Here is a 288,358-nt window from a genome sequence, read left to right as displayed (position 1 = left end):
GGAGAGTGTGAGAGAGACAGTGAGAGAGAGAAAGAGTGAGAAAGAGTGAGAGAGAGAATGACAGAGAGAGTGAAAGGGAGAGAGTGAGAGAGAGTGAGAGAGAGAGTGAGAGAGAGAAAGAGTGAGAGAGAGAGTGAGAGAGAGAAAGAGTGAGAGAGAGAGGGAATGAGAGAGAGAATGAGAGAGTGAGAGAGGGAGAGGAGAGTGTGAGTGAGAGAGTGTGAGAAAGAATGAGAGAGAGTGAGAGAGAGAGAGAGAGGTGAGAGAGAGTGTGCGAGACAGAGAGTGAGAGAGAGAGTGAGAGAGAGATTGAGATTGAGAGTGAGAGAGTGAGAGAGGGAGAGAATGAGAAAGAGAGAGAATGAGAGAGAGAGAATGAGATTTGGTGAGAGAGAGAGAAAGGAGAGAGTGTGAGAGAGACAGTGAGAGAGTGAAAGAGAGAGGAGAGAGAGAGAGAAAAAGTGAGAGTGAGTGAGAGAGTGAGAATGAGAGAAAGAGTGAGAGAGAGTTAGAGAGAAAGAACGAGAGAGAAGGAGAGAGAGAATGAGAGGGAATGAGAGAAAGAATAAGAAAGAGAGTGAAAGAGAGAGTGTGTGAGAGAGAGGACAGAGGAGAGAGAGTATGTTTGAGAGAGAGAGAGAGAAAGAATGAGAGAGAGAGAATGAGGGAGAGAGTGAGAGAGTGAGAGAGAGAGGAGAGGATGAAAAAGAGAGAGTGAGAGAGAATGATTGAGTGAGAGAGTTAAAGAGAGAGGAGAGAGAGTGAGAGAGAGAGTGAGAGTGTGAGAGAGAGGAGAGAGAGTATGTTTGAGAGAAAAAGAGAGAAAGAATGAGAGAGAGAGAATGAGAGAGAGAGTGAGAGAGAGAGGAGAGGATGAGAAAGAGAGAGTGAGAGAGAATGAGAGAGTGAGAGAGTGAGAGAGAGGAGAGAGAGAGTGAGAGAGAGAGTGAGAAAGTGAGAGATAGAAAGGAGAGAGAGAGAGGAGAGAGAGTGAGAGGGAGAGAGAGTGAGAGAGAGACAGTGTGAGATGAGAGAGTGAGAGAGAGATAGAGAGTGAGAGTGATAGAGAGAGAGGGGGGGAGAGAGGGAGGGGGGAGAGAGAGTGAGTGAGTGTGAGAGAGAAAGAGTGAGAGAGAGAAAGGGAGAGAGAGAAAATGAGAGAGAGAATGAGAGTAAGAGAGAGAGTGACAGATGGAGTGAGAGAGAAAGGAGAGAGTGTGAGTGAGAGCATGAGAGCGAGTGAGAAAGAGTGAGAGAGAGATAAAAAGTGAGAGAGAGAGAATGCGAGAGAGAGTGAAAGAGAGATAGTGAGAGTGAGTGTGAGAGAGAATGAGAGAGAGTGTGATAGAGAGTGTGAGAGAGAATGAGTGAGGGAGAGTGAGAAAGAAAGAGTAAGAGAGAGAATGAGAGAGAGAATGAGAGAGAGAATGAGAGAGTGAGAGAATGAGTGAGAAAGAGGTGAGAGTGTGAGAGAGGAGAGAGTGAGAGAGAGTGAGAGTGAGAAAGGGTGAGAGAGAGAATGAGAGAGTGAGAGAGGGAGTGAGAGAGAGGATAGAGAGTGTGAGAGAGGAGAGAGTGTGAGAGAGAGCATGTGAGAGAGTGAGAAAGAGTGAGAGAGAGAGAATGAGAGAGAGTGAGAGAGAGTGAGAGAGAAAGAGTGAGGGAGAATGAGAGAGAGTGAGAGAGAGATAGAGGAGAGTGTGAGAGAGAGGGTGAGATAGAATGAGAGAGTGTGAGAGTGAGAGAGAGAGGAGAGAGTGGGCGAGACAGAGAGTGAGAGAGAGAGAGTGAGAGAGAGAATGTGAATGAGAGAGTGAGAGAGGGAGAGAATGAGAAAGAGAGAGAATGAGAGAGAGAATGAGATTTGGAGAGAGAGTGAGAGAGAGGAGAGAGTGTGAGAAAGACAGTGAGAGAGAGAAAGAGTGAGAAAGAGTGAGGGAGAGAGAATGACAGAGAGAGTGAAAGAGAGAGGAGAGAGAGAGTGAGAGAGAGAAAAAGTGAGAGAGTGAGTGAGAGAGTGAGAGAGAGAGAATGAGAGAAAGAGTGAGAGAGAGTTAGAGAGATAGAATGAGAGAGAAGGAGAGAGAGAGTGAGAGGGAATGAGAGAGAGAGAGAATAAGAAAGAGAGTGAAAGAGAGAGTGTGTGAGAGAGAGGACAGAGGAGAGAGAGGACAGAGGAGAGAGAGTATTTTTGAGAGAGAGAGAGAGAGAAAGAATGAGTGAGAGAGTGAGAAAGTGAGAGAGAGAGGAGAGGATGAGAAAGAGAGAGTGAGAGAGAATGAGAGGGTGTGAGAGTGAGAGAGAGAGATGAGAGAGAGGAGAGAGAGTGAGAGAGAGAGAGTGAGAGACAGTGTGAGATGAGAGAGTGAGAGAGAGATAGAGAGTGAGAGTGATAGAGAGAGAGAGAGGGAGAGAGAGGGAGAAAGAGAGTGAGAGAGAGAGTGAGTGAGTTTGAGAGAGAGTGAGAGAGAGTGAGATAGAATGAGAGAGAGAATGAGAGGGAGAGAGAGAGAAAGAGTGAGAGAGAGAGTGAATGAGAGAGAGAATGAGAGAGTGAGAGAGAGAGGAGAGTGTGAGATAGAGTGAGAGAGAGAATGAGAGAGAGTGAGAGAGAGAGGAGAGAGAGAGTGTGGGAGAGAGTGAGAGAGAGAGTGAGAGAGTGAGAGAAAGAGTGAGAGAGAGAGTGTGAGAGAGAGTGGGAGAGCATGAGAGAGAGTGAGTGAGAGAGGGAGAGAGACAAAGAGTGAGAGAGAGAGAATGCGAGAGAGAGTGAAAGTGAGAGAGTAAGAGAGAGGAGAGAGGAGAGAGTATGTGAGAGTGAGAGTGAGAGAGAGACAGTGAGAGAGTGTGAGAGAGAATGAGAGAGAGAGTGAGAAAGGAGAGGGTGTGAGAGAGAGCATGAGAGAGAGTGAGAAAGAGTATGAGAGAGAGTGAGAGAGTGTGAGAGAGAATGAGTGAGAGTGAGAATGAGAGAGAGAGAATGAGACAGAGAATGAGAGTGAGAGTGAGAGAGGGAGTGAGAGAGAGAGGAGAGAGTGTGAGAGAGGAGAGAGTGGGGTAGAGAGTGAGAGAGTGAGAAAGAGTGAGAGAGAGAGAAAAAGAGAGTGAGAGAGGGAATGAAAGAGAGAGGATAGAGATAGTGTGAGAGAGGAGAGAGTGTGAGAGAGAGCATGAGAGAGATTGAGAAAGAGTGAGAGTTAGAGAGAGTGAGAGAGAAAGTGAGAGAGAGAATGCGATAGAGAATGAAAGAGAGACAGTGAGAGTGAGTGTGAGAGAGAATGAGAGAGAGAGTGAGAGAGTGTGTGAGAGAGAGTGTGAGAGAGAGTGCGAAAGAGAGAGAGAATGAGTGAGGGAGAGTGAGAGAGAAAGAGTAAGAGAGAGAGATTGAGAGAGTGAGAGAGTGAGAGAACGAGTGAGAGAGAGGTGAGAGTGTGAGAGAGGAGAGAGTGAGAGAGAGTGTGGGAGTGAGAATGAGTGAGAGAGAGAGAATTAGAGAGTGAGAGAGAGTGAGAGAGGGAGTGAGAGAGGGAGTGAGAGATAGAGGATAGAGAGTGTGAGAGAGGAGAGCGCATGTGAGAGAGTGAGAAAGAGTGAGAGAGAGAGAATGAGAGAGAGTGAGAGAGAGTGAGAGAGAAAAAGTGAGAGAGAGGATGAGAGAGAGAGAATGAGAGAGTGAGAGAGAGAGGAGAGAGAGTGCGCGAGACAGAGAGTGAGAGAGAGAGTGAGAGAGAGATTGAGAGTGAGAGAGTCAGAGAGGGAGAGAATGAGAGAGAGAGAATGAGATTTAGAGAGAGAGTAAGAGTGAGGAGAGAGTGTGAGAGAGACAGTGAGAGGGAGAAAGAGTGAGAAAGAGGGAGGGAGAGAGAATGAAAGAGAGAGTGAAAGAGAGAGAAGAGAGAGTGAGAGAGAGAAAGAGTGAGAGAGAGAGTGAGAGAGAGAGAATGCGAGAGAGAATGAAAGAGAGACAGTGAGAGTGAGTGTGAGAGAGAGTGTGAGAGAGAGAAAGAGTGAGAAAGAGTGAGGGAGAGAGAGAGAATGAGAGAAAAAGTGAGAGAGATTTAGAGAGAAAGAATGAGAGAGAAGGAGAGAGAGAGTGAGAGGGAATGAGAGAGAGAGAATAAGAAAGAGAGTGAAAGAAAGAGTGTGTGAGAGAGAGTGAGAGAGCGAGAGATAGAAAGGAGAGAGAGAGAAAGAATGAGAGAGAGAATGAGAGAGTGAGAGAGTGAGAGAGAGAGGAGAGAGAGTGAGAGAGAGAGTGAGAGAGCGAGAGATAGAAAGGAGAGAGAGAGAGGAGAGAGAGTGAGAGGGAGAGAGAGTGAAAGAGAGACAGTATGAGATGAGAGAGTGAGAGAGATAGAGAGAGAGAGAGGGAGAGAGAGAGAATGAGATTTAGAGTGAGAGAGAGGAGAGAGTGTGAGAGAGACAGTGAGAGAGAGAAAGAGTGAGAAAGAGAGAGTGACAGAGAGAGTGAAAGAGAGAGGGTGAGAGAGAGTGAGGGAGGAGAGATTTTGAGGTAGAGAGAGAAAGAATGAGAGAGAATGAGAGAGTGAGTGAAAGAGTGAGAGAGAGAGTGAGAGAGATGAGAGAGTGTGAGAGAGACAGTGAGAGAGCGAAAGAGTGAGAAAGAGAGTGACAGAGAGAGTGAAAGAGAGAGAGTGAGAGAGGGAGTGAGAGAGGAGAGATTGTGAAGTAGAGAGAGAGAAAGAATGAGAGAGAGAATGAGAGAGTGAGAGTGAGAGAGAGTGTGAGAGAGAGAGAGTGCGAAAGAGAGAGAGAATGAGTGAGGTAGAGTGAGAGACAAAGAGTAATAGAGAGAGAATGAGAGAGAGAATGAGAAAGTGAGAGAGTGAGAGAACAGGTGAGAGAGTGAGAGAGGAGAGAGTGAGAGAGAGTGAGAGAGTGAGAATGAGTGAGAGAGAGAGAATTAGAGAGTGAGAGAGAGTGAGAGAGGGAGTGAGAGAGGGAGGGAGAGATAGAGGATAGAGAGAGTGTGAGAGCGGAGAGAGCATGTGAGAGAGTGAGAAAGAGTGAGAGAGAGAGAATGAGAGAGAGTGAGAGAGAGTGAGAGAGAACGAGTGAGAGAGAGAGAGAATGAGAGAGAGAATGAGAGAGGGAGAGGGAGTGAGAGAGAGTGTGAGAGAGAGAATGAGAGAGAGAGAGTGAGAGAGAAAGAGTGAGAGAGTGAGAGAGAGGAGAGAGTGTGAGAGAGGGAGATAATGAGAAAGAGAGAGAATGAGAGAAAGAATGAGATTTAGAGAGGGAGTGAGAGAGAGGAGAGTGTGAGAGAGACAGTGAGAGAGAGAAAGAGTGAGAAAGAGTGAGGGAGAGAGAATGACAGAGAGTGAAAGAGAGAGGAGAGAGAGAGTGAGAGAGAGAAAAAGTGAGAGAAAGATTGAGAGTGAGAGAGGGAGAGAGGGAGAGAAAGAATGAAGGAGAGAAAGAGTGAGAGAGAGAGAGAATGAGAGGGAGATAATGAGAAAGAGAGAGAGTGAGAGAGAGAATGAGATTTAGAGAGGGAGTGAGAGAGAGGAGAGTGTGAGAGAGACAGTGAGAGAGAGAAAGAGTGAGAAAGAGTGAGGGAGAGAGAATGACAGAGAGTGAAAGAGAGAGAAGAGAGAGAGTGAGAGAGAGAAAAAGTGAGAGAGTTAGACAGAGAGAGTGAGAGAAAGATTGAGAGTGAGAGAGGGAGAGAGGGAGAGAAAGAATGAAGGAGAGAAAGAGTGAGAGAGAGAGAATGAGAGTCAGAGAGTGAGAGAGGGAGATAATGAGAAAGAGAGAGAATGAGAGAGAGAATGAGATTTAGAGAGGGAGTGAGAGAGAGGAGAGTGTGAGAGAGACAGTGAGAGAGAGAAAGAGTGAGAAAGAGTGAGTGAGAGAATGACAGAGAGAGTGAAAGAGAGAGAGTGAGAGAGAGGAGAGAGAGAGTGAGAGAGAGAAAGAGTGAGAGAGAGAGTGAGAGAAAAAAAGAGTGAGAGAGAGTGAGAAAGAATGAAGGAGAGAAAGAGTGAGAGAGAGAGAGAATGAGAGAGAGAATGAGAGAGTGAGAGAGGGAGAGGAGAGTGTGAGTGAGAGAGTGAGAGAAAGAATGAGAGAGAGTGAGAGAGAGAGATAAGAGAGAGAGTGTGGGAGAGAGTGAGAGAGAGAGGAGAGAGAGTGTGCAAGACAGAGAGTGAGAGAGAGAGAGAGTGAGAGAGAGATTGAGAGTTAGAGAGTGAGAGAGGGAGAGAATGAGAAAGAGAGAGAATGAGAGAGAGAGAATGAGATTTGGAGAGAGAGAGAAAGGAGAGAGTGTGAGAGAGACAGTGAGAGAGAGAAAGAGTGAGAAAGAGTGAGGGAGAGAAAATGACAGAGAGTGAAAGAGAGAGGAGAGAGAGAGTGAGATAGAGAAAAAGTGAGAGAGTGAGTGAGAGAGTGAGAATGAGAGAAAGAGTGAGAGAGAGTTAGAGAGAAAGAATGAGAGAGAAGGAGCGAGAGAGAGTGAGAGGGAATGAGAGAGAATAAGAAAGAGAGTGAAAGAGAGAGTGTGTGAGAGAGAGGACAGAGGAGAGAATGTTTGAGAGAGAGAGAGAAAGAATGAGAGAGAGAGAATGAGGGAGAGAGTGAGAGAGTGAGAGAGAGAGGAGAGGATGAGAAAGAGAGAGTGAGAGAGAATGATAGAGTGAGAGAGTTAGAGAGAGAGGAGAGAGAGTGAGAGAGAGCGTGAGAGAGCGAGAGATAGAAAGGAGAGAGAGTGAGAGAGAGAGAGGAGAGAGAGTATGTTTGAGAGAGAGAGAGAGAGAGAGAGAAAGAATGAGAGAGAGAGAATGAGAGAGAGAGTGAGAGAGTGAGAGAGAGAGGAGAGGATGAGAAAGAGAGAGTGAGAGAGAATGAGAGAGTGAGAGAGTGAGAGAGAGAATGAGAGAGAGAGTGAGAGAGAGAGTGAGAGAGCGAGAGATAGAAAGGAGAGAGAGAGGAGAGAGAGTGAGAGGGAGAGAGAGTGAGAGAGAGACAGTTTGAGATGAGAGAGTGAGAGAGAGATAGAGAGTGATAGTGAGAGAGAGAGAGAGGGGAGAGAGAGAGAGAGGGTAGAGAGAGTGAGTGAGTGTGAGAGAGAAAGAGTGAGAGAGAGAAAGAGAGAGAGAGAAAATGAAAGAGAGAGTGAGAGAGTAAGAGAGAGAGTGAGAGAGGGAGTGAGAGAGAGAGGAGAGAGTGTGAGTGAGAGCATGAGAGAGAGTGAGAAAGAGTGAGAGAGAGAGATAAAGAGTGAGAGAGAGAGAATGCGAGAGAGAGTGAAAGAGAGATAGTGAGAGTGCGTGTGAGAGAGAATGAGAGAGAGTGTGATAGAGAGTGTGAGAGAGAGTGCGAAAGAGAGATAGAATGAGTGAGGGAAAGTGAGAGAGAAAGAGTAAGTGGGAGAGAATGAGAGAGAGAATGAGAGAGTGAGAGAGTGAGAGAATGAGTGAGAAGGAGGTGAGAGTGTGAGAGAGGAGAGAGTGAGAGAGAGTGAGAGTGAGAAAGAGTGAGAGAGAGAGGATAGAGAGAGTGTGAGAGAGGAGAGAGTGTGAGAGAGAGCATGTGAGAGAGTGAGAAAGAGTGAGAGAGAGAGAATGAGAGAGAGTGAGAGAGAGAGTAAGAGAGATAGAGTGAGAGAGAATGAGAGAGAGAGAATGAGAGAGTGAGAGAGAGATAGAGGAGAGTGTGAGAGAGAGGGTGAGAGAGAATGAGAGAGAGTGAGAGAGTGACAGAGAGAGAGGAGAGAGAGTATGCGAGACAGAGAGTGAGAGAGAGAGTGAGAGAGAGAATGTGAGTGAGAGAGGGAGAGAATGAGAAAGAGAGAGAATGAGAGAGAGAGAATGAGATTTGGAGAGAGAGTTAGAGAGAGGAGAGAGTGTGAGAAAGACAGTGAGAGAGAGAAAGAATGAGAAAGAGTGAGGGAGAGAGAATGCGATAGAGAATGAAAGAGAGACAGTGAGAGTGAGTGTGAGAGAGAATGAGAGAGAGTGAGAGAGTGTGTGAGAGAGAGTGTGAGAGAGAGTGCGAAAGAGAGAGAGAATGAGTGAGGGAGAGTGAGAGAGAAAGAGTAAGAGAGAGAGAATGAGAGAGAGAATGAGAGAGTGAGAGAGTGAGAGAACGAGTGAGATAGAGGTGAGAGTGTGAGAGAGGAGAGAGTGAGAGAGAGTGTGAGAGTGAGAATGAGTGAGAGAGAGAGAATTAGAGAGTGAGAGAGAGAAAGAGAGAGAGAGAAAATGAAAGAGAGAGTGAGAGAGTAAGAGAGAGAGTGAGAGAGAAAGAGTGAGAGAGAGAGAATGAGAGTCAGAGAGTGAGAGAGGGAGATAATGAGAAAGAGAGAGAATGAGAGAGAATGAGATTTAGAGAGAGAGTGAGAGAGAGGAGAGTGTGAGAGAGAGTGAGAGAGAGAAAGAGTGAGAAAGAGTGAGGGAGAGAGAATGACAGAGAGTGAAAGAGAGAGGAGAGAGAGTGAGAGAGAGAAAAAGTGAGAGAGTGAGAGAGAGAGAGTGAGAGAGAGATTGAGAGTGAGAGAGTGAGAGAGGGAGAGAATGAGAAAGAGAGAGAATGAGAGAGAGAGAATGAGATTTGGAGAGAGAGAGAGAAAGGAGAGAGTGTGAGAGAGACAGTGAGAGAGAGAGAGTGAGAAAGAGTGAGGGAGAGACAATGACAGAGAGTGAAGGAGAGAGGAGAGAGAGAGTGAGAGAGAGAAAAAGTGAGAGAGTGAGTGAGAGAGTGAGAATGAGAGAAAGAGTGAGAAAGAGTTAGAGAGAAAGAATGAGAGAGAAGGAGAGAGAGAGAGTGAGAGGGAATGAGAGAGAGAATAAGAAAGAGAGTGAAAGAGAGAGTGTGTGAGAAAGAGGACAGAGGAGAGAGAGTATGTTTGAGAGAGAGAGAGAGAGAAAGAATGAAAGAGAGAGAATGAGGGAGAGAGTGAGAGAGTGAGAGAGAGAGGAGAGGATGAGAAAGAGAGAGTGAGAGAGAATGATAGATTGAGAGAGTTAGAGAGAGAGGAGAGAGTGAGTGAGAGAGAGAGTGAGAGAGCGACAGATAGAAAGGAGAGAGAGTGAGAGAGAGAGAGGAGAGAGAGTATGTTTGAGAGAGAGAGAGAAAGAATCTGAGAGAGAGAATGAGAGAGAGAGTGAGAGAGTGAGAGAGAGAGGAGCGGATGAGAAAGAGAGAGTGAGAGAGAATGAGAGAGTGAGAGAGTGAGAGAGAGAGGAGAGAGAGAGTGAGAGAGAGAGTGAGAGAGCAAGAGATAGAAAGGAGAGAGAGAGGAGAGAGAGTGAGAGGGAGAGAGAGTGAGAGAGAGACAGTGTGAGATGAGAGAGTGAGAGAGAGATAGAGAGTGAGAGTGATAGAGAGAGAGAGAGGTAGAGAGAGAGAGGGGAGAGAGAGTGAGTGAGTGTGAGAGAGAAAGAGTGAGAGAGAGAAAGAGAGAGGGAGAAAATGAGGGAGAAAATGAGAGAGAGAATGAGAGAGTAAGAGAGAGAGTGAGAGAGGGAGTGAGAGAGAGAGGAGAGAGTGTGAGTGAGAGCATGAGAAAGAGTGAGAAAGAGTGAGAGAGAGAGATAAAGAGTGAGAGAGACAATGCAAGAGAGAGTGAAAGAGAGATAGTGAGAGTGAGTGTGAGAGAGAATGAGAGAGAGTGTGATAGAGAGTGTGAGAGAGAGTGCGAAAGAGAGAGAGAAAGAGTGAGGGAGAGTTAGAGAGAAAGAGTAAGAGAGAGAGAATGAGAGAGAGAATGAGAGAGTGAGAGAATGAGTGAGAAAGAGGTGAGAGTGTGAGAGAGGAGAGAGTGAGCGAGAGTGAGTGAGAGAGAGATTGAGAGTGAGAGAGGGAGAGATTGAGAAAGAGAGAGAATGAGAGAGAAAGAATGAGATTTGGAGAGAGAGAGAAAGGAGAGAGTGTGAGAGAGACAGTGAGAGAGAGAAAGAGTGAGAAAGAGTGAGGGAGAGAGAATGAAAGAGAGTGAAAGAGAGAGGAGAGAGAGTGAGAGAGAGAAAAAGTGAGAGAGTGAGTGAGAGAGTGAGAATGAGAGAAAGAGTGAGAGAGAATTAGAGAGAAAGAATGACAGAGAAAGAGAGAGAGAGAGTGAGAGGGAATGAGAGAGAGAATAAGAAAGAGAGTGAAAGAGAGAGTGTGTGAGAGAGAGGACAGAGGAGAGAGAGTATGTTTGAGAGAGAGAGAGAGAGAGAGAAGGAATGAGAGAGAGAGAATGAGGGAGAGAGTGAGAGAGTGAGAGAGAGAGGAGAGGATGAGAAAGAGAGAGTGAGAGAGAATGATAGAGTGAGAGAGTTAGAGAGAGAGGAGAGAGAGAGTTAGAGAGAGAGTGAGAGAGCGAGAGATAGAAATGAGAGAGAGTGAGAGAGAGAGAGGAGAGAGAGTAGGTTTGAGAGAGAGAGAGAAAGAATGAGAGTGAGAGAATGAGAGAGAGAGTGAGAGAGTAAGAGAGAGAGGAGTGGATGGGAAAGAGAGAGTGAGAGAGTGAGAGAGAGAGGAGAGAGAGTGAGAGAGAGTGAGAGAGCGAGAGATAGAAATGAGAGAGGGAGGAGAGAGAGTGAGAGGGAGAGAGAGTGAGAGAGAGACAGTGTGAGATGAGAGAGTGAGAGAGATAGAGAGAGTGAGGGTGATAGTGAGAGAGAGAGAGAGGGAGAGAGAGAGGGGAGAGAGAGTGAGTGAGTCTGAGAGAGAAAGATTGAGAGGGAGAAAGAGAGAGAGAGAAAATGAGAGAGAGAATGAGAGAGTAAGAGAGAGACTGAGAGAGGGAGTGAGAGAGAGAGGAGAGAGTGTGAGTGAGAGCATGAGAGAGAGTGAGAAAGAGTGAGAGAGAGAGATAAAGAGTGAGAGAGAGAATGTGAGAGAGAGTGAAAGAGAGATAGTGAGAGTGAGTGTGAGAGAGAATGAGAGAGAGTGTGATAGAGAGTGTGAGAGAGTGCGAAAGAGAGAGAGAATGAGTGAGGGAGAGTGAGAGAGAAAGAGTAAGAGAGAGAGAATGAGAGAGAGAATGAGAGAGTGAGAGAGTGAGAGAATGAGTGAGAAAGAGGTGGGAGTGTGAGAGAGGAGAGAGTGAGAGAGAGTGAGAGAGGGAGTGAGAGAGAGAGGATAGAGAGAGTGTGAGAGAGGAGAGAGTGTGAGAGAGAGCATGCGAGAGAGAGTGAAAGAGAGATAGTGAGAGTGAGTGTGAGAGAGAATGAGAGAGAGTGTGATAGAGAGTGTGAGAGAGTGTGAAAGAGAGAGAGAATGAGCGAGGGAGAGTGAGAGAGCAAGAGTAAGAGAGAGAGAATGAGAGAGAGAATGAGAGAGTGAGAGAGTGAGAGAATGAGTGAGAAAGAGGTGGGAGTGTGAGAGGGGAGAGAGTGAGAGAGAGTGAGAGAGGGAGTGAGATAGAGAGGATAGAGAGAGTGTGAGAGAGGAGAGAGTGTGAGAGAGAGCATGTGAGAGAGTGAGAAAGAGTGAGAGAGAGAGAATGAGAGAGAGTGAGAGAGAGAGTGAGAGAGAGAGAGTGAGAGAGAATGAGAGAGGGAGAGAATGAAAAAGTGAGTGAGGGATAGAGGAGAGTGTGAGAGAGAGGGTGAGAAAGAATGAGAGAGAGTGAGAGAGTGAGAGAGAGAGGAGAGAGAGTGTGCGAGACAGAGAGTGAGAGAGAGAGAGTGAGAGAGAGAATGAGAGTGAGAGAGTGAGAGAGGGAGAGAGTGTGAGAGAAACAGTGAGAGAGAGAAAGAGTGAGAAAGAGTGAGGGAGAGAGAGAATGAGAGAAAGAGTGAGAGAGAGTTAGAGAGAAAGAATGAGAGAGAAGGAGAGAGAGAGTGAGAGGGAATGAGAGAGAGAGAATAAGAAAGAGAGTGAAAGAGAGAGTGTGTGAGAGAGAGTGAGAGAGCGAGAGATAGAAAGGAGAGAGAGAGGAGAGAGAGTGAGAGGGAGAGAGAGTGAGAGAGAGACAGTGTGAGATGAGAGAGTGAGAGAGAGATAGAGTGAGAGTGATAGAGAGAGAGAGAGGGAGAGAGAGAATGAGATTTAGAGAGAGTGGGAGAGAGGAGAGAGTGTGAGAGAGACAGTGAGAGAGAGAAAGAGTGAGAAAGAGTGAGAGAGAGAGAGTGACAGAGAGAGTGAAAGAGAGAGAGTGCGAGAGAGAGTGAGAGAGGAGAGATTGTGAGGTAGAAAGAATGAGAGAGAAAATGAGAGTGTGAGAGAAAGAGTGAGAGAGAGAGAGAGTGTGAGAGAGAGTGCGAGAGTATGAGAGAGAGTGAGTGAGAGACAGAGGGAGAGAGAGATAGAGTGAGAGAGAGAGAATGCGAGTGAGAGTGAAAGTGAGAGAGTAAGAGAGAGGAGAGAGGAGAGAGTATGTGAGAGTGAGAGTGAGACAGTGAGAGAGAGTGAGAGAGAGCGTGAGAGAGAGAGTGAGAAAGAGTGAGAGAGAGAGAATGAGAGAGAGTGAGAGAGAACGAGTGAGAGAGAGAGAATGAGAGAGAGAATGAGAGAGGGAGAGGGAGTGAGAGAGAGTGTGAGAGAGAGAATGAGAGAGAGAGAGTGATAGAGAAAGAGTGAGAGAGAGAGAATGAGAGTCAAAGAGTGAGAGAGGGAGATAATGAGAAAGAGAGAGAATGAGAGAGAGAATGAGATTTAGAGAGAGAGTGAGAGAGAGGAGAGTGTGAGAGAGACAGTGAGAGAGAGAAAGAGTGAGAAAGAGTGAGAGAGAGAATGACAGAGAGAGTGAAAGGGAGAGAGTGAGAGAGAGGAGAGAGAGAGTGAAGAGAGAGAGTGAGAGAGAGAGTGAGAGAGAAAAAGAGTGAGAGAGAGTGAGAAAGAATGAGAGAGAGAATGAGAGAGAGAAAGTGTGAGAGAGAGGGAATGAGAGAGAGAATGAGAGAGTGAGAGAGGGAGAGGAGAGTGTGAGTGAGAGAGTGAGAGAAAGAATGAGAGAGAATGAGAGAGATGAGAGAGGAGAGAGAGTGTGCGAGACAGAGAGTGAGAGAGAGAGAGTGAGAGAGAGAGAGTGAGAGATAGATTGAGAGTGAGAGAGTGAGAGAGGGAGAGAATGAGAAAGAGAGAGAATGAGAGAGAGATAATGACAGAGAGTGAAAGAGAGAGGAGAGAGAGAGTGAGAGAGAGAGTGAGAAAGCGAGAGATAGAAAGGAGAGAGAGAGAGGAGAGAGAGTGAGAGGGAGATAGAGTGAGAGAGAGACAGTGTGAGATGAGAGAGTGAGAGAGAGATAGAGAGTGAGAGTGATAGAGAGAGAGAGAGGGATACAGAGAGAATGAGATTTAGAGAGAGTGAGAGAGAGGAGAGAGTGTGAGAGAGACAGTGAGAGAGAGAAAGAGTGAGAAAGAGTGAGAGAGAGAGAGTGACAGAGAGAGTGAAAGAGAGAGAGTGAGAGAGAGAGTGAGAGAGGAGAGATTGTGAGGTAGAGAGAAAGAATGAGAGAGAAAATGAGAGTGTGAGAGAAAGAGTGAGAGAGAGAGAGAGTGTGAGAGAGAGTGCGAGAGTATGAGAGAGAGTGAGTGAGAGACAGAGGGAGAGAGAGAAAGAGTGAGAGAGAGAATGTGAGTGAGAGTGAAAGTGAGAGAGTAAGAGAGAGGAGAGAGGAGAGAGTATGTGAGAGTGAGAGTGAGACAGTGAGAGAGAGTGAGAGAGAGCGTGAGAGAGAGAGTGAGTGAGTGAGAGAGAGAGAGAGTGAGAGAGAGTGAGAGAGAACGAGTGAGAGAGAGAGAATGAGAGAGAGAATGAGAGAAAGGGAGTGAGAGAGAGTGTGAGAGAGACAGAGTGAGAGAGAAAGAGTGAGAGAGAGAGAATGAGAGTCAGAGAGTGAGAGAGGGAGATAATGAGAAAGAGAGAGAATGAGAGAGAATGAGATTTAGAGAGAGAGTGAGAGAGAGGAGAGTGTGAGAGAGACAGTGAGAGAGAGAAAGAGTGAGAAAGAGTGAGAAAGAGTGAGGGAGAGAGAATGACAGAGAGTGAAAGAGAGAGGAGAGAGATAGTGAGAGAGAGAAAAAGTGAGAGAGTGAGAGAGAGAGAGTGAGAGAGAAAGATTGAGAGTGAGAGAGTGAGAGAGGGAGAGAATGAGAAAGAGAGAGAATGAGATTTGGAGAGAGAGAGAGAGAAAGGAGAGAGTGTGAGAAAGACAGTGAGAGAGAGAAAGAGTGAGAAAGGGTGAGGGAGAGAGAATGACAGAGAGTGAAAGAGAGAGGAGAGAGAGTGTGAGAGGGAATGAGAGAGAGAATAAGAAAGAGAGTGAAAGAGAGAGTGTGTGAGAGAGAGGACAGAGGAGAGAGAGTCTGTTTGAGAGAGAGAGAGAGAAAGAATGAGAGAGAGAGAATGAGAGAGAGAGTGAGAGAGTGAGAGAGAGAGGAGAGGATGAGAAAGAGAGAGTGAGAGAGAATGAGAGAGAGAGAGTGAGAGAGAGAGGAGAGAGAGAGTGAGAGAGAGAGAGAGAGCAAGAGATAGAAAGGAGAGAGAGAGGAGAGAGAGTGAGAGGGAGAGAGAGTGAGAGAGAGACAGTGTGAGATGAGAGAGTGAGAGAGAGATAGAGAGTGAGAGTGATAGAGAGAGAGAGAGGTAGAGAGAGAGAGGGGAGAGAGAGTGAGTGAGTGTGAGAGAGAAAGAGTGAGAGAGAGAAAGAGAGAGGGAGAAAATGAGAGAGAGAGTGAGAGAGTAAGAGAGAGAGTGAGAGAGGGAGTGAGAGAGAGAGGAGAGAGTGTGAGTGAGAGCATGAGAGAGTGAGAAAGAGTGAGAGAGATATAAAGAGTGAGAGAGACAATGCGAGAGAGAGTGAAAGAGAGATAGTGAGAGTGAGTGTGAGAGAGAATGAGAGAGAGTGTGATAGAGAGTGTGAGAGAGAGTGCGAAAGAGAGAGAGAATGAGTGAGGGAGAGTGAGAGAGAAAGAGTAAGAGAGAGAGAATGAGAGAGAGAATGAGAGAGTGAGAGAATGAGTGAGAAAGAGGTGAGAGTGTGAGAGAGGAGAGAGTGAGAGAGAGTGAGTGAGAGAGAGATTGAGAGTGAGAGAGGGAGAGAATGAGAAAGAGAGAGAATGAGAGAGAGAATGAGATTTGGAGAGAGAGAGAGAAAGGAGAGAGTGTGAGAGAGACAGTGAGAGAGAGATAGAGTGAGAGTGAGGGAGAGAGAATGACAGAGAGTGAAAGAGAGAGCAGAGAGAGTGAGAGAGAGAAAAAGTGAGAGAGTGAGTGAGAGAGTGAGAATGAGAGAAAGATTGAGAGAGAATTAGAGAGAAAGAATGAGAGAGATGGAGAGAGAGAGAGTGAGAGGGAATGAGAGAGAGAATAAGAAAGAGAGTGAAAGAGCGAGTGTGTGAGAGAGAGGACAGAGGAGAGAGAGTATGTGTGAGAGAGAGTGAGAGAGAAGGAATGAGAGAGAGAGAATGAGGGAGAGAGTGAGAGAGTGAGAGAGAGAGGAGAGGATGAGAAAGAGAGAGTGAGAGAGAATGATAGAGTGAGAGAGTTAGAGAGCGAGGAGAGAGAGAGTTAGAGAGAGAGTGAGAGAGCGAGAGATAGAAATGAGAGAGAGTGAGAGAGAGAAAGGAGAGAGAGTATGTTTGAGAGAGAGAGAGAGAAAGAATGAGAGAGAGAGAATGAGAGAGAGAGTGAGAGAGTAAGAGAGAGAGGAGAGGATGAGAAAGAGAGAGTGAGAGAGAATGAGAGAGTGAGAGAGTGAGAGAGAGAGGAGAGAGAATGAGAGAGAGAGTTAGAGAGCGAGAGATAGAAAGGAGAGAGGGAGGAGAGAGAGTGAGAGGGAGAGAGAGTGAGAGAGAGACAGTGTGAGATGAGAGAGTGAGAGAGATAGAGAGAGTGAGAGTGATAGTGAGAGAGAGAGAGGGAGAGAGAGAGGGGAGAGAGAGTGAGAGTCTGAGAGAGAAAGATTGAGAGAGAGAAAGAGAGAGAGAGAAAATGAGAGAGAGAATGAGAGAGTAAGAGAGAGAGTGAGAGAGGGAGTGAGAGAGAGAGGAGAGAGTGTGAGTGAGAGCATGAGAGAGAGTGAGAAAGAGTGAGAGAGAGATAAAGAGTGAGAGAGAGAATGTGAGAGAGAGTGAAAGAGAGATAGTGAGAGTGAGTGTGAGAGAGAATGAGAGAGAGTGTGATAGAGAGTGTGAGAGAGTGCGAAAGAGAGAGAGAGAATGAGTGAGGGAGAGTGAGAGAGAAAGAGTAAGAGAGAGAGAATGAGAGAGAGAATGAGAGAGTGAGAGAGTGAGAGAATGAGTGAGAAAGAGGTGGGAGTGTGAGAGAGGAGAGAGTGAGAGAGAGTGAGAGAGGGAGTGAGAGAAAGAGGATAGAGAGAGTGTGAGAGAGGAGAGAGTGAGAGAGAGTGAGAGTGAGAAAGAGTGAGAGAGAGAGAATGAGAGAGTGACAGAGAGTGAGAGAGGGAGTGAGAGAGAGAGGATAGAGAGAGTGTGAGAGAGGAGAGAGTGTGAGAGAGAGCATGTGAGAGAGTGAGAAAGAGTGAGAGAGAGAATGAGAGAGAGTGAGAGAGAGAGTGAGAGAGAGAGAGGGTGAGAGAGAATGAGAGAGAGAATGAGAAAGTGAGAGGAGAGTGTGAGAGAGAGGGTGAGAGAGAATGAGAGAGAGTGAGAGAGTGAGAGAGAGAGGAGAGAGTGTGTGCGAGACAGAGAGTGAGGAGAGAGAGTGAGAGAGAGAATGAGAGTGAGAGAGTGAGAGAGGGAGAGAGTGTGAGAGAGACAGTGAGAGAGAGAAAGAGTGAGAAAGAGTGAGGGAGAGAGAGAGAATGAGAGAAAGAGTGAGAGAGAGTTAGAGAGAATGAGAGAGAAGGAGAGAGAGAGAGTGAGAGGGAATGAGAGAGAGAGAATAAGAAAGAGAGAGTGTGTGAGAGAGAGTGAGAGAGCGAGAGATAGAAAGGAGAGAGAGAGAGGAGAGAGAGTGAGAGGGAGAGAGAGTGAGAGAGACAGTGTGAGATGAGAGAGTGAGAGAGAGATAGAGAGTGAGAGTGATAGAGAGAGAGAGAGGGAGAGAGAGAGAATGAGATTTAGAGAGAGTGAGAGAGAGGAGAGAGTGTGAGAGAGACAGTGAGAGAGAGAAAGAGTGAAAAAGAGTGAGAGAGAGAGAGAGTGACAGAGAGAGTGAAAAGAGAGAGTGAGAGAGAGAGTGAGAGAGGAGAGATTGTGAGGTAGAGAGAAAGAATGAGAGAGAGAATGAGAGAGTGAGAGAGGAGAGATTGTGAGGTAGAGAGAAAGAATGAGAGAGAGAATGAGATAGTGAGAGAAAGAGTGAGAGAGAGAGTGTGAGAGAGAGTGCGAGAGTATGAGAGAGAGTGAGTGAGAGACAGAGGGAGAGAGAGAAAGAGTGAGAGAGAGAGAATGCGAGTGAGAGTGAAAGTGAGAGAGTAAGAGAGAGGAGAGAGGAGAGAGTATGTGAGAGTGAGAGTGAGACAGTGAGAGAGAGTGAGAGAGAGTGTGAGAGAAAGAGTGAGAAAGAGTGAGAGAGAGCATGAGAGAGAGAGTGAGAAAGAGTGAGAGAGAGAGTGAGAGAGAGAGAATGCGAGAGTGAATGAAAGAAAGACAGTGAGAGTGAGTGTGAGAGAGAGTGAGAGAGAGTGTGAGAGAGAGTGTGAGAGAGAAAGAGTGAGAAAGAGTGAGGGAGGGAGAGAATGAGAGAAAGAGTGAGAGAGAGTTAGAGAGAAAGAATGAGAGAGAAGGAGAGAGAGAGAGTGAGAGGGAATGAGAGAGAGAGAATAAGAAAGAGAGTGAAAGAGAGAGTGTGTGAGAGAGAGGACAGAGGAGAGAGTATGTTTGAGAGAGAGAGAGAGAGAGAAAGAATGAGAGAGAGAGAATGAGAGAGTGAGAGTGTGAGAGAGAGAGGAGAGAGAGAGTGAGAGAGCGAGAGATAGAAAGGAGAGAGAGAGGAGAGAGAGGGAGAGGGAGAGAGAGTGAGAGAGAGACCGTGTGAGATGAGAGAGTGAGAGAGAGATAGAGAGTGAGAGTGATAGAGAGAGAGAGAGAGGGAGAGACCGAGAATGAAATTTAGAGAGAGTGAGAGAGAGGAGAGAGTGTGAGAGAGACAGTGACAGAGAGAAAAAGTGAGAAAGAGTGAGAGAGAGAGTGACAGAGAGAGTGAAAGAGGGAGAGTGAGAGAGAGTGAGAGTGAGAAAGAGTGAGAGAGAGAGAATGAGAGAGTGAGAGAGAGTGAGAGGGAGTGAGAGAGAGGATAGAGAGAGTGAGAGAGGAGAGAGTGTGAGAGAGAGCATGTGAGAGAGTGAGAAAGAGTGATAGAGAGAATGAGAGAGAGTGAGAGAGAGAGTGAGAGAGAGAGTGAGAGAGAATGAGAGAGAGAGAGAATGAGAAAGTGAGAGAGGGATAGAGGAGAGTGTGAGAGAGAGGGTGAGAGAGAATGAGAGAGAGTGAGAGAGTGAGAGAGAGAGAGGAGAGAGTGTGTGCGAGACAGAGAGTGAGGAGAGAGAGAGTGAGAGAGAGAATGAGAGTGAGAGAGTGAGAGAGGGAGAGAGTGTGAGAGACACAGTGAGAGAGAGAAAGAGTGAGAAAGAGTGAGGGAGAGAGAGAATGAGAGAAAGAGTGAGATAGTTAGAGTGAAAGAATGAGAGAGAAGGAGAGAGAGAGAGTGAGAGGGAATGAGAGAGAGAGATTAAGAAAGAGAGTGAAAGAGAGAGTGTGTGAGAGAGTGTGAGAGAGCGAGAGATAGAAAGGAGAGAGAGAGAGGAGAGAGAGTGAGAGGGAGATAGAGTGAGAGAGAGACAGTGTGAGATGAGAGAGTGAGAGAGAGATAGAGAGTGAGAGTGATAGAGAGAGAGAGAGGGATACAGAGAGAATGAGATTTAGAGAGAGTGAGAGAGAGGAGAGAGTGTGAGAGAGACAGTGAGAGAGAGAAAGAGTGAGAAAGAGTGAGAGAGAGAGTGACAGAGAGAGTGAAAGAGAGAGAGTGAGAGAGAGAGTGAGAGAGGAGAGATTGTGAGGTAGAGAGAAAGAATGAGAGAGAGAATGAGAGTGAGAGAAAGAGTGAGAGAGAGAGTGTGAGAGAGAGTGCGAGAGTATGAGAGAGAGTGAGTGAGAGACAGAGGGAGAGAGAGAAAGAGTGAGAGAGAGAGAATGCGAGTGTGAGTGAAAGTGAGAGAGTAAGAGAGAGGAGAGAGGAGAGAGTATGTGAGAGTGAGAGTGAGACAGTGAGAGAGAGTGAGAGAGAGCGTGAGAGAGAGAGTGAGAAAGAGTGAGAGAGAGCGTGAGAGAGAGTGTGAGAGAGAGTGAGAAAGAGTGAGAGAGGGAGAATGAGAGAGATTGAGAGAGAATGAGTGAGAGAGAGAGAATGAGAGAGAGAATGAGAAAGGGAGAGGGAGTGAGAGAATGTGTGAGAGAGAGAGAATGAGAGAGAGAGAGTGAGAGAGAAAGAGTGAGAGAGAGAATGAGAGTCAGAGAGTGAAAGAGGGATATAATGAGAAAGAGAGAGAATGAAAGAGAATGAGATTTAGAGAGAGAGTGAGAGAGAGGAGAGTGTGAGAGAGACAGTGAGAGAGAGAAAGAGTGAGAAAGAGTGAGAGAGAGAATGACAGAGAGAGTGAAAGAGAGAGAGTGAGAGAGAGGAGAGAGGATAGAGTATGTGAGAGTGAGAGTGAGACAGTGAGAGAGAGCGTGCGAGAGAGAGTGAGAAAGAGTGAGAGAGAGAGAATGGGAGAGAGTGAGAGAGAACGAGTGAGAGAGAGAGAATGAGAGAGAGAGTGAGAGAAGGAGAGGGAGTGAGAGAGAGTGTGAGAGAGAGAGAATGAGAGGGAGAGAGTGAGAGAGAAAGAGTGAGAGAGAGAGAATGAGAGTCAGAGAGTGAGAGAGGGAGATAATGAGAAAGAGAGAGAATGAAAGAGAATGAGATTTAGAGAGAGAGTGAGAGAGAGGAGAGTGTGAGAGAGACAGTGAGAGAGAGAAAGAGTGAGAAAGAGTGAGAGAGAGAATGACAGAGAGAGTGAAAGGGAGAGAGTGAGAGAGAGTGAGAGAGAGAGTGAGAGAGAGAAAGAGTGAGAGAGAGAGTGAGAGAGAGAAAGAGTGAGAGAGAGAGGGAATGAGAGAGAGAATGAGAGAGTGAGAGAGGGAGAGGAGAGTGTGAGTGAGAGAGTGTGAGAAAGAATGAGAGAGAGTGAGAGAGAGAGAGAGAGGTGAGAGAGAGTGTGCGAGACAGAGAGTGAGAGAGAGAGTGAGAGAGAGATTGAGATTGAGAGTGAGAGAGTGAGAGAGGGAGAGAATGAGAAAGAGAGAGAATGAGAGAGAGAGAATGAGATTTGGTGAGAGAGAGAGAAAGGAGAGAGTGTGAGAGAGACAGTGAGAGAGTGAAAGAGAGAGGAGAGAGAGAGAGAAAAAGTGAGAGTGAGTGAGAGAGTGAGAATGAGAGAAAGAGTGAGAGAGAGTTAGAGAGAAAGAACGAGAGAGAAGGAGAGAGAGAATGAGAGGGAATGAGAGAAAGAATAAGAAAGAGAGTGAAAGAGAGAGTGTGTGAGAGAGAGGACAGAGGAGAGAGAGTATGTTTGAGAGAGAGAGAGAGAAAGAATGAGAGAGAGAGAATGAGGGAGAGAGTGAGAGAGTGAGAGAGAGAGGAGAGGATGAAAAAGAGAGAGTGAGAGAGAATGATTGAGTGAGAGAGTTAAAGAGAGAGGAGAGAGAGTGAGAGAGAGAGTGAGAGTGTGAGAGAGAGGAGAGAGAGTATGTTTGAGAGAAAAAGAGAGAAAGAATGAGAGAGAGAGAATGAGAGAGAGAGTGAGAGAGAGAGGAGAGGATGAGAAAGAGAGAGTGAGAGAGAATGAGAGAGTGAGAGAGTGAGAGAGAGGAGAGAGAGAGTGAGAGAGAGAGTGAGAAAGTGAGAGATAGAAAGGAGAGAGAGAGAGGAGAGAGAGTGAGAGGGAGAGAGAGTGAGAGAGAGACAGTGTGAGATGAGAGAGTGAGAGAGAGATAGAGAGTGAGAGTGATAGAGAGAGAGGGGGGGAGAGAGGGAGGGGGGAGAGAGAGTGAGTGAGTGTGAGAGAGAAAGAGTGAGAGAGAGAAAGGGAGAGAGAGAAAATGAGAGAGAGAATGAGAGTAAGAGAGAGAGTGACAGATGGAGTGAGAGAGAAAGGAGAGAGTGTGAGTGAGAGCATGAGAGCGAGTGAGAAAGAGTGAGAGAGAGATAAAAAGTGAGAGAGAGAGAATGCGAGAGAGAGTGAAAGAGAGATAGTGAGAGTGAGTGTGAGAGAGAATGAGAGAGAGTGTGATAGAGAGTGTGAGAGAGAATGAGTGAGGGAGAGTGAGAAAGAAAGAGTAAGAGAGAGAATGAGAGAGAGAATGAGAGAGAGAATGAGAGAGTGAGAGAATGAGTGAGAAAGAGGTGAGAGTGTGAGAGAGGAGAGAGTGAGAGAGAGTGAGAGTGAGAAAGGGTGAGAGAGAGAATGAGAGAGTGAGAGAGGGAGTGAGAGAGAGGATAGAGAGTGTGAGAGAGGAGAGAGTGTGAGAGAGAGCATGTGAGAGAGTGAGAAAGAGTGAGAGAGAGAGAATGAGAGAGAGTGAGAGAGAGTGAGAGAGAAAGAGTGAGGGAGAATGAGAGAGAGTGAGAGAGAGATAGAGGAGAGTGTGAGAGAGAGGGTGAGATAGAATGAGAGAGTGTGAGAGTGAGAGAGAGAGGAGAGAGTGGGCGAGACAGAGAGTGAGAGAGAGAGAGTGAGAGAGAGAATGTGAATGAGAGAGTGAGAGAGGGAGAGAATGAGAAAGAGAGAGAATGAGAGAGAGAATGAGATTTGGAGAGAGAGTGAGAGAGAGGAGAGAGTGTGAGAAAGACAGTGAGAGAGAGAAAGAGTGAGAAAGAGTGAGGGAGAGAGAATGACAGAGAGAGTGAAAGAGAGAGGAGAGAGAGAGTGAGAGAGAGAAAAAGTGAGAGAGTGAGTGAGAGAGTGAGAGAGAGAGAATGAGAGAAAGAGTGAGAGAGAGTTAGAGAGATAGAATGAGAGAGAAGGAGAGAGAGAGTGAGAGGGAATGAGAGAGAGAGAGAATAAGAAAGAGAGTGAAAGAGAGAGTGTGTGAGAGAGAGGACAGAGGAGAGAGAGGACAGAGGAGAGAGAGTATTTTTGAGAGAGAGAGAGAGAGAAAGAATGAGTGAGAGAGTGAGAAAGTGAGAGAGAGAGGAGAGGATGAGAAAGAGAGAGTGAGAGAGAATGAGAGGGTGTGAGAGTGAGAGAGAGAGATGAGAGAGAGGAGAGAGAGTGAGAGAGAGAGAGTGAGAGACAGTGTGAGATGAGAGAGTGAGAGAGAGATAGAGAGTGAGAGTGATAGAGAGAGAGAGAGGGAGAGAGAGGGAGAAAGAGAGTGAGAGAGAGAGTGAGTGAGTTTGAGAGAGAGTGAGAGAGAGTGAGATAGAATGAGAGAGAGAATGAGAGGGAGAGAGAGAGAAAGAGTGAGAGAGAGAGTGAATGAGAGAGAGAATGAGAGAGTGAGAGAGAGAGGAGAGTGTGAGATAGAGTGAGAGAGAGAATGAGAGAGAGTGAGAGAGAGAGGAGAGAGAGAGTGTGGGAGAGAGTGAGAGAGAGAGTGAGAGAGTGAGAGAAAGAGTGAGAGAGAGAGTGTGAGAGAGAGTGGGAGAGCATGAGAGAGAGTGAGTGAGAGAGGGAGAGAGACAAAGAGTGAGAGAGAGAGAATGCGAGAGAGAGTGAAAGTGAGAGAGTAAGAGAGAGGAGAGAGGAGAGAGTATGTGAGAGTGAGAGTGAGAGAGAGACAGTGAGAGAGTGTGAGAGAGAATGAGAGAGAGAGTGAGAAAGGAGAGGGTGTGAGAGAGAGCATGAGAGAGAGTGAGAAAGAGTATGAGAGAGAGTGAGAGAGTGTGAGAGAGAATGAGTGAGAGTGAGAATGAGAGAGAGAGAATGAGACAGAGAATGAGAGTGAGAGTGAGAGAGGGAGTGAGAGAGAGAGGAGAGAGTGTGAGAGAGGAGAGAGTGGGGTAGAGAGTGAGAGAGTGAGAAAGAGTGAGAGAGAGAGAAAAAGAGAGTGAGAGAGGGAATGAAAGAGAGAGGATAGAGATAGTGTGAGAGAGGAGAGAGTGTGAGAGAGAGCATGAGAGAGATTGAGAAAGAGTGAGAGTTAGAGAGAGTGAGAGAGAAAGTGAGAGAGAGAATGCGATAGAGAATGAAAGAGAGACAGTGAGAGTGAGTGTGAGAGAGAATGAGAGAGAGAGTGAGAGAGTGTGTGAGAGAGAGTGTGAGAGAGAGTGCGAAAGAGAGAGAGAATGAGTGAGGGAGAGTGAGAGAGAAAGAGTAAGAGAGAGAGATTGAGAGAGTGAGAGAGTGAGAGAACGAGTGAGAGAGAGGTGAGAGTGTGAGAGAGGAGAGAGTGAGAGAGAGTGTGGGAGTGAGAATGAGTGAGAGAGAGAGAATTAGAGAGTGAGAGAGAGTGAGAGAGGGAGTGAGAGAGGGAGTGAGAGATAGAGGATAGAGAGTGTGAGAGAGGAGAGCGCATGTGAGAGAGTGAGAAAGAGTGAGAGAGAGAGAATGAGAGAGAGTGAGAGAGAGTGAGAGAGAAAAAGTGAGAGAGAGGATGAGAGAGAGAGAATGAGAGAGTGAGAGAGAGAGGAGAGAGAGTGCGCGAGACAGAGAGTGAGAGAGAGAGTGAGAGAGAGATTGAGAGTGAGAGAGTCAGAGAGGGAGAGAATGAGAGAGAGAGAATGAGATTTAGAGAGAGAGTAAGAGTGAGGAGAGAGTGTGAGAGAGACAGTGAGAGGGAGAAAGAGTGAGAAAGAGGGAGGGAGAGAGAATGAAAGAGAGAGTGAAAGAGAGAGAAGAGAGAGTGAGAGAGAGAAAGAGTGAGAGAGAGAGTGAGAGAGAGAGAATGCGAGAGAGAATGAAAGAGAGACAGTGAGAGTGAGTGTGAGAGAGAGTGTGAGAGAGAGAAAGAGTGAGAAAGAGTGAGGGAGAGAGAGAGAATGAGAGAAAAAGTGAGAGAGATTTAGAGAGAAAGAATGAGAGAGAAGGAGAGAGAGAGTGAGAGGGAATGAGAGAGAGAGAATAAGAAAGAGAGTGAAAGAAAGAGTGTGTGAGAGAGAGTGAGAGAGCGAGAGATAGAAAGGAGAGAGAGAGAAAGAATGAGAGAGAGAATGAGAGAGTGAGAGAGTGAGAGAGAGAGGAGAGAGAGTGAGAGAGAGAGTGAGAGAGCGAGAGATAGAAAGGAGAGAGAGAGAGGAGAGAGAGTGAGAGGGAGAGAGAGTGAAAGAGAGACAGTATGAGATGAGAGAGTGAGAGAGATAGAGAGAGAGAGAGGGAGAGAGAGAGAATGAGATTTAGAGTGAGAGAGAGGAGAGAGTGTGAGAGAGACAGTGAGAGAGAGAAAGAGTGAGAAAGAGAGAGTGACAGAGAGAGTGAAAGAGAGAGGGTGAGAGAGAGTGAGGGAGGAGAGATTTTGAGGTAGAGAGAGAAAGAATGAGAGAGAATGAGAGAGTGAGTGAAAGAGTGAGAGAGAGAGTGAGAGAGATGAGAGAGTGTGAGAGAGACAGTGAGAGAGCGAAAGAGTGAGAAAGAGAGTGACAGAGAGAGTGAAAGAGAGAGAGTGAGAGAGGGAGTGAGAGAGGAGAGATTGTGAAGTAGAGAGAGAGAAAGAATGAGAGAGAGAATGAGAGAGTGAGAGTGAGAGAGAGTGTGAGAGAGAGAGAGTGCGAAAGAGAGAGAGAATGAGTGAGGTAGAGTGAGAGACAAAGAGTAATAGAGAGAGAATGAGAGAGAGAATGAGAAAGTGAGAGAGTGAGAGAACAGGTGAGAGAGTGAGAGAGGAGAGAGTGAGAGAGAGTGAGAGAGTGAGAATGAGTGAGAGAGAGAGAATTAGAGAGTGAGAGAGAGTGAGAGAGGGAGTGAGAGAGGGAGGGAGAGATAGAGGATAGAGAGAGTGTGAGAGCGGAGAGAGCATGTGAGAGAGTGAGAAAGAGTGAGAGAGAGAGAATGAGAGAGAGTGAGAGAGAGTGAGAGAGAACGAGTGAGAGAGAGAGAGAATGAGAGAGAGAATGAGAGAGGGAGAGGGAGTGAGAGAGAGTGTGAGAGAGAGAATGAGAGAGAGAGAGTGAGAGAGAAAGAGTGAGAGAGTGAGAGAGAGGAGAGAGTGTGAGAGAGGGAGATAATGAGAAAGAGAGAGAATGAGAGAAAGAATGAGATTTAGAGAGGGAGTGAGAGAGAGGAGAGTGTGAGAGAGACAGTGAGAGAGAGAAAGAGTGAGAAAGAGTGAGGGAGAGAGAATGACAGAGAGTGAAAGAGAGAGGAGAGAGAGAGTGAGAGAGAGAAAAAGTGAGAGAAAGATTGAGAGTGAGAGAGGGAGAGAGGGAGAGAAAGAATGAAGGAGAGAAAGAGTGAGAGAGAGAGAGAATGAGAGGGAGATAATGAGAAAGAGAGAGAGTGAGAGAGAGAATGAGATTTAGAGAGGGAGTGAGAGAGAGGAGAGTGTGAGAGAGACAGTGAGAGAGAGAAAGAGTGAGAAAGAGTGAGGGAGAGAGAATGACAGAGAGTGAAAGAGAGAGAAGAGAGAGAGTGAGAGAGAGAAAAAGTGAGAGAGTTAGACAGAGAGAGTGAGAGAAAGATTGAGAGTGAGAGAGGGAGAGAGGGAGAGAAAGAATGAAGGAGAGAAAGAGTGAGAGAGAGAGAATGAGAGTCAGAGAGTGAGAGAGGGAGATAATGAGAAAGAGAGAGAATGAGAGAGAGAATGAGATTTAGAGAGGGAGTGAGAGAGAGGAGAGTGTGAGAGAGACAGTGAGAGAGAGAAAGAGTGAGAAAGAGTGAGTGAGAGAATGACAGAGAGAGTGAAAGAGAGAGAGTGAGAGAGAGGAGAGAGAGAGTGAGAGAGAGAAAGAGTGAGAGAGAGAGTGAGAGAAAAAAAGAGTGAGAGAGAGTGAGAAAGAATGAAGGAGAGAAAGAGTGAGAGAGAGAGAGAATGAGAGAGAGAATGAGAGAGTGAGAGAGGGAGAGGAGAGTGTGAGTGAGAGAGTGAGAGAAAGAATGAGAGAGAGTGAGAGAGAGAGATAAGAGAGAGAGTGTGGGAGAGAGTGAGAGAGAGAGGAGAGAGAGTGTGCAAGACAGAGAGTGAGAGAGAGAGAGAGTGAGAGAGAGATTGAGAGTTAGAGAGTGAGAGAGGGAGAGAATGAGAAAGAGAGAGAATGAGAGAGAGAGAATGAGATTTGGAGAGAGAGAGAAAGGAGAGAGTGTGAGAGAGACAGTGAGAGAGAGAAAGAGTGAGAAAGAGTGAGGGAGAGAAAATGACAGAGAGTGAAAGAGAGAGGAGAGAGAGAGTGAGATAGAGAAAAAGTGAGAGAGTGAGTGAGAGAGTGAGAATGAGAGAAAGAGTGAGAGAGAGTTAGAGAGAAAGAATGAGAGAGAAGGAGCGAGAGAGAGTGAGAGGGAATGAGAGAGAATAAGAAAGAGAGTGAAAGAGAGAGTGTGTGAGAGAGAGGACAGAGGAGAGAATGTTTGAGAGAGAGAGAGAAAGAATGAGAGAGAGAGAATGAGGGAGAGAGTGAGAGAGTGAGAGAGAGAGGAGAGGATGAGAAAGAGAGAGTGAGAGAGAATGATAGAGTGAGAGAGTTAGAGAGAGAGGAGAGAGAGTGAGAGAGAGCGTGAGAGAGCGAGAGATAGAAAGGAGAGAGAGTGAGAGAGAGAGAGGAGAGAGAGTATGTTTGAGAGAGAGAGAGAGAGAGAGAGAAAGAATGAGAGAGAGAGAATGAGAGAGAGAGTGAGAGAGTGAGAGAGAGAGGAGAGGATGAGAAAGAGAGAGTGAGAGAGAATGAGAGAGTGAGAGAGTGAGAGAGAGAATGAGAGGGAGAGTGAGAGAGAGAGTGAGAGAGCGAGAGATAGAAAGGAGAGAGAGAGGAGAGAGAGTGAGAGGGAGAGAGAGTGAGAGAGAGACAGTTTGAGATGAGAGAGTGAGAGAGAGATAGAGAGTGATAGTGAGAGAGAGAGAGAGGGGAGAGAGAGAGAGAGGGTAGAGAGAGTGAGTGAGTGTGAGAGAGAAAGAGTGAGAGAGAGAAAGAGAGAGAGAGAAAATGAAAGAGAGAGTGAGAGAGTAAGAGAGAGAGTGAGAGAGGGAGTGAGAGAGAGAGGAGAGAGTGTGAGTGAGAGCATGAGAGAGAGTGAGAAAGAGTGAGAGAGAGAGATAAAGAGTGAGAGAGAGAGAATGCGAGAGAGAGTGAAAGAGAGATAGTGAGAGTGCGTGTGAGAGAGAATGAGAGAGAGTGTGATAGAGAGTGTGAGAGAGAGTGCGAAAGAGAGATAGAATGAGTGAGGGAAAGTGAGAGAGAAAGAGTAAGTGGGAGAGAATGAGAGAGAGAATGAGAGAGTGAGAGAGTGAGAGAATGAGTGAGAAGGAGGTGAGAGTGTGAGAGAGGAGAGAGTGAGAGAGAGTGAGAGTGAGAAAGAGTGAGAGAGAGAGGATAGAGAGAGTGTGAGAGAGGAGAGAGTGTGAGAGAGAGCATGTGAGAGAGTGAGAAAGAGTGAGAGAGAGAGAATGAGAGAGAGTGAGAGAGAGAGTAAGAGAGATAGAGTGAGAGAGAATGAGAGAGAGAGAATGAGAGAGTGAGAGAGAGATAGAGGAGAGTGTGAGAGAGAGGGTGAGAGAGAATGAGAGAGAGTGAGAGAGTGACAGAGAGAGAGGAGAGAGAGTATGCGAGACAGAGAGTGAGAGAGAGAGTGAGAGAGAGAATGTGAGTGAGAGAGGGAGAGAATGAGAAAGAGAGAGAATGAGAGAGAGAGAATGAGATTTGGAGAGAGAGTTAGAGAGAGGAGAGAGTGTGAGAAAGACAGTGAGAGAGAGAAAGAATGAGAAAGAGTGAGGGAGAGAGAATGCGATAGAGAATGAAAGAGAGACAGTGAGAGTGAGTGTGAGAGAGAATGAGAGAGAGTGAGAGAGTGTGTGAGAGAGAGTGTGAGAGAGAGTGCGAAAGAGAGAGAGAATGAGTGAGGGAGAGTGAGAGAGAAAGAGTAAGAGAGAGAGAATGAGAGAGAGAATGAGAGAGTGAGAGAGTGAGAGAACGAGTGAGATAGAGGTGAGAGTGTGAGAGAGGAGAGAGTGAGAGAGAGTGTGAGAGTGAGAATGAGTGAGAGAGAGAGAATTAGAGAGTGAGAGAGAGTGAGAGAGGGAGTGAGAGAGGGAGTGAGAGATAGAGGATAGAGAGTGTGAGAGAGGAGAGCGCATGTGAGAGAGTGAGAAAGAGTGAGAGAGAGAATGAGAGAGAGTGAGGGAGAGTGAGAGAGAAAAAGTGAGAGAGAGGATGAGAGAGAGAGAATGAGAGAGTGAGAGAGAGAGGAGAGAGAGTGCGCGAGACAGAGAGTGAGAGAGAGAGTGAGAGAGAGATTGAGAGTGAGAGAGTCAGAGAGGGAGAGAATGAGAGAGAGAGAATGAGATTTAGAGAGAGAGTAAGAGTGAGGAGAGAGTGTGAGAGAGACAGTGAGAGGGAGAAAGAGTGAGAAAGAGGGAGGGAGAGAGAATGAAAGAGAGAGTGAAAGAGAGAGGAGAGAGAGTGAGAGAGAGAAAGAGTGAGAGAGAGAGTGAGAGAGAGAGAATTCGAGAGAGAATGAAAGAGAGAGAGTGAGAGAGAGAGTGAGAAAGAGTGTGAGAGAGAGTGTGAGAGAGAGAAAGAGTGAGAAAGAGTGAGGGAGAGAGAGAGAATGAGAGAAAAAGTGAGAGAGAGTTAGAGAGAAAGAATCAGAGAGAAGGAGAGAGAGAGTGTGAGGGAATGAGAGAGAGAGAATAAGAAAGAGAGTGAAAGAAAGAGTGTGTGAGAGAGAGGACAGAGGAGAGAGAGTATGTTTGAGAGAGAGAGAGAGAAAGAATGAGAGAGAGAGAATGAGAGAGTGAGAGAGTGAGAGAGAGAGGAGACAGAGTGAGAGAGAGAGTGAGAGAGCGAGAGATAGAAAGGAGAGAGAGAGAGAGGAGAGAGAGTGAGAGGGAGAGAGAGTGAAAGAGAGACAGTGTGAGATGAGAGAGTGAGAGAGAGATAGAGAGTGAGAGTGATAGAGAGAGAGAGAGGGAGAGAGAGAATGAGATTTAGAGAGAGTGAGAGAGAGGAGAGAATGTGAGAGAGACAGTGAGAGAGAGAAAGAGTGAGAAAGAGTGAGAGAGAGAGAGTGACAGAGAGTGAAAGAGAGAGAGTGACAGAGAGTGAGGGAGGAGAGATTTTGAGGTAGAGAGAGAAAGAATGAGAGAGAATGAGAGAGTGAGTGAAAGAGTGAGAGAGAGAGTGAGAGAGAGGAGAGAGTGTGAGAGAAACAGTGAGAGAGAGAAAGAGTGAGAAAGAGAGTGACAGAGAGAGTGAAAGAGAGAGAGTGAGAGAGGGAGTGAGAGAGGAGAGATTGTGAAGTAGAGAGAGAGAAAGAATGAGAGAGAGAATGAGAGAGTGAGAGAAAGAGTGAGAGAGAGAGTGTGAGAGAGAGTGGGAGAGCATGAGAGAGAGTGAGTGAGAGAGAGAGGGAGAGAGACAAAGAGTGAGAGAGAGAATGCGAGAGAGAGTGAAAGTGAGAGAGTAAGAGAGAGGAGAGAGTATGTGAGAGTGAGAGTGAGAGAGAGACAGTGTGAGAGTGTGAGAGAGAATGAGAGAGAGAGTGAGAAAGGAGTTGGTGTAAGAGAGAGCATGAGAGAGAGTGAGAAAGTGTATGAGAGAGAGTGAGAGAGTGTGAGAGAGAATGAGTGAGAGTGAGAATGAGAGAGAGAGAATGAGAGAGAGAATGAGAGTGAAAGTGAGAGAGGGAGTGGGAGAGAGAGGAGAGAGTGTGATAGAGGAGAGAATGGGGTAGAGAGTGAGAGAATGAGAAAGAGTGAGAGAGAGAGAAAAAGAGAGTGAGAGAGAGTGAGAGAGGGAGTGAAAGAGAGAGGATAGAGAGAGTGTGAGAGAGGAGAGAGTGTGAGAGAGAGCATGAGAGAGAGTGAGAAAGAGTGAGAGAGAGAGTTAGAGAGAGTGAGAGAGAAAGTGAGAGAGAGAGAATGCGATAGAGAATGAAAGAGAGACAGTGAGAGTGAGTGTGAGAGAGAATGAGAGAGAGAGAGTGAGAGAGAGTGTGAGAGAGAGAGAGTGCGACAGAGAGAGAGAATGAGTGAGGGAGAGTGAGAGACAAAGAGTAAGAGAGAGAGAATGAGAGAGAGAATGAGAAAGTGAGAGAGTGAGAGAACAAGTGAGAGAGAGGTGAGAGAGTGAGAGAGGAGAGAGTGAGAGAGAGTGAGAGAGTGAGAATGAGTGAGAGAGAGAGAATTAGAGAGTGAGAGAGAGTGAGAGAGGGAGTGAGAGAGGGAGTGAGAGATAGAGGATAGAGAGAGTGTGAGAGCGGAGAGAGCATGTGAGAGAGTGAGAAAGAGTGAGAGAGAGAGAATGAGAGAGAGTGAGAGAGAGTGAGAGAGAAAGAGTGAGAGAGAGGATGAGAGAGAGAGAATGAGAGAGAGGAGAGAGAGTGTGCAAGACAGAGAGTGAGAGAGAGAGTGAGAGAGGGAGAGAATGAGAGAGCGAGAATGAGATTTAGAGAGAGAGTAAGAGAGAGGAGAGAGTGTGAGAGAGACAGTGAGAGAGAGAAAGAGTGAGAAAGAGTGAGGGAGAGAGAATGACAGAGAGAGTGAAAGAGAGAGGAGAGAGAGTGAGAGAGAGAAAGAGTGAGAGAGAGAGTGAGACAGAGAGAATGCGAGAGAGAATGAAAGAGAGACAGTGAGAGTGAGTGTGAGAGAGAATGAGAGAGAGTGAGAGAGAGTGTGAGAGAGAGTGCGAAAGAGAGAGAGAATGACTGAGGGAGAGTGAGAGAGAATGAGTAAGAGAGAGAGAATGAGAGAGTGAGAGCGTTAGAGAATGAGTGAGAAAGAGGTGAGAGTGTGAGAGAGGAGAGAGTGAGAGAGAGTGTGAGAGTGAGAAAGAGTGAGAGAGATAGAATGAGAGAGTGAAAGAGAGTGAGAGAGGGAGTGAGAGAGGGTAGAGAGAGTGTGAGAGAGGAGAGAGTGTGAGAGAGAGCATGTGAGGGAGTGAGAAAGAGTGAGAGTGAGAATGAGAGAGAGTGAGAGAGAGAGTGAGAGTGAAAGAGTGAGAGAGAGAATGAGAGAGAGAATGAGAGAGTGAGAGAGAGAGAGGAGAGAGAGTGTGCGAGACAGAGAGTGAGAGAGAGAGTGAGAGAGTGAGAGAGGGATGGAATGAGAAAGAGAGAGAATGAGATTTAGAGAGAGAGTGAGAGAGAGGAGAGAGTGTGTGAGAGACAGTGAGAGAGAGAAAGAGTGAGAAAGAGTGAGGGAGAGAGAATGACAGAGATAGTTAAATTGAGAGGAGAGAGAGAGTGAGAGAGAGAAAGAGTGAGAGAGAGAGTGAGAGAGATTGAGAGAATGAGAGAAAGAGTGAGAGAGAGTTAGAGAGAAAGAATGAAAGAGAAGGAGTGAGAGATTGAGAGGGAATGAGAGAGAGAGAATAAGAAAGAGAGTGAAAGAGAGAGTGTGTGAGAGAGAGGACAGAGGAGAGAATGTTTGAGAGCGAGAGAGAAAGAATGAGAGAGAGAGAATGAGAGAGAGAGAGTGAGAGAGAGAGGAGAGGATGAGAAAGAGAGAATGAGAGAGTGAGAGAGTGAGAGTGAGAGGAGGGAGAGTGTGAGAGAGAGAGTGAGAGGGAGACAGTGTGAGATGAGAGATTGAGAGAGAGATAGAGAGTGAGAGTGATAGAGAGAGAGAGAGGGAGAGAGAGAGTGAGAGGGGAGAGAGTGTGAGTAAGTGTGAGAGAGAGTGAGAGAGAGTGAGAAAGAATGAGAGAGAGAATGAGAGAGAGAGAGAGAGAAAGAGTGAGAGAGAAAGTGAATGAGAGAGAGAGGAGAGTGTGAGAGAGAGAGTGAGATAGAGAATGAGAGAGAGTGAGAGGGAGAGAAAAAGGGTGAGTGAGAGAGAAAGAATGAGAGAGAGTGTGAGAGAGAGTGGGAGACCATGAGAGAGAGTGAGTGAGAGAGAGAGGGAGAGAGACAAAGTGTGAGAGAGAGAATGCGAGAGAGAGTGAAAGTGAGAGAGTAAGAGAGAGGAGAGTGGAGAGAGTATGTGAGAGTGAGAGTGAGAGAGAGACAGTGAGAGAGTGTGAGAGAGAATGAGAGAGAGTGAGAAAGGAGAGAGTGTGAGAGAGAGCATGAGAGAGAGTGAGAAAGAGTATGAGAGAGAGTGAGAGAGTGTGAGAGAGAAAGAGTGAGAGTGAGAATGAGAGAGAGAGTGACTGAGAGAGAGAGGGAGAGAGACAAAGAGTGAGAGAGAGAGAATGCGAGAGAGAGTGAAAGTGAGAGAGTAAGAGAGAGGAGAGTGGAGAGAGTAAGTGAGAGTGAGAGAGAGACAGTGAGAGATTGTGAGAGAGAATGAGAGAGAGAGTGAGAAAGGAGAGAGTGTGAGAGAGAGCATAAGAGAGAGTGAGAAAGAGTATGAGAGAGAGTGAGAGAGTGTGAGAGAGAAAGAGTGAGAGTGAGAATGAGAGAGAGAATGAGAGAGAGAATGAGAGTGAGAGTGAGAGAGGGAGTGAGAGAGAGAGGAGAGAGTGTGAGAGAGGAGAGAGTGGGGTAGAGAGTGAGAGAGTGAGAAAGAGTGAGAGAGAGAGAAGAAGAGAGTGAGAGAGAGAGTGAGAGAAGGAGTGAAAGAGAGAGGATAGAGAGAGTGTTAGAGAGGAGAGAGTGTGAGAGAGAGCATGAGAGAGAGTGAGAAAGAGTGAGAGAGAGAGAGTTAGAGAGAGTGAGAGAGAAAGTGAGAGAGAGAGAATGCGAGAGAGAATGAAAGAGAGATAGTGAGAAAGAGAGAGGAGAGTATGTGAGAGTGAGAGTGAGAGAGAGACATTGAGAGAGAGCATGAGAGAGAATGGGAGAGAGAGTGAGAGAGGAGAGAGTGAGAGATAGAGTGTGAGAGAGAGTGAGAAAGAGTGAGAGAGAGAATGAGAGAGAGTGAGAGAGAGAATGAGAGAGAGAGACAATGAGAGAGAGAGTGAGAGAGGGAATGAGAGAGAGAGGAGAGAGTGTGAGAGAGGAGAGTGAGAGATAGTGAGTGAGGGAGTGAGATAGAGAGGATAGAGAGAGTGTGAGAGAGAAGAGAGAGTGAGAGAGTACATGAGAGAGAGTGAGAAAGAGTGAGAGAGAGAGAATGAGAGAGAATGAGAGAGAGAATGATAGAGTGAGAGAGAGAGGAGAGTGTGAGAGAGAGAGTGAGAGAGAGAATGAGAGAGAGTGAGAGAGGGAGAGAGGAGAGAGAGAGTGTGCGAGCGAGTGAGAGAGAGAGGGGGAGAGACAGAGAGAAGAGAGAGAGGGAGAGGGAGAGAGCGTGAGAGAGAGTGAGAGAGAATGAGAGAGAGTGAGTGAGAGAGAGAGGGAGAGAGAGAGGGAGAGGGGGAGAAAGAGAGTGAGAGAGGAGAGAGTGTGAGAGTGAAAGAGAGAGAGAGTGAGAGAGAGTGAGAAAGAGAGAGTGAGAGAGGAGACAGTGTGAGAGAGTGAGTGAGAGAGTGAGAAAGAATGAGAGAGAGAGAATGAGAGAGAGTGTGAGAGAGAGTGAGAGAGAAAGAGTGTGAGAGAGAGAATGGGAGAGAGAATGGGAGATTGAGAGAGAGGAGAGGATGAGAAAGAGAGAGTGAGAGGGAATGAGAGAGTGAGAGAGGAGAGGGAGAGTGAGAGAGAGTGTGAGAGAGAAAGAGAGAGAATGAGAGAGAGTGAGAAAGTGTGAGAGAGGAAAGAGTGTGAGAGAGCAAATGAGAGAGAATGAGAAAGAATGAGAGAGAATGAGAGAGAGAGTGAGAGAGAAAGAGTGAGAGGGAGAATGAGAGAATGAGAGAGAGAAGAGAGGATGAGAAAGAGAGAGTAAGAGAGAATGAGAGTGTGAGAGAGAGAGGAGAGAGAGAGAGAGCAAGAGAAAGGAGAGAGTGAGAGAGAGAGAAAGTGAGAGAGAGACAGTGTGAGATGAGAGAGTGAGAGAGTGATAGAGAGAGTGAGAGAGAGAGAGTGAGAGAGAGAGAATGAGAGAGGGGAGAGAGAGTGAGTAAGTGTGAGAGAGTGCGAGAGAGTGAGAAAGAATGAGAGAGAGAGAATGAGAGAGGGAGAGAGAAAGAGTGAGAGACAGAGAGAATGTGAGAGAGAATGAGAGAGTGAGAGAGAGAAGAGAGTGTGGGAGAGAGTGAGAGAGAGAGTGAGGGAGTGAGAGAAAGAGTGAGAGAGAGAGGGAGAGAGAGAGGAGAAAGAGGGAGAGAGGTGGTGAGAGAGAGAGGAGAGAGTGAGAGAGAGAGGAAGAAAGAGTGAGTGTGTGAGAGAGAGTGAGAGAGCATGGGAGAGAGTGAGTGAGAGAGAGAGGGAGAGAGAGAGGGAGAGAGGGAGGGAGAGAGAGAGGGAGAGGGGGGAGAGAGAGAGTGAGAGACGAGAGAGTGTGAGAGAGAGTGAGTGGGAGAGAGCGAGAGATAGAGAGTGATAGAGAGAGTGAAAGAGAGAATGAGAGTGAGAGAGAGACAGTGAGGGAGTGAGTGAGAGAGAGGAGAGAGAGAGTGTGAGAGAGACAGGGAGAGCGAGGGAGAGAGAGAGTGAGAGAAGAAAGAGGGTGAGAGTGAGAGAGAGTGAGAGAGGAGACAGAGTGTGAGAGACAGAGTGAGAGAGAGAGAGAGAGAGAGAGGGGGGAGGGAGAGAGAGTGAGAGTGAGTGAGAGAGAGTGAGAGAGAGAGGAGAGAGGGAGAGGGGGAGAGAGTGAGAGAGAGGAGAGAGTGAGAGAGAGAGTGAGAGTGAGTGAGAGAGAGATAGAGGAGAGAGAGAGTGAGAGGGAGAGTGAGAGAGAGAGAGGAGAGTGAGAGAGAGAGATTGAGAGAGAGAGTGAGAGAAAGAGTGAGAGAGAGGAGAGAGAGTGAGAGAGAGAGACAGTGAGAGAGAGAGCGACAGAGGGAGAGAAAAAATGAGAGAATGGAGAGAGAGAGAGAGGGAGGAGAGAGAGAGAGAGTGAGAGAGAGTGTGAGAGAGAGAGAATGAGAGAGAGTGAGAGAATGAGAATGAGAGAGAATGAGAGAGAGTGAGAGTGTAAGAGAGAGAGAGTATGAGAGAGAATGAGAGAGTGAGCGAGTTAGAGAATGAGAATGAGAGAGAGAATGAGAGAGAGTGAGAGTGAGAGATAGAGAATGAGAGAGAGAATGAGAGAGAGAGAATGAGAAAGAGAGAGAGGGTGAGTGAGAGAAAGAGAGTGTGAGAGGGAAAGAGAGTGTGAGAGACAATGAGAGAGCGAGGAGAGAGTGAGACAGAAAGAATGAGAGAATGAGAGAGAGAGAGATAGATAATGAGAGAGAGAGTGAGAGAGAGAATGAGAGAGAGAGAGTGAGAGATAGTGTTAGAAATTGAAGTACCTTTAAAGAAATTGCTCGAGACAAAAATTGAGAACAAAGAACATTTATTTTACAACAATGCAAAGTTGGGTGCTTCCCCTTACCCTGGGAATACACACACATACTGGGGCTCACCCAATTTTTATACAGTTAATTTCAGTATCAGAGTGCCCTCCCCCTTACATTCTTCTGCCCCCTGGATGGGTTTGGCATAGGCAATCCTTCCTGCCAGATGCAGTTTCAGTACACTTGGAGGACCAGGGGGTATCCTGTGGGTGTCCCATCATGTCATTGTCCTTATTCACACCTTCCTGATTCTCGGGGCTACAGTCTCTTGGTATGCAGAGTTGACTCATCCTATCTAGGGTTGGCTAATTTAATATGTATAAATCTGTGTAAGGTTAGCTAATTAGATATGTAGGACTTGGTACTTCTATCTAGGGCTAGGAGACCTTTATCTGATCCAGACTACCTCAACTTCCTACATTCTATTGTACCTTACCACTCCTTTTCTTAGTCTTGTGGTGGCTCTTGTCACAAAGAAGATTCTTATGTTAATCGTGCTGACTCTGCTTTCCTGCATCCTAATCCCCAAGCTCATCCTGTTTGTACTGGTTACAGCCATTAACTGATGAATTTTAGTTTCTTCCATGTTCATAATTTTAGATCAATTTTCCCATCTCTCACAATAGAAAGTGAGAGAGAGAGGATAGGGAGAGTGAAAGAGTGAGTGAGAGTGAGAGAGAGAGGGGGGAGAGAGTGAGAGAGTGAGAAAAAGAGTGAGAGAGAGAGGGAGAGAGGGAGAGAGAGAAGAGAGAGAGGGATGAGAGAAAGAGAGAGAAGAGAGAGAGTGAGAGTGTGAGAGAGAGAGTGAGAGAGTATGAGAGAGAGAGAATGAGAGAGAGTGAGAGTGAGAGAATGAGAATGAGAGAGAGAATGAGAGAGTGAGAGAGTGTGAGAGAGAGAGAGAATGAGAGAGAGAATGAGAGAGTGAGAGAGTGAGATAATGAAAATGAGAGAGAGAATGAGAGAGAGTGAGAGATAGAGAATGAGAGAGAGTGAGAGAGAGAGAGTGAGAGAGAGAGAATGAGAGAGAGAGAATGAGAGAGAATGAGAGAGAGAGGGTGAGTGAGAGAAAGAGAGTGTGAGAGGGAAAGAGAGAGAGAATGAGAGAGAGAGAGAAAGAGAGAGAGAGTGAGAGAGAGAATGAGAGAGAGAGAGTGAGAGAGAGAAAGTGAGAGAGAGAGGAGAGGGAGAGTGAGAGAGAGAGTTAGAGAGAGAAAGAGAAAGAGAGTGTGCGAGAGAGTGAGAGAGTGAGAGAAAGAGTGAGAGAGAGAGAGGGAGAGAGGGAGAGAGAGAAGAGAGAGAGGGATGAGAGAGAGAGAAGAGAGAGAGTGAGAGTGTGAGAGAGAGAGTGAGAGAGTATGAGAGAGAGAGAATGAGAGAGAGTGAGAGTGAGAGAATGAGAATGAGAGAGAGAATGAGAGAGTGAGAGAGTGAGATAATGAGAATGAGAGAGAGAATGAGAGAGAGTGAGAGATAGAGAATGAGAGAGAGAGAGTGAGAGAGAGAGTGAGAGAGAGAGAATGAGAGAGAATGAGAGAGAGAGGGTGAGTGAGAGAAAGAGAGAGAGAGGGAAAGAGAGAGAGAATGAGAGAGAGAGAAAGAGAGTGAGAGAGAGAGAATGAGAGAGAGAGAGTGAGAGAGAGAAAGTGAGAGAGAGAGGAGAGGGAGAGTGAGAGAGAGTTAGAGAGAGAGAAAGAGAGAGAGAGTGTGCGAGAGAGTGAGAGAGAGAGTGAGAGTGAGAGAAAGAGTGAGAGAGAGAGGGAGAGTGACAGAGAAGAGAGAGGGAGAGAGAGTGAGAGAATGAGAGAAAGAGAGAGAGATGGAGAGAGACAGAGAGAGAAGAGAGAGAGGGAGAGAGAGAGAGAGAGAGGAGAGAGTGAGAGAGAGAGTGAGAGAGAGAGAGGGAGAAAGAGAGAGTGTGAGAGAGAGTGAGAGAATGAGAGAGAGTGAGTTAGAGAGAGAGGGAGAGGGGGGAGAGAGAGAGTGTGAGAGTGAAAAAGAGAGTGAGAGAGAGTGAGAGAGAGAGAGTGAGAGAGGAGAGAGTGAGAGTGTGAGAGAGCGAGAGATAGACATTGATAGAGAGAGTGAGAGAGAGAATGAGAGTGAGATCGAGACAGTGAGAGGGAGTGAGAGAGAGAGGAGAGAGAGTGTAAGATGTGGAGGGAGCGAGGGAGAGAGAGACAGAGTGTGAGAGAGACAGGGAGAGAGTGGGAGAGGGGAGAGAGAGTGAGAGAGGAAAGAGGGTGAGAGTGAGAGAGAGTAAGAGAGAGAGAGTGAGAGAGAGTGAGAGAGGAGAGAGAGAGTGAGAGAGAGAGTGAGAGAGAGAGAGGGGAGGGAGAGAGAGTGAGAGTGAGAGAGAGAGGAGAGAGGGAGAGGGAGAGAGAGTGAGAGAGAGGAGAGAGTGAGAGAGAGAGTGAGAGAGAGGAGAGAGTGAGAGAGAGAGTGAGAGACTGAGTGAGAGAGATTGAGTGAGAGAGAGGAGAGAGAGAGTGAGAGGGAGAGTGAGAGAGAGGAGAGAAAGAGAGAGAGTGTCGGACTCTGGCTTTACCCTACCCTTAATTTAGTCTATGTGTCGTCTGAGTCCAGCGTGTTCGTTAAATGAAGTTATAGGAGAAGGTATTTGGTTCAACAATCAGTTTATTACAGAGCACAAGAATAAAGCTTAACAGAGCTCTGGTTCAGTCATTAGTTCATAGGACACCTGCACAGTGAGCAATTCCACAAGACTGACCTCTACTGTCCAGTCTCTACAGTTGATATAGCTCAACCTTATCATACAGAACAAAAGTTGGCTTTCTTTGCTAGATTTCTTGCATAAGATTTATCACAAGTAATTTCCTGCTCTGCAGATATCTGGGGTGTAGAGCTCCCATCTTAATCCTCAAGGCCAGAATATCCTGTTGTTTTGATCAGAAATCAATTCATACCCCAGATATTTCTAATTATTTCTTTGTTCTCATCTGGCCTTATTCTTCTGTTCTACTCAACACCTCTGTCTTAGCCTTCCTACTGAGTTAGTTTCCATTCTCTTTGTTTCTGACAGTCTCTGTCAGGATTCTCTTTGTTCTTGTCTGGCCATCGTCTCCTGTGCTAATGAACACCTCATTTTGCCTTAACATTCCTACTAAATTGTTTCATACATATTCTCTCTTTTGTATTTTGAGAGCAGACAATTCTAAACCTACTGTAATCAGCCAACTTTGCTACATACTGTGGCTGCCCCTTTCCCTTCACCATGAGGTAAATATTAAATTGTTAAATAGTACAGGATTCATGTATTCAAAATGAATAGTACATAAGCATATATTCTACATATTTTCCATGATTAATTAAACCCTATTTTCCAACAAGAGTGAGAGAGGGAGAGGAGAGAGAGAGAGAGAGAGAGAGAGAGAGAGAGAGAGAGAGAGAGAGAGAGAGAGGGATGAGAGAGAGAGAGAGAGAAGAGAGAGAGTGAGAGAGCGTGTGAGAGAGTGAGAGAGAGAGAGAGAGTGAGAGAGAGTATGAGAGAGAGAGAATGAGAGCGTGAGAGAATGAGAATGAGAGTGTGAGAGATGGGAAAACTGATCTAAAATTATGAACATGAAGGAAACTAAAATTCATACATCAGTTAATGGCTGTAACCAGTACAAACAGGATGAACTTGGGGATTAGGATGCAGGAAAGCAGAGTCAGCACGATTAACATAAGAATCTTCTAGTCTTTGTGACAAGACCATAAGACTAAGATAAGGAGTGGTAAGGAACAATAGAATGTAGGAAGTTGAGGTAGTCTGGATCAGATAAGGGTCTCCTAGCCCTGGACAGAAGTACCAAGTCCTACATATCTAATTAGCTAACCTTACACAGATTTATACATATTAAATTAGCCAACCCTAGATAGGATGAGTCAACTCTGCATACCAAGAGACTGTAGCCCCGAGAATCAGGAAGGTGTGAATAAGGACAATAACATGAAGGGACACCGACAGGATACCCCCTGGTCCTCCAAGTATACTGAAATTGCACGTAGGCAGGCAGGATTGCCTAATGCCAAACCTCTCCAGCAGGAGGCAGAAGAATGTAAGGGGGAGGGTATTCCTATACTGAAATCAACTGTATAAAAGTTGGGTGAGCCCCAGTATGTGTGTGTATTCCCAGGGTAAGGGGAAGCACCCAACTTTGCATTGTTGCTGTAATAAATGTTCTTTGTTCTCAATTTTTGTCTCGAGCAATTTCTTTAAAGGTACTTCTATTTCTAACAAATGGGGGCTCGTCCGGGATCACACTCCCTCCACTAAGAGAGTACCCCGACGACGAGAGTAGGTGCACCCCGGCTGATTCAGCTGGACTCACGGACGACGGGTGGCTGGTCAGTGGAAGAAGCGAGTGATATCCGAGAAGAGGCATTGAGAACAAACGACGGAAGGAAGCGCGCTAGAGCATTGCTACTGGAACCCGGTAAGAGGAATTTTACTTGCCTCTCAGTATGGGAAATATAGGTAGCAAGGAAGAGAGTCCTGGTTCAGGATGTGAGGATCAGATAACTACATACAGCCCGCCCGGGTTGATGTTATCTGAGTGGGGCACGGGAAGGACCCGTGGAAAGGACAAACTGACCATGGTCAGGTATTGTTGTAGGGACTGGGTTAAATACCCGATAAAAGGGAGCTCCGTGTACTGGCCAAAACTCGGATCCGAGATGACTGGATGTGTCAAGCATTGAACATCTGGCTCTATCAAAACCAGAGAGATAACCTAGAGAGCAGAGAATATGCAGCCTGCTGGCTTAGGGGATCGTTTGATCAATTGGTTTTGAAAGAAAAAGAGTACAAGGACAAGAGAGAGGAGGAACCTTTTGTCCCTGAACCACAAGGGTGGGATGTGTTACATTCCCTCCCTCCACCTTATGTTCCTCCTATGCCGGCTCCTATCTTTCCTCCCCCTCCTATAACCTACCCTTCTGCACCTTCCCCACCTCCCCCACTACTAGAGAAGAGAGAAGAGAGCAGGAGTGGTATGATGACTCGCTCACAAAGCACTCGATTACCACCCCTGTTGACAGGAGAGAGGTAACTTTAATTCAGAACAGCGTGAGACTCTTCAGGAAGAAAGGGCAGAACCCTTTGATTCATTTCCCAGGGAGCAGGAACCCAGACCTAATAAGCTAGAAACCAACTGGATGAGACCACTGCGGGAAGTTCCCATGGGAGAGGGTCTCGGTTTCATAAATGTGCCCCTGACCAGTACTGAAGTGCGTAACTTTAAGAAAGAACTGACCTCCCTGATAGAAGATCCCCAGGGATGTGCCGAACAGTTAGACCAATTTTTGGGACCAAATATACAATATGGGGGTCTTGACATAGAATCCCCAGCAGGGGAACAATTGGTACTAACTGGTTTTGTTACCAACTCAGCCCCAGACATTAGAAGAAAATTATAAAAGACAGAAAATTGGCATGAGCAGGGAATAACCCAGCTTCTACAGATAGCACAAAAAAGCGTTTGTCCAGACATCTGAGGATAAGCAGAAAGCAAAGGCTAAAATTTTAATGCAAGCAGTTAAAGGAATAGTAGATGAGTAACATGAAAAAAGGCAGGGACTGTGTGCCAGCTCCTGAATGTTGGGAGAAGTGCAGGGAGTGGGAGAGTAGAGACCAGAGATAATTTCATAAATCACGACTTCCCACTTCAGTCACTGACCATTATTGATTAAAATTCATGCTAAAATTTAAATGTCATAAAGGATCGTTTATCAATACTGTAGATTTTACCCCCTCCATAAATCTTCGTCCGCGAAGCCAAGCCAAAGAAGAGAATGAGCGAATTTAACTACCAGTTAATTCCAATTTATGAAATAAATTGTATTCAAATGTGATTTTGCACAGGGAGTACCTGAGAGTTGAGTGATGTTATAACATTTGCAGGGAGAAATATTTGCGCAAATAGGGTGAGTTCTATACATCTTAACTTTAAGTGTATGGATCAGCCAGTTGAAGGGGGAGTGTGCATGTCCCTTTAAGTGCACTGTGGCACTTGAAATTGAGGCTTCAGGCTCTTGTCTTGCAGTTAGAGGTATGGAGTCCTATCAATACATTTAGTACATTTCTTCTACACATTCAGCAGTCAAGGTCCGTGAGTTGAAAGATCACCCACCTCTGGAGAATAAAGATACCTCTGGGGATTCCTATGGGGATTCCTATAAGTTTAATCATTCATTTCTCTGGTGCATTTTCCTCTGGAGTGAAATTAATGCCTCAGCACAATTTCTCTGTATTGCCGCTGTTATTTAATTCATGATAACTTTCCCCCATTCATCAGGTTTATATTTAAATCCGGTAGTGCGGAAGTTACATTGTAAATAATCACGGAGGTAAACCCTGCGCAACTGGATTCAGCTTAATGGAGAAATAAACCTGCGAACTGGTCTATGGTGCTGTGTGAGTACTGCAATAGGTGGAATATGATTTAAATTGGTGGCATAGTTCAGAACAATTGGGTGCATAAGAATAATAATATCATTAAGAACTCACAGATCTTGTACCAGATGCTATTCAGTACATCTTGACTTAAGGACTGGAGAAATTGGCATGTTAGAATGAGATTGGCATGGCACCAATATTTCTTGATTCAATAATGACTCCACAAGCTCCAGGATTCATGCAGCAGAAGTTTTAAGTGGAATATAATAGAAACTAGCCTGTACTTAAATGATTGTGTGTGCAATCTTCATAAGAACATCTTTTCACTTTTTTTGGTGCCTGTTTTACAGACTGTTTTAAATAAGGCCAGCTCCTGTGAGCTGTGGCACAAGGCATTTTACTTAAGGCAGAATTAAAGGTTGAATATGTTTCAAGTTCTCTTGCAGGGGCTCTTGTGCTGCAATGTCTGTTATGTACTCACTCTAACAAATTGGAGGGTTGTGCCCCATACAGACAAGCAGCTCCAACTGCATTTTAATAAGGTCTAACATATTCAAAACCCATGGAAATATGGTTTGTGTTTCATTTTACAATTTTTACACTAACACAAAGGAAAGTCAGATTGTTATTCATTTTATTAAAATCTAGTGATTGGTTATATGTAAAAGCATGGCAAGAGGATCAACTAAAACCTGCCTGGGATGGTCCCTACTGTGTATTTTTAATTACAGACACCGCAGTACAAACAAGAGAAAAAGGCTGGACCCACATTCAAAGAATTAAACCAGCTACCGAACCACAGAATCACGACAGTCAAACTCAACCCTCCACCTGGCGTGCAGTGCCTCATCCTTCTGACCTGAAAGTGACACTACACCGTGAAAAAAGTGCCGTAATGTTGTTTTTACCATTTATTGTATTGTTTAATTGTTGCTTCTCCATTTCTGGGACATCACTTAAATACTCACAATGTATTAAGTCCTCCTGGGATAGGGGCAGCAGAGGTGACAATTATTTTCCTTTAGAATGTAGACAGGGCATAGATTTAATGTATAGTCATAGTGGGATATGGGTTAACAAGGGATTCCAATATGGACCAGGGGAACTGAACAGCTTTAGTGGAGTACATCTAATTTGTATCTTAGCCTACACAGGTATTAAAGACAGGAGTTTTAAAGCGATAGAACAAAGGACATGGTGGGACAAAGACAGACAGAATGGTAGTCAGGATTGTACATGTCGCAGAGAGAGAGATTAATACATATGCTAATGTACACAGACAGGCTGCAACTCACAAGTTCAATGATACCCATGCTAATGTTAGCAGACAAGCTGCAACACACAGTTAAATCACAAGAAACAATCCTCCCCAGCTTGGTCTCTTCTCAAACATCCTTTGGGTCTCTCATACATTCAAAATGACAAACACCACCCCGTGAAGGGGAGCACCAGTTACAAACGTGAGCTGCTACAGTACTCTAAAGCTGCTTGGCATTTCAATATCAGACTCCAGACAGCCTTCGGAGATCCGTGGCCCTGGGGTTCAGGGCTGAAGAGGAACGGCAGATACGAGCCACAATTCAACGGAACCGCCTGACTCTCGACTATTCGTTCGCTGCTGAAGGCAGCATTTCTCAGAGACTTCTACAGGTGGTTAAAGACACTGCTTCAGGACTTCGACAATAATCTGCCCATGCCCATGTTCAGACTTGGCAACCTTGGACTGATGTGGGATGGACTAGACTTTTTACTGAAAACTGGAGCCTGATACTCACAACCTTTATAGCAGCTGGACTCGCTACTCTGACCTTTATGGTGCTCCCCTGCCTAAAGACTTGGCTGCAGTTTTTAATTCATCGAACCCCTCGTCAGAACACTATACCCCAAAGAAAGTATGTTTCCCTAACTCTATCCAACGACACAGAGACGGCAATTCGGTTATTGACCAGCTGGGTAAAACAACACCTTACACTTTACAGCATCAGTAATACTGATCTAAAAGAAAAGTGAGGAAGGGGGGGGATCAGTCACACTGAGACCAGTAACCAAAGATCAGTAACACTGATCATGGTGAAAGATCAGTATTACTGATCTAAAAGAAAAGTGAGGATTGTGAGAGATGGGAAAACTGATCTAAAATTATGAACATGAAGGAAACTAAAATTCATACATCAGTTAATGGCTGTAACCAGTACAAACAGGATGAACTTGGGGATTAGGATGCAGGAAAGCAGAGTCAGCACGATTAACATAAGAATCTTCTAGTCTTTGTGACAAGACCATAAGACTAAGATAAGGAGTGGTAAGGAACAATAGAATGTAGGAAGTTGAGGTAGTCTGGATCAGATAAGGGTCTCCTAGCCCTGGACAGAAGTACCAAGTCCTACATATCTAATTAGCTAACCTTACACAGATTTATACATATTAAATTAGCCAACCCTAGACAGGATGAGCCAACTCTGCATATCAAGAGACTGTAGCCCCAAGAATCAGGAAGGTGTGAATAAGGACAATAACATGAAGGGACACCGACAGGATACCCCCTGGTCCTCCAAGTATACTGAAATTGCACGTAGGCAGGCAGGATTGCCTAATGCCAAACCTCTCCAGCAGGAGGCAGAAGAATGTAAGGGGGAGGGTATTCCTATACTGAAATCAACTGTATAAAAGTTGGGTGAGCCCCAGTATGTGTGTGTATTCCCAGGGTAAGGGGAAGCACCCAACTTTGCATTGTTGCTGTAATAAATGTTCTTTGTTCTCAATTTTTGTCTCGAGCAATTTCTTTAAAGGTACTTCTATTTCTAACAAGAGAGAGAATGAGAGAGAGTGAGAGAGAGTGAGATAGAGAATGAGAGAGAGTGAGAGAGAGAGAGAGAGAGAGAGAGAATGAGAGAGAGAGAATGATAGAATGAGAGAAATAGGGTGAGTGAGAGAAAGAGAGTGTGAGAGGGAAAGGGAGAGAGTGAATGAGAGAGAGAGAGAGGAGAGAGAGACAGAGAGAGTGAGTGAATGAGAGAGAGAGATAGAGAGTGAGAGAGAGAGAATGAGAGAGAGAGCGTGAGAGAGAGAAAGTGAGAGAGAGAGGAGAGGGAGAGTGAGAGAGAGAGAGAGTGAGAGTGAGAGAGAGAGAGGGGGAGAGATTGAGAGAGAGAGAGTTAGAGAGAGAGAAAGAGAGAGAGAGTGAGAGAGAGAATGAGAGAGAGAGAATGAGAGAGAGAATAAGAGCGAAAGAGAGAGTGAGAGAGACAGAGAGAGAGAATGAGAGAGAGAGAGAATGAGAGAGAGTGAGAGAGAGAATGAGAGAGAGAGAGTGAATGAGAGAGAGTGAGAGTGAGAGAGAGTGAGTGAGAGAGACAGAGGAGATAGAGTGAGAGAGAGAGTGTGTGAGAGAGTAAGAGTGTGAGAGAGAGCGAGTGAGAGAGAGATTGAGAGAGAGTGAGAGAGAGAGTGAGAGAGAGAGAGAGACAGAGAGAGACAGAGAGTGAGAGAGAGAGAGACTGAGAGTGAGGGAGAGAGAGAGAGAGAGAGAGATAGAGAGTGAGAGAGAGAGAATGAGAGAGAGAGCGTGAGAGAGAGAAAGTGAGAGAGAGAGGAGAGGGAGAGTGAGAGAGAGAGAGTGAGAGTGAGAGAGAGAGAGGGGGAGAGATTGAGAGAGAGAGAGTTAGAGAGAGAGAAAGAGAGAGAGAGTGAGAGAGAGAATGAGAGAGAGAGAATGAGAGAGAGAGAATAAGAGTGAAAGAGAGAGTGAGAGAGACAGAGAGAGAGAATGAGAGAGAGAGAGAATGAGAGAGAGTGAGAGAGAGAATGAGAGAGAGAGAGTGAATGAGAGAGAGTGAGAGTGAGAGAGAGTGAGTGAGAGAGACAGAGGAGATAGAGTGAGAGAGAGAGTGTGTGAGAGAGTAAGAGTGTGAGAGAGAGTGAGTGAGAGAGAGATTGAGAGAGAGTGAGAGAGAGAGTGAGAGAGAGTGAGAGAGAGAGAGAGACAGAGAGAGACAGAGAGTGAGAGAGAGAGAGACTGAGAGTGAGGGAGAGAGAGAGAGAGAGAGAGAGAGAGAGAGAGAGAGTTCAGTTCTACAGTTCAGCAGCAGCAGCTGGGACTGGAATATGACAAGCTGGCAAGCTTGTGAAAAAACCCATTTTGAAGATGGGTTGTGAGTTCGTAGTTCAGCCTGGTCAACGCTCTTGTGGTCCATACAAGAGGAGATGGCTGGTTGAATAATGTTTCACTTGACATAAGGGTAAAAGAAAAGGAATTCTATGGTTTCCTAAAAAAGGTTATCATCTGGAAAACCCTGATGGGGGCAGGTTTCTTGGGCAAGACGGTAACGTGGCTGATCAGAAGGAATCTCTTGTGTCCAACAAGCAACAAATCTCTCTGAAAACCGACAAGAACCATCCTGAGCAGTAATCATTTGCATTTCTTTCGAGCACCAAAGCCTGGTGAAATTCATAAATGTTGAAATCTATGCATGTTATAAGAACTGCCTGATACCAGTGAACTTGGAGGAATGAGAAGTGAGATTGGACTATGAATCAAAGAACTTTTCTGAACTTACACACACATTACATATATGTGCGCTTAGAATTAGAAGGGGTTTAAGTAAAGTTAATAGCAATAAGTTAAATTTTTATCTTTTTTTCATGTTTATAAATAATTAAAAGCAACATTTCTTTTAGTGACCATTAACTTGGTGAATTTCTATTGATGTTTGGTTTTGGGTTCCTCTGAGCCCATAACAGTGTGCCTGATGTACACTCCCAACGTGGGAGTGTAAACGAGTGGTTTTCAAAATCAAGGCTCATGGAATTGGGGGCAAAGTATTGATGTGGATTGACAACTGGCTGGCAGGTAGAAGACAGAGAGTTGGGATAAATGGCTCGTTTTCTGAGTGGCAGGCGGTGACCAGTGGGGTGCCACAGGGATCTGTACTGGGACCCCAGCTGTTCACAATTTACATTAATGATCTGGATGAGGGGATTGGATGTAATATGTCCAAATTTGCAGATGACACTAAGCTAGGAGGGGTTGTGTGCACGGAAGAGGGGGTCAAGAAGCTCCAGAGTGATTTGGATAAACTGAGGGACTGGGCAGATCCATGGCAAATGCACTACAATGTGGATAAATGTGAGGTTATCCACTTTGGTAATACAAACCGGAGGGCAGATTACTATTTGAATGGCAATAGATTAAGAGATGGGGAAGTGCAGAGAGACCTTGGGGTACTTGTACACCAGTCACTGAAGGCGAGCATGCAGGTACAACAGGCGGTTAAAAAGGCAAATGGTATGTTGGCCTTCATATCAAGAGGGTTTGAGTATAGGAACAAGGATACCTTACTGCAGCTGTACAGGGCCTTGGTGAGACCGCACCTGGAGTATTGTGTGCAGTTTTGGTCACCTTATCTAAGGAAGGATGTTCTTGCAATGGAGGGAGTGCAGAGGCGATTCACCAGGCTGATACCTGGAATGGCAGGAATGACTTATGAGGAAAGATTGGGTAAATTGGGATTGTACTCGCTGGAGTTCAGAAGATTGAGACATATAAAATTCTGGCAGGACTGGACAGAATGGATGCAGATGGGATGTTTCCGATGATGGGAAAATCCAGAACCCGGGGCCACGGTTTGAGGATAATAGGCAAACCATTTAGGACCGAGATGAGGAGGAATTTCTATACCCAGAGGGTGGTGAATCTGTGGAATTCATTGCCACAGAGGGCAGTAGAGGCAGGTTCATTAAATATATTTAAGAGGGAATTAGATATATTTCTTCAGTATAAGGGTATTAAAGGTTACGAAGAGAAGGTGGGGATGGGGTACTGAACTTTAAGATCAGGCATGATCTCGTTGAATGGCGGAGCAGGCTCGAAGGGTCGAATGACCTACTCCTGCTCCTATCTTGTATGTTTATATGTTTCTATCATGCCTTTCTTGTTCATCAGCTCGACCCTTTCTTTCCTTCATGTGAATTTCTTCCCCCCGTCCCAGTGACAATTGCTTTAGTTAAGCACTTTGATTGTCTACTGAGACCTGAGCATCTGTTGAAATTTTCTGACTGGTAAAAGATCTTGTTTTAACTTGACAAATGTGCAGTGGGTGGTATCTGTTCCTTCCATAACAGCACCTCACCTCAACTTTACATTCTGGTGTTGAACTTCAGCTTTTATACCTGTTCTGTGACTGGAAACAACATCTTATTTCTACCTTGCTCCATTTTCCCCAATGGACAGGACCCTTCCGAGCAGTCCATAGCCCCCTGGAAGGGACAATAAAGGTATCGGGTGGTCAGGAAGATACACGACAGCTTGTCTTGATCAGTCAAGGCAGGTTATGTTGTAGCTGTTTCACACTTCAGTTAGACTGCACACAGAGGTTCTGGTCACCGCAGTACAGCCAGGAGAAAGCGCAGGAGGTTCACCAGCAGGCAGCCCAGATTTGAGAATGTTAGCTACAAAGAAAGGATGGAAACATATGGATTTGTTTCTCTGGAGCTTCAGAGGCTAACAGGTTATTGGATATGAATTTGTAAAAATATGAGGGATACAGAGAATGCTTATTGCCTTTTATCAAGGTAGAAATATGAAATGCCAGAGTGCATATATTTAAAGGTGAGAGGGGGAAAGGTGAAAGTAGATTTATGGGACAAGTTCATGTGGCTGGAACGTGAAGTGATGGGAGTTGGTGGAAGCAGACATGACAGGAATATTTGCGTCACTGATACAGGCCGTGGAAAGGCGGGGAGAGGAGGACTACATGCTGGCACCTATGGATTTGTTTGATTTGGCATCATCATTGGCACATTGTGGCATGAAGGGGCCTGTTCCTGGGCTACACTGGTTCACATGAAATTCCCATTGCCATAGATACCACCACTTTGCAAACTCTTAGTCAACACTTCCATCGACTTTTTAATCCTGAGCCCAGTTTATCATTCTCCACAATATGTAATAATTCACAATTTAAATTATCTTTCTCCACAATGTGTAATAATTCACAATTTAAATTATCTAACTTCTGGATTACATTGTGAACAAAAATATTTTTCACGATGTGGGTGAAAAAAAACTGGTGTAATCAAGTATGACTCAGAACTCACTTCACTGGGTGAAAGCTTTCTTGTGTTATTGTATCAATTGGTGCCTCCACTATTTTACATCATTTCCAGAAATATGTATTAATGAACAGAACATCTTGTGAACCCAATCCCATGTTCAAATACTTCGAATACAATTAGACTGAATCCAACTAACTATTCTGTGCTGAACTTCTGCTCTTATCCACACTGAACAAACTTCACATCAGAACATGTGAACTTTTCCTTTATGTTAGTGCTTGCATTAATGCAAAACAAACTCAAGTGATAGGCTAACCAACAGAAATTAAATGTAATTAGAGCTGGCAAAAAGTGCCACAGGCTCAGTACTGCAATCACAACTTTCTACAATGTAAATAACTTCCCTATATCATTCATCTTTCTCTGTAGGACACAGAAATGCTGGAGAAACTCCATGGGAAGTTGAAGGCAGTCAGCATTTAGATCCTTTGTCAGGAACCCCAGTGTCTGGTGGAGGTGTAGTCAGGTGACCCATTTTAAATGGCTCGAAAGTGTTTAAAAGGGATGAACCATGTAGTGGAGCCATCATCGAGGGAGCGGTTGTCATCAGAGCAGTCAGTCTCAGAGTGGTCTAAAGCAGAGTGGTAAGGTATTGACTCAACAGGCTTTGGCAAGAAAAGGTAAGAGACGAGCATTATAACCACATATCAACCACATATCTGTTATTAAAAAAATCACAATTAACAATACATAAATACAGAATTTCCATTAATACCAAGTTTCCTTTATAATTCATCGAGAGAACAAAAACATCCCTTAGAAAAACAATCAGATAAACTTTTTATTCCCTTCCCCTCCCCTTATATAAAAAAAGGAAAAAAAGTTCAAACTCTTATAAAATTCTCCATATTCTTCATTTATATCATCTTCAAAATTCTCTATCGAAATTAACTTAATTTTATTAAACTCTTCTCCCTCAATGTATTTGTACTTGATTTTCTTCTTTTTCTTCTTATCACCTTTCCCCTCATCTTCCTCTTCATCTAATTCAACATCCTCAATTTTTGACTTATTATCTTCTGTGACATCATCCTCTTAAAAAAGAGAGAAAAAAGAGAAAAAAAAACCCAAAAACAAAGAAAAAAAAGAAGAGAAAAAAACCTCCTAATTCCCTCTCAATTACAATCAGAAAACAAAAAGAGTTTTAAAAAAATTATTTATTTAAAAAATAATTAAAAAAACCTTCACTTCTTAACCCAAAAATTAAAAAGAAAAAGAAAACGTCGGAGGTCACGACTGCCTCCTCCTGTTTAAATGGCCCAAAGCGGTAACTGCCCCAAAATATTGGGTGTGAGATAACTCACAGGTAGCTGATGACTTCTGGAAACTAGTGCCCACCCAGTTCCCTCTCCCAACTCTCATTTCATTAAACTATCATCATTATTTAAACTATTTAAACTGTTCTCAAAAAAAAAGATAAAAATTTATTTTTTTAAATCAACGTTACCACTTCGGTCACCATTGCTTCCATTTCTTTTAAAAATCTGGATCCCACCTTACATCTCTACTCTCTTTGGAGACCTTAAAGGACTACATCGTTCCTGAAACTGCATGATTGGTAGAGACTGAGCAAAGTCCATAACCTCTTTAGGATTGTCAAAGAACTTTGGCTGATTTCCATCCTGAAAAATCTTCAGTACCGCAGAATACCTGAATGTTGCCTTATGTCTTTTTTTCCACAACCGTTCTTTCACAGAATTAAATTCGCATCGTTGAAACATAATTTCTTGACTCAAATCTTGATAGAAGAAAATAAGATTATTCTGAACCATCAAAGGAGATCTATTTTGCTGGGCATTTATAATAGCCGTACGTAAAATTGTCTCTCTGTCACAATAGTTTAAACAACGGATCAGAACAGGTCTTGGATTCTGTCCTGAAAAAGATTTTCTTCTTAAAACTCTATGAGCACGTTCCAGTATTAAACCTTCAGGGAATTTATCCTGTCCTAATACTTGTGGAATCCATTCAGTAAAAAATTTTGTTGGATCTGGTCCTTCTATGCCTTCTGGCAAACCAACAATTTTCACGTTGTTCCGTCTAGATTGATTCTCCAAATAATCAACCTTTTTTGCTAAATTTTTATTTTAGATCTGCAATGTTTCAATTATTCTATTTTCATCTTGCAGTTGATCCTGTGCATCGACTAAACCTTGATTACACATTTCAAATCTTTCAATGGTTTCAAGCTTAAAAGCTCCATTAATGGCTTCCACCATCGCATTAATCTTGGAAATAAACAGGTTCACAAAATTAGCTAAGTGACTCAATACAGAATACATCTTATCTTCAAGATCTTTAACAAACATTTCAACAGAAGTAGATTCAGGCATAATGGGGTCTTGCTGTTCCTTAGAGACCACGGGATCTTCTGTCCCTTCCCTTAATTTAGTATATTTTCTAGCAGTTTGACTTTGTATAAAAATCCCTCTCAAAGTCCCTCCAGCAATGCCAGGAGACTGAAGATCAGGATTATCTTTAAGCCAAATCTCTTTAATCATCTTCACTGAATCGATGTCTGGAAAAACCGAAGATGCATTTTGCAGCGCCACCACTGTAGCAGTCAAATGACAGCTCTTTAACTCTCCAGCTGGTGGCGCCTCAGCTGATTCAACTGTCAAAGTCTCAGTAACAGCACTCACAGTGGCCGTTGTGTGAAATACTGGCATCCGGCCAGCCCTTTGTTCTGAAAGCTGCTGAATGCGACCTTCAGAGAGCCTTACCGGTATAAAACAGAGTTTCAATGCCGAATTCTGTACGTCTTCTTCTGGATCCGTTCTACGCTGAGTCCTGGCTTCTTGTAAACAAACAGGCCCAGACAATTTCGGAAAATGTAGTTTCTTAACAGTCTGTTGATGTTTTCTTTTACCTTTTTTTTGCATATAAACCACTAGGCACTGATCCAGCACCTCTTATTATTTATAAACTTTTAAAAGAACTTTAACGGGCACTTAAATACAAAACAATAAATCAGAGTCAGGAGAGGTCTGGAAGGCACGTCTGTTCCCTATGCCATCTTACCACGCCCCCCCCCCCCAACCCTAATGTTAAAACTATATTTTATCTAGATATGGTTTCATAAGTTAGCTTTGGGTGGACAGGACTCATTTACATTCTACAGACGACACATGGTTCTTTGCAGTTGTTAGTTGGCTTCACCATAACACATTAGCATTTTAAACACACAAAGTTCTTTAAGATGGAAAATGGAGAACCATTTGCAGAGATGGAATGGCTGCTAATTAAAGTTGAAGAGATGAAAGAATTTATGATGATTCTTGAAAAACTGGAGTCCCCCAGAGAAAACCCATGAAGACATGGGGAGAACATACAAAATCCTTACAGACAGCACAATACTTGAACCTCAGTCCCAATTTCTGGTGCTGTAACAGTGTTGCACTGTCCACTACACTAATCTTGCCACTCTTGGTACATATACGACAATTCAGGAGATCATGAAGAGGAAATACAGGGAATTAGGGAGGAAGCTGAAAAGCAGGAACTGCATGGTGGTAATCTCAGGCAAGTGTTTTATTTGGAAAGAATCAGGTTTGTTGGGTTCACAGAGGGATGAGTCTGGACTGAGTAATTTAAATGAGCCACAGCAAGGTATGAACTAATGGATGACAGGAGTCCAACCTTGATTGAAGGTGATGCGACATTAGAATAAGTTTCAGACAGGGAAGGCATGTGATCTTTCGCAATCCACAATATTCTAGACAGGGAGCCCATGTGTACCTCCACAATCCACATGTAACATTCCACCTCTAGGAAATCACATCTCTCACCAATCAATAGAAACAATGACTAACTGTTTTTTAGACAGTAAACTCTATGTACATGTTGTAACTGCAATAAATATATATATAATTTCAGCCCATGAGTCCGTGCTGCCCAATTTACACCCAATTAACCTATGCCCTTGGTACATTTCACATGGTGGGAAGAAAATGGAGCCCCCTGGGAAAATCCATGTAGAAACAGGAAAAACAAAGAAAATTCCTCACAGAGGCCAACATGGCCTGTTTCCGCTCCGTAAATAGTTATATGGTTATAAATGGTTATATGGACAGCATGGGATTCAAACCCCAGTCCCAATTGCTGGCGCTGTAATGGCATTGTGCTTACCGCTACACCAACCGTGCAACCCAAGTTTAAAACAATGCAAATCAAGTGGATCGATATATACACAAGTGCCTTCCATATGATGGACAAGGCACATTATCAACACAATAACAATGCCTCAGCATCTCCCCCAGACCAAGCAGGGTCATTGTGTTCTTGATGGAACAGGGTGCTGTGGGAACTGCTCCCCAGTGTAAGAGGGGAGGGAAGAGAAAGAAATTGACTGTTTACTGACTCACATGCCTGGTTTCTCTTGGTCAGATGGCATATGTGTGCACCTTTACCACAAACGTCTGCAAGAAGGCAGTGCAAGGTCATCCATAGGATGCCAAAGCCCTCTCTTGGCTCACCCATCCCACACCTTGGTTTCAAATTTCAGTGCTCCCTCAGCACAGAGCCCAGATGTTCGTCGCCATGCTATCCCAGAGTAAGGCAGGGGACTAGCCAGCAGGCATACATATTGGGTGTAACCATATTCTCGTGGGAGCACCCCGTGTAGAGGTTAAAACCTTGTGTTTATGATTTATGGCTCCTTTATGACTTTCCCCTTAAGGATTAATTGTTTTTGTAGTTACCATAGTTACTATGACATCATATGTTGTAATATCAGAGTGGACGAGATGCTCATTTTCAGAATTGGAATAATCATGGAAGGAGAGTAAGCTCACTCGAGAAAATTTTCTTTGAGTTTATCATTATTAATCATTTATTTTAATTTTAATTTATTTACATTTGTTTGAAGTTGTGTATCATTATCATTTACAATGTGCTTTGTTTTACTCATCGTTATGAAGTGCAAGGCTATAAAAATATCTATTTGCTTTTATCAATTGAAAATTAAATCTATTTACAGCTGCAATTACAAAGTTTGATTTATTTGGCTGAATAAGATACAATTTGGAATATCGAGGCTTACTTCTCTTGGAAGGTGACATGTTTTGAGATTGGGAAGTATTAGAAGCTGGGAAGTATTATCTACACCCCACTTTTTTGGGCTGTCATCTAACACCAAGATGCCTTTCCTGCTTGTGTTCCCTTTAAATGGGTGCCACAAATGCTTGTGTTTGTTCTCTGTAATGATAGCCCGGATTCAGGACTGAAAGTTGGCCAAATTAGTACAGTGGAACTCCGATTTAATGCAATCTGATTTAACACGAATCCGGATATAACGTGATCAGCCAGTGGACCCCTTTTTTTCTACATCTTTCTGGAATTGAAATAGTTTTCAGATCAAAATGAAATGCATCATTAAAAGACAAAAATCTTTTTCAGTGAAAGATAACCTTCACGCACTTGATGCAATCAAAATAAACATTAAACCCAAGTTGCACGCAACCTTGGCATACCTGAATCAACACTTCATGGCTGGAAATCTCAGGAAGATAAGTTACATGCATTGCTTTGGAAAGTTGAGGAAGAGGTGAGATGAAAGGCCAAACGTATGAAGACATCAAAAGATGTCAGGTTCAATCAAGCGCGCTCAGAGGGCCTTCCAATTTCTGGGCCTATTCTCAAAGCTCAAGCCGAGAAGTTTGACCAGCTGATCAATGGAGAAACCTCACAGTTCAAAGCTAGCAATGGATGGCTAGATGAGTTTAAACACCATCAAGGGATTTGTTAAGTGTTAGTGTTTGGAGAAATTAGCTCAGCCGACAATGCCGCCACCAGTGAATACCTGTAATGAGCGTCAAAAGAACCAAGACTTGTTGATCCAAACCAAGACTTTTATTAACTAAAAGACTGGAGCATATCACAAGTAGGTCGACCAGTCCAGAATGACCTGGTCTGGCTAGGAGCAATCCTTTAAGACCTGCCAGTAGGTGTGGCTACACTCTCAGCCAATCACAGTCATCCTACACTACCATCTGTACATATGTGCATATCTTCTTCTTTGGCTTGGCTTCGCGGATGAAGATTTATGGAGGGGGTAAAAAGCCCACGTCAGCTGCAGGCTCGTTTGTGGCTGACAAGTCCGATGCGGGACAGGCAGACATGGTTGTAGCGGTTGCAGGGGAAAATTGGTTGGTTGGGGTTGGGTGTTGGGTTTTTCCTCCTTTGCCTTTTGTCAGTGAGGTGGGCTCTGCGGTCTTCTTCAAAGGAGGTTGCTGCCCGCCAAACTGTGAGGCGCCAAGATGCACGGTTTGAGGCGTTATCAGCCCACTGGCGGTGGTCAAGAAATTCTTGGTGCCTGCCACATTGCCACATATATGTGCATATACACATTGGTGATAGAATCTGTACTATCACAATACCTGCAGAGCTAAAAACTCCCTTAGAAGAAGTTTGCTACATTGAAGAATAAGTATACAACCATGACGGGGAGATATGTAATGATTAATTGTCAAATGTATTCAGATTATTGGACATTAATTAATATTATATGCACCAAATGTAGATGATGGGAAATTTATACAAGATATTCTTATGTAATTATCAAGTGCACAAAAAAAATAATAATGGGTGGAGATTTTAATTTTACTTTTGATTAAAAACTAGATAGATCAGGTGGAAATATTGTTAAAAAATAAAGTTGTTAAAATCGAGACAGACTTGTTGAGGGAGGAAAATTCATCCCTATTCTTTTCATTCTTTTAGACACAAGACGTATTCACGTATTGATAAGTTTTTAGTCTCTACACAATTACAAGGTAAAGTTCAGAAGATGGAGTATCAAGCAAGAATATTATTGGATCATTCACCTTCAGTGATATCAATTGCATTGGAAGAAGAACAAAATGTAGGTTACAGATGGAGATTTAATACACTACTTTTAAAGAGGAATGATTTTTGTGAATTTATGGGACAACAGATAAAGGTTTTTTTTCTAGAAATTAATGAACACTCAGTTGCAAATAATATTATATGGGACTCTATGAAAGCCTATTTAAGAGGGCAAATAATAAGTTACACATCTAAAATAAAGGAATATATGAAAGAAGCAGATAAATTAGATAAAGATATATTGTAGTTAAAAAAGGAATTGCATGTTCATAAAAATGAAGAGAATTAAAGATTATTGGATATAAAAAAATTGAAACAATACAATACAATCTTATAAAGTAGAAAGAAATGCACTGTGCAAACAACAGAAATATTATGAATTAGGGGATAGAGCCCATAAAATTTTAGTATGGCAACTCAAAGTGGAGCAATTATCAAGAACAATAATAGCAACAAAAAGAGAAACTGGTCAAATTACATATAAAATGCAAGAAATTAGAGATGATTTTAGGATTTTTTATAAACAAATCTATCAGTCTGGATCTTTAAAGGATGATGGAAAAAGTAGGTGAATATCTATCACAAGTTACATTGCCTGAATTAAATGTCGATGAAAAATTGGAATTATCCAATTCCTTTAAGAATGTTAAGTTATATGATATTTTGATGTCTTTTCCAAATAGTAAGGCTCCGGGAGAGGACAGTTTCTCTCTGGAGTTTTATAAATAATTTAAGGAGTTATTAATTCCTGCTTTTATTGGACTTTTGGATCAAATGAGAGACTCTAATGACTTAACAGAATCTTTTAAAACAGCATTAATAAGTTATTCCAAATAAAGGAAAAGATTTTCTTTAAGATTGATATCATTATTAAATACAGATTATAAAATTGTATCCAAATTATTAGTTAACAGATTAATATTTACCCAAATTAAAATAAATATGGATCAGAATGGCTTTATTTAAAAAGTCCATATTTCTTTCATACATCGAAAACACTTATTTGAATAATTGGCATCAAGTCCATTTAACTTATTGAATAGACTATAAAATTATATCAAAATTGTTAATCAATAGATTGGCTGAACTTTAGCCAAAAATAATAAATTTTTATCAAACTAGTTTTATTAAAAATAGAAAAGCAGCAGATAATATAGTTACATTTTTAAGTTTGATAAAAAGAAAGATTGTTGCGGTAGCAGTAGATGCAGAGAAAGCATTTGATTGATTGGAATGGGATTTTTTATTTGAAATATTTAATGCTTTTGGGATTCCAAATACTTTTATAAATTGGATAAAGGCATTGAATGATCAATCAAAAGCAAAAGTAATCAAGAATAAACAAATGTCACAACCTTTTTTGCTAGAAATATCTTCTAGACAAGGTTGTACATTATCACCCTTTTTATTTGTATTAGTGATTGAGCCATTGGCAGAAGTAATTAGATCTGACAATGAAATGAAAGGATTTCAAGTAGGTAAATAGGAACATAAAATTAGTTTATTTGCTGATGATATTATAGTACATTTAATGAGACAAGAAATATGTTTAAATAAGTTGAATGATAGATTAAAAGAATATGGGTTAGTTTTGGGTTATAAAGTTAATGTTGATAAAAGTGAATTGATGCCCTTGGTGGATATGGATTACTCTCAGTGTAAAAGATTGACAAAATCTAAATGGCAAAATGAAGTAATCAAATATGTAGGAATTAAAATTAGTAGGAATATAAATCATTTGTTTAAGTTAAATTATTTGCCATTGTTAAAAAAATTGGAAGATGGAAATATTTACCAATAACTTTAAAAGGACAAGTGAATTGTATTAAAATGAATATTTTTCCAAGAATGCAATACTTATTTCAATTGTTACCCATTAATTTTTTTTAAACTTTATTTATTCGTTCAAAAAAACAAATAGTACATAACATATACAACAATTAACCCTAAATATGAATGTTATTTTTTATAGAAAAAAAAGAAAAGAACCCCCCCTTCAGTGAACTCTCCTAAGGAGAGCCATAAAGAAAGAAAAAAAGTAAATATATTTAAAAAAAATTAAGCATACATATTAAGATCTAATCAATTTAAATTGAAATGTAAATATTCTAAATATAACAACCACTTATTAATAAAAAAACTATAATTATCACACAAAACATATGTAATTTTTTCCATTATTAAACAATATTTCATCTCATTATGCCATCTATCAATCCTATTTGTATATTTCCATGTACTAGCAATACATTTTTTTGCTACAGATAAAGCTAAATATACAAAAGCAAGTTGAAACTTATCTAATCCCAAACCTTTCAAAGGTTGAAAACTACCCAATAAAAACACTGTCAGATCTAAAAGTATTTTAATCTTATACAGGTATTCTAAAAACAATTGAATTTTCTTCCAAAAAAATTGTTTATGTATACATAACCAAGCAGCATGAAAAAAGTTCCAACAGAATTACCACATCTAAAACACAAATCCTATTCATGAAAATCATACTTTTTAAATTTTTCAGGTGTTAAGTATAATTGATGTAAAAAAATATAGTTAATCATTACATAATGTGCATTTATCAATCTAGTTACACTATCATAACAAATATCTAACCAATCATCCTCACAAAAAATAAAACCAGTATCCGCTTCCCATTTACTTTTAGACATATCCCAATCCTTTTTATCCACACCATCATCCTGTAATATTTGATACAAGATGAAATATAACCCTTCTCTGGTACCTTTATAAGAAAAATCTCAAATTTAGTCATTTCAGGTAAAATCATACGTTTTACCAAAGATCGAATTTGGTAATAGAGAAACAAAGAATTCTTATCAATACCAAAACTGTCCCTCATCTGATTAAAAGATAAAAACGTATCCTCTTTTAAAACAATCTCCCAAATTTTCCACACCTTTAACTCTCCAATGCAATAAACTTCGATTATGTATTGAAAAAGAAATAAGTTGATTATTATACAATGGAGTCAAAGCTGATAATTCACCCCTAGAGCCTATCATTTTATTTTTCTTAATCCATAGCTTCATTAAATGTTTTAGTTTAGGCACATTATATTGCTGTAACAATTTTATATTCCATCTAAACAAAAATTGATGTATTTCAAATTCAGAAATATTTGCCATCTCAATTTTGGCCCAACTAGGAGGCCGTTCCAAATCCATCAATAAACTAATAAATTTAAGTTGGGCTGCTTCATAATAATTTTGAAAATGTGGTAAACATAATCCCCCTAACTCATATTTCCAAGTTAATTTATTCAAAGCTACTCTCGAAAATTTACCTCTCCATAAAAATTCCCTAACCATTTTATTCAAATCTCGAAAAAAAATATTATCAAGTAAATACGGAATAGATTGAAACAAATATTGCATACGCGGAAAAATATTCATCTTAATTGTATTTATCCTACCCAATAAATTAATAGGTAAATCTTTCCATTTAATCAAATCAGTTTTAATTTTTCTTATTAACGGAACATAATTTAATTTATATAAAGATTGATAATCAACATTCAGAATTATACCCAAATATTTAATTCGATCAGTCCATTTCAAATTAATAATATTCTTATAAACTGAATAATCTCCTTCACTTACTGGTAATATTTCACTTTTTTCCCAATTAACTTTATATCTAGAAAGACATCCATATTGTATTAAACACTCCTTCAAGTGCAAAAGTGACTGAGCTGGGTTTATTAAATACACCAATACATCATCAGCAAATAAATTAATTTTATACTCCTCATCTAAAACTTTCATATCTTGCATCTGTGTATTTTGTCTAATCAGCTGTGCTAAAGGTACAATCTCTAACGCAAACAAAGCTGGTGATAAAGGACAAGCCACCTGTTTACTATATAAAGCCTTAATCCAACCAATAAAGAAAGGTCCAAACTTAAATTTCTCCAGAACTTTAAACAAAAAATTCCACTCAACTCTATCAAATGCTTTTTCTGCATCTAAAGATATCACCATCGGGTGATCTGAAAATTGTCAAAATCTATTAATCAAACTAATCACACGCAGAATGTTATCTGAAGCATATCTATTCTTTATAAAACCTGTTTGATCCATATGAATCAACTTAGGTAAAAATTTATCCAATCTATTTGCTAATATTTTAGCTATTATTTTATAATCTACATTTAACAATGAAATTGGTCTATATCAAGATACTTTCAAAGGATCTTTATCTTTCTTTGGGATTACTGTAATTAAAGCACTAGAACAAGACTCAGGTAATTCATAATGTTCTCCAACTTGATTTAATACATCCCAAACACTAGAGAAATCATCATAAAAAATGTTATAAAATTCAACCGAAAATCCATCATCACCAGACGATTTACCGTTCAGCATTTCCATCATAGTCATTTTAATTTCCGAATCAGAAAATGGTTCCTCTAATTCCTGTATATCTGCATCCTCTAATATCGGTAAATTCAACTGTGATAGAAAAAGATCAATCGATCCAATTTCTTGTTTTTCTTCAGATGTATATAACTTTTTATAAATTGAACAAAATTCATCATTAATCTCATGAGGTTTATAATAAGAGAATTGCATCTAACAGCATTAATAGTCCTTGAAACCTGTTCTTTCTTTAATTGCTATGCCAATACCTTATGTGCTTTCTCTCCCCATTCATAATACTGTTGTTTAGTCCTATTAATCACACATTCAAATTGATAAGATTGCAAAGTATTATATTCCAATTTCAACCAAGATCATTCTATTTTCTGATCTTCCGTAGCATCTTTCTGAAATTCCTTTTCTAACTCAGCAATCTGTTTCTCTAATTCAAAACTCTGATTTAATCGATTTTTTTTATTTTAGAAGTATAACTAATTATTTGTCCTCTCAAATAAGCTTTCATAGCATCCCATAATATAAATTAACTTTGAACAGAATTAGAATTTTCTTTAAAAAAAATTAATTTGTTTTTTCAAATAATCAATAAATTCCGTATTTTTTAACAACATAGTATTAAATCTCCAACGATAGGCCTCTTGAATTTTCTCAGAAGTTGCATATGTAAAATATAACAAAGAATGATCTGAAATCACCCTACTTTTATATTCCGCTCGTTTTATCTTCCATTGTAAATGTGCCGGTACTAAAAAAAAAGTCAATCCTTGAAAACAATTCACGTCTAAATGAATAAAAGGAGAATTCTTTCTTTGTCGGATTAAGATGTCTCCAAATATCTACTAAATTAAGATCTTTCATCAATGCTTGAACCTGAACTGCCATCTTAGATTTCTTAACTTTCTTCGGAGATTTATCCAATAAAGGTACCAAAACACAATTAAAATCACCACCAACTAAAATATTATCATTAGCCTGACCCAAATATAAAAATGCATCTGAAATAAATATTTCATCATCTACATTTGGGGCATAAATATTAAGTAAAGTCCAAAATTCACTAAAAAATCTTACAATTCAATTTAAGAATACATCCTGCCTTTTCCTCCATTGATTGTAATTCAAAAAATAAATTTTTATGTATCAAAATTGCTACACCTTTAGCCCTAGAATTAAATGAAGAAGAATATACATGCCCAACCTAGTCCCTCTTTAATTTCATATTTTCCTTCAGCTTCAAATGTGTTTCTTGTAAAAAAGCAACATCAATTTTCATTTTCTTAATATACGCCAAGACTCGCTTACACTTGATCGGACTGTTTAAACCTCGAACATTAAAAGTAGCAAACCTCAACTTTGATATATCTACTATTGTTACTAAATACCAATAATATCTTTATATGAAAACTCAAATCGATGTATATAGGCCCTCCAATAGGAGAATAAAAATCACAAATTAAAAACTAACTAAATGAAAATTTAAAATTATTTTTTTTTAAATCCCCCCCCCCAAAAAAAATACCAAAAGGTAGTAATCCCTTAACAAAAATTGGGTGTGGGTCAACCACCAGTGGCTGATGACTAGTAAAGAACTTAGAGCAAATCTCTCCCTCCCTAGCCAAACAATGAATAACATCAAAATATCATAATAACAAAAAAAGGTAGAAGAATAAGAAAATTCTTCTATTCATCCAAAAGATTCCAATCTCGGAGATCCCATTTCAGAAAAATTTGGACTCTTTCCATTCCCGTTTTTTTCCATTTCTGCCATTTTTTCCATTTCCAGAACAACCAGATTTTTCTTTAGGAGACAATGGTGGACTACGTCTTTGTCCTCTTATATCTGGCAATGATTCAGCAAAAATCATTGCTTCATGATCATTCTCAAAAATACCAAAATTGATGGTCTCCATAAAACACCTTCAACACTGCCGGGTAGCGAAAAATAGACTTATAACCTTTACACCACAAAGCTTCTTTAACTGGGTTAAATCGACGTCGACATTGAATGACCTCTTGACTCAAGTCAGGATATAAAAAAACTCTGCTATTCTGAATCAATAACGGAGATTGTCATTGTCTCGCATTTTGCACTGCTAGTCGAAGTATTGCTTCTCTGTCCAGATAATTCAAACATCGAATTATTATCGGTCTCGGTGGTTGACCAGATAAAGGTATTTTTCTTAAAGCTCTATGAGCTCTTTCCAGTACCAAGCCTCCAGAAAAAAATTCTTGCCCTAATACTTGTGGGATACAGTCTTTAAAAAAATGAAGAGGATCTTGTCCTTCTATACCTTCTGGCAAACCAACGATTTTCACATTGTTCCTTCAACTTTGATTCTCCAAGTAGTCTATTTTCCTCTTTAACTCCTTCTCACGTTCTCCCAATTCTATGATTGATTTTTCAACCTTCAACACTTTTTCTGTGTTAGAAATCACTTGCTGTTTACAGCCCAAAAAAGCAGACTGAAATTTAAAAAATTCTTAATAAGATGCATCCACACGTGCTTTAACCGTATTCAACTCTGAACTTATCATTTGAGCCATCTCATTCATTAAAGGCTGAATGACTGCATTTAGTTGCTTACATTGTAACTCAGAAAAGCTCAACCCTGCTTTCTCTGTCGTAGTGGCAGAACCAGGTAACTGCAGCTCCTGCTGCAACTCAACAAAAGGCATTTTAAAAGTTTTACTGTGGGTCTGGACTCCCAGCAACGGCACCCCGACATCCTCAGGGGGTCATCACTGTTCTCCCCCCGCATCTCATTTTTTTGCAAAATCACGGAGGAAAGTTATATCTTCAGGTTGAAATGCTTCCTGATGCATTTCAAACAATGGAGTCGTCTTCCTGCGTGCTCCCACCATTAAAATTGAAAGACTTCCAGAATCGGGATCCACTTCTTGGGAACACGCACCTTCTTCCAGAGAACGGGTAATTCTAGCGCCATCCTTCACTTGGTGAGTAGTATACATTTTTTTTTCAGCTCCCACTGGTAGTCTTTGTGGTTTAGACACTGAAGAAATTAAACCTGAAGCTGTAACAAGTCGTTTAGGCCCCAAATCTTCAGCACTTCGAAAATGTAACTTCTTCTGTAATTGAGGTTTAATTTTTTTACCATTAATGGCCATAATAGTTCCTCAATACTTTAAGCTAAAATTTAAAAAGTTTACACTTGAAAACAAAGGGTTAAAAAATGGGTACTTAAAAGTCTGGCCAGAGAGGTCGAGATTACATGTCTAGACTCTACGCCATCTTGCCACGCCACCTTGTTACCCATTCATGTACCAGAATCCTTTTTGCAAAGTTTGAATAAAATAGTAAGCGAATTTCTTTGGAAAGGTAAGATATCGAGAATTGGTTTAGAAAAATTAATGTTGAAATTTGATCAGGGTGGAGTAAGAATGCCAAATGTTAAGAATTATTTTAAACCAGCACAATTGAGATTTTTGTCCTCCTGTTATCAAAGGGGTGAAAAACCAACTTGGGTTCACATAGAAATGAAAAAAATTTTGGTGAAACTATTCCAGAGCAAATTTTGTATAAATGGAATAGTGAGTTATTTAAAGGAACTAAAGATCTGTCAGTATTAAAGCAACATATTAAAAATAAAGAACAGAATTCATATTGAGAGAGGAAATAAAAATTTAGGAAGTAATATTGATAGAAATTTAAATAATTTATTTAAATTGAATTACCTACCATTACAAAATAAATAATGAAAATTCAAAGAGATAGAAAGATTTACCAATAATTTTAATAGGAAGGGTAAATTGTATGAAGATTAATATTTTTCCGAGGTTGCAATATTTATTTCAGTCGTTACCCATTCCTATACCAATGAAGGTTTTTCAAGAATTAAATAAAAGTGTAAGAAAATTTATTTGGTGTGATAAAAATGCCAAGGATAGCTTTGGAAAAACTAATTCGGATATTTGATCAGGGAGGATTATGTTTGCTGAATTTTTAAAACTATTATAAAGCAACTCAATCAAGATTTCTATCCTCCTGCTATCAAATGGGGGAGAAGACAGCGTGAGTATAGATTGAAATAAATAACACAGAAGAAACTAATCCAGAACAATTCTTTTTTAAATGGAATGAGGAACTTTTGAAAGGAATGGGATGGAATTCATATTGAAAGAGGAATTAATAACTTCCAAATAGCTAAGATAATATTAAAGCAGAACCCACTTTTTCCATTTACTTTAAATAATCCTTTCTTTGATATCTGGCACAATAATGGGATAAATAGGATAAAAGACTGTTTCTTAGGTTCTTATTTCTTGACTTTTGACAAATGAAAGAGAAATACAATATACCAAATAATATTATTTTTTCATACTATCAGCTTATCATATTTAAAAAGAAATTAGATGCAAATTTTAGACTGACACAACATAGCCCATTTGAATATTTAATAATTTGTACATTTATTGAGGTTTATTACTAATATGTATATACAATTACAAGACACAATGCAGAAAAAGGAACTATATATTAAAAATAATGGGAAAAATATTTAATATACAAATTTGTGATGAGGCCTGGTCAAGATTGTGCCAGGAGAGTGTAACCAATATAATTAATGTTAGATATCAAATGGTACAATATAATTTTCTTACCAATTATACTATACTCCATATAAATTACATAAACTTAATTCAAATTGTTCTGACATATGTTTCAGATGAAACAATGAAACAGGAATCTTATTACATGCAGTTTGGTCTTGTGAAAAAATGGGAAATTTTTGGGAAGACAAATATCATTATTGGGATAAATTATGAAGAAATAGATACCAAAAGATCCCAGAATATTTTTGCTTGATGATTTATATGACACCGATGCTAAATTGAAGTTAGACGAATATCAACAAAAAATTTTGAGTGTAGCAATAGCAGTGGCACGGAAATGTACGGCAGTAACATGGAAGTCAGATAATTTTATAAGGTTCAGTAGATGGATAGATGGCATACAGAAATTCAAAATTGTATACCATTGGAAAAGATTACATAATTTAAGGAATGAACCTGAGAATTTTTATATGATTTGGAATCTATATATGAATTTCATCAGTAAGAGACCATCCACCTCATCCATAAAACACGTACATATCCCAATTAATATGTACAGGATAGAATTATATGTTAGGAATATATGAATACTGAATGAAAATAAATTGAAATTATTTTTCTTTTTTCTCTCTTCTTTTTCTTTTGGGGAGGAGGGAGAGGAGGATAAAAATTTTTAAAATTATATATTATTTTATATCATTGTTAAATGATGAAGAATTATATATATGTATTGTTGCAAATAAAAAATAAAATTTTCAATGTGTACAACTGTAATAACAAGTATAAAACAGGCCTCTGCTACAAGATGAACCCAGACCCCACATTGTCTAGCAAAGATGATGCCCATCGATATGAGGGTTCAAACAATGCAAAGAATGCATGACATTATTGCTTTGTGTTAACAATAGAACGCAGAAGTTAAAACCACTCATGAATGGCAAATTTCGCCTGCTGTTTCCACCATGTCAACATAAAGTTGTTACCATTTAATTACATACAGAGCAGCAATGCTTGATGATCCGTGTCATCTTTGAGGATTGGATTTATATAACTTTTGTCCCTGCAGTTTGCACTCATTTGCGTAAGCAAAAGCTAGAACCCAAAGCTCTTCCTTTGCTTGACAACTGTCCTACCCACCAACTGCAAACCTATTAAGCCATGACAGAAAAATCTGAGTTTCTGACCTCCCAAGGAATACTATATCTAAGATCCAGCCCATAGATCAGGGGATCATCCCCATGTTCAAGCAGTATTGCAGGTCTGAATTAATTTGTAGTGTAACAGAGTAGTTAGAGATGGTTTGGGATGATTGTTAGAGCAGGTTGCTCACAAACATTTTAAAACACAGAATTCTAGAAGAGCATGTGATCTTTGGAGGCAGAAGAGGAGAACAGCTTTGCTCTCAGAGAGTGAGGGAGTGAGAGAGAGGAGACAAAAACTTCAGTTCCAGAGGGACAAGCTGGCAAACTTTGGAAAACTGTCTGGTCAAAGGAGAAGACTGGCTCTCTGAAAGGAATTCTGTGGTGACCTGAAAGAAAGAGGATCATCTGGAGAATCCTGAAGGGGACAAAGCCTGGTGAACTTTATTAATGCTAACTTCTGGACACAGTACAAGAATTGCCTGAAAACAGTAACACTGGACTGTGAACAAAGAACTTTTCTACACACACATGTGCTTAGAATTAGAGTGGGGTTAAGTAGGTTAAGTAAGTTGATGGAGACAAGTTAAAGTTTGATGCTGTTTTCATGTGCAAAGATAATTAAAAGCAACTTTTGTTTAAATAACTTTTTGTCGTGGTGCATACCTATTGCTGCTGAATTTTGGGGTCCTCTGGACTCCGTAACAGTAGAAATGTAAACAAATCCACAACACTGGAAGACTATCTGAAAAGCATGAACATTAAAGAAGTTTGGCACTTAGTTGCGGAAAAATGTTGGGAGAAGAGTCTGGGTTTAACTTTCTCATCAAGAAAATCCACGAAGATAAAGATGATGATGATGAGCAAGAATTCTACACCATTAGAGAAGAAGAGGTGGGTGAAGTGCAAAGGCTATTTCAAATTAGTAAAGAGGATTTTTACCAGTCGAACTCTGCCGATGATGAATACCCAACATATGAGCATCTGATGGACTCTGAGATTTTCCGTAACGTTACTAGAGCACCAGTTCCTGAACCACAGGAGGATGACAACGAGGAATCTTCATCCCCACCCTCAAAAGTGTCTGAAGCCACTGAGTATTAGTTTTCTGTCAATGGGAGGGCTAGGGAGGGGGGGGGGGTAAACACTGTCATGGTCGAGTTGTTACTAAATATATATATTTCCTGCTAGTATGTGATATGTAACATTGTAATTATGATCTGTAACATTGCATTTATGCTGAAACTACAATTTTGTAAAAAAAACTACCAAAAGAGTTCGCTGAGAGACATTAGTGAACAGTGAATACCACAGCTCATGGTTCAATTAAAAAGGTCCATTGCAAATACTGGAATTGAAGTTGGATTACAAAGGTTGTGAACATGGGTGCCATCTGCTAAACGTTTTCTGCATATTTCATGACCACAGCTCCTGCTGCTAATACAAGCTGGTGCTGATGACTGGTTCATAGCAGTCCTTTTGATGAGAATTTTGTAGACCCTCACATCGAGAAGAAGAGCTTGAAGGGTAGTCTTTTCCTGTGTGGGGTGGGGGGTTTTGGAGAGCTACCTCCGGTGGGAGAGGAACAGAGGCTGGTCCAGGTTAGCGTCAGAGTGAACCCCCTCGGGCTTTCACCCCATCCCCCCTGCAATGCTCTCTCCAGAGCGCACACAGGTCTCTGTGAGTCACCAGCAGGGTGACATCACTGAATTTTGACTCAGCCCTACAAAGTTCAGTGTGTGCTCCCTGGTCCATGAACTCTGATCCCTGCAGGAGAATAATGGCTTCCTGGTCCCCAGTCCCATGAGGGGAAAGACCTCCCTTCTAAGGTCAGGACATGCGGTGGTGACTAAATAGCCTGCCAAGGCAACAGTCACCTTCATGTTCCCTGGGAAGTAGTACTCATGGGGACCCCCCCCCATGATCAGTGCCCACTCCCTAACAAACCATGCCCCTACAACAGAGGTGTGCCACTGCAGCTGGCCATGTAGGCCCCACTCTAGGTAAGGTGGGAACCTGGCCCAGACCACAGTCACCATGCTTTCCAACATCACCTGCAAGCCATTGGCAATCATCTGTTGAACAGATGGCCCAGGGCACTCGCTTCCTGAAGAGAGAGGCAGATATTGGGGGCCCCCTCATCCCACAGGCAGCGGCATGGCTAGGTGGTATTGGTGTCCTCTAGCCAGGTTAGCTTCTTGGTGGAGTAGTCCCGGGTTTTCACCATCTCATAGTGATTACATACATGCCCACTTGAAGTCCCCCCATTTTCGGCTATTTCCCTGTTTTGGAGGGATTACTGTGTCTCTTGTGGCAGACTTGGGTCTGTATAGTCACTGGTTGGGGTTGCCAGGGCTCAGGCACAAAGTGGGGAGGATGTGTGTTATAGGACTCAGTTTCTTCATGGTGGTCAACATCCATTCAAACATACCCATCCCCCAACCATGTGTCGATATTCCGGGCCCCCCCCCCCCCATCCCACTGGACAATGGCTCGGACATTTCCTGGGTCAAGCTGCCAGCCAGACTAGCTTGGAACTGCCTCCATAACTTTCATTTCTAGCTTGGTCACTCGCAATTGCAACCAACTGTGCACAACAGTGAGGCTGCAGGGATTATATCTCCTATCTTTCTGGGTGCCTTGAATACTTAAGTCAGACATGATACCCGACTGGCACCTCAGCTGAGATATTAGTAATCATCATAGGGCCTTCTCACAACTCCCTCTGACTTTCGAAAACCCAGATTCCTCTAGGAGGGAGATCACATGGTGCCCTATCTTCTGTGCATGATGGTCAGCCTGTCGATCCAGTTGATTAGCATGGCGTGGCTTGCCAGCCATGATGGCGAATGGCTGAACCCCTAACGGTCATCAGTCTACCCAAGGATTTTATATTCAAACCCTAGGATTCCTTTACTATATGTAGGTCACCTCCAGCTGCCTCGTTAGTGAGCAGGTACACAATAACTCATGCACCTGACAGGGGACATACACTCACTGGCACGATGTCCCACATGGTTAGTGCTCCATGTGTGACCAGCTGAAACACTCTGAACCCTGCTCGCATCACTAATTGTTGTGTTTGGAAAGTATCAGGTTTGGTGGGTTCACAAAGAGAGGAGTCTGGACACAAGTGTGCAATTACAGGTAATGTTATTTAACACACAGGGGAGAACATCAAACGATACTTAATTACTCTACTACTAAACAGCTATATAGATATTCACATTAGACCCAGGTTGGACTCCGACCAGTGGCAACCTATCTTCTACCCGCTCATGCATGTGTACACACTTGACAGACAGGGATGTTCAAACACACACCCTATCTAACAGGGGTGCATCTCTCTGCAAGCACTGATCTATCACAGTACTGCAGCTCAGCTTATGCGTAGAGCACACCTTACCCACGACTCTTCCAATGATGTCCACAGTAGTGACCAGGCATGGAGGGATGCCCGGAACTTGGACCATGAGGCAGAGAGGAAGAAATGTACTATGCATTGATGTTTTATATTGTTCTGAGCTGTATGTCCAACCAATGATGTCACCAAGTAATTTAAATAAGCCAGCTGCAAAGTGTACGAGTGGACGGAGTCCAACTGATTGGCAGGTGGTGCGACTTCCAAAGAAGTTTCAGACAGGGAGGACACAGCACAATCCACAATATTCTAGACAGACAGGAAGCCCACGTGTTCTCCCACAGATTCTGCTCGACTCACAGTGTCCCCACAGCAGATTGTGTTCATTTTCAGATTCCAGGATCTCCTTTTACTTCCTCAAATTTGACATGGTTATGACACATCAGGGCCTGTTGTCACAGATACGTGGGAGATCTGTAGTAGGGCTCAAAGTGTCAGTCAAGAGGAACTCACCAGGAATAAGTGGTGCAGAGTCACTGTGGGTAGTGCAACTGAGCCACAGTTCCTGCAATTGAATTTAATCCTGGCATCTGAAGAAATATTGTGATGTTTCCTTGTCCTCCTGGTGACTGTATGGATTTTTCCCACTGTTCCAGTTTGGTCCTGCATCCCAAATACACGCTGATTATAAAATTACTTGTCTAGGAGGTTCCTGGTTGAATCATGGCCATTAAATGGATGTCTGCAAGAATTAATGACAGGGAAACAAGGGAATAGGATGGATCTGAGAAATGGCACAAACTGAATAACCTTGTGTGGGAACTATACAAAATGTGAGGATGGGAAAACACTGATGAATAATTTCTAAATAACTGTAAAATATGCCATAATATCTGCGAGCTCAAGAAAATCTTGTGAACATCATGAACAAGTTACTCATGGGGTGATGGGATGTTCAAGATAGCTATCTGTCTAATAATGTAACCAACAATGGTCTGGTGACATCTAATGGTTATATCCAAACTGCAACAATAAATAATGCATTTTAATTTTGGAGAGATTCTCAGCTGATCTCTCTCTGCCAACCTACCCCAGCCCAATCCCAACTACCATGCACTTACAGATACTGAATAAAGGCTCATTATTTCTGCACCTCCTTCTGCATATACATCCTGATGAAACAGTATTTCTCTGGATTGTGGTACATAAGCAATACATGGCACATAATAATTACATATATACACAAAGATAAAATTAAAATTAATATATAATATTTTGGGGTGATTTATTAGGTTCCAGGAAATTGTTCGTCACTCTCAACACCTGTGGGAAGAAGTTATTTTCCAGCCTGGCAGTCCTCATTTTGATGCTCCTGTACCCACTTCTTGATAGTAGTGGGTCAAAGATACTACGTGCTGGATGGAAAGAGTCCTCAATAATTCTTTGAGCCTGATTTAACCACAGCCACAGATCTTCTCAGCCACTTTGATGATCCTCTGTACCGACTTCTGGTCCGATTCTTTGCAGCTTCCATCCCACACATATGGTCAAGATCGGGGCCAGTAACCTTGCCATCCTCAACCTCCTGAAGAAGTATAGAAGCTGCTGCGCCTTCATGACAAATGAGTAGATGTTGGAAATCCAGGATAGGTCAAACATTATAGCAAGTATCTTTGTGCTTCTACCCTCTCTCCAAGATGAAGCCATTGATGTGCCTTGGGGAGTCACCAACCTCCGTTTTCCTGAAGTCCATAATCATCTCCTTTGAGTTGTCCATGCTGAAACTCAGGCTCTTGTTCTCAAACTCAAATTTTTAAAATGAAAAGTCAACAAAAAGTGCACTGGCTGAAACTTCAATTTAAAAAAAAATGAAAATTCTGGGGAAACAGCAGGTCAGACAGTAGCTGTGAAAAGACAAAAACACAGCAAGGATGTTAACTGTTATCCTTTGCACAGATGCTGTCCAATGAGTTATGTTTTTCCAACATTTTCTGCTTTTAAGTTACACAGATGCCATCACAGGATTTGAGTGTGGCTCTCTCAAATGCTCGTGCTTGAGTCTGGATTTGTGCTCTAATAACATAACCATGGTGCCACTTCTACACCTGGGTAAGGCTTAGTGCATTTTCTGCCAATGCTTCAAAACTAAAATAGGACCAGGGCTGTTCTCTCTTCTCCATTTTGAGACTTCAAGCCATAACTATAAAATTTTAAAACATAGAACAGCACAGGAACAGGCCCTTTGGACCATGTGTATGTGCTGAACATGATGTCCAAACTAAACACAATGACCAAACAAAACCGCTGCTCCTTACTCCCCCATATACATGTATCCAATCAGAAGCCTCAAAGACTACAACAGTATCTGCTTCCACCACTACTCTGGGCAGCCTGTACCAGACACTCACTCTCTATGCCAAATATTTGCCTCGCACATATCCCTTAAACTTCTCTCCCCTCACTTTAAATACATGTCCTCTAGTGGGTCATGTGTTTACCCTGGGGTAAAGATTAAGACTGTACACCCTATCAAGGCTTTTCATGACTTTACAAATCTTCATTAGGTCTTTCCTCAGTCTCTAATGCTCTAGCGAAAACATTCTCTCCCTGCAACTCAAACCCATTAAAGCATGCAACATCCTGGTAAATGGGGTGAGCAGGAGACACTGTGATTGCAGTGCATACATAAAAATGCTAGAGAAACTCAGCAGGTTACATAGCATCTGTATGATGCTATTAGTCATAAGACTAAGCCTCCTCATCAAGGTATGAGCAAAAAGCAGGCAGATACCTGAATAAAAAGGTGGGTGGAGGAGAGGTTAGGACAGCAGAGGGGGAGCACAGACCAACAGGCAAGAGTTTAAAAGAGGATCTGAGAGGGCAGAAGAGAAAGAAAGCTGAATAGGAGAAGGTCTAGCTGAAAGGCAAGGGGTGGGGATCCAGAGGAAAGGAGACAGATGGATAGGGATAGAGAGAGATAGAGATGGGGAGGGTGCTAATGGAAACGAGAAGTCAGATTCACATTTATTGTCAGAGTACATGCATGACATCATATATAACTATGGGATTTCATTTTACTGCAGGCATGGCAGAATTACCATTAATTTTGTCTATTTGTCAATGCCAGCTGGTTGGAGAATGCCCAGAGAGAACACCAGATGATGTTCCTCCAATTGGCAGCAGGCCTCGGTTTGGCAATGCAAACATATGGGTGTGGTAATGAGGTGTAAACTAAAATGTTTGCCATTTAGATTCCCAGACAGAGTGAAGGTGCCCATTGAAGTGATCTTCCATCTGTGTCCAGTCTCTCCGATTTATTGGAGACCACAATGGGAGCACTGGATGCAGCAGGTGACTCCTGCAGATTCACGTCAAGTGTGGCTTCACTTGGAGAACTGTTTGGGACCCAGAATGGTGGTGTAAAAGGAGATGCAGGTGGATGTGCAGCATTTCCTGTGGTACTGAGGGGGTGATTAATGGGAAGGGATGAGAAAGTCCCTGTGGTAAGGAGAAAGAGAGGTGAGGGGTAGATGTTTCTGGTAGTGGGATAAGGTTGTGGATGGCGGAAATTATGAAGCATAATATGTTGAATGTGGAAGCAAGTAGGGTGGTAGGTGATGTAAAGGGGAATCCTGTCCTTGTTTCATTGAAGGTAGGATGGGGCCAGGGTAGATGTGCAGGAAATAAAGCAGGTTAGGGTAGGTTACTTGTGTTGATGGCAATAAAGGAATGCCAGGTTTTTGTGAAGGAGGGCATCTTGGATGTTCTGGCATGTAAAATCTCATCCTGGGAGCAGATGCAACAGAGACTGTAGAATTGAGAGAATTCAGTCAGGAATAGAGCTCTTACAGGGGACAGTGTGTGAAGAAGTGTAGTTGCAGAAACTGGGAGCTGGTGGATTTGTCGAAGTGGGTTTCTGCAGACAATTTCTTCAAACCAAAGAACTCCCACAGGTACCTTGACTGCACCTCTATTCTATTTCTCCTGTTAGCATTCTACTCTTAGAAAGAGGAAGCACTTTATTTTCTCAAAAACATTCAGATTGAAAGGTCCCCTGACCAGAAGAGATATACCCCAGGTCACGAAGAGAAGTAAGGGAGGAGATTGCTGGGGATTGGCAATGATCTTTGCATCCTCCCTGGTCACAGAAGAGATACCAAAGGATTGCAGAGTGGCCCGTGTAGTCCCATTGTTAAAAAAAATGTAAATAGACCGATGGAAGAGAGAAGAATGAGAGAGACAGAATTATTGGAATGGAAATGGGGTAAAAAAAATGAGTGAGGTAGAGGGAGAGAGGTTCTTAACAGAAATTGGAGAAGTTGATCTTAAGACCATCTGGTTGGAGGGTGCCTAGGCAGAAGATGAGGTGTTGATCCTCCAATTTACAGGTGGCTTCAATCTGGCAGCGCATGAGACCATGGACAGAAATGTCAGCAAGGGAATGGGATGGGGAATTAAAATGGGTGGCTACTGGGAGATTCACACAATTGTGGTAGACAGAACCGAGGTATTCAATGAAGTGATCTCCCAGTCTTCTTTCTGCCTCCTTTCAGAGCCAAATTCTTACCATTCCACTTATTATAATCAATTAACACCTTTTGTCTGTTGATCTGTATTCCTCCACCTCGCATTCTTCCTCCTTTCTCTCCCCAGTCTTTCATTCAGATGACTGCTTGCTTTTCACTTATCCCTTGAAGTTGGGCTCAAATCTGAAGCATTGGTGTTGAAAGACTGGCTGAGTTCCTCCAGCATTTGCGTGTTTTGACCCATGTGGGTATGCATGGATAATGTGTGTGTGTGTGTCTCCAAATCATTACAGCATAGGCGCAATTCTGCAAAGTCACTCCAAAGTTTAGTCTTAGAAATCTTGCATTGCAACGTAGATTCTTTTTAAAACTATTTTATTTACAAATTGTAATCCACAACAGTAAATACATTTCATTCAATAAAAAAAAATCAAAGATTATGCATGTGGTATACAAAGTACAAACCCCCCCCCCTCCCCATACCCCCGGGGAAAAAAGATAAGAAAGAAAATAGAAAATGGACTGGAATAAACTATATATCATAAAAATTAATATTGGAGGTTACCAAGGAATGAGGTCTTCAGAGAGTCTGTTAAACATTCATACTCACATTTTGCAAATATGGGCACCATATTTTTCAAAATGTGATATTTATTTTGTAAACTGTAAGTGATCTTCTCGAGTGGAATGCAGCTATGAAGTTCCGCATGCCATATTTCCGTCCCTAAGTCTGTATCCAATTTCCAAATTGTTACTATACATTCCCTCGAAAGTGCCAAACAATTTATACAAATTCAGTTCAATACATAGTTAATTTTAATTTAGGTCTTATAACCCTAATATTACTCAACAGTAATAGTTCCTGTGGGAACTTGACCCCCATTATTTGTTCCAAAAAAATTTCTAACTTCCACCCAGAAGCGTTTAACTTTAGGACACTGCCAAGTAAAATGTAAAAATGATCCAGACTCTCTTCTGCATCTAAAACACAAATCTGATAATGTAGGATTCAATCTTTTTTAATTTTTGAGGAGTCAGATATAACTGAGGCAAAAAATTATATTGAACCAGCCAACATATTACATTTATAATTTTTGTCATATTATTTTTATGTAATTCCATCCAGTTTTTCTCACCTATTTGTCTATTTAAATCTACTTCCCATCTTAATCTCAATTTATGCACTCCTATATTGCAGATTTAAATTTACTTACATTATTATTACGAATCAGTAATTCCAATTCACTCCAGCTAGGTAACACAAAATTGGACCTATTTTATCAGTCAAAACAGCCTTAACGATAATAGCAAAAGAAAGTATTATTAGGCATATTAAATTTATTCTTCATTCATTCAAATGTAAAAAATCTTCCAGCTTCAAAACAATCCTCTATACTGTCAACACCCATCCGTATCCAAGTCCCCAAAAATTGATTATCTGTAGCGGGCCGGGTCAACTCCAGACACTACGGGCCAATTGCCCCCACCCCCACTGTGCATAAGTTCCAGGCTGCAGCAGCACATTGCCTGGGGAATGGTCAGGCCTCACAACAGCATTATGACATCATTCCCTGAGCCTGTCGCCTCCCCTTAAAAGGAACGTGCGTTGTTTGAATAAATGGCAGTTACTGGTTTACTGGCATGGTGTGGACAGCATTGATTTCAGAAGCTCTGTCTTTAGCAGAGCTACAAATCCATAGAAAATGGAATGTCTAATTTAACATAAAGGCATTTTTCATGAAACTAAACCATGTTTATTTCACAATCAATTTTATTCCATAAATGTTTCAAAACAGGTGTATCCCTATTTCCTATCAACGATTTAGAATTGAATTTATAAATAAAATCCTATAAATTTATTTCTCCTATTTTATGAAGTTCTACATTGACCCAAATAGTATTTTTTTTCTACACCAGAAAGTACATTAATAAATCTCAATTGGGCAGCCTTATAATAATTCTTAAAATGAGGAATGTGTAAACCTCCCCAATTCAAACTTCCAAGTCATTTTTTCCAAAGAAACCCTTGCTATTTTGCCTTTCAAAAAAAACTTTCTAACACTTTTATTCAAATCCTTTAAAAAAATTAAAAATTGAGATGGGAATTAAATGAAAAAGATATTGAACACTTGTAAAAATATTCATCTTAATACAATTTACCCTATCTACTAAAATTATGGCTAGGGTATTCCACTTATTCAAATCCTCAACCCAAATATCTAAATATTTAATTCCAGCATCTGGCCACCTACATTGAGTGACCTTTGTAAGTGAGAATAGTCACCTTTAACTAAAGGCATAATTTCACTTTTATCCCAATGAATATTAAACCCAGATACTTCACTATATTCTTCTCGTCTTATAAGTTATGGACACAAAGAATTCATAAGATCTGTCAAGTAAACCAAAATGTTATCAACAAACAGATTTATTTTATATTCTTCTTAATTAATCTTTATACCCTTAATCTTAAAATCTTGTCTTCTTATCTCCACCAAAGGCTCTATTGCCAAAATAAAGGATAACCCTGCCTACTCAATTTAGTTAGTTGAAAAGAAGTAGAATTTTGTCCATTAGTCACTACGTTTGCACAAGGACTTTTATATAAGGCTTTAACTCAATTTATAAATTACAGCCCAAAACCAAACTTTTTCAATACCTTAAAAAAAGCTCCCATTCTAGCCTGTCAATGGCCTTTTCTGCATCTAAAGCTACTGCCATACTTAAGTCAACTTTTTCTGGGCTAGATAAATTAGGTTAATCAGTCTAGCAACATTATCAGCAGATTGTCGCTTTTTCACAAACCCTGTTTGATTCAAATGAATTAAAATTTGGTAAATATTTAGCTAATCTGTTCACGAAAACTTTATCAATAATTTTATAATCATCTTTCAATAATGATGCTGGCTTTCTTTGATATGAACGTAATAATTACAGTTGAAAAAGATTCCGGTAGAGAATGAGATTCTGCCACTTGGTTTAACACCTCCATAAAAGGGGGTATTAAAAGGTCCTTACATTTCTTAAAAAAAACTGAGGCAAAAAACCATCCTCCCTTGTGACTTACCACTTTGCAATGAACTCAATGCCTCACTAACTTCTCTTGCCATAAAGGGAGCATATTTGATCCCAATGATTCAAGCTAGGTAAATTTATTTTGGTTAATAAAATTCTCAGTCTTAGTTTCATCACAACTAGACTCAGATTTATATAAATTAAAATAAAAATCTTAAAATAAATCATTAATTTCTTGAGGTTTATAAGTAATCATCTTTGTTTTTTAAAATAGATTAATTGTTTGAGAAGTTTGTTCCATTTTCAATTGCCAAGAACTTTATGAGCCCTTTCCCCCTAATTCATAATAGTTTTTCTTGCTTCTCTCAATTAATTTTTCCATTCTATGTCTGAATCATGTTATAATGACGGTTTTATTTTGTTATTAATTTTTTCCTTTTCTCATCAGAAGCCTTTCTTTGTAAATCCTTCTCCAAACTTTCTATTTCCTTTTCCAATTGATCAGCCTCTTTCATGTAATTTTTTTTAAACTTTCATTGTGTAACTTATTATCTGACCTCTCAAGTACGCCTTCAATGCATCCCAAACAATAAATTTATCTACTGAATTGGAGTTTATTTCTAAAAACCTTGAATTTGTTTTCTTAAAAAGTCACAAAAATCCACAATCTTCAACAATATAGAATTAAATCTCCACCTATAAACCAGTTCATCCTTCTCTGGAACCAAGCATGTCATCAAAAGTGGCGAATCATCAGACAAAATTCTAGCCTGATACTCTGCATGCATATTTCTTCCCTGCAATTGTGCTGATATTAAAAATAAATCTATTCTCAAATAAGAGTCATACCTATATGAATAAAAGGAATAATCCCTTTCTTTCGGATTTAACCTTCGCCAAATATCTATCAAATCAACTCTTTCATCTAACTCAGAGTTACCTTTGCCACTTTACTAATCTTGCAGATTTATCAAGACAGTAATTAAGATACCCTCCGAACAAAGCTTTCTCATGCGCTTAAGCTAAAAACATAAAAGTATCCACAATAAATCCTTCAACTACATTTTATGCATAAATACTCATGTGTTCATATTTCAGAATATATTTGAAAATGAATCAAAACAAATCTCCCCAAAGGATCTTTAACCATCTTTTGAATTTTAACAATTAAGGTCTTCTTAATCAATATTGCCACTCCTCTTGCTTTAGAGCTAAACATTGAAGCTACCTCTTGATCTAACCAACCTCTTCTGACATTCCTTCTCTGATAAATGAGTCACTTGCAAAAAAAAGCATTATCAACTTTAATTTTCTTCACATGAGTTAAAACCCTTTTCCTCTTAATCTAATTATTAAGACTTTAATAATATTAAAGCTTATAAAATTTAATACCCTACTGACAGCCATTTCTCTACTTCCAAATAATTCAGAACTCTCTTTTGCCTCTCCTCTTGGATCTCCAACATCTTAAAACTATCAATCACACTTGACATCTCTGTCAAAAGCAAGAAAATAAAGAAAGAAGGAAAAAAACATTGAAAAACCCACTAAAAGTTACCACCAGAAAAATGCTAGTAATATCCCCCTCTACTTCTCGCCACAAGGTGGTGCATTATGATTAATGAAGGAGAAGCAAAGCTTCCACCCTTCCCAGTGAGAATAATGATTAAATAATTTTTTTTTAAACCAATTCATTTATAGGTGTAGCCTCAAGATCTCTATTCATTTGTTCATTCTCAAGGTTTTCAGTTTCTAGTTGCGTCAATTATTTTTCTGCAACTTCTATCACCTCTGAATGGTTCGACAAAGCGTGTTAAATGTCAAAATTTTGTACACCAACTTGTTGATTCTATTTAATACTTGGAAGAGAATTAACAACCTCCAAAGCTTCCATTTCATTTACAAAGAAAATCGCTCTTGATTCTTGCCTAAAAATACCTTAAGTGTAGCTGGATGATGAAAAGAAAACTTATATCCTTTCCTCCACAAAACTGATTTAGCCGGGTTAAACTTTCTTCTTTTAACAATCATTGTACTTAAATCCACATTTAAAAATACTTTCCTTCCAGCCACCACCAATGGGGTCTGATGTTTTCGAGCATTCTGGACATCCACTCTCAATATTCTCACTTTATCTTATAACACATTAATCTAATCAAAACAGAATGTGGAGCCTATCCTAGCAATGGTCTCTTTCTATTGGTCCTATGTGCTCCATTCAATTCAATTCCATTCCATTCGGAAAATTATCAGAACTCAAACTTCAGGAATATATTTTTCGAAAAAATTGTACAGGATTAGAACTTTCAAAATCTTCACAATATTTCTTCGGCTATGATTTTCCAATATGTCAATTTTTTGCTAAAGTTCTTTCCTCTGCAAATCTTATGCCATAGCTGAATCTTCCATTTTATTAACTGCGTCCTTACATTGATCCACTTCATTACGGTACTCTTGCATATTTTCTTTAACTTTATAAACTTGTGCTTTAACTTTGTCAATCATTTTAGCTTATCTTTTCATTTCCTCCTTAATATTTTTCATCTCGCCTTTGACATTTTCAAATTATGTATTTAAATTATGTCTCACAAATACAAAATTCTTAACTCATTACCTGCAATCGATACACTAATATAAAAATTTGTTCTTGTCTGCCCATTCCTTGACCTCGAGCTTCAGGAATCTTTTACTGCATGGCTTCTATTCCATGTATTAATTGGGCTTCTCTTCATCTCCATCTTCTTCCACCTGTCCTTACAAATCACTACCTATAGAAATGGGGACTTCTGAGTCCACCTTCAACTCAACAGGAGGCAGAGCCTATGAGGCAGTACTGCTGATAGCAGCTTTACTTTTTCCTCCAGAGATCAGCAGATTGACCAGTTCAGCTCATGTGCAAAATCTTGTGCATGTGTTTTGTTCCTGAAGCAGTTGTAGTCAACAGTTATCTTCTAGATTACATTGCCATCTTCTCTAGCTCCCCGGATGGGTGGCACTGTTGTCAACTGCACATGAGCTGTTGCGGCTCTGGTCATTTGAAGAGGAAGAGAAACTTCAGTCCGAGGGGCCAACGTCGAGGTGGGGCCAACGTCGAGGTGGGGCCAACGTCGAGGTGGGGCCAACGTCGAGGTGGGGCCAACGTCGAGGTGGGGCCAGGCTCGAGGTGGGGCCAGGCTCGAGGTGGGGCCAGGCTCGAGGTGGGGCCAGGCTCGAGGAGGGGCCAGGCTCGAGGAGGGGCCAGGCTCGAGGTGGGGCCAGGCTCGAGGTGGGGCCAGGCTCGAGGTGGGGCCAGGCTCGAGGTGGGGCCAGGCTCGAGGTGGGGCCACGCTCGAGGTGGGGCCAGGCTCGAGGTGGGGCCAGGCTCGAGGTGGGGCCAGGCTCGAGGTGGGGCCAGGCTCGAGGTGGGGCCAGGGTCGAGCTGGGGCCAGGGTCGAGGTGGGGCCAGGGTCGAGGTGGGGCCAGGGTCGAGGTGGGACCAGGGTCGAGGTGGGGCCAGGGTCGAGGTGGGGCCAGGGTCGAGGTGGGGCCAGGGTCGAGGTGGGGCCAGGGTCGAGGTGGGGCCAGGGTCGAGGTGGGGCCAGGTTCGAGGTGGGGCCAGGGTCGAGGTGGGGCCAGGGTCGAGGTGGGCCCAACGTCACGGTGGGCCCAACGTCAAGGTGGGCCCAACGTCAAGGTAGGCCTAACGTCAAGGTAGGCCCAACTTTCTCTGATTTTTTACTGCTATCAGAACTATTTGTAAGTTCCAAAAGCTTTATTAGTCCTTTAAAATTTTGAAAAAAACTTTTTAAAGTCGTATTAATTAGTTCTCCCAGGAGAGGCAAGCTTCAGGTCCCTTATTCATGCTATCACATCACACCACAGAATGCAGAGTCTTTAAATGATGCACACAAAGGAGGTGGGAGAAACTGAGTGACCAGACTGGTGATAACTCACAAATTCCTGTTGATTTTTTTGCTGAGAAAAATCCTTTCAGATGAACGGTTGTCACAACTCCCTTTTTTACATAGAAACATAGAAGATAGGAGCAGGAGTAGGTCATTCGACCCTTCGAGCCTGCTCTGCCATTCAACGAGATCATGGCTGATCTTAAAGTTCAGTACCCCGTCCCCGCCTTCTCTCCGTAACCTTTAATACCCTTATACTGAAGAAATTAATCTAATTCCCTCTTAAATATATTTAATGAACGTGCCTCTACTGCCCTCTGTGGCAATGAATTCCACAGATTCACCACCCTCTGGGTAAAGAAATTCCTCCTCATCTCGGTCCTAAATGGTTTGCCTATTATCCTCAAACCATGGCTCCGGGTTCTGGATTTTCCCATCCTTGGAAACATCCCATCTGCATCCATTCTGTCCAGTCCTGCCAGAATTTTATATGTCTCTATGAGATCCCCTCTCAATCTTCTAAACTCCAGCGAGTACAATCCCAATTTGCGCAATCTTTCCTCATAAGTCATTCTTGCCATTCCAGGTATCAGCCCGGTGAATTGGCTCTGCACTCCCTCCATTGCAAGAACATCCTTCCTTAGATAAAGTGACCAAAACTGCACACAATACTCCAGGTGGGGTCTCACCAATGCCCTGTACAGCTGCAGTAAGGTATCCTTGTTCCTATACTCAAACCCTCTTGATATGAAGGCCAACATACCATTTGCATTTTTAACCGCCTGCTGTACCTGCATGCTCGCCTTCAGAGACTGGTGTACAAGTACCCCTAAGTATCTGCATTTCCCCATCTCTTAATCTATTGCCATTCAAATAGTAATCTGCCCTCCGGTTTGTATTACCAAAGTGGATAACCTCATATTTATCCACATTGTAGTGCATTTGCCATGTATCTGCCCAGTCCCTCAATTTATCCGAATCACACTGGAGCTTCCTGACCCCCTCTTCCGTGCACACAACCCTTCCTAGCTTAGTGTCATCTGCAAATTTGGACATATTACATCCAATCCCCTCATCCAGATCATTAATGTAAATTGTGAACAGCTAGGATCCCAGTACAGATCCCTGTGGTACCCCACTGGTCACCGCCTGCCACTCAGAAAACGAGCCATTTATCCCAACTCTCTGTCTTCTACCTGCCAGCCAGTTCTCAATCCACATCAATACTTTGCCCCCAATCCCATGAGCCTTGATTTTGGAAGCCAGTCGTTTATGCGGGACCTTATCGAAGGCCTTTTGGAAGTCCAGGTACAGCACATCCACTGGCTCTCCCCCATCTATTTTACCTGTCACCATCTCAAAGAATTCCAATAGATTTGTCAAGCACGATTTACCTTTTGTAAATCCATGTTGACTCCGTCCGATCCCTTCTCTGCTAGTCATATGCTCCACTATTACATCCTTAATACTACTGATGTAAGGCTCACCGGCCTATAATTCCCCGCTTTTTCAATAGTGGGTAACATTAGCTACCCTCCAATCCATAGGTACTGATCCTGAGTCTATCGAGTTCTGTAAAATAATTCTTAAAGCATCTGCTATCTGAATGGCCACTTCCTTTAGTACCCTAGGATGTAGATTATCAGGCCCTTGGGATTTATCTGCCTTCAATCCCATCAATTTCCCCAAGACCATGTCCTTAGAGATACTGATTTCTTTCAGTTCCTCCCTTGCATTAGTTTCTATGTTTCCCAACATCCTTGAGAGGTTATTTGTATCCTCTCTTGTAAAAACAGAACTAAAGTAAGGGAAGCAAAATGTGTGATCCACTGTGCTTCCAAAAACCCTGGCACAGGTCAGTCAAAATGAACTTTCTTTTGTTCATGCTATGGTTCAATAAGTCCCCTTCAAAATGACTATTGCTTTCATGATGAAGTTCAATCTTTCCCCTGACAGGGAAAAATCAGCCAAATTGTCCATTTCACACAGAGACACTCCAACTCAGGATTCATGAGATGACAGCTGTGCAAATGTGCTGTTCCTTTAAATGTTTCAGTCACATGTCTCTCTCTCTCTCTCTCTCTCTCTCTCTCTCTCTCTCTCTCTCTCTCTCTCGTCCACACCCCCCCCCCCCCCCCAATCTGTCCCTGTATAAAGCAACAAATGTTCTCTCAAGTGTTCTCTGGAGGAAGAGGATAAACTGTGGGCACAGTCTGTTACCTAATTGTTGCCACTCATTTCTCTCCACAGTCATGAATGGTCACAGTCTGTACTAACCCTTAAAGTGACAGTCATTAAATGAAACAGGAGCTGGTAATAATAGGAACAATTCAAATGCCATCTACAAATTTGCTGATGACACCATGGTTACTGGTTGCATCACAGACGGCAACGAGGAAGCATACAAGAGTGAAATAGATCAGGTAGTTGAGTGGTATCACAACATCAACCTTGCACTCAAGTTGACAAAACTAATGAAATGATTGTGGACTTCAGTAAGGGGAAACCAGGAGAACACTGTAATAAATAAATATTTGGGAGAATTTGGTAATTTTGGAAGAAATTTTGTAAGATTAGAGAAGGTTACATACATACTCACATTTTAAAACAGATCTTATTTGAAAGACTGAAGAATTCATATTTAATAACATTGCAGGATATCTGGAGAATGTGATGCACATTTCACATGTAGGTGCTAATTAAACTGACATCATAAAATGAATGGACTGGAGGCAAACTGCAAAGTGCTCACAGGAAGGTCACACCTTGGTTTTGTTTATCTAAGACAACAACTTGAGCAGAAGGATAACTTCTGTTATTTGCTGAAAAAGGTGGGGCTTTGCAAGTGAGAGAGTCACATAGGCTTGCTGGAAGTCTGAGTTGGAGAGAGAGAGAAGTTAACAAGCTCTCTCAGTCAGCTAGTGTGTGACACCGAAAAGCAGCTGAACAGTGCAAACCAGGAAGAGCTGATTGGAAGCAGAAATTTCCAGAGGAGTGGATGGCTGGAAGTACTATCTATCTGACGTTTCTCTTGGAATAAGAGGAAGAGAGAGGAGCTCTGTGATAACCTAAAGGAAGAGGTTACCATCTGGAAAACCATAATAGGGCAAGTTTAATCAGCGAGATCTTGAGGTGACCTTGAGTTGTGGAAATCCTGGAAAACAAATTTCTCTCTGCGAACCCTACAAGAACCTTCCTGAGTCGTAAACATTTAACTTTCAAGCACCAAAGCCTGGTGAACTTTATGCATGTAAATTCTGTGCACAGTATAAGAATTGCCTGCATCCAGAGAACTTGGAAGAAGAAGTCAGATTGAAATATGAACCAAAGAACTTTTCTTAAATTGACGCACATACATGTGTGCTTAGAATTAGAAGGGGGTTAATTTGGGTTAGTTAAGCATAGAGATAAGTTAAAGTTTGATTCAAAAAAACTTTTGCTATAAAAACCACTTGTCTTGGTGAATGTCTATTGCTGCTGAGTTTTGGGGTCCTTTGAGCTCGTAACAACACAAACCAGTCCTTATTGAGGGATGGCAAGGGAAAGGGCAAAGAATTTCAAATTCCTAGGTGTCAAAATCTCTGAAGATCTATCTAGAGCCTTCATGATGATTCAATCATTGAGGAGATTTGGTATGTCACCAAAGACTTGCAAATTTCTACAAGTGTACTGTGGAGAGCATTCTGACTGGTTATGTCATTGTCTAGTATGGAGGTGCCAATGCACAGGACAGGAAGAGGCTACAGAGAGTTGTGAACTCAGCCAACGCCATCAGAGACATTAGTCTCCTCTCCATCGAGGACATCTACAAAAGACAATGTCTCAAGAAAGCAGCCTCTATCCTCAATGACCTTAACCATCCAAGTCATGTCTCATCTCATTGCTACTATCAGGGAGAAGGCACAGGAGCCTGAAGACGAAGACCAAGCAACATAAAAACAGCTTCCACCCCTCTGCCTTTTTATTTATGAATGGATAATGAAACACAGATTCTACCTCCCTTTTTAATCTTCTTTTGTAGTCATTTATTATTTAATGAAAATGTAATTTCTAGCAATTTTTGCACCCTTAATCTTGCCACAAAACTACACATTTCATGACACACACTTATGACAATAAATTCTGATTTGGTATTGCCTGCAAACTTGGCCATAAAACTATCTAATCCATCTTCCAAATTACTGGCATAACATGAAAACAAGCAGTCCCAGCACTGAACTCTGCGTAACCCCACTGGTAACCAGCAGTCGTCCAGAAAAGGCAAGGGAATGGGGTGGGGAAATGAAATGGGTGTTGAGATGTCAGCAAGGCAATGGGGTGGGGATGACATGTCGGCACCTGGCTGACATGTTTGGTTGTGGTCTCATGCACTGCAAGCCTGAAGCTAAATGCAAACTGGATGAACAACACCTTGTATTCTGTCTGGCCACCTTCCAACCACGTGGCATTAATACCTACTTCTCTTGTTTCAGATAGCCACCATCCCACTGCATGTCTCCATTCCTGTAGCACTGTCTCTCCCCTTTTCTCTCCATCTCCTTTACCCCAGCTATGTATTTATAGAGCCCCCCCCCTCCCATCAATTTTTACCTTTTCTCCTCTTCTCTATATCCTATTATCACGTTTTGTCTGTTGATCTGAACTCCTCGCAGAACCATTTCTTTTGTTCAGGAGTTGCCTGCTGTTCGTCACATCTTGAGGAAGGGTTCAGGCCCGAAATGTTGGTCATATATCTTTACCCGCTGTGGACGCTGCGCTACCCGCTGAGTTCCTCCAGCATTTCCTGTGTTTTTACCTTTCTGCTCATGACTGGTCCAAACATTGTGAACCAAATGAAGTAGACTGGCTCCTCACTGGTTTTCTACAGAGTGTGCGCTCCGTGTTCCCTTACCAGTGTTACCATCCTATGGGACAGGACAGGTCACGTCTTCTGCTGACGACCTGCAGGATGGGGGTGGGGGGTGTTGGAATCTAGGGGTTAAAACATTATGAAAGAAATGATTAATTAATAAGTTTATATGTACTGCATGGTTCAGGGAAAAAGAGGAATGTGATTATGTGGCAATCACAGAATGGAGCAAAGTTGGCTGAGCAAAATTGTCTGCTTCCAAATACAGGGAGAGGAAATGCATAAAACGATTTAGGAGGAATGCTCAACTGAAGGAGGTGGTGAGTAGCACAGGAGACACAGGCTAGACCAGAACAAAGAATGGCCTGCAGGAAACAAAGGGAATGGAAAACCAGTCTAGGAGGAAGATTAAGCCAGGAGGAGGTGTTAAAGAGAACAGCAGAAATTGGCCAGACAGGAACAGAGCACTCAACATGGATTTGTGGGAGGAAGGTCATGTTTGACCAATCTGATTGAATTTTTTGAAGAGGTGACTAGGAATGTGGATGAGGGTAGCGCAGTGGATGTTGTCTATATGGACTTCAGTAAGGCCTTCGATAAGGTACCACATGGAAGGTTAGTTAGGAAGGTGCAGTCTTTAGGTATAAATTTTAAGATAGTCAAATGGATTGAACATTGGCTGAAAGGGAGAGGCCAGAGAGTGGTAGTGGATAATTGTCTGTCAGGTTGGAGGCCGGTGACCAGTGGTGTGCCTCAAGGATCTGTATTGGGCCCATTGTTGTTCGTTATATACATTAATGATCTAGATGATGGGGTGGTGAATTGGATTAGTAAATATGCAGACGATACTAAGATAGGTGGAATAGTGGATAATGAAGAAGGTTTTCAAGGATTGCAGAGGGATCTGGGCTACTTAGAAAAGTGGGCTGAAAAATGGCAGATGGAATTTAATGATGATAAGTGTGAGGTGCTTCATTTTGGTAAGAAGAATCAGAATAGGACATACGTGGTAAATGGGAGAGCATTGAGGAATACAGAAGAGCAGAAAGATTTAGGAGTAACGGTACATCGTTCCCTGAAGGTAGAAACTCACGTGAATAGGGTGGTGAAGAAGGCTTTTAGTATGCTGGCCTTTATCAATCATTGCATGGAATATAGGAGTTGGGAGGTGATGTTGAGATTGTATAAGACGTTGGTGCGGCCTAATTTGGAGTTCTGTGTGCAGTTCTGGTCGCCTAATTATAGGAAGGATATAAACAGAGTGGAGAGAGTGCAGAGAAGGTTTACCAGAATGTTACCTGGGTTTAAGCATCTAGAGTATAGGGAGAAATTGGACAGATTAGATCTTTATTCTTTGGAGCGTAGAAGGTTGAGAGGGGATTTGATAGAAGTATTTAAGATTATGAAAGGGATAGACAGAGTGGATGTGGATAGCCTATTTCCATTAAGAGGAGGAAAGATTAAAACAAGAGGACATGAGTTAAGAATTAAGGGGCAGAGGTTTAGAGGTAACATGAGGGGGAACTTCTTTACTCAGAGAGTGGTAGCCGTGTGGAATGATCTTCCGGGAGAAATAGTGGCGGCAGAGTCAATTGTATTATTTAAGAAAAGGTTGGACAGGTATATGGATGAGAAGAAGATGGAGGGTTATGGGCATTGTGCAGGGAGGTTGGACTAGAAAGGGGTGTTTGGTTCGGTGCGGACTAGAAGGGCCTAATGGCCTGTTTCCGTGCTGTAATTGTTATGTTATGTTATGTTATAGAATGGTGATTAGAAATATCTGGGGATGAATTAATTTCTGATCAAAACAACAGGATAGTCTGGTCTGGAGGATTAAGATGGGAGCGCTACACCCCAGATATCTGCAAAACAGGAGATGACTTGTGATAACCCTTATGCAAAAAGATCTAGCAAAGGAAGACAACTTTTGTTCTGTATGATAATGAAATCTAGCAAAGGAAGCCAACTTTTGTTCTGTATGATAAGGTTGATCTATATAAACTGAGCCAACTGTACAATAGGGGTCAGTCTTGGGGAATAGCTCACTGTGCAGGTGACCTATGAACTAACGACTGACCCAGAGCTCTGTTAAGTTTTATTCTTGTGCTGTGTAATAAACTGACTGTTGAACCGAATACCTTCTCCTATCACTTCATTCAAAGAACACGCTGGACTCAGACCACACATAGACTAGATTAAGGTAAAGCCAGAGTCCGACAATTTGGTGACCCCGACGTGATGAAGATGGAGAAGTGACGGAAGAAAAAGATACGAAACACCGGTCGATTGTGGTGTGGTGATAACAACAAGTGACCATTCTACAAAGGGAGGTAAGCAGACGCCTGTTTAAACGAAGTTCTGCTATTGGCAACGATAAAATTGTGTGTTGTCACTACTCTGCAAAAGCCCTAATTAAAGCCAAAGAATAAAACAAAAGGGGGTTGGAGTCCCCCTAGTAGAACGGGGTTGGAGTCCCCTGTAGAAAAAAGGGGGTTGGAGTCCCCCTAGTAGAATTGGGTTGGAGTCCCCTGTAGAAAAAAGGGGGTTGGAGTCCCCCTAGTAGAACGGGGTTGGAGTCCCCTGTAGAAAAAAAGGGGGTTAGAGTCCCCCTAGTAGAACGGGGTTGGAGTCCCCTCGTAGCGATCTCGAGAGATAGGTTTAGACACTTGACCAATTAGAATAAGGTGTATTGTGATAGTTATTTGTTTCTATAGTGTGTAATAAGAATTTGATTAAGGATCGTGTACCATGGTAGTGTATAATAAGTATCCATATAAGGTGTATTGTGTTATAGTTATTTGTTTCTATAGTGTATAAGTATCTGTTTAAGAATCGTATAGTGTATCATAATAGTTTATAATAAGTATTGGTTTAAGGATTGTATACAGTGTGCCGCTGGTGTTTATAATAACGTGGGAAGGGTCGAAGTAGATTGCAGGGTGTCAAAATCCTATCGGGGAGAGACCCAGTGAAGTATGAAGTCTAAAGGGTTAAAAATCGGAACAGAGATGGAAGGAGTCAGAGGATGAGGAGATCTTGACCTTTTTGAGTCAGTGTAAGGAGAGTTGGGCGGATAAAGCAGGAGTACACCCAGCCACAGATCCCTTGCAGTCTACTCTCTTTAGGGCTGCAGTAACGAGAGGACTGCCAGCTGTAGTTAGGGAAGCGTTAGAGAATAACCCTGATATTCCTGGCTGCTCGAATGAGCAATGGGAAAAACATTTGACCCATCACATGAAACGTTACAGGGCTAAGCAAAAGGAGGACAAACAAACTACGGAGTCGGCACATGTGCAACTCCTTAAACTTCAATTGGAAGAGGCTAGGAAAAAGGCAAACGAGGCAAAAAAGATTTCCTCAAAGGGTGCGAACCAGATGATTCAGCAGCCACCGAAGCCACCACAAGGGAATAATATGAGTTGGCACCCGGCCCCATATTGGGCACCGGGTCCCACCTATGTGGGCAGTACGGGAGGTCCAATGGGGGGATTCCGAGTAAGAGGGAGAGGTCAGGGTGCTCCACAAATGCAGCCAGCCGTATGTTTTGTATGTGGTCAGCCAGGACACTGGAAGAGAGACTGCCCCCTAGTTTGGGGTCCTCAGGGCACTGGGGGAAGGGGATATGGACCACCACAAAATGAGCATTGGGTCCAGCCCCAGAGATCGTCAGTGCCACCCCCGGTACATCAGGCACCCTATGCGGCTCTAGCTCCGAAGAGACAATTCCCTTTGCTGACAGAGGAGGAGCAATATTGCCCACAGTGACGGAGCCCAAGCACCCACGAGCAGGCTAGGTTGGCAGACCTTTTCCTGCAAATTAAAGTAATGGACATGGAAGTATCCTTTTTAGTGGGAGCCAGATTTTCAACACTCACTGGTGCTGAGTTTCAAGCCAAAACATCATCCTCTAGCGTCCAGGTGATAGGGTTCTCGGGTACACCAGAAAATCTGCCGTTTTCTACACAACTAGTCACTTCTGTGGCGGGACAGACTTTAACACATCAATACTTTTTGTCAGCCTTTATGATAAGGTTGATCTATATAAACTGAGCCAACTGGACAATAGGGGTCAGTCTTGGGGAACAGCTCACTGTGTAGGTGACCTATGAACTAACGACTGACCCAGAGCTCTGTTAAGTTTTATTCTTGTGCTGTGTAATAAACTGACTGTTGAACCGAATACCTTCTCCTATCACTTCATTCAAAGAACACGCTGGACTCAGACCACACAGATGAAGGTAAAGCCAGAGTCCGACAGGGGTCCCTTCATTCATCTCCTACAACGATGAATTCCCCGTACTGCCATTGGCTTCGCTCCATCATAGACCTGAGGGTAGCTGCCAAGCACCACGACCAAAAACAAAACACCCCATCCATTCCTTCACCAACATGGCAGCCCAGCGAGCTGCGAAGGGAACCGGGCGCGCCTGCGCCAGCCCAGCGAGCTGCGAGGGGAACCGGGCGCGCCTGCGCCAGCCCAGCGAGCTGCGAGGGGAACCGGGCGCGCCTGCGCCAGCCCAGCGAGCTGCGAGGGGAACCGGGCGCGCCTGCGCCAGCCCAGCGAGCTGCGAGGGGAACCGGGCGCGCCTGCGCCAGCCCAGCGAGCTGCGAGGGGAACCGGGCGCGCCTGCGCCAGCCCAGCGAGCTGCGAGGGGAACCGGGCGCGCCTGCGCCAGCCCAGCGAGCTGCGAGGGGAACCGGGCGCGCCTGCGCCAGCCCAGCGACCTGCGAGGAGCACCCGGCGCGACTGCGCCAGCCCAGCGACCTGCGAGGAGCACCCGGCGCGCCTGCGTCACACAGACCCATGACGGGAACCTAGTGCGTCTGCACCATCCACTGCCCCATCGGAGGAAGCTTTCACTGAGAGGGTGAGTTGGTTTGAACGCCTTGATATAAATAAAAGCAGCAGCGGCCCTGAGTCATCGTGAGCAGAATTGTCTGCTGCAGTCCTCCCGGATGAGTAAAGGCTGCTGCAGTCCTCCCGGATGAGTAAAGGCTGCTGCAGTCCTCCCGGATGAGTAAAGGCTGCTGCAGTCCTCCCGGATGAGTAAAGGCTGCTGCAGTCCTCCCGGATGAGTAAAGGCTGCTGCAGTCCTCCCGGATGAGTAAAGGCTGCTGCAGTACCGGGGCAGAGCGTTTATGATGAGCCCGCCAGGAGAGGGCTGCAACGCTCGGGCGTCCCACTTTCCGGCCTCAGGTGTGCCGGTGGAGTAAAACAGAGCGGCCCCCGTTGTCTTTTGGGCTCTTTGCATTAGTGATGGCTCGTGTTTAATTTCGCCCAAGGAGAGTTTCCTTGGTGATTGAAGTGCCTCAGTGCAGGATCTGGAGGTGGCCGGAAAGTGTGCCGTGAAGTGCCAATGGGGTTAAATTCTGATAGGTGATTCACTTTGGTGTAGGGTAGGGCTTGCATCGTGAACCGTGGAGCCCTGAGATGAGCTGTAGAGCAAGAAGACTTGGGGGTTGTTTATATCGATATTGTTTCATGAAAGTCCCAACACAGGCAGGCTGGGTGCTGAAGGCTTTTAGCATCAGTACAGGAGTGGGGTTGCCTTGTTAAAATTGTGCAAGATGTTGCTGAGACTGTATTTGAAGTATTGTGTACAGTTTTGGTCACCCAGTTGCTGGAAAGCATGCAGAAAGAAAAATGCAAGAAAGTTATTGGGAATTATAAGGATAGGCTATGACTTTCCTCTTTGGAATGTAGGGGATCCTAGTGGAGCTTTATTAAATCTTGAGCATAGTTGTGGACTTTTTCCCTGGGTAGGTGATTCTATAATTAGAGGTGTTAGAATTCTGTGTTGTGTATTGGCCTATGTGTTGTGTGGTTTTGTGTTGGAAAGTGACAGTTTGCCTTAGAGAGCCAAGGTGAAGGTGGACTGAGAGAGTGGGAGACAGACTGGGCATGTGCAGAAGATGTCCTAGATATTTCTGGACTTGGAAGACAAACAACTGTGGCTGTAAAGTGGAAGGAGGCCCAAGCAGAGTCATTGTCTGGGAGGCAGTTTAGAATGTTGGGCATTTTAAAAGGGATGAACATTCCAAAAGCAGCCAGAAGGATCTGAACCAAACCATTGTTTCTCTGCAAGCAATGCAAGAAGACAACTTCAAATTTTGTGCGTGCTATCTCTCACGCTCTAGTAGGCTTCAGTTTACCAAACAAACTGAATTGTGTCTATGATCATTGCTTTGGTTGAGATCGAAGTTTTGTGTCTGTTTTCTGTGGGCTGGTTGGAAATGTGACTTAGACTTTTATTAAATTTGTTATATTTAGGGTGGGAATTTATTTATTTTACACTTATAGAAATTTGCATATTTACCAGTGGGCATTGTTATAAAAGGGTTTTTAATTTCATTTGAAGGTGAATTTTTGTTAAAGTGTTTGTTCATCTTTACCCCTGTGTGACATGCCTTCTTTGTGGTTGCTGGTTTGATCTTGTAACAGAGGGCATAGATTTGGGTGAGAGGGAAAAGATTAAAAGGGGCCCTGAGGGGGTGTTGCCTTCACACAGGGTGGTGGGCACAGTATATGGAAGGAGTTGAGAGGTGATGGGATAACTGGAATGTTCAGAGTACATTTGGACAAGTACATGAATAGGAGATATTTGGAGTGATGTGGTTGAACAGAAACAAATGGGTCAAGCTTGGTGAACTTTGATAAGATAGGCCAAAGGGCCTCTTTCTGTGCTTTCTGAGCGGACAGGCCAGACTCTGTGACAAGAACTGATCACCACAGCTTGCCACAGGGGTGCCCTACATGTCTGCTGTCACCCAGTCAGTTACCTGCCTCTTGAATGTGACTGTCTCTTTATAGCTCCTCTCCATCACCCCTGAATAATCCAGAAGTCATCCAGCTCCCTAACTCCGTAAGTGCAGAGCTGCAGTTGGGTGCACTTCTTGCAGGTGTCATTATCTGGGACACATGCTATCCCAGATATCCCAATCCTGCAATTGGAGCAGACTGCTGCCCTAACTGCCATCCCCACTTCCTTCTCTGGATTATTATGAAAAGATCATGCCTGTTGCTCATCCCCAGCCTCTTGAGCCAAAGTCTCTCAATCTCCACTCTCACACTGGGCCACTCCTTTTGAGCTCTCTTTTTAATCAATGATTTCCAACCAATCACTGAAGTTTTTTTGCACCACCTCAGTTTAAAATATCCTGAAACAAGCATGGATCTTGACCCTTATCTGTATCAATAGACTCCAATGTCTTGCCTCTGGAATTCAACTCTTGTCAAAGTTTGTCATGAAGTCTGGAACTGAGTGATCAAGCCTGTCAATACAGTTTTTTAGTGAGTAAGTGATAATGATGGCACTGATAATGACCCTTTTCCACCATGTTCCTGATGATAGGCTTGGATTATTTTGTATATGGGATACATTTAGGCAATAATCCATTTTTTGTTACTGTCTTATACTGAATTCAGCTCAGAATGTTACAGTTGTATCAAATTCACATACTGTTTTTGACATTCCATATGGATAATTGAATATGGTGATTGGTGTCAATGATGAAGATTTGCGAGGAGGCCCAGATGAATGATTAACTAGACTTTACCGACTAGGTTCCCATACTTTAACCTTGTCTTTTGAAACAACGATCCAAGGTTAGCCATTGTAAGGTGGGAAAGTGGATGAAACTGCTTGACTCTTTAAATTGCTTCACTATTCATTGGGGCATGCAAAGCTTTAATCTATGTTTGTGGTATCATTTGTCTGTTGCATCTTGTCAGTTTGTTCATTATTCATCCAGATGCATGAATTTACATTATTTTAAGGTCTTTTATAGGTGTTCTGCACAAGTTATTTTCTGTGGGGGTGCTAAGCGATGAAAAGGAATGCATGCCCGGAAAGGACACATTGAGCTCTGTTCAATCAAGGTTATCAAAAAACAACAGAAATGCAGAAGACATATATTTCCTCACGTGAATAGTAAGTGTGATCATAGGAAATATTGTAGATATAGTTTTGACCATGTGATCAGGTAAAAGGATTCAATGAAAGCATTTGTGGCGATGACACTTTCCAATCTCGTATTTCCCAATTTCAAGATTTAATTGGTTGATGTAAGCATTTTGTGTAACTTCGCATTGAGATTTTCATAACTTTAGTAAATAAAGTCTACTGTATAATAATATAAGATGAATTAAGATAAGAAATGATTAAGACTAATGAATTCAAAGAATTCCAATCTGGCGTATCTTCCATGGTTCTCCGAAGAATGAGCTACAAGCTCTCCGTTCACCCAGATATTACAGTATATCCTGTCATAGTAACTATGGTAACTTGACAAAACAACAATCTTTCTTAAAGGGATGGTCATAAAATTAAATAAAAACAAGGTTTTACAAAATTTTCTGCTTCTTGGTTTGAATCCTCATTTGCTGAACAAAACCTTTCTTGTCTGGAAAGGTTTCCACGATTCTTCCTCAAAACTGAGAATTTCTTGGTGCAGAATCATCCATGATAATTACAATGTCTCCGCATACAAATTTGCATTTAGCATTAGACCAGTTTTGTCTCTCTTGTAATAATCAAAGGTATTCTTTAACCCATCTTTTCCAAAATAAATCAGCAATAAACTGCACTTGTCTCCATCTGCGTCTTGTATAAATAAAATCTTTCTGAAATTGACCCGGTTTAGATTTAAGAAATAAGAGATGCAAGTACCTCAATGTCATTTGAATCGATAGAAACTTTAGTTATTGGATGACTTTAAAATAGCTACAATCTCACACAATACTGTCTGAAGATTATCATCATTCACTATTTGATTATTTAAAAAGGAATTAAGAATTTTCTTGATTTACCTAATCATTCTTTCCCACGCACTTCCATGATGTGAACCTGTTGGTGAGTTAAATATCCAACTAATTTCCTTTTGAAGTAATGAATTAGATGTTGATTCCAATTTTGAATTGCTTTTTGTAATTCTAGTTGAGCTCCTGTAAAATTAGATCCATTGGTGTTTTGGATTTCTGGATCTTCCATTGAAACTTCTTTTAACTCTTCTGGATTTATAGGTCAATCTTCTTGAGATTGCGAAAGAAATTGAGGACCGAACACCCAAGTGTTGACACTCTTTAGAAACTATTGTACTTTTGATCCTGTGAAGCCATGTCAGCTGAATTATCCATTGTTTTAATATATCTGTATTGATTTCATTAATTCTGTTAGTCACAAAAGTACAAAACCTCATAGTTTTCCTATGTACTGATGTGCTATCAGACCAAAACACAATCTGCTAACTCCATCTGTAATTCTCTTCTTAACCCATTTAGCTCATCATAGTAGTGGCAGTCAATTTCATTTGAAGTAAGGTGACTGACTTTAATGGAGCCAATCTGGCTTTTCCCATTTCAAATCCACAATGTATTTGGTCTTGGTTATTTTGCATAACTAAATAACTGAGAATACCATAACCACATTTGCTTGCATCAGCAAAATAGTATAACTGAACAAACATGGCAATACCAAAGTCTGTTGGTTTAAAACATCTGTCGACTTCAACATTTTCTAACATTTTAAGACTCAATCCAATTCATCCAATCTTGTGCGATAGAATCTGATATAGCTTCATCCCATCCGAATTTTCTTCTGCAGAATTTTCTTTGCTATTGATACTACTGGTGCCAATATTCCCAAAGGATTATATATTGAGCTTCTTTTCAAAGGCCATTTTTTCAAAACAATTTTGAATTTGAAAACATCAGATTGAATGCACCATTGCACTCCCAGAATTCTTTAAGCAGAACCTCACAATCCAAGTCAAGAATTTTTGTCTCAGGTATAACAGCCAGCACATCTCGACTGTTGCTAATTCATTTTGTAAGGAAGAAACCTCCTTTATTACAGATCTATTTTAACTTGCTGCTTTTTCTGAAAACACTGAAGTGAGACAATCATCAACATAGGAATTATTTCTGATACTTAAAGCTTGAGAACTAAGTTGCTCTTCATTGTCTTCAGCACATTTCCTGAAAATAAAATTTGCACAACTCAGTGACGAGGTTGCTCCAAATAAATGAACTGTCATTCTGTCTTCAATCACATCTTTACTGTAATCTCCATTAGGCCACCATAACAATCATGTAAAATCACGATCTTCTGATGGTACTTTCACTTGATGAAACATCACTTCAATATCCGCAGCAATCACAATGGGCTCTTTACAAAATCTTATTAAAACACCTACTGGTTAAGTCTGGACCTTGCAAAAGTTGAGAATTCAATGAAACTCCTTGAAATGATGCTCTACAATCAAATACTACTGTGACGGATTGTTTTATTTTATATTGTATTTAGATACATTTTAAAGGAAATACATTGTAGCAGGTTTTTTTTATTGTAGGTCACATACAAACATTTCAAAACAGATCTCTTTTAAATTAACAGAGCTCTGCTTGAGGTAGACAGTCCAGGCTCCAGGTGCCTTTGCAGGAACTTGGAAGAATGCCTATAAAGACTTTACAAGTATGTGTTAATTGGGCATCCTGTGGACTAATGGATTATTGTTTTGGAAAGCAGTAGATAAACTCAGAAGATTGGGTCTGGTGTGGGTGTGTGGGTCATGTGGTTCTACAGTTTCAAAGTTCAGCAGCAGCAGTTGGGACTGGAAAAGGACAAGCTGGCAAGCTTGTGGAAAAAAAAAAATTTTGAAGACTGGTTGTGAGTTTTTGGTTCAGCCTGGTCAAAACCCTTGTGGTCCATACAAGAGAAGATGGCTGGCTGCATAATGTTTCACTTGAAATGAAGGAAACAAAAAGGAACTCTGTGGTGACCTGAAAGAAAGAGGTTATCATCTGGAAAACCCTAATGGGGCAAGTTTCTTCGGCAAGACACTGAAGTGCCTCATCAGAAGGAATCAATTGTGGGTGTCCAACGAGCAACAAATATCTCTCTGAAAACCAACAAGAACCTTCCTGAGTGGTAACCATTTAACTTTCAAGCACCAAAGCCTGGAGAAGATTCATAAATGTTAAATTCTGTGCTCAGTATAAGAATTACCTGATACCAGTAAACTTGGAGGAGTGAGAAGTGAGATTGGACTGTGAATCAAAGAACTTTTCTGAACTTGTAGACACATTACATACATGTGCGCTTAGAATTAGAAGGGGTTAAGTTAATAGTAATAAGTTGAAGCTTGATCCTGTTTTCATGTTTAAAGATAATTTAAAAGCAGCTTTTGTTTAAGTAACCAGTTGTCTTTGTGAATTTCTATTGCTGCTGGGTTTTGGGGTCCTCTGGGCTCATAACAATACTCCTAGTTTATCCTTTTGTGGATGATTAACTCCATGATGAGATAAGTACCATTTTCTACCATCTTTATGTTCCAAGATATCTTCTGATACCTTTTCCACATAACCCTTGGTTATCATATCTGACATGATATTGATATATTCCAAATGAATGGAAGCATTTTTTTGTATTTTCTTTTCAAATTCCTCATATGCTGTTCTGCAATTATTTTGTTGTCTGGCATACAAATTTCTCCTTTCTTCTAAGGCAATGCAACATGTTTAACAAAATTTGAAACTAAATCCAGAAACTGCTTATCCTCCTTCGAAGGTTCTTGAATACCTTTGAGACATTCAGGAAAATAAATTTTAAACTGTTGTTCCCACAGATCATTAAGTTTGATAATTGAAATTCTGTTGACCTTTACATTCGGCATCTTCTGATCATTATTCATTTTTCCTCCTAAAGATCTGTTAATTGTCCATCCAAGCAACATTCTTATGGAATAAGGTCCATCATTTAGGCTCTTTGTTACTTCTAGAGGTTCAAGAGCTTTTTTACATCTAATGCAATTAACATCTCGACTTTAGCATCAATCTTGGGTAAGCAAATGTCTTCTAGATGATCCCATTCTTTGATATCCTGATGTGGAATATTCTCCTTATTAGTAGGCATTGTCTTCTGAGTATATACTCTTGGAAGGTCACAAAATTCATTGCTATTCAATTCAGCAATCTGTAAACCTGAAACTATATTAGTTTCAAAGTTATTTTCATCATTTATTGTCTTCAACAAGATCTGTGATTTTTATTTTAACCATGAAGATTACATTTATTCATTAATTCAACAGTATAAAATGATGCGGTACTTCCTGGATCAAAAAATGTGTAAGTCTTCAATATGAAGCTTCCTTTTTTGGCTTTAACCTGCACAGGAACTATTGAGAGAGCCTTGTCTCCAGCCCCAGTAAGACGGTTTGTCTGAACCGAAGCTGAAGCATTCTCCTTGACTGTGTCTTTAGTCTTGGAATCAGATTGTTTGACATCCTTCTCAACTTCATTGAATATGCAGTAACCTGGGATGTTTTAAACTGCTTATTTCATAACTGAGTTGCTTGTTACAAGTTTTACTGATATGTCTTTTACACAAGCAACTGAAACATGTTCCACTCTTCTTTAAAAAGGTTAATTTCTTGTCATATGACTTCTCCAATCATGGACATTTTTCTAAAGCATGTTGTTCTTTGCAATACAAACAGCTTTCCTGAACAGTCTGATCTTCCTTTTCCATTGTTACCTTGATCTTTCTTGTGCTTTTATCTGACAGCATTGACAAAGGTACTTCCCTTTGGTTTCTGTTGAGACGATGATTTGGACTTCTTTACGTCCTTGGGAACTATTGAAGTATCCTTCATATTTCCAAATACTGGGACAGTGTTAACAAAATTTGTACAACTTCCTCAAAAGTGGCGACCCTTCATTTTAAGCTCTGCAACTTGTGGTTCTGCATAAGACTTTCATCTTGTAAGGTAAATGATAAATTAGCAAGCAAATTCAGCTCTTGTAAATGTGCACTACTTCCCATTGTATTACAACATCCATTCAGAAAGAGTGCATATGCTTGTAAAACCTTCGAGTCCTCTGATTTTATTGCTTGCCAAGAAAGAATCTTGTCTATGTGGGCCCTTGCGATTTTATGTTAATCTCCTTAATGATAATACAATAATTATTTTGCCCTTTTAAAACCTTGGTCTGGATCCATTTATTGGCAACTTTTGACTAGTTCCTTCACCTGTCTTCCAGTATATTGTTCTAGGTAATACAGACAATCTTTGGTGTTTTTAGTATTGCTTTCAATGTGATGTTCATAGGATTTCATGAACATCAGATACTGTAATAAATCTCCATTTTAAAAACTGGAATTTCCTTCTTGGATAAAACATATGAACCTTGTGGCTGTGCTGACATAGCAGAAATTTCATTTTGTTTCACTGAGTGATAATATATTGTCTTGTCCACCATAGCTTGCGACTGGCTGTCTTGTGGTGAATGGAACTGGTTAAACTTGAAATGGTGCCATCGATGTAGGACCTTGGTATGTAAGTAATGACATTGGTGAGGATCCTTGACTTGTCGCTGGTTCTTCGGCAACACAAATAGGCATCAATGGTTGAACCTGGCTGAAAAGTGCTTCTTTCGGGAAGATTCAAAAATTGTGTGCTCGGAAAAGATTGAATATTGCTAGCCCTTTCCACAGGTCATTGATATTTGAGCACGAGCAACACCTCCCGAGGCTCCTTGCTTGAGTAGACTAATTTCTTGTGGCTACAGTACCCATTGACCTGCTGGTGGTTCCTTGGGTATTTTTCCTTTGAATGATAGATCTTCAAAAGCCTGAGCTAATGTTTTTACTCTGGCCATATTCATAGCATGTTGTTCCTCCAGTTCTCGTCTTTTTTTCTCTTCAGTCTTTTTTGTTCTTCTTGCTGATTCTTTATTTCAGCTTCTTGCATTAGTTGCTAATTCATTTCAGCTTCCATATTTTCAAAAGCATCTGTCTTGGGTAAACTTATACCTCTCATTTTGTTCGTTTTAGATTGGTCACAGTGTTTGAGCTACCGAAAGAAAATAGGCACACACACCGAGAGCAGTTCAGTTTATACAAATGTTTATTACAAATTCAAAAGCTGATTTCACACTACAATATGCAAGCCCTTCCCAACTATACTTATCAACGCTTGGACTGGTCCCAACTGCTGAAGCGAGGCAACGACTGCACATTTGTAGTTGGTTGTCAGGGCGCCAGTAGCAACTTCTCCACCTCCACTGACCGGGACGTTGGCTGGACTCCAGAAGTTCTTCTTCTTGCTAAGAGATGTTGCCACCTCTCGGAGAGTCTCAAACTTCAGCAGCGGGACCATGGCTTATATTACCCAAAAACTGCTTACCCAAGCACCTATTCCCAGCACAGCAAGAAAGATAAGCAAGCAAGCTAGCATGCTAGGCTTCTAACGAATAACATAATTTTCAGCTTATCACTTTGAATACAATGGTTTATTTTGCATCAAGGCTAGGCCTCTGACAGTCTGTGACCAAAACAAGCTGGAAGATTAAATGTTCTTGGTACACAGATGTATAACAGCATCTCTGGCCCCTCGGTGGAATTTAGCTTATGTCTGCTGATTCTAAAACACAAGCAGGTTCTCAGTCTTGCAGAACCCAGAGCTGCAAGTTTAAAAAAAACAGGTTAGAATCTTCCATTACAACATCTTTTCTCAAATCACTCATGTTGTGCACAGATAGTAACCAAGTCTGCTTGCACCTTAGCATGCATAGCTGATGTGCTTGAAGCACGCAAAGCTGTACTTGCTGTAGATGCCTTTGAAGACTTTGGAGATCTTCCTACGCTCATAACCTTGGAAATACTATAATCAGGATTCACATCTGAACTTTCAGATATCGCTGATTTAGTCTCTATCTTCTGCATTTCACTCAGTACAGCACCAGTGGGGCTTTGCACGTACATTCATCTGTTCCAGTTCCACTAACCTTTGTCAGCGAATGAGGTCTGCAGTGCCTTAATGGAATCTTCTTCCTGCTTGAAGCCACTTCTTCTCTGGTCACTGACTCCAACCTTTCACCAATCCTTATCCATCTCTCTTGCTGGCTCAACCCACAATCAGTCTTTTGAGAGGAGCTGTTTGCTCAGGGTCTTTAGCCTGATGAGACTTCTTCTTACCCATCTTGGATTCTTCACACTGCAGCCTTTCTTCTTGTCTCTCATCTGGTTTCTTGGAACAGTAAACAAATTTGTATCTTGTGTGGGTCCTTTAAGAATTTCTCTGGCTGAATCTGTCAGGATCTGTGTTTTCAAAACGTTTTTCTGGGCTTCCTGCCAATGGCTCTTTGGTAACTCTGGCTTCTGCAAACCAGAGTGCTTTATCTGATGTTTCTCTCTTGAAGGTTACCAGATGTTCTTCAAGTCTTCAGCTCAGGACTGTACAATTACAAACAACGTAGACATTTTCTCTCAGAAAACTGCCTATTTTGCTTAAAGCTTTTTGATTTTAACAAATTGAGTTCCTTCAGCCTTTCTTCCAAAGTTCACAATTTTACTTTTCTTTGAACAAATAGTATAGATGACACTTTCTATCCCAATTTCAAAACGTTATCTTCACAGAAACATAAGCATCGATATTCCGAATTACTACCTTACTAATCCAAATAAATCAAACTTTGTAATTGCAGCTTTGTGTAGCCTTTAATTGGTTGATATAAACATCTTGCATAACTTCGCATTGAGATTTTCTTAACTTTAGTAAAGAAAGCATAGTATAATAATAATATAAGATGAATTAAAATGATAAGCAATTGTTAAGACAAATGAATTCAAAGAAAAGTATTTCGATCTCGCTTATCTTCAATGGTTCTCCGAAGAATGAGCTGCAAACTCTCCGTTTGCCAGGATATTACAACATATGATGTCATAGTAACTATGGTAAAACTACAAAACAATTTTTCTTAAAGGGATGGTCATTAATTAATCAAAAAGCAAAGTTTTAACCTTTACAATCTGCTTTGCATCTCCATAATGACAGTAATATTGCATGTAAGGAATGATCTCCAATTTCTAAATTCATTAATTGTTTAATGCTCTTTCTAACAAAAAATCTTAATTTCCAGCTCTTAAAATTTTTTTAAAATATTTTACAATTTTAAATCATTTGACATTAGTTGTTATTATCAATACAAACATTATATAATTAAATGAAACCCCCCCCATTAAAATAAATTCTTAATAAATTCCTTAATTTCAACATCCAAGCTAGTTAAAATGGTTACTGAATCATAACATATAACATAACATAACATAACAATTACAGCACGGAAACAGGCCATTAGGCCCTTCTAGTCCACACCGAACCAAACACCCCTTTCTAATCCCACCTCCCTGCACAATGCCCATAACCCTCCATCTTCTTCTCATCCATATACCTGTCCAACCTTTTCTTAAATAATACAATTGACTCCGCCGCCACTATTTCTCCCGGAAGATCATTCCACACAGCTACCACTCTCTGAGTAAAGAAGTTCCCCCTCATGTTACCTCTAAACCTCTGCCCCTTAATTCTTAACTCATGTCCTCTTGTTTTAAACTTTCCTCCTCTTAACGGAAATAGTCTATCCACATCCATTCTGTCTATCCCTTTCATAATCTTAAATACTTCTATCAAATCCCCTCTCAACCTTCTACGCTCCAAAGAATAAAGACCCAATCTGTCCAATCTCTCCCCATACTCCAGATGCTTAAACCCAGGCAACATTCTGGTAAACCTTCTCTGCACTCTCTCCACTCTGTTTATATCCTTCCTATAATTAGGCGACCAGAACTGCACACAGAACTCCAAATTAGGCCGCACCAACGTCTTATCCAATCTCAACATCACCTCCCAACTCCTATATTCCATGCAATGATTGATAAAGGCCAGCATACTAAAAGCCTTCTTCACCACCCTATTCACGTGAGTTTCTACCTTCAGGGAACGATGTACCATTACTCCTAAATCTTTCTGCTCTTCTGTATTCCTCAATGCTCTCCCATTTACTACATATGTCCTATTCTGATTCTTCTTACCAAAATGAAGCACCTCACACTTATCAGCATTAAATTCCATCTGCCATTTTTCAGCCCACTTTTCTAAGCAGCCCAAATCCCTCTGCAATCCTTGAAAACCTTCTTCATTATCCACTATTCCACCTATCTTAGTATCGTCTGCATATTTACTAATCCAATTCACCACCCCATCATCTAGATCATTAATGTATATAACGAACAACAATGGGCCCAATACAGATCCTTGAGGCACACCACTGGTCACCGGCCTCCAACCTGACAGACAATTATCCACTACCACTCTCTGGCCTCTCCCTTTCAGCCAATGTTCAATCCATTTGACTATCTCAAAATTTATACCTAAAGACTGCATCTGTGGGTTGACGTATATGTAAAGGGAATGTGCAGTCTTATTGCAATTTTGTGCTTTACTTCTTTGCTTAACCAGTCTGCTGAGAAAACTAGTCAAAAGTGCAATCCCTTTACATATCCATTCCCATCAGGAAGGCCTCCAGTCCTTCTTTCATGAAAGCAGAGTTTTCATTCCACCTTGAATAACACTCCTCCACCTGGCAGAGCTTGTTCTCGCCCTTATAGCTCCTTTGATTCCTCCCATTTCCTGTAGATCCAGGGTGTAGCTATGGGCAACAATTGTGCCCATCTTTTTCAGATGTGTAGAACAGTCCCTCTTCTGATGGTACTTGGGTACCATTCCAACTCTTTCTCCATTTCATTGAAGACTGCATTGGTGCTAACTCTTGTGTATGAACAGAACTTTACAATTTCATAAACTTTGCTGATTGCTTCCAATAGCCCTTAAATTTACCTGGATATTTTCTGACTCCACTTCTTTCCATTTCAGGGAACAATCTTTTCAATTACATCATTACAAACCCACTGACCCATACAGCTACCTTGATAATAGCTTTTATCATCCTGTCCCTTGTTCGATGCCATTCGTATCTCACAATTCCTCCATTTCTGCCCCATCTGACCCCAGGATGAGGCCTGCCACCAGGCCATCGGTATTTTCTCTCTTTAATAAACATGGTTTTCTCCTCATTCATTAATAAAGCTTGCACCCATATGTTTATTACTTCACCCTTTATCCCACCTTTCTGCCCCAAACAGAAAAAGGATTGACTCTGTTGTATAATAATTAACTTATTTCTTTCTCAATACATAATCAAAGTTTATTACATTGGAGATTTAAAGGTGTGGAAAATTTGGGAGATTGTTTTAAAGAAGGTAAATTTTTATCTTATGATCAGATGAGGGACAGTTATGGTATTGATAAAAATTCTTTGTTTCTTTATTATCAAATTCAATCTTTGGTAAAGCATGTGTTTGGTAGAGATATGATTTTACCTGACATGAGCTGATCCATCCACCCTCTCCCCTGCCTTTTCTCCGTAACCCTTGATGCCCTAGCTAATCAAATGCCTGTTAATCTCTGCCTTAACGACTTTGCTTCCACAGCTGCCTGAGGCAACACGTTCCACCCTTTAACTAAAGAAATTTTCCCACATCTGTTTTATCCTGAAATTATGCCCTCTTGTCCTAGAATCCTCTATCATGGGAAACATCCTTGCACATCACTCTGTTCAGACCTTTCAGCATTCAAAATGCCTCTAAGGTCCCCTGTCATCCTTTTGTACTCCAACGAGTAAAGTCCATTAGCTGCCAATCATTCCTCATAACCCTTGACATTCCTGGCATATGTCTGTTAATCCTAAATTTTAAATTTAATTTAAATTTTTCTTTAACATACCGGCCCTTTTGGCAAACGAGCCAGAGTTGCCCAACTTTCATCCTGCACCCCTGTACATTTTGAATGATGGGAAGAAACAAGAGCCCTTGGGGAAAACCCACGCAAACACTGGGAGAATATACCAACTCCTTACAGACAGCATGGGATTTGAACCCTGGTCCCAATCGCTGGCACTGTAAAGACATTGTGTTAACTGCTACATCAACCATGCTATCTTTTAAACCCTCTCCAAGGCCAGCATGTCTTTTCTCAAATAAAGTGCCTAAAACTGGACACAGTACTCCATGAGGTCTCACAAGTGCTTCATAAAGTCTCAACATACATCCTTTTTCTTGTATGCTATCCCTCTAGAAATGAATGCCAACCTTGTATTCACCACCTTCGCCACTAACTCAACCTGGAGGATAACCTTTTTTTAAAAAAAAATTGGGTGTTCTACTACTGCAATGGAGCTTTGGGTTTTTTAATGACCATTTAATTATTATTAATAGTGCACTCCTCATCTTGGGGTTTGATTCTTAGTTTAGGATTTTTTTTCTTTTTAATAACATGGGTTCAAATGTACCTTCATTATTATTTGATACTTGTAACTCAATATTAATTTACTTTATTATTACCATATGTATCTATATATTTTGCATGCTTTTAAAAAAAAGATTGACAAAGAAAAGAGGTTAACCTTTAGGGTATACTGTATGAGGATTTCAAAGTCCCTTTGCACCTTGGAATTTTGAATTTTATCACCATCCAAACAATAGTCTGCCCCACTCTACGTTTCCTGCCAAATACCCAATGCTTTAGCCACACAAATATCCTTTCTGTACTTCCACTGAAAAACCAATACATTGGACTCTAGTCTCTTTTCAAATTTCAAAGTGAACTAACTCAGTCATATTGTGATAATTGCCTCTTAAGGGTCCCTTTACCTTGAGCTCTCTAATCATCTCTGGTTCATTACACAGCATCCAATCTCCTGGTGGCCTCATCAACAAGCTGCCCCCAAGAGCCATCCTGTGGGCATTCCACAAACTCTCTGTCCTAAGGATCCATATTGACCTGACTTTCCTAATCTATTTTTATGTTAACAATCCCCCAAAATTATCATAACACTGTCTTTCTAACATGCCTTATCTATTTCTAGTTGGATTTTGTAAGCCACATCCCAGCTGCTGTTTGCAGGCCTGTATATAACTACTGTTCCTTAATTCAACCCATACAGACTCTACTTCTTCTGATCCCATGTCCCCTCTTTCCAATGATTTAAAATTGTTGTTTCCCAGCAGAGCCACACCACCCCTCTACCTATCTGTCTATCTTTCTGATTCACTGAGTATCCTTGAAAATTTTTTTTGACAACTTTCAAAGTTTCCCCCTTTCACCCCAAATCAAGTCTCCAGAAAATAAAATGAGAATCGCAACACTCATTTTTAAAATGTTTCTCTCCCATCTAATCAAAATCCAATGGCTCTGCAAAGATAAACCTGTTTGGTGCTGCTATTTAAATTTTCCCTGTCACTTGCTAAAAATTCAACATCTCGAGAAAATAAACTTGAAAGCCCTGACTCACATTTTCAAGATCTCCTCTCTATCAGATCCCATGTATTTGAAAGTGACTGTTAGTTTTTTTTAATTCACTGTCGCGCTTGCTCAAAATATAATAGCTCATAAGTAAACTTTCAAAAACTGCACTGTCTATTATCCTGTAACACTTTCCCCCAACTTCAGCATGGTTGCTCTACCAGCCATCATCCCCTCTCCACCCATCTGTACATCACAGGGATACGTCTCCAAGAGATGCCCTAGTCTGGTGTGCTGTCCCATTCAACCTTTGGCACTTCCTGATGTAATGGCAGAAATTTCAAAACTTGTTTCAACATCTCCTCCCTCACCTCCATCCAGGACCACAAACAGACCTTCTAGATAAGGACGAGCTTTGCATGTGCATTGTCCAACCTAGTCTTCTACGTTCAGTGGACTTGCTGTGGTCTCCTCCACAGAATTCAGAGATTTTTGTCATGTACGATGTTTATATTCACTGAAATTCTTAATCCATCTGAACAGATACTTCACAGAATAAGCAAACTAAAGCAGCTAAAAGTACAACTACAATAGTATACTTATTCGAATTTAAAAAGTCAATAAATACAAAAAGATGGATAATAAATATTCAGTTGCACTTGTGCAAAAAAAAAGTGACTTTGCAGGAGTGTAGACAATCTCTTTGTGATCTTAGAACAGACCATGACAAGAGCCTGATAGATGTTGCTTTATATTTTTGTTTTATCAATCCAAATAAGTATCCTATTATAGTCTCAAATGTTTCACTGACTACCTACAATTTGATGTCTTAAGTGTCTACTGTGTATACCTTGTGTACAGAGTACATTAGAATGAAGGTCATGGGTCTCTAATCCATTCTATGAGGGCATTGCAGCAAAGCTGAGGAACAAAAGACAGGTAATCGTATTAAAAAACACTCAAGAGCATCGCATTGTTCCTTTATGACTACCAGGGCAAATTTAACCATGAAGTATCCTGGTGTAATTGGTCTGAAACCTCATTCTGTCTCTTGAAGAACAATTTGAAATTCTTACAAAGTGATATCTATAGCCCCTTTCACATTTGCAAGTGATCCCAGGAATCAATAGGCCTTTAAAGTGGCAAGTGTGAAAGCAAAATCATCTTAACGACAGTGTCACATGGCATCATCTCACACATGTGTGAATTAAATGTCACACCCTTAACCCCTAGTACAGTCTCTGACATCTGCAGATGCCAGTGTTGCAATCAGGCAAGTGTGAAACAGGCAATTACATTATGGGGAGGAAATGAGATTTTTTGCATGATCACATTAAACTCCGGGTGGAAGTGTGCTGGAAACATGCTGCAGATACTCCTCCTCCATCTCTCCTCTGAAGTTAAAATTAGCAGGCACATTGTTGAGTACTGTGATTTTACAAGATCTGAGTTTATTTGGATTGACTTTAAAGAAGTTCAAATTGGTGGAAAAAGTTTAAAGAAAACAAAAAAAAAACTGACTTCTGCAAACTGGGGTGATAGGGAGGTGTAGCACCTCCTAACCCTAAGGTTGGAAGAGGGATCTGGATAGGAGTTAACAGGCAGAATTAAGGATAGATGATTTAATGAGGGCATTGCAGCAAAGGTCAAGACAGCTAATCAACAAGTTTAAAAACACTCAAGAGGAGTCTTCACCAGGTCATGGACCATAATCAGAGGAGTAGTGCAGACCGTTGGGACTGGCCTTATTTTAACCTGGCACCACTCGCACTTATCGGTAACCTCAGGCTAGGGGGGGATGGAGGGGATGGGGAAGGGTCTGATGCACAATCTCCTTAGCCAAGTTTGCAGACTGAGGAGGATGAGGTGCAGGAACAGGATGTCCCTTGCACCTCATCTCTCAACAATCCATCAATCACCCAGTACCTCAACCCCCCCTCCCACTGCAACGACCTTGGCTGACCAAACATCAACTGGTGGTAATACAGGGATCTCACCTCCTGCTGTACTGGGAATTGGTAAGACTCATAATTAATCTGTTCAAAGAAAATTCCTGTTTTAATTAAAGTTGAAGGTGTGGCATTTAATTCACATATTTGTCTCACCGGTATCTAGGAGCCAGAAGACAAAAACCTAAGAAGCCTACGAAGAGGCAGGAGGTGGCCAATGAGATCCATGTGCTCTTAATCGAAGTAGACCAGATGGACTAGGAAAGAGAACGAGACACAAGGGAGAGGCATTCGGAGATGTTGCAGAAGTTGATGCAGGAGCAACGGCTGGTGCAGCAACAGAGCAAGAGGCATGAATGAGCCACTGACAGACTGGAGCGTCAGGCAGAAAATTATGGATTAGCACACCTAATAACAGAGATTCGACAGGAGATGCAGGCACAAACAGCAGTTATAACCAGACTTGCCTCATCAATCGAAGTGATTGCACAAGTCCAACTATTTTGTCTCTTTCCACCCTTTCCACCAGCCTCCCTACCATTCCAACCATCCTCTGCCACCATGATGCCAAAAACCTCTTTGCATACCCTTCCTGTCATGCACCTCTCCATTCCATTCTCCTCCCTCTTACAGACCTACACAACCTTCTCCTTTCTGTGGCCGTCTTCACTCTCCAATGTGCATCCAGCCTTCATGCCAACTGTTATCTACCCCTCAGGAGAGACACACACTTGTCACCAGTCGGTGCTGAGGTTTCAGCCGACCAAGGCATTATTAGCATTATCTCAGCTCCTATATTCACTTGCATGAGGATGAGAGTGTCCAGTGATCAGTTTACATCATTTGTTTTTCACCAAAGTCATTATGTTGAAGAAAAGTTGAAGATTAATATGAAGGAAAAGTTGCCAAAAATGTGTTTTCAAAGTTTTTGCACTGCTTTTATTGACAATTATTGTCTGTTTACATGAATGTTCCGATGGTTATACAGTTTTTATTTTAAAGTTTGGATTTTACAGTTGCACTATGTTCAAAAATGAGGAATAAAGTTTTATTGACTTTTAAAGGATTGTATTCAGTCATTACCCTCATTTCCACACAGGATGACCATAATAGCCTCACGTTTGGCCTGCAGACCACGGCCTGTGGCACTACTGAAAGGGATTATTTCTGGAGGGAGATCGGAGACTTCAGCCTTCAATTCTTCCAGGAAGTACTCCTTGTTAAGCTCGCAGATATTATTTAAGACACAGCAGGCAACAGCAACCTCTGGCACAAAGGCGGTATTAATAGCTATTCGTTTGGACAGGCACCTCCAGCAACCTTTGAGACGACCAAGTGTATTCTCCAAATCATTCTAGTGGAGCTTAGATTGAAGTTGAATGTGCTGTTACGGTGTTAAATGACCTGATGTTGCATGAATCCCTTCATCGGCCATTTTCGCAGTGCATAGGCGAGGTCCCGGATCAAATATGCACGTATTTCCAGACCATTCACATTTCTGGAGCCCAGTGATAACAATCAAATAGAGTGTGTGGATGAGAAGGAGCAGAAGGGAACAGTGGCACCTCACCAATGGCATGCGACCTGTTCAAAGCTGGAGTTTATCTCAAACTTCAGGTTCACATGCACTTGTTAAGGCATCATTTTGCATGGTCAGAAATCACTTGCGTCACAGGGGAATAGCTGACCATCTGCATCTTCAGCAATTTTGTAAGTCAGAGTTGAGAAGAGTATGAACATTATGGGTGTGGCCTGGCCAACCTGCATACAACATCCGTGAAGATGCAAATACGGAGACAGTTCAAACCACAGAATGCTACATTTTAAAGTGAGGATAAATGCTAATAATGGAAAGATCAACCTTGCCAGCAGTTGTGGTCAACAACAGCCTTTAGAACAATGGAGTACCATCCTTTTTAATTGTAGTAGGATGCTGGATCATCCTTTGGGGCAATGATGGGAATATGTGTGCCATCTATGGCACTAGCACACATTCGATAACCACCCCTTCTTTCAAATGCCTCTGGAGTCTCCACTATACGCTCCCCAGTCAGCAGCCTTATGAAACATGCTATGGGGTACGTTTTCACTGTTGCAGTCACCTACCTCACGACCGTGAATCCAGTGGAGATACCAACACCGGAGTGACATCCCACAATGCTAGTGCAAGTCTAACCCATGGTTCCAGAAGACTTAGGCAGTTTGTGTTCTTGCGCTTCAGGTGTAGCCCCAATATCCCTGCAATGAAATCTAATGTGGCATGCGACATTTGTAGATTCTCACGTCACTGGGCATCATCGCATATTTCAAAGACTTCATTCCAGAATATAGGTCCCTGAGGTCTTCCCTCTTCCACATCCTTCCATTCAAGATACTTCATAAGTTTTTTATGGCAGACTCTCAGCTCAACCAAACGCTCCTCCTCAAACACTACAGGTAATAGGTAAGATATTGAAATTCTGCCACCTGAGATATGGAGTTTGCTGCCTGTCAGGACCACTCTGCAGCAACTTGCAGGTAACGAGGCTGATAAGATCTGACTTTCTGGTGATGGATTCACACACCTTCAGGACGTTTGAGGCGATCTGATTGAAGTCGGCCATTGTATAGAATGAGATGACATCACTTCTGTTTTTGGTGTGCCGCGTCATGCAAGCACTTCCGATTGAAGGTAGAACAGACTAAACACTGGGGATACACCCTTGCAAGTGTGAAAGTGTTCAGTGTCCCAGTTAGGAGTGGTCTAGTGTGAAAGGCCAAAGCCCCATTTCTATCCCGGGACACTGAATGGCCAATGAAGTGGGATGCAAGTGTGAAAGGGGCTTGTGTTGCACTGACACTCAAGTGCCACGAATGGAAGCTGATATTAAATGATCCAGTTTCCCTATTATAAGAAAAAGTTTCACCTCATTCGGGGATAGATTTGGACACAGACTACAGAGCTAAAGGTGGCATGCAAACCAAGATATTTTAGTCTATAATTTTCCTTGCTTTATTAGTCTTGGATATGATCAGTCATTCATTTTTATTGTCACAAAGTGGAATTTGAAGTCCATGGATTGAAGCTCACAAAATAGTTTTTTTTTGCATTTAAAACAGCATTTACATGGATTATAATGCAACCACACCCATGGAGAGTGAGGTAATCCAGACCATTACTGAAACCATGAGGGAGGCATGGGGAAATCCCAGCAGTTCATATGCTCCAGGTATGTGGTGAATTGGAATACATCTCTCCATGACATCCTCGTGGAAGATCATTTGATCACAGACATTACTAATCTAAAATAATGGAAATGTTTGCCGTTATCTATGGCAAAAGAGAGCTTGTTTCAAAGTTTAAATAATTCATATTTTGAGGAAGTGTGGAAGTAGGTTGTAGTTGATATGCCTAAACTATGTGAGAGGAAGGCAAGATAGGATTAGGCAACCCATGAGGTTCAATCTAGTTTGGTGTCTATTGTCCTTTCCATTAGTAAACTAATAGATTTCTGAAAATGTTCTGAATTTATTTGATTGAGCTATTTGGGGGAAAGGACCTCTGCATAAATGCACCTCCCCCTGAACCGAGTATCCACTCAGACTCTGAAAAGAAGCAGTGTGCAACCTCACGAGAAGTGGTACTACAGATACTGATCACAAAAATGATGCATGTATACTCATAGAACTCAGCATACCAGTGTCAATTAATCATTTCAAAACATGCCAAGTACCACATGGAAGGTTAGTTAGGAAGGTGCAGTCTTTAGGTATAAATTTTGAGATAGTCAAATGGATTGAACATTGGCTGAAAGGGAGAGGCCAGAGAGTGGTAGTGGATAATTGTCTGTCAGTTTGGAGGCCGGTGACCAGTGGTGTGCCTCAAGGATCTGTATTGGGCCCATTGTTGTTCGTTATATACATTAATGATCTAGATGATGGGGTGGGGAATTGGATTAGTAAATATGCAGACGATACTAAGATAGGTGGAATAGTGGATAATGAAGAAGGTTTTCAAGGATTGCAGAGGGATTTGGGCTGCTTAGAAAAGTGGGCTGAAAAATGGCAGATGGAATTTAATGCTGATAAGTGTGAGGTGCTTCATTTTGGTAAGAAGGATCAGAATAGGACATACGTGGTAAATGGGAGAGCATTGATGAATACAGAAGAGCAGAAAGATTTAGGAGTAACGGTACATCGTTCCCTGAAGGTAGAAACTCACGTGAATAGGGTGGTGAAGAAGGCTTTTAGTATGCTGGCCTTTATCAATCATTGCATGGAATATAGGAGTTGGGAGGTGATGTTGAGATTGTATAAGACGTTGGTGCGGCCTAATTTGGAGTTCTGTGTGCAGTTCTGGTCGCCTAATTATAGGAAGGATATAAACAGAGTAGAGAGAGTGCAGAGAAGGTTTACCAGAATGTTACCTGGGTTTAAGCATCTAGAGTATAGGGAGAGATTGGACAGATTAGGTCTTTATTCTTTGGAGCGTAGAAGGTTGAGAGGGGATTTGATAGAAGTATTTAAGATTATGAAAGGGATAGACAGAATGGATGTGGATAGACTATTTCCGTTAAGAGGAGGAAAGATTAAAACAAGAGGACATGAGTTAAGAATTAAGGGGCAGAGGTTTAGAGGTAACATGAGGGGGAATTTCTACTTAGAGAGTGGTAGCCGTGTGGAATGAGCTTCCGGGAGAAATAGTGGCGGCGGAGTCAATTGTATTATTTAAGAAAAGGTTGGACAGGTATATGGATGAGAAGAAGATGGAGGGTTATGGGCATTGTGCAGGGAGGTGGGACTAGAAAGGGGTGTTTGGTTTGGTGCGGACTAGAAGGGCCTAATGGCCTGTTTCCGTGCTGTAATTGTTATGTTAAATTTGTGATCAAAAATATAAGAGCGATGACATCGAAAATGTATTCAAGTGATGGACTGGCTTGACCTCTGGTGAACTCTTGATTAATCAGTGCAGCACAAGATGCTTTAATACTTCTGAGAGCTGTTTTGTGGAAAATTGTTCCTTTTTCTTTGTCCTGGCCATTTTGCTTTCTCAGTCCCATGTTGGCACTGAAACTGAATGAATAGAACATTTGTGTCATATGTACTTTGGAATCGGAATTTGTACTACTTGTAAAGAAAATTAAAGAGAAATATTTCCATCCAAGTCTCTTTTGCATCTAATCATGACTAGGTAGAAAAGCCAAAGAGTCGATAGATTGGTCAAGAGAGGTCATAGCTCAGATGATTGGAGGTCACCCAGAAGATATAATTTTCACCTCTGGTGGAACTGAGGTAAGAATAATACATTATATTCAACTTGTTGTCGATGCTGCAGGGGACTCACTCCCTCAAATCTTATTCAAAAATTCATCACTTCACTTCTGTCACTTTCCACTTTCAACCCCTTCTCTGCCAGATGTGTGCCCTCCCCATCTCCTTGAATCAAGCAGGGAACAAAATCCAGGGCCGTTGGACAAGACAAGCACCAGCATCACAAACCTTGGATCCAACTTGGGTGATTTTCCTGAATAACTGATAATTATACTAAATTATAAATCTGTGCTCAGAGTTTGTCCTAAGTGCAATGCCTGCTCAATGAAGATTGACAGGAATTTGAAACCCCCAAATGACCACTCAGCACGAGTTTCAATTAAAATCAATGTTTTTGTGTTTTGCAGTCGAATAATTTAGTCTTTCACACGGCAGTCAACTCCTTCTGGAGCCATCATCGGCAATTGGCACAGAACAGTGGGATAGTGGAGCTTGGAGGCATTGCTCTGTCATTACCTCACATTATCACCTCAAACATCGAACATGACTCAGTGCAGCTTGTGGTGGAAAATCTCGTGAAGGAGGGAAAAGCAAGTGAGACTTCGTTGATGGTGTTTTGTATCCAATTACAATTCAGCTTCTCTACCTATTAATCCTGCAATAATTGTGAATATAATATGAAAGATCACATCACTGAATATGTTAACTGTTATAGTAATTATATTTGAGCAATTAAAATGTATTTGTTTTAAGGCAGAAGCAAACTATCAAGATCCCCCCCCACCCTACAAAAAAACTCCTCTAATCATAAGAGGATCTTGTTGCCACTCTGGAATGAACTTGTCCTAGAATACTACAGCACAGAAACAGGCCCTTCAGCCCATCTATAACCTGCCAATCTATTCCATCTCAACCCATTGACCTGTACCTGGAACATAGGACTTCAACCCCATCCCATGTACCTATCCAAACTTCTCTTTAAATGTTGAAATCAAACCCTCCTCACTAATTATTTTGCATTGGACTGTGGTCTCTGACTAGGGTGCCTCTATTCTTTATTTTTGCTGTTGCAATTGAACCATTATCAATTATGTTACAGTTCTCCCCTACCTTTAAAGGCATAGTCCAAAATGGACTTGAAAAGAGTTTGTCATTGTATGCTGATATCCTACCTCCATTTGTAACAGACCCCCAGAGAAGCACTCCCTCCATTCTATCTATTCTGGAGGAGCTTAGCTCATTTTCAGGTTATAAATTGAATCTTCAAAAGAGTGAATTTACCCTGTCAAACAGAGCAGCTCTGCAACATAACCAATCAGACCTGACTTTTCAATTTAGTCAATCATGTATCTAGGTGTAAACATCACACACACATTCTCCAATCTAATAAAAATAAAAAAAATTACTCTTCTTATCAACCAGGTGAAATCAAATTTTCAGAGATGGTGCAATGGGCAGAATAAATGTGTTCAAAATTAACATATTTCCAAGATTCTTTTACTTGTTTCAAACCATTTCCTTCTTTCTTTACCTCAATGGATAAAATAATTTCCTCCTTTATTTGGAACAGGAAATCTCCAAGGGTCCATAAAAACATAATTGCAAAATTGTAAGGTTAGTGGAAGACTTGCTCTTCCCAATTTCCAATTTTACTACTGGGCAGCACATATACACAAGCATCAAGTGCATTCCCCTGAGCTCTCTAGCTACCATGGTATATTCTTCATTGCCCATAAAACCCTCTAACCACACTGTCAACCCAGTTGTCCTCAGAACAGTAAAAATTTGGTACTAGATTAGACATCAGTTTAAGTAGGCAGCGGCATCTGTTCAGGGCCCTTTAAATGACAATCACTTATCTTCACTTTCAGTCACTAATTCTTTTTTTTTAAATACATGGCAAACTAAAGCTATCAGCTGTCTTCGAGATCTTGATGCGAACAGAGTGTTTAGTAGCTTCACCTCTCTCTCACACACATATGGCTTACCTGCATCACACTTATTTCATTACTTTCAGATTCAAGGTTTTATTTCAAAGGCTTTCCCAAACTTCCCTCAGTTACCTGCCAAAGAACCCTGGGAAGATATAATATCAGCTAATTTAGGAGTGAGAGGGACAATTTCAAAAATGTATAGTTCTGTCAATTAAGTCATTTACTTTCCAAAATAAAGACTGAATGAGGCAAGAGTTGGAAATGGAAATTGAGAAGAAACTATGGGAAGATGCTATTTAGAGAATTCATTCTACCACCTCCTGTGATTGCTTGGGACTCATTCAGTTCAAGATGCTGCACAGGATTCACTTTTCAAAATCCAGACAGTCAGCCATTTACCCTGATATAGAGGACAAATGCAGTAGGTGTAATGGCTCCCCTTGCCACCTAAGTCACATAGAACACTACAGCACAGAAAACAGGCTATTCAGTCTTCTAGTCTATGCCGAAACATCATACCACTGACCTGCACCAATTCCATAATCCTCCAGACCTCTCCCATTCATATATCTATCCAATTTATTCTTAAAATGTATGCCTACATTTACCATGTCAGATGTCAGCTCATTCCACACTCCCACCACTCTGAGTGAACAAGTTCCCCTTTATGTTCCCCCTAAACCTTTCTACTTTCACTCTAAAGCCATGTTCTCTTGAATTTATCTCTCCTAATCTAAGTGGAAAGAGCCTACTCGCATTTACTCTGTCTATACCCGTCATAATTTTGTAAACCTCCATCAAATGTTTTATCAGTCTCCCAAAATACAAGGGGTCTGGAGTAGTCTTCAGCACACTATATTTAATGTCAATTTGCAACCCTGCCCATTGACTACATTTGGACTCTCTGACATCTCCCTAAATTCCATGCAGAAAGAAGTGATAGCATTTAGATCCCTATTAGCTGAGCATCTAATCTTGTTCCACTGGAAGTCTGACAAGGATCCTTCTATTACACAATGGATCAAGGATATCAGCTTCTTTATTAAACTGGAGCCCCCCCCCCCTTCATGGACAGAGCCTGCCATTTCCCCCCCGCCCCACCCCCCGTCTGGTCTGGTGTCCCTACGAGTTGGAGTGTCTTTGTTTTGTGCGAATCTGAAATCAGTGCAATTACTTAATGCACCACTGTTACTATTATTCTATTATCCAAAAAATTCCAAGAGATGTCTGCTCGCAAGGGTTTTGGATAAAAGATTCTGTACCTAGATATTCTAATTCCATTTATCAGCTATCAGTCTGAATTTTACTCTGTATTGGTGATTTACATGCTTGTCCAGATGTTTCTATGTTCTGCAAGTAATTTTCCCAATCTTGGCAGTGTGTTTCATTTTCAAACTCTCCCTCAGGATGAAAAAAAAATCTTCAGATGCCTTCTAATCTTTTAACTCATATTTAACCATGTGGTTGTAGATGGCTCTGCCACTGTGCACTGTTAAAATAATCGGCTCTTTAAAGCCTCTCATAATTTTGTTCATCTCTATTATGTACCCCCCTCCCCCCTCATTTCCTCACCTCTCAGATTCTTTTGCACAATGGAATACATATCCATCCTATTTAGTATACCCTGTAGTTGAAATGTTCCATCTCGTGCAACATCCTGATGCATCTCCAGTTCACTTGTGACCTCTTATAATGTGGTGACCAGGACTGTGCTCCAGTTGTGATCGATTGAAAGTTCAGCCTCCATGAAAAAAGCCAAGTGAAATAGCAGGGTCTCCTTTCTAGGCCAACACTGTCAGGTCAAAAGCCCTCGAGAATAAAGTTCCTGCAGATCAGATGTGATGCATCATTGGGTTTGAGTGTAGCTCTGAATTTGGTTCAAATGCAGTCATTAAAAAAAAAATCAGGTGCATCAAACACTCTAGAAATGTAAAAGATGTGCAAATGCAAAAGTTCCTGTTTTATTTTTTTTTTAATTTAAATTTAGACATGCAGCATGAGAACAGGCCCTTTTGGCCTATGAGTCTGTGCTGCCCATTTACACCCAATTAATCTACAATCCCCAGTACATTTCAAACAGGGAGCAAACAGGAACTCTGGGGAAAACCCACATAGATGCAGGGAGAATGTGCAAACTCCTTACAGACAGCGTGGGATTCAAACCCTGGTCCCGATTGCTGGTGCTGTAACAGTCTAGCACTAACCCCCCGCATGCTACTTGTACCACCCCAAAGTTATGCTGTAACATATTTGCTGGAACTTCTTCCATCTACCCAGACAGAATAATGGTGGCTATGATTGCAAGACCAACCCAAAGATCTCAAGCAGTTACAGATGGAATTATTTGCTTTATAAATATTGTGAAATATTTAGATGATTGGGAATGTAAAGGAACTCTTGTTATATTTCTCCTTCGCAGAAGCTACGTTTTTGTCTATTTCCAAAAAAACTGGATGTGTCGAAGTTGATGATGTAATAACTGCTATTGGCCCAAGTACTTGCCTTGTTTCTGTTATGCTTGCTAATAACGAAACAGGAGTTATCATGGTAATTAACTTTTTCACTTTGGTTTGGGGGCATTGATCTCACCAGGAAACTTCCTTTTATTATCAATAAATTTTTGAGGTGATGTTACTTAGTCTGCAGCTATGGAAGCCAATAGAGTCCATGATGCTCGAATGGAACTAAACTGCTAAGTCATGGGTTATGAATGGGATTCCTCCCAAAAAGGATTTTGAAAAAAAAGTTGGATCAGTGTCAGTGCTGGGCAATTGCTCAGCAAAAGGAGATGTAAAGCGCTCCTTCCGTCCAATAGCCTACAGGTCACCCTTGGGCATTGGGTAGTACCTGTTTAGCCTCCCAATCAGGGTCACATGATGCCACGGATTGGAGATGGTGGATGGATTTTACAAGAAGATTGTACAGATTGGAATTTATGTTTGTGAAACTAAAAACATGAGCAGAGAAATCTGCAGATCAGTAGCCAGGCTTCCTATTCAGTATGGACACTAAAACTGAAGAAGGCAACAGGAAACCACTTTAATATTTTTCCTTGTATAATCATGAATTGAACATCAGCTGCAGTCTCAGCTCAAAGATGGAGCCTTCACCGAAGGATAACAGGGGAGGCAACTACAATTCGGAAGGTCAGGGATTGTGATGGATGGAGAGACCTGATCACCCATGCTGAACGGCAAGGCATCTGAATGAATGAAATAAGTTGGGGATTTTGATATTAAAACAGAATATGTCAGATTTATTTGGGTTGTATCACACCAGATGTTGATAAACTGCGACATCTCATTCCGACAGTGTGTGGTTTTCACTTGTTTGAAACCGGCCTCAATCGTACCTGTGCCCAAGGAATGAGGTAACCAGCTAAATGACTACTGACCAGGCCTCACATATCCACAGTGATCAAGTGTTTGAAATTTAAATTATGATCAGAACAGATTGGATGATACAAACATGTCCTAAATCGTGAACAACAAAGCTATGTCTGGGTGAGGTAACAAATTAAACCTGAAGCTACCAGGAGAGAGGTGAGACTTCTGGTCTCAGGTGATAGATCATTGATCTAAAACACTAATTTCTTTCTCCACAGATGCTTCCTGGCTTTGACTTTTTCTGGCTTTTTTAAACTTTATTTTGGATTTCCAGCATCTGCGCTATTTTATTGCCTTTGTGTATTACAGTGGACTGAAAATGTTATTGTTGCTTTTATTCAAATCTGTATTTCTGTGCCCCAGGTCAAAATTTATTTATTGTTCAGTAACTTGCTCTGATGTTGAATTCATAAGTTGGAAAATAATAACATTTGAATTTCAAATAAAAATAGAGTTGGTAGGGAGAAAGCATTTAACATTTACATTGAACAACCTTCCATCAGGACGAGAAGGAACAGTCTTCTCTCAGGTTATTTAAGATTTAATTTCTCCTTGTAAACTTGCAATGCTATTTCTCTTGCCACACATGCTGCCTGACATGCTCCGCAGCATTTTCTCTTCATTTTGGATTTCAGACATCTACAGTTTTAATCTTGTATTTCACACTTGATCCCATTCACTGTTTCAATTTATACCCCGCCCTTTTTTTCTTCGCCCATCTCTGCTCCTTAGGCCCATCTACCTCTTTTCGTGCCACCTCCTGACCCTCTCCCCCCCTCATTGCAAACCCTTGTTTTCCTCACCCTCTCCTATCTGCCCATGTTTGCTTTGGAACATTGAGAATTCACTGTGGAATGCATAGAATACTAACTTGATTGGAAAAATTAATAATTTTGGAAATTCCGGAGATTCTCTGTCCAATGTCTGGAGGTCGCCATCAGATCTACAATTTCCCTTTTTTATACTGTACAAGGTAACCTTGATTAGAGGGAGGGGGTCAATTAGATTTAGTTTTAGGTTTTTGTTTTTTAATTTTTTTAAAAATTTGGCTTAACCCAGCAAATATGGGTTTGAAATAGTTATAGATTAATTCAATTACTTGTTTTTTAACTGGATTAAAGAATTGCCGATGTAGTTCCATCAATTCTTTATTTTTGCACTTGCATGTATATGAGATGACTTGTTATGTGTTTTCTTTAAAATTTTGTTGTAAATTCATATGTTAAATTCAATAAAAATATTTTTTTAAAAAAGGAAGAAAACTCACTGTTCTCTGGTTCATTGATGGCACATGTAAAACTTAATTAACTCATTGTTATTGTTAATTCTTGTGTTTACTGCCCTGCATGATATATTCATGAAGTTATTGTTAGCAGAAGTAACTTGACAATTTTGTTTGTTTTCTTTGTATGAAATGAGTTATCCATATTGTATTTGGTTTGGCTGCAGCCAATTGCAGAGATTTGTCAGCAACTGAAGGTTGTGAATCACCAGCGAGGGAAGGAAATGCCCAAGGTTCTTCTCCACACAGACGCAGCCCAGGCACTTGGCAAACTGCGAGTTGACGTGCAAGATCTTGGTGTGGATTACCTCACTATTGTAGGACACAAGGTAAAACACCGCTGTTTGACTTGTTTGATATTCGATTAAATCATAGCTGATCTGTATCTTAGTTATTTTCTTTTCCTCCTTATCATTGACACTCATACTTTTAACAAACACTATATGCATTTCTAAGAAAAGAATTTCATCTTTCCACTATCCTTTTTTAAATTGACTTTTGATTTAAATTTGATGTAATGTAGCCAAGCTCTGACCTCCCATCCATTGCAAACGTCTGTGTAAGGAGCTGCCTTGAGAAGGCAGCCAACATTGACAACAAAAAGACCCTCATCACCATGGCCTCAGCTCTCTGCTATCTTCAGGTAGAAGGTTCAGAAGCCTGTAAACCAGTACCTCTGAGTCAAACAGCTCTCCTTGGTTCAAGCATGGACTGCTCAGACATCATAAAAAGACTGTTATTATAAGTCACTTGTTTGTATGAGGATTAAAGTGAATTTTTGTATGTAGTTATTTATTATCTTTCAATTTAATTCAATAGTTTTTCTGTACAAGTATCTAATTGGGTGCAGAAAGTGAGAATTTCGGGACATTTGTACATTGTACAATGTGCATGACAATAAACTCATCATCCTTGTGCAACCCGTTTTCCAAGTTGAATGTCAACTAAATGTTTGACACATGGTTAGCCAACTATATAAACAGTGCCAGCGAGCTGGATTAAAATCTGGCGCTGTCTGTACATTCTCCTCGTGACCTACATTAATTTTTCTCAGGTTTACCCTTCCCCACCGTCCAAATCATATGGTGTCATTGGGCGGCATGTGTCTCAATGGCCGGAATCTGTTTCTACCATGTTATAAATATATTTTTTAAAACCATATATTTGTTAACTGTGTGTATTTGCAATCAAAATTGAGAGCTGGCCAGGTCACTTGGCTCCAAACAAAATGCAGTTGGGTCCCCTGTTTCACAGTCCCATTACTTCATAATGTGGTGTAGTGGTGTCAGATGAGTTGAAATTTAGATGATTGGACAGGAAAAACTTGTGCCACCCTACTAAATTTTGCTTTCTTGGTGAAGCTGTGACAGAGTATATAGAGGTGTTTGGGAGATAAATTGGGAAAGGTTTGTTAGAGCAGGTCACACACAGACTTTAAAACACAGAATTTTTGCAGGAGTTTTGCAGAATGCTCACAGGCTCATGATGGAGTGCTATTTGCAAAAGGTAACAATTAACAACATTCAACAGCAGCTTTGTCTGGAAAACAGGTTGCTGTCTGGAAGAGCATGTGATCTTTGCAGGCAGAGGCAGAACAGCTTTGCTCTCAGAGTGAGAGAGAAGAGACACAGATACTTCGGTTCCAGAGGGACAAGCTGGCAAACTTTGGAAGACAGCTGGTCAAAGGAGAAGACTGGCTGACTGTTGTTTCCCTTGGAATAAGAGAAACAGAAAGGAACTCGGGGGTGACCTGAAAGAAAGAGATTATCATCTGGAGAACCCTGAAAGGGAGCAAATTAAGACACTGGAGTGGGTGTCCTGGAATGAGAAAACTCTGAAAACCTACGAGAACCCTCCTAAGTGGTAACCATTTATCTGTTAAGCACCAAAGCCTGGTGAACTTTATTAATGCTAACTTCTGTGCACAGTACAAGAATTGCCTGCAACCAGTGAGTTTGGACTGTGAACCAAATAACTTTTCTAAACTGATATACACATTACACATACGTACGCTTAAAATTGGAGGGTTAAGTAGGTTAAGTAAGTCAATAGAAGTAAGTTAAAGTTTGATTCTGTTTTCATTTTCAAAGATTATTAAAAACAACTTTTGCATATCTATTGCTGCTGGGTTTTGGGATCCTCTGGACTCGTAACCAAGCTTTGAATGTCTGTTGTCCCTGACAGTTCTATGGTCCACGGATTGGAGCCTTGTATGTTCGAAGCCCAGGGACCAGCTCTCCGATGTATGCTATGTTCTTTGGTGGAGGCCAAGAAAGGATGTTTAGACCAGGGTAAGTTTTGAGGGGAACTTTTTCAGAAATTATTCCTCTTCTTTTTTTTTAAACTTTAATTAAAATTTTATGACATGAATAAAATAAAAATTACATTTAAAGAAATAATAAAAAATAAGATAATAAAAATTAGAATACTACATCATTAAACTACACAAATTAATCCCCCCAATAATTATAACACAACATTAATCATCTAATTTAAAATTAGTCCAACCCTCCCCCAAAATAAAGAGTGAAGAATTAATTAACGATGTTGTAAATAAAATAGAAAAAACCCCACTTACAAAAAAAAGGATAAAACTTAACAACAAAAAAAATTACTAACAACAAAAAAAATCAAGACTAAAATAATACCCTTAAACATATATTTAAATCAAACATAATACATGTATTTAACAAATGAAATCCACTTTAAAACTAAGTTCAAATATTAAAATCATATATCAACCACATATCTGTTATACAAAAAATCATAATTAATAATACATAAATACAGAATTTCCATTAATACCAAATTTCCTTTATAATTCGAGAGAACAAAAACATCCCTTAGAAAAACAATCAGATAAACTTTTTATTCCCTCCCCCTCCCCTTATATAAAAAAAGAAAAAAAGTTCAAACTCTTATAAAATTCTCCATATTCTTCATTTATAACATCTTCAAAATTCTCTTTCGAAATTAACTTAATTTTATTAAACTCTTCTCCTTCAATGTATTTGTACTTAATTTTCTTCTTTTTCTTCTTATCACCTTTCCCCTCATCTTCCTCTTCATCTAATTCAACATCCTCAATTTTTGACTTATTATCTTCTGTGACATCATCCTCTTAGAAAAGAAAGAAAAAAGAGAAAAAAAAATCCAAAAAAAGAGAAAAAAGGAGAGAGAAAAAACCTCCTAATTCCCTCTCAATTACAATCGGAAAACAAAAAGAGTTAAAAAAATTATTTAAAAAAAATAATTAAAAAAAAACCTTCACTTCTTAACCCAAAAATTAAAAAGAATAAAAAACAGGTCGGAGGTCACAACTACCTCCTCCTGTTTAAACCGCCCAAAGCGGTAACTCCCCCAAAATATTGTGTGTGAGATAACTCACAGGTAGCTGATGACTTCTGGAAACTAGTTCCCACCCAGTTCCCTCTCCCAACTCCCATTTCATTAAACTATCATCATTATTTAAACTATTTAAACTCTTCTCAAAAAAAAGATAAAAGGTTTATTTTTTTTAAATCAACGTTACCATTGCTTCCATTTCTTTTAAAAATCTGGATCCCACCTTACATCTCTACTCTCTTTGGAGACCTTGAAAAGGACTACATCGTTCCTGAAACTGCATGATTGGTAGAGACTGAGCAAAGTCCTTAACCTCTTTAGGATTGTCAAAAAACTTTGGCTAATTTCCATCCTAAAAAATCTTCAGTACCGCAGAATACCTGAATGTTGCCTTATGTCTTTTTTTCCACAACCGTTCTTTCATAGAATTAAATTTGCGTCGTTGAAACATAATTTCTTGACTCAAATCTTGATAGAAGAAAATAGGATTATTCTGAACCATCAAAGGAGATCTATTTTGCTGGGCATTTCTAATAGCCGTACGTAAAATTGTCTCTCTGTCACAATAGTTTAAACAACGGATCAAAACAGATCTTGGATTCTGTCCTGAAAAAGATTTTCTTCTTAAAACTCTATAAGCACGTTCCAGTATTAAACCTTCAGGGAATTTATCCTGTCCTAACACTCGTTGAATCCATTCAGTAAAAAATTTTCTTGGATCTGGTCCTTCTATGCCTTCTGTCAAACCAACAATTTTCACGTTGTTCTGTCTAGATTGATTTGCCAAATAATCAACCTTTTTTGCTAAATTTTTATTTTGGATCTGCAATGTTTCAATTATTCTATTTTCATCTTGCAGTTGATCCTGTGCATCGACTAAACCTTGATCACACATTTCAAATCTTTCAATGGTTTCAAGCTTAAAAGCTCCATTAATGACTTCCGCCATCGCATTAATCTTGGAAATAAACAGGTTCACAAAATTAGCTAAGTGACTCGATACAGAATATATCTTATCTTCAAGATCCTTAACAGACATTTCAACAGAAGTAGATTCAGGCATAATGGGGTCTTGCTGTTCCTTAGAGCCCACGGGATCTTCTGTCCCTTCCCTTAATTTAGTATATTTTCTAGCAGTTTGACTTCGTATAAAAATCCCTCTCAAAGTCCCCCCAGCAATGCCAGGAGACTGAAGATCAGAGTTATCTTTAAATTATTCCTCTTCTGAGTAGATTTTTCTTTGGACCTGATTAAGAGCTGAGTGAAACATTATTATTAACAGAAACAGATTTAACCATCACCTCAATAGGGTTTAAAAATTAATAGCAATATGTTTTACTCGACTGCTGCTACTTTAATGAGTTGCAATTATAAATTCATTGGACATGAGCTAAATAAACTCCAGGATCATCATGAAGAATAGGCTCTCTCAATCATAACATTGCACTCCCTCTTAACCTTGTTTTTTGATCCTCTTTATCTTCCTGGAAGTCCATTAGTTTCCATCAATATCCATATTTCTTTCAACATAATGGAATTGTTTGCATTATTCTAAAATACACTATAGTTTGTACCCTATACAAGTCATTGCCTTGGTACTTTCTGTAAAAGGTAACAACTTAATTTATCCTTCCTCTGCAGAATGTAAATTAAGGAAATAATTTTAATGTTCTTATTACTTTATCTATAATGTGGAGACTACTGACCATTAGCAACAATTTATTATCACTATATTGGGGGGGGGGGGGGAATAATCACAAAAGACCTCTAACTGGGAGCAGAAGGTATTGGGATGGGTCATTACAGTTGGATGAAATAAGGTTTTATCAACAAATGCTAAAAATCTGCAAAATACCTGATGTCCTTTCTTTAATGAGCAGAGAGCTTCAGATTTCTTGTCAGAGTACATACATGACATCACATACAACCCTGAGGTTCTTTTTCCTGTGGGCAAGGCAGAATTACCACTTATTGATAGTGAAAAAAAACTGACTCAATGTACATATTTAAACACACAAAGAAATGTAAACAAACTGCAATACAGAGAGAAAGAAAAAAATCAATGAAGTACAAAAGTAAGAGTCCTTAAATGAGTCCCTGATTGAGTTTGTGGTTGAGGTTTTGATGGTGATGGGGTAGTAGCTGTTCCTGAACCTGATGATGCGAGTCTTGTGGCACCAATACCTCTTTCCTAATGGTTAAAAGCAAGAAAAGAACGTGTGCTGAGTGGTGTGGATCCTTGATGATTGCTGGTGCTCTCCAATGGCAGCGTTCCCAGTAGATGTTCTCAATGGTGGGTAGGGTTTTACTCATGCTGACCTGGGCTGTGTCCACTACCTTTTTCAGGGCTTTCAGCTCAGGGTATTTACATCCTCTTACAAGACCATCATGCAGCTGGTCAGCACACTTTCCACTACACATCTGTAGAAATTTGCCATTGTTTCTGATGTCATTACCAAACCTCCGCAAACACCTGAGGAAGTATTGGTGTGTTGGGTCCAGGAAAGATCCTCTGAGATCATGACTCTCAATAACTTAAATATGCTCACCCTCTCCACCTCTGATCCCCCAGTGATTACTGGATTGTACACCTCTGGTTTTCCCTACCTGAAGTCAACAATCAGCTCCCTGGTTTTAGTGATATTCAGTCTTCCTCCTGTATGCTGACTCATTGCCCCTTTTGATACAATCTGCTACTGTGGTATTGTCTGCAAATTTGTAGATAGTGTTGTATCAAGCCACATAGCCATAGGTATATAGCGAGTAGAGTAGAAGGTAACAGGTCCATCAACTAATGCTGATTTCAACGCTACCCTCTGCAGAGGTATCGATTCCGGATCACCCCCAGACCTCCAATCTAATTTATTTTATCCGTGGTCAAAATCCAAAATGCTGTCCAACACGAGTGATTCAGTGGTCCCAGTGTTTCGAAAGATTTTCACTGGCATTTGTGATGACCCTTCCTTTACTGAAACAAAATCTTCTGACACAATATTTGAATTCATCCCTAATGTAATCAGCGGGTCTGGAACCTTTTTGATTTGTTTTTCATCTTTTTGAATACAGGCACTGTTTCCTTTTTTTCTCAGCACAGAACAATTTCTTATCATATGACTAGATTTCTTACAATAGTGGCAAAAGGGGCCCAAAGGTTTTTTGTTTACTTGCTTCCCATCATCTTTAACCCTAGCACTACTTCCCCATTTATTTTATAACTTACTTGGATAGTCCATATTACCCTTTTGGAAGGTTCTACTGGAACAAATTTAACCTTGTGGGTTAAAGCACACCTATTTTAGAAGATTCCTGCCAAGTTTCCACTCCCTTTTTGTCTAAATATGCTTTTATGTCATTAGGAACACAATTTTTAATTTTCTCAACTAACATCAGATCTCTGTTATAATCATTTTTTTTACATGCACCATTGGTCAAAGCACTTAGTTTTGTTATATGCAAAATACATACAAGACTGGTTCACTGATTTCCTCAAATTCCAGACTTTTTGCCTGTAAGCTTCTGGAACCAATTCTTAAGTTTTAAGCATTAAGCACGGCTTGCTTTACAGCCTCATAATCAGCAGCTTGTTTGGTTGTAAGGGCAAGAGTCTTCCCTTTAATCATGCTTTGTAACATGAGGGACCAAGCATTTTGGGCCCACTTTAAACTCTCAGCAACTTTCTCAAAAGGCTGGAAGTATTTATTAATTTCAGCCTCATCAAATGGAGGAACTAGCCTACTGGTCACAAACCTCTCACTAGGGCCAGAAGGTGGAACTCTGTCGCTCATCTTCCCTCTCTTTCAAACTGCCTTTGCTTCTCTGCTGTGTGCTTTCCAGGTGTCATTCCCCGTTGCCAAATTATCATTATAAGCAACAATATGCTCTTAATCAGCTGTTTTCAAACTGTCCCCCTAAACTCAGATTCCACCTTAAGCAATCCCAATAGTGCTCTGTATTTGATAAGGGATTGCTTATGTGAGTGGGAAGGGAAGGTTGAGAACCACTGTTCTAGATCCAATTGTGACTGAAATATTTTGCTTGTAAAAAAATGTCATTGGCCCATTTCCCTTGGAGTTATGAAAATATGCACATAATGAGGCAATTAGATACAATTAAAACAGTGGTTTTCAACCTTTTTCTTTCCATTCACATACCACCTTAAGTAATCCCTTACAAATCACAGAGCACTATTGGGATTGCTTAAGGTGGAATGTGAATTTGAGGGGGGGGAGTTTGAAAACTGCTGGTTAAGACCATATATTGATAATTTGGTTATATTGTTATGAGCCCAGAGGACCCCAAAACCCAGCAGCAATAGATATTCAACAAGACAAATAGTTACTTAAACACCAGTGTCTTGCTGAAGAAACTTGTCCCATCAGGGTTTTCCAGATGATAACCTTTTTTTCAGGTCACCACAAAGTTCCTTTTTGTTTTCCTTATTTCAAGTGAAACATTAGGCAGCCAGTCCTCTCCACTTGCATGAACCACAAGGGCTTTGACCAGGCTGAACTAAGCATTCACAAGCAGACTTCAAAGTGGGGTTTTTCCACAAGCTTGCCTGCTTGTCCTGTTCCAGTCCCAGTTGCTGCTGCTGACTGCAGAATTGATCTCTTTCTCGTTCGTGTACGCGTCCGCGCTCGCCCTCTCGTTCCCCCTCTCTAGCGTTCCCCCTCTCTAGCGTTCCCCCTCTCTAGCGTCCCCCTCTCTAGCATCCCCCCTCTCTAGCGTCCCCCCTCTCTAGCGTCCCCCCTCTCTAGCGTCCCCCCCTCTAGCGTCCCCCCTCTCTAGCGTCCCCCCTCTCTAGCGTCCCCCTCTCTAGCATCCCCCTCTCTAGCATCCCCCCTCTCTAGCGTCCCCCCTCTCTAGCGTCCCCCCTCTCTAGCGTCCCCCCCTCTAGCGTCCCCCCTCTCTAGCGTCCCCCCTCTCTAGCGTCCCCCCTCTAGCGTCCCCCCTCTCTAGCGTCCCCCCTCTCTAGCGTCCCCCCTCTCTAGCGACCCCCTCTCTAGCGTCCCCCCTCTCTAGCGTCCCCCCTCTCTAGCGTCCCCCCTCTCTAGCGTCCCCCCTCTCTAGCGTCCCCCCTCTCTAGCGTTCCCCCCCTCGCGCCGTCACCCCCAATTTTTCTCCTTTAAAACATATCTATATACAATACAAACACAACATAATCTGTCACAATGCAAGATGCTTATATTTGTTTTTAGTTACTTATAGCATAGGGATTGCTTAAGGTGGAATGGGAGTTTAGGGGGGCAATTTGAAAACCGCTGCTCTAAACCTTGAATCACAGAATTAATCATTCTTTGGAATGTCCCTGGAGCATTATTTTTTCCAATTGGTAAAACATTGTATTCATATAACCCTGATGAGGTCACAAATGCAGAAATTTTCCTGCCCCTGTCTGTTTTGGGAGTACACCAGTGACCTTTGAATAAGTCTCTGTAAGAAACTTAGCCTTTCCATCCTTATTCACCCTAGGGATAGGATAAGCATTGTCTTTATTACCAAATTAACTTTTCTATAATCGATTAAAAAATTTAAAGAGGTCTTGCATCTTGACATGTTATTGGGGTTCTCTTGGACACATCTGGAAACAGGTTCCTAAATTTTGAAAGTAGCTGTTTCATTTGTTCCTTTTCCTGGGGCTGAAGATGAGCCAACTTAGCATCCACATTCTGCAAAATAATCAAATTAGACAGACAAAGTGGGACAAGGTTTTTGAAGTGACCCTCACAAGAGTCGGCTTGTACCGTCTCGTGGTCCCGAGATCCCTTAGTTCCATCAATAACCAACACCACACAAACGGCAAAAAAGTGTATAAAATGGATAATTGTCGACAATGCTGACACCGTTAACTGACGCTGATAATGTTGATAATGGTTTGAGTTTAAGTTTGGAAAATCATAAATAAAATATTTTTTTAAAAACCACTGGTGAAGGCTGTTCTAAAGGCCAAGTTCTCGAAATAAGTTTTAACATGTTGATATGGTAATTCTGCGTTTTACATCTCCAGTTAGGTGTTTTAACTACATAGCTCACTTCATTCACCTTTGACTCTATCTCATACGGACCTGAAAATCGTTCCCTCAGGATTGGAATTTGTTGGGAACAGGATTAACACTATATCCCTTGGTTTAAAAGTTCTCACCGTAGCCTTTTTATCATACCAGACCTTCATTTTGCCTTGAGCTCTTTTCAAATTATCTTCGGCTATATTACAGACATGTTACAAGCAATCTTTAAACATAACCTAACAAATTCAACTGCACATCTTCATTAACTCATTGTTTCTTCAACAACATTAAAGGTCCTCTAACTTTGTGTCCAAACACCAGCTCAAAAGGGCTAAACCCTAAGGATTCTTGTACAGACTCTCTTACTGCAAACAAAAGCAAATGGACACCCACATCCCAGTCCTCCTCATTCTCAAAACAATAGGTTATCATCATGGTTTTGAGGCTCAAATGGATCCTCTCCAAGGACCCTTGAGATTCTGGATGAAATGCAAATTACATAATTTGTTTAGCTCCCAATTTATAAACTATCTGCAGAAACAGGCCTGATATGAAATTACTTCCCTGGTCTGATTGGATTTCTTTAGGCAAATAGACTAAACCAAAAAATTTTATAAGAGCTTTTGACACAGCTTTAGCATTAATATTTGTAAGGGGTATTGCTTCTGGAAACCTGACAGTTAGCAAATACTGATTCCCAGCTTTTGTCTTGGGCAATGGCCAACACAATCCACAATAACTTTAGAAAAGGGTTCATCATAAGCAGGAATAGGTTGTAATGGAGCCACTGGGGGAATCTGATTAGGTTGACCCACAACCTGACAAATGTCACATGTCCAGTAAAATATCACAGCACCTTTTCTTCAACTAGGCCAATAGAATTGTTTAATAATCTTGTATGTAGTTTTCTTTACACCAAGATGACTACCCAAGGCCAAGGTTAAATTGCATTCTATTGGCTTTAGAAACTATGGCCAGTTGAACAACTGGCCATTCCTCAATGGCAGTGAGATCCTCATCAACATATCTTCCTTGAAATAATAGCCAACTTTCTTAATTTCATCATCAGAAAGCCTTTTCTCTCACTTCAGTAAGATCGGGATCTTTGTTCTGCCCCACTATAAATTCTTTTTGGCATAACAACAAATCTTTACAGTCAGGTTTAACACCAGAATTCTGGTCCAATAAATAAGGAGATAAAGGCTTAGACAGGCCATTACAACCTGAGTGCTGTTTTGTACTACAGGTACACGATCCTTTATCCAGAACCCTTGTGTATATTCCAAATTTCAGATTTTTCCAGATTTTGGAAAGCCAGATTTAAACCCACCCGAGTTGTGCTGCTGTATCCACCCCCACCCCATTCCAGTTGCGCTGCTGTCCCCCCCCCCCCTCGCCTGCCCGACTTGCACTGTCAGTCTCATCGCCTGCCCGACTCGCATTTCCGGTCTCTTCCCCCCTCGCCCGCCCGACTCGCGCTGCCGGTCTCCCCCCCCCCTTCGCCCTCTCAACTTGCGCTACCGGTCACCTCCCTCGCCCGCCCGACTTGCACTGCTGTCTCTCCCCAGTTGCCAGATTTTGGAGCTTTCCAGATTTTGGATGTCCGGATAAAGGATCGTGTACCTGTATCACAGATTCCGGTCCCTGTGAAATCAGTCTGCACTGGCAATCTTTTTAGCCATAGCCGAGTCACTGTGACAGCTGGATATATATCAGAATCTGTCTTTGTCTCCTCAATGACTAGCTCAGCTGTCAACTGCACCGCAGGGACAACTTAACCCTCTGCAAGGTCATCTCCTAATAACAATGAAATTCCCTCCAGTAGTAAATTTGATCGGATCCCTATTGCCACAGGCCCTTCAACTACAGCTGATTTCAACACCATCCTGTGCAGAGATATCGATTCCAGGAGAATCAGCTGAATTGACTATTATCACACAAGAGCCATTCCTGCTCCATGTTCGATGAGATGGGTGCTGGTCAAAATTTTGTTTCTTCAGTGTTCCACTCACATGACTATCTCACCAACTGTGTCCCCAGAAAAAGCAACACGTTGTCCATTCTTCTCTCCAAAGTAACGAATTTGGGTACAGCCTGTATTAGCTGTTGCCACCCAGTCTCTCTACAGTTGTGAATGGTTGCAATCTGTGCTGGCCCTTAAAATGATGCTCACACTAAATGAAACAGGGGCTTGTAATAAGACCATAGAAAACTACAGCACAGAAAACAGGTAATTCAGCCTTTCAAGTCTGTGCTGAAACATCATACCTCCAGTCCCATTGGCCTGCACCCATTCCATAATCCCCCAGACCCCTCCCATCCATTTTATTCTTAAAACTTGAGAGTATGCCTGCACTTACCACTTCAGATGGTAGTTTGTTCCAAACTCCCACCACTCTGAGTGAAGAAGTCCCCCTAAACCTTTACCTTTCACTCTAAAGCCATGTCCTCTTGTATTTATCTCTCCCAATTTAAGTGGAAAGAGCCTACGCGCATTTACTCTGTCTATTCTCCTCATCATTTTGTAAAACTCTTATCAAATCTCCATTCATTCTTTTACACTGTAAGGAATAAAGTCTCAACCTGTTTAACCTTTACCTGTAATTTAGCTCCTGAAGACGAGGCAACATCCAAATAAATCTTCACTCTTTCGATCTAATTGATACCCTTCCTGTACCCTTCCTGTAGTTTGGTGACCAGAATTGCATACAATACTCCAAATTTGGCCTCACCAATGTTTTGTACAACCTCACCATAACATCCCAACTTCTGTATTCAAGATGCCAAAAGCTTTCTTTGCAACCCTGTCTATGTGTGACATTACTTTGAGGGAATTGTGTATCTGTATTCCCAGATCCCTTTGTTTCTCCACACATCTCAGTACCCTACCATTTAATATGTCCTACCTTGATTAGTCCTTCCAACTGCAACACCTCACACCTAGCATGGAAACAGGCCACCATGGCCCTTATCAGTACCAAAACACTTATGCTCTCCTAGTTCCACTTACCTGCATTCTGCCCATCATCCTCCATACCTTTTACATCCATATACCTATCCAATACTTGTCTGTGTTAAATTCCATCTGCCATTTTCTGTCCCATTTTTCCACTTAGTCCAGATCCATCTGCCAGCTTTAAAAGCCTTTCCCACTGTCCACAACACCTCCAATCTTAGTGTCATCAGCAAACTTGCTGATCCAATTTCCAACATTATCAGGATCATGGATATAGACAACAAATAACAATGGTCCAAACACTGATCCCTGAGGCACAGCACTAGTGTGCCTCCAGTCTGAGAAGTAATCATCCATTATCTCTCTTTGTCTTCTCCCATTCAGCCAATTTCAAATCCAGTTTACCACTTCTCAAGAGATACCTCGTGTCTGAACCTTCTAAACTAATCTCCCATATGGAACTGGTCAAAAGCCTTACCAAAGTCCATGTAGACAGCATCCACATTCTTTCCTTCATCTACTTTCTTGGTAACCTCGGAAAAACTACAAAATTTGTTAAACACGACCTACCACACACAAAGCCAAGCTGATGATCTTTAATCAGTCCTTGGCTGTCCAAATACATGTATATCCTATCTCTCAACACCCTCAATAATCTGAGATACACCACATTAATCTCTGGAAAGAAAGTTTTACTTCATGAAGGACATATTGGCATTTTATTGCAGACCCAGTCTGTAGAACACCAATTCAGTCAAGACTGCATGGATCTAGGGCCTCCAACCCAACAACCTTCCCCACTGAACCCATTTTATTCACTTTACATTCCTATCAACTGCCCAATTCTACTTCCTACCCAAGATTCATAAGCCTAGTTGTCCTGGTTGGCCCATTGTTCCTGCATGCTCCTGCCCTGTTGAACTAATATTCACTTACCTTGATTCTCTTTGGTCCTCCTTGGTCCAGTCCCTCCCCACCTACATCTGTGATACTTCCACTTTGCTGAAGTTGACTGGCTCATCTTCACTATGGGTATCCAATCACTATACATCTCCATTCCCCCATACCGAAGGCCTCAAAGTCCTTTGTTTCTACCTTGGAAACAGATCCAACCAGCCCCCACTACCACCACTCTCCTCTGGCTGGCAGAAATTGTCCTCGCCCTCAATAACTTCTTTGACTCATCCCACTTTCTCCAGGTCATTGGGGTAGCCATGAGTACCTGCATGAGCCTCAGCTATGCCTAGCTTTTTGTTGGTTGATCCATGTTCCAAGCCTACACAGGCAAGACTTCTCAGCTCTTCCTCTACCTCATTGGTGACTGGCATTGTTTTTGCCTTAGGTCCCCATCATGAGATCATCCTCTTTATCCAGTTTGCTGCCAATTTCCACCCTAACCTCACTAGTTAGAGTAGAACTAACAGGATAGTTGGAATGAATATGTGACTTGAACAGTGGTGCAAGAGCGAAGGTTTCAGTTTCTTGAGACATTGAAACCAGTTCTGGTGCAGATGGGACCAGAACAAACTGGATGGTTGACATCTAGGCAGAGCCAGGATCAATTTCATAGGGAGATTGTCTGCGAGTGCTGTTGGGGAAGGTTTAAACTAATGGGGCAGGGGAATGGGAACCTACAAAGAAAGAATGAGGAAGGTGGTACGGAGACCAAAGCTAGAGTTAGGAAAAATAAAAAGAGGGCAGAAAAGTCAAAAGCAAAGGATGCCGAGGTCACTAGATTCGAAAATGACAATGAGCATAAGGGCACTTTATCTGAATGCCCATAGTATTAGAAGCCAAGTTAGTGAACTTGAGGCGTAAATCAGTCCCCAGGCAAATGGTGTAGTGACCATCACAGAAACATGGTTGCAAGGTGATTTGGAATTAAATATTCAAGCGTATCAGGCAATAAGAAAGGATTGTAAAGGTGGTGGGGCAGCGCTCTTAATCAAGGATGAGATCAGGACCATAGTGAGAAATAATAGATCTAAGAAGCACAATGTTGAGTCCATCTGAGGAGAGATTAACAATAGTAAAGGGGGAAAAAAAATCACTGGTGGGATTTGTCTATTGCCCACCAAATAACAATAGCACGGTGGTATGTACGAACAGAATGATGGGTAGGGGGCACTTCCATGTAGATTGGTAAAATCAAGTTGGTCGAGGGAGTCTGGAGGATGAATTCATAGAATGCATCTGCGATAGTTTTCTTGAGTAGCATGTTAAGGAACCAACAAGGGAGAAAGCTATTTTAGATCTAGTATTGTGCAATGAGACAGATAAAATTAACAGTCTAGCAGTTAGGGACCCTCTTGGAAAAAACGATCATAGTATGATTGAATTTCTCATACAGATGGAGGGTGCTATAGTTTGATCTAAAACTAGTGTATTGTGCTTGAACAGGATGAGGGAGGAATTTGTCAGCGTGGACTGGGAGCATAGGCTAGTTGGCAGAGAGATTTTTCACAGTGCTCAACAAAAATATATTCCCATTAAAAAATAAGGGCAGTAAGAGAGGAAGAGTCAGCCTCGGTTAACTAAGGAAATAAAGGAAAGTGTAAAATTAAAAGCTCATGTGTACAAAGTAGCCAAGAGTAGTGGGGAAACTGAAGGATTGGGAAAACTTTAAAAGGCAACAAAGGAGAACTCAATGGGAAATAAGGGAAGGGAAGAAGGATTATGAAGGGAAATTAGCACAAAAACATAAAAACAGATAGCAAAAAAAATTTATATAACAGAAGAGGGTGACTAGAGTCAACATAGGTTCCTTGGAAGATGAGTAATGAGGAAATGGCCAAGTCATTGAACAGATATTTTGTGTCAATCTTCATGGTGAAAGACACGTCCAGCATGGCAAAGAGTGGTGAGAGGGATGCAAAGGGAGGTGAGGGCCTCGATAAAATAATTGTAACAAAAGATTGTGATGAGCAAACTAATGGGACTGAAGGGGGATAAATTCCCTGGTCCTGGTGAGGTGCATCCCAGGGTACTGAGGGAAATGGCGGGAATTATAGTCGATGCACTGGTCGTCATGTACCAAAATTCTCTGGATTTTGGGCAGGTCCCGGCAGATTGGAAGACAGCAGATGTCACACCACTTTTTAAAAAGGGACATAGGCAGAAGACAGGGTAACTATTGGCCAGTTAGCTTAATGTCTGTAGTTGAGTAAATGCTTGAAGTTGTCATTAAGGATGAAATAGTGAGACATTTAAAATGAAGGGGTTCCATCAGGCAGACGCAGCATGGATTCAGAAAGGGCAGGTCTTGTCTGACAAACTTGCTGGAGTTCTTTGTCTATATAATAAGTGCAGTAGATAGAGGTTTTTGATAAGGTACCGCACAAGAAACTTGTCAATAAGATGCAGATGAATGGAGTCGGAGGAAGTATTTGGCATGGATTGAGGATTGGTTCACTGACGGGAGGCAGAGAGTCGGGATAAATGGGTGTTTTTCTGATTGGCAGACAGTGGTAAGTGGGGGGGGCCGCAGGGGTCGGTGCTGGGTCCGCAGCTGTTCATCATTTACATTGATGATTTGGAGGAGGGGACAGAGTGTGGTGCAGCCAAGTTTGTGGATGATACTAAATTGAGTGGAAAAACAATTTGTACAGAGGATGTGGAGAGACTGCAGAAGCAAAGGTCTGGCAGATAGAATACAATGTTAGTAATTGCGAGGTCATCCACTTTGGCAGGAAAAATAGAAGAGCAGATTATTATTTAAATGATGAAAAACTGCAGCATGCTCTCGTGCAGAAGGACTTGGGAGTGGTTGTGCATGAACCACAAAACGTTGGTTTACAGGTACAACAGGTTATTAAGAAAGCAAATGGAATGTTGGCCTCCATCGCTGGAGGAATTGAATTCAAGAGCAGGGAGATCATGCTGCAACTGTATAAGGTACTGGTGAGGCCGCACCTGGAGAACGATGTACAGTTCTGGACTCCATACTTGAGGAAGGATATACTGGCTTTGGAGACAGCCCAGAAGGGTTTCACCATGTTGATCCTGGAGATGAGGGGGTATCCCTACGAGGAGAGACTAAATCACCTGGAATTATAGTCACTTGAATTCAGAAAAATGAGAGGATATCTTAAAGAGACATATAAAATTATGAAAGGGATAGATAAGATAGAGGCAGGAAAATTGTTTTCACTGATCGGTGAGACCAAAACTAGGGGACACGGCCTCAAGATTCAGGAAAGGAGGTTTAACACGGAGATGAGGAAAAATTGTTTTTCCCAGAGTACTAAATGTGCAGAATTCTCTGCCCAGGGAAGTGGTTGAGGAAAAAGGAATTAAGTGATATGGGGAAAAGGCAGGTAGGTGGAGTTGAGTCAATGGTCAGGTCAGCCATGATCTTATTGAATGGTGGAGCAGGCTCGATGGGCTGGATGGCCGACCTCTGTTCACGTTCTTATGTTCACTTGGACCATCTCTATCATCGTTCTCCCCTTTCTCGACTTCTCTGGCTCCATCTCAGAAGACAAACTCTTGACAGACATTCTCTACCAACTTCCACTACACCCTGTCCCCTGTAAGGATTCAATTTAATTCTCTCAATTCCTCTTTCTCTGCCACATCTGCTCCTAGAATGAGGTCTTCCATGTCAGATTATCAGAGATATCTTCCTCCAAAAAACATGGCTTCTCCTCTACTACCATCAACATGGCCCTCACCCAGATATCCTCCATCTGCATGCACAACAAGGAGAGGATTCCCATTTTCCTCACCTACCATCCCATCACCCTCCACTATTTTCATCAACTACTACACGATCCCACCACCAGACATCTTTCCCTCTTTTTTCCCTTTCCATCTTCTGCAGGGACTGCTTCCTCAGTGATCCCCCTTGTCCATTCCTCCACCAATTTCCCCTTAACATGGACCCCTGTGACCAGAGGAAGTGATACACATGTGCCCACACCTCCCTCATGACAATTCAGGGCCCCAAACAGTCCTTCCAAGAGAATCAACACTGTACTTGTGAATCTGCAGGGATCATGTACTGCATATAGTGTTCCCATTGTGCATTGGAGAGATTAGAACCATAGAACACTATAGTTCAGAAACCAGGCCATTTATCCCTTCTAGTCTGTGCCAAAATATTATGCAGATTGGGAGATCACTTTGCAAAGCACCTATTCTGTGCCAGAATAGCAAGGATCTCCCATTGGCAACCCATTTCATTTTCCTGCACCATTCCCATGCGGACATCTGTCTGGTCTCGTGCACTGCCAGACTGAGACTACAGGCAAATTGGAGGAACAACACGTCATATTCCATCTGGGGAGCTGTAAAGCTCGTCGAAAGAATCAAAGACTTGTTGATCCAAACCAAGGCTTTTATTAGCAAAAGACAGGAGCTCTTCACAGGTGGCCGACCAGTCCGGAATGATCCGACCTGGCTAGGGACACAACCCTTTAAGGCCCAGACAGTAGGCGTGGCTTAGCTCTCAACCAATCGTTGTAAGCACAGTCTAGATACTGTAACTATATACATTGGTGATAGATCTGTACTATCACATTCACCCCTTCTTGGAGAACTGACCCTGGAAAAAAAAAATAAAAAAAACGAGGGAGAGGATGAAAGGGAGGGGTAGGTTAAGGACTGTAGCAGTCAGGGGGTCTGACCATCCAGCGTGACCGCCGTGGTGCCGGGATTGGGGTCGCTGGAGTGGTGTCGCCAGCGGGCTCATCAGGTGCGACCGCTCCTTCGCTCAATTCTCCAGTCATGTTGTCGGCAGGGTGGCCAGGGTCATTGGGGAGCTGTTGGTCCTTCTGTTGCAGCACGGGGCCTGGGGAATAAAGAGTTGGGGAAGGTTGGGTTGGGGGGTTTGCTGGGTCTACCGCGTCCTGAGCTAGGTCCCGCACCGAAACAGTGTCCTCCCACCTGTCTGGGAACTCAACGTAGGCGTAATGCGGGTTCGCGTGGAGTAGAGTCACTCGGTCGACCAAGGGGTCGTTCTTTGAGTGCCGGACGTGGCATCGCAAAAGGACGGGGCCAGGGACGGTGAGCCATGCCGGTACAGTGGTTCCTGATTCGGATTTCCTCAGGAAAAGGAACATCCTTTGGTGGGGGGTGGCATTTGTTGCGGTACATAGGAAGGAGTGGATGGAGTGTAAGGCACTAGTGAGAACCTCCTGCCAGTGAGAGGTGGGGAGACAGCGAACGGGAAGCAGGAGTACTCGTCGATGGCTGTAAGCATGTAGTTATTACGGTTGGTCAACGGTAGGGGCCCCTTAAAGTCTACGCTAAGACGCTCGAAGAGGCGGGTGGCTTTGATAACGTGGGAGTTATCCAGACGGAAGAAGTGGGCCTTGCATTCAGCGCACACCAAACAGGCTCGGGTCATGGAGCGGATCTCCTCGACTGTGTAGGGTGGGTTGCGCGCCTTCACAAAGTGGGCAAACCTAGTGACCCCTGGATGACAGAGCGTCTCATGGAGTTTCTGTAGTCTGTCCATCTGTATGCTGCCGCACGTCCCCATGGAGAGCGCGTCAGGCGGGTCGTTGAGCTTACTAGGTCGGTACAGGATGTCATAGTTAAAGGTGGAGAGTTCGATTCTCCATCTGGCGATTTTGTCATTTTTTTTTAATCTTACCACGCTGGGTGTTGCTGAACATGATGGAGACCGCGCGTTGATCAGTCAACAGTGTAAAGCGCCTCCCAGCAAGGTAATGTCTCCAGAGACTCAACTATGGCCTGGGCCTCCTTCTCGATCGAGGAGTGTCTACTCTCTGGACCCTGGAGGGTCCTGGAGAAGAAGGCTACAGGCCGACCGACCTGGTTCAAGGTGGCTGCCAGGGCGAAGTCAGATGCATCGCTCTCGACTTGAAACGGGACAGACTCATCGATCGCGTGCAGCGTCGCAGCAGCGATGTTGGATTTGATTCGATCGAAAGCCGCTCTGGCTTCGGTCGAGAGGGGAAAGGAGGTGGTCTTGATAAGAGGACGCCCCTTGTCGGCGTTGTGTGGAACCCATTGGGCGTAATACGAGAAAAGGCCCAGGCAGCGTTTGAGAGCTTTCTGGGTATGTGGGGGGGGGGGCTGAAGTGAGTGACCGTTACGCCCTGTACTTCAAGCGTGGCGATGCAATACCCCTTTATCCCGGTCGAGTGCGACCTCGTCGCTAATGAGATCATCTGGGTAGTGGGGAGGGCCAGATCTGACTGGATAAAACTGTCAGTTGACCCAGAGTCAAATAAGCAATTGGTGTAGTGTCCATGCACTTTAATCAGTTCCATTGCTCTGGTGAGGGGATGAGAGCATTGCTGGTTTAGTGTTATTGAAGCAGCCACTGATCCAGTTGACGGGAGTTCCGCGTGATGATGTCACGCAACTGGATGACGTAATAGACGTAGTCAACGCTGGAGGAGCAGGTTGGAGGACCTCCCGGAAGTGCTGTTGTGGCGGCGTTGGTGGATGAAAGGTAAGTAGTGGGGTTTGTAGTTGCTCGCGGTTGGCGGTGGGTAGGTTGTCGGTCGCGGCGGTCGGGCCCCGGCGGTCGTCAGCGAAGGACGCTAGGGTGAGTACCTGGTTGGCCGCAGTGGGTCCCCAGTCGATCGTGGTGGCCACATCGGCGGCAGCGTAGGCAGCGGCAGACGGGGAGCGGGCAGCAGCAGCAGTAGCGTCGGGCCCGGGGGTGGCTGTGGTGGCGGCAGCAGCAGCGGTTGCCACAGTCGGGACCGAGGCCGGGTCATGTTCCGCACGGGGGCGAGAGGCGGGCCAACACCATGGTTGCGAGGGTGGGCTGCCCCTTCCGGGTTCGGCGTCTCCGTGACGTCAGGCGTTGCCATGCAGGGGAGCCCTCGCTCTCATTGGACGAGAGCTCTAGGGAAGAAGAGTTTGAATGGGATAGTGGCGGTTGGGCTTCACACGAGGCACTGTGTTTGCTGGTGGCCATTTTAGACCTACAGACTGCAGCAAAGTGGCCTTTTTTAAGGCACTTCTGGCACCTGGCTTTTCTTGCTGGGCACTGGGACCTGCTGTGCTTGTCCCTCCCGCAGAAATAACATTTTGGGTTCGCAGGGGGCAGTGTACCAGCAGCCGACAGGCCGTCAGTATCTCAGGGGGTGGTAGGGTAGAAGGGCACGCTACTCACATCAGAACTAGGGGTCCAGTCCCTATAGAACTCATTTGACTTTAAGGCTGCATCCGCTATTGTGATTGCAATCCGGGCCACGTCCTCTAGTTTTTCTACCCCTTGTTCGAGCAAGCGCAGCCTCACTTCGTTCGATCGGAGCCCGGCCACATAGCCATCCCGGACGAGATCGTTTGTGATCTCAGCAGCAGTTTTGTCCACGTAGTTACAGTCCTTGCCCAACGCCTTTAATACTTGTAAATATGCCCTGCTGGATTCGCCGGGCTGTTGCTTCCTCGACGCAAGCACGAGCCGGGCATGAACTCTGTTCACCGGTTGATCATACAGTTCTTTCAGTACCTTTATGGCTGCGGTGTAAGTGGTCTCATCCTGGATGTTCTCGTAGACTCTCAAGGACATCATAGACAGCAATGCTGTTAGACGCTGGTTATCCTCCTCCACCTCAATGAGTCTCGGGAAGTTTTCAAAGTTCAGCAGCCAGAACTTAAAGGCTTTGAAGGCTGTAGCTGACTGTGGGTCGATATCAAGTTTTTCTGGCCGAGTTAAACGCTCCATCCCTTTCAAAAAAAATTATTTTTGCTAATAAAATTGTAGAGCTCGTCGAAAGAATCAAAGACTTGTTGATCCAAACCAAGGCTTTTATTAGCAAAAGACAGGAGCTCTTCACAGGTGGCCGACCAGTCCGGAATGATCCGACCTGGCTAGGGACATAACCCTTTAAGGCCCAGACAGTAGGCATGGCTTAGCTCTCAGCCAATCGCTGTAAGCACAGTCTAGATACTGTAACTATATACATTGGTGATAGATCTGTACTATCACAGGAGCCTCCAACCAGATGATATTAATATCGACCTCTCTGGTTTCCATTACCCCCACCTCCCACTCCCAGCTTTGCTCTCTTGCCTTATTCCTATGTCTGTCCCTCTAACTGCATTCACAGGGCCTCATCCCGACTGCAATCAATTCTCACCTTTCCTCTCCTGTTCATGATTGATTGTTGCCTTTTCAGGTTTGTTCTGCGCTTCCCCTTCCCCTGCCTTTTATTCAGGCACCTTCTTGCTTTTTGTTCTCGCCTTGATGAAAGGCTCAGGCCCAAAATGTTGGTCATAAATCTTTACCTCTTGTGAGACCCTCTGAGCTCCTCCAGCATTTTACTACAATCGCAACGTATGCAGACTTTTGTGTTTCAGGCTCTCAACTCCACCTCTCCCTTGCCCCCAGATTCTCCTTCTCACCTGCATTTTCCAGAAATTAACAGTGGTTACCAATCCACACATGATTCCACATACACAACACCAGAGGGCAAGACTGATTTTAGGTTGTAGGAGCCATGAGATAACAGCTATACTAGTTGTGTCAAATAAATGCTTAAAAGTGCATTGACTCCATGTTTTTGTCTTGCCTGATTAATTTCTACATTGATAGAAAATTATTGGAGATCTCTTGTTTTCCTTTCCAGACCAATTCACCACAGTAAACATTTTTTGCTAATGTGTCTAAAAAGTTAATATCACTTCAAATTTATTAACTATGGGTCTAACTTGACATGTTGATTTTACTAAAAATTGGTTTCAAACTAATTGCACATATAAAGGATTTAATAAGAATTGTATATTTAATATTAAACTCACAATGTGCATTTTCATAACTTTTCAGTACGGAGAACACACCAATGATCGCAGGACTCGGGAAGGTAAATAACATTTTAAAGCTTATCCTAAGTGCATAGAATAGAATTGGAAGTTTGTACCCTTTCACTGCTATTATTGAGCAAGTTGTTTGAGTCATGCAAGGATAATTAATCCACATATTCACTGTGAATTTTTGAAGGAAAAGTACAAGTGTACTGGAGAAACTCGCAAGGACTCACAGCATCCATGGGAGGTAAAGGTATATAACCAATGTTTTGGGCCTGAGCCCTTCTAAAGGGATGAGCAAAAAGCAGGCTTTCCAGTTCTGTGTTCACAGAGCCACCCACTCCTCCCCTTCCCTTCTCCCCAGCCTTTTTATTTCAGCACCTGCCTGCTTTTTACTCACACCTTAAAGGGCTCAGAGTAAAAATATTAGTTGTATATCTTGACCCTGTGGGCACTTTGAGACCTGCTGAGTTCCTCCACTATTCTTGTGTTTTTACTACAATCACAACACCTGCACACTTTGAACTCATGGTCTTGGCTGCAATCTGTGCTTCTGTTCACATAACAATTGTAGAAGAGAAGCATGAAACCTTTCACTCTTCAAAACCCAGATGTACAATTGAACACTGATCGGTAAACTCTTGTGTATATTATGCTGTAAATTCCTGATCAATTGCGCAATTAAAAACAGGTAAGGTTAAAGGAGATCAAAGGGGTAGAAAGGTTAGTGTAGCGATTAACGCAATGCAATTACAGCACTAGCAACCAGGTTTTAACCTGGTGCTGCCTATGAGGAGTTTGCCCATTCTCCCCATGTCTGCATGGGTTTCCTTCGGGTGCTCAGGTTGCTCCCACCCTTCAGCATTGGGCGCGTGGGATGGAAGGGCCTGTTACTGTGCTATATGTCTAAATTAAATTAAAAATTAAATTATTTTACGTCATGAACATTCAGGTAAAGTGGTTCAGGTTTGAATTTATGATTGGAATTTTGTATGTAGTTGCAGTAATTTATACTAAACCTGAATGATTACAACTGATGTTTGTTTGAGTAAATCTAAACTTGTATTTACCAGACAACATTTAAACAGGAAAGTCTGCAGATGCTGAGATTGTACGAGAACACAGGGGAAACTCAACAGGGGGTCACGCAGCAGCTATCAAAAGGGCAAACAACAGCCACTTCAACACTTGCAAGTGATCCCAGGAATTAATGGCCAATCGGCCTTTAAAGTCCCAAGTGTGAAAGCAAAATCAGCTCAATGCCGGGGATTGACGGCCTTGACCCTAGTACAATCCCTGGCATCTGCAGATGCTGGCATTGCAATCATGTAAGTGTGAAATGGGCAATTGCATTGTGGGATTGAAATGACCCAAGTTTTTTCATGAGTGCAGGAATGTGAAGGAAGAAAAGATTAAAATGAAGGTATAAACTTTGCCATGGGAAAGTCAGAGTAGGGGAGAGAGAGAGGAAATAAATAGCAATAAAAAGGAATAGCGGACAATTTTTAAACAGCGTGGGAAAGTTAGTAGCACTATAGCTTACAATTTATAAAGACCATGGAAAAAAAAAGCAATCGTGGACATCACTTCCCAGAATTCCATGAGGCAGAGAAACCTCTCTGTGAATGCTCCATGCATACAGCCCTTTCTCTGCTGCACGGAATTCTGGGAGGCCAGGTCCATTATCGCTTTTTCCCACGGTATTTATAAATTGTACGCGATAATGCTACCAACTTTCCCACGCTGTATAAATTGTGCACTCTAGTGCTACCAACTTTCCCACGCTGTATAAATTGTGCGCTCTAGCGCTACCAACTTTCCCACACTGTATAAATTGTGCGCTCTAGCGCTACCAACTTTCCCACACTGTATAAATTGTGCACTCTAGCGCTACCAACTTTCCCACGCTATATAAATTGTGCACTCTAGCGCTACCAACTTTCCCACACTGTATAAATTGTGCACTCTAGTGCTACCAACTTTCCCACGCTGTATAAATTGTGCACTCTAGCGCTACCAACTTTCCCACACTGTATAAATTGTGCACTCTAGCGCTACCAACTTTCCCACGCTATATAAATTGTGCACTCTAGCGCTACCAACTTTCCCACGCTGTATAAATTGTGCACTCTCGCGCTACCAACTTTCCCACGCTGTATAAATTGTGCGCTCTAGCGCTACCAACTTTCCCACGCTGTATAAATTGTGCACTCTAGCGCTACCAACTTTCCCACGCTGTATAAATTGTGCACTCTCGCACTACCAACTTTCCCACGCTGTATAAATTGTGCACTCTCGCGCTACCAACTTTCCCACGCTGTATAAATTGTGCACTCTAGCGCTACCAACTTTCCCACGCTATATAAATTGTGCACTCTAGCGCTACCAACTTTCCCACGCTGTATAAATTGTGCACTCTCGCGCTACCAACTTTCCCACGCTGTATAAATTGTGCACTCTCGCGCTACCAACTTTCCCACGCTGTATAAATTGTGCACTCTAGCGCTACCAACTTTCCCACGCTGTATAAATTGTGCACTCTTGCGCTACCAACTTTCCCACGCTATATAAATTGTGCACTCTAGCGCTACCAACTTTCCCACGCTGTATAAATTGTGCACTCTCGCGCTACCAACTTTCCCACGCTGTATAAATTGTGCACTCTCGCGCTACCAACTTTCCCACGCTGTATAAATTGTGCACTCTAGCGCTACCAACTTTCCCACGCTGTATAAATTGTGCACTCTTGCGCTGCCAACTTTCCCACGCTGTATAAATTGTGCACTCTAGTGCTACCAACTTTCCCACGCTGTATAAATTGTGCGCTCTAGCGCTACCAACTTTCCCACACTGTATAAATTGTGCACTCTAGCGCTACCAACTTTCCCACGCTATATAAATTGTGCACTCTAGCGCTACCAACTTTCCCACGCTGTATAAATTGTGCACTCTCGCGCTACTAACTTTCCCACACTGTATAAATTGTGCACTAAAGCACTACAAATTTTCCCACCCTGTTTAAAAATTGCCCACTATTCCTATTTATTGCAATCACTTTCCCACGGTCCCTTATAAAGGTTTATATAGGTTGGCGCAACAAGAACAGGGGCTGAAAGGCTCCTACTGTGCTCTACATAAAGCTTAATTATGTTATAATTAGGTATGATTCATTTTGTTTAAATATATTACATTGATCAGGATTTAGGGTAGGTCCACTATCGCCCGGTTATGACATCACCGGTAGAAGGTAGAACAGTCCTAACCCCGGGGATGGCTCCTTGCAAGTGTGACAGCATTCAATGTCCCAGTTAGGAGTGGTCAAGTGTGAAAAGCCAAACCCCCATTCATTCCTATCCCAGGACACTTGCGTCCCAATTTAGTGGGACACAAATGTGAAAGGGGCTAATATTTTGGGCCTGAGCCCCTCATCAGTGTGTAAACACCTGCCTGTTTTTGTGGGGTTTTTTGCTCATACCTTGACGAAGGGCTCAGGCCTGAAGCATTGTTTGCCCTTTGCTTCCTATAGATGCTGCTTGACCTGCTGAGTTTCTCTAACACGTTTGTGTATTGCTTTCCACATGATGTATGCCAGTCAACAAATGAGCCAATGCTCCATGCACTAGGAGCAGATCAATCTCTGATTCAACTCAGAAACTGGTTCCTGCTTTGTGATTGGACAACAAGATAATTGAGGTGAATTACAGAAATTTTGAAATTCAGCAGGTCAGGCACCAGCTGTGGTGAACTGTTTCTGCTTAGTGATCTTTTATCAGAACTGGGATTTATTTTGGAGAAATAAAAGCTGCAGAGAATGGGGAGGGGAATGAACAAAGGGAATGTTTGTGTTCAGGAGGACTGAGAATGAGTGGATAGCACATCAGAGAACAGGAGAATGTGACAGTGAAACAATCTGGAGGAAGTGTAAACAGAAGGAGAATAGAAGAGATCGACAGACCAAAAACATGCTGGAAATGTGAGTTATGGATACAGCATTGGCTGGAAAGCTGAAAGGATAACGATGGGGGAAACTCAGCAGGGAGGCAATATCTATGGGAAAGAGAGCGAAACAGTTACTCAAGTCTGCTTGGAACATTGTTGCTCTCTCCACTGTTATCATCGGACTGGTTGTATTTCCAGCTTTTTCTGTTTTTAGCATAATTTTTCCAATGTCTGCAGTCCTTTGTGATTATGTAAATTATAAAACGTACTAATCTTGCACTCCTGAATAAAGGAACATTGGTTGTGTTGTAATAATTCTTGCCCTCTTGTTTAAGTGGGCCCTTGTTAATGGGGAGGAGATGTGACCTGATCATCTGTCTTCAACTTCACTTTCACAACGTGCTGGAGAAACTCAACAGGTCATACAGCATCCATAGGGATTGGAGGGTAACTAACATTTTGAGCCTGGGCCCTTAGTCAAGTACAAGCCCTCCCGCTCCCCATGGATCTGCATAACCTGCTGAGTTTCTCTGGGCAAGTTTGAATATTGCACTTGATTTCATTATCTTACATTTTTTTAAAGGTTTTTTTTTAAATTTAGGTTAGTGTAGACAGCCACTGCCATCTGCTGCTCTGCATCCGATGCAATCGTATTGCAATGACGATACTCACAACAGCACACCACGCATCCATGTGCACCATGAGGGCATGTTAGCTGAATTGTGAACTAGCAAGGAGCAGACGCCATACTGTTGGCTCTGTCTTTCCCTACCCAGTTTCTCATGTTAGGTTGTGTTCAGTGAAGACTTGTATTTGGTTTACCTTACCCGCTGACTCGACTCGTTATTAAGCACACAATAACGAACATGGTGTCAGAAACGGGATCAAGAGTGCCCCAAGCCTGAGGTCTTCCAATTGCAAATCAGTCACAGTGAGTACCACAACCATGTTTTGCACAGTTGCCATAACGGATTCATGTGGCCCAACCCACTCATGTTTGGTGGAAATGTGGCAGAAAACTGGCGTATCTTTGAACAGGAATATGACCTATTCATAGCGGCAGCACATAATGACAAGCCTGCTCGTACCAGGGCATACGTTTTGTTTAATTTCCCAGGCTCGGAAGCCATGGAAAGGGAGAGGTCATATGTGTTCGCAAGCAAATGCCCGTCTGAGTCAAGAGAGGACACTGAATGTTTAAAGAATAAATTTAGAGGAATGTGACAATGGGAAGGCACAAACATGAGAGACCAAAAGCCTAGCGAGTCGATACACTCGTATGTCAGCAACTTTTAAAAATCAAGGCAAAAATCTGCAATTTCGGCACGCTTGGCGAGGAACTAATTAAAGATAGAATGGTCTGTGGCATTTGCAACAATAATATGCGGAAGGCTCTCCTGCGAGAGGCCATTGCAATGTTCTTGGCGTATGAAACTATCAAGGAAAATGGTAGGCCTCTCCACTAAAGCAGACACAAGCATTGGCGCAGGACCGAGGAACAGACAGGTGGTTGGAAGGAAGAGCTCACAAAGCCAGTCAGGCCACCCCACACCCAGGACAGGATGCAGCAATTGTGACGGAGACCATATCCCAAGAAGGGAAATGGGCCAAGCGTTTGGTCAGCAGTGCAGAAACTGCAGCAAATGGAACCAAATCATCAGATGCTACAGATTCAGGCAACAGACCACCGTATGGACCAAACCTTGGAGGATCATTGACCATTTTGAATTGGAGCAGAGAGGGAGCAACCTCGATACTGAGTACTGCCTCGATGGGCTCACCACAAGGATGGAAGGAAACACAGCAGAAACCCAGATCAGAGGTAACAACAAGGCCTTCGTGTCCATGGAAGTCAGCAGCAAGATGGCTGAGATAAACGTCGACACTGGGACCAAATGCAATGTCACATCACGAGGGACATTCAACCGGCTGAGAAAGATGGAACAAGTCAAACCATGCAGCAAGGCTACAAGCCGAGTGGCTTAGGGAGGCAGCGGAATCCAGACCAACGGCACGGTGCAGGTGCAGTGTTTCATGCAAGGATAGCTCCACGTGCTAACCTTCTTTGTGGTCCGCGAGGACATCATGCCTCTGCTAGGCCTCAGTGCATACGTGGACGTAGGGCTTGTCCCATTGAGCACAGAGATCCATCAGATAAGCCCATCCGGATCTTTTATGAATACAGTGAACTTTTCAAAGACGAGTTGGGGTAGCTGCTGGTGACATACTCCACGTGTCTTGACCCAGAGGTATGACCCGTAGTCTGGCTGGTGCACCACATTCCAGTAGCAATGAAGGATAAAATCAAGGCCGAGCTGGACAGAATGCAGGACTTGAGCGTCGTCACTCCAGTGTCGGAACCAACTGAATGGGTGTCCTCCATGGTGGCCACCAAGAAAAAAGATGGACAGGAAATCAGAATTTATATAAATCTGGGAGACAGCTCACAAAGACCACATCACCCCATGCGCACCATAGAGGAGGTTGCCACACAGATGCCTGGTGCAACAGTTTTCTCGGTCCTTGATATAAAGAACTCATTCTGACATGTCTTGCTCGACTACCGTTCGTCATTATTAACCACATTCAGCTTTGTATTTGGTCACTACAGGTTTCTGAGGATGGCATTTGGCATCAGTTTGGCCAGCGAGGTATTCCAATGGTCTATGGAACAAATTTTCACCAGGTATCCCAGTGCCATCATAGTCAATTACATACTAGTAAGTGGCAGTACACCAGAAGAGCATGATGCCAACCTAAAGAAAGTGTTCGACCAAGCACAGAGGGTAAACCTGTGGCTCAACCCCCACGAGTGCAGCTTCCATCAAAATTAAGTCAGCTATATGGGTCATGTGTTCACCAGCACGGGCCTGCAGGCGGACCTGTGCAAAACGAGGGCCCTCAGCGAAATGCAGGTGCCAATAGCTATGGCTGCCCTGAAACGGTTCCTGGGCATGGTGAACGACCTGGGCAAGTTCATCCCAAACTCCAGTGAACTGACAGCCCCACTCATACAGTTGACTCATAGAGATGTCAAATGAACCTGGCACCAACAACAATAAAATGCCTTTGATGGCCTAAAGAAACACGTCCTGTCCGCCATTCCTCGCCTACTACAACGTACATAGACCGGTGTTGCTGACCTGCAAGGCCTCACAGTATGGCCAAGGGGCAGCATGCCTGGAGGATGGAAGACCAGTGGCATATGCTTCCAGGTCACTTGCAGACACAGAAAAGAGGTACGCTTAGATTGAAAAAGAGCTACTGGCTGTTGTTTTCACCTGCTCGAAATTCAATGATTATGTCGATGGCAAGTCAGTCAACATAGAAATCAACCACTTACCTCTGGTGATCAATAATAAGCCAATTTGCGCAGCGCTGGCGAGACTGCAGCGTATGATTCTCAGGCTCCAGAAATACCACATCACCCTTGTACACAAATGCAGCAAGAAATGCATTTAGTTGATGCCTTATCATGGGCTCCCAGAAAATGTCACAATTCGAGGAAGAAGACACTTTCAATGTGAAGACGGTAACCCTTATATCCTCAGCCCAGCTTGATGAACTAAGAAAGCACATTGTAGAAGACACAACCCTAAACACCCTGGCCACCTTCATTAAGCAGCGTAACCTGTCACCAGCGATGCAACCCTTCTTTGTGTATTGTGATAAACTGCTTATTGGTGAAGGGCCTAAGGGCAGTTATCCCCAGCCCACTGAAGAAAACAGACGTGGAGATCCTGCTCAGAGGACACCCGGGTGCAGAAGCGATGAAACACAGTGTGAGGCACATTGTCTTCTGGCCAGGTGTGACAGAGAACATAGATGAAGAGGTACAGTCCTTCTCGGTGTGCAACAGTACCAAGCCACACCAGCAGAAATAGCCACTGCAGCTACACCCGATACCCGACCTATCCTGGTCGACCATGGCACTGGCAACTTTGAACGGTGGAGCCAACAGTACCAATAGACTCATACTCAGGCTAGTTTGAGATCATCATCATCAAACTAAAACTGCTCTTTTCACAACAGGGGGAACCTCATACACTTATCCCAAACAATGGCAGACAATTCACCAGCCAGAGGTTCTGCAACTTTGTGAAAGCATGGGGCTTCACCCACGCTACCAGAATCCCGGAGTACCCACAATCAAATGGGCTGGCTGAAAGACCAGTGAGAAGTGCCAAGCAGCTAATGGAGAAGTCCCACAGAGAAATCAGACGTCTTCCTCAGCCTGCTCAACTTAAGAAACATCCTTTGTGACACCACCCTGGGCTCACTGATGCAACAGTTAATGTCGAGGCAGACCAGGACTACCCTATCTATCAGTGGCAAGGAGGCTTCTGGAGCCCCAACCAAAAGACCCACAAGATGTCGAGGCCCAGCTGCTAAACAGAAGGCTGGCGCAATAGAAAAGTTACGACAAAACCAGCCGGCTGCTCGTCCCATTATGCAAAGGGTAAGTCGTAAGGATACAGACTCCACAAGATTACAACCGCCCAAGTGTTGTGGTAATGACCTGCCAGGAACCCAGGTCATACCTGGTTCGTTTAAGGGGGAAAATATACAGGAGGAACAGACGACACATCATTCCAGTAAGAGAGCTATCCCCATCTCAAACAGACCCAGACAAACGGCAGTTTTGGAGTTGGAATGTGAGCCTGGGATCGACGTGAGCCACTCGGTACCCACAGGAGAAGCGATGGATGATGCCCCTGAGACTGTGGACAATAGAGACAATCAGGAGAAGGTGCCCCAAAATACCGGGACTGAACTGGGATAAATGTATATATTGTTGGACTAGTGAAAGTTACATATGTTCACTGTATCATGCGGGGATATCTCAGGAAAGAGGATGTTGACAGCCACTGCCATCAGCTGCTCTCCACCCCCACTGCAATTGCAGCCACTGTACTCGTAACAGCACACCGTACATGTGAGAGCACCTCGAAGGCGTGTTAGTTGAATCGAGAACTAGCAGGGAGCAGACGCCACACTGTGGGCTCTCTCTCTCCTGACACTGTTTATTATGTTTGGTTGTGTTCAGTAAAGTCTTTGGTTTGTTAGGAACCCAGGGGACCCCAAAACTCAGCAGCATTAGATATTCACCAAGATAAATGGTTACTTAAACAAAAGTTGCTTTTAATTATCTTTAAAAATGAAAACAGAATCACACTTTAACTTATCGCTATTAACTTAATTAACCCATCTGTAATGGAAGATTCTAACCTGTTTTTTTTAATTTGCTGCTCTTGGTTTTGCAAGGCTGAGAACCTGCTTGTGTTTTAGAATCAGCAGACATAAGCTAAATTCCACCGAGGGGCCAGAGATGCTGTTATACATCTGTGTACCAAGAACATTTAATCTTCCTGCTTGTTTTGATCACAGACTGTCAGAGGCCTAGCCTTGATGCATAATAAACCATTGTATTCAAAGTGATAAGCTGAAAATTATGTTACTAGTTAGAAACCTAGTATGCTTGCTTGCTTGCTTACTTATCTTTCTTGCTGTGCTGGGAATAGGTGCTTGGGTAAGCAGTTTTTGGGTAATATAAGCCATAGTCCCACTGCTGAAGAGAGAGACTCTCCGAGAGGTGGCAACATCTCTCAGCAAGAAGAACTTATTGAGTCCAGCCAACAATTTCAGTCACTGTGACCAATCTAAAATGAACAAAGTGAGAGATATGTTTACCCAAGACACCATCTTAAGCCCCTTCTATTTCTAAGCACATGCGTATGTTCAGAAAAGTTCTTTCATTCACAGTCCAATCTCACTTCTCATTCCTCCCAAGTTCACTGGTTGTAGGCAATTCTTATACTGTACACAGAATTTAACATTTATAAAGTTCACCAGGCTTTGGTGCTTGAAAGGTAAATGGTTACCGCTCGGTAAGGTTCTTGTCGGTTTTCAGAGAGAGATTTGTTGTAAGCTGGACACCCACAAGTAATTCCTTTTTAATCAGCTACTTCAGTGTCTTGCTGAAGAAACTTCCCCCTCAGGGTTCTCCAGATGATAACATCTTTCTTTCAGGTTACCGCAGAATTCTTTTTTGATTCTCTTATTTCAAGTGTAACTAGATAGCCAGTCCTCTCTCTCTCTCTCTCTCTCTCTCTCTTCTCTCACTCTCTCTCTTTCAAAGGCTCTGAGGCCCCGATATGTTTAGCATGGGGAAGATCTCCAGTATTTTAACCACATAACCATGTACTGAGCGGAAACTGGCCATGTTGGCCTTTCAAGTCCGCACCGGTTCACTGATTTTGTGCGCCCGGTAGTAAAAAAGATCTGTTTTAAAGTGTTTATATGTGGCCTACACTAACAAACCCTGCCCCAATTTATCTCCCAAAAACATATCTATATACTGTCACAGGTTTACCTCACCTGCCATCTTGACTCATTATGAAACACACAATAACAAACAGTTAGGGTAGCAGTTAGCACAATGCTGTTACAGTGGCCGGGGTTTTAATCTGGCGTTGTTTGTAAGGAATGTCTGCTTTCGATTCCTCCCACCCTCCAAAACGTATGGGTTTTAAGGTTAATTTGGGTGTAATGGGGCAGCACAGGTTTAAATGGCCAGAATAGGTTTCTACCTTGCAGCAAATATATATTTTTTTTAAAAAGCATGGTAACAAGCCCATGCCACCCAAATACACCAATTAACCTACAACCCCTGTATGTTCTGCATACTTTCTTGTTTAACTTCCTGATCTGTTTCTCCAGGCTGCCGAACTGGTTAATAAGAAGTTGGACTTGTATGCCAGTCACATGAAAGAAGTGAGGGATTATCTGGAAGCAAGCCTGGTGGTATGTGTAACCATACAATAATAATGTAATATACATTTGGATGAGTAACCGGAGATATTATTTGATTATAGTTTGCTTGGAACCATAATTTTTAGTCATAATTCACAAAAACTCTGCTGGTGGTTATTCACTGTCGAGAACATCGACAGGGAATGCTGCTGTCGGAGACCAGCAGCAATCATCAAGGATCCACACCACCCAGCGTACACTCTGTTCTCACTGCTACCATCAGGGAAGAGGTATAGGTGGTACAAGATTCACACCCCCCCAGGTAATTTTTAAATGTTTTTTTATTTTTCACACTATGAACCATACTGACCAAAATACACAGATATTTCCCTCTTGAATACACAGTGTCATTTTCTCCCTTTTTCCCCCCTCCCTCCTTCACCCCCCCTCCCCATCCACTCAACGTTCAACATATATGGTACATTAAACCCATTAAACAATGTCATCACACAATGAAAATAAACAAGAAATTTGTGTCATCCACTTTTACACACTGAGTCAGTTCATTTCATCTTCTTCTCCTTCTGTCATTTTAGGGGGTGGAGGTCCACGGTAGGACTTCTCTGTTGTGTTCCATGTACGGTTCCCAAATTTGTTCGAATACTGTGATGTTATTTCTTAAATTATATGTTATTTTTTCTAATGGAATACATTTATTAATTTCTATGTACCATTGCTGTATTTTCAGGCTCTCTTCTAATTTCCAGGTTGACATAATACATTTTTTTGCTACAGCTAAGGCTATCTTAATAAATCTTTTTTATATTCCATCCAAATCGAGTCCAAGTTCTTTACTTGTATTACTTAGAAGAAAGATCTCTGGATTTTTTGGTATGTTGCTTTTTGTGATTTTATTTAATACCTGATTTAGATCTTCCCAAAACTTTTCCACTTTGTCACATGCCCAAATTGCATGTACTGTTGTTCCCGTTTCCTTCTTACAACGAAAACATCTATCTGATACTGTTGCACAGCCCTCCCAGGTTCAGGAAGTGCTGCTACCTCTCCATCATCAGACTCCTCAACGACAAACTCAATCAGGGACTCCTTTAAGAACTCGTACTTGTGAACTTTATTGATTTGCTTTTCATTGTTCTCTCTGTCTTTCACAGTCAGTTTGTTTACATTTGTTATCTGCTTACAGTTCTTTATTTGTTTGTGTATACATTGTGTGCAGTTTTTTTGCATCACCAATAAGTGGGAATTCTGCCTCACCCACAGGAAAAATAATCAAGTATGTAACTCTGAAATCTGTTCCTGTATCTTGTCGACATCTATTATAGGAAAATCTGTAGCTCATTTGTTTGTGATCTGTGTAAGGATTGAGTGCTATTGTAAAAAAATCAAAACTGTCAAGACCAGTCTCCATAAAACAGTTTTGTTGAATTTTGTAAACACTAACAGGAAATCTGGATGAAATAAGCTTCTCCTGTCAAACTGTGGAAGTTGTTTACATATTTGCCCTGCTCCAACTTCTTAGCACAGTCCACTCTACTGGGTTAGCTATTGGGTTAGCTCCTGGTTCCTTCTGCCATAGATCATCCGGTCCCCATCTTGCCTCATCCCTACTGCCCACTACCTGTGTACAGAGGTTAATTGGTCACACTTTACTCCACCTTCTCCAGACTGTTAATGTTTCAGCATGTCTGGTGCGCAGGCACTTCATTCTGCACCCAAATACCTGCTACATCTTTGCACTGGTGTTGACGTGCACCTTTCCCTGATTCACCCTAAACAGTCCACCCTGGCATCTCTCTAATCCTGTGGTGACTGCCAGGCAAAACCTAATGGCTTAACCAGGTTCTTCACTCATGTTTTGCACTGTTCTTCAGCCTGCTACTCCTCCTCACGCTACCTGCTCTAATTTCCAAACAACTCCTTCATTTTACTATTGGGGACTCAGTTCACCATCACTTGGGCCCGTTTCCATTTACTGGTCCAAGCCCCATCTCCCTTTAACTTCCATGCTTCTCGCTGCTGCTCACAAATCCTGTGTGCTCCCGGCATGTTGGTCTGCCTGGACAGCCCATATTGACTCTCACCATTTCACCTTGCATGATGCAAGGTCTGGTCTGCTGCGTCCCTTTCAGGTCTGCTCCATATTCGCGCCTCCTTTGCTCCAGATCTTGCTCTTCATTTTTGACTTACCCCTGCCATCTGCTCCTGCTGTGTAGCAAGTTGGTGTACGCTCTGCTTTCTCGAGTTTGTCCTTGTCTCATCTGGTCTTGTACGCTGGCTCTTCATTCTCCATTTGCATACACCAGAGTTCACCTTTTTACCAGTGTCATGCCTTGGTTCATTCTGCCTTGTTTGCCCACCAAACTTAGCATTGTACACCTTGCCTTTTCCTGTTGAGGTCTGCCTGGGCTACTTTACAGGGAGAGCACTGATCTCCCAAAGCACACCCTTACTCTGCACACTTCCAAAATTTAATTCCGAAAATACAGTATACGATCTTCCAAGGGATGTAAATGCATACTGTTGATCATTCAACTATTCAATTACAAAACTGTAACGCTGAGTTTTTTTAAACACAGTTTGAAACTAATTTGTGTGTTCTTGGAAGAGGTTCTCGCACACAACTACTGCTGCTATCTGATACCAACGGCTCTCTCCCTCCTCGTTCTGCCCAGCCTGCTCTGCCCCATCTCACCTAATGTGCGCTGCCATCCCCTCGGATCAGTTTCCTCATTATCCTGTCACCCACTTCACTTATCCCTGTCCACTCCCAGTCACGCTTAACCTTCCCCCATTTTTCTGCTGCATCGTATACCCATTGCTCAGCTGATTCCTACTTCTCTACTGATTCACATTGGAATGTTTGCTCTCACTGTCATGTTCTCACCCTCTACTATGCGATGCATTTCCAGTCACCTTGTTCTCCCTGATTCACCTTACCTCTTTTGTGACCTTTTACTCTGAGCTTCTGCTTCTCATTCACCCTATGCAGTCCACTGTGGGGTTTCGCTTTAGCTTCATTTTGCCTCTTCCCCCCATAATCATTCTTTTTCCCTGCTTCTCACTGCTGCCCCCTTGCACTCTTGTCGGTATTGCTCTGCCTGTGCATCTATTCCTGCAGGTTCAATCAAATGGATAGGCGACTGCCAGAGAGGTAATCACCCTCAAACAAGGATTTGGATAGAGTTGGGAGGATGGTTGCTCACAGGGAAATGGCACTGACAGGCACATGAGTGGCGCCGCAATGGTCTCTGAGCAGAACTGTAGTGTCAGGGGTTGAGACTCACTGGTGCCAAAGTCCAGAATGACTCATAGTGGGTAAAGGGTATTTTGAACTGGATTGTGAGCAGCAAAACATTATGGTATAGATAGGAAGAAAGGGGAGGGACTTGGGGCAGTGCTTTGTGGGAGGGAGGGGGGATCCCTCTGGGGTTATAATCTCAGGATTACTCCCTGTCTCATGACCTGGCAAGATGAGGAATAGGCAGATTGCACAGTCAAATGCATTTAAGGATCTGAAGCAGCTTTATGTATTGCATTCTCTTCCAGGGAAGAGACCAATGTACCTGAACTGGAGGACCACTGATACCTTCTCAGGAGTGTTTGAAATGGGCTGTTGGGGACCCTCACGGTTTTGCATGCCCCTCATTATTTTGTATACTAAGGCAAGATCACCTTTCACTTCCAATGCTCCAGGAAGAAAAGTCCAAACCTCTCCTTATAACTCAAGTCCTCCAGTCCTGGTGACGTCCTCTGACCTTTTCCAGCTTAATGACATCTTTCCAATGGTTGGCTGACAGAACTCCACTCAATACTCCATGTGTGGTTTCAACAAATCTTGGACAGTTGCATTTCAGCATGACCGACCTTTTTAGTTGATTGCAATGGTTTCACTAGCTCCAGGTGCATCCCTGAAGTCTGTCAAATCATTCAACCCATTAACTGTCTTCCTTTAATTTATGTGATCTTGTACATTGTGGACAAAATGTGCTAGTGGTTAGCTTGTGTATGTGCTTAATTAATTTGAGTGAGATACTAGTTAATACAGATTGGTTGGTCCACTGGACTGTGTGCATTTTGGTAGTGAAAATTGAATAGGTTCCTTGTAATTTTATAAAACTACGGATTATTTGACAAAGAGTTTTGTTTATTATTTCTGGGTAAAATCTGAATAACCATGTGACTAACATGTTTTTCTATTACTATTACAGATGGCCTTTGGAAAAGAAAAACTTTGTTTCAACAGCCACTTTCAGGGCTCAGACAGGTTGCCAAATACATGCAATGTTTCCATTCTTGGGCCAAATCTACAAGGTATGGCAAAAATATTGTGCAATGATTTGAGCAGAAATTTTCACAGAGTAGAAAAAAAATTGAGTTGTGGTCCCCTAAACTAACAAATGTTACAAAGGTTGAAGGTGTTGTCATAGATTACAACAGGATATAGACATGATTGCAGAGTAGTGCAGATCAATCTGAATAAATGCACTTTGGAAGGTTGAATTTGAAGGTGAAGTGTGTGGTCAGTAATGGTATTTTTAACTGTGTGGCGGAACCAAGAGATCTTGGGTTCCTGGTCCATAGATCCCTCAAGATTGCTGTACAGGTTGATAGGGTGGGTGTGGCATATATTGTGTCAGCCTTCATTAGTTAGGGTATTGAGTTCAAGAGCCATGAGGTAATGTTGCAGCTCTATGAAACTTCAGTTAGACCATGCTTAGAATATTGCTTTCATTTCTGGTCGCCTCATTATTGGATGCTTTGGAGAAGGTGCAAAGATTTTCCAAGATGTTGCTTGGATTGGAGAACATGTCCTATGAAGCATGTTGGACAGAGCAAGGGCGTTTCTTTTTTTCTAACTTTTTAAAATACTCTAACAGATTATTTTGGCCCACAAGCCTGTGCAGCCCAATTAACCTACCACACTGGTATGTTTTAAATGGTGGGAGGAAACTGGAGTGCCCGGAGAAAACCCATGCAGATACAGCGAAAATGTACAAATTCCTTGCAGATAACATGGATTGAAACCCCGATTGCTGGTGCTGTAACAGCGTTGCGCTAACTGCTACGCTAACTGTGCCAGCCTATTTGACGTGATGAAGGATAAGAGCTGACTTACTAGAGGTATATATTGGAATCACAGTGGACACGACAAAATAACCACACAAGGCGTTTTTAGAGTGAATCAAACAGATTTACTCTTCATCACCCGTCCAACCTTGTAAAAGCCTGAATCACGTGCTGACGCGTCATGCACTGACATCACATGACCAGTTTGGTGTCTTCTGGGAGTTGTTGTGCCGCCATAGCGCTGCTACACGGAGCTTAGATAGGATGGACAGCCAACACCATTTTCCTCAGGTGATGATAGCAAATACCAGAGGACATCGTTTAAGGTGAGTGAAGGGAAGTTCTGGGGAGATGCCAGAAGTAATGTTTTTTTTACACAGAGTGATGGGCGCCTGGAATGCTTCATTGCTTCATTGGCCATTAAAACAAATTTTAAATAGCTACCTTAAAATGTGATCCAATGCTGCCTTGAGTTCTTTAATCAATCTTCTAATCAAGCTGATCAACAGCCAATTCTATGGAACCTTGCTTTATATTACACTCGGTTTGATGTTAGTTACACAGCAACAGTCCTTATCTGTCGTGGTCGATGGCGGTATCCTTTGGGGTCCATAGGGCTCTTCCCATCGGTGCATGCGCAAGGGCTGGTACCATTTATGGAGTCAGAGCGTGGCAGCTCATGCACATGCACAGTTGGCTTGGCCCCGGCGATGATGGTGTCAGCCAGGGGTGGCCTGTCAGCCAGTATGCATGCACCATGGAGCGTGATGACACATGCACACTCAGCTCAGCTCGACAGTCCAGCAGTTGGAGCCGGGTCCACCGCACTGCTCATACTTAAAATTAGGTTCTCCAGCCATGCTTAGAACATTGCCAGCTGGGAACCAGAAGGAGGGTAAGTTAGGGGGATGACAATTTCTGTTGATCGCTTTCAGCATCGTTTGGACCTCATTAACTTTTATATGAATGTTTTGTGGTTAAGAATCTACTATATAGAATATCGGGAAAGAAGGTACAAGTTTTGCATGTTATAAGTAAAGAATTTAAGTACAATTGAATTTGTATTGGAGATGATTGAAACTGCATTGCAGACAAACCCCAAACTGAGCTTCCAAGTGATTATATAAGTGAATAGGAAGGAAGTGGCGACAAACAGAAATGTTTGAATCCTCATTGGCCCAATAATTGTTTTGTTGTGCCCCAGGTCGGAAGGTACTACAACATTGCCGAAGGCTACTGGCAAGTGTGGGAGCTGCTTGCCATTCTGAGAATGTCAGTAGGTAGGAAGATCCAAAGTGTTTTTAAATGAGATTCTGGAGTGTCTGTTGTCAGAGCATCTGGGCAGAGATGTTAATTTGCAAGCCCTCAGGATTGGATTGGAACAAATCCTGTTAAATATGACTGAATCACAAATCTTTCCAGGCTGCTTATTTTGAATTATTTGTAAATGTCAGTCAGTGATTTAATAATAATTCAACATTTGTTTCCTTATAGCATAGTTTGTTAATCTTCAAGGAACTCGTTTGCTGTACAAGTACTCCCCGACTTATGACCTACTTGACTTGTGTCCATCTGCATATACGACAATTTTTTTTAAGTAACAAAAAACAAAATGTAAACAGTTTAGGTTATATTTGACAAACTATAACAGGGATACCGGGCATGTAAGAGCCAAAATGTGCATACTTGCCTTGTTAGTTAGTGTCCTGGGGTCCACAGACTGGGCACAGCCATCTTGATTCCTGTGTGCATGCACGAGTCTTCAGTTGGCACACATGCAATGGGTATGAGTATTGGAGTTCAGATGGTCAACCCACCATGCATGTGCCAACCAAACTCCAATACACAATCCGACTGTGCATGTGCCAACTGAGCTCCAATACGCAAACTCACCGCGCATGTGCCAACTGAAGACTCGTGTATGCACACAGGAATCAAGATGGCCGAACTGACCAACAAGGTAAGTATGCTCATTTTAGCTCTTACCTGCCATGTTTCCCCGTTATAGTTTGTCAAATACAACAAAAATCTACAATGAGAAAAAGGATTTGATTACTATGTTTACTTTAAGACTGCACGCATACGGGCAAAATTCTTACTTGCGTCCATTCCAAGATGCGACCGATTCTTTGGTCCCAATTACAGTCGTAAGTCAGGGACTACATGTATTTGCAAATTTTCTGCTAAAGGCCAGTATATTCTTCAAACCTGTCACCAACTGTCCCACCTAGCCCTCCTGCTAGGCCCTGTTCTCGTGCCCCAGGCTCCACCCTGCTAGCCCTGCCATTGGAGTCAATTTAAATATGCTGCTTTAGGAGAGCAAACTACATCTGCTTAACAATGAAGGTGTGAACATCAATACTTGTAAAGCTTTGCTTAACTTTGTATCGGTATGGGCAGGTTCCCTTTGTGAACCAATGGAGAATCTTATGAAAATTGTCTTCGATATCCTTCAAACCTTTAATCATGATCCCAGTTTATTACAACTCTGTAATGTTAAGTCACCAACTATCAAATTATTGGATAGACTTCTATTTAGTTTCCTTAGAATCAGATAATATGCTATAAAAGTTTTTCCTTCTGGAATTCAGCAAGTAATGCTGAGCACAGAATCTTTATGTGGGGGATATTACTTGCAGTTATTGCTCTTGTCCTGTCATCACTCCTATGACTAATTGAATTGTAATTTCAGACCCTCACATGTGTTACTGAAGAGCGGAATTCCGTACAAAGTGGCAGAAAATGCCATTCGATTGAGTGTGGGTCGGGCAACCTCAAAAGAGGATGTAGATCTGATTATAGAAGACCTGAAGCAAGCAATTAATGAAATTGAGTTGTGTGCTGCAGAGCCTGGACTGTTGCTGCCAGATGAGAACTGATTTGGATTTATTGTCAAGAGTACAAACATGACATTCACATACAACCCTGAGATTCCTTTTTCCTACAAACCTGGCAGAATCACCACTAAATTGGTCCTGTAAAATATAATCTATACACAGGGTGAACATGTAAACAATCAAAAGAACTGTAAACAGATAATGAATGTAAACAAACTGTGCAATACAGGGAGAGCAAAGAAAATTAATAAAGTGCACCAGTAAAAGTCCTTAAATGAGTCTCTGATTGAGTTTGTCATTGAGGAGTCTGATGGTGGAGTGGTAGAAGCTGTTCCTGAACCTAGTGGTGCAAGTCTTGTGGCACCTACATCTCTTTCCTGATGGCAGCAACAAAGAGGAGCGTGTGCGCCACATGAAGGTAGAATTTCAGCTTGGGGCCAGCAATTGGGTCTGGACTGGGGTTCGAGTCCACTGCTGTCTGTAAAGAGTTTGTACGTTCTCCCTGTGTCTGCATGGGTTTTCTCTGGCATCTCTGGTAGAAGGGGAGGTGGTAGAATAGGGGTGTAGGTTAATGGGGTGTAAATTGGGTGGAACGGACTTGTGGGCCAAAATGGTCAGTTCCCATGCTGTATGTCTAAATTTTTTTTTTAATTTACCTTCTGCTGATGTCCTCTGGTATTTCCTACTGTTAACCCAGAAAAAGAATGTTGGTGGTCCACCCTTTCTATGCCTCTAATAATCTTGAACACCTCTATTAAGTCACCTCTTAATCTTCTTTGGATCATAAGATGCATTCTCTAATGCAGACAACATCCTGGTAAATATGATCTGTACCCTCTCCAAAACTTCTACATCTTTCTTGTATTGAACCGAACACAATATATTAGAGTTTTACAGAGCTGCAGCATTACCTCACAACTCTTGAGCTCAATCCCCTGATTAATGAAGTCCAGTCTATCATAAGCCTTCTTAACTACTCTTATCGATCTGCATTGCGACCTTGTGAGATCAGTGTATTTGGACCCTAAGGTCCTTCTATTCTTCCACACTTAAGAATCCTGCCATGAATAATGTCTTCCACCTTCAAGTTCGAATGTCCAAAATGCATCACTTCACACTTGTCCGGATTGAACTCCATCTACCACTTTTCTGTCCATCTCAGCATCTTGTCTATATCCTATGCAAAAACCTTCTACACCATCCATGAGACTTCCTACCTTCATGTCACCTGCAAACTTACTGACCCATTTCTCTATTTCTTTGTCTAGATTATTTATAAAAATCACCCTGCAGATCTCCATTTGTCATTGACTTCCAGGCAGAATATGTTCCATCTACTACTACCCTCTGCTTTCTGCAGACAAGCCAATTTTGAATCTACACAGGCATGTATCATTCATGAAGTTCCATGCATGATAATGTTCTGAATGAGTCTAGCATAGAGGATCTTATCAAATGTCTTAATAAAATCCATATACATCACATCTACCATCCTACCCTTATCAATTTCTTTTGTCACCCTCAAAAAAAAAACACAATTAGGCTTGTGAAGCATTATCTGGTCCTCACAAAGCCATGCTGACTATCCCTGAGAAAACAATGCTTCTCTAAAGACTTATAAATCCTTTTCCTAAGAATCCTCTCTAATAGTTTGCCCACCACTGATGCAAAACTCAGTCCTCTGTAATTCCCAGAATTCTCCCTATTATCTTTTTATAAGCAAGGGAACAACATTTTCCAATCCCCAGGTACCTCCCCTTCTACATTTCCTAATTCATGAATTCCTTCCTAGCTATTATACAATTCTCATGAGCCCTTCCTGACTTTTGCTTCCTAAACCTTCCGTCTGCTTCCTTCTTCCTCTTCACGAGCTGTCTCACCTCTTTTGTCAACCACGGATCTCTTGTCTTACTATCTTTTCCCTATCTTAGTGGGACAAACCTATCTAGAATCATGTAGTGGTCCCTAAACATCCTCCACATTACTTTTGTGCTTTTCCCTGAGGACATCTGTTTCCTCCTTGTTCTCTCCAGTTCCTGCCTAATCCCATTGCAATCAGCCCTTTCCCAATTAAACACTAACATTTTGGCTACTCCTTTCCTTGACCATAGTTGTGCTAAATATGAGGGAGTTTGTTTTTTTAGGCATTCAGCACAGTAACAAAGGTCCTTTTGGCCCATGAACCCATGCTGCCCAATTACACCCAATTGATCTGCAATCCCAGTACATTTTGAAGGGTAGGAGGAAACAGGAGCACCCAAGGGGAACCCACGCAGAATGTAGTATTATGGACATTGATATAAGTTGATGTAGTTATTTGATGGATGGCTGGCACTAAGATTGGAGGCTCTTCAACTCCATCTTGCAGCTAACAACTCAAAGGTAGTCCAGATCCCCTTGCAGAAGTGGGTTGAAAGTGGTAAAAAATGGTCCCATGATCAAAGTTCTTTAGGGGGTATGAGGATGCATGTACACAGTCAGATGCTTTTTTAGGTGCTGTCCTAAGTGGAGTGATTTTTGTATGAGCAGATGAATAACCATGATATTTTCCATAACAAGCAGCGAACAGTTTTAATTCAAATTTGATGAGAAAGTTGGATTCAATACAGGTTCATGGGATATATTTCTATATGTATGCTATAATACATCTTGGAAATATTCCAAACTATTGAAAGTAAAATTATTCCTAAACTTTATTACTATGGGCTACCATCTTCCACATGATGAAATGTTAATTTTTAAAGTTTGACGTGCAGCACAGTAACAGGCCATTTCAGCCCATGAGCCTAATTAGCCCACAACCCCCGGTACATTTTGAACAGTGGGAGAAAACCAGAACCGCCCCCCCCCCCCAGGGAAAACGTACCAACTCCTTACAGACAGAGCCAGATTAGACTGTAACAGCACTGTGCTAACCACTGCACCAACTGTTCCAACCTGATGATGAATGCTGATATTGCGGGAGAAAGAGTTATTAGACAGAAATCAAACTGGATCATGTACTCTATCATCCTATTTGGGCAATTAATGTCTCATTAAGTCCTGATCTTTGAAACTATTTCCTCAATGTCATGGTTCCTAAGATAATTTGAGGTTCCATGGTTTGGAGGATGGATATAAAAATAATTATTTTGACTTCAGTTGTTCGATAATGTCTAATGTGATTTGTCAAGCAGATAGCAGATTTAATAACAAAATAAAAATTGAATTCAAGAAACAAAGTATAACCGAATGATGTTTATTCAGTAAATATCTATCATGTTCTGTTCCTAAAAGTTAGTATATTAGATATTGATACAGTTCTCAACTTTGCATTTAATACAGTAAGGTCTGTTTCTTTCACAGTGTCTCCAACTCCCTCCCCTTCTTGCTCATATAACCACAGACAGCTCTCCCTGGCCTGTTGGAACTACTGTTTTCCCAACTTCGTCAGTGTGAAACACCCTAAGTTTTCCTATGACCTCCCAACCCATAAGCTTGAAGACCATTAAAATGAGGCAAGAGAAAATTTGATTCCATCCTTCACCCATGTGTTTTCTAAAGTCAGAAACTGAATCAAGATTAATGAACATACCAGCATTCCAACTCTTAAAAAAAAATCTCCAAATTAGGAAAAGATTTGAGTTAATGATTCATGAATATCATGGAACATCGGGCCACCACATTGTTGATGCTTATTGGGTCATTGATGTGTTTCGATTTAATTGGAGACGTGTTGTTTTGTCATTGCTTGTGCATCAGTGATCAGTTTTCTCTTCAATCTCCAGGTTTGACTGCTTCTGGTCCTTCACTCATTTGTTACTTTTCTTACAGTTCTTCAAGGCATCCTGCAGAGCGTGGAGCACGAGATCTGCATTTGCTTTTGTGCTATTGATGCCCATTAACCCAATCCGCAAAACCTAAAGACCAGGAAAAAGATTGTAGGTTGTTCAGAAACCCCAACATAAATCTATTCATTGGGAAGAAGCAGACCTGCTATAAAAGAGGCACTGGCCTATCTGTTGCAGGATGGTCTGGAGCTTCTGGCACCTGAAATTTTGAGTCACAGGCCTTCAAACATAAGAAATGCCAGTTTGTCTCTTCATTTATCAAGATAGTTAATTAAGTGGAACCCTGAGTCTAGTGGCATGAGTAGGGGTAGACAGAGGAATCTTACTCCTCAGAGTTAACTCGATAGGGAAGTAGCTTTGGAATAAATAGTTAAATAATCTTTTCCAGGAATTTGGAGACTGCATATAATGTCTTTCTCATGGAGAAAGCATGTAGTAAAGGAGTTTGGACTTAAAATGCTTAAAAAAAAAAGATTTAGAAACTAAATCTCCACTCTACATCATTGATCCAGACACCTTTACTTCAATAATCTGTTCAAATATCCTGCCATGTGCTGACTTGAGATTGCATGAGCCAAGGGGAGGAAGTTGGCAAGTGGTTAAAGGTCTGTTGCTGCTGAATGATAAGTTTGTAATATGGGATGCTTTGAAAGTGTATTTGAGAGGGCAAATTATGTTTTACTTCTAAAATTAAGGAGTATATGAAAAAGATAGATCAATTAGAACAAGAAGTAATGGCTTTAGTAAAAGACCTTCAAAGGAGAAGTTCTGAAGATAAATGTAGACAACTAATTAATTTAAAAAAAAGCTTCAATATAATACATTACAAACTTACAGAACAGAAAAATTGATTACAAGAACTAAACAAAGGTATTAAGAGTTAGATGAAAAATCACATAAAATACTTGCATGGCAATTCAAAGTGAAGCAAGTTTAAAGGAGAATTAATGTAATTAAAAACTATTCAAATGTTGTTAGTTATAAACCTCAAGAAATAAACTAATCTTTTAAGTTTTTATTCTAAATTATATTGATTAGAGCCTTTGAAAGATAATCTAAGTAAATTTATCTGAGATAAATATCTATTTTATTGAGTATAGATGAACAAAGAGAATTGAGTGCACATTTGACACAGATAGAGGTGAAGGAGTCAATGAGTTAATTACAAAGTAATAAATCTCTAGGAGAGATGGATTTCCACCTGAGTTTTATAAGAGTTAATGATTCCTATTTTTATGGAAATGTTCAGCTCAAACATCATCAACTCATACTGTCCCAGAAAAATTTTCAACAGCAGTAATAACCAAAAAAAGACAGAGACCATTTAAAGCATTCATCTTGTAGATCTATTTCATTATTAAATGCAGATTATAAGATTCTTGCCAAAACATTGGCAAATAGAATAACTAAATTATTACCTAAATTAATAAATATGGATCAAACAGGCTTTGTAAAAAAAAAAGAGACAACTGGCTAACAATATGGCTAGATTAATTAGCACAAAAAAGAAAAGATTTAAGTGTTGTGGCTTTAAATGCAGAAAAAGCATTTGATAGATTGGAGTGGGACTTTTTGTTTAAGCTGTTGGATAAATTGGATTTAGTCAAACTTTTATAAATTGGATTAAGACATGACCCTAATGCTAAAGTAGTGACTAATGGACAAATATCTGCTTCATTCCAACTGACAAGATAAGTAGACAAGAAAGTCCCTTATCTCCAGCTTTGATTATATTAGCTATAGACTCACTATCTGAGGCAATTTGGGAATTAAGGGATTTAGAGTTGGTCAAAATTAGTCTGTTTAAAGATGATGCTCAAATATGTTTGACAGAACCTGAGACTTGTGAAAGTTACATTTTAATTTGGAAGAATGTGGTAAGATTTCTGGTTATAAAATAAATTGATGCAAAAGTGAAATTATTCCCCTTACAGAAGGAGATTATACTTATTGTCAAAAAGCTACTCAATTTAAATGGCCAAAAGATGGGATTAAATATTTAGGGATTTGTGTAGGTAATAATTTCAAAAAACTATATGAATTGAATTATTTGGAATTACTTAAAAAGGTTGAAGAATTGAAAACATTGATGATTTTATCTATAATGTTAGTAGGAAGGATTAACTGTGTTAAGATGAATATATTCCCAAGAATATAATATCTTTTTCAAACCTTACCTCAAAAGTTTTTTTTCAAGAATTAAATGAACATGTAAGGAAATTTTTTTGGAAAGGTAAAATGTCAAGAGTTTCTATAGAAAGATTAACATGGAAATATGAACTGGGAGGCCTATAGCTTCCTGAATTTTATGAATTATTATCAAGTGGCTCAAATGAGATTCTACTTCAAAAAAAAGAAGTGAAAAAAACCCAGCATGGGTTAAAATAGAATTGTATAAAATAGAGAGAAAAGCAGAGGAATTTATATACAAATGGGATACAAAATTAATGGTGTTAAAGAAACAACTTTGTTGAAGCACTTGATTACTGATTGAAATAAGATAAATGACGATTTATCAGATCAATGTTTTAGGTGTGGAGAAGAGACGGGACCTTTTTTTTAATTCAACTTGGTCATGTCCCAAAGTAAAGCCTTTTGGTTGGACTTGGAAGAGATTTTAGAACATTGTATTTCCACAAAACCCAGATTTATTTCTACTGGGAAATATAGCAGGAACAAGACCCAAGTTGAAGCTATCAATATACCAAATAAAATTTGTTAAAATAGCACTAGCGGTAGCAAGGAAGTGAATTTGCAGGGACCTGGAACTCAGATTCACACTTGGGTATGGGAAGATGGAATGCTGTATCCCCTTGGAGAAAATTACATACAATTTGAGAAATAAATATGGTGGGTTTTTTTTTCAGATTTGGAACCGTATATGCAAATTTTAGGTATAAATATGTCATAGTGTTCTTCCAACTTCTTGAGACCTGTGTTAACCCTCTTCCCTAAACTGATCATATAAACCTTATTGGAATCATGTGTGTTGGAAGTGATCCTCCGAGCAGTCCATGAAGCAATATTTCTTTTCTTTATATTACTATGTATATTTTTAGATATAAATTTCTTTAGGGGTGGGGGGTTTAGAGAGGGAGGAAAGGGGAGGAGTTAAAACAATCATAATGATTGAAACTCTTAAATTTAAATTATTGTTTTAGATAATTGTTTATTAATTACATGTATGGAGTTTTTTTTAATAAAATATTTTTAAAAAAAGGTCTGTTGCTGCAACTCCTGACTAAGGGGAAAGAATTTGCTGAAGAATGAATTAGACACAAACCCCACAAGGATTAATGTCACTGCTTGTTCTGACTGACTGGAGAAACCTGGGTTGGCACTTTAATGTTTTTAAAGTACTTTGCAGATCTGCAGAAGCAGAAGGAGGTTACCTGTTTTACTGCATGAAAGTCATCTTGTGAGCTATAAGTACGGATAATTCCTGTGCAGCTAAGAACAGGAAAATGCCATCAAGGGAAATCCCACATGATATGTCCCTACACTGTTAACATAGCTGCTGCAATTGGATGTTTGTTTAGACAAAATGAATTCAATATAAATGGTTCACCCAACAATCTTTCATGATTTTTTAAAATATTTTAAATTAAATTTTGACATACAGCATGGTAACAGGCCATTTCGACCCACGAGGCCCCGCCGTCCAATTAACCTACACCCCTGGTACTTTTCGAATGGTGGGGGAAACTGGAGCACCCAGGGAAAACCCATGGAGAATGTTCAAACTCCTTATGGGCAGTGTGGGATTTGAACCCCGGTCCCGAATGCTGGGACCGTAAAGGGATTGCGCTAATCACTACACCAACTGTTCTACCCAAAGTCTCTTCACTTGAAGTCAATATACACCCTTTATATCTATGGCCCCAGATATCAAACATCTGGTACTCAATCCTCTGCAACAACATTTCGGTAGGTGATGCCCTCCTGCCACATTACCTTACTAAAGTGAAAATTTTCTTGATGGTAAAGTGAAGCAACTACAATAACCAAGTGCATGTCGTTACTGTTTGTGCACTTTTCCCACACCTGCTTTTACATACCATGCCAATGGTGGGCCCCATTCCTCCAGTGATCTCGATCTGGTAATTCTTCATTATAAAGTCAGTGATGTCTTTCCATTCATAACCTTCTGGAACTGCGATTGTTGTGACGGTGGGGAGTCTTAGAGACTGAAGAGTGAACAGCAAATGCATTAACACTTTTCCTAAACTTCCTCTAACATTCCTCAAAACCAGTCATGTTCTGTGAATTTCTTCCCCCCCCCCCCCCCCCCCGAGTCAGATTGAAGTAGCCATAAGCCTGATGCACTTTCCTGATTGACAATATACTGTGCCTTTGAATTCATTATGTAGTTTTTGCAGGCAGGTTTGGGGGAACCTGTGTGCCTGAGCCAAATGGAGATAGAGGAGGTCTGAAGTGTATGTTTTGCTTCAGTGTTCACCAGAGAGGGAGACCGGTCAACATGAGGTCAGTATAGAACAAGTTTATGTGCACATTGAGATGAAGAAATTTTAAATTTAGACGTGGAGCATTTTAACAGCCCCTTCCAACCCACTGGCCTGCTCACCCCTCCCCAAATACACCAATCAGCCTACAAATCCTTTGTATGATTTTGAAAGTGGGAAGAAACCAGAACAAAGTGCTGGATCTTCTCAATAATTGGATTGATTAGTCTCCAGGTGTAGACATACCCTGGGTTATTACAGGAAGCGAGGGAAGAGATTACTGGGGCATTGGGACTGATCTTTGTGTTCTCCCTGGCCACTTGGTGGGTGGGGGGGGGGTGGTAACTAGAGGATTAGAGAATTGCAAGTCCCCTTTCTTAAAAAGGTTACTAGGGAAAATCTTGGGAATTCTAGACCAGTAAGTCTTGCATCGATGGGCAAACTATTAGTGAGAGGATTTATGCAAAGTTTTAGGGATAGCATGGCCTTGTGAGGGGGGTGGCAGGTCATGGCTCATGAGCATCATTGAGTTTTTGAGGAAGTGACAAAAAATTGATGAGGATAGGACAGTAGATGTGGTCGATATGGATTTTAGTAAGGCACTTGACAAGCTCCCCCACCCCTATTCAGAAAGACGAGGCATGGAAGATTTGGAACATTGGCAGTGTGGGTTCAAAGTTGGCTCGCCTGCAGAAAGCAGAGGGCCGTAGTCGATGGAACATATTCTGCCTGAAGTTCAGTGACAAATGGAATTGTGCAGGAATCTCATCTGGAACCCCTGCTCTATCATTTTTATAAATGTCATGGACAAAAGAGACCACACTTGGAATATTGTGTTCAGTTCTGGTTGCCTCATTACAGAAAGGATGTTAACCTCCCCCCTCAAATTTGACCCCAAAAATTTGTCCCCAAAACTCAACTATTACACAAGTCTAGACGGTACTTTGAAGAAAGCCATTACACAGCCACAAGACCAAATGCATTATTTTCCCAAACCACGATGTTTATTAATTTTTCTTATGTATTAAGTTTTAGACATAAAGCACAGTAACAGGCCCTTTCAGCCCACAAGCCCGTGCCCAATTGCCCTGCACCTGTTATTGCCCTGTCCTGTTATTGAAGGGTGGGAGGAAACCAGAACCTCCAGGGAAAATCCACACAGACGCAGGGAAAACATCCGAATTCCTGACAGCTGCAGATTTGAACCAGGAGGCTGGTGCTGTAACCATGACATCCCATCTTCATTCATCTCTTGCAATTTAGAGAAGCACCGGAATTGCAGATACTGGAATTTTGAGTGAGTAAAGTGAAGCTGGAAGGACTCGGTGGGTCATACAACATCATGAATATTATATGCATTTGATTCATGCTATTTGATGCTACAATTAGTAAGGAGACTAATGCTGACAGCCTCAGCCTCTTGAACATTGACATGTGCCAAATGTATCCCTGAGCTCCCAACTGTGAACCCTTGCCCTGGCCACCCATCCACCAGGGTTCCCGACGCCTTGGTTGTGGATTCATGCCCCAGCTGCCCACCCACTGGAGCTCCCAACACTCTGACCGTGGATAATTGCCCCTGGCCACCCTCCCACCGGAGCTCACGATGCTCTGGCCACCTGCCCACGGGAGCTCCCGACACCCTGGCCACCTGCCCACGGGAGCTCCTGACGCCCTGGCCACCTGGCAACCGGAACTTCTGATGCTGTGTTGATTTCAAAGCGAAGTTCTTACCTTGTCTTTGACAAAGAGTTTCAAACCAAGGTCCTGCAGGCCTTTGTGCAAGTACTCAGCATTCTCCTGGTGAAGTTTCCAATATTTCTCAAGTCCCTGCAAGGAGTTGACACTTCACAGAATTTCAAGACTGAAAAAACAATGATGTCCCACCTTCCAGGACCCAGCCATGCAGTGTAATAACAAGCGCAGGGAGAATGCCCAGAAGTTGGAACTCAGGAAAAAGAGTCATGATTGGGGTAAGCAGGACAAAATAATGGTCATTGTCCTGAGAGAGGGGTAACAGTCAGTTAGATATTGACCCAAGGGCAAACTGAAGTTGGGCACATATTGAGTTGCTAAACTGGAGCAGTCATTGGAAAAGAGTGCACATGCTGTATTAATGTGTGAACTGAAGTACCCCTTTGGCTGTTCTTTGGTGGAGTGGGTGAGTTGTGAGACAAAGCGGGAAGTTCAGGATCTTGATTGGCCCACTTGGTACCTTGTGTAAAGTACCTTCTGATTGGTTGATGAGTGAGTGTACTTGTGCTGCCTTGGCTGTGCCTATTGCTTGTACTGGATGAAAAAAAGTACCCGTTCCAATTTTCAAATGGAGCAATTCTCACCTCTTCTGCAAGAATTGCAAGGGCCTCTCTCAATGCAAAGAGACAGGTGATGGGACTAGTGTGATGGTATCTGTAAAAACAAAATGGCATATTTTCAATTCAGTAGGGTGCAGCATATTACATAAGTAACTGCCTTCTGGATCCAAGAAATTCCCTCTAATCCAGTGGTTCTCCACATTTTTCTTTCCACTCACATACCATTTTAAGTAATTCCCTATGCCATCGGTGCTCTGTGATTAGTAAAGGATTGCTTAAGGTTGGATGTGGGTGGAAAGAAAAAGTTTGAAAACCCTTGTTTTAATTGTACCTCATTGACTCATAATGTGCACGGTTTCAGAACTCCAACGGAAATGGGCCAATGACAATTTTTCTCGAGCAAAATATTTCAGTAACAATTGGGTCTCGAGCAGTGATTCTCAACCTTCCCTTCCCACTCGCATCCCACCTTAAGCAATCCCTTACTAATCAGAGAACAGAGTACGGATGGCAGAGGGATCACTTAAAGTGGGATGTGAGTGGGAAGAAAAAGGTTGAAAAACACTGATCTAATCCATTTCCCTTCTATTGAGTTTCACAGAATCATTTTCTCCATAATCTTTTCTAACTTAGATCTAAACTTTTGCTTCACCCAATTATGCAGTCTGTTTGCTTAAAAATAAGTGGCCACACTCCTGGGGCCATTGCAAAGGCAGCACTGCCACTGGTATGGACCCAGGAGAGTGGAGACACAGCACTGCTCTGAAGAATTGAACTGCCCGGTCCAAATCCTCGCAGCTCCATACAGACGTTAACTGGACTGTTAGCAGAGTCGACTGTTTTTAAACAAGAATCCTCTGACCACAGGTCTGTGCCCAAGATAGTGGTGCCTGTGCTCGGCAGCACCCACGAGAGGCAGAAGACTCTGGAAAGTGGACTGATGCGGAGCACCAGAAATGGGGAGAACACCTCCTGTTGAGAAAAGAAAGGAGAGGAGATGACCTAACAGGGCGGTGACACCGGCAGCTGACCAGAAAGGGGCTCAGCGGTTGAACGACCCACACAGGCTGCTAAAGACTGGGTCATGGAAACCACGTATCAGAGCTGGAATTCAAGAGGACGCTGAGGGGAAAGGAGAACTCCCAAAGGTCCTCGGGTGCCTTCCTGATTGTGTCGGAGGTTTGGATCTGAGCTTGGGTTGCCGAAGCATTGTGTGTGTGGCTGCAGGAGAGCTGGAAGTGAATCCACCAACACCAATGACCAAAAAAGGAATCTATTTTGCTTCTCTTTCTCTCGAACTCTACGGGGTAGCTCTGTCTGCCTTATGACAGGCACAAGGCAATTTCATGTGATATTGTCATACCCACACTCCTGTTCAGCTCCGAATCATGGGTCCTCTACCGGCACCACCTACGGCTCCTAGAACGCTTCCACCAGCGTTGTCTCCGCTCCATCCTCAACATCCATTGGAGTGCTTTCATCCCTAACGTCAAAGTACTCGAGATGGCAGAGGTCGACAGCATCGAGTCCACGCTGCTGAAGATCCAGCTGCGCTGGATGGGTCACGTCTCCAGAATGGAGGACCATCGCCTTCCCAAGATCGTGTTATATGGCGAGCTCTCCACTGGCCACCGTGACAGAGGTGCACCAAAGAAAAGGTACAAGGACTGCCTAAAGAAATCTCTTGGTGCCTGCCACATTGACCACCGCCAGTGGGCTGATAACGCCTCAAACCGTGCATCTTGGCGCCTCACAGTTTGGCGGGCAGCAACCTCCTTTGAAGAAGACCACAGAGCCCACATCACTGACAAAAGCCAAAGGAGGAAAAACCCAACACCCAACCCCAACCAACCAATTTTCCCCTGCAACCGCTGCAACCGTGTCTGCCTGTCCCGCATCGGACTTGTCAGCCACAAACGAGCCTGCAGCTGACGTGGACTTTTTACCCCCTCCATAAATCTTCGTCCGCGAAGCCAAGCCAAAGAAAAGACATGAAAGTAAAGGAATTTTGTATCTATCTGGCCACTCTCTCTCCCTCTTGGACACATTCCTTTCCGAATATTCCCTCTCCTTCCATGACACTGTCCCTCTCCCCCCGAGACACTCTCCCCATCCTGAACACGTCTTTTTCACCATGGTCACTTCATCCATCTACTTCATGGGCACTCTCTCCCTCTCCAAGACTTGATTATTCTTCCAACTTGAGCACACCAGCTCACTCAACAGTGTATCAATTCCGCCCAACCTGCCCCAGACCAGCTCACTCCACAGTATCTCAATATCCCTCACCTTCCCCACACCAGCTCACTCCACAGTGCCTAAATACCCCACAACCTGCCCCACACCAGCTCATCCACAGTGTTTCAATACACTGCCACCATGCCCCAAACCAGCTCATTGCACAGTGTCTCAATACCCCCACCTGCCCCACACCAGCTCACTACACAGTGTCTTAATGCCCCCCATCATGCCAGTGCCGGCTTACTCCACAGTGATCAATACACCGTACCCTGCCACACACCAGCTCACTCCACATTGTCTCAATACCCCACCCTGCCCCACACCAGCTCACGACAGAGTCTAAATCAGGGGTGTCAAACTCAAATTCACGGAGGGCCAAAATTAAAAACTTGGACTAAGTCGAGGGCCGAACTAAATATTTATTGAAAATTTTCAACAACATCTGCATGTTTTCTCTTCTTTCAACATATATAATGTTAAACTTTAGGATATAACTTTAGGAGGATAATGTTACAGGTCAGGAGTAGGTAGCTCAAGTTCACCCTTTGCTTGACCTGAGGGAAACATATTTGGTCCCTGTGGAGATGTAGTCAGCATTCACAGGCTGTGTCCATTTTGGCCTGCATCAGGACTCAACATTTCCTGCTCACTCCTCAGGCTCTAGGCCTCTATTCACCCTCGACCCACCATCCCTCTACCTGACCAGTCCTTTACCCAACCTCTATTCACCCCTCACTCCACTCGCTCTGCCTCTACACACCCCATCCTAAACATGCCACTCTACTGCCTCTCCCCTCAACCTGTTCCTCCCTCTACCCCTCTCTCACCCTCTAATCACCCCTCCCCTACACGCCCTGCCCCTCCCCTTTTGCCTCTTCCCTATCCACCCCTCCTTCTACTCATCCCTCCCTCTAACTGCCCCTCGCACCACCATAACTTCCCCTGCCTATTACTCCTCACCTACACCCTCTGGCCACCCCTGCTGACCCACCCACTCAGGCCCAGCGCGCTGCCGATCAGCCTTTGCAGAACAGCGGGTGCCGTGCGCAGCCTGCCATGTTCATCGCGCCGACAAGAAATCACAGGCGCTCGCCAATCCGCTGCAACGCTCGACAGGTGGGAGAAGTGACTGGTTGTGCGGGGAGCCTTCCAACTGGCTTGCCGGCTGATGACATGGACAGACTTCTTGTGTTACACTTTTGTTTTCCCTGTTCTCAAAGTTTGCACGGTCAACCTGCAACACTCTTGCTCCCTCCGTGTCCCGTGGATCTGATGCCCGGGTGTTGTTAGGATTCCCAGCAGACGGTTTGTGGAACTTTACCATTCTGGATTCCTTTTTGAGAATATTCTGTCCATCTTTTAAGGGGGGTGGTTTTAGGGGGGAGGGGATAGTTATGGGGTGGGGAAGGATGTGCAATGAAGGGGGAGGATGGAGGGGGTGACATTACCAAAAAACAGCATCGGCTCTCACTGCAGGGCGGGCCACCTCTAATACACTTTTGAAATGATCTTGCGGGCCAAATAGGCCCACGGGCCAGAGTTTGACATATGTGGTCTAAATACATCCCAACCTGCCCTACACCAGCTCACTCCATATTGTCTCAATACCTCCCCACTCTGCCCCACACGAGCTAACTCGACAGTTTCTCAATACCCCCCAGCCTTCCCCACACTGGCTCATTGCACAGTGTCTAAACATCCAAAACCCTGTCCCCCACCAGGTCACTAAACTGTGTCTCAGTAACCCCAACCTATCCAACAACAACTCACTCCACATTGTCTCAATACCCACCACCATGCCCCAAATCATCTCTCTCCACATTGTCTCAACATCCCCCACCCTGCCACACACGAGCTCACTCCACAGTGTCTCAATACACAGTACCCTGCACCACACTAGCTCACTCCACATAGTCTCAATATGCCCACCCTGCACCACACCAGCTCACTACAGTTTCTCAATACCCCCCTCCTTGCCCCACACCAGCTTATGACCCTGCCCATACCAGCTCATTCCACTGTCTCAATACCCTCCACACTGTCCCAGACAAGCTCACTCCACTTTGTCTCGATACCCACACCCTGCCCCATACCAGCTCACTCCACAGTGTCTCAATAACCCCAACCCTGCCCCACAATCGCTCACTCCCCTTTATCTCAATACCACCCCACTCTGCAACACACCAGCTCACTCAGCAGTGTCTCAATACCCCACACCCTTGCCCACACTTGTTCTCTGCACAGTGTCTCAATACACCACACCCTGCCCCACACCAGCTCACTACACAGTCTAAATACCCCCCACCCTGGCTCACACCAGCTCAGTCCATTGTCTCAATAGCCCCCACCATGCCACACACCAGCTCAGTCCATAGTCTCAATACCTTCCACTATACCCCAAACTATCTCACTCATCAGTGTCTCAATACCACCCCAAATGCCCCACACCAGCTCTCACCACATTGTCTCAATACCATCCACACTCCCCGACACAAGCTCGCTCCACATTGTCTCAATACCCACCCCACCGGGACACATTAGCTCACTCCACAGTGTCTCAAAACCCACCAACCTAACCCACACCAGCTCACTCCACAGTGTCTCAATACAACCCCCAGTGTGCACCACACCATCTCACTCCACAGTGTCTCATTAACCCACCCTTCACCACACCAGCTCACTACAGTGTCTCAATACCACCCGCCCTGCCCCACACCAGCTAACACCAGTGTCTCAATACCCACCACCCGGCCCCACACCAGCTCAATCCACAGTAACATTACCACCTGCCCTGCCCCTCATCAGCTCTGTCCACATTGACTCAAAAGCCCCAACAATGCACCACACCAGCTCACACGATAGTGTCTCAATACCCCCCCCCATTGCCAACACCACCTTAGTCGACATTGTCTCAATACACCCCACCGTGCCCAACACCAGCTCACTCCAGTGTCTCAATACCCCTCAACTTGACCCACTCCAGCTTACTCCACAGTTCTCAATACCCCCCAACTGCCCCAGACAAGCTCACTCCAGTGTCTCAATACCCCACAACTTCCCCGCACCAGCTCACTCTCCATTGTGTCAACAGCCCGCATCCTGCCCCACACCTCACTCCACAGTATCTCAATAACCCACAACTGCCCCAGAACCTGCTTTCACTACATTGTCTCAATACCCTCCACACTGTCCAACACCAGCTCAGACCACATTGTCTCAGTACCTCCCACCCTGCCCCACACTAGCTCATTACACAGTGTCACAATAACCCCCCCCCACCCTGTGCCACAACAGCTCTGTCCACATTGACTCAATATTCCCCACCCTGCACCACACAAGCTCACTCCACAGTTTCTCAAAGCACCCCTCCTTGCCCCACACCATCTTACTACCCTGCCCACACCAGCTCATTCCACTGTCTCAATACCCCCCACAGTCCCAGACAAGCTCACTCCACTTTGTCTTGATGCCCACACCCTGCCCCATACCAGCTCACTCCACAGTGTCTCAATAACCCCAACCCTGCCCCACACCAGCTCACTCCACTTTATCTCAATACCACCCCACTCTGCACCACACCAGCTCACTCAGCAGTGTCTCAATACCCCACACCCTTCCCCACACCTGCTATCTACACAGTGTCTCAAAACCACCTGCCATGCCCCACACCAGCTCACAAAACAGGGTCTAAGTACCCACCACCATTCCCCACACTTGCTCACTGCACAGTCTCAATACACCACACCCTGCACCACACCAGCTCATTACACACTCACAATACCCCCCGCCCTGCCCCTCATCAGCTCTGTCCACAATGACTCAATAGCTCCCACACTGCACCACACCAGCTCACTTGATAGTGTCTCAATGCCCCCCACATTACCAACACCAGCTTAGTCGACATTGTCTCAATACAACCCACCCTGCCCAACACCAGCTCACTCCACAGTGTCTCAATACCCCGCATCTTGACCCACTCCAGCTCACTCCACAGTGACTCAATACACCCCAACTTCCCCACACCAGCTCACTCTACATTGTCTCAATACCCCGCACCCTGCCGCAAACCAGCTCACTCCAGTGTCTCAATTCCCCCCCACCCTGCCCCACACTATCTCACGCCACAGTATCTCATTAACCCCCCCAACTGCCCCATACCAGTTCTCACCACATTGTCTCAATACCCTCCACACTGCCCGACACCAGCTCAGACCACATTGTGTCAAAACCCCCCACCCTGCCCCACACTAGTTCACTACACAGTGTCACAATACCCCCTAACCTGCGCCACAACAGCTCTGTCCACATTGACTCAATATTCCCCAACGTGCCACACCAGCTCACTCCACAGTGTCTCAATACCCCCCTCCTTGCCCCACACGAGCTAACACCAATGTCTCAATACCCCCCACCCTGCCCCACACAAGCATACTCGATAGTGTATCAAACCCACCACACTGCCAACACCAAATCAGTCCACCTTGTCTCAATACACCTCACCTGCCCCACTGCAGCTCATTCCGCAGTTATCAATACCCCCCACATGCCTCACACAAGCTCACTCAACAGCCTCTCAATACCCCCCACCCAGCTGCACACCAGCTCACTCCAAATTGTCTCAATATTCCACATCCTGCCCCACACAAGCTCACTCCATAGTCTCGATGGCTCACACCCTGCCCCACACCATCTCAATCCTGTGTCTCAATACCCCCCACCCTTCCCCACCCCAGCTCACTCCACAGCCTCTCAGTACCTCCCACGCTGCCGCACACCAGCTCAATCCACAATCTCAATACCCCCCACCTTGCCCCACACCAGCTCACACCACATTGTCCCAATGCCCCCCACCTTACCCCACACCAGCTCACTCCAGAGTGTCTCAATACCCCCCTCCTTGCCCCACACCAGCTAACACCAATGTCTCAATACCCCCCACCCTGCCCCTCACGAGCTCACTCCAGTGTCTCAATACCCCCCACCTTGACCCACTCCATCTTACTCCACAGTTCTCAATACCCCCCAACTGCCCCACACCAGATCACTCCACACTGTCTCAATACCCCCAACTTCCCTGCACCAGCTCACTCTACATTGTCTCAATAGCGTCCATCGTGCCGCACACCAGCTCACTGCACAGTGTCTCAATTCCCCCCCACGCTGCCCCACACTATCTCACTCCACAGTATCTCAATACCCCCCAACTGCCCCATACCAGCTCTCACCACATTGTCTCAATGCCCCCCACCCTGCGGCACATCAACTACTCCACAGTGTCTCAATACACCACACCCTGACTCAAACCAGTTCACTCCACAGTTTCAATACCCCCACCCTGCACCATGCCAGCTCATTCCACAGTCTCAATAACTCCCACCCTGCCCACACCAGCTTTATACTCATTGACCTAATACCCCCACCCTGCCCCACACCAGCTCATTCCACATTGTATCGATACCCACACCCTGCCCCACACCAGCTCACTCCGCAGTGTCCCAATACCCCACACCCTTCCCCCCCAACAGTTATCTACACAGTGTCTCAAATCCCCCTGCCCTGCCCCACACCAGCTCACGACAAAGAGTCTAAATACCCCACACCCTGCCCCACACTTGCTCAATGCACAGTGTCTCAATACACCACACCCTGCCCCACACCAGCTCACTACACAGTCTAAATACCCCCCACCCTGGCCCACACCAGCTCAGTCCACATTGTCTCAAAACCACCTGTCCCACACCAGCTCACTCCACTTTATCTCAATACCACCCCACTCTGCACCACACCAGATCACTCAGCAGTGTCTCAATACCCACCACCCTTCCCCACACTTGATCAGTGCACAGTATCAATACACCACACCCTGCCCCACACCAGCTCATTACACAGTCACAATACCCGCCGCCCTGCCCCTCATCAGCTCTGTCCACATTGACTCATTAGCCCCCACACTGCACAACACCAGTTTAGTCGACATTGTCTAAATACAACCCACCCTGCCGCACACCAGCTCATTCCATAGTGTCTCAATTCCCCCCCACCCTGCTCCAAACTATCTCACTCCACAGTATCTCAATACCCCCTAACTGCCCCATACGGCTCACGCCACAGTGTCTCAATACCGTGACCACTCTGCACCACACCAGCTCACTCCACAGTGTCTCATTAACCCTGCCCTGCCCCACGCCAGCTCACTACAGTGTCTCAATACCCCCTCCCTGCCCCACACCAGTTACTACCCTGCCCACACCAGCTCACTCCACAGTGTTTCAATAACCCCAAAACTACCCCAGACCAGCTCACTCCACCTTACCTCAATACCACGCCACTCTGAGCCACACCTACTCACTCCACAGTGTCTCAACACCCCACACACTTCCCCACACCTGCTATCTACACAGAGTCCCAAAACCATCTGCCCTGCCTCACACCAGCTCACAACACAGTCTAAATACTGTAAGGTAAAAACATCATGAGATGGGACCGGAGAAGGAGCCACCCAGTACTAAGGAGTAACAGAATGCAGATGTGACCTTGTACACTCAAGATAAGCTTTGCACTAACAAGAATGATGTGCAGCAGACTAACAGAGAAGGATAGCAACAGTTTATTCATTGGACAATGTCATGGTATGATAATTTACTAAGTACGTATCCTGAGGTATAAAAAAAACACCACTTGCTGATAACGGCAGAATGCGCCTTCTCCAACTAACACTGTTAGTTGCAAGTGTTACAATCCGGTAATAAAGAACAAAGAACCTTGATTTCGACTCAGTCTGGTGTCTGACTCACTCATTCATGAACAAAGCAGACCTAACAATACCTACCACCCTTACCCACAGTAGCACACTCCACAGTGTCTCAATACACCACACCCTGTCCCACACCAGCTCACGACACAGTCACAATACCCCCACGCCCCTCATCAGCTCTGACCACATTGATCAATAGCCCCCACACTGCACCACACCAGCTCACTCGATAGTGTCTCAATACCCCCCACATTGCCAAAACTAGCTTAGTCGACAATGTCTAAATACACCCCAACCTCCCCAACACCAGCTCACTCCACAGTCTCAATAGCCCCCACCTTGACCCACTCCAGCTTACTCCACCGTTCTCAATACCCCCAACTGCCCCACACCAGCTCACTCCACAGTGTTTCAATTCCCCACAAACCCTGCCCCACACTATCTCACTCCACAGTATCTCAATAACCCCCAACTGCCCAATACCAGCTCTCACGACATTGTCTCAATACCCCCGACCCTGCCCCACACTAGCTCACTACACAATGTCATAATAACCCCCCACCCTGTGCCACAACAGATCTGTCCACATTGACTCAATATTCCCCACCCTGCAGCACACCAGCTCAATACACAGTGTCTCAATACCCCCCTCCTTGCCCCACACCAGCTAACACCAATGTCTCAATAACCCCTACCCTGCCCCACAGCAGCTCACTCGATAGTGTATCAATACCTCCCATATTGCCAACACCAACTCAGTCCACATTTTCTCAATACAACCCACCCTGCCCAACACCAGCTTACAGCACAGTATCTCAATAAACCCCACCTGCCCCACTCCAACCCACTCCGCAGTTCTCAATACCCCCCACCTGCCTCACACATGCTCACTCCACAGTGTCTCAATACACCCCATCCTCCCCACACCACCTCACTCTACATTGTCTCAATACCGCCCACCCTGGCCCACACCAGCTCAGTCCACATTGTCTCAATAGCCCCCACCATGCCACACAGCAGCTCAGTCCATAGTCTCAATACCCCCCACTATACCCCACATTATCTCACTCATCAGTGTCTCAATACCGCCCAAATGCCCCACACCAGCCATCACCATATTGTCTCAATACCATCCACACTGCCCGACACAAACTGGCTCCACATTATCTCAATACACCCTCCTGCCATACACCATCTCACTCCACAGTGTCTCAAAAACCCCACCCTAACTCACGCCAGCTCACTCCACAGTGTTTCAATACCCCCACCCTGACCCACATCAGCTCATTCCACAGTGTATCAATACCTCCCATCCTGCCCCACAACAGCTGACCACACAGACTCACAATCACCCCCGCGCTGCCACACACAGGCTCTGTCCACATTGACTCAATATCCCCACAATGCACCACACCAGCTCTCTCTACAGTGTCTCAATAACCCCTACATTGCCCCACACCAGCTAACACCAGTGTCTCAATACCCACCACCCTTCCCCACACCAGCTCACTCGATAGTTTCTCAATACCCGGCACATTGCCAACACCAGATTAGTGCACATTGTCTCAATTGACCCCACCCTGCCGCACACCAGCTCACTCCACAGTGTCTCAATTCCCCCGACCCTGCCCCACACTATCTCACACCACAGTAACTCAATGCCCCCCAACTGCCCCATATCAGCTCTCACCACAGTGTCTCAATAGCCCACCCACTCTGCACCACACCAGCTCACTCCGCAGTGTCTCATTAACCCTGACCTGCCCCAGACCAGCTCACTACATTGTCCCATGCCCCACACCAGCTTATTCCACAGTCTCAATACCCCCCTCACTGCCCCAGACAAGCTCACTCCACTTTGTCTAAATAACCCCAACCCTGCCCCACACTAGCTCACTCCACTTTATCTCAACACCACCCCACTCTGCACAACACCAACTCACTCCGCAGTGTCTCAAGACCCCACACACTTCCCCACACCTGCGATCTACACAGTGTCTCAAAACCATCTGCCCTGCCCCAGACCAGTTCACAACACAGAGTCTAAATACCCACCACCCATCCCCACACAAGCTCACTCCACAGTGTCTCAATACACCACACCCAGCCCCACACCAGCTCACTACAGTCACAATACCCCCTGCCCCACCCATAATCAGGTCTGTCCACGTTGACTCAATAGCCCCCACATTGCACCATACCAGCTCACTCGATATTGTCTCAATACCCCCCACATTGCCAACACCAGCTTAGACGACATTGTCTCAATACACCCCACCGTGCCCAACACCAGCTCATTCCACAGTGTCTCAATACCCCCAACCTTGAAACTATCCAGCTTATTCCATAGTTCTCAATACCCCCCAACTGCCCCGCACCAGTTCACTCCAGTGTCTCAATACCCACCAACTTTCCCACACCAGCTCACTCTACATGGTGTCAATCGTCTCCATCCTGCCGCACACCAGCTCACTCCACAATATCTCAATACCCCCCACACTGTCCCAGACAACTCACTCCACTTTGTCTTGATACCCACACCCTGCCCCATACCAGCTCACTCCACAGATTCTCAATAACCCCCAACTGCCCCATAGCAGCTTTCACCACAGTGTCTCAATACCCACCACACTGCCCAACACCAGCTCAGACCACATTGTCTCAGTACCTCCCACCCTGGCCCACACTAGCTCATTAAACAGTGTCACAGTACCCCCCGAACCCTGTGCCACAACAGCTCTGTCCACATTGACTCAATATTCCCCACCCTGCACCACACCAGCTCACTCCACAGTTTCTCAAAACACACCTCCTTGCCCCACACCAGCTTACTACCCTGCCCACACCAGCTCATTCCACTGTCTCAATACCCCCCACACTGTCCCAGACAAGCTCACTCCACTTTGTCTTGATACCCACACCCTGCCCCATACCAGCTCACTCCACAGTATCTCAATAACCCCCAACTGCCCCATAGCAGCTTTCACCACATTGTCTCAATACCCTCCACACTGCCCAACACCAGCTCAGACCACATTGTCTCTGTACCTCCCACCCTGGCCCACACTAGCTCATTACACAGTGTCACAATACCCCCCGAATGCTGCACCACACCAGCTCACTCCACAGTTTCTCAAAACACCCCTCCTTGCCCCACACCAGCTTACTACCCTGCCCACACCAGCTCATTCCACTGTCTCAATACCCCCCACACTGTCCCAGACAAGCTCACCCCACTTTGTCTTGATACCCACACCCTGCCCCATACCAGCTCACTCCACAGTGTCTCAATAACCCCAAACCTGCCCCACAATCGCTCACTCCCCTTTATCTCAATACCACCCCACTCTGCACGACACCACCTCACTCAGCAGTGTCTCAATACCCCACACCCTTCCCCACACCTGCTATCTACACACTGTCTCAAAACCACCTGCCCTGCCCCACACCAGCTCACAACACAGAGTCTAAATACCCACCACCCTTCCCCAGACTTGATCACTGCACAGTCTCAATACACCACACCCTGCCACACACCAGCTCATTACACACTCACAATACTCCCGCCCTGCCCCTCATCAGCTCTATCCACAATGACTCAATAGCCCCCACACTGCACAACACCAGCTCACTTGATAGTGTCTCAATACCCACCATCTTGACCCACTCCAGCTTACTCCACAGTTCTCAATCCCCACCAACTGCCCCACACCAGCTCACTCCATAGTGTCTCAATAACCCCCAACTTCCCTGCACCAGCTCACTCTACATTGTCTAAATAACCCCCAACCTGCCCCACACTAGCTCACTACACAGTGTCACAAAACCCCCCCACCCTGTGCCTCAACAGATCTGTCCACATTGACTCAATATTCCCCACCCTGCACCACACCAGCTCAATCCACAGTGTCTCAATATCCCCCTCCTTGCCCCACACCAGCTCACTCGATAGTGTATCAATATCCCCCACATTGCCAACACCAATCAGTCCACATTGTCTCAAAACAACCCACCCTGGCCAACACCAGCTTACAGCACAGTATCTCAATACACCCCACCTGCCCCACTCCAGCTCACTCCACAGTTCTATATACCCCCCACCTTCCTCACACAAGCTCACTCCACAGTGTCTCAATACACCCACCCTGCCCCACACCAGCTCACTCCTGAGTGTCTCAATACCCCGCAACTTGTCCCATACCAGCTCACACAACATTGTCTCAATATCTCCACACTACCCCACACCAGCTCACTCCAACTTATCTCAAAACCCCCCACTCTGCCCCACACAAGCTTACTCGACAGTGTCTCAATAAACCGCACCCATCTCCACAACAGCTCACTCCACTGTGTTTCAATAACCCCACCCTGCCCCACACAAACTCATTCCACAGTCACAATAACCCCACCCTGCCCCACACCAGCTCACTCCTGAGTGTCTCAATACCCCGCACCTTGTCCCATACCAGCTCACACAACATTGTCTCAATATCCCCAAACTACCCCACACCAGCTCACTCCAAGTTATCTCAAAACCCCCCACTCTGCCCCACACAAGCTCACTCCACAGTGTCTCAATAAACCACACCCATCCCCACACCAGCTCACTCCACAGTGTTTCAATTGTCCACATTGACTCAAAACCCCCCATCCTGCCCCACATCAGCTCACTCCACATCGTCTCGATATCCACACCCTGCCCCACACCAGCTCACACCAGTGTCTCAATACCTCCCCACTCTGCACCAAACCAGCTCACTGCACAGTGTCTCAAAACCACCCACCCTGCCCCACACAAGCTCACTCCACAGTGTCTCAATACCCCCACCTTGACCCACTCCAGCTTACTCCACAGTTCTCAATACCCCCCAACTGCCCCACACAAGTTCACTCCAGTGTCTCAATACACCCCAACGTCCCCGCACCAGCTCACTCTCCATTGTGGCAATAGACCCAACCTGCCCCACACTATCTCACTCCACAGTATCTCAATAACCCACACCTTGTCCCATACCAGCTCACACATCGTCTCAATATCCCCACACTACCCTACACCAGCTCACTCCACATCGTCTCGATATCCACACCCTGCCCCACACCAGCTCACACCAGTGTCTCAATACCACTCACTCTGCACCAAACCAGCACACTCCACAGAGTTTCAATACCCCCACCCTGCCCCACACAAACTCATTCCACAGTCACAATAACCCCTCCCTGCCCCACACCAGCTTTGTCCACATTGACTCAATACCCCCCATCCTGCCCCACATCAGCTCACTCCACATCGTCTCGATATCCACACCCTGCCCCACACCAGCTCACACCAGTGTCTCAATACCTCCCCACTCTGCACCAAACCAGCTCACTGCACAGTGTCTCAAAACCACCCACCCTGCCCCACTCCAACTTACTCCACAGTTCTCAATACCCCCCCAACTGCCCCACACAAGTTCACTCCAATGTCTCAATACCCCCCACCTTGACCCACTCCAGCTTACTCCACAGTTCTCAATACACCCCAACTGCCCCACACAAGTTCACTCCAGTGTCTCAATACACCCCAACATCCCCGCACCAGCTCACTCTCCATTGTGGCAATAGACCCAACCTGACCCACACTATCTCACTCCACAGTATCTCAATAACCCACAACTGCCCCATACCTGCTATCACCACATTGTCTCAATACCATCCACACAGCCCAACACCAGCTGAGACCACATTGTTTCAGTACCTCCTACCCTGCCCCACACTAGCTCATTATACAGTGTCACAATACCCCCCACCCTGTGCCACAACAGCTCTGTCCACATTGACTCAATATTCTCCACCCTGCACCACACCAGCTCACTCCACAGTTTCTCAAAACACCCCTCCTTGTCCCACACCTGCTTACTACCCTGTCCACACCAGCTCATTCCACTGTCTCAATACCCCCCACACTGTCCCAGACAAGCTCACTCCACTTTGTCTCGATACCCACACCCTGCCCCATACCAGCTCACTCCACAGTGTCTCAAGAACACCAACCCTGCCCCACAATCGCTCACTCCACTTTATCTCAATACCACCCCACTCTACACCACACCAGCTAACTCAGCAGTGTCTCAATACCCCACACTCTTCTGCACACCTGCTATCTACACAGTGTCTCAAAACCACCTGCCCTGCCCCACACCAGCTCACAACACAGAGTCTAAATACCCACCACCCTTCCCCACACTTGCTCACTGCACAGTGTCTCAATACACCACACCCTGCCCCACACCAGCTCACTACTCAGTCTAAATACCCCCCACCCTGCCCAACACCAGCTCATTACACACTAACAATACTACCCGCCCTCCCCCTCATCAGCTCTGTCCACATTGACTCAATAGCCCCCACACTGCACAACACCAGCTCACTTAATAGTGTCTCAATACAACCCACCCTGCCCAACACCAGCTCACTCCACAGTGTCTCAACACCCACCATCTTGACCCACTCCAGCTTACTCCACAGTTCTCAATACCCTACAACTGCCCCACACCAGCTCACTCCACAGTCTCAATACCCCCCAACTTCCCTGCACCAGCTCACACCACAGTGTCATAATTCCCCCCACCCTGCCCCACACTAGCTCACTCTACATTGTTTCAATACCCCCCCCACCCTGGCCCACACCAGCTCAGTCCACATTGTCTGAAAGGCCTCCACCATGCCACACACCAGCTCAGTCCATAGTCTCAATACCCCCCACCCTATCTCACACATCAGTGTCTCAATACCCCCAAGATGTCCCACACCAGCTGTCACCACATTGTCTCAATACCATCCACACTGCCCGACACAAGCTGGCTCCACATTATCTCAATACCCCTCCTGCCACACACCAGCTCACTCACGCAACCTAACTCACGCCAGCTCACCCCACAGTGTTTCAATACCCCCACCCTGCCCCACACCAGCTCACTCCACAGTGTATACATACCTCCCATCCTGCCCCACACCAGCTGACCAGACAGACTCACAATACCCCCCGCCCTGCCTCTCACAGTCTCTGTCCACATTGACTCAATATGCCCACAATGCACCACACCAGCTCACTCTACAGTGTCTCAATAACCCCTACCTTTCCCCACACCAGCTAACACCAGTGTCTCAAAACACATCACCCTGCCCCACACCAGCTCACTCGATAGATTCTCAATACCCCACACATTGCCAACACCAGCTTAGTCCACATTGTCTCAATAGCCCCCACCCTGCCGCACACAAGCTCACTCCACAGTGTCTCAGTTCCCCCCACCCTACCCCACACTATCTCACTCCACAGTAACCCAATCCCCCCCAACTGCCCCATACCAGCTCTCACCACAGTTTCTCAATACCCCGCCCACTCTGCACCACACCAGCTCACTCCGCAGAGTCTCATTGACCCTGACCTGCCCCACACCAGCTCACTACAGTGTCTCCATACCCTGCTCCCTGCCCCACACCAGCTTACTACCCTGCCCACACCAACTCACTCCACAGTGTCTCAATACACCACACCCTGCCCCACCCCAACTCACGACACAGTCACAATACCCCCTGCCCTGCCCCACATCAGCTCTGTCCACATTGACTCAATAGCCCCCACATTGCACCACACCATCTCACTCGATATTGTCTCAATACCCCCCACATTGCCAACATCAGCTTAGTTGACATTGTCTCAATACACCCCACCGTGCCCCACACCAGCTCACTCCAGTGTCTCAATACCCCCCAACATCCCCACACCAGCTCAATCTACATTGTGTCAATAGCCTCCACCCTGCCGCACACCAGCTCACTCCACAATGTCTCAATTCCCCCCACCCTGCCCCACACTATCTCACTCCACAATATAACATAACATAACATAACAATTACAGCACGGAAACAGGCCATTAGGCCCTTCTAGTCCGCACCGAACCAAACACCCCTTTTTAATCCCACCTCCCTGCACAATGCCCATAACCCTCCATCTTCTTCTCATCCATATACCTGTCCAACCTTTTCTTAAATAATACAATTGACTCCGCCGCCACTATTTCTCCCGGAAGATCATTCCACACAGCTACCACTCTCTGAGTAAAGAACTTCCCCCTCATGTTACCTCTAAACCTCTGCCCCTTAATTCTTAACTCATGTCCTCTTGTTTTAAACTTTCCTCCTCTTAACGGAAATAGTCTATCCACATCCATTCTGTCTATCCCTTTCATAATCTTAAATACTTCTATCAAATCCCCTCTCAACCTTCTACGCTCCAAAGAATAAAGACCCAATCTGTCCAATCTCTCCCCATACTCCAGATGCTTAAACCCAGGCAACATTCTGGTAAACCTTCTCTGCACTCTCTCCACTCTGTTTATATCCTTCCTATAATTAGGCGACCAGAACTGCACACAGAACTCCAAATTAGGCCGCACCTGTCCCATACCTGCTTTCACCACATTGTCTCAATACCCCCCACATTGCCAACACCAGCTTAGTCCACACTGTCTCAATAGCCCCCACCCTGCCGCACACAAGCTCACTCCACAGTGTCTCAGTTCCCCCCCCACCCTGCCCCACACTATCTCACTCCACAGGAACTCAATCCCCCCCCCAACTGCCCCATACCAGCTCTCACCACAGTTTCTCAATACCCCGCCCACTCTGCACCACACCAGCTCACTCCGCAGAGTCTCATTAACCCTGACCTGCCCCACACCAGCTCACTACAGTGTCTCCATACCCCCCTCCCTGCCCCACCCCAGCTCACGACACAGTCACAATACCCCCTGCCCCGCCCCTCATCAACTCTGTCCACATTGACTCAATAGCCCCCACATTGCACTACACCATCTCACTCGATATTGTCTCAATACCCCCCACATTGCCAACACCAGCTTAGTCGACAATGTCTCAATACACCCCACCGTGCCCAACACCAGCTCATTCCTCAGTGTCTCAATACCTCCAACCTTGAAACAATCCAGCTTACTCCATAGTTCTCAATACCCCCCAACTGCCCCGCACCAGTTCACTCCAGTGTCTCAATACCCACCAACTTTCCCACACCAGCTCACTCTACATTGTGTCAATAGTCTCCATCCTGCCGCACACCAGCTCACTCCACAATATCTCAATACCCCCCACACTGTCCCAGACAAGCTCACTCCACTTTATCTTGATACCCACACCCTGCCCCATACCAGCTCACTCCACAGTATCTCAATAAACCCCAACTGCCCCATAGCAGCTTTCACCACATTGTCTCAATACCCTCCACACTGCCCAACACCAGCTCAGACCACATTGTCTCAGTACCTCCCACCCAGGCCTACACTAGCTCATTACACAGTGTCACAATACCCCACGAACCATGTGCCACAACAGCTCTGTCCACATTGACTCAATATTCCCCACCCTGCACCACACCAGCTCACTCCACAGTTTCTCAAAACACCCCTCCTTGCCCCACACCAGCTTACTACCCTGCCCACACCAGCTCATTCCACTGTCTCAATAGCCCCCACACTGTCCCAGACAAGCTCACTCCACTTTGTCTTGATACCCACACCCTGCCCCATACCAGCTCATTCCACAGTGTCTCAATAACACCAAACCTGCCCCACAATCGCTCACTCTCCTTTATCTAAATACGACCCCACTCTGCACGACACCAGCTCACTCAGCAGTGTCTCAATACCCAACACCCTTCCCCACACCTGCTATCTACACAGTGTCTCAAAACCACCTGCCCTGCCCCACATCAGCTCACTCCACATCGTCTCGATATCCACACCCTGCCCCACACCAGCTCACACCAGTGTCTCAATACCTCCCCACTCTGCACCAAACCAGCTCACTGCACAGTGTCTCAAAACCACCCACCCTGTCCCACTCCAGCTTACTCCACAGTTCTCAATACACCCCAACTGCCCCACACAAGTTCACTCCAGTGTCTCAATACACCCCAACATCCCCGCACCAGCTCACTCTCCATTGTGGCAATAGACCCAACCTGACCCACACTATCTCACTCCACAGTATCTCAATAACCCACAACTGCCCCATACCTGCTATCACCACATTGTCTCAATACCATCCACACAGCCCAACACCAGCTGAGACCACATTGTTTCAGTACCTCCTACCCTGCCCCACACTAGCTCATTATACAGTGTCACAATACCCCCCACCCTGTGCCACAACAGCTCTGTCCACATTGACTCAATATTCCCCACACTGCACCACACCAGCTCACTCCACAGTTTCTCAAAACACCCCTCCTTGTCCCACACCTGCTTACTACCCTGTCCACACCAGCTCATTCCACTGTCTCAATACCCCCCACACTGTCCCAGACAAGCTCACTCCACTTTGTCTCGATACCCACACCCTGCCCCATACCAGCTCACTCCACAGTGTCTCAAGAACACCAACCCTGCCCCACAATCGCTCACTCCACTTTATCTCAATACCACCCCACTCTACACCACACCAGCTAACTCAGCAGTGTCTCAATACCCCACACTCTTCTGCACACCTGCTATCTACACAGTGTCTCAAAACCACCTGCCCTGCCCCACACCAGCTCACAACACAGAGTCTAAATACCCACCACCCTTCCCCACACTTGCTCACTGCACAGTGTCTCAATACACCACACCCTGCCCCACACCAGCTCACTACTCAGTCTAAATACCCCCCACCCTGCCCAACACCAGCTCATTACACACTAACAATACTACCCGCCCTCCCCCTCATCAGCTCTGTCCACATTGACTCAATAGCCCCCACACTGCACAACACCAGCTCACTTAATAGTGTCTCAATACAACCCACCCTGCCCAACACCAGCTCACTCCACAGTGTCTCAACACCCACCATCTTGACCCACTCCAGCTTACTCCACAGTTCTCAATACCCTACAACTGCCCCACACCAGCTCACTCCACAGTCTCAATACCCCCCAACTTCCCTGCACCAGCTCACACCACAGTGTCACAATTCCCCCCACCCTGCCCCACACTAGCTCACTCTACATTGTTTCAATACCCCCCCCCACCCTGGCCCACACCAGCTCAGTCCACATTGTCTGAAAGGCCTCCACCATGCCACACACCAGCTCAGTCCATAGTCTCAATACCCCCCACCCTGCCCCACACTATCTCACACATCAGTGTCTCAATACCCCCAAGATGTCCCACACCAGCTGTCACCACATTGTCTCAATACCATCCACACTGCCCGACACAAGCTGGCTCCACATTATCTCAATACACCTCCTGCCACACACCAGCTCACTCACGCACCCTAACTCATGCCAGCTCACCCCACAGTGTTTCAATACCCCCACCCTGCCCCACATCAGCGCATTCCACAGTCTCAATACCCCCCACCCTGCCCCACACCAGCTCACTCCACAGTGTATACATACCTCCCATCCTGCCCCACACCAGCTGACCAGACAGACTCACAATACCCCCCGCCCTGCCTCTCACAGTCTCTGTCCACATTGACTCAATATGCCCACAATGCACCACACCAGCTCACTCTACAGTATCTCAATAACCCCTACCTTTCCCCACACCAGCTAACACCAGTGTCTCAAAACACATCACCCTGCCCCACACCAGCACACTCGATAGATTCTCAATACCCCGCACATTGCCAACACCAGCTTAGTCCACATTGTCTCAATAGCCCCCACCCTGCCGCACACAAGCTCACTCCACAGTGTCTCAGTTCCCCCCCACCCTGCTCCACACTATCTCACTCCACAGTAACTCAATCCCCCCCAACTGCCCCATACCAGCTCTCACCACAGTTTCTCAATACCCCGCCCACTCTGCACCACACCAGCTCACTCCGCAGAGTCTCATTAACCCTGACCTGCCCCACACTAGCTCACTACAGTGTCTCCATACCCTGCTCCCTGCCCCACACCAGCTTACTACCCTGCCCACACCAACTCACTCCACAGTGTCTCAATACACCACACCCTGCCCCACCCCAGCTCACGACACAGTCACAATACCCCCTGCCCTGCCCCTCATCAGCTCTGTCCACATTGACTCAATAGCCCCCACATTGCACCACACCATCTCACTCGATATTGTCTCAATACCCCCCACATTGCCAACATCAGCTTAGTTGACATTGTCTCAATACACCCCACCGTGCCCAACTCCTGCTCACTCCACAGTGTCTCAATACAGCCCACCTTGACACAATCCAGCTTACTCCACAGTTCTCAATACCCCCCAACTGCCCCACACCAGCTCACTCCAGTGTCTCCATACCCTGCTCCCTGCCCCACACCAGCTTACTACCCTGCCCACACCAACTCACTCCACAGTGTCTCAATACACCACACCCTGCCCCACCCCAACTCACGACACAGTCACAATACCCCCTGCCCTGCCCCACATCAGCTCTGTCCACATTGACTCAATAGCCCCCACATTGCACCACACCATCTCACTCGATATTGTCTCAATACCCCCCACATTGCCAACATCAGCTTAGTTGACATTGTCTCAATACACCCCACCGTGCCCCACACCAGCTCACTCCAGTGTCTCAATACCCCCCAACATCCCCACACCAGCTCAATCTACATTGTGTCAATAGCCTCCACCCTGCCGCACACCAGCTCACTCCACAATGTCTCAATTCCCCCCACCCTGCCCCACACTATCTCACTCCACAATATAACATAACATAACATAACAATTACAGCACGGAAACAGGCCATTAGGCCCTTCTAGTCCGCACCGAACCAAACACCCCTTTTTAATCCCACCTCCCTGCACAATGCCCATAACCCTCCATCTTCTTCTCATCCATATACCTGTCCAACCTTTTCTTAAATAATACAATTGACTCCGCCGCCACTATTTCTCCCGGAAGATCATTCCACACAGCTACCACTCTCTGAGTAAAGAACTTCCCCCTCATGTTACCTCTAAACCTCTGCCCCTTAATTCTTAACTCATGTCCTCTTGTTTTAAACTTTCCTCCTCTTAACGGAAATAGTCTATCCACATCCATTCTGTCTATCCCTTTCATAATCTTAAATACTTCTATCAAATCCCCTCTCAACCTTCTACGCTCCAAAGAATAAAGACCCAATCTGTCCAATCTCTCCCCATACTCCAGATGCTTAAACCCAGGCAACATTCTGGTAAACCTTCTCTGCACTCTCTCCACTCTGTTTATATCCTTCCTATAATTAGGCGACCAGAACTGCACACAGAACTCCAAATTAGGCCGCACCTGTCCCATTCCTGCTTTCACCACATTGTCTCAATACCCCCCACATTGCCAACACCAGCTTAGTCCACACTGTCTCAATAGCCCCCACCCTGCCGCACACAAGCTCACTCCACATTGTCTCAGTTCCCCCCCACCCTGCCCCACACTATCTCACTCCACAGGAACTCAATCCCCCCCCCAACTGCCCCATACCAGCTCTCACCACAGTTTCTCAATACCACGCCCACTCTGCACCACACCAGCTCACTCCGCAGAGTCTCATTAACCCTGACCTGCCCCACACCAGCTCACTACAGTGTCTCCATACCCCCCTCCCTGCCCCACACCAGCTTACTACCCTGCCCACACCAACTCACTCCACAGTGTCTCAATACACCACACCCTGCCCCACACCAGCTCACGACAGTCACAATACCCCCTCATTAGCTCTGTCCACATTGACTCAATATCCCCAACATTGCACCACACCATCTCACTCGATATTGTCTCAATACCCACCACATTGCCAACATCAGCTTAGTCGACATTGTCTCAATACACCCCACCGTGCCCAACTCCAGCTCACTCCACAGTGTCTCAATATCCCCCACTTTGACACAATCCAGCTTACTCCACAGTTCTCAATACTCCCCAACTGCCCCACACCAGCTCACTCCAGTGTCACAATACCCCCAAACCACCACACCAGCTCACTCTACATTGTGTCAATAGCATCCACCCTGCAGCACACCAGCTCACTCCACAATGTCTCAATTCCCCCCACCCAGCCCCACACTATCTCACTCCACAGTATCTCAATAACCCCCAACTGCCCCATATCTGCTTTCACCACATTGTCTCAATACCCTCCACATTGCCCATCACCAGCTCCGACTATTGTCTCAATACACCCCACCCTGCAGCACACTATCTCACTACACGTGTCACAATACACCCCCCCCAACCTGCCCCACATCAGCTCATTCCACTTTAACTCAATACTACCCCACTCTGCCCCACACCAGCTCACTCCGCAGTGCTTCAATACCCCACACCCATCCCCACACCAGCTATCTACACAGCGTCTCAAAATTACATGTCCTGCCCACACCAGCTCACAACAGAGTCTAAATATCCGCCACCCTTCCCCACACCAGCTCACTCAACATTGTCTCAATAACCTAATCCCTGCCCCACTCCAGCTCACTCCTGAGTGTCTCAATACCTCGCACCTTGCCCCATCCCAGCTCACACAACATTGTCTCAATATTCCCACACTACCCCACACCAGCTCACTCCAAGTTATCTCAATACCCTCCACCTGCCTCACACAAGCTCACTCCACAATGTCTCAATACCCCCCACCCTGGCCCACACCAGCTCAGTCCACATTGTCTCAATAGCCTCCACCATGCCACACCCCAGCTCAGTCCGCAGTCTCAATACCCACACCCTGCCCTACACTATCTCACTCATCAGTGTCACAATACCCCCCAAATTCCCCACTCCAGCTTACTCCACAGTTCTCAATACCCCCCAACTTCCCCGCACCAGCACACTCTACATTGTGTCAATAGCCCCCACCCTGCCCCACACTATCTCACTCCACAGTATCTCAATAACACACAACTGCCCCTTACCTGCTTTCACCACATTGTTTCAATACCCTCCACACTGCCCAACACCAATTTAGACCACATTGTCACAATACCCCCCGCACCCTGTGCCACAACAGCTCTGTCCATACTGACTCAATATTCCCCACTCTGCACCACACCAGCTCACTCCACAGTTTCTAACATCCCCCCTCCTTGCCCCACACCAACTTACTACCCTGCCCACACCAGCTCATTCCACTGTCTCAATACCCCCCACACTGTCCCAGACAAGCTCACTCCACTTTGTCTCAATACCCACACCCTGCCCAATACCAGCTCACTCCACAGTGTCTCAATACCCCCCTCTTTGCCCCACACCAGCTAACTCGATAGTGTATCAATACCCCCCACTTTGCCAACACCAACTCAGTCCACATTGTCTCAATACAACCCACCCTGCTCAACACCAGCTTACAGTACAGTATGTCAATACACCCCACCTGCCCCACTCCAGCTCACTCCACAGTTCTATATACCCCCCACCTGCCTCACACAAGCTCACTCCAAGTTATCTCAATACCCCCCACTCTGCCCCACAAAAGCTCACTCCACAGAGTCTCAATAAACCACACCCATCCCCACACAAGCTCACTCCACAGTGTTTCAATACCTCCATCCTGCCCCACACAAACTCATTCCACAATCACAATACCCCTACCCTGCCCCACACCAGCTTTGTCCACATTGACTCAATACCCCCCATCCTGCCCCACATCAGCTCACTCCACATCATCTCGATACCCACACCCTGCCCCACACCAGCTCACACCATTGTCTCAATACCCCCCCCACTCTGTACCAAACCAGCTCACTACGCAGTGTCTCATTAACCCCACCCTTCCCCACACCAGCTCACTGCACAGTGTCTCAAAACCACCCACCCTACCCCACACAAGCTCACTCCACATTGTCTCAATACCCACACCCTGCCCCATACCAGCTCACTCCACAGTGTCTCAGTAACCCAAAACCTGCCCCACACCAGCTCATTTCACTTTATCTCAATACCACCCAACTCTGCACCACACCAGCTCACTCCAGTTTCTCAACATCCCCACTTTCGATAATACACCAGCTCACTCCGCAGTGTCTCAATACCCCACACCATTCCCCACACCAGCTATCTACAGTGTCTCAAAACCACCTGTCCTGCCCCACACCAGCTCACAACACAGTCTAAATACCCACCACCCGTTCCCACACCAGTTCACTCCACAGTCTCTCAATACACCACACCCTGCCCCACATCAGCTCACTACACAGTCACAATACTCCCTGCCCACCCCTCATCAGCTCTGTCCACAATGAATCAATAGACCCCACACTGCACCACACCAGCTCACTCGATAGTGTCTCAATAACCCCCACATTGCCAACACCAGCTCACTCTACATTGTCTCAATACCCCCCAACCTGGCCCACACCAGCTCAGTCCACATTGTCTCAATAACCGCCACCATGCCACACAGCAGCTCAGTCCATAGTCTCAATACCCCCCACCCTGCCCCACACTATCATACTCATCAGTGTCTCAATGCCCCCCAAATGCTCCACACCAGCTCTGACCACATTGTCTCATTACTATCCACACTGCCCGACACAAGCTCGCTCCACATTGTCTCAATACTTCCCCCGCCACACACCAGCACACACCACAGTGTCTCAAAACCCCCCATCCTAAGCCACACCAGCTGACTCCACAGTGTTTCAATACCCCCACATTGCCCCACATCAGCTCATTCCACAGTCTCAATATCCCACACCCTGCCGCACACAAGCTCACTCCACAGTGTATCAATTCCCCCCCACACTGCCCCACACTATCTCACTCCACAGTAACTCAATCCCACGCAACTGCCCCATACCAGCTCTCACCACAGTGTCTCAATACCCCGCCAAATCTACACCACACCAACTCACTCCGCAGTGTCTCATTAACCCTGCCCTGCCCCACACCAGCTAACTACAGTGTCTCAATACCCCTCTCACTGCCCCACACCAGCTTACTACCCTGCCCACACCAGCTCATTCCACAGTCTCAATACACGCCACACTGCCCCAGACAAGCTCACTCCACTTTGTCTCGATACCCACACCCTGCCGCAATCCAGCTCACTCCACAGTGTCTCAATAACCCCAACACTGCCCACACTAGCTCACTCCACTTTATCTCAACACCACCCCTCTCTGCACCACACCAACTCACTCCGCAGTGTCTCAAGACCCCACACCCTTCCCCACACCTGCTATCTACACAGTGTCTCAAAACCAACTGCCCAGCCCCACACCAGCACACAACACATTCTAAATACCTACCACCCTTCCCCACACTTGCTCACTGCACAGTGTCTCAATACAACACACCCTGCCCCAACCAGCTCACTACACAGCCCCCACACTGCACAACACCAGCTCACTCGATAGTGTCTCAATACCCCTCACATTGCCAACACCAGCTTAGTCGACATTGTCTCAATACAACCCACGCTGCTCAACACCAGCTCACTCAACGGTGTCTCAAAACCCCCAAACTTGACCCAGTCCAGCTTACTCCACAGATCTCAATACCCCACAACTGCCCCGCACCAGCTCACTCCACAATGTCTCAATTCCCCCCGACCCTGCCCCATACTATCTCACTCCACAGTATCTCAATAACCCCCAACTGTCCCATACCTGCTTTCACCACATTGTCTCAATATCCTCCACACTGCCCAACACAAGCTGGCTCCACATGATATCAATACCACCCTCCCCCCCAGCCACACACCAGCTCACTCCACAGTGTCTCAAAACTCCCCACCCTAACTCACGCCAACTCACTCCACAGTGTTTCATTACCCCCACCCTGCCCCACATCAGCTCATTCCACAGTCTCAATACCCCCCACCTGCCACACACCAGCTCACTCTACAGTATATCAAATACTCCCATCCTCCCCCACACCTGATCACCACACAGTCACAATACCCCCTGCCCTGCACTCTGACAACATTGACACAATACCCACACCCTGCCCCACACCAGGTCACTCGATAGTGTTTCAATACCCCCCACATTGCCAACACCAGCTTAGTCCACATTATCTCAATAGCCCCCACCCTGCCGCTCACATGCTCACTCCACAGTGTCTCAATTCCCCCACACACTGCCCCACACTATCTCACTCCACAGTTATTCAATCCCACCCAACTTCCCCATACCAGCTCTCACCACAGTGTCTCAATAACCCGCCCACTCTGTACCACACCAACTCACTCTGCAGTGTCTCATTAACCCTGCACTGCCCCACACCAACTCACTAGTGTCTCAATACCGCCCTCCCTGCCCCACACCAGCTTACTAACCTGCCCACACCAGCTTGTTCCACAGTCTCAATACCCCCACCCTGCCCCACACCAGCTCACTCGATAGTGTATTAATACCCACCACATTGCCAACACCAACTCAGTCCACATTGTCTCAATACACCCCACCTGCCCAACTCCAGCTCACTCTGCAGTTCTCAATACCCCCCACCTGCCTCACACATGCTCACTCCACAGTGTCTCAATACCCCCACCCTGCCCCACAACAGCTCACTCTACATTGTCTCAATACCCCCCAACCTGGCCCACACCAGCTCAGTCCACATTGTCTCAATAACCGCCACCATGCCACACAGCAGCTCAGTCCATAGTCTCAATACCCCCCACTCTGCCCCACACTATCACACTCATCAGTGTCTCAATGCCCCCCAAATGCCCCACACCAGCTGTCACCACATTGTCTCAATACCATCCACACTGTCCGACAAAAGCTGGCTCCACATTATCTCAATAACCCCCACACCAGCTCACTACAGTGTCTCAATACCACCAACCATGCCCCACGCTAGCTCACTCCCTTTATCTCAATACCACCCCACTCTACACCACACCAGCTAACTCAGCAGTGTCTCTCTACACCCTTCCCAAACCTGTTATCCACACAGTGTCTCAAAACGACCTGCGCTGCCCCACAACAGCTCACAACACAGAGTCTAAATACCCACCTCCCTTCCCCACACTTGCTCACTGCACAGTGTCTCAAAACACCACACCCTGCCCCACACCAAGATCACTACACAGTCTAAATACCCCCCACCCTGGCCCACACCAGCTCAGTCCACATTGTCTCAATAGCACCCAGCATGCCACACAGCAGCTCAGTCCATAGTCTCAATACCCTCCACTATACCCCACACTATCTCACTCATCAGTGTCTCATTACCCCCAAATGCTCCACATCAGCTCTCACCACATTGTCTCAATACCATCCACACTGCCCGACAAAAGCTCGCTCCACATTGTCTCAATACCCCCCATCCTAACCCACACCAGCTGACTCCACAGTGTTTCAATACCCCCACATTGCCCCATATCAGCTCATTCCACAGTCTCAATAGCCCCCACCCTGCCGCACACAAGCTCACTCCACAGTGTCTCAATTCCCCCCCACACTACCCCACACTATCTCACTCCACAGTAACTCAATCCCACTCAACTGCCCCATACCAGCTCTCACCACAGTGTCTCAATACCCCGCCAAATCTGCAACACACCAACTCACTCCGCAGTGTCTTATTAACCCTCTCTTCCCCACACCAGCTAACTACAGTGTCTCAATACCCCTCTCACTGGCCCACACCAGCCTACTACCCTGCCCACACCAGCTCATTCCACAGTCTCAATACACCCCACACTGCCCCAGACAAGTTCACTCCACTTTGTCTCGATACCCACACGCTGCCCCAATCCAGCTCACTCCACAGTGTCTCAATAACCCCAACACTGCCCACACTAGCTCACTCCACTTTATCTAAACACCACCCCTATCTGCACCACACCAACTCACTCCGCAGTGTCTCAATACCCCACACACTTCCCCACACCTGCGATCTACACAGTGTCTCAAAACCATCTGCCCTGCCCCACACCAGCTCACAACACAGAGTCGAAATACCCACCACCCTTCCCCACACTAGCTCACTCCACAGTGTCACAATACCCCACACCCTGCCCCACACCAGCTCACTACACAGTCACAATACCCCCTGCCCCGCCCCTCAGCAGCTCTGTCCACATTGACTCAATAACCCCCACACTGCACCAGACCAGCTCACTCGAGTGTCTCAATACCCCCCACCTTGACACACTCCAGCTTACTCCACAGTTCTCAATATCCCCCACCCTGCCGCACATCAGCTCACTCCACAGTATCTCAAGAACCCTCAACTGCCCCATACCTGCTTTCACCACATTGTCCCAATACCCTCCACACTGCCCAACATCAGCTGAGACCACATTGTCTCAAGACCCACTACCCTGCCCCACAGTAGCTCACTTCACGTGTCACAATACCCCCCCCACCCTTTGCCACAACAGCTCTGTTAACATTGACTCAATATTCCCCAGCCTGCACCACACCAGTTCACTCCAGTGTCTAAATACCCCCCTCCTGTCCCCACACCAGCTTACTACCCTGCCCACACCATCTCATTCCACAGTCTCAATACCCCCGACACTGTCCCAGACAAGCTCACTCCACTTTGTCTCGATACCCACACACTGCCCCATACCAGCTCACTCAACTGTGTCTCAATAACCCCAACCCTGCCCCGCACTCGCTCACTCCACTTTATCTCAATACCATCCCACTCTGCACCACACCAGCTCACAACACAGAGTCTAAATACCCACCACCCTTCCCCACACTTGCTCACAGCACAATGTCTCAATACACAACACCCTGCCGCACACCAGCTCACTTCACAGTCACAATAATCCCCACCTTGGCCCATACCAGCTCAGTCCACATTGTCTCAATACCCCCCACCCTGCCCCACACCAGCTCACTCTACATTGTTTCAATACCCCCCACTCTGGCCCACACCAGCTCAGTCCACATTGTCTCAATAGCCTCCACCATGCCACACACCAGCTCAGACCATAGTCTCAATACCCCCCACCCTGCCACACATTATCTCACTCATCCGTGTCTCAATACCCCCCAAATTCCCCACACCAGCTTTCACCACATTGTCTCAATACCATCCAGACTGCCTGACATAAGCTGGCTCCACATTATCTCCATAACCTCCCCTGAGACATACCAGATCACTCCACAGTGTCTCAAAACTCCCCACGCTAATTCACGCCAGCTCAATCTACAGTGTCTCCATACCACCTTCCCTGCCCCACACCAGCTCACAACACAGAGTCTAAATACCCACCACCCATCCCCACACCAGCTCACTCCACAGTCTCTCAATACACCACACCCTGCCGCACATCAGCTCACTACAGTCACAATACTCCCTGCCCCGCCCCTCATCAGCTCTGTCCACAATGACTCAATAGACCCCACACTTCACCACACCAGCTCACTCGATAGTGTCTCAATACCCCCCACATAGCCAACACCAGCTTAGTCGACATTGTCTCAAAATACCCACCAACTGCCACACACCTGTTCATTCCAGTGTCTCAAAACCCCCCAACTTTCCCGCACCAGCTCACTCTCCATTGTGGCAATAGCCCCCACCCTGCCCCACACTATCTCACTCCACACTACCTGAATAACCCACAACTGCCCCATACCTGCAGTCACCACATCGTCTCAATACCCTCCACACAGCCCAATACCAGCTCAGACCACATTGTATCAGTACCTCCCACCCTGCCCCACACTAGCTCATAACACTGTGTCTCTATACCCACCCCCACCCTGTGCCACAACAGCTCTGTCCATATTTACGCAATATTCCCCACCCTGCACCACACCAGCACACTCCACAGTTTCTCAAAACACCCCTCCTTGCTCCACACCAGCTTACTACCCTGCCCACACCAGCTCATTCCACTGTCTCAATAGCCCCCACACTTTCCCAGACAAGCTCACTCCACTTTGTCTCGATACCCACACCCTGCCCCATACCAGCTCACTCCACAGTGTCTCATAACACCAACCCTGCCCCACAATCGCTCACTCCACTTTATCTCAATACCACCCCACTCTGCACAACACCAGCTAACTCAGCAGTGTCTCAATACCCCACAGTCTTCCCCATACCTGCTATTGAGACAGTGTCTCAATATGCCCACAATGCACCACACCAGCTCACTCTGCACTGTCTCAATACCCCCTACCTTGTGCCACACCAGCTAACACCAGTGTCTCAATACCCACCACCCTGCCCCACACCAGCTCACTCGATAGTTTCTCAATACCCCCCACATTGCCAACACCAGCTTATTGCACATTGTCTCAATAGCCCCCACCCTGCTGCACACCAGCTCACTCCACAGTGTCTCAATTCCCCCCCACCCTGCCCCACACTATCTCACACCACAGTAACTCAATGCCCTCCAACTGCCCCATACCAGCTCTCACCACAGTGTCTCAATTCCCCGCGCACTCTGCACCACACCAGCACACTCCACAGTGTCTCAAAACCCCCCACCCTAACCCACACAAGCTGACTCCACAGTGTTTCAATATCCCCACCCTGCACAACATCAGCTCATTCCACAGTCTCAATACCCCTCATCCTGGTCCACACCAGCTCACTCCACAGTGTCTCAATGCAACCCCCAGTGTGCACCACACCATCTCACTCCACAGCGTCTCATTAAACCCACCCTTCCCCTCACCAGCTCACTACAGTGTCTTAATAATACCAACCCTGCCCCACACTAGCTCAATACACTTTAACTCAATACCCCCATCTCTACACCACACCAGTCCACTCAGCATTGTCTCAATAGCCCCCACCCTGCCGCACACCAGCTCACTCCACAGTGTCTCAATTCCCGCCCACCCTGCCCCACACTATCTCAAACCACAGTAACTCAATCCACCCCAACTGCCCCATACCAGCTCTCACCACAGTGTCTCAATACCCCACCCACACTGCACAACACCAGCTCACACTGCAGTGTCTCATTAACCCTGACCTGCCCCACACCAGCTCACTACAGTGTCTCCATACCCCCCTACCTGCCCCACACCAGCTTCCTACCACAGTCTCAATACCCCCCACACTGCCCCAGACAAGCTCACTCCAATTTGTCTCGATACCCACACCCAGCCCCATACCAGCTCACTCCACATTGTCTCAATAACCCCAACCCTGTCCCACACCAGCTCACTCCACTTTATCTCAACACCATCCCACACTGCACCACACCAACTCACTCCGCTGTGTCTCAATACCCCACACACTGCCCCACACCTGCAATCTACACAGTGTCTCAAAACCACCTGCCCAGCCCCACACCAGCTCACAACACAGAGTCGAAATACCCACAAACTTTCCCCACCCTAGCTCACGCCACAGTGCCTCAATACACCACACCCTGCCCCACACCAGCTCACTACACAGTCACAATACACCCTGCCCCACCCCTCATCTGCTCTGTCCACATTGACTCAATAGCCCCCACATTGCCCCACACCAGCTCACTCGATATTTTCTTAATACCACCCACATTGCCAACACAAGCATAGTCGACATTGTATCAATACACCCCACCGTGCCCAACACCAGCTCACTCCACAGTCTCTCAGTACCCCCCCACCTTGACACACTCCAGCTTACTCCACAGTTCTCAATACCCCCCAACTGCCCCACACCAGCTCACTCCAGTGTCCCAATACCCCCCAACTTTCCCACACCAGCTCACTCGACATTGTGTCAGTAGCCTCCACAATCCCGCACACCAGCTCACTACACAATGTCTCAATTCCACCCCACCCTGCCCCATACTATCTCACTCCACAATATCTCAATAACCCCCAACTGCCCCATACCTGCTTTCACCAAATTGTCTCAATACCCTCCACACTGCCCAACACCAGCTCAGACCACAGTGTCTGTACACTCCCCAACCTGCACCAAACTAGCTCACTACACATTTCACAATACACCCCCCAACCTGTGCCACAACAAAACTGTCCACATTGACTCAATATTCCACACCCTGCCGCACACCAGCTCACTCGATAGTTTATCAATAACCCCCACATTGCCAACACCAACTCAGTCGATATTTTCTCAATACACCCCACCTGCCCCACTCCAGCTCACTCCGCAGTTCTCAATACCCCCCACCTGCCACACACAAGCTCATGCCACAGTGTCTCAATACCCCCCACCCTGCCCCACACCAGCTCACTCTACATTGTCTCAATACCACCCACCCTGGCCCACACCATCTCAGTCCACTTTGTCTCAATAGCCGCCACCATGCCACACAGCAGCTCAGTCCATACTCTCAATACCCCCCACCCTGCCCAACACTATCTCACTCATCCGTGTCTCAATACCCCCAAAATGCCCCACAAGAGCTATCACCACATTGTCTCAATACCATCTACACTGCCCGACACAAGCTGGCTCCACATTGACTCATTACCCACCACACTGCCCCAGACAAGCTCACTCCACTTTGTATCGATACCCACACCCTTCCCCGTACCAGCTGACTCCACAGTGTCTCAATAACACCAAACCTGCCCCACACTAGCTCACTCCACTTTATCTCAATACCAACCCACTCTGCACCACACCAGCTCACTCAGCAGTGTCTCAATACCGCACAATGTAGCCCACACCTGTTATCTACACAGTGTTTCAAAACCACCTGCCCTGCCCCACACCACCTCACAACACAGAGTCTAAATACCCACCACCCTTCCCCACACTTGCTCACTGCACAGTGTCTCAATACACCACACCCTGCCCCACAACAGCTCACTACACAGTCTAAATATCCCCACCCTGGCCCACACAAGCTCAGTCCACATTGTCTCAATAGCCCCCACCATGCCACACAGCAGCTCAGTCCATAGTCTCAACACCCCCCACTTTTCCCCACACTATCTCACTCATAAGTCTCAATACCCCCCAAATGCCCCACACCAGCTCAGTCCACATTGTCTCAATAGCCCCCACCCTGCCCCACATCAGCTCATTCCACAGTCTCAATACCCCCCAACGGGCCCACACCAGCTGACTTCACAGTGTATCAATACCTCCCATCCTGTCCCACAACAGCTGACCACACAGTCACAATACCCCCCACACTGCCCCTCACAGTCTCTGTCCACGTTGACTCAATATCCCCACAATGCACCACACCAGCTCACTCCACAGTGTCTCAATACCCCCTACCTTGCCACACACCAGCTAACACCAGTGTCTCAATACCCACCACCCTGCCCCACACCAGCTCACTCGATAGTGTCTCAATACCCCCCACATTGCCAACACCAGCTTAGTCCTCATTGTCTCAATACCCTCCACACTGCCCAACACCAGCTCAGACCACATTGTCTTAATACCCCCCACACTGCACCACAATAGCTCACTATACGTGTCACAATACCCCCTGCCCCACCCTGCACCACACCAGCTCACTTCACAGTGTCTTAATAACCCCCTCCTTGCCCCACACCAGCTTACTACCCTGCCCACACCAGCACATTCCACAGTCTCAATACACACCACACTGCCCCAGACAAGCTCACTCCACTTTGTCTCGATACCCACAACCTGCCCCATACCAGCTCACTCCACAGTATCTCAAGAACCCTCAACTGCCCTATTCCTGCTTTCACCACATTGTCTCGATACCCTCCACAATACCCAACATTAGCTGAGACCACATTGTCTCAATACCCCCTACCCTGCCCCACACTAGCTCACTACACGTGTCACAATGCCCCCCCCCCCCCCACACTTTGCCACAACAGCTCTGTCCACATTGACTCAATATTCCACACCCTGCACCACACCAGGTCACTCCACAGTGACTCAATACCCCCCTCCTTTACCTACACCAGCTTACTACCCTGCCCACACCAGCTCATTCCACAGTCTCAATACCCCCCACAATGTCCCAGACAAGGTCACTCCACTTTGTCTCGATACCCACACACTGCCCCATACCAGCTCACTCAAAAGTGTCTCAATAACCCCAACCCTGCCCCACACTCGGTCACTCCACTTTATCTCAATACCATCCCACTCTGCACCACACCAGCTCACTCAGCAGTGTCTCAATACCCCACACCCTTCCCCACACCTGCTATCTACACAGTGTCTCCATACCACCTTCCCTGCCCGACACCAGCTCACAACACAGAGTCTAAATACCCACCACCCATACCCACACTTGCTCACTGCACAGTTTGTCAATACACAACACCTTGCCGCACACCAACTCACTTCACAGTCACAATAATCCCCACCCTGGCCCACACCGGCTCAGTCCACATTGTCTCAATAGCCGCTACCATGCCACACACCAGCTCAGTCCATAGTCTCAGTACCCTCAACTCTGCCCCACACTCTCTCACTCATCAGTGTCTCATTACCCCCCAAATGCTCCACACCAGCTTTCACCACATTGTCTCAATACCATCCACACTGCCCGACACAAGCTTGCTCCAAATTGTCTCAATACCCCTCTGCCAAACACCAGCAACTCCACAGTGTCTCAAAATCACCCACCCTAACCCACACCAGCTGACTCCACAGTATTTCAATACCCCCCATCCTGCCCCACACCAGCTCATTACACAGTGTCTCAATACAACCCCCAGTGGGCACCACACCATCTCACTCCACAGTGTCTCGTTAACCCCACCCTACCCCACACCAGCTCACTACAGTGTCTCAATACCACCCGCCCTGCCCCTCACCAGCTCACTACAGTGTTTCAATGCGCCCCAACCTGTCCCACACAAGCTTACTACCCTGCCCACACCTGCTCATTCCACAGTCTCAATAACCAGCACCCTGCCCCAGTCAAGGTCACTCCACATTGTCTCAATACCCACCACCCTGCCCCATACCAGCTCTCTCCACATTGAGTCAATACCCTCGCTCCCAGCCTCACTCCAGCTCTCTCCACATTGGCTCAGTCGCCCCCACCCTGCCTCATACCAGCTCACTCAACATTGTCTCAATAACCTCCACCCTGCCCCACACCAGGTCACTCCAGAGTGTCTCAATACCCCGCATCTTGCCCCATACCAGCTCACACGACATTGTCTCAATATCTCCACACTACCCCAGACCAGCTCACTCCAAAGTGTCTCAATAACACCAACCCTGCCCCATACCAGCTGACTCCGCAGTGTCTCATTAACCCCACCCTTCCCCACACCAGCTCAGACCACATTGTCTCAATACCCCCCACTCTGCCCCACACTAGCTCACTCCACATTGGAACAATACCCACACCCTGCCCCATACCAGCTCGCTCCAAACTGTCTCAATAACACCAACCCTGCCCCATACCAGCTCACTGCACTTTATCTCATTACAAACCCACTCTGCACCACACCAGCTCCCTCAGCAGTGTCTCAATACCCCACACCCTTCCCCACACCTGTTATCTACACAGTGTCTCAAAACCACCTGCCCTGCCCCACACCAGCTCAAAACACAGTCTAAAATACCCACCAACCTTCCCCACACTTGCTCACTGCACAGCGTCTCAATACACCACACCCTGCCCCACACCAGCTCACTACACAGTCACAATACCCCCCACTTCGCCCCTCATCAGCTCTGTCCACATTGACTCAATAGCCCCCACACTGCACCACACCAGCTCACTCGATAGTGTCTCAATAACCCCCACATTGCCAACACCAGCTTAGTTGACTTTGTCTCAATACAACCCACCCTGCAGAACACCAGCTCACTCCACAGTGTCTCAATACCCCCACCTTGACCCACTCCAGCTTACTCCACAGTGTCTTAATACCCCCCCAACTTACCCACACCAGTTCACTCTACATTGTCTCAATAGCCCCCACCCTGCCGCACACCAGCTCACTCCACAGTGTCTCAATTCCCCCCCAACCAGCCCCACTCTATCTCACTCCAAAGTATCTCAATAACCCTCAATTGCCCCATACCTGCTTTTCCACATTGTCTCAATACACTCCACACTGCCCAAGAGCAGCTCAGACCACATTGTGTCAATACCCCTCTTACTGCCCCACACTAGCTCACTACACGTGTCACAATACACCCCCCACCCTGTGTCGCAACAGCTCTGTTCACATTGACTCTATATTCCCCAACCTGCACTACACCAGCTCAATCCAGAGTGTCTTAATACCCCCTCCTTGCCCCACACCAGTTTACTACCCTGCCCACACCAGCTCATTCCACATTCTCAATACCCCCGCCCATTGTCCCTGACAAACTCACTCCACTTTGTCTCGATACCCACAACCTGCCCCATACTAGCTCACTCCACAGTATCTCAATACCCCCCTCCTTGCCCCACACCAGCTAATACCAATGTCTCAGTAACCCCACCCTGCCCCACACCAGGTCACTCGATAGTGTATCAATACCCCCCCACATTGCCAACACCAAATCAGTCGACATTTTGTCAATACAACCCACCCTGCCCAACACCAGCTTACACCACAGTATCTCAAAACAACCCACCAGCCCCACTCCAGCTCACTCCGCAGTTCTCAATACCTCCCACCTGCCTCACACAAGCTCACTCCACAGTGTCTCAATACCCCCCACCCTGCCCCACACCAGCTCACTCTACATTGTCTCAATACCCCCCACCCTGGCCCACACCAGCTCAGTCCACATTGTCTCAATGGCCTCCACCATGCCACACACCAGCTCAGTCCATAGTCTCTATACCCCCCAACCTGCCCCACACTATCTCACTCAACAGTGTCTCAATACCCACCAAATGCCCCACACCAGCTGTCTTGACATTGTCTCAATACCATCCACACTGGCTGACACAAGCTGGCTCCACATTATCTCAATACCCCCCCTGCCACAGACCAGCTTACTCCACAGTGTCTCAAAACTCCCAACCCTAACTCGCGCCAGCTCACTCCACAGTGTTTCAATACCCCCACCCTTCCCCACATCAGCTCATTCCACAGTCTCAATACCCCCCACCCTGCCCTACACCGGCTCACTCCATAGTGTATCAATAACTCCCATCCTGCCCCACACCAGCTGACCACACAGTCACAATACCCCCCACCCTGCTCCTCACAGTCACTGTCCACCTTGAATAAATATCCCCAGAATTCACCACACCAATTCACTCCACAGTGTCTCAATACCCTCTACCTTTCCCCACACCAGCTAACACCAATGTCTCAATACCCCACACCCTGCGCCACACCTCACTCGATAGTATCTCAATACCCCCCACATTGCCAACACCAGCTTATTCCACATTGTCTCAATAGCCCCCACCCTGCCGCACACCAGCTCACTCCACAGTGTCTCAATTCCCCCCCACCCGGTCCCACACTATCTCACTCCACAGTAACTCAATCCCCCCCAACTGCCGCATACCAGCTATGACCACAGTGTCTCAATATCCCGCCCACTATGCACCACACCAGCTCACTCCGCAGTGTCTCATTAAACTTTACCTGCCCCACACCAGCTCACTACAGTGTCTCAATACCCCCCTCCCTGCCCCACACCAGCTTACTACCCTGCCCACACCAGCTCATTCCACAGTCTCAATACCCCCCACACTGACCCAGACAAGCTCACCCCACTTTGTCTCGATACTCACACCCTGCCCCATACCAGCTCACTCTACAGTGTCTCAATAACGCCAACCCTGCCGCACACCAGCTCCCTCCACAGTGTCTCCTTAACCCTGCAATGCCCACACCAGCTTACTACCCTGCCCACACCAGCTCATTCCACAGACTCAATACCCCCACCCTGCAGCAGAGAAGCTCACTCCACTTTGTCTCGATACCCACACCCTGCCCCACACCAGCTCACTCCACAGTGTCTCAATACCCTCCACCCTGCCCCACACCAGCTCACTCCACAGTGTATCAATACCCCCCACCTTGACACAATCCAGCTTACTCCACAGTTCTCAATACCCCCGCAACCGCCCCAGACAAGCTCACTCCAGTGTTTCAATATCCCCCTACTTCCCCGCACCAGCTCACTCGCTATTGTGTCAATAGGCCCCACCCTTCTGCACACCAGCTCACTCCACAGTGTCTCAATTCCCCCCTACCCTGCCCCATACTATCTCACTCCACAGTATCTCAATAACCCCCAACTGCCCCATACTGGCTTTCACCACATTGTCTCACTACGCTCCATACTTCCCAACACCAGCTGAGACAACATTGTCTCAATACCCCCCACTCTGCCCCACACTAGCTCACTCCACATTGGTACAATACCCACACCCTGCCCCATACCAGCTCGCTCCAAAGTGTCTCAATAACACCAACCCTGCCCCATACCAGCTCACTCCACTTTATCTCATTACCAACCCACTCTGCACCACACCAGCTCCCTCAGCAGTGTCTCAATACTCCACACACTTCCCCACACCTGTTATCTACACAGAGTCTCAAAACCACCTGCCCTGCCCCACACCAGCTCAAAACACAGTCTAAATTACCCACCACCCTTCCCCACACTTGCTCACTGCACAGCGTCTCAATACACCACACCCTGCCCCACACCAGCTCACTACACAGTCACAATACCCCCCACTTCGCCCCTCATCAGCTCTGTCCACATTGACTCAATAGCCCCCACATTGCACCACACCAGCTCACTCGATAGTGTCTCAATACCCCCACATTGCCAACATCAGCTTAGTCGACATTGTCTCAATACAACCCACCCTGCCGAACACCTGCTCAATCCACAGTGTCTCAATACCCCCACCTTGACCCACTCCAGCTTACTCCACACTGTCTCCATACCCCCCAACTTCCCCGCACCAGTTCAGTCTACATTGCCTCAATAGCCCCCACCCTGCCGCACACCAGCTCACTCCACAGTGTCTCAATTCCCCCCAACCTGCCCCACTCTATCTCACTCCACAGTATCTCAATAACCCTCAATTGCCCCATACCTGCTTTCTCCACATTGTCTCAATACACTCCACACTGCCCAAGAGCAGCTCAGACCACATTGTCTCAATACCCCCCATACTGCCCCACACTTGCTCACTACACGTGTCACAATACACCCCCCACCCTGTGTCACAACAGCTCTGTCCACATTGACTCAATATTCCCCAACCTGCACCACACCAGCTCACTCCAGAGTGTCTTAATACCCACCTCCTTGCCCCACACCAGCTTACTACCCTGCCTACACCAGCTAATTCCACAGTCTCAATACCCCCCCATTGTCCCTGACAAGCCCACTCCACTTTGTCTCGATACCCACAACCTGCCCCATACTAGCTCACTCCACAGTGTCTCAATACCCCCCTCCTTGCACCACACCAGCTAACACCAATGTCTCAGTAACCCCACCCTGCCCCACACCAGCTCACTCGATAGTGTATCAATACCCCCCCACATTGCCAACACGAAACCAGTCGACATTGTGTCAATACAACCCACCCTGCCCAACACCAGCTTACACCACAGTATCTCAATACAACCCACCTGCCCCACTCCAGCTCACTCCGCAGTTCTCAATACCTCCCACCTGCCTCACACAAGCTCACTCCACAGTGTCTCAATACCCCCCACCCTGCCCCACACCAGCTCACTCTACATTGTCTCAATACCTCCCACCCTGGCCCACTCCAGCTCAGTCCACATTGTCTGAATGGCCGCCACCATGCCACACACCAGCTCAGTCCATAGTCTCAATACCCCGCAACCTGCCCCACACTATCTCACTCAACAGTGTCTCAATACCCACCAAATGCCCCACACCAGCTGTCTCCATATTGACTCAATACCATCCACACTGGCTGACACAAGCTGGCTCCACATTATCTCAATAACCCCCTGCCACACACCAGCTTACTCCACAGTATCTCAAAACTCCCCACCCTAACTCGCGCCAGCTCACTCCACAGTATCTCAATGAACCCAACTGCCCCATACCAGCTCCCACCACATTGTCTCAATACCCTCCATGCTGCCCGACACCAGCTCAGATCACATTGTCTCAAAAGTCCCCACTTTGCCCCACACTAGCTCACTACATTGTATTTACAATACCACCCCACCCTGTGCCACAACAGCTCTGTGCACATTGACTCAATACCCCTCTCCTTGCCCCACACCAGCTAACACCAATATCTCCATACCCCCCCACCCTGCCCAACACCAGCTCACTCGATAGTGTATCAATACCCCCTAATTTGCCAACACTGACTCAGTCCACATTGTCTCAATACATCCCACCCTGCCCAACACCAGCTTACACCAGAGAATCTCAATACACCCTACCTGCCCCACTCCAGCTCACTCCAAAGTTCTCAATAACCCCACCTGCCTCACACAAGCTCAGTCCACATTATCTTTATGCTCCCACCCTGCTCCACACCAGCTCACTCTACATTGTCTCAATATACCCCACCCTGGCCCAGAGCAGCTCAGTCCACATTGTCTCAATAGCCCCCACCATGCCGCAGTCTAGCTCAGTCTATAGTCTCAATACCCCCTATCCTGCCCCACACTATCTCACTCATCCGTGTCTCAATACCCCCAAAAATCGCCACACCCGCTGTCACCACATTGTCTCAATACCATCCACACTGCCTGACACAAGCTGGCTCCACATTATCTCAATAATCGCCCCCGAGACACACCAGCTCACTCCACTGTGTCTCAAAACTCCCCACGCTAATTGACTCCAGCTCAATCCACAGTGTTTCAATACCTCCAACCTGCCCCACACAGTCTCTGTCCACGTTGACTCAATATCCCTACAATGCACCACACCAGCTCACTCCACAGTGTCTCAATAACCCCTACCTTGCCCCACACCAGCTAACACCAGTGTCTCAATACCCACCACCCTGCCCCACACCAGCTCACTCGATAGTGTCTCAATACCCCCCACATTGCCAACACCAGCTTAGTCCACATTGTCGCAATAGCCCCCACCCTGCCGCACACCAGCTCACTCCAGTGTCTCAATTCCCCCCCCACCCTGCCCCACACTAACTCACTCCACAGTATCTCAATAACCCCCAACAACCCCATACCTGCTTTCACCACATTGTCTCAATACCCTCCACACTGCCCATCACCAGGTCAGACCACGTTGTCTCAATACCCCCCACACTGCCCCACAGTAGCTCACTACATGTGTCACAATACCCCCTGCCCCACCCTGCACCACACCAGCTCACTTCACAGTGTCTTAATAACCCCCTCCTTGCCCCACACCAGCTTACTACCCTGCCCACACCTGCTCATTCCACAGTCTCAATACCACCCCCACCACTGTCCCAGAAAAGCTCACTCCACTTTGTCTCGATACCCACACCCTGCCCCATACCAGCTCACTCCACAGTGTCTCAATAACCCCAACCCTGCCCCACATTCGCTCACTCCACTTTATCTCAATATCACCCCACTCTGCACCACACCAGCTCACTCCACAGTGTCTCAATACCCCCCACCCTGTCCCATACCAGCTCACCCCACAGTGTCTCAATAACCCCAACCCTGCCCCACATTCGCTCACTCCACTTTATCTCAATATCACCCCACTCTGCACCACACCAGCTCACCCCACAGTGTCTCAATACCACCCACCCTGGCCCACACCAGCTCACTCAACAGTGTATCAATACCTCCCATCCTCCCCCACACCAGCTGACCACACAGTCACAACACCCCGCCCGCCCTGTCCCTCACAGTCTCTGTCCACATTGACTCAATAACCCCCAACTGCCCCATACCGGCTTTCACCACATTGTGTCAATACCCTCCACACTTCCCAACACCAGCTCAGACCACATTGTCTCAATACCCCTCACTCTGCCCCACACTAGCTCACTCCACATTGGTACAATACCCATACCCTGCCCCATACCAGCTCGCTCCAAAGTGTCTCAATAACACCAACCCTGCCCCACACCAGCTCACTCCACTTTATCTCATTACCACCCCACTCTGCACTACACCAGCTCCCTCAGCAGTGTCTCAATACCCCACAACCTTCCCCACACCTGTTATCTACACAGTGTCTCAAAACCACCTGCCCTGCCCCACACCAGCTCAAAACACAGTCTAAATACCCACCACACTGCCCCACACCAGCTCACTACACAGTCACAGTACCCCCCGCTTCGCCCCTCATCAGCTCTGTCCACATTGACTCAATAGCCCCCACACTGCACCACACCAGCTCACTCGATAGTGTCCCAATACCCCCCACATTGCCAACATCAGCTTAGTCGACATTGTCTCAATAGCCCCCACCCTGCCGCACACCAGCTCACTCCACAGTTTCTCAATTCCCCCCCAACCTGCCCCACACTATCTCACTCTACAGTATCGCAATAACCCCCAATTGCCCCATACCTGCTTTCTCCACATTGTCTCAATACACTCCACACTGCCCAAGAGCAGCTCAGACCACATTGTCTCAATACCCCACATACAGCCCCACAGTAGCTCACTACACGTGTCACAATACACCCCCCACCCTGTGTCACAACAGCTCTGTCCACATTGACTCAATATTCCCCAACCTGCACCACACCAGCTCACTCCAGAGTGTCTTAATACCCACCTCCTTGCCCCACACCAGCTTACTACCCTGCCCACACCAGCTCATTCCACAGTCTCAATACCCCCCACAGACCCCACACTAGCTCACTATACGTGTCACAATACAACCCCCACCCTGTGTCACAACAGCTCTGTCCACATTGACTCAATATTCCCCAATCTGCACCACACCAGCTCACTCCAGAGTGCCTTAATACCCCCCTCCTTGCCCCACACCAGCTTACTACCCTGCCCACACCAGCTCATTCCACAGTCTCAATACCCCCAACATTGTCCCTGACAAGCTCACTCCACTTTGTCTCGATACCCACAACCTGCCCCACACCAGCTAACACCAATGTCTCAATACCACCACCCTGCCCCACATCAGCTCATTCCACAGTCTCAATACCCACCAACCTGCCCACACCAGCTGACTCCACTGTGTATCAACACCTCCAATCCTGCCCCACAACAGCTGACCACACAGTCACAATACTCCCAGCCTTGCCCCTCACAGTCTCCGTCAACATTGACTCAATAACCCCACAATGCACCACACCAGCTCACTCCACAGTGTCAAAATACCCCCACCTTGACACACTCCAGCTTACTCCACAGTTCTCAATACCCCCGCAACCGCCCCAGACCAGCTCACTCCAGTGTTTCAATACCCCCCTACTTCCCCGCACCAGCTCACTCGCTATTGTGTCAATAGCCCCCACCCTTCTGCACACCAGCTCACTCCACAGTGTCTCAATTCCCCCCTTCCCTGCCCCACACTATCTCACTCCACATTGGTACAATACCCACACCCTGCCCCATACCAGCTCGCTCCAAAGTGCCTCAATAACACCAACCCTGCCCCACACCAGCTCACCCCACTTTATCTCATTACCACCCCACTCTGCACCACACCAGCTCCCTCAGCAGTGTCTCAATATCCCACACCCTTCCCCACACCTGTTATCTACACAGTGTCTCAAAACCACCTGCCCTGCCCCACACCAGCACAAAACACAGTCTAAACTACCCAGCACCCTTCCACACACTTGCTCACTGCACAGCGTCTCAATACACCACACCCTGCCCCACACCAGCTCACGACACAGTCACAATACCCACCGCTTCGCCCCTCATCAGCTCTGTCCACATTGACTCAATAGCCCCCACACTGCACAACACCAGCTCACTCGATCGTGTCTCAATACCCCCCACATTGCCAACACCAGCTTAGTCGACATTGTCTCAATACAACCCACCCTGCCGAACACCAGCTCACTCCACAGTGTCTCAATACCCCCACCTTGACCCACTCCAGCTTACTCCACAGTGTCTCAATACACCCCAACTTCCCCGCACCAGTTCACCCTACATTGTCTCAATAGCCCCCACCCTGCCTCACACCAGCTCACTCCACAGTGTCTCAATTCCCCCCAAGCTGCCCCACTCTATCTCACTCCACAGTATCTCAATAACCCTCAATTGCCCCATATCTGCTTTCTCCACATTGTCTCAATACACTCCACACTGCCCAAGAGAAGCTCAGACCACATTGTCTCAATACCCCCCATACTGCCCCACACTAGCTCACTACACGTGTCACAATACACCCCCCACCCTGTGTCACAACAGCTCTTTCCACATTGACTCAATATTCCCCAACCTGCACCACACCAGCTCACTCCAGAGTGTCTTAATACCCCCCTCCTTGCCCCACACCAGCTTACTACTATGCCCACACCAGCTCATTCCACAGTCTCAATACCCCCCATTGTCCCTGATAAGCTCACTCCACTTTGTCTCGATACCCACAACCTGCCCCATACTAGCTCACTCCACAGTGTCTCAATACCCCCTCTTGCCCCACACCAGCTAACACCAATGTCTCAGTAACCCCACCCTGCCCCACACCAGCTCACTCAATAGTGTATCAATACCCCCCACATTGCCAACACCAAATCAGTCGACATTGTGTCATTACAACCCACCCTGCCCAACACCAGCTTACACCACAGTATCTCAAGACAACCCACCTGCCCCACTCCAGCTCACTCCGCAGTTCTCAATACCTCCCACCTGCCTCACACAAGCTCACTCCACAGTGTTTCAATACCCCCCACCCTGCCCCACACCAGCTCACTCTACATTGTCTCTATACCCCCCACCCTGGCCCACACCAGCTCAGTCCACATTGTCTCAATAGCCCCCACCATGCCGCACACTATCTCAGTCTATCATCTCAATACCCCCTATCCTGCCCCACACTATCTCACTCATCAGTGTCTCAATACCCCCCAAAATCGCCACATCAGCTGTCACCACATTGTCTCAATACCATCCACACTGCCTGACACAAGCTGGCTCCACATTATCTCAATAACCGCCCCTGAGACACACCAGCTCACTCCACAGTGTCTCAAAACTCCCCACTCTAATTCACGCCAGCTCAATCCACAGTGTTTCAATACCTCCACACTGCCCCACATCAGCTCATTCCACAGTCTCAATACCCCCCAACCTGCCCCACACCAGCTGTCTCAACAGTGTATCAACACCTCCCATCCTGCCCCACAAAAGCTGACCACACAGTCACAATACCCCCTACCCTGCCCCTCACAGTCTCTGTCCAGGTTGACTCAATATCCCCACAATGCACCACACCAGCTCACTCCATAGTGTCTCAATAACCCCTACCTCGCCCCACAGCAGCTAACACCAGTGTCTCAATACACACCACCCTGCCCCACACCAGCTCACTCGATAGTGTCTCAATACCCCCCACATTGCCAACACCAGCTTAGTCCACATTGTCGCAATAGCCCCCACCCTGCCGCACACCAGCTCACTCCAGTGTCTCAATTCCCCCCCACCCTGCCCTACACTAACTCACTCCACAGTATCTCAATGACCCGCAACTGCCCCATACCTGCTTTCACCACATTTCTCAATACCCTCCACATTGCCCATCACCAGGTCAGACCACGTTGTCTCAATACCCCCCACACTTCCCCACACTAGCTCACTACATGTGTCACAATAGCCCCTGTCCCACCCTGCACCACACCAGCTCACTTCACAGTGTCTTAATAACCCCCTCCTTGCCCCACACCAGCTTACTACCCTGCCCACACCTGCTCATTCCACAGTCTCAATACCACCCCCCCACTGACCCAGACAAGCTCACTCCACTTTGTCTCGATACCCACACCCTGCCCCATACCAGCTCACTCCACAGTGTCTCAATAACCCCAACCCTGCCCCACATTCGCTCACTCCATTTTATCTCAATATCACCCCACCCTGCACCACACCAGCTCACTCCACAGTGTATCAATACCACCCATCCTGCCCAACACCAGCTGACCACACAGTCACAACACGCCCCCACCTTGTCCCTCACAATCTCTGTCCACATTGACTCAATATCCCCACAATGCACCACACCAGCTAACTCCACAGTGTCTAAATATCCCCCACCTTGACACATTCCAGCTTACTCCACAGTTCTCAATACCCCGCAACCGCCCCAGACCAGCTCACTCCAGTGTCTCAATACCCCCCTACTTCCCCGCACCAGCTCACTCGCCATTGTGTCAATAGACCCCTCGCTTCCGCACACCAGCTCACTCCACATTGTCTGAATTCCCCCCCACCCTGCCCCACACTATCTCACTCCACAGTATCTCAATAACCCCCAACTGCCCCATACCGGCTTTCACCACATTGTCTCAATACCCTCCACACTTCCCAACACCAGCTCAGACCACATTGTCTCAATACCCCCCACTCTGCCCCACACTAGCTCACTCCACATTGGTACAATACCCACACCCTGCCCCATACCAGCTCGCTCCAAAGTGTCTCAATAACACCAACCCTGCCCCGCACCAGCTCACTCCACTTTATCTCATTACGACCCCACTCTGCACCACACCAGCTCCCTCAGCAGTGTCTCAATACCCCACACCCTTCCCCACACCTGTTATCTACACAGTGTCTCAAAACCACCTGCCCTGCCCACACCAGCTCAAAACACACTCTAAATACCCACCACCCTGCCCCACACCAGCTCACTACACTGTCACAATACCCCCCGCTTCGCCCCTCATCAGCTCTGTCCACATTGACTCAATAGCCCCCACACTGCACCACACCAGCTCACTCGATAGTGTCTCAATACCACCCACATTGCCAGCATCAGCTTAGTTGACATTGTCTCAATACAACCCACCCTGCCGAACACCAGCTCACTCCAGAGTGTCTTAATACCCCCCTCCATGCCCCACACCACCTTACTACCCTGCCCACACCAGCTCATTCCACAGTCTCATTACCCCCCACACTGCCCCACACTAGCTCACTATAGGTGTCACAATACATCCCCACCCTGTGTCACAACAGCTCTGTCCACATTGACTCAATATTCCCCAACCTGCACCACACCAGATCACTCCAGAGTGTCTTAATACCCCCCTCCTTGCCCCACACCAACTTACTACCCTGCCCACACCAGCTCATTCCACAGTCTCAATACCCCCCACATTGTCCCTGACAAGCTCACTTCTCTTTGTCTCGATACCCACAACTTGCCCCATACCAGCTCACTCCACAGTGTCTCAATACCCCCCTCCTTGCCCCACACCAGCTAACACCAATGTCTCAATACCCCCACCCTGCCCCACATCAGCTCATTGCACAGTCTCAATACCCCCCAACCTGCCCACACCAGCTGACTCCACAGTGTATCAACACCTCCAATCCTGCCCCACAACAGCTGACCAGACAGTCACAATAACCCCCGCCCTTCCCCTCACAGTCTCTGTCCACATTGACTCAATATCCCCACAATGCACCACACCAGCTCACTCCACAGTGTCTAAGTACCCCGCACCTTGACACACTCCAGCTTACACCACAGTTCTCAATACCCCCGCAACCGCCCCAGACCAGCTCACTCCAGTGTTTCAATACCCCACTACTTCCCCGCACCAGCTCACTCGCTATTTTGTCAATAGCCCCCACCCTTCTGCACACCAGCTCACTCCACAGTGTCTCAATTCCCCCCTACCCTGCCCCACACTATCTCACTCCACAGTATCTCAATAACCCCCAACTGCCCCATACTGGCTTTCACCACATTGTCTCTATACCCTCCACACTTCCCAACACCAGCTCAGACCACATTGTCACAATACCCCCAACCCTGCTCCTCACCGTCTCTGTCCACCTTGAATAAATATCCCCAGAATTCACCACACCAACTCATTCCACAGTGTCTCAATACCCCCTACCTTTCCGCACACCAGCTAACACCAGTGTCTCAATACGCCACACCCTGCCCCACACCTCACTCGATAGTATCTCAATTAACCCCACATTGCCAACACCAGCTTATTCCACATTGTTTCAATAGCCCCCACCCTGCCGAACACCAGCTCACTCCACAGTGTCTCAATCCCCCCCCACCCTGTCCCACACTATCTCACTCCACAGTAACAAAATCCCCCACAACTGCCGCAAACCAGCTATGACCACAGTGTCTCAATATCCCGCCCACTATGCACCACACCACCTCACTCCGCAGTGTCTCATTAAACTTGACCTGCCCCACACCAGCTCACTACAGTGTCTCAATAATCCCCTCCCTGCCCCACACCAGCTTACTACCCTGCCCACACCAGCTCATTCCACAGTCTCAATACCCCCTACACTGCCCCAGACAAGCTCACCCCACTTTGTCTCGATACTCACACCCTGCACCATACCAGCTCACTCTACAGTGCCTCAATAACGCCAACCCTGCCGCACACCAGCTCCCTCCACAGTGTCTCCTTAACCCTGCAATGCCCCACACCAGCTTACTACCCTGCCCACACCAGCTCATTAAACAGACTCAATACCCCCACCCTGCAGCAGAGAAGCTCACTCCACTTTGTCTCGATACCCACACCCTGCCCCATACCAGCTCACTCTACAGTGTCTCAATACCCCCCACCCTGCCCCACACCAGATCACTCCACAGTGTATCAATACCTCCCATCCTGCCCCACACCAGCTGACCACACAGTCACAATACCCCCCCGCCCTGCCCCTCACAGTCTCTGTGCACATTGACTCAATATCCCCACAATGCACCACACCAGCTCACTCCACAGTGTCTAAATACCCCCCACCTTGACACACTCCAGTTTACTCCACAGTTCTCAATACCCCCGCAACCGCCCCAGACCAGCTCACTCCAGTGTTTCAATACCCCCCTACTTCCCCGCACCAGCTAACCCGCTATTGTGTCAATAGCCCCCACCCTTCTGCACACCAGCTCACTCCACAGTGTCTCAATTTCCCCCTACCCTGCCCCACACTATCTCACTCCACAGTATCTCAATAACCCCCAACTGCCCCATACTGGCTTTCACCACATTATCTCTATACCTTCCACACTTCCCAACACCAGCTCAAACCACATTGTCACAATACCTCCCACCCTGCTCCTCACAGTCTCTGTCCACCTTGAATAAATATCCCCAGAATCACCACACCAACTCACTCCACAGTGTCTCAATACCCCCTACCTTTCCCCACACCAGCTAACACCAGTGTCTCAATACGCCACACCCTGCCCCACACCTCACTCGATAGTATCTCAATAACCCCCAATTGCCCCACCCTGCTCCTCACAGTCTCTGTCCACCTTGAATAAATATCCCCAGAATCACCACACCAACTCACTCCACAGTGTCTCAAAACCCTCCACACTTCCCAACACCAGCTCAGACCACATTGTCTCAATACCCCCCACTTTGCCCCACACTAGCTCACTCCACATTGGTACAATACCCACACCCTGCCCCATACCAGCTCGCTCCAAAGTGTCTCAATAACACCAACCCTGCCCCACACCAGCTCACTCCACTTTATCTCATTACCACCCCACTCTGCACCACACCAGCTCACTCCACAGTGTCTCAATTCCCCCCTACCCTGCCCCACACTATCTCACTCCACAGTATCTCAATAACCCCCAATTGCCCCAGACTGGCTTTCACCACATTGTCTCAAAACCCTCCACACTTCCCAACACCAGCTCAGACCACATTGTCTCAATACCCCCCACTTTGCCCCACACTAGCTCACTCCACATTGGTACAATACCCACACCCTGCCCCATACCAGCTCGCTCCAAAGTGTCTCAATAACACCAACCCTGCCCCACACCAGCTCACTCCACTTTATCTCATTACCACCCCACTCTGCACCACACCAGCTCCCTCAGCAGTGTCTCAATACCCCACACCCTTCCCCACACCTGTTATCTACACAGTGTCTCAAAACCACCTGCCCTGCCCCACACCAGCTCAAAACACAGTCTAAATACCCACCACCCTGCCACACACCAGCTCACTACACAGTCACAATACCCCCCGCTTCGCCCCTCATCAGCTCTGTCCACATTGACTCAATAGCCCCCACACTGCCCCACACCAGCTCACTCGATAGTGTATCAATACCCCCCCACATTGCCAACACCAAATCAGTCGACATTGTGTCAATACAACCAACCCTGCCCAACACCAGCTTACACCACAGTATCTCAAAACAACCCACCTGCCACACTCCAGCTCACTCCGCAGTTCTCAATACCTCCCACCTGCCTCACACAAGCTCAATCCACAGTGTCTCAATACCCCCCACCCTGCCCCACACCAGCTCACTCCACAGTGTCTCAATACCTCCCACCCTGCCCCACACCAGCTGACTCAACAGTGTATCAACACCTCCCATCCTGCCCCACAAAAGCTGACCACACAGTCACAATACCCCCTACCCTGCCCCTCACAGTCTCTGTCCACGTTGACTCAATATCCCCACAATGCACCACACCAGCTCACTCCATAGTGTCTCAATAACCCCTACCTTGCCCCACACCAGCTAACACCAGTGTCTCAATACCCACCACCCTGCCCCACACCAGCTCACTCGAAAGTGTCTCAATACCCCCCACATTGCCAACACCAGCTTAGTCCACATTGTCGCAATAGCCCCCACCCTGCCGCACACCAGCTCACTCCAGTGTCTCAATTCCGCCCACCCTGCCCCACACTAACTCACTCCACAGTATCTCAATAACCCGCAACTGCCCCATACCTGCTTTCACCACATTTCTCAATACCCTCCACATTGCCCATCACCAGGTCAGACCACGTTGTCTCAATACCCCCCACACTGCCCCACACTAGCTCACTACATGTGTCACAATAGCCCCTGCCCCACCCTGCACCACACCAGCTCACTTCACAGTGTCTTAATAACCCCCTCCTTGCCCCACACCAGCTTACTACCCTGCCCACACCTGCTCATTCCACAGTCTCAATACCACCCCCCCCCCACTGTCCCAGACAAGCTCACTCCACTTTGTCTCGATACCCACACCCTGCCCCATACCAGCTCACTCCACAGTGTCTCAATAACCCCAACCCTGCCCCACATTCGCTCACTCCATTTTATTTTAATATCACCCCACTCTGCACCACACCAGCTCACTCCACAGTGTCTCAATACCCCCCACCCTGCCCCATACCAGCTCACTCCACAGTGTCTCAATAACCCCAACCCTGCCCCACATTCGCTCACTCCACTTTATCTCAATGTCACCCCACTCTGAACCACACCAGCTCACTCCACAGTGTCTCAATACCCCACACCCTGCCCCACACCAGCTCACTCCACAGTGTATCAATACCACCCATCCTACCCCACACCAGCTGACCACACAGTCACAACACCCCCCCCGCCTTGTCCCTCACAGTCTCTGTCCACATTGACTCAATATCCCCACAATGCACCACACCAGCTCACTCCACAGTGTCTAAATACCCCCCACCTTAACACATTCCAGCTTACTCCACAGTTCTCAATACCCCGCAAACGCCCCAGACCAGCTCACTCCAGTGTCTCAATTCCGCCCACCCAGCCCCACACTAACTCACTCCACAGTATCTCAATAACCCGCAACTGCCCCATACCTGCTTTCACCACATTTCTCAATACCCTCCACATTGCCCATCACCAGGTCAGACCACGTTGTCTCAATACCCCCCACACTGCCCCACACTAGCTCACTACATGTGTCACAATAGCCCCTGCCCCACCCTGCACCACACCAGCTCACTTCACAGTGTCTTAATAACCCCCTCCTTGCCCCACACCAGCTTACTACCCTGCCCACACCTGCTCATTCCACAGTCTCAATACCACCACCCCCCACTGTCCCAGACAAGCTCACTCCACTTTGTCTCGATACCCACAACCTGCCCCATACTAGCTCACTCCACAGTGTCTCAATAACACCAACCCTGCTGCACACAAGCTCATTCCACTTTATCTCAATACCATCCCACTCTGCCCAACACCAGCTCACTCCACAGTGTCTCAATACCCCCTAACTTGCCCCACACCAGCTAACACCGGTGTCTCAATACCCACCACCCTTCCCCACACTAGCTGACTTGATAGTGTCTCAATACCCCCCACATGCACAACACTAGCTTAGTCCACATTGTCTCAATACACCCCACCCTGCCGCACACCAGCTCCCTCCACAGTGTCTCCTCAACCCTGCAATGCCCCACACCAGCTTACTACCCTGCCCACACCAGCTCATTCCACAGTCTCAATACCCCCCACATTGTCCCTGACAAGCTCACTTCTCTTTGTCTCGATACCCACAACTTGCCCCATACCAGCTCACTCCACAGTGTCTCAATACCCCCCTCCTTGCCCCACACCAGCTAACACCAATGTCTCAATACCCCCACCCTGCCCCACATCAGCTCATTGCACAGTCTCAATACCCCCCAACCTGCCCACACCAGCTGACTCCACAGTGTATCAACACCTCCAATCCTGCCCCACAACAGCTGACCAGACAGTCACAATAACCCCCGCCCTGCCCCTCACAGTCTCTGTCCACATTGACTCAATATCCCCACAATGCACCACACCAGCTCACTCCACAGTGTCTAAGTACCCCCCACCTTGACACACTCCAGCTTACACCACAGTTCTCAATACCCCCGCAACCGCCCCAGACCAGCTCACTCCAGTGTTTCAATACCCCCCTTCTTCCCCGCACCAGCTAACTCGCTATTGTGTCAATAGCCCCCACCCTTCTGCACACCAGCTCACTCCACAGTGTCTCAATTTCCCCCTACCCTGCCCCACACTATCTCACTCCACAGTATCTCAATAACCCCCAACTGCCCCATACTGGCTTTCACCACATTATCTCTATACCCTCCACACTTCCCAACACCAGCTCAAACCACATTGTCACAATACCTCCCACCCTGCTCCTCACAGTCTCTGTCCACCTTGAATAAATATCCCCAGAATCACCACACCAACTCACTCCACAGTGTCTCAATACCCCCTACCTTTCCCCACACCAGCTAACACCAGTGTCTCAATACGCCACACCCTGCCCCACACCTCACTCGATAGTATCTCAATTACTCCCACATTGCCAACACCAGCTTATTCCACATTGTCTGAATAGCTTCCACCCTGCCGCACACCAGCTCACTCCACAGTGTCTCAATTCACCCCTACCCTGCCCCACACTATCTCACTCCACAGTATCTCAATAACCCCCAACTGCCCCATACTGGCTTTCACCACATTGTCTCAAAACCCTCCACATTCCCAACACCAGCTCAGACCACATTGTCTCAATACCCCCCACTTTGCCCCACACTAGCTCACTCCACATTGGTACAATACCCACACCCTGCCCCATACCAGCTCGCTCCAAAGTGATTCAATAACACCAACCATGCCCCACACCAGCTCACTCCACTTTATCTCATTACCACCCCACTCTGCACCACACCAGCTCCCTCAGCAGTGTCTCAATACCCAACACCCTTCCCCACACCTGTTATCTACACAGTGTCTCAAAACCACCTGCCCTGCCCCACACCAGCTCAAAACACAGTCTAAAATACCCACCACCCTTCCACACACTTGCTCACTGCACAGCGTCTCAATTCACGACACCCTGCCCCACACCAGCTCACTACACAGTCACAATACCCCCCGCTTCGCCCCTCATCAGCTCTGTCCACATTGACTCAATATTCCCCAACCTGCACCACACCAGCTCACTCCAGAGTGTCTTAATACCCCCCTCCTTGCCCCACACCAGCTTACTACCCTGCCCACACCAGCTCATTCCACAGTCTCATTACCCCCCACACTGCCCCACACTAGCTCACTATACGTGTCACAATACACCCCCACCCTGTGTCACAACAGCTCTGTCCACAATGACTCAATATTCCCCAACCTGCACCACACCAGCTCACTCCAGAGTGTCTTAATACCCCCCTCCTTGACCCAAACCAGCTTACTACCTTTCCCACACCAACTCATTCCACAGTCTCAATACCCCCCACATTGTCCCTGACAAGCTCACTTCTCTTTGTCTCGATACCCACAACCTGCCCCATACCAGCTCACTCCACAGTGTCTCAATACCCCCCTCCTTGCCCCACACCAGCTAACACCAATGTCTCAATACCCCCACCCTGCCCCACATCAGCTCATTCCACAGTCTCAATACCCTCCAACCTGCCCACACCAGCTGACTCCACAGTGTATCAACACCTCCAATCCTGCCCCACAACAGCTGACCACACAGTCACAATACCCCCCGCCCTGCCCCTCACAGTCTCTGTCCACATTGACTCAATATCCCCACAATGCACCACACCAGCTCACTCTACAGTGTCTAAATATCCCCCACCTTGACACACTCCAGCTTACACCACAGTTCTCAATACCCCCGCAACCGCCCCAGACCAGCTCACTCCAGTGTTTCAATACCCCCCTACTTCCCCGCACCAGCTAACTCGCTATTGTGTCAATAGCCCCCACCCTTCTGCACACCAGCTCACTCCACAGTGTCTCAATTTCCCCCTACCCTGCCCCACACTATCTCACTCCACAGTATCTCAATAACCCCCAACTGCCCCATACTGGCTTTCACCACATTATCTCTATACCCTCCACACTTCCCAACACCAGCTCAGACCACATTGTCACAATAACCCCCACCCTGCTCCTCACAGTCTCTGTCCACCTTGAATAAATATCCCCAGAATCACCACACCAACTCACTCCACAGTGTCTCAATACCCCCTACCTTTCCCCACACCAGCTAACACCAGTGTCTCAATACGCCACACCCTGCCCCACACCTCACTCGATAGTATCTCAATTACTCCCACATTGCCAACACCAGCTTATTCCACATTGACTGAATAGCTCCCACCCTGCCGCACACCAGCTCACTCCACAGTGTCTCAATTCCCCCCTACCCTGCCCCACACTATCTCACTCCACAGTATCTCAATAACCCCCAACTGCCCCATACTGGCTTTCACCACATTGTCTCAAAACCCTCCACATTCCCAACACCAGCTCAGACCACATTGTCTCAATACCCCCCACTTTGCCCCACACTAGCTCACTCCACATTGGTACAATACCCACACCCTGCCCCATACCAGCTCGCTCCAGAGTGTCTTAATACCCCCCTCCTTGCCCCACACCAGCTTACTACCATGCCCACACCAGCTCATTCCACAGTCTCAATACCCCCCATTGTCCCTGACAAGCTCACTCCACTTTGTCTCGATACCCACAACCTGCCCCATACTAGCTCACTCCACAGTGTCTCAATACCCCCCTCCTTGCCCCACACCAGCTCACTCCAGAGTGTCTTAATACCCCCCTCCTTGCCCCACACCAGCTTACTACACTGCCCACACCAGCTCATTCCACAGTCTCATTACCCCCCACACTGCCCCACACTAGCTCACTATACGTGTCACAATACACCCCCCACCCTGTGTCACAACAGCTCTGTCCATATTGACTCAATATTCCCCAACCTGCACCACACCAGTTCACTCCAGAGTGTCTTAATACCCCCCTCCTTGCCCCACACCAGCTTACTACCCTGCCCACACCAGCTCATTCCACAGTCTCAATACCCCCCACATTGTCCCTGACAAGCTCACTCCACTTTGTCTCGATACCCACAACCTGCCCCATACCAGCTCACTGCACAGTGTCTCAATACCCCCCTCCTTGCCGCACACCAGCTAACACCAATGTCTCAATACCCCCACCCTGCCCCACATCAGCTCATTCCACAGTCTCTATACCCCCCAACCTGCCCACACCAGCTGACTCCACAGTGTATCAACACCTCCAATCCTGCCCCACAACAGCTGACCACACAGTCACAATACCCCCCGCCCTGCCCCTCACAGTCTCTGTCCACATTGACTCAATATCCCCACAATGCACCACACCAGCTCACTCCACAGTGTCTAAATACCCCCCACCTTGACACACTCCAGCTTACTCCACAGTTCTCAATACCCCCGCAACCGCCCCAGACCAGCTCACTCCAGTGTTTCAATACCCCACTACTTTCCCGCACCAGTTCACTCGCTATTGTGTCAATAGCCCCCACCCTTCTGCACACCAGCTCACTCCACAGTGTCTCAATTCCCCCCTACCCTGCCCCACACTATCTCACTCCACAGTATCTCAATAACCCCCAACTGCCCCATACTGGCTTTCACCACATTGTCTCTATACCCTCCACACTTCCCAACACCAGCTCAGACCACATTGTCTCAATACCCCCCACTCTGCCCCACACTAGCTCACACCACATTGGTACAATACCCACACCCTGCCCCATACCAGTTCGCTCCAAAGTGTCTCAATAACACAAACCCTGCCCCACACCAGCTCATTCCACTTTATCTCATTACCACCCCACTCTGCACCACACCAGCTCCCTCAGCAGTGTCTCAATACCCCACACCCTTCCCCACACCTGTTATCTACACAGTGTCTCAAAACCACCTGCCCTGCCCCACACCAGCTCAAAACACAGTCTAAAATGCCCACCACCCTTCCCCACACTTGCTCACTGCACAGCGTCTCAATACACCACACCCTGCCCCACACCAGCTCACTACACAGTCACAATACCCCCCGCTTCACCACTCATCAGCTCTGTCCACATTGACTCAATAGCCCCCACACTGCACCACACCAGCTCACTCGATAGTGTCTCAATAACCCCCACATTGCCAACACCAGCTTAGTCGACATTGTCTCAATACAACCCACCCTGCCTAACACCAGCTCACTCCACAGTGTCTCAATACCCCAACCTTGACGCACTCCAGCTTACTCCACAGTGTCTCATATCCCCCAACTTCCCCGCACCAGTTCACTCTACATTGTCTCAATAGCCCCCACCTTGCCGCACACCAGCTCACTCCACAGTGTCTCAATTCCCCCAACCTGCCCCACTCTATCTCACTCCACAGTATCTCAATAACCCTCAATTGCCCCATACCTGCTTTCTCCACATTGTCTCAATACACTCCACACTGCCCAAGAGCAGCTCAGACCACATTGTCTCAATATCCCGCATACTGCCCCACACTAGCTCACTACACGTGTCACAATACACCCCCCACCCTGTGTCACAACAGCTCTGTCCACATTGACTCAATATTCCCCAACCTGCACCACACCAGCTCACTCCAGAGTGTCTTAATACCCCCCTCCTTGCCCCACACCAGCTTACTACCATGCCCACACCAGCTCATTCCACAGTCTCAATACCCCCCATTGTCCCTGACAAGCTCACTCCACTTTGTCTCGATACCCACAACCTGCCCCATACTAGCTCACTCCACAGTGTCTCAATACCCCCCTCCTTGCCCCACACCAGCTAACACCAATGTCTCAGTAACCCCACCCTGCCCCACACCAGCTCACTCAATAGTGTATAAATACCCCCCCACATTGCCAACACCAAATCAGTAGACATTGTGTCAATACAACCCACCTGCCCCACTCCAGCTCACTCCGCAGTTCTCAATACCTCCCACCTGCCTCACACAAGCTCACTCCACAGTGTCTCAATACTCCTCACCCTGCCCCACACCAGGTCACTCTACATTGTCTCAATACCCCCCATCCTGGCCCACACCAGCTCAGTCCACATTGTCTCAATGGCCTCCACCATGCCACACGCCAGCTCAGTCCATAGTCTCAATACCCCCCAACCTGCCCCACACTATCTCACTCAACAGTGTCTCAATACCCACCAAATGCCCCACACCAGCTGTCTCCACATTGTCTCAATACCATCCACACTGGCTGACACAAGCTGGCTCCACATTATCTCAATACCCCACCTGCCACACACCAGCTTACTCCACAGTGTCTCAAAACTCCCCACCCTAACTCGCGCCTGCTCACTCCACAGTGTTTCAATACCCCCACCCTGCCCCACATCAGCTCATTCCACAGTCTCAATACCCCCCACCCTGCCCTACACCGGCTCACTCCACAGTGTATCAATAACTCCCATCCTGCCCCACACCAGCTGACCACACAGAGTCACAATACCCCCCACCCTGCTCCTCACAGTGTCTGTCCACCTTGAATAAATATCCCCAGAATTCACCACACCAACTCACTCCACAGTGCCTCAATACCCCCTACCTTTCCCCACACCAGCTAACACCAGTGTCTCAATACCCCACACCCTGCCCCACACCTCACTCGATAGTATCTCAATACCCCCCACATTGTCAACACCAGCTTAGTCCACATTGTCTCAATACACCCCACCCTGTCCAACACCGGCTCACTCCACAGTACCCCAATACCCCCCACGTTGACCCTCTCCAGCTTACTCCACAGTTCTCAATACCACCCAACTTCCCTTCACCGGCTTACTCTACATTATCTCAATAGCACCACCCTGCCTCACACTATCTCACTCCACAGTATCTCAATAACCCCCAACTGCCCCATACCAGCTCTCACCACATTGTCTCAATACCCTCAATACTGCCCTACACCAGCTCAGACCACATTGTCTCAAAAGCCCCCACTCTGCCCCACACTAGTTCACTACATTGTGTTACAATACCACCCCACCCTGTACCACAACAGCTCTGTGCACATTGACTCAATGCTCTGCCCTGCCCCGCACCAGCTCACAACATAGAGTCTAAATACTCACCACCCTTCCCCACACTAGCTCACTCCACAGTCTCAATACATCACTCCCTGCCCCACACCAGCTCACTACACAGTCACAATACCCTCTGCCCCGCCCCTCATCAGCTCTGTCCACATTGACTTAATAGATCACACATTGCACCATACCAGTTCACTCGATAGTGTCTCAATACCCCCCACATTGCCAACACCAGCTTAGTTGACATTGTCTCAATACACCCCACCGAGACCAACAGCAGCTCAATCCACAGTGTCTCAATACCCCCCACCATGACAAACACCAGCTTACCCCCGCAACTGCCCCAGACCAGCTCACTCCAGTGGCTCAATACCCCCCAACTTCCCCGCACCATCTCACTCGATATTTTGTCAATCGCCCCCACCCTGCCGCACACCAGCTCATTCCACAGTGTCTCAATTCTCCCCCTCCCTGCCCCACACTATCTCACTCCACAGTATCTCAATAACCCCGAACTGCCCCATATCTGCTTTCACCACATTGTCTCAATACCCTCCACACTGCCCGACACCAGCGCAGACCACATTGTCTCAATACTCCCCACCCTGCTCTACACTAGCTCACTACACGTGTCACAATACCACCACCCCCACTCTGTGCCAGAACAGCTCTGTCCACATTGACTCACTATTCCCCACCCTGCACCACACCAGCTCACTCCACAGTGTCTTAATACCCCGCTCCTTGCCCCACACCAGCTTACTACCCTGCCCACACCAGCTCATTCCACAGTCTCATTACCCCCCACACTGCCCCACACTAGCTCACTATACGTGTCACAATACACCCCCCACCCTGTGTCACAACAGCTCTGTCCACATTGACTCAATATTCCCCAACCTGCACCACACCAGCTCATTCCAGAGTGTCTTAATACCCCCCTCCTTGCCCCACACCAGCTTACTACCCTGCCCACACCAGCTCATTCCACAGTCTCAATACCCCCCACATTGTCCCTGACAAGCTCACTCCACTTTGTCTCGATACGCACAACCTGCCCCATACCAGCTCACTTCACAGTGTCTCAATACCCCCCTCCTTGCCGCACACCAGCTAACACCAATGTCTCAATACCCCCACCCTGCCCCACATCAGCTCATTCCACAGTCTCTATACCCCCCAACCTGCCCACACCAGCTGACTCCACAGTGTATGAACACCTCCAATCCTGCCCCTCACAGTCTCTGTCCACATTGACTCAATATCCCCACAATGCACCACACCAGCTCACTCCACAGTGTCTAAATACCCCCCACCTTGACACACTCCAGCTTACTCCACAGTTCTCAATACCCCCGCAACCGCCCCATACCAGCTCACTCCAGTGTTTCAATACCCCACTACTTTCTCGCACCAGCTCACTCGCTATTGTGTCAATAGCCCCCACCCTTCTGCACACCAGCTCACTCCACAGTGTCTCAATTCCCCCCTACCCTGCCCCACACTATCTCACTCCACAGTATCTCAATAACCCCCAACTGCCCCAGACTGTCTTTCACCACATTGTCTCTATACCCTCCACACTTCCCAACACCAGCTCAGACCACATTGTCTCAATACCCCCCATTCTGCCCCACACTAGCTCACACCACACTGGTACAATACCCACACCCTGCCCCATACCAGCTCGCTCCAAAGTGTCTCAATAACACAAACCCTGCCCCACACCAGCTCATTCCACTTTATCTCATTACCACCCCACTCTGCACCACACCAGCTCCCTCAGCAGTGTCTCAATACCCCACACCCTTCCCCACACCTGTTACCTACACAGTGTCTCAAAACCACCTGCCCTGCCCCACACCAGCTCAAAACACAGTCTAAAATGCCCACCACCCTTCCCCACACTTGCTCACTGCACAGCGTCTCAATACACCACACCCTGCCCCACACCAGCTCACTACACAGTCACAATACCCCCCGCTTCGCCACTCATCAGCTCTGTCCACATTGACTCAATAGCCCCCACACTGCACCACACCTGCTCACTCGATAGTGTCTCAATAACCCCCACATTGCCAACACCAGCTTAGTCGACATTGTCTCAATACAACCCACCCTGCCTAACACCAGCTCACTCCACAGTGTCTCAATACCCCCACCTTGACGCACTCCAGCTTACTCCACAGTGTCTCATATCCCCCAACTTCCCCGCACCAGTTCACTCTACATTGTCTCAATAGCCCCCACCCTGCCGCACACCAGCTCACTCCACAGTGTCTCAATTCCCCCAACCTGCCCCACTCTATCTCACTCCACAGTATCTCAATAACCCTCAATTGCCCCATACCTGCTTTCTCCACATTGTCTCAATACACTCCACACTGCCCAAGAGCAGCTCAGACCACATTGTTTCAATATCCCCCATACTGCCCCACACTAGCTCACTACACATGTCACAATACACCCCCCACCCTGTGTCACAACAGCTCTGTCCACATTGACTCAATATTCCCCAACCTGCACCACACCAGCTCACTCCAGAGTGTCTTAATACCCCCCTCCTTGCCCCACACCAGCTTACTACCATGCCCACACCAGCTCATTCCACAGTCTCAATACCCCCCATTGTCCCTGACAAGCTCACTCCACTTTGTCTCGATACCCACAACCTGCCCCATACTAGCTCACTCCACAGTGTCTCAATACCCCCCTCCTTGCCCCACACCAGCTCACTCCAGAGTGTCTTAATACCCCCCTCCTTGCCCCACACCAGCTTACTACACTGCCCACACCAGCTCATTCCACAGTCTCATTACCCCCCACACTGCCCCACACTAGCTCACTATACGTGTCACAATACACCCCCCACCCTGTGTCACAACAGCTCTGTCCATATTGACTCAATATTCCCCAACCTGCACCACACCAGTTCACTCCAGAGTGTCTTAATACCCCCCTCCTTGCCCCACACCAGCTTACTACCCTGCCCACACCAGCTCATTCCACAGTCTCAATACCCCCCACATTGTCCCTGACAAGCTCACTCCACTTTGTCTCGATACCCACAACCTGCCCCATACCAGCTCACTGCACAGTGTCTCAATACCCCCCTCCTTGCCGCACACCAGCTAACACCAATGTCTCAATACCCCCACCCTGCCCCACATCAGCTCATTCCACAGTCTCTATACCCCCCAACCTGCCCACACCAGCTGACTCCACAGTGTATCAACACCTCCAATCCTGCCCCACAACAGCTGACCACACAGTCACAATACCCCCCGCCCTGCCCCTCACAGTCTCTGTCCACATTGACTCAATATCCCCACAATGCACCACACCAGCTCACTCCACAGTGTCTAAATACCCCCCACCTTGACACACTCCAGCTTACTCCACAGTTCTCAATACCCCCGCAACCGCCCCAGACCAGCTCACTCCAGTGTTTCAATACCCCACTACTTTCCCGCACCAGTTCACTCGCTATTGTGTCAATAGCCCCCACCCTTCTGCACACCAGCTCACTCCACAGTGTCTCAATTCCCCCCTACCCTGCCCCACACTATCTCACTCCACAGTATCTCAATAACCCCCAACTGCCCCATACTGGCTTTCACCACATTGTCTCTATACCCTCCACACTTCCCAACACCAGCTCAGACCACATTGTCTCAATACCCCCCACTCTGCCCCACACTAGCTCACACCACATTGGTACAATACCCACACCCTGCCCCATACCAGTTCGCTCCAAAGTGTCTCAATAACACAAACCCTGCCCCACACCAGCTCATTCCACTTTATCTCATTACCACCCCACTCTGCACCACACCAGCTCCCTCAGCAGTGTCTCAATACCCCACACCCTTCCCCACACCTGTTATCTACACAGTGTCTCAAAACCACCTGCCCTGCCCCACACCAGCTCAAAACACAGTCTAAAATGCCCACCACCCTTCCCCACACTTGCTCACTGCACAGCGTCTCAATACACCACACCCTGCCCCACACCAGCTCACTACACAGTCACAATACCCCCCGCTTCACCACTCATCAGCTCTGTCCACATTGACTCAATAGCCCCCACACTGCACCACACCAGCTCACTCGATAGTGTCTCAATAACCCCCACATTGCCAACACCAGCTTAGTCGACATTGTCTCAATACAACCCACCCTGCCTAACACCAGCTCACTCCACAGTGTCTCAATACCCCCACCTTGACGCACTCCAGCTTACTCCACAGTGTCTCATATCCCCCAACTTCCCCGCACCAGTTCACTCTACATTGTCTCAATAGCCCCCACCCTGCCGCACACCAGCTCACTCCACAGTGTCTCAATTCCCCCAACCTGCCCCACTCTATCTCACTCCACAGTATCTCAATAACCCTCAATTGCCCCATACCTGCTTTCTCCACATTGTCTCAATACACTCCACACTGCCCAAGAGCAGCTCAGACCACATTGTCTCAATATCCCCCATACTGCCCCACACTAGCTCACTACACGTGTCACAATACACCCCCACCCTGTGTCACAACAGCTCTGTCCACATTGACTCAATATTCCCCAACCTGCACCACACCAGCTCACTCCAGAGTGTCTTAATACCCCCCTCATTGCCCCACACCAGCTTACTACCATGCCCACACCAGCTCATTCCACAGTCTCAATACCCCACATTGTCCCTTACAAGCTCACTCCACTTTGTCTCGATACCCACAACCTGCCCCATACTAGCTCACTCCACAGTGTCTCAATACCCCCCTCCTTGCCCCACACCAGCTAACACCAATGTCTCAGTAACCCCACCTGCCCCACACCAGCTCACTCAATAGTGTATCAATACCCCCCCACATTGCCAACACCAAATCAGTAGACATTGTGTCAATACAACCCACCTGCCCCACTCCAGCTCACTCCGCAGTTCTCAATACCTCCCACCTGCCTCACAGAAGCTCACTCCACAGTGTCTCAATAGCCCTCACCCTGCCCCACACCAGGTCACTCTACATTGTCTCAATACCCCCCACCCTGGCCCACACCAGCTCAGTCCACATTGTCTTAATGGCCTCCACCATGCCACACGCCAGCTCAGTCCATAGTCTCAATACCCCCCAACCTGCCCCACACTATCTCACTCAACAGTGTCTCAATACCCACCAAATGCCCCACAAAAGCTGGCTCCACATTATCTCAATACCCCCCCTGCCACACACCAGCTTACTCCACAGTGTCTCAAAACTCCCCACCCTAACTCGCGCCAGCTCACTCCACAGTGTTTCAATACCCCCACCCTGCCCCACATCAGCTCATTCCACAGTCTCAATACCCCCCACCCTGCCCTACACCGGCTCACTCCACAGTGTATCAATAACTCCCATCCTGCCCCACACCAGCTGACCACACAGAGTCACAATACCCCCCACCCTGCTCCTCACAGTGTCTGTCCACCTTGAATAAATATCCCCAGAATTCACCACACCAACTCACTCCACAGTGCCTCAATACCCCCTACCTTTCCCCACACCAGCTAACACCAGTGTCTCAATACCCCACACCCTGCCCCACACCTCACTCAATAGTATCTCAATACCCCCCACATTGTCAACATCAGCTTAGTCCACATTGTCTCAATACACCCCACCCTGTCCAACACCGGCTCACTCCACAGTACCCCAATACCCCCCACGTTGACCCTCTCCAGCTTACTCCACAGTTCTCAATACCACCCAACTTCCCCTCACCAGCTTACTCTACATTATCTCAATAGCACCACCCTGCCTCACACTATCTCACTCCACAGTATCTCAATAACCCCCAACTGCCCCATACCAGCTCTCACCACATTGTCTCAATACCCTCCATACTGCCCTACACCAGCTCAGACCACATTGTCTCAAAAGCCCCCACTCTGCCCCACACTAGCTCACTATATTGTGTTACAATACCACCCCACCCTGTGCCACAACAGCTCTGTGCACATTGACTCAATGCCCTGCCCTGCCCCGCACCAGCTCACAACATAGAGTCTAAATACCCACCATCCTTCCCCACACTAGCTCACTCCACAGTGTCTCAATACATCACTCCCTGCCCCACACCAGCTCACTACACAGTCACAATACCCCCTGCCTCGCCCCTCATCAGCTCTGTCCACATTGACTTAATAGATCGCACATTGCACCATACCAGCTCACTCGATAGTGTCTCAATACCCCCCACATTGCCAACACCAGCTTAGTTGACATTGTCTCAATACACCCCACCGAGACCAACAGCAGCTCAATCCACAGTGTCTCAATACCCCCCACCATGACAAACACCAGCTTACTCCACATTTCTCAATACCCCCGCAACTGCCCCGGACCAGCTCACTCCAGTGGCTCAATACCCCCCAACTTCCCCGCACCATCTCACTCGATATTTTGTCAATCGCCCCCACCCTGCCGCACACCAGCTCATTCCACAGTGTCTCAATTCTCACCCTCCCTGCCCCACACTATCTCACTCCACAGTATCTCAATAACCCCGAACTGCCCCATATCTGCTTTCACCACATTGTCTCAATACCCTCCACACTGCCCGACACCAGCGCAGACCACATTGTCTCAATACTCCCCACCCTGCTCTACACTAGCTCACTACACGTGTCACAATACCACCACCCCCACCCTGTGCCAGAACAGCTCTGTCCACATTGACTCACTATTCCCCATCCTGCACCACACCAGCTCACTCCAGTGTGTCTTAATACCCTGCTCCTTGCCCCACACCAGCTTACTACCCTGCCCACACCAGCTCATTCCACAGTCTCCATACCCCCCACACTGTCCCAGAAAAGCTCACTCCACTTTGACTCGATACCCATACCCTGCCCCATACCCACTCACTCCAAAGTGTCTCAATAACCCCAACGCTGCCCCACACTTGCTCACTCCTCTTTATCTCAATGCCACCCCACTCTGCACCACACCAGCTCACTACACAGTGTCTCAAGCCCCCCCTCCTTGCACCACACCAGCTAACACCAATGTCTCAATAACCCTCACCCTGTCCCACACCAGCTCACTCGATAGTGTATCAATAACCCCCACATCGCCAACACCAACTCAGTCGACATTGTCTCAATACAACCCACCCTGCCCAACACCAACTTACACAACAGTATCTCAATACACCCCACCTGCCCCACTCCAGCTTACTCCGCAGTTCTCAATACCCCCCACCTGCCTGACACAAGCTCACTCCACAGTGTCTCAATAACCCCCACCCTGCCCCACACCAGCTCATTCTACATTGTCTCAATACACACCACCCTGCCCCATACCAGCTCTCTCCACATTGAGTCAATACCCTCCCTCCCAGCCTCACTCCAGCTCACTCCACATTGTCTCAGTAGCCCCCACACTGCCCCATACCAGCTCACTCCGTTATCTCAATAACCTCCACTTTTGCCCCACACCAGCTGACTCCACAGTGTCTCATTAACCCCACCCTTCCCCACACCAGCTCACTACACAGTGTCTCAAAACTACCCGCCCTGACCCACACCAGCTCACTACAGTGTCTCAATATCCCGCTCCCTGCTCCACACCAGCTTACTACCCTGCCCACACCAGCTCATTCCACAGGCTCAATACCCCCCACTCTGCCCCACACAAGCTCACTCCACATTGTCTCGATACCCACAACTTGGCCCATATCAGCTCACTCCACAGTGTCTCAATAACACCAACCCTGCTGCACACAAGCTCATTCCACTTTATCTCAATACCATCCCACTCTGCCCAACACCAGCTCACTCCACAGTGTCTCAATACCCCCTAACTTGCCCCACACCAGCTAACACCGGTGTCTCAATACCCACCACCCTTCCCCACACTAGCTGACTTGATAGTGTCTCAATACCCCCCACATGCACAACACTAGCTTAGTCCACATTGTCTCAATACACCCCACCCTGCCGCACACCAGCTCCCTCCACAGTGTCTCCTCAACCCTGCAATGCCCCACACCAGCTTACTACCCTGCCCACACCAGCTCATTCCACAGACTAAATACCCCCACCCTGCAGCAGAGAAGCTCACTCCACTTTGTCTCGATACCCACACCCTGCCCCATACCAGCTCACTCCACAGTGTCTCAATAACCCCAACCCTGCCCCACACCAGCTCACTGCACAGTGTCTCATTAACCCTGCACTGCCCCACACCAGCTCACTACGGTGTCTCAATACCCCCCTCCCTGCCCCACACGAGCTTACTAAACTGCCCACACCAGCTCATTCCAAAGTATCAATACCCCCACCCTGCCCCAGATAAGATCACTCCACTTTGTCTCGATACCCACAACCTGTCCCATACCAGCTCACTCCACAGTGTCTCAATACACCCCACCCTGCCGCACACCAGCTCACTCCACTGTGTCTCATTAACCCTGCACTGCCCCACACCAACTCACTATGGTGTCTCAATACCCCCTCCCTGCCCACACCAGCTTAATACCCTGGCCACACAGCTCATTCCACAGTCTCAATACCCCAACCCTGCCCCAGACAAGCTCACTCCACTTTGTCTCGATATCCACACCCTGCCCCATACTAGCTCACTCCACAGTGTCTCAATAACCCCAACACTGCCCCACACCAGCTCACTCCACTTTATCTCAATACCACCCCACTATGCACCACACCAGCTCTCTCCGCAGTGTCTCAATACCCCACACCCTTCCCCACACCAGCTATCTACACAGTGTCTCAATACACCACACCCTGCCCCACACCAGCTCACTACAGTAACAATACCCCCCCCCGCCCCGCCCCTCATCAGCTCTGTCCACATTTACTCAATAGCCCACACACTGCACCACACCAGCTCACTCCACAGTGTCTCAATACCCCCTACCTTTCCCTACACCAGCTAACACCAGTGTCTCAATTCTCACCACCCTGCCCCACACCAGCTCAGTCGATAGTGTCTCAATACCCCCCACATTGCCAACACCAGCTTAGTCCACATTGTCTCAATACACCCCACCCTGCCCAACACCGGCTCACTCCACAGTGCCCCAATACCCCCCACGTTGACCTACTCCAGCTTACTCCACAGTTCTCAATACCACCCAACTTCCTCTCACCAGCTCACTCTACATTATCTCAATAGCACCACCCTTCCGCACACCAGCTCACTCCACAGTGTCTCAATTCCCCGTCACCCTGCCCCACACTATCTCACTCCACAGTATCTCAATAACCCCCAACTGCCCCATACCAGCTCTCACCACATTGTCTCAATACCCTCCATACTGCCCGACACCAGCTCAGACAACATTGTCTCAAAAGCCCCCACTCTGCCCCACACTAGCTCACTACATTGTGTTACAATACCACCCCACACTGTGCCACAACAGCTCTGTGCACATTGACTCAATACCCCTCTCCTTGCCCCACACCAGCTAACATCAATGTCTCCATACCCCCCACCCTGGCCAACACCAGCTCACTCGATAGTGTATCAATACCCCCCACATTGCCAACACTGACTCAGTCCACATTGTCTCAATACATCCCACCCTGCCCAACACCAGCTTACACCAGAGAAACTCAATACACCCTACTTGCCCCACTCCAGCTCATTCCAAAGTTCCTAATACCCCCACCTGCCTCACACAAGCTCAGTCCACATTATCTTAATACTCGATAATGTCTCAATACCCCCCACATTGCCATCACCAGCTCACTCTACATTGTCTCAATACCCCCCATCCTGCCCCACACCAGCTCACTCCACAGTGTCTCAACAGAACCCCCAGTCTGCACCACACCAGCTCTCTCCGCAGTGTCTCATTAACCCCCACACCAGCTCACTACACAGTGTCTCAATACCACCTGCCCTGCCCCTCACCAGCTGACTTCATTGTCTCAGTACCCCCCTCCCTGCCTCACACCAGCTTACAACCCTGCCCACACCAGCTCACTCTACATTGTCTCAATATACCCCACCCTGGCCCACACCAGCTCAGTCCACATTGTCTCATTAGCCCCCACCATGCCGCACACTAGCTCAGCCTATAGTCTCAATACCCCCTATCCTGCCCCACACTATCTCACTCATCAGTGTCTCAATACCCCCCAAATGCCCCACACCAGCTCTCACCACAATGTCTCAATACCATCCACACTGTCCGACACAAGCTCACTCCAGATTGTCTGAATGCCCCCCCCACACCAGCTCACTCCACAGTGTTTCAATACCACCACCCTGACCCACATCAGCTCATTCCACAGTCTCAATATACCCCACCCTGCCCCACACCAGCTTTGTCCACATTGACTCAATACCCCCCATCCTGCCCCACACCAGCTCACTCCACAGTGTCTCAACAGAACCCCCAGTCTGCACCACACCAGCTCACTCCGCAGTGTCTCATTAACCCCCACACCAGCTCACTACACAGTGTCTCAATACCACCTGCCCTGCCCCTCACCAGCTGACTTCATTGTCTCAGTACCCCCCTCCCTGCCTCACACCAGCTTACAACCCTGCCCACACCAGCTAATTCCAGTCTCAATCCCCTCCACCCTGCCCCAGACAAACTCACTCCACGTAATCTCGATACCCACAACCTGCCCCATACCAGCTCACTCGATAGTGTCTCAATACCCCCCACACTGCCATCACCAGCTCACTTTACATTGTCTCAATAGCCCCCACCCTGCCCCACACTAGCTCACTCCACAGTGTCTCAATTCCCACCCACCGTTCCCCACACTTTGTCACTCCACAGTTTCTCAATACCCACCACCCTGCCGCACACCAGCTCACTACACAGTGTCTCAATACACCCCACCCTGACCCACACCAGCTCACTCCACAGTGCTTCAATACCCCCACCCTGCCCCATGCCATCTCATTCCACAGTCTCAATAACTCCCATCCTGCCCACACCAGCTTTATCCTCATTGACTGAATACCCCAACCCTACCCCACACTATCTCACTCATCAGTGTCTCAATACCCCCCAAATGCCCCACACCAGCTCTCACCACATTGTCTCAATACCATCCACACTGCCCGATACAAGCTCACTCTACATTGTCTCAATAACCCTCCCCTGCCACACACCAGCTCATTCCACAGTCTCAAAACCCCCCACCCTGCCCCACACCAGCTTTGTCCACATTGACTCAATACCCCCCATCCTGCCCCACACCAGCTCACTACAGTTTTTCAATATCCCCCTCCCTGCCCCACACCACCTTACTACCCTGCCCACACCAGCTCATTCCAGTCTCAATGCCCCCCACCTGCCCCAGACAAGCTCACTCCACAATGTCTTAATAACCCCAACCCTGCCCCATACCAGCTCACTCCACTTTATCTCAATACCACCCCACTGTGCCCCACACCAGCTCACACCACAGTGTCTCAAAATCCCCACACTCTGCACCACACCAGCTCACTCCACTTTATCTCAATACCACCCCACTCTGCCCCACACCAGCTCAGTGTCTCAAAATCCCCACACTCTGCACCACACCAGCTCACTCCGCAGTGTCTCAATACCCCACACTCTTCCCCACACCAGCTATCTATTGTGTCTCAAATCCACCTTCCCTGCCCCGCACCAGCTCACAACACAGAGTCTAAATACCCACCACCCTCCCCCACACCAGCTCACTCCACAGTGTCTCAATATCTCCCAACTTGCTGCACACCAGCTCACTCCAGGGTGTCTCAATACCCTGCACATTGCCCCATACCAGCTCACATGACATTGTCTCAATATCCCCACACTACCCCACACCAGCTCATTCCAAGTTATCTCAATACCTCCCACTCTGCCCTACACCAGCTCACTCCACAGTGTCTCAATAAACCACACCCTACCCCACACCAGCTCACTCCACAGTGTTTCATACCCCCACCCTGCCCCACACCAGCTCATTCCACACTCAATAACTTCCACCCTGCCCAAACCAGCTTTATCCTCATTGACTCAATACACCCCCACCCTGCCCCATACCAGCTCACTCCACGTTGTCTCGATACCCATACCCTGCCCCACACCAGCTCACTCTGCAGTGTCTCAATAACCCCAAACTTATCCACACCAGCTATCTGCACAGTGTCTCAAAATCCCCTGCCCTGCCCCACACCAGCTCACGACACAGAGTCTAAATTCCACCCACCCGGCCCCACACCAGCTCACTCCACCATATCTCAATACAACACACCTTGCCCCACACCAGCTCACTACACAGTGTCATAATACCCCCCGCCTGCCGCACTCCAGTTCACTACACAGTGTCTCAATACACCCCACCCTGCCCACACCAGCTCACTCCACAGTGTCTCAATATCCCTCACCTGCCCCACACCAGCTAACTCCACAGTGTCTTAATACCACCCAACCTGCCCCACACCAGCTCAATCCACAGATTCTCAATACACCCCCCTCCTGCCCCAAACATCCTTGCCGAGTTGACCAGCTTAATTTAAATTGGTTTGATATATATCCATTTATTGTCACCATTGCCAATGGTCCCTTCAATAATGCTTTAATCCAATTAAAATATTGCTCTCTTATGTTGAACTTCAGTAGTAATTTGAATGAATAATTCCATTCTACTCTGTCAAAGGCTTTCTCTGCGTCTAAGGCAACCGCCACACCCAGCCCCACACGAGCTCACTCCAGAGTGTCTCAATACCCCACTCCTTGCCCCATACCAGCTCATACGACATTGTCTCAATATTCCTACACTACCCCACACCAGCTCACTCCAAGATATCTCAATACCCCCCACTCTGCCCCACACCAGCTCACTCCACATTGACTCTAGACCGCCCCCACTCTGCCTCACACCAGCTCACTACACAGTGTCTCAATGACCCCCACACTGTCCCACAACAGTTCACTCCACAGTGTCTCAATAACCCCAACCCTGCCCCACACAAGCTCACTCCAAATTGTCTCAATACTACCCAACCCTGTCCCACAGCAGGTCTCTCCACATTTTCTCAATACCCCCCAGTCTTGCCCACACCAGCTCACTCCACCATGTCGCAATAACCCCCACACACCCCAACCAGCTCATTTCACAGTCTCAATATCCCCGACCCTGCCCCACACCAGCTCACTCCACACTGTCTCATACCTCACACCTTGCCCCAGACCAGCTCACGCCACATTGTCTCAATATCTCCCAGCCTGCCCCACACCAGCACACTCCACAGTGTCTCAATACCCCCACCCTGCCCCACACCAGCTAACTCCACATTGTCTCAATTACCCTCACCCTGCCCCACACCAGCTCACTCCACAGTGACTCCATACCTCCCACCTTGTCACACATCAGTTCACTCCACATTGTTACAATGCCCCCTGCCCCACACCAGCTCACTACACAGTGTCACAATACCCCCACCCTGCCCCACACCAGCTAATACCACATTGTCTCAATTACCCTCACCCTGCCCCACACCAGCTCACTCCACAGTGTCTCCATACCTCCCACCTTGTCACACATCAGTTCACTCCACATTGTTACAATGCCCCCTGTCCCACACCAGCTCACTACACAGTGTCACAATACCCCCCATCTGCCCCACACCAGCTCACTCCACAGTGTCTCAATACACCCCACCCTTCCCCACACCAGCTCACTCCACAGTCTCAATACCCCCCACCCTGTCCCACACCAGCTCACTCCACAGTGTCTCAATACCCCCCACCCTGCCTCATCCATGTATTCCCCTTAAACTTGAATATTTCCCACAAAGAAAGGTCAGAACTCTGTCCCACTTTCTCGGCTTCCCATCACAGCCCCAGAAGTTTGAGAGCCAACTCATGTCAAGGTACAAAGAAGTAGGTTTTTTCTTCCGATTAAATATTTTCTGGCTGTAAACAAAACAGAAAGCCACATTTAGAAAGTGATGCAGTACATTTGAGAAATATAGTCTGGCAGTTTGATAATAGCCTTCGGCTCCTGATTGTTCTAATACATTCAAGATAGGCCAAGCCATTGAATACTTTTACACAAAAGGAGGATACTGATTTACGAAGAAAGAATAACTGAATAGAAGCAGGAAACAATTTGAAATTTACTCATTTAATTTACTTATTTTGAGGAACAATGAACAGCTGAGGGAAATTATGGCAAAAAGCTGTGATAGTGACTTTCGCTGAAATGTAGTCAAGCAGGGACTAATGCACCTTTAAGAATCTGCACTTGGTGATGGATAATTACGCATGACATTATGGGTAGTGGTAGAGTTCAGAGTGAAAATGATCAAGTTTGACTCAAAACATTGTGAGAAGAATGGAGCAACCAATTTTTTTCTTGATTTCTGAGGTAGTCTGGAATTTTTAAAAATTAGTTTGTTGTTTAGCATCATGGTCAGTGCAACCCTTTTACAGTGCCAGTGACCCGGTTCCAATCTGTGTGGGTTTCCCCTGGGTACTCCGGTTTTCTCCCACACTTCAGAGATGTACAAGGTTTGCAAGCTAATTAGTGTATTTGGGCAGCGCAGGCTTGCAAGCCAGAAGGGTCTGTTACCGTGCTGTTTGTCTAAAAATATTGGGCAGAGCAAGTCTGTCTCCCATTAAAAATGTTAAGGAAATAACATGCATTTATATCTCAATCTTTATGGTCTCTGGAAGCTTCATCAACTTTTTCATGTCTTCGTTAATTTTCAAAGTTCTACTTTATTGTCAGACTACATGCATGGCATCACGTACAGCCCTGAAGTTCTCTTCCCTATGTGACAGGCGGAATTTCTACTTGTCAGTATTGCAAACTGCACTCAATAAAAGAGAAATGTGAACAAAGAAAGAAATGTTGACAAACTGTGCAAAAATATAAATATTCAGTAATAAATCATGTGCAAGGTAAGAGCACTCAAATTCAGTAAAGTAGAAACAACTGTGACTAACTTGTCAATCACCAAAGTTCCACAAAGATTGGTGTAACTTGTCATCTACTTTGCTAAGTGATGAGGAATAAATAGGACTTGGAAGTGCACTGCCCTTCCTCTAAATATTTCCTTGCAACAGCTTGAGATTCAGCAAAACCCATGATGTGGTGTGAAATCATTAGATGGTCTATGGTCGTGACAGTCATGGGTAATTGATAGGAGGCAAGACTTGGATTTCTGCCATTCCTTGGGATCACTAAAGTAGCAGAGCAGATGAGAGAAAGAGAATGAAGAGTTACAAACCAGGCTTTGTCGTTAAAGGAGATTGGTGCTGTCCCAGGGGGGCAGTTAAGGACTTTCTGGGATCCAGAATAAAGGATGTCAATACCTGAAAGGAGAAAGATAGTCACATCATTTGACACCATGAGCAAGGCCGGCAGAATGCTGGGTTAGGTTGTTGTGTAATTTATTTGGGAGGGCTGGCCAATTGGGGAAGTACAGAAATTGGTCAGATTTGCCTTTCACTGCCAAGAGTAAATTTGTTGATTCATGTGTTTTGGTCCATTCCTACTTGAAGATATAAATATCATGTTTGTATCAGGGAATGGATGGAATATATGTTTAATGAAAGGCAGTCAATTGGATTTCATGTTCTGAAACAACAAATATTCTGCAATGATTAATTTTTTGACTCTGGAGCATTTGAGTGCAGCTCCTTCGTGAGAACTCAAGGTTGGAACATTTTCTCCTCTTGCCACTGAGCTATTTCAGCTAAACACTGATATCAGTTGTTAGAAAGTGTTCATAAATGTTTCTCAGGCAGAAGAAAGAATTCAATGAAATAGAAGGACACATACCCAGGTTAACAAAGAGTGAAAAGGATTTAAGAAGTCAAAATTCCACCAAGTGTAGCAAAGCTTGCTGAACTATTACTGTAAACTCTATTCCAATTCATTAGGACTTTGTCACAGAGGTGCGTTAGAAAGTAAGAACTGTGATTAGTGGTGCGCCTCAGGGATCTGTGTTGGGGATCTGTGTATCAATGATCTGAATGATAATGTGGGAAATTGGATCAGCAAGTTTGCTGACGGCATTAAGATTGGAGGTGTTGTGGACAGTGAGGAAGGCTTTCAAAGCTTGCAGAGGGATCTGGACCAACTGAAAAAATAGGCTGGAAAATGGCAGATGGAATTTAATGCAGACAGTTATAAAGTGTTGCATTTTTTAATGACTAACCAAGGTAGGACATACACAGTAAATGGTCGGGCACTGAGTGTAAAGGTTAAAACCTTGTGTTTGTGATTTGTGGGTTATTTTATGATTTTCCCTTTAAGAAAAATGGTTGTTTTGTAGTGTTACCAATAGTTACTATGACATCATATGTCATAATATCCGAGCGGACGAAGAGATCGTTTTCATTCTTGGAATAACCATGGAAGGAGAGTAAGCTCTCTTGAGAAACTTTAAATCATTTTATTTATTATTAATCATTTATTATCATTTTAATTCATTTATATTTGTTTGAAGTTGAGTATCGTTATCATTTACAATGTGCTTTAGTTTATTCATCGTCATGAAGTGCGAAGCTATGAAAATGTTTATTCGCTTTTACCAACAAAAATTGAAGCTATTTACAGCTGCAATTATAAAGTTTATTTGGTCAATAAGATGCAGTTCAGAATATCGTTGCTTATTTTCCTTGAAGATGACATTTTCTGAAAGTGGGACACATTAGAAGGAGGGAAGTGTCATCTATACTGAGGAGAGCAGAGGAACAAATGGATCTAGGAATACAGATACACATTTCTTTGAAAGTGGTGTGACAGGATTGTAAAAATAGGTTTTGGCATATTGGCCTTCATAAATCAAAGTATTGAGTACAGTTGGAATGTTATGGTGAGGCCAAATTTGGAGTATTGTGTGCAGTAATGGTTGCAAACTATAGGAAGGGTTGAAAAAGTGCAGAGAAGATTTACTAGGATGTTGCTGGGTCTTCAGGAGTTGAGTTACATAGAAAGATTAAATAGATTAGGACTTTATTCCTCGGAATGAAGAAGAATGAGGGGATAGAGGTTTACTAAATAATGAGGGGTATAGCCAGAGTAAATGTGACTAGGCTCTTCCCACTTAGATTAGGAGACATAAATACAAGAGGACATGACTTTCCGGTGAAATGGGAAAGGTTTAGGGGGAACAGCAGAGAGTGGTGGGAGTGTGGAATGAGCTGGCATCTGATGTGGTGGATGCGGACGTGATTTTGAGCTTTAAGAATAAATTGGATAGATACATGGATGGGAGAGGTCTGGAGGGTTATGGAATGGGTGCTGGTCAGTGGGACGAGCAGAATGATGTTGCAGCACTGACTAGAAGGGCTGAATGGCCTGTTTTCTGTGCTGTAGCTTTCTATGTTTCTTAAGTAGGTAAAGGACCCCACTCCAAAAGCTGGCAATAAAATGAGGAATAGTGCTGCACTTTACATCAGCAAAGTTCAGGCCGAAAATGCTCAGAGAATTTTGAAATGAAATGCTTCCAATGAAGGAATTAATGGAGTTGCTGTGGCTGTAAAAAGGATCTGCCAATTTGACCTGAATTGTTGACTTTCAAGGTAACAAACCCTTCAGTTGATGTGACTATCTTTAGACTAATCCGACACTTGCCACATTCTATTCTCTCCACATTCCCATCTACCACTCACATCCACACTCAGGCAGTGAATTAACCCTGGAAAACTACAGTAGAGAAACAGATCTTCTGACCCATCGGTACCTTCCCGGCCATGAAACTATCCAAATTTCTCTGAAATGTCAAAAAGGGGCCTACATACACACTTCAGCTGACACTCTCTCACCACTTTGCATGAAGCTAGATTTAGATTTTAGGTTTATTGTCAGAGGACATATATAATATCACATACAATGCTGAGATTCCTTTTTCCTGCAGGTGAAGCAGAATTACCACAAAAAAAATCACATAACATACACATGTAAACAATAAATAAATGTAAACAAACTGCAATACAGAGAGGAAAAAATGTAAAGGAAGAATCCTTAAATTGGTCCCTAATTGAGTTTGTTGTTGGTGTGTTCGATGGTGGAGGGATAGCAGCTGTTCCTGAACCTGGTGACGTGGATACCTCTTTCCTGCTGGTAGCAGAGAGAACAGAGCGTGTGCTGGGTGGGGTGGATCCTTGATGATTGTTGCTGCTCTCTGATGGTAGCATTCCCTGCAGATGTTCTCGATGGTGGGGAGGGTTTTGCTTGTGATGTCCTGAGCTGTGTCCACTCCTTGTTTTAGGCCTGTAAGTTCAGGGGTATTGGTGTGCCCATAGCAGACTGTGATGCAGCAGATGTCACCCCCGCTGTTGCCTGTCTTCCTCCCAAGCTGCCAGCCTGTGCATCTTTGGAATGTGAGAGGAATCCCGCGCATTGATAGGGAAATTGCGCCAACTCCACAAATAGCCACAGAGGTGAGGATTCCATGCAGATCACTGCAGCTGTGAGCCAGCTATGTCATTCTGACACTCTCCCCACAATTTCTGCCTGACCTGCTGAGCATATCCAGCATTTTGTTTTTATTTAATGTTACAAATTTAATGACGAAGGAAGACAGTAAAATTAGGTTAATTTTGTTGATGATGTTGGGTCTCATACGTACCCTGTTTGTCCATGTACAGTGGGGCCCCACCTAAAGAGGCGACAGAGTCAACCAGCAACAAACAGTTATGCCTGGAAAGAAATAAGGCAACATCAGTGATGGGTATAGAAGAGATCAAAGTATAGGACATTTGGCCCAACATGACATTAAGTGTTATACAACCTACACCAATCCATTTACCCTCAATAGGTCCAGAGCCTTCACTACCATCTGTCTACTTTCCAACCACACTATGTGTGAAACAAACCCATTCAGATCCTCTATAATCTCCCATCTTACACCTGTGGTCTTGCACACTAATACTATGGGAAAAATATTTTTACGATCTATCCCACTCATAATTTCAGATACCTTTATCTCATCACCCATCAGCTCCTTCACTCCAAGGAAAACAATTTCAGTCTATCCAATCTCTCCTTAAAACCATAAAACTCCAATCCAGGTGAATCTCCTTGCACCCTCTCCAGCTCCATCACATCTGTCCTATGGAGCTGTGACCAGGACCACATACAATACTCCTGGCACAGCCTCAACAATTTATTTTTAAAGTTTAGACATACAACACAGTTACAGGCCCTTTAAGGTCACAAGTACATTCCACCCAATGACATTCAATTGACCTACAAACCCCTGGTACATTTTTGAAGAGATGGTGGAAACTGGAGCCTCTGGGGAAAACCCATGCAGACAAGGGGAGAACTTACAAATTCCTTTCAGTGTGGGATTTGAACCCTGGTCCCAATTGCTGGCACTAACAACATTACACTAACAGCTATGCTAAAGCTGTAAAGTGATAGCACAGCCCTTGTTTTCAGTGCTCTGGCCCAGTGGTTCTCAACCTTTTTCTTTCCACTCACATCCCACTTTAAGTATTCCCTATGCCATCGGTGCTCTGTGATTAGTAAGTGATTGCTTAAGGTGGGATGTGAGTGGTAAGGGAAGGTTGAGAACCACTGCTCTAGGCCCAATTGTTCCTGAAATATTCTGCTTGAAAAAAATTGTCATTGCCCCATTTCCTTTGGAGTTATAAAACTGTTCACATAACGAGTCAATTAGGTATGATTAAAACAATGGTTTTCAAACATTTTCTTTCCACCCACATCCCACTTTAAGGGATTAAGCAATCCCTTACTAATCACCATTGACATAGGGAATACTTAAAGTGGTGTGAGTGTGGAAAGAAAATGGTTGAGAACCACTGTACATCCTACCTTTGTTTGCCACCAAAAATCCACCATTTGCCATTGCTCTGCCCAACTTTACAGCTTCTCCATATTATTCTGAACCCTTTGTGAAACATAAAAGTTTACAGATGCTGTGATTGTAGTAAAAACACACCGAAATGCTGGAGAAACTCAGCCAGTCTTTTCAGCATCCATAAGAGACAAAGATAAATTGCTGTCATTTCGAGCCTAACCCATTCTTCAAGGAATAAGTAGAAAGATATTTAGATAACCTTCTTCATTATCTACACATCACCAGTCTTCATAATATCAGCTAATTGAGTCATCTACGAATCTTACCCAAATTCATTTAATTTGTGAATGCTATTCATTGACAACATTTAAAAAAAATTCTTGATTCAACAAAGAAAATTGGGATTAAACGAAGGCCCAACTCGAGAGAAGACCTCAGAATAGTTGGGATTGGGTGAGAGGACTGTTTTTCTGTTTGTAGCACTCATTTTTTTAAAACTGAGAATGCTGAATTACCCACTGCAGTACGAGTTGTGGTACTTCCCATGAAAGATAAGCATTGATTTGGTGTAGCACTAGCATTCCAAATTTTACTTATTTAAGGATGGCACAGTCACAGCACCAGCAATCGAGACCAGGGTTCAAATCCTGCGCTGTCTCTAGGGAGTTTATACATTCTCTCTGTGTCTGTGTGGGATATCTCCAGCTTCCTCCCACCATTCGAAACGAACTGGAAGTTGTAGGTCAATCAGGTGTAATTGAATGGCATGCGGTTGTGGGCCAAAAGGGCCTGTTACTGTACTGTTTGTCTACATTTTTTAAAAATTTAAATTTAAAAGGTCACCAAAGCAAGTTCAACAATTACTGAAATTTTCTGGATGTTTTACAGATTGGACCTTCTGTAGGCTCAGTATCAGGGTTCATGATGACAATGTTAGATATCGAACTTACAAAATTCAACTAAAGCTGGTCCAAGGTTCTCTTGAGCAATTGGTGATAAAAGCTTTCAAAGACTCTTTTATAGCCAACACAGTAAAGCTTTACCAAGTGCTCTAGCTGATATTTTTATTCACCAGAATACACAGTGGAATTCCTATTCATTTCAACAATCAAACATTTGGAAAATCTATGTAACAATTCTACAGTCAATATAGGAGTCACCACCACCTTGATACCTATGGTCCCTAGATACTACGTCTCGATCCTAAATGTTGACTGATGATTTCTCCTCACGGATACTGCCTGATCCACTGAGAATCTCCAGCATCTGCAGGTTTCCTGGTTCTCTTCCCCCTACATAGTTTGATTTATTGCACTTCAGTTTCTGATGCTTTTGGGCAGCACGGTGAGTGTAGCAGTTAACACAACGCTATTACAGCCTCAGCAACCTGGGTTCATATGGCAGCGCTGTCTGTAAGGAGTTTGAACGTTCTTCCTGTGTCTGCGTGGGTTTCCTCCGAGGGCTTCAGTCTCCTCGCACCTTCCAAAAATATGCAGGGATTGTGGTGTGTTTGTGTGGTACGAGCTCGTGAGCCAGACAGGCCTGTTACTGTGTGGTATGTTGAAATTAAATCATGCGGGATCATAATTTTATTCATAAATAGTTTTGTCGACCCCTTTGGGTGTCACTGGCTCATGTTACTGTGCTGTATGTCTGATAATTTAAAAAATGAAGCATCAACTAAGGTTTGAATTGAGGAAAAATTAAATAGCTTTTAACTGCACTTTCATCTCCCCTGAAATCAGAAAGAGAAGTTTGGTGTCTCTGAGTTCACTGCGTGGTCAGGGTACTCACTTGTCACAGAGTTGTCCTATCCCATCTATCTTCTGCACCACACCCGAGGAGGATTCCCCATGTGTCACGAAAAACAGAATGGGCTTATGCCGTACCAAAGCCTGCAAAATAAAGCAGATCTTTTTGATGCTGCCCACGCGTGGCTAAAATTAACATTGCAAACGTTAAAGTCAGAAACACGGCTGTTCCTTATGTACCCTTCAGATGCTATTTATTGCATGTGATAAAACAGAAATGCTTTTTTTTTTCTTTGGCTTGGCTTCGCGGACGAAGATTAATGGAGGGGTAATGTCCACGTCAGCTGCAGGCTCATTTGTGGCTGACAAGTCTGATGCGGGACAGGCAGATACGGTTACAGCGGTTGCAAGGGAAAATTGAAATGTAATATTACGTCAAATTGCCTTTAGTCTTCCCGGGGTCTCACACAGTCAGAGAAAGAGAAGGAAAAGGGAGTCCCCCAGAGTCTCTGCGTGTCCATGGATTCACCTCCAGCGCTCTAGTTCCATTCAATCCATTGACAACCCAGGCCCAGATCCAAAAGTGCAACTCAATGAGGAACCAAGGCCCTTCGGGAGCCCTCCTTGCCCTCAGCATCCTCTCAAATTCCATTTCTGAAACTTGGTTCTCATAAACCATTATACATTCTCCATTCTCCAAGTGTGTCTTCAAGTTGCTAGCAGCCTGCAGCAAGTGCAGGTTCCTCACCCGCAAGTCACCAACAGCTCGCCATCTGTGTGTGTCCTTCAGCCACAGAGACAAGCCCCCCCCGCTGGTCCGCCACCATGGTCAATGTCTTTAGGGTATTCTGCTCTGCCTCTTCTTTTCAATTAGGGGCAATGGGGGGGGGGGGGAGGTGTTCTCCCTATTACTGGTACCCCGCACCATTCTGCCACCCCCCTGGAGTCTTCAATCCCTTGAGGCCACCACAAAACAGAGACACCACCATTTTGGGCTCAGACCTCGCAGACACAAGATTTTAAATAAAACACCATCATTTCATTTAACAGATCATTCAAAACTTGTGTGGAGCTGTCAGCAGTTGGACTAGGTGAAAGGACCCCATGGAAGAGCAACGTCTCCGCTCCCTGCTCTCCCCAGCTTCACACCAGTGGCATTGCTGCCATTACAGCAGACCTGGCAGCACCACCGTCTATTTATTTTTTAGATCCTGGTGCTGGTTAATTTCAGTCTTTTTGCATTGGTTGTCTTCAGCTTGGCTAATAGATTCTCAGCCTAACTTCTAACGATCTACCTCACTAAGTCATTGCCCACTGTGTGTAAGAATTTGATTTTATCACTCTCTGAATAATTGAGCTAGCACCATTTATTATCATTTCTGAAGCCTTGGCTAATGAAGAGGAGGAGTAAGTAGCTCCCGTAAACAATACAACAAATTCTGTTATCATTCTGAAGGAGGCCTTTAAAACAAGAAGTCTAAGCATTATTCTGCAGTGATTCTGGTTTAACTGCATGTTGAGATACTTTCGCCCGCACCCAATGTAGTGAAAACATATTACTCGCTATTGATTATTGCTTGGGGTTGTTGGAACATATTATCTTGCTCCTACTGTGGATGCTCATGAAAGATCATTCATTTACATTTGAGCTGGGAAGACCTATTAAACCATCTAGTTTGGGTGGGCAGCCCTTGCGTCTCCATATTCTGATCAGCCAGTTCTCAGTAACCAACATTATTGAATACTGATGAAGCAGTTGTTTGCTGACAAGAACGCTGTTGGTCCAAATATCTAAACCTCAGGAGATAGTGGAAGTGAGGAGTATAATATAGCCTGGGTGTGCATGACACACCCACACACACCCATACAGACACACAGATACACACACACACACACACACACACACACACACAATCACACACACACACACACACGCACACACACACACACACACAGACTTGCACAGAGGGTGACACAATAGCACATCTATCCAACCTCACTTCTTCGCTTTCATTCAGTAAAAGGTTGAGTTTTTTTTATAAAGACAACAACTCTCTCTCTGAGTTAGGGGCTAGAATTAAATAACAACCAGTGTCTCCATGATGATTGACAAATTTGCACTGAAGAAGCTCAAACATAAACTGATCCACAGTGAGCATCCACATACTATCTTGCACTTGTGCGAAATTAAAGAAGGGTCACATACTGTGGTGATAGTGTGCTACCAATAGGAGGAGACAAAGATGGCATCTGGGGAATGTTAGATCTTGGCAGGATTCATGATGGATATAACCATATAACCATATAACCACTTACAGCGCAGAACAGGCCTGTTCAGCCCTACTAGTCCATGCCATAACAAATTCCCACCCTCCTAGTCCTACTGACCAGCACCCGGTCCATACCCATCCAGTCCTCTCCTCTCCATGTAACGATCCAGTCTATCCTTAAATGTAACCAATGATCCTGCCTCAACCACGTCTGCTGGAAGCTCATTCCACATCCCCACCACCCTCTGCGTAAAGAAATTTCCCCTCATGTTCCCTTTATAATTTTCCCCCTTCAATCTTAAACCATGCCCTCTAGTTTGAATCTCCCCCACTCTTAATTGAAAAAGCCTATCCACATTTACTCTGTCTGTCCCTTTTAAAATCTTAAACGTCTATCAATTCCCTCCTCAATCTTCTACGCTCCAGAGAAAAAAGCCCCAGTCTGCACAACCTTTCCCAGTAAGTCAAACCTTGAAATCCTGAATCCTGTCAACATTCTTGTGAACCTTCTCTGCACTCTCTCTATTTTGTTTATATCTTTCCTATAATTTGGTGACCAAAACTGTACACAGTACTCCAAATTTGGCCGCACCAATGCCTTGTACAATTTCATCATAACCTCCCTACTCTTGAATTCAATACTCCGATTTACGAAGGCCAACATTCCAAATGCCTTCTTCACCACACCATCTACCTGAGTATCAGCCTTGAGGGTACTATTTACCATCACTCCTAAATCCCTTTGTTGCTCTGCACATCTCAATAGCCTACCATTTAATGCATATGACCTATTTAGATTTGCCTTTCCAAAATGTAACACCTCACACCTATCTGTATTAAATTCCATCAGCCATTTCTCAGCCCACACCTCCAGCCTTCCTAAATCACCTTTTAATCTACGGTAATCTTCCTCACTGTCCACAACAACACCAATCTTTGTATCATCCGCAAACTTGTTTATCCAATTCTCCACCCCTACTTCCAGATCGTTAATATATATAACAAACAATAGTGGACCCAGGACCAATCCCTGAGGAACTCCACTAGTCACCAGCCTCCAATTGGACAAACAATTTTCCACCACTACTCTCTGACACCTCCCATCCAACCATTGCTGAATCCATTTCACTACCTCCTTATTTATACCTAATGCCTCCACCTTTTTTCCTAACCTCCTGTGGGGAACTTTGTCAAAAGCTTTACTAAAGTCTAAATAGACAACATCCACAGCTTTCCCTTCATCAACCTTTTTCATAACCCCCCTCAAAAAATTCAATCAGGTTTGCCTCCACATGAGGTGTCATCTGTGTGTGTTCTGTTCTGAGTGCTGTTTGCTTAGTTAATAAATCTAGTTGTTTAAAAATAACTTGTTTCTTTATTATAATTTTTAGAAAATCACATGGTACTAGGAGTGGAAGAAACACCAGGAATGTGCTGCTGTGCACAGGAGTGAAAGAAACACCACAGTCTGCATAGTGAGTAACAGTCGATATCGGCAGAGAAAATATGGAGAGTTTAAAAATACCTGCTCTGTAAAATGGACTGGAAATGTCAACCACAAGCAGAGGCTATTTGTACAAATATTTATGTGATACCTGCAAGCCATTGGAATTGACAGCGAACTGGATGCACGAAAGATTGCACTGCAACTTAACCGTGGTAGGACCTTAAGCTCTAGAGGCTTTCAACACATTTGATTTTTCCAAGACAGAAGACCAGAGCAAATTCAACAAGGTTATCAAGATGTTTGATGAACACTGTTCACCAAAGAAAAATGAAACCTTCAAGGGGTTCATGTTTTGCTCACACACGCAGCTGTAGGGAGAGAGCTTTGATACTTTTTTAATACACTTAAAATTAAAAGCAAGAACATGCAATTTTGGATCGCTGCAAGATTCAATGATCTGTGATCAAATTGTGTTTGGAATTAGTGATTAGAAAGTGAGAAAGAGGTTGCTGCGAGAGACAGAACTGGAGCTGTGAAGATATGCCATGCCAATGAATTAACTCTGCAGCACACAAAAAATTTGGTGGTAGTATAAAAGCCAGTGAAAATGAAGGCATAGTCATAGCCATAGTGCCTGGACTCACATAAAATATGAGATACAGGAAAGAACAAAAAGATGGAGAGACATTCAACTGTAAACGATGCAGCACTAAACATGCGCCAAAGCAATGCCCAGCTTATGGGAAAGTCTGTAACAAGTGCAAAGGGCAGAATCACTATGTAAAGCAATGTTTTTCCAAAAGGGAAACTAACAGAAGTAAAAGTGAGCACACGATAGAAGAACCTATTCTCAGTGATATACTTTTCGTGGGTATGGTAGTGCATGAAAAGTAAATAGTGTCAGACTGTCACTGCATACAAATGGAACAAATATTCCTTTCAAGCTGGGCACGGGCAAAGGTCAATTTGATCTGTGAATACATCAGTAATGCAATGCAATTGCAATTACGTCCATGCAAATCCTGTACTGCTCAAAACCTACAATGGAGCATCGACACGAAAGGTGAAAGTTAAAAATTTAAGAGCACCACCTCAGGTTGGCAGTAGTCACAGATGGATATGAATCGCTGCTTGGTGACAAAGCAGGTGAAAACTTAAACCTAGTCAAGAGGATGTACCATATTAACAGTGACCAAGCATGGAACAGTGTAGAGGAAATACTGGATCAATTTCCAGACATCTTTAAGGGGTTTGGAGTTCTACTATTCACCTATAAGATACAGTTAAAAGATGACACACAGTCAGTAATGCATGCCCCAAGGAGGGTTCCAGCACCACTAAAAGATAAGCTCAAGCAGGATCTTGACCAAACGATGGAACTAGGGGTCATAAAGAAAGTGGAAGAGCCCACAGAATGGGTGAATTCAATGGTGTATGTCAAAAATAAGAACTGTGACCTACACGTATGCATGGAGCCAAAAGACTTGAATGCCAATATAAAGAGGGAACATTATGAAAATCCAACCATGGATGAAATTACAAGTAAAATGGCCAGTGCAAAGTTTTGCACTAAATTGGATGCAGGGCCTATGGCAAATAAAACTGCATGATGAAAGCACAAAATAATGTACATTTAATAAAAGGTTTGGTCAATATTCCTATCTGAGGATGCCTTTTGGAATTTCCTCAGCTCCAGAAGTGATCCACAGGACAATGGAGCAGATCATAGAAGGCATAAATAGGGTACATGTCCATGGATGACATGATCCTATGAGGATCTACACAAAAACACATTCAAAGGCTCATCAAAGTGCTGTAACACATCCAGAAGTATGGATTAATGTTAAACAGAGAAAAATGTCAATTTAGTGTGAAGGTAAATCACATTTCTGGGAGATAAACTGTCAGAGGCAGGTGTCGTGCCAGATAAGAGCAGGGCAAAAGCAATTTTAGAGATGCCTAGAGTCACTGACAAGAAGGACATTGTGAGTGTTGAGAATTATTAATTTAATTTGTAAATTCATACCAACTGTGTCTTCCAAAGCAATGTACCTAGGGAAGTTGTTACAGGACAAATATGAATTCAAATGAAGAGAGAACCATGAGGACAAATGGGGACGACTGAAGACCATTCTAACTACACAATAAATGCTTTTGACATTCTTTGACACATCCAGAAAGACAAAAATATCCATGGACACTTCAAAAGATGTAATAGGCGCTGTACTACTTCAGGCTGTAGGAGAAGATTGGAGGCCAGTAATATACACATCAAGGACGATGACAACATCTGAATATCGATATGCACAGATCAAGAAAGAGTGTCTAGGTCTGGTCTACGGATTTGAGGTATGTGTACGGTCAACCAACATTCGTGGCAGAGACAGACCACAAGCCATTAATAACAATAATCAAGAAAAATCTCAGTGAAATGTCGCCACAAATCCAAAGACTGACATTAGGCTGCAACATTATGATTGAATTGTGTTAGCTGATGCATTATCCAGGGCAATGACGCAGAGTAAAGCACACAATGAGAGTTCCACAGAGTCAGATGTGAATCTCCATGTGAATCTGATCACTGAATCACTTCCTGTATCTGATCTGTTCCACATGGTTATTGATTATCTTTCAAACTATCTGGTGATTGCGCTGCTTGTTAGCATATCTGTGGCTTTGTAAGACATGGAATTCCTCAAATTGTCTACAGTGACAATGGACCATACTACAGTTGTAGAGATTTCCAGAACTCAACATGCACCTTCAAGTCCTCCTCATCCACAGTCAAAGAGTAAAGCAGAGAAAGAAGTTCACATAGTTAAACTGTTGCTTGAGAAAGCACTAGGCAGTGGCTCAGATCCATATCTAGTTCTATTGAATTACAGAGCTTCGTCACTTGATCGTTTCATGTGACCCTCTGAGCTTCTAATGGGACGTAGACTATACACCACACTTCCCTACTCTTCAGACCCAAACAAGAACCGTGATGTCGAACAGGAAAAAAAAATGTATGCAAGGGAGATGAAAAGCAAACTATGACAAGTCATTGAGAATCTTAGGGCCACTGGCACAACATGACACAGTGAGACTCTGAGATTCCAACACTTGGGACAAAAAGGCCACTGTTTGGGAGGAAGTAAACACTGTCAGAACAGAGGAGGGTCAAATACTGAGGACAAATTGAAAGAGCCTGCTGAAAACACAAGAGACACTGCAGGAACAGACAAATGCAGAAGGTCCAGCCTGCACAGCAACAGAGGAAACATCACCCATGCTAGACAGTAGTGGAGCAACAGAGCTGACACAAGCACCTGTGTTTTGAAGATCCACATGAGTTGTCAAAAGACCTGACAAACTGAATCTATAAAAGAAAAAAAAATGCACACTTAAAAGTTTGTGCTTCTGATGTTCATGTTACATTTGTGTTGAACTTTAAATTGAAAGAATACTGTCTTAATGTGTCATGTTAGATTAAACATCTCAAGGAAAGTGGATGTAGTGACAGAGTGCTATCACCAGGAGGAGTCAGAGACAGAGTGTGTGGCATCTGGGGAATGTTAGATCTTGGCATGGTTCAAGATGGATGCCTCCACATGAGGACTCATCTGTGTGTGTTCTGTTCTTATGCTGTTTTCTTAGTTAATACATCTAATTGTTTAAAAAGAACCCGAGTTTATTTATTGTAATAAAAGAAACCTCACACATACCTGCTCAATTTCTTGCAAGTTGAAGCCAACCCCTGGAGGTTTGACGAATCTCCTGACATCTCCACCTTAAATACAAAGTGAAAGGACAATAAGATCTGACCTCAATCAAGATATGAAAAATATTTGGATTTCAAAGGATGACCATACTTAATGCCCAATATTAATTTATATTGCCTTGTTCAGCCAATAGCATGATATGCAGAGATCTATGGCACACAAAGACATTGCATCTCAGCAAAGAAATCTAGGCCACATGACCAAGGCTCCAGTGTTTTATCCCACGACAGTTTCCAGACTGGGGTTGCAAACATTTGAAGATTTTAATGTTGAAGATATTATCCAACTGAGTGAGGTTGTGAGTGAAGAGCCTTCAGGAGATATTGACAAATTGATTGAGTGGAAAATGGAACAATGTAAAGTCATCCAATTGAGGTACACATGGTGTGAGATTTTGAATATGCTGATATTCAAAGTTACATGGGTATTCTTATGCAGAAGTTTCTTGCAACATGTTTGACTACAGCAATAAGAAAGCAATTCACAATTATATAGGCCCTAGAATATTGAGTTAGATACATGAGAGATGGTCTCATCCAACTGACATTGAAATTGTTAAAGGACTCTTCAAGGTGAACACATGGAAGATGCCTCTTCTGATGAAGATAATGGAACAGATTCAGAATCAGGCGAAGGCTGCCTAGGTCTGAGAGGAGGGGAAATTTCTTCACTTAGAGTGCTATGGAGATTCCATCATTGCATTTGTTTAAAGCAAAGTATAATAGATTTGTAGATATTAAGAGAATCAATAAATGTAATACAAAATAAGGCTGAGGTGGAAGATGAGCCACAATCTTGTTGAATGACAAGACCAAGCTATTACAGCACAAGCAACCTGGGTTTGAATCCAGCGCTGTCTGTAAAAGGAGTTTGTCTGTTCTCCCCATGTCTGCATAGGTTTCCTCTGGGGGCTTCTGTTTCCTCCAATCCTTCAAAAGAGGATTGTAGATTAATTGGAAGGTACAGGGCTCGTGGGCCTGATGAGCCTGTTCCCGTGCTGTCCGTTTGAATTAAAAATTTGAAAGGGCAGTTGACCTATTCCTTATAGACCGCACTGGATTTGAACCTGTAATAGCTGTGCTAACCACTCCATTAACCAAGGGGTTGTAGCGGCAGCTACACTGCAAACTGAAATAACACACAACCAGACAGGTTGAGCTCAGTGAGCAGAAATGATTTATTGCAGGCTGCCTGGCTGGCCTTATATTCCCTGCCCGGACTTGGCTGAGAACTGCGCTGGGGGCGCTGACGTCACCAAGGTGTCACATGAGTCCCCAAGTGCGGGCTTCTGAACCTGGTGCCGAGGTCAAAGGGGAAAGCCCCGATGCCGTCATTTTGGCCAGTTGCCCCGCTGCGTGTGTTACAAGCGGGGCTGGTTCGCCTGCCTAATGGCGTGCCACCACAAAGCCCCCCCCCCTCACAGAACCAGCGCCGATGTCCTTTTTAGTCAGGTGGCCTCGCTTCTTGGGCTGGGCCATAACTACTGGTTTGGTGGGGTCGAGTTATGCCAGCTTCAGCCTGTCCACCGTAAACAGTTCCCTCCTACCGCCGATGTCCAGTGTGAACGTGGACCCTGAACGCTGGATGACTTTGTATGGCCCTTCGTAAGGCCTCTGCAGAGGTGCCATCGACAAGCCTTACCGAATAAATACATACTCCACAGAGTGCAGCTTGTTGGGGATGTAAGAGGCCCGTGCGCTGTGTCTGGGCAGTGGTGGAGGTGCGAAGGAGCCCAACTGGCCCTGGAGGTGGGAGAGTAGCTCATGCGGGGACTGCTGGGGGTTGTGAGGTGCGTTGATGAATTCACCAGGTAGTGCTAGCGGTGCGCCATAGACCAACTTGCCTGATGATGCCTGTAGATCTTCTTTGGTCGTTGAGCGGATGCCCAGAGCACCCAAGGCAGATCATCCAAACAGTCGGAGTCAGTGAGGCAGGCCATAAGAGTCGACTTAAGGTGGCAGTGTAGTCGCTCAACCAGCCCATTGGCCTGCAGGTGATAGGCCATGGTGCAGTGTAGCTTGATCCTCAGCCTATTAGCGAGCTGTGCCCAGAGCGCAGAGGTGAACTGGGTGCCCCAATCGCTGAGGTGATTCGGGACACCGAACTGGACGACCCAACCATGCAACAGCGCTCGGGAGCAGGAGTCCGTGGAGGTGCCTGGCATCGGGATCGCCTGGGGCCAACAAGTGGTGCGGTCCACCACCGTGAAATGGTAACGGTTACCCTGGGAAACAGGTAAGGGCCCAATGATGTCCATGTGAATGTGGCAGAACCGTTCCCAGACATGCTCGAACTCCTGTACAGGCACTCTGGTGTGCCTGTGCACCTTGGAAAGCTAGCGATGGGTGCAGGTTCTGGCCCAGCCCGTGATCTGCTTCCGCAGCCCGTGTCAGATGAAATGCTCTGCCACCATACGGACTGTACACCTGATGGAAGGTTGCGAAAGGTCATGGATATGGTGGAAGACTTGCCTGAACCATTCCTGGGAACCACTGGTCGCGGGGTGCTCATGGAGACATCACACAGGATGGTGCCCTCACCACTAGGAGCCGGGAGGTTCTGGAACCGCAGGCCCGTGATGGCAGTACTGAAGGCTCGCGTCTCTTCATTGGAGTTCTGGTCCCGGGCACGCTGGTTGAAGACGAGGCCGGGTGTCAGCGGTTGTGAGAGTGCATTGGCGACCACGTTGTCCTCCCCTGCCTTGTGCCAAATGTCGGTGGTAAACTCCAACACGAAGGAGAGGTGATGCTGTTGGTGGGCCAACCAAGATCCTTTGCCATGGCAAGCGCCTGAGTGAGGGGTTTGTGGTTGGTAAAGATGGTTAAAGTCCTTCCCTCCAAAAAATAGCGGAAATGCCGCACCTCCAGGTACATGCCAAGTAACTCACGGTCGAAGGCACTATACTTGCACTCTGGTGGGTGAGAAGCCGGCTGAAGAATGCCAGTGGCTATCACTGTCCATTCACTTCCCATGACAGCACCAATGGCTGTGGCAGGGGCATCGACAGAGAGCGCCATATGCAGGTCAGTGTGTGGGTGGGCTAGCATGGTAGCCTTTGCAAGGGCATCCTTCATGGCCTTGAATGCCCTGCAGGCCTCTAGAGTCCAGGCAAGCATTTTATGTTTGGCCGCTATGAGGGCAAAGAGCAGCTGCATGATACGTGCAGCACCTGGGATTAAACGGTTATAGAAGTTGACCATACCCACGAACTCCTGCAGCCCCTTGAGGTTGTCTGGGCGTGGCAACTCCTTGATTGCGATGACCTTTGTAGCAGTGGACGTGGCTCCTTCAGCCATAATGGTATGCCCCAGGAAATGCATGGACTCTTTCCCGAACTGGCACTTGGCTGGGTTGATCGTGAGGCCTAAGTCAGCCAGTCGGGACAAGGTGGGCCTTGTTTTGCACCCGATCCCTGCTGGCAACAAGGATGTTGTCAAAGTAAATGAAGACAAAATCTAAGTCCCTGCCCACTGAGTCCATAGGTGCTGGAAGGTCTGGGCGGCATTTTTGAGCCCAAATGGCATGCGAAGGAATTCAAACAGGCCGAAAGGTGTGGTGATGGCCATCTTGTGTATGTCCTTGGAGTACACTGGGATTTGGTGATACCTGTGCACCAGGTCGACCTTGGAGAATACCCTCGTGCCATGCAGGTTGGCTGTAAAGTCCTGGATGTGAGAGACCAGGTAACAGTCAGGAACTATTGCCTCGTTGAGCCGCCGGTAGTCTCTGCAGGGGCGCAAGCCACTGGAAGCTTTCGGGACCAGGTGGAGCTGTGAGGCCTAAGGACTGTCGGAGCACCAAATGATCCCCAACTCCAGCAGATGCGAAAACTCTTCCTTCACCACCTGGAGCTTATCCGGCGGGAGCCGGCGTGCCTTGGTGTGGACCAGTGGGCCTTGGGTGGTCTTGGGATGGAACACCCCTTGGCGCGGTGAGGCAGCGAAGAACTGTGGCTTGAGGAGGGCTGTAAACTTGTCCAGAATACGCTGGAACTCATCCTTGGGCATGATGACCGTGGCCATCTGCGGCCGCTCTGTGCGGGAGACGTTGAGGCGAATGGCCTTGAAGGTATGGGCATCTACCAGGCACCTACCTCGGACATCAACCAGCAGCCCATGGGCGAGGAGGAAGTCGGCACCCAGGATGGCAATCAGAAGGGACGAGATGGTGAACTTTTGCCAGCCGATCTGGAAGTGGACGGTCTTGTCTCCATACATCCAGATTTCCTTTGCAATGGCCGCGCAGAGGGGAGGTCTTCGAGGCCGATTCCTGGACTCGATGGCCATGGCTGGAATAACACTGATCTGGGCCCCAGTGACGACGAGGAAACATCGTCAGGAAACATGAAGACTATGTCCTTGACCAGCCGCTGCAGCCATTAACAGTGGCCGGCCTGCTCGTTTCCCTGGAATGAGCAGGGCTGATGACACTTCCGAACCTTGGCTATCCAGCACTGGTGGTAGAAGCAGAGGCCGGGAGCAGATGCCTTGCCTCTGGTTATGCTCTTTCTGGCTCCTGCAGAGACTGGGTGTTCTACTGCAGTGCTAGAGGAAGGCTTGGTGTGGTTTTGCCTATGACTTGTGACCTACTGGACTGCTGGGCCCTCTGGGAATCGCTCGCGTCATAGCTCTTGTGCCTTCTGAGCAACCTTCCTCGGGTCAGCAAAGCTTTCTTGGGCCAGTAGCGGCCGGATTTCTCGGATGGTCGAGAAAGAAGCGCTCAAAAAGTGGGCACTTGGTGTAATCGCCCATGAGTGCGAGCATCTTGTCCATTAGCTCATTCGGGGACCTGTCCCTCAAGGTGTTGAGGTGCAGCACGCTGGCGCCTGGATAGTCCGAGGGAGCCGATGAGCACCCGCTTGATGGTCCCGTATTTATCTTCTGCGGGTGGGTGTTGATGAGGTGCAGCACACGTTTGGCGGTGGCTTGGTCCAGGGCGGCGACCACATGGTAGAATCTGGTCATGTCTGATGAAATCTGGCAGAGGTGAAACTGAGCCCCTGCGTGGCTGAACCAGGTCTCTGGCTCCTGAACCCAGAAGTCAGGGAGCTTGACGGCTATAGCACTGATTGAAGGGTCGCTCATGTTGGGTTCAAAGGCGTTTGAACCTGTCGGGGTCACCAATTGTAGCGGCAGCTACACTGCTAACTGAACTAACACACAACCAGATGGGTTGGGCTCAGTGAGCAGAACTGATTTATTGCAGGCTGCCTGGTTGGCCTTATACTCCCAGCCCGGACCTGGCTGAGAACCACACTGGGGGCGCTGATGTCACCAGGGCGTCATGTGGGTCCCCAAGTGCGGGCTTCTGAGCATGGTGCCGAGTTCAAAGGGGAAACCCCTGACAGCACCATTTTGGCCGGCTGCCCCGCCACATGCCTAATGGCGTGCCGCCACAGGGTCAACTGTTTCATGCTAGCATAAAGGAACTTTTTAAAGTTCTAATATCGTATCACTAAACTCTTCCATTAATCCATCAACCAGTTAGCTTCCCTATTATTCTACAACCCCCAAAATATCTGTGACAACGACTGAGGAATTTCTGAGAAATAGAACAAAGATGTTGCAGATTTTAACCTGTGAGGATTGTGCGCAAAATCCCTGACACAGGTGAGGCCTGGCCTGCCACAGGATTCTCCATTCTGAGGAGTGCGTCTTCATTTTTTTCAGTGGTATTGATCAACTTTAAGGGACTGATGTAAAAAAAATCTTTAAAATGTGTGAGAAAAATCGAGTGCTTTTGATTTATTTTAGTTTAATGGTTTATCTACCATTGATATGGCTATCAGTCGAAATAATTAAAAGTAAAACATGAAGATTTGCCAACACTGTGATTGAAGTAAAAACCCATGGCTGGAGAAACTCAGCAGGTCAAACAATGTCCTTTATATAGCAAAGCTAAAGAAGCACAGCCAGTGTTTTGGGCTCAAGTCCTTCGTCAAGGTGTGCAATTATTGGAAATATTTACTTTGGACAGACTGAGAACTTTGATTTAGTCATGCTCAAACTTTAATCAGTCTTTCTCTGACAGGAATGCGTCCTATCTTTCCCCAATTCAATTGAAATGCTGCTATGCAGGGTTGGGCTGTAAGGGATGGGGATGATGCTGAATGGTAGGTTGCTGCTTGGACAAACCCAAGTCCAAATGTTGAAGAGTGGCCATTGGTGAAGACAGGCAGCCTGCCTCCCATTGAAGATTCCAGTCCACTTGGTGTGGTTGGTAAGAGGATGGATACTGCCCACAGCATTTCATGCATCCTCTGCAAAACGGGGCGACTCTACCATTTCCCTCCAATCAAGGTGCGGCAGAGGACTCAGTTTATGTTCCCACACAACGCTTGCTTCTCAATCATGTGCTCCTTACCTGCACTTACCATGTATTGGAGCTTGTGGAGAGACCCTTGAACCAACTCAGAATGTTACTGAACAACAGAGGGAAAATGGAACGCAGTTTGCTGGAGGCAGAACAAACCAAAATGGGAAATAAACAGGTCAGAGGACAGAGGTGGATAACATTCAAGTTGTTCGATGTGTATGTGACAAGAGTGAGCAGAGTAAGGTACAAAGTCACAGCAGAACATTTCAGTCTCCTCACACAAATGCATAACAGTTCTTTTCCACAACCAGTAATTGGAGACATCAGGGTAGGTTTTTTAACATTGCGCGTTGTGGGGACCTGGAATGCCTTGCTGGGGATGATGGTGGAGGCTGAAACATTGGGTGCATTTAAGAGACTCTTAAATGGATGAAAGAAAAATAGAGGGTTATGGGGTAGGGAGGGTTTAGTACATTTTTTAGTAAGGAATATATGGGTCGATACAACATTGCAGGACGAAGGGCCTGTACTGTGCTGCATTGTTTACCAGTACCTGGAAGTACAAGGTATATTACTCTGAGGAGCCATCACGAGACTAGAAAAGATGTTGCCAATCGAAACGAACCGCATTTATCTACACAAGTTCCCTGTACACCCTGCCTGTTGATGTACTTGTCTAAATGCCTTTTAAATGAGATGAGTATGCCTGTCTACTGGCCAAGTACCCGGCCCTACTAGTGCCCAACTTTCATGACACCAATCTGCCACATGGCGTGGAGCACCACATCGAGACTGCCTCCCCACTCCACATGGTACAGAAGAGCTCCAGCAGCTGGCGCACGTGTGGTGACTACAGGCGACTAAATTACGCTACAGTCCCAGACAGATGCCCTATCCCACGAGGCTCCAGGGTAGCTGGATCTTTTCCAAGGTAGACCTCGTCAAGGGATACCACCAGATTCCGATGCACCTCAGCGAGGTTCTGAAAATGGCTATTATCACACCTTTCGGCCTCTTTGAGTTCCTGCGAATGCCCTTTGGACTGAAGGATGTGCCCCAGATATTCCAGTGGCTGATGGATGTAGTTGGTAGGGACCCGGACTTCATTTTTGTCCACTTAGATGATATTCTCATCACCAGCCCTGACGCCAGTTCAAACTCCCCTTTTTGACAGCTACAGCAATTCGGATTCACACTGAACCCGGCCAAGTGCCAGTTCAGCCTAGAGACAATAGACTTCCTGGGACACCCCATCACCCCAGAGGGAGTTGCGCCGCTGCCGGACAAGGTAGAGGCCATCCAGAACTTTCCCAAGGGAAAGGTCTTTGCAGGAGTTCCTGGGGATGGTGAACTTTTATCATCGCTTCCAGTTGGGAGTGACCACCCTAACGCAGCCCCTGTTTGACCTCATCAAGCTCAGCGACAAGATGATCCAGTGGATGCCGGACACCACAGAAGTGTTCTAGACCACGAAGGTGACACTGGAAAGGGCCACAGTCCTGGCACCTCCAGACTCAACCTTCCCCGTCCCAGCCTTACAACAGACATGTCAGACAGAGTGGTGGACGTAGTAATAGAGCAATGGGTTGATGATCAGTGGTACCTCCTGGCCTTCTTCAGCAAACACCTCTGGACGCCAGAGTTCAAATACAGCGCATTCAACCGTCTACAGTTGGCCCTGACCCTGGCAATAAGGCACTTCGAATACATGTTAGAGGGAAGGGTTTTCACCACCTACACAGACCACAAATCACTCACCTATGCACTCAGCAAGGTCTCAGACCTGAGGTCAGTTAGACAACAGTGTCACCTCTTCTACATCTCGGAGTACACCATGGACATTCGCCGCATCGCAGGCAAGTCCAACGTGGTGGCCAATGTGTTATCCAGACCCATGATCGCCACCACCTCAGGGGGGCTCGTCTTCATCCATCTGGCCAAGGACCAGGCGGAGGATGGCCATCTGCCCCTCACCAGGAGGCCTGTCCCTGCTATGCGACATCTCCACAGTGTTTCCCAGATCCATCCTACCTGTGATATGGGGATGGCGGGTTTTCGATCTGCTCCACTGCCTGTCCCATCCCTGCATAAGGTCCATGGTCTGAAAAATTAGTGTGGCACGGCCTCTGCTGAGATGTGACCCTATGGGCCAGAAACTGTTTGCAGTTCCAAAGCGCCAAGGTCGATAGACACATGAAAGCCCCACACCAGACTTTCGAGCCGGTGCAGCACCGGATCGAGCACATGCACGTAGACATTGTTGGCCCACTCCCCGTGAGCCAGGGCATGAAGTACTTGTTCACAATGATTGACCGTTTAACCTGATGGCCGGAGGCCATACTCATACCCACGTGCAACACGGAGACATGTGCCAGAGCCTTCTTATCCACCTGGGTCATGCGTTTTGGAGTCCTGACCCACATTACCTTGGACCGAGGGGCACAGTTCACCTCCTCGCTCTGGACTAACCTGACTAAGTACTGCAGCAGCAAAGTACTCCACACCACGGCCTACCACTCCTCAAGCAAGCTTTTCCACCGCCACCTGAAGACTGCCTTGAAAGCCCAATTGCAAGGCCCGATCTGGGTGGACGAGCTCCCGTGGGTGCTTTTAGGCAGCCGCACAGCACTGAAGGAGGACCTGCTGGCCTCATCTGTAGAGATGGTATACAATTTCCCACTCACCGTTTCAACCCCCCCCTCCCACTCAGGAACCTTAGACATCCTCCAGAGGTTGAGGGTGGAAGCAAGTGAATGCCCCCCTCACCACCATTTTGACACGGCTGGCCCCCCAGCCACATACCTGCAGTCCACCCACTACATCTTCGTGTGGAGAGGACAGCAAGGAACACCCCTACAGTGTCCCTACGAAGGCCCATTCAAGGTGCTGCAGAGAGACGGTGTCACGTTTACACTGGATATTGGTGGCCGACAGGACAGATTCACAATCGACCGCCTCAAGGCAGCACACCTGGACTCAGACCTGTCGGCCCCGGACTCCCAGGTCAGGCGCAGAGGCTGACTGCCCAGAAGCTCTGTAAGTTTACCTGCTGAGAGGCCGGCAGCGATTCTTGGGGGACAGGGTGGTGTAGCGGGCCAAGCAACCGCGTGGTTAGATGGGCTAAATCGCCACACCAGTCAGCCGACCCAAGATGGTGCAGGCTACCCTTCACTCCCGAGGAGAAGCCGCGGTTGATGCCATATGTGGACTAAGGGAACCCCGATTCCGGGTGGTGCACTGCCTGCCAAGGAGTGGCACCATGACGGGCTGACGTCACTTCTGGAAGCCCGAAAGTGGGCATCCCCTTCGCTCAACATGGTGAATTCAAACAATAAAATCAGCTTACTGGTTCACCCTTGCACCATGGACATCTCTTTATTTCGTGACGCTGTCATGGCAGACGCTACACTAAGTCCTTTAATATTTGATATTTTCACCCTGAGAAAAAGACTCTATCTAACCCTCTCATCATTTTATAAACTTCTACCACATCACTCCTCAGCCTTCATCACTCAGGAAAATCAATTCCAATTTTTCCAACCTCTCCTTGCACATTCTAATCCATGAAACATCTGCACCCTCTTTTATTTTCTCATCCTTTATTATATGCCAACCACAACTGCACAGAACGCTCAAAAGTGCTCCATTGGTTTTAAACAGCTGTAATAATATCCCAACTTTTGTATTCAGTGCATTGACAAATGAAGATGACCATGCCTTCAGGCCTTGATGGTGTACCTGGCAGGATACTGCCAATCTATGCCAACCAACTAGCTGGACATTTTCAAGATTCAAGGTTCTGTTTATTGTCATGTAATAGAAACAGTGTCATAGTACACAATATTGCTTTTGCCTGCTGTAATGCAGACAGATTCGCCATCAGCAGAAATTGCCTGAAGCAACTCAGACAGTCAGAGAAAGAGAAGCAAAAGACAGTTTCCCCAAGAATCACTGAGTGGATTCACCTCCAATACTCTTGCAGGCTCTGCAGCCACACAGAGTCCAGTCCAAACCATTGGCAAACTGAGTTCCAGATCCAACCACACAGTATGAATTGGAAACAACATCTCCTCCTCACTGACTATCAACACAGATGCACCTCAAGCATGCATGCTTACCCCACAGCTCTACTCACTTGACACCCATGACTGTGTGTCCAGGCACAATTCCAATGCTATATACAAATTTGCCAATGACACCACAGTTGTCGGCAGAATCACAAACGGCTATGAGGAAGCGTACAGCAGGGAGATAGATCAGCATGTTGAATGATGTAAGAACAACACCTTGCACTCAACATTAACAAAACCAAGGAGATGATTGTGGACTTCAGGAGGAAGTCAAGAAAACGTGATACAGTCCTCATTGAGGGCTCAGTAGTCGAGAGGGTTAGGAACTTGAAATTCCTGGGTGGCAACAACTCCGAGGATATGTTCTGGAGCTTCCTTCTTGATACAATCATGAAGGTTCGCCAATGGTTATATTTTGTGAGGTGCTTGAGGAGATTCACCGAAGACTCTCAAAAACATCTGCAGTTACCATCACTGCCTGGTACAGAGATGCCAACTCTCAGGACAAGAACAAAATCCAGAGGGTTGTTAACTCGGCCTGTGACATCACAGGCACCAGACCTCATTCCATCAAGGACATCTACATGAGGCGATATCTTAAGAAAGCAGCCTCTATCCTCAAAGACCCCCACCACCCAGGCCATGCCCTCTTCACTCTGCTACCATCAGGGAAAAGGTACAGGAGCCTAAAGACGAGCACTCAGCGGCACAAGGACAGCTTCTTCCCATCTGCCATCAGATTCCTGAATAATCAATGAACCCAAGACACTGCCTTACTCTGACTTTTCATGCATTATTTTTATTTATTTTGTCAGGTTGTTTATATGAATATGCTGTCACAAAACAACAAATTTTGTGACCTGTTCATGACAATAAATTTGGATTCTGCTTTATCTACTTGTGTTGCCTCTTTCATTGAACTACAGAATTCACCTTGAGATCCCTCTGACCATCAGTCCTCCTAGTGTTACTGCCATTTTTTGAATACTTTTCCCTCCCAAAATACATCACCTCACCCTTATCCCAATCAAGCTCCGCCCGCCATTTTTCTGCCCATATTTCCAGATGACCCATATCAAGATGGATTCAGAAAAGAAAGCATTTTAATCCATTTTAAGTTTATCCGTCTCGAGAGATCTTCTATTGCTCTATACACTTAATTCCTAAATTATTCCAATATTTTCTCCTCCATGGGTCCATTTAGCATAGAAGAGAAGCTAAGGTTTGAGTTGATCAGTCATGATCATTTTGAATGGTTGGTTTGTGGCGATGCTCTGTTCATGATGATTATTTTGGTGCTGCCTCATGCACCTATGAAAAGCTTGATGACTTCATCCACTTCCAACCCAACCAGCAATTCACGGTCCATCTCGAGCAGCACTCCTCCTTTCTTCGATCTTTCTGTCTCCATCTCGGGAGACAAACCCTTGACAGATGTCTACAAACCTGCCAACTCCCACAGCCATCTTGACTACACAACTGTCCCCTGTAAGGATTCCATTCCATTTTCTCAATTCCTCCGTCTTCATCATATCTCCAACCAGGACAAGGATTTCCAGGCCAGATCATCAGAGGTGTCCTCCTTCTTCAGACAGCATGGCTTTCCCTCTGCCACCATTAACTCGGCATTTACCCACATATCCTCCATTACCTGCACATCTGCTCTGGCCCCCTCCGCCCTCATGTGCAACAAGGACAGGATTCCTCATCCTCACCTACCCCCCTGCCCACCCCAGCCTCCGCATCCAACACATCCTCCTCTGCAATTCTCAACATTTACTACATGATGCCACCACTAGACACATATTCCTCTCTCTGCCTTCTGCAAGGATGGCTCCCTCTGTGACTCCCTTGTCCACTCCTCCCTCCCCAACAATTATCCTCTTGGTATCTACCCCTGTGACCACAGGAGATACTCCATGCACCCATACCTCCTCCCTCAGCACCAACCCCCCCATTCCTTCCCCTGTCACCTTTCCCCAGCCCTGTATCTCCCTTCCCTGTTTCCTTTTGCACAGGCACAATAAATTCTCACCTCTCCCCTTATCATATCCAATTAACACCATTTGTTTGTCTGGATTTCTCCCCAAACCAGCATTGTCTGAATACCGAGATTTCCAGCTCTTGGCTCATTCTATTTATTCCTTGAAAAAGGGCTCAGGCCTGAGACATCGGCAATAGATCTTTGTCTCCAATGGAGGCTGAAAGACCAGTTGAGTTCCTCCAGCATTTTGGTGTGTTTTTACTACAATCACAGCATCTGTGTAATTTCGTGATTCACTCTTGCATCCTTGTGTTCAATTTCATTCAGTGCCTGAAAAGGAATCTCTTAAGATTAGACCTAAAAATGTCATTAGCTTATCTGAAACCTGGGCTCCCTCACCTTCCCTCCAAATGTAACTTTGCCACACTGTTTACTCAGATGACATCACCTGTTATTTGCCTCTCCTCACACCCCCCTCCCCACAGTCTTTTTTCCTCAAATTTCAAAACCCTGACAAACATGAACTTTTATACTGTCAAAGTCCTGTCTTTACTCATTGTAATCAGACATTACTGAGCTCAAGAGGCCCCAGAAAAATATTTACATTAATCGTCTGAATTCAGTATCAAATGCAATTCCTGGAGGTGATGAAAGATTTTTGTTTAAATAGAACGAAGAACGTACCAATTCTCTCAGTGATGTCTGCAGCCCTTTCACCCCACATTCCGTGAATTGCGATTAGCACCACATCTCCAGGCTCCACCGCATTTACCAAGGCTGCTTCCATAGCTGCATGTCCGGAGCCACTGATCGCCAGTGTCAGGTTGTTTGTGGTTTGGAAGGCGTATTGTATCCCAGCTTTAACCTCATCCATAATCTGCATCAAGAAAAAGCAAGTGAGATATAGGCCATACAGGGTAAATAGCAGCACGGGGCACAAACTTAGCTGACTTTTAAAAATATTTAAAATGATCATGTTTAAAATCAAGAGAAGTAAAATCTAAAGCATACCCTGAGAAACTATTGTTGGTCATTCCAATGCCAACTAAATCTTGCCAACAGTCACTAGAAATGGGAATCCAGTTTGTCCTGTACCGGATTCCCTCATACATTTCACTCATTCCTTGCACAGCACAGTGGTGATGACCCCAACCTACTAATCACAGTTTTCTCCATGACTTCCTCAATTACAGCACAGAAAACAGGCCCTTCAGCCCTTCTAGTCTGAGCCAAATTATTATTCTGCCTAGTCCCACGGACCTCAATGATAGAGTCTCCATTATCAACACCCGTTCAGAATCACTGAGGCCCTAGGCCTAGGCAATCAACACTTCTTTCTCACTAAGGCCCTGACAACCTCTCTTCCCCACCTTATTAACCAGTAATTCCAGTCATTCTTCCAACCCCCAACCTGGTTGCAGACCCTCCCACCCTTCCCTAGCCTGATACCCAATTGTCAACCTGCCCCAGGCCTCAATAAGACAAGCGACTTTGTCTTTTCTTTTCCCATTCATTGACGGCAAATATATAAAACTCTTTCAGTCATATTTCATAGACCTCTGGTACCACTTAAGTTCTCTCCACGGTGTCAATGGTCATTAGTATGCCATTGCTACATCTATCTAATGGCAGTATCTCCAGACCTACATGTTTACATTGTAGTAATTTTCAACCTTTGTCAGGTCATCTCTCAGTCTTTTCCTTCCAAGATAAAGGAGACCTAGGACATTCTTCTGCTGATGGTGAGGATTACCTTGAATTAATGTTTCAATTGTAAGTCTTGTTTTCACTCCCTGTGGTACCTATATGTCCTTTTAAAAATGTAATCACCGTGCTTCAAGTGTGGTATGACCAAGGTCTGATAATTATTGCACAGCTTCTGAACTTTGCAGATCTGACATTCTCTCACTTACTTTGCTCTTTTTCTTCTCCACCACAATTGGTCTGCTGTTTTTCAAGGAATAGACAATCTCTTTATCTCCTTATTCTACAAACAAAACTAATTTACATGTCAATCCTGAAATGTTCCACTTATGAATAATGTTCCAATACTTACCTATACACGCAACTAAAATCTAACCCTTTTTTTAATGATCTGACCCTTAAAAATAGGACAAGTACTGGTCAAGAAAATGCAAAGTGGTGAATTAATGCAATTAAGATCTTGTATTGTGAAACAGTTGAGCTTGGAATGGGTTGTGTATTGGACACTTGATTGGTATGTTCAGATCCACTCTTAATGCTGTGTATCCAGACTGCATGTTTTATATGATTGCCCAAGACAAATTTCCATTTCCTATAAGATCGTTTCAACATCTTTCAAAGACCTGTTCTTCTCTTGAGGAAAAAATGATTGCCCTTAGGACGAGATTGCACAGGAATACAAGCAATGTGAGCAGGGGTAGGCTATCTGGCTCATTAAACCTGCTCTGTCAGTTAATAAACTTCCATTTAAGAATCATGGGCTCAGCTCCACTTCCCTGCCTGTTCCCCATAAACCTTCCTTCACTTGTTATTTAAGATCTATCTATCTGTGCCATAAATACATTCAAAGAGGCAGCCTCCACTACTTCATTGGGCAGAGAATTCCACAGATTCACTGCTCTCTGGGACACTGGTTCTCAACCTCTTTTTTAAACTCACTCTTATACCACCTTAAGTAATGCTTTACTAACCACAGAGCACCTTTGGCATAGGATTACTTAAGGTGGCATGTGAATGGGAAAGAAAGGTTGAGAACCATTGCTCTAGGAGAAGCGGTTCCTCCTTATCTACATCTTAAATCTACTCTCCTGAATCTTGTAGCTCTGTCCCCTCATTCTCATCTCACCCGCCAGTGGAAACAATCTCCCTGGTTCCACCTTATCTACTCCTTACATATTTGATATTTCTCTATGACCTGCTTTATCGTTTTTAATAAAGAATGGTGTATTTAATCTGTTATTTACATAAAATTGCATCTCTACAACAATTTCCAGTGAAAAATAGCATGCAGAAAGAAGTACAAAACAAACAGAAACAGAAAGCTTACCTGAAACATTTCGGTGTGCATGTGTCCAATCACTTGCTTGCCCCCTGCCTCTTGGACCCGGGTCGAGATATTAGATGGCCCTGGTCCTAGCAGGAGTTTTTTAGGAACAAAGAGAGGTTGTAAGAGTACTTGTGGTGGAGGCACTGTGAGCTCAGCATAGGCTGGCATGCTAAGGCTGAGCAACCTGTACTGGGAGCCCAGTTGTGCTCGGGAACTAGAGCTCCGCTCAGTCTGAGCCAGGAGACCACACTTTGTGAACCGAGTCAGGGCAGCGCTCCTCAGGACAACCCCTGACATCGTTAAAAACATTACTCTCAGCAACAGACTCAGCAATCAGTCTTGCAACTGGGTCTTTGATTATTTTTCTGCTCAGCTTTTTTTGCAAATAGGAAGGTATATGAACTCACAAGCAGTGACCAATGCACCTTAACCCTTTAACACATGTAGGTAGTTTTTGAAATACTTTCAAACCAGTTCCTGTCTCCCAGGTCATGCAAGCTTGAAAAGAAGTCTTCGAGGAAGTGAAAATGGTCAGATTACCAAAATAAAAAAGGACTTGTCAATAAATAACCTGAATGAAAAAAGAAAACATTTTTATTCATGGTTAATTATTCAAACAAGTACATTGTTCATTTGTAAATTTGGTGAGCTTCTAAGAGAGATACTATCAATGATCCCATTCTGAAGATCATTGTTGGTAAGTACGAAATGTTGACCTGCCACAAACATTTGTGTGTTTGTAGAACTTTGAAGATAACTTTTGCGTAGTTCTGTGAGTGAAATGACCAGCTGTTTATTTGTCTCATGACAATCATCAATAGGTAGACGGAGGAGGTGGCTTGTAGTCTGAAGCTAACTGGCTGCAGAGCGTGAGATGAGTAGGGTAGATGGATTGGGGCCAGGCTTGCTCAGAAGGAGGTCACCCCATCAAAAGTAGCTGTGGTTGTACACTGACATGTTTTCTCAGAAGCCTAAGGACATTCAACATGTTCCTGAACTTAATTATCAATTTTTATGGAAGGTATCCTGATCAGATGTATTAAAGTTTACCAGGGGAACTGCTCTGCCCAAGACCACAAAAAACTGCAACTCAGGCCATCACACAAATGGACCTCCCTTCATCGGCTATGTCTACACTTTCTGCTATCTTGAGAAAACTCATAATATTAAAAGTTCCATCCTTCCCTGTCACACTCTCTTCTCTCCACTTCTGCCAAGATACATGGGTGCAAACCTTCAGATTCTTTCCTGCTGTTATCAGATTCTTGAATGACCACTCATTGGTAAAGGATTATACCTTTGCACTGTTTTAACTGTACTTTTCTCTATACCTGGTACTGCAACACTACTTCCTACACTTTTATTTTGTTATTGCACTAGCTGCTGTATTTAAGTAAGGTTTGACATACCTGGATAGCATGCAAAACAAGGCTATTCACTTTCCCTTGAGACACATAGCAATAATGAATTCAATTTTCAGAAATGTTCATATTTTCTCGAAAGACCCTGAAATTACACAGGCCTTCTCACAAGATTACGGAGAGTTACTGGGTCTTCATTGTTTTTAGTGGGATTCCATCTGTTACATCAAAGGTATTACGTTCGAAGATCTGAACAGGAAGAAAAATCCCTTTTTTTGTCAGTTTCTCCATGGATGTTAACACTACTTCACTCCACTACATGCTCAAAGGCTCAATAAGTCCATAATCGAAGTTTGAATCCCAAATAAAGGAGACAATAAAGTGTAAAACACACACGCACACACACATATGCACACACTCGCACATACACACACAAGATGCAAGAGTAATTATTCTTTGCACTGTGGACATGGTGTAGTTAGATTGAAGGGATTTGATAACTAAATGACAGGCTGGTTGTTTATATTCAAAAGTCTGTGAGAGGGCTTTGTGAAGAGAGGTTATAGCAAAGTTGTCATTATTCAGTACACAATGTGATTGGCGATTAAAACAAAAAAATCCTGGAAATACTCAGCCAACAAAGAACCTTACGTAGGAAACATTAATTTTTTTCATATATATTATTTCCAGTATCCGCAGTTGTTTTAATTTTCACTCATTTGATTAGAAATACACACCTATGTGAAAGTTTCAAGCCTTTTTGTATTTATAATGTTTGTCGCATGGCCTGAAAGAAAGAGAGAAAAAAAGTTCTGATAACTCCTGGACCCAGAATGTTTGTTATCATCCAATGTACTGGTAAACACACTTCAGCTCAAGGTTATGGGTAGGATTGCAACAAAAACATGAGGCCGTTGCGGAAGGCATTTGATAGCTAATCTATGAGGCAATTACCACATCTTTTCAAACAATCCATCATTGACCCTTCATTATATTAAATGTGCTAGACAGTCACCTAAAGTATAATTATTAAAATGGTTTAAATAAATATTATTCTATTTATATTAATCCAGTCTTTTGGAGAGAATCAGTGAAAATGGCTCCTAAATGGCTATCAACACAGGAGCACTTCAGGGATGTGTGCTTAGCCCACTGCTCTATCCGCTCTACACCCATGACTGTGGCTCTGCACAATTAAAATGCTATCGACAAATTTTCTGATGACACCATGATCATCACCAGAATCACAGACGGCAATGAGGAAGCGTACAGGAGTGAGATCGATCAGCTTGTCAAGCGGTGTCACAACAACCTTGCACTCAACATTAGTAAAATTAAAGAGCTGACTGTGGTCATCGGGAGGGGAAAATCAGGAGAACATGAACCAGTCCTCATCAAGGTGACACCAGTGGAAAGGGTTAAGAACTTCAAATTCCTGGGTGTCAACATCTCTGAAAAACTATCCTGGGGGGCTCCATGTCGATGCAATCACAAAGAAGGCTTGTCTGCAGCTCTACTTTGTGAGGAGTTTGAGATTTGGTATGTCTCCAAAGACTCTTGCAAATTTCTATAGAGGTACCGTGGAGAGCATTCTGACTGGTTGCATCACTGTCTGGTATGGAGGCGCCAATACACAGGACAGGAAAAGCTTGCAGAGAGTTGTGAACTTGGCCAGCACCATCATGGGCCATAGTCTTCACACAATCAAGGACATCTACAAGAGTCGGTGTCTTAAGAAATCAGCCTCTACCCTCAAGGACCCTCACCACCCAGGCCATCCCCTCCCCATGCTGCTACCATCAGGAAGGAGGTACAGAAGCCTAAAGACGAGTACCCAGCCACACAAGGACAGCTTCTTCCCTGCTACCATCAGATACCTGAATGGACAATGATGCTATCTCACTTTCTCTTCTTTTTGCACTAATTTATTTATTTTTAAAATGTCATTTATAGCAACATTTGCACCTGTAATGCTGCCACAAAATGATGAATTTCATGACATATCCATGGCAATGAATTCTGATTTCCCCAGATGTCCAGTCTCGATCTGTTCATTTCTCACTCAGCTATTGCCTGATCTGCTGGGTTCCTCCAACATTTTGTATTTTTGCTCCAGATTTCTGCAGTTTCTTCAACGTCCACAACCTCCACAACATCCACAACATCCACAACCTCCACAATGTCCACAATGTCCACAGTCTCCACAACTTCCACAATCTCCACAATGTCCACAATCTCCACAATGTCCACAATCTCCACAATGTCCACAATGTCCACAGAGTCCACAACATCCACAAACTCCACAACATCCACAACCTCCACAACATCCACCACATCCACAATCTCCACAACGTCCACAATGTCCACAATCTTCACAACATCCACAAAGTTCACAATCTCCACAACATCCACAATCTCCACAATGTCCACAATGTCAACAGCATCCACAACATCCACAATCTCCACAACATCCACAATGTCCACAGTGTCCACAATGTCCACAATCTCCACAACATCTACAATCTCCACATTTTCCACAATGTCAACAGCGTCCACAACATCCACAATCTCCACAACATCCACAATGTCCACAGTGTCCACAACGTCCACAATCTCCACAATGTCCACAACCTCCACAATGTCCACAATGACCACAATCTCCACAATGTCCACAATGTCCACAATCTCCATAATCTCCACAATCTCCACAACATCCACAATGTCAAAAATCTCCACAATCTCCACAACATCCACAACGTCCACAATCTCCACAATGTCCACAATGTCCACAACGTCCACAATGTCCACAATGTCTACAATGTCCACAATGTCTTAACATCCTGCATCTATACAATAACCTCTTAAACACACTAGGATTTATTCTTGACCTGCTCTTTTTTTTAACTGCTTATTAATCCTTGAATAGGCTCTAGGGGAACAATGATGACACCCATCTTCCTCAGATCCAGTTTGTCGGATTTGCTACCAAGTTTATTTGGAATCCAATGCGAGACGAGCAGTTTTCCTCCTAAATCCAAAGCTAATGCCTTTGAGATGAAGCTCCGCTAAAAGACATTCATACATTCCCAGCTATTCAGAAAAGGGCCCAAGCCCAAAATGTTAGTTACCCTTTATTTCATATGGATGTTGTGTGACCTGCACATTTGTGTTTCCCTGCTTCTCTTTTAGTTCCTTCAGAACACCAGAGCTTTCCATTGTTGCTACCTCCTCTCCAACATCCCTTCATTCTTCAGGCCTTGAATGTGCTGTGACTTCCAAATTTTGGTTTCTTCATTCCCTCACTTTCTCTTCTTTTGGCACTAATTTATTTTTTTAATGTTATTTATAGCAACATTTGCCCCTGTAATACGACCACAAAAAGATGAATTTTGTCAAATGTTGATGACAATAAATTCTGATTCCTTAATTTCAACATAAAACATAAGAGATGGTTGTCGACTTCAGGAGGGCCCGGGGGACCACTCTCCACTTACCATTGACGGATCCACCGTTGAGGTTGGCAAGTGTATCAAGTTCCTTGGAGTGCACTTAGCAGAGAATCTCCCTCAACACCAACTCCGTAGCCGAGAAAGCCCAACTGCGCCTCTACTTCCTGTGAAGGCTGAGGAAAGTCCATCTCCCACCTGCCATTCCCACTACATTCTACAGAGAATGTACTGAGAGAGTCCTGTGCAACTGCATTACTGCCTGGTTTGGAGGCTGTACTGTCTCGGACAGCAAGGCCCTGGAGAGGATAATGAAATCAGTGGAAAAGATCATTGGGGGCTCTCTTCCAACAATGACAGACATCTACAACATTCAATGTAGGTGAAAGATTGTGAAGAACTTTACACACCCCTCATGTAAACTGTTCTTCCTTCTGCCATCTGGTTGGAGGTACTGTAGAACTTGGGCCCATATGTCCAGATTGGGCAACAGTTTTTTCCAGGCCATCAAGACTTCTGAATTCCCATAACATATATGGACACTGTACCGTAGACTAATATTGTATACATGTTAATATTTTAATGTGCTCAACATTTATTCTAACATATTTATGTAAATCTGCTCCATGGTCCTGGAGAAATGCTCTTACATCATGTGAGCGTGGTGATGAACGATAAATAAAGGTGATTTGACTTGACTCTCCCACTTCCAATCTATCACCTAATCATTTGACTCTGTGGACTCCTGCTCTTTCTCTCCATCTTCCTCTCTTTCCTCCCCATTCCTCTCCTTCTCCCACCCCATCCCACTCCCTCCCCATCCCCCTTCATCTCCCTCCCCAACACTCTCCCTCCCCATCACTCTCTTCTCCCACCCCATCGCAGTTCTTCTCCCTCCACATCCCCCATTCTTCTCCCACCCCATCCCCCTTCTTCTCCCTCCCCATCCCCTTCTTCTCCCTGCCGATCTATCTTTTCTCCCTCCCCATCCCCTTCACTCAATCTCCATCTCTCTCGCTCCTTCTTCCTCCCCATCTCTCTCCTTCCTTCTCCCTCCCCATACAGCTTCTCCCTCTCCCTCCCCATCTCTCACCTCCTCCTGTGCTATGTTGGAACTCAGGGATACTATCAGGAAGTGTGACCATGTGCCGGCACAGGAGCTGCGTATGAACTCGCTTTGGAGCATTCAGGATGCTGAGATGTTGCTGGATAGCACCTTCAGTGAGTTGGTTACAACGCAGTTTCCGAGGGTAGAGAAGGATAGGACTAGGTAACTAACAGTAAGAAAAGTAGCCGGAAAGTAGTGCAGGGGTCTACTGAGAACATCTCCCTGGAAGGTAGTGTGGCAGTCTACGAGGATTATCTCCCTGGAAGCAAGTGCGGAAGTCCGCTGCAATCATCACCCTGCAAGTTAGTGTGGGAGTCCCCTGCAATCATCTCCATGGAAGGTAGAGTGGGAGTCCCCTGCGATCATCTCCCTAAAAGATACTGCGGTAGTCCCCTGCGATCAACTCCGTGGAAGGTAGTGCGGGGGTCCCCTGCAATCAAGTCCCTGGAAGGTAGTACATGGGTTCCATACGGTCATCTCAATTGAAGGGAGCGCGGGAGTCCCCTGCACTCATCTCCTTGGGAGCTAGTGCGGGAGACCTCTGCAATAATCTCCTGAAAGGTAGTGCGGGAGTCCGCTGAGATCATCACCCTGGAAGGTAGTGCGGGAGTCCCCTGAGATAATCTCTCTGGAAGGCTGCGCGTGAGTCCCCTGCGATCAACTCCCTGGAAGGTAGTGTGGGAGTCGCATGCAATCATCTCTATTGAAGGTAGTGAGGGAGGCCCCTGCGATTTTCTCCGTGGAAGGTAGGGTGGGGGTCCCATGCGATCATCTCCCTGGAATATAGTGCAGGAGTACCCTGCAATCATCTCCCTGGAATGTAGTCCCGGAGACCTGTGATCAACTCTCTGGAAAGCAGTGAGGTAGTCCCCTGCTGTCATCTACATGGAAGGTAGTGCGGCAGTCCCCTGCTATCATATAACTGGAAGGTAGTGTGCTAGTCCCCGGCGATCATCACCCTGTAAGGTAATGCGGGAGTCCCCTGCGATTATCTCCCTGGAAGGCAGTGCGGGAGTTCCCTGCGATCATCTCCCTGGAAGGTAGTGTGGGATTCCCCAGTGATCATCTCAATGGAAGGTAGTGCGGGAGACCCCTGCGATCATCTCAATGGAAGGAAATGCGGGAGGCCCTTCGATCATCTCCCTGAAAGGTAGTGCATGGGTCCCCTGCAATAATCTCACTGGAAGGTACTGTGGGAGACCACTGATATCATCCCCTTGAAAGATAGTGCGGTAGTTCCCTGCAATCATCTCCATGGAAAGTAGAGTGGGAGACCCCTGCGATCATCTCCCTAGAAGATACTGCGGGAGACCCCTTCTATCATCTCCCTGGCCGGTAGTGTGAGAGTCCCCTGCGATCATCTACCTGGAAGGGAGTGCGGGAGTACCCTGCGATCTTCTACCTGGAAGGTAGTGCGGGCATCCTATGCGATTAACTACATGGAAGATACGGCGGGAGTCGCCTGTGATCATCTCCCTGAAGGTTGTGCGGGAGTCGCCTGCGATCATCTCCCTGGAAGGTAGTGCGGGAGTCCCCTGCGATCATCACCGTGGAAGGTAGTGTGGGAATCCCCTGTAATAATCTCCCTGGAAGGTGGTGTGGGAGGCCCCTGCGATCATCTCCCTGAAAGGTAGTGCGGAAGTTCCCTGCAATCATCTCCCTGGAATGTAATACGGCAGCCCCATGTGATCTTCTCAATGGAAGGTAGTGCGGGAGATGCTGTGATTATCTCAATGGAATGTAGTGTCGGAGACCCGTGAGAACATCTCCCTGGAAGGCAGTGCGGTAGACACCTTCGATCATCTCCCTGGAAGGTAGTGTGGGAGTCCCCTGCGATCATCTCACTGGAAGGTAGTGCAGGAGTTCCTGCATAAATCTCCCTGGAAGGTAGTGCATGGGAACCCTGCTATCACCAAACTGGAAGGTAGTACCCTGCGATCTTCTACCTCGAAGGTAGTGCGGGAGTCACCTGCTATCATATGGATGATAGTGCTGTAGTCCCCTGCGATCATCTTCCTGTAAGTAGTGCGGGAGTCCCCTGCGATCATATCCCTGGAAGGTAGTGTGGGAGCCCCCTGCGATCATCTCCCTGGAAGGTAGAGCAGTAGTTCCCTGCAATCATCTCCCTGGAATGTAATGCGGGAGACCCTTGTGATCTTCTCAATGGAAGATAGTACATGGGGCCCCTGCGGTCATCTGAATTGAAGGGAGCGCGGGAGACTCCTGCAGACATCTCCCTGGGAGCTAGTGTGGGAGACCTCTGTGATCATCTCCCTGGTAGGTAGTGTGGGAGATCCCTGCAATCGTCTCCCTGGAAGGTAGTGCGGGAGTCCCATGCGATCATCTCCCTGGAAGGTAGTGTGGGAGTCCCCTGCGATCATCTCCCTGGAAGGTAGAGCAGTAGTTCCCTGCAATCATCTCCCTGGAATGTAATGCGGGAGACCCTTGTGATCTTCTCAATGGAAGATAGTACATGGGTCCCCTGCGGTCATCTGAATTGAAGGGAGCGCGGGAGACTCCTGCAGTCATCTCCCTGGGAGCTAGTGTGGGAGACCTCTGTGATCATCTCCCTGGCAGGTAGTGTGGGAGATCCCTGCAATCATCTCCCTGGAAGGTAGTGCGGGAGCCCCCTGCGATCATCTCCCTGGAAGGTAGTGTGGGAGATCCCTGTGATCATTTCCCTGGAAGGTAGTCCAGGAATCCGTTGATTTCATCTACCTGGAGTCACCTGCAATCATATAGCTGGATGGTAGTCCGGGAGAAACCTGCGATCATCTCCCTGTAAGGTAGTGCGGGAGTTTCCTATGATCATGTCATTGGAAGGTAGTGTTGGAGTCCTCGGTAATGATCTCAATGGAAGGTAGTGCGGCAGACACCTGCGATCATCTCCCTGGAACGTAGTGTGAGTGACCCCTGTGATCATCTCTCTGGAAATTAGTCCAGGAATTCCCTTCAATAATCTCCCTGGAAGGTAGTGCAGGAAACCCCTGCGATCATCTCCCTGGAAGGTAGTGCGGGGACCACAGCAATCATGTACCTGGAATGTAGTGCCGGAGAATGAGAGATCATCTCGCTGCAAGGCAGTGTGGGAGAACCCAGCGATCATCTACCTTGAAGTTAGTGAGGGAGTACCCTGTGGTCTTCTACCTTGAAGGTAGTTCAGGAGTCCTCTGTGATCATCTCCCTGGAAGGTAGTGCGGGGACCACTGCATCCATCTACCTAGAGTGTAGTGCCGGAGACTGAGTTATCATTTCTCTTGAAGATAGTGCCAGAGTACCCTGCGATCATCTCCCTGGAAGGTTGTGCGGGAGTCGCTTGCGATCATCTCCCTGGAAAGTAGTGAGGGAGTTCTCTTCGATCAACTCCATGGAAGGTTGTGCAGGAGTTCCATGCGATCATCTCCCTTGAAGTTAGAGTGGGAGTCCCCAGCGATCACGTCAATGGAAGGTAATGCAGGAGTACCCTGCGATCATCTCAAGGGAAGGTAGTGCGGGAGTCTCCTGCGATCATCACCCTGGAAGGTAGTGTGGAGGTTTACCATGATCATGTCGTTGGAAGGTAGTGCGGGAGTCCTCGGCAATCATCTCAATGGAAGGCAGTGCGGCAGACACCTGCAATTATCTCCCTGGAAGGTAGTGTGAGTGAACCCTGTGATCATCTCTCTGGAAAGTAGTCCAGGAGTTCCCTGCAATCATCTCCCTGGAAGATAGTGCAGGAAACCACTCCAATCATCTTCCTGAAAGGTTGTGCGGGAGTCCCCTGCAATCATCTCCCTGGAAATTAGGGCGGGAGTCCACTGTGATTATTTGCCTGGACGGTAGTGCGGGAGTCCCCTGCAATCATCTCCCTGGAAGGTAATGCGGGGACCACAGCAATCATCTACCTGGAATGATTTGCCAGAGAACAAGAGATCATCTCGCTGCAAGGTAGTGTGGGATAACCCAGCGATCATCTACCTGGAAGTTAGTGAGGGAGTACCCTGATATCTTCTACCTTGAAGGTAGTTCAGGAGTCCTCTGTGATCATCTCCCTGGAAGGTTGTGCGGGAGTCGCCTGCGATCATCTCCCTGGAAAATAGTGGGGGAGCTATCTGCGATCAACTCCATGGAAGGTTGTGCAGGAGTCCCAGGCGATCATCTCCCTGGAAGATAGTGTGGGAGACCGCAGCAATGATCTTACTAGAAGTTAGTTCAGGATTCCCCTGAAATCATCTGCCTGGAATGTAGTGCCGGAGACCCGTGAACACATATCGATGAAGGCAGTGCGGGAGTCCCCAGCAATCATATCAACGGAAGGTAGTGTGGGATTGCCCTGTGATCATCTCTCTGGAAAGTAGTCCAGGAGTTCCCTGCAATCATATCCCTGGAAGGTAGTGCGAGTGTCCCCTGTGATCATCTCTCTGGAAAGTAGTCCAGGAGTTCCCTGCAATCATATCCCTGCAATGTAGTGTGGGAGTCCTCGGCAATCATCTCAATGGAAGGTAGTGCGGCAGACACCTGCGATTATCTCCTTGGAAGGTAGTGTGAGTGACCCCGGTGATCATCTCTCTAGAAAGTAGTCCAGGAGTTCACTGTAATCATCTCCCTGGAAGATAGTGCAGGAAGCCACTCCAGTCATTTTCCTTAAAGGTAGAGCGGGAGTCCCCTGCGATTATCTCCCTGGAAAGTCGGGCGGGAGTCCACTGTGATCATTTCCCTGGACGGTAGTGTGGGAGTCCCCTGCAATCATCTCCCTGGAAGGTACTGCGGGGACAACAGCAATCATCTACCTGGAATGTAGTACCGGAGAACGAGAGATCATCTAACTGCAAGGCAGTGTGGGAGAACCCAGCAATCATCTACCTGGAAGTTAGTGAGGGAGTACCCTGCGATCTTCTACATTGAAGGTAGTTCAGGAGTCATCCGTGATCATCTCCCTGGAAGATAGTGTGGGAGTCCCCAGCGATCATCTCCCAGGAAGATAGTGTGGGAGACCGCAGCAATCATCTTCGTAGAAGTTAGTTCAGGATTAACCTGAAATGATCTGCCTGGAATGTAGTACTGGAGACCCGTGAGAACATGTCACTGGAAGGCAGTGCGGGAGTCCCCAGCAATCATGTCAACGGAAGGTAGTGTGGAAGTGCCCTGCGATTATCACCTTGTAAGGTAGTGCGGGAGTTCCCTGCGATCATCTCCCTGGAAGATAGTGTGGGAGACCGCAGCAATCATCTTCCAAGAAGTTAGTTCAGGATTCCCCTGAAATCATCTGCCTGAAATGTAGTGCCGGAGACCTGTGAGAACATATCACTGGAAGGTAGTGCGAGAGACCCCAGCAATCATCTACCGAGAAGTTAGTGCAGGATTCCCCTGCAATCATCTCTCTGGAATGTAGTGGCGGAGACCTGTGAGAACATCTCCCTGGAAAGCAGTGAGTGAGTCCCCTGCTGTCATCTACCTGGAAGGTAGTGCGGCAGTCCCCTGCAAGCATATAACTGGAAGGTAGTGTGATAGTCCCCGGCGATCATCACCCTGTAAGGTAGTGCGGGAGTTCCCTGCGATCATCTCCATGGAAGTTAGTGTGGGAGTCCCCTGTGATCATCACAATGGAAGATAGTGCGGGAGACCCCTGCGATCATCTCAATGGAAGGAAGTGCAGGAGACCCCTTCGATCATATCCCTGAAAGTTAGTGCGGGTGTTGCCTTTGATCATCTCTCTGGAAGGTAGTGCAGGAGTTCCCTGCAATCATCCCCCTGGAAGATAGTGCGGGAGACCGCAGCAATCATCTTCCTAGAAGTTAGTTCAGGATTCACCTGAAATCATCTGCCTGGAATGTCTTCCTTCTTTGGCTTGGCTTCGCGGACGAAGATTTATGGAGGGGGTAAAAAGTCCACGTCAGCTGCAGACTCGTTTGTGGCTGACAAGTCCGATGCGGGACTGGCAGACATGATTGCAGCGGTTGCAGGGGAAAATTGGTTGGTTGGGGATGGGTGTTGGGTTTTTCCTCCTTTGCCTTTTGTCAGTGAGGTAGGCTCTGCGGTCTTCTTCAAAGGAGGTTGCTGCCCGCCAAACTGTGAGGCGCCAAGATGCACGGTTTGAGGCGATATCAGCCCACTGGCGGTGGTCAATGTGGCAGGCACCAAGAGATTTCTTTAGGCAGTCCTTGTACCTTTTCTTTGGTGCACCTCTGTCACGGTGGCCAGTGGAGAGCTCGCCATATAACACGATCTTGGGAAGGCGATGGTCCTCCATTCTGGAGACGTGACCCATCCAGCGCAGCTGGATCTTCAGCAGCGTGGACTCGATGCTGTCGACCTCTGCCATCTCGAGTACTTCGACGTTAGGGATGTAAGCGCTCCAATGGATGTTGAGGATGGAGCGGAGACAACGCTGGTGGAAGCGTTCTAGGAGCCGTAGGTGGTGCCGGTAGAGGACCCATGACTCGGAGCCGAACAGGAGTGTGGGTATGACAACGGCTCTGTATACGCTTATCTTTGTGACAGAGCTACGGGAGAACATATCACTGAAAGGCAGAGCAGGAGTCCCCAGCAATCATATCAACGGAAGTTAGTGCAGGAGTGCCCTGTGATCATCTACCTCAAATGTAGTGTGGGAGTCCCCTGCGATCATCTCCCTGGAAGGTAGTGCGAGAGTTTCCTATGATCATTTCCTTGGAAGGTAGTGCGGGAGTCCCCGGCAATCATCTCAATGGAAGGTAGTGCGGAAGACACCTGCGATTATCTCCTTGGAAGGTAGTGTGAGTGACCCCGGTGATCATCTCTCTAAAAAGTAGTCCAGGAGTTCACTGTAATCTTCTCCCTGGAAGGTAATGCGGGGACCACAGCAATCATCTACCTGGAAGGTTTTGCAAGAGAAGGAGAGATCATCTAGCTGCAAGGCAGTGTGGGATAACCCAGCGATCATCTACCTGGATGTTAGTGAGGAAGTCCTCTGTGATCATCTCTCTGGAAAGTAGTCCAGAAGTTCCCTGCAATCATATCGCTGGAAGGTAGTGCGAGTGTCCCCTGTGATCATCTCTCTGGAAAGTAGTCCAGGAGTTCCCTGCAATCATATCCCTGCAATGTAGTGTGGGAGTCCTCGGCAATCATCTCAATGGAAGGTAGTGCGGCAGACACCTGCGATTATCTCCTTGGAAGGTAGTGTGCGTGACCCCGGTGATCATCTCTCTAGAAAGTAGTCCAGGAGTTCACAGTAATCATCTCCCTGGAAGATAGTGCAGGAAGCCACTCCAGTCATCTTCCTGAAAGGTAGAGCGGGAGTCCCCTGCGATTATCTCCCTGGAAAGTCGGGCGGGAGTCCACTGTGATCATTTCCCTGGACGGTAGTGCGGGAGTGCCCTGCAATCATCTCCCTGGAAGGTACTGCGGGGACAACAGCAATCATCTACCTGGAATGTAGTACCGGAGAACGAGAGATCATCTCACTGCAAGGCAGTGTGGGAGAACCCAGCAATCATCTACCTGAAAGTTAGTGAGGGAGTACCCTGTGATCTTCGACATTGAAGGTAGTTCAGGAGTCATCAGTGATCATCTCCCTGGAAGATAGTGTGGGAGTCCCCAGCGATCATCTCCCAGGAAGATAGTGTGGGAGACCGCAGCAATCATCTTCCTAGAAGTTAGTTCAGGATTAACCTAAAATGATCTGCCTGGAATGTAGTACTAGAGACCCGTGAGAACATGTCAATGGAAGGCACAGAGACCCGTGAGAACATGTCAATGGAAGGCAGTGCGGGAGTCCCCAGCAATCATGTCAACGGAAGGTAGTGTGGAAGTGCCCTGCGATCATCACCTTGTAAGGTAGTGCGGGAGTTCCCTGCGATCATCTCCCTGGAAGATAATGTGGGAGACCGCAGCAAT

At 45.5% G+C, this 288,358-nt stretch overlaps 2 protein-coding genes and 1 long non-coding RNA gene across 8 annotated transcripts; 1 reads left to right on the top strand and 2 right to left on the bottom strand.

Annotated features, from left to right (window-relative positions):
* Positions 1-90,185: 90,185 nt before the first annotated feature.
* On the top strand, positions 90,186-160,283 carry scly (selenocysteine lyase). Of its 6 annotated transcripts, none has more exons than XM_069899354.1 (12): positions 90,186-90,275; positions 93,196-93,338; positions 112,666-112,766; positions 113,153-113,339; positions 117,099-117,226; positions 119,515-119,676; positions 121,532-121,638; positions 141,411-141,447; positions 152,051-152,134; positions 156,313-156,415; positions 158,376-158,451; positions 159,864-160,283. In XM_069899354.1, exons 2-12 carry the CDS (start codon positions 93,245-93,247, stop codon positions 160,048-160,050), a joined length of 1,266 nt encoding a protein of 421 aa, XP_069755455.1. In that variant the 5' UTR covers positions 90,186-90,275; positions 93,196-93,244; the 3' UTR covers positions 160,051-160,283. The 6 variants fall into 6 exon arrangements, with proteins under 6 accessions (XP_069755455.1, XP_069755456.1, XP_069755458.1 ...); XM_069899355.1 differs by having other exon boundaries at positions 90,194-90,275; positions 93,185-93,338; XM_069899357.1 differs by lacking the exon at positions 90,186-90,275 and adding an exon at positions 90,515-90,604.
* On the bottom strand, positions 99,295-101,093 carry LOC138743720 (uncharacterized). The gene is made up of 2 exons (XR_011345031.1): positions 99,966-101,093; positions 99,295-99,868 (listed from the first exon to the last, which is right to left on the bottom strand). It is a non-coding gene; the product is annotated as an uncharacterized lncRNA (long non-coding RNA).
* A 2,949-nt stretch (positions 160,284-163,232) lies between the features above and the next one.
* Positions 163,233-275,130, bottom strand: agxta (alanine--glyoxylate and serine--pyruvate aminotransferase a). The gene is made up of 11 exons (XM_069899352.1): positions 274,590-275,130; positions 272,243-272,435; positions 259,133-259,197; positions 251,752-251,852; positions 248,761-248,831; positions 245,410-245,494; positions 243,995-244,090; positions 170,641-170,710; positions 170,036-170,131; positions 167,897-168,025; positions 163,233-163,907 (listed from the first exon to the last, which is right to left on the bottom strand). The coding sequence occupies exons 1-11, from the start codon at positions 274,896-274,898 to the stop codon at positions 163,800-163,802; spliced, it is 1,323 nt and encodes a 440-aa protein (XP_069755453.1). The 5' UTR covers positions 274,899-275,130; the 3' UTR covers positions 163,233-163,799.
* Between the last annotated feature and the right edge of the window lie 13,228 nt (positions 275,131-288,358).

Source organism: Narcine bancroftii, chromosome 9 (assembly GCF_036971445.1).
Source record: "Narcine bancroftii isolate sNarBan1 chromosome 9, sNarBan1.hap1, whole genome shotgun sequence".
NCBI lineage: Eukaryota > Metazoa > Chordata > Chondrichthyes > Torpediniformes > Narcinidae > Narcine > Narcine bancroftii.
Note: the sequence above shows the minus strand (reverse complement) of the source record. Positions and strands in the feature narration are given on the sequence as shown.

Bases quoted from the DNA above. Each gene is read 5' to 3' on its own strand.
- scly (XM_069899353.1), top strand. From the start codon at position 93,307: ATGCAGAAGACATATATTTCCTCACGTGAATA. The intron at 93,339-110,594 runs GTAAGTGTGATC...CATTTAAAACAG, and splicing joins TATATTTCCTCACGTGAATA to CATTTACATGGATTATAATG. The intron at 152,135-156,312 runs GTATGTGTAACC...TTACTATTACAG, and splicing joins ATCTGGAAGCAAGCCTGGTG to ATGGCCTTTGGAAAAGAAAA.
- agxta (XM_069899352.1), bottom strand. From the start codon at position 274,898: ATGTTTTTAACGATGTCAGGGGTTGTCCTGAGGAGCGCTGCCCTGACT. The intron at 245,495-248,760 runs GTACGTATGAGA...TTCTCCTTTCAG, and splicing joins ACTGTACATGGACAAACAGG to GTATTGACATCCTTTATTCT. The intron at 244,091-245,409 runs GTTTGTAACTCT...TTTTGTTTACAG, and splicing joins TCCTTTAACGACAAAGCCTG to CCAGAAAATATTTAATCGGA.